Genomic DNA, 278,224 nt, shown 5'->3' with positions numbered 1-278,224 from the left:
TATGTGATAACATGCAAATATCGGATTTGAGGTGGCATAAAATACTTTTGCTCAAGTTTATTTTGAAATCAGCATATATAGCACCTGAAATACATTTCTACTCCATCATTTCGTTCATTGAACTGTTCACTGTTGGAACATGATTTCAGTTTTACTGATTAAGGTTTTTGCTAATAGGGAAACACTGTCTGAATTGTATAAGCCATTGCAAGACTCACTAATTAAACGATGTGTTGAGATCATCGATTTGGACAAAAAACATGATTTTCAAAGCAGTGCAATACTAAAAGCAAAAAGCGTTTGGTCTAAAGTCTTTCCAAAGCCTCAAAGATGTTGGCTGCCAACTGGTTGCTTGGTGAGGAATTGTTTGGTAATTCATTTTATTTATTTTATTTTCTAACAAATTCGAGCAATAATGTTGTCTTTGAACATCCAGAAACTGCTTGAAGTTTTGCATGAGGTGCTACCAAAGATGTCTTTAATCGCTTCAGACTTTAGTTACCTACCTGATGTAAGAATACTTGGTGAAAGAGCTCCATTGGTTTCAACCAAGGTATAAAGACTGAGTATTATCATTATTATTATGTTGTTTGACACTTTCACAGAACATTCTATATTATATGGGTGCATCCAGTTTTCCCTTTGTGATTGGAAATAAATACTTTGAGTATTTATATTTGTGTGCCTCTTTGGTGCAACACTCACCTAATTTTAGGTCCACACTCCCCAGCTCTACAAAGGAACAGGGAAGGTCACTCTTGAAATTCCCTGTCATCCTTAAAACTATCAATTCTACTGTAATTCTTTTAGGCTACAGTAAAACATTCATGATCATTTCAAAATTCCAACTACTGCATTTGTAATGGTATGATTGACACAAAATTCCTAGTAAAAGAAATATAAATAAACAGATCATAATAGGAGCATAAAACACAGCATGTAGTCACCTAGGAACCTGATGAGCTAAATTATCTAGAAAGATGTTAGGATTCATGCAGAGGCCGTTTTCTTTCAATTCCAGGATTGTGTGAAATGCCCACCCACCCACCTGCTTTTCCCAACCCTCCCAAACTGTAGCAGCCCTAGTTTTCATGTTCTCCTCTTTTTTTATTTTTTTTATTTTTTAACTATAATGTTAACCATGTCATTTGAGGAAATTGTAGGAGGATAAACTTGTAATTAGCGCACACACACACACATACGGTGGGAGGGCTTAGTATTTTGGGGGTGGCCATGGCGCTGCTCTGGTTGAAAATTCCTATTTCCGTGTTTCTCTTATTGTATATGCTAGTTTAAATCTGGTAAACGACAGCATTTCAAATGCATTTAGTAACAATTTGGTAATCCTGGTTTGATCCTTTCTATCTGCAGAAAGATGGCAGCAGCTCAGATTATAACAGTTATCTAGATGCAAGGGTACGCTATTGTTTTTATTTCATTTTAATATGTCATGGTTGTGCAAATTTCCATAAATGGCCTCAGATATACTGCTTCTGTTTTGTGCTGATTTTTCTGCAATTAGATACATCACTAGAAGTATGGCAATGTGGCTAGGAATGTTGTATGGATGTATCTAGTAGTAGCACTTGTACAGATATATATATATATATATATATATATATATATATGAATTTTTTGAGGGATCCCAGGGACACCCTTTGGGGTCCCCTATGAATTTTTTTTCAACGATCCAAACCATCTATTTTTCAAGTCTACATTCATAGATCATCCTTGCAAAAAGTTAGACAAATTGGAAACTGTTTCGACATCCAATTGTGTCCTACAAAATCAATGAACACGGTGCTTCAAAAAAGTACTAAAATTTCAATAACTCAATTGAGTGGTCAAATGATATCGGATTCAAGTGATTTTTTGTAGAGACGATCTTTGAATGATTATCTAAAAAATAGACAGTTTGGATTAGTGAAATACAATGCGGAGTGGGCCCTACAAGGATGTCCCTCAAATATTTGAGGGATCCCTCAATGGAAGCTCTATGTATGTATATATATTAAGAATTGAAAGCTTGACTTGCTTTGCTATTAGATCCAAGGCTTGGTTTTTTTGTCCCCTAGTTTGTTTCCCCTTGTTTTTCACAGCACATATGGTTAGAGGTTGGGTCAATGAGTAGTTGAACTTGATTACGTAATTCTCGTTCCATTTTGCTTAAAACCTGTAGACTTAAGGATGTATGACATTTAGTGGTGGACCTTGAAAATCCTCTGATTGTTTAGTATTTTGAAAGTAAGGCTGAATCTTTGTAGTGATATTCCTAATAACCCCCCTGGGCCCTTAATGCTATGACTGCTAGAATCAAAATCCTAAGAGCTTTTTGGTTTCTAAACTTACTTCCTTCACAGAATTAACTTCTCTTTTTTATGTCTGCCATAGCAATTTTTATGGCATTAGGCTGGATCCTGAACAAAAATTGGTCAAGGCATTAGGTCATCATTTCTGTAGCATGTGGTTTGAAGCATTGTGCAATCATTTCTATTGCTACCTGATATCCAGATTGCTCAACCGTGCAAACCTGACAATGTAAACCCTCTTCCTGAGGGGAGAAGAAAGAAACGACAGTTTTGATGGGGGATATTACTGTAGAATGATCATTAGCCTGTGAGAGAGCTTGGGTTTTTTAAAATTCCATTGTTTGTTATAACCACCATCAAGTTGTATTGTAAAAAATTCTGCTGATTGCTATAGTTCTGAATAACCTACTTAAGTGCAATGTTTATGTAGTCACTGCTTAGTGATAAACTCTCTGTATGGTCAACTTTCTTCTGTTTTCAAGGTCACTGTGTACTGTCTTTCAAAGTTATTATTATTATTATTGTTGTTCTTCGTTGTAGTTATAATTATTATTACTATCATTACTACTAGTACTGCTAAGTTTTAAAGGTGAGCAGCCTTTTATGAAACTAAAGTTTATGATTTTGGTTTGTTGTTGTTGTCATAATAGTTATAATTATTATTACTATCATTACTACTAGTACTGCTAAGTTTTGAAGGTGACCAGCTTTTTATGAAACTAAAGTTTATGATTTTGGTTTGTTGTTGTTGTTATAATAGTTATAATCATTACTACTAGTACTGCTAACTTTTAAAGGTGACCAGCTTTTTATGAAACTAAAGTTTATGATTTTGGTTTGTTTTCAGGGGGATGCTGACATATTTTTCCCCACTGAATTTTGGCTTTTGGAACGTATTGACCATTACTGTTCTGGATGGCTGAAACTGCAGAAAGATATGTTGTCCAAGGAAGGGAAGAAGAGGCGAACAATTACAGTGAGTTCAATTCTATTGTCATGTAGCGTTTTTGTTTCTGGAAGCTATAAGATAAATTACAATTCACGCGGACACAAATTCATCTGGTCCTAGGTAGCTTGCTTTAAAAATATATGATTTAGATATCAGGGCAATCAAGTTGCCCTTCACATATCCATGTTCAATGTGGAGAAAGTGCATGTGTTTGCCTAAATCTTGGCAGGGGTTTTAGGTGGATGAGGTGGACAGTGGGTAGACCTTAGGTCCAAACTTCCCTAATCATGTATGAAAAAGAATAAAGATAAAGAGAAAGTACAGGAAAAGGATAACTACTTCTGAGGGATTGTGCTATGAATCCTACTGCTGGATTTATAGTTCCTCTGGGGGCCTTAAAAACTGTTGCCCAGGAGAGCAGTTCTCTGCCCACATAAACCTCAACAATCACACTATTTTTCTTAATCAAATTTATATAATGATGTAGCTTGATACGTCGTCATTCATGGACGAGTTTGGCTTGCCCTCGAAGACAAGAACCAAGGACGGATACAATCCACTTTTGGACGATTTCAAGAATACGAAATTTTATCTAAGTGTTCCAACACATAATACTGTATAGATGGTACTGGCAGCGATTTTATTTCCAAGAAAGCATATGGCTCCGAATATCTGGAGTTGGTATTGTTGTTGAAGTGATTTGTGGGCTTCTGAGCAGTATGGCTAGTGAACCAGCAGTTCCTTTCTTACAAGCATGAACTCAGATTTGATGCTGTATCAGACAATAAAGTTGAATGGCTGTCTGTAATGCTCATAATAGAGATACATATATGTTTGGGAACATTGGGTAAAACGATGATATTGCTAACTCTTGAAGATGGATGAAATGCAACGTGGCTTTGCTATGAATGCTCAAGATCAGAAGAAATTCAAAGATTAGGACCCAGCGAAAAAGAGGTTGCCATGAAAGCTGAACCATTCACTTCCCAGTTTTGTCTTGTTTTTACTTTTCTTTTCCTGTCTATTCATTTTATAAATTGTTTCAGTTCTGAGAGGAAGAGCTCATATGGTTATGTCTCACCATGCATTTGAAGTTTTAAACAGCTTATGAAAAATAACTTGTTAGTAGAATCAATCCAAAATTGTCAGCTTTCAGATTATGAAATAACTTATTACTCCAAAGTTACCACATTTGTTCTATTATTGGTTGACAGACTGCTGTCAAAACATCAGCATTATATGAAGGAAAAGACCAACTATTTATTTACGTTTTTTTTTTTGGTTATATTGGGAGGAAAGAAACCCCTTGGGGTTTCGAACCTGGGTGTCAAGCAGGGGAATGGGGGAGGCCACCACAGTGGTATCTTCTCTCGACTATTTATTTACGTTTTAATTTCGTAATATTGTATGGCTATTATTGCATGAATCCTTCGAGAATTACAGAAATATTTTCTTTTTAACTTTTCTAACGGAATTTTTATTAGTATATAAGACTATTTGTTTTGAAAATATATGAGTGATAGGTTTGGCTTGTAACATGAGCAAGTCATCTTAAATTTCCTTCTTCCTTTTTTTGTTTTGTTTTGAGACGAGATATTGGGGAAATGAGGATTTGAACATAGGACCTCGGGTGCAAGGATAGTTACTCTTAACCACTTAAGCTCTTAAATTTCTAGTTTACAGTATATGTGGCTAGATCCAAATGCGGCAAAGTTACTAAACAGATTGGGTTAGTGTGAAATCACTTGACATGATTAAATGTGTTAAACTACGTGCCAATTTGACGTAAAGATTCCAAATTTATGAATTTACTGACATTAAGAGGTGAAATTGTGTGTTTAGACTATTGCAATAATGTATGCCAAGATTTGAATGAAAATGATATAAAGAAAACAAATGAATTTCACATACATTCAATCTAATGCACTGTGCATTTCACTTGCATCAATGGCTGAGAAATAGACGTGGCACCCATGTTAAGTACTTATCAAACATATTTGTTCAAGTTCAATATGAAAAAGGCGAGTGAAACTTATATTTCCGTAATCATATTAAACAAATCACTTCCAAATTGGGTAAAGTGAAAATTCTTTGGACGTTACAAAATCATGAGTTAATATCTTGCAAAAGTAATGTAATGGGGAAGTGAAAAAGTAATAAAAGATTTGCAGAACAACTGCTTGAAATGAATGGGAAGTTAAATAAAATTAAAAAAATGTTTAGAAAGGCTGGTCATTGAGCCATCCATCAGTATCAATAAAATTCAAGCTAGTCAACTCCCGCACCGTATCAGCATTAAGCTTCTTTTCCCATTCCACACGCTTTAAAGTGTCAGCTCCTGGCCCATAGCAACCATGCTCTGCATACGTTAATTGGTGCCTGCGTTATATCACAACATTTATTTTCATTTAGGGTCCAAATCAAGTGTTACTTATGAATTCCATAAAACGGAAACATAAATGTTATGTCAATTTCTCTCTACAAACTTTGTTAAATGCCATACACGCCCAACAAAGCGTTTGATTTCTTCATTTTTGTACTCACTTTACACCTTATTTATTTCTAAGAAATCGAACACCCATTTAATCTCTGTCACATCATTAACGAACTAAAATTTGAGAAAAAGTTTGGTAACTCTTGAAATGATTGTGAATTAGAAAAGGGAAAGGATTATATTCTTAGTTGTCATAGTATTTGGCGACTAAAAGTTGGAAAAATAGCCAAAATGACAAGGAAAAGGAAATCATTGTGGATATGGGAAATTGGTAACACCTATCACATTATTGACGGACTAAAATTCAAGAAAAAGTTAGGTAACTCTTGAAATGGTGGTCTAGTATTATATTTTAGTTGTCATATTATTTGGTGACTAAAAGTTAGAAAACTAGCCAAAATGAAAAGGAAAACGAAATTGTTGTGGATATGGGAAATTGGTAACACCTAAGGATGGTATTTTTGAAAAGGAAAAAAGGGTTGGTGCACTATTAAGTTTAATTAATATTAGTGTGTTAATTATATTAAGAGTGAGAGATCTTACTCATTGCCTTGGAAATGCCAAGCATCCCAGCCTTGAGGCACAACAATTTTCGAAAAATTAGAGTTGTAGAAAATGACTCTAGAGTAACCTCTCCATGCCCTGCCCAAGTAGGTGGAACCTGTTCCAGACACCTTGCAATCCTTGAACACAAACCCACTTGCTTCATTTGGATTGTCTCTTCCCTGTGCTGTGATGTAACCAGCCGACCCAGGATCCAGAGCTCCCCCAAGAACTTGAATCGAACATTTCTGCAAGTATATATATGGCAAAAAAATTAAAACATCATCATTCCTTCTTATGGTATATATTCGTACCAAATTTGCTTGCATTTTGTTTTGCAAAAACATAATAAGGGTAAAAATGTGTTTGGTACCGGATACCAATTTACAGTACCTAATACTGTGGCCTTGATATTTGTTTGAGAATTTGTAATGTATATCAACAAAATATCAACAATGTAAACTGTATTATAAATTGGTACCCGATAACAACCAATCACTGTCAATATAAATTTTCAAAAGAAGATGCTACACAACCCAATTTCTTTCCACCACTACCAAAAAAAACCTACACTGCTCACGGATCATCTGTCTTTATAGGTGGTTTCCATGGGGTGGTTTCCGTGACCGTGGTCATTGATACTAGTAATTTTCATATTGTTATTTAGATAACTTCAAGTTTTTTAATCAACAAATGTCATTCATAAGATTTGAACTCATGACGAATCCTCTAATAAAATAGAGAGACACAGTGCCGCTAGACCAACTAGTCATGACCTAGAGGTTGATTGATGGATTAAGTAATATGTAAAGAAATTGAAGATGAAATGGAAAAAAGAATGAACCTGAAAAATGGACTGGGCACTGCCGAAGATAAAATCAACGGCACCCTGGATGGTGCAAAGGTGATAGTAGTGCCGTCCTTGACCATCCCACAAAGTGTCTTGCAAACCAAAGAAACCACATCGATAGAATGAAGATTTGTCCCCGTAAATCATTGCCGCCACTGCTGGCACTCTTGGATTTTTGTTATTCACAGGGTTGTTGTATGAATTCTGCATAACATTCATAAATTAAAAGAAGTATACAATATTAATAAATTGAAGAAATTGAAGAGTATTTGAACGAAAAGTTTTTTTCATTTAAACACAAACAATAGTCTAAATTACTCTAATCTACGGAAAGAAGAATTCAAACTTGGGTGGAAGGGGGGTGGCACTGTCCTGATCAACTAGTGTAACACGTATGCTATGTTTGAACCAAAAGTTAATAATGATTATTGCAATTACCACAAAGCTGATGGATTTGACAATGATACTGTCGGCATAAGAGGCAAAAGTAGGGCTTTGTGCAACTGAGTCGTGATCATCCCAAACAATCAGTGTTTTATGCCTATTTTCTCCTTTGAGAATTATGTATGGCTTGTCAACGGGGATGATCACCTTTTCCCTGCAATATTCACACAGAAAAGGGAAAAAAAACACAAAAACAAGTATTAATAATTCATTTTCCCATAAGAAATTAAATAGATTCATGATTTATATAATCACAACACAAAGATTAAGCTTACTTATAGGTGCCTGCCTTGATCTTGATAGAAACCCAGTTCCTGTTGTTTATAGGAACAGCATCAATGGCTGATTGAATGGAGGTGAAATTGCCATGGCCAGATTGATCAACAGTGATGGTGTAATAAGCCAGCTTCTTATTATTGCTATCAACTCTATACATTTGGGCATTGGTTTGCCCTAATAATCCAAGGCCTAGTAAGATTAGAGCTACACATGAATAATAATAATGAGCATCAAGATGAAGAAATGATGACATCTTTGAGCCTAAAGAAAATTATTGCAGAGAGAGAGAGAGAGAGTATGAAGCTTTGCTTTACTACAAGGTATGGGGATTGGAGAAGAAGAGAGGAGGGGAGAAGCACAGAAATAATTTTATTTTTAATTTAATTCATTGCTGTTCTGTGTGTGTGTCTGTGTATGTATTTAAAGCATGCCAATGAGACTCTGGGATTTGGAGGGAAATTGGGAAAGTCAAAGGTCTGCCTAAAAGAATGTCTAGTAATAATAAACTCATTGAATTTTTAGAAAGGGGTATCAATTTTTTATTTTTTGTTGTTTTCTTTATTTGTATTTTTTCAATTTTGAGCTTTGATTTATTTCCTTTCCTATATATTTTTCTTTTCCAACCCTCTAAAAATAATTTAAAAGGAAAAAAAAATGTAGGTGCAGTTGACAAGTTAAGTGTATGGAAGTAGGAACAGCTCTTGTTGCAAAAATGAGAAGATAGAGTAGATCGACAAAAAAAGGAAAAACTGTGAAAACAAATATTACAAAATGTAAAATAATCAGAAAAATCTACAAAATTGAGAAGAAATTGAAAACTAAACTTGGCTATATACAGAAAGACAATTAGAATTTACAGACATTCAGGAGGGAAAAGGAAAATTATTTCATGATTTTCGAGATTCAATTGATTCCAAATATGTTCAGTGTGATCAACCCTCGTCTGAACCTCACCACAAGGTGCTGATTATGGGAAGCTTTTTTGGATTGGGAAAAATAAAATGTATGTCACCAAATTCATATAAAAAATAGTATATATATATATATATATAATTGACACAGATTTTAGTAGCTAGCCTTCTAACCATAGCATATTGTGTTCCCTTAAATTGCTCAACTTGATTTTATTCTCTACCCCTAATTCAAAAAAATCATCGTCAATAACCTTCAAAAATATGTTAAGACCCGTATACATGCGAGAGAAAAAATAATTAATGAAAGACTTAATTGCTTAAAACCTTTAGAAATTAATTATCAAATTAGAGATTGAGTAGGTTTTATTTTATATTTTCTTTGTTCATCCTTTTCTCTTGCACATTCAAAGGCAATTTTTTAGTACTAAAAAAGTCATTGTGGGCATGAAAACTTAGGGTGAAATCAATTTGCCGCTAATTGAGCACAAGACATTTGTTAAGCAAAAACATGTGAAGGAATTTGGCCAGAGTCCAATTTGGGAAAGTTTCTTCCTGAAGCAGTCAAAATAATTAGAGAGGAAGAATGACGAGGAAACCGCACTATCAAAGTTAGGTTCTGAAGAAATTTACAAACAATCACAAACGGGAGAATAATTAAATGCCGCCTTTGTTTGTGGCCATGAAATGAAGGCCAACTTTTGATGACCTTGTAATTATAGAATGTGAACGTTACCTAGTGTTGTTTAAAATACTAGTGTTGTTTAAAATTGAGCACTGCAGTTACTTCCCTATCTAAAATTTGTGTTTGACTTTTTCTAAATCAGATAAAATATTATTGTTTTTGGTAAACCACATTCTGTTATTTATCCACAAAAGATGACTCAAATAATTGTCAACCGTTGCCCTTCACATATTTAGGCCTCCAAACACATGTCCTAAATAGTGTGTCCTTAGGTATTAATAAATCATTTATTTGTGAAGAGACCTTCTCAAAGCTTTAATTCATTAGCACCGCCTGCTCCACTTGGGTGTTGTTATATATTTGTCTAGGAAAACCCAAGAAATCAGATGTGTCCGTACTAATTTTATGCTCTAGTAATTAGGGGTTAAACCAAAGTTTCCCAAACAACCACAACAATGTTTATAGAGAGAGAGATTATTGTCCTGTTAATTGATTTTAAGACTAATCAATCAATTAATCTTTTCGATTTTCCTGAAATATGGTTTGCTTATTATTGGTTTCAGTGGACTTGTGATGACAACCGAATGTCGTTCTCTCTCTCATTACAAGCTTCTGCTTCTAATCTCTTAATTCCTTCAACCTTTGGTGATTTTGGTAGGGCAGAAAGAGACCGTACACATAAACACACTAATATATAAATTAATTACTAACTAACAACCTTTTGTCATCATTAGATGATCTTCTCAACCTTCCTAATGGCTAGATTCCATGTAGAAGAGTGTTTCATATAAGACAAGAGAGTCCTCCATGTTCGATTTATTACAAGGGCCGGAGAGAGAGAGAACCAGTAATGACATGTCTCATACTCACTTCCTTGGTAAGCTTTGATCTAATAAAATTAGTGTTCTTTTATTTTAATCTTTTAACTAAGGGATTTTAGAGAGCCATCAGCTTATTAATTTAGTGGTATTTCTTGTCCATAATATTGGAAGAGGTCTGAAATTTGAATCTCTTTTTCAAAGATCAAGAAACCATTAGCTCTTAATTTAGTATTACTTCTCTTACCAATGTTGGAAGATGTTCTAAATTTAATTTGCTCTCCCCCATCAATCGAAAAGAAAAATCCCTATAGATTATGGATGACTTATTACGAAAGATTGATATTATTAGAACAATCTTATATATGCATCAAATTTTTCATTCATATTTGTAGCTTTTATTCATAAAATTAACCATACATATGCCCACTTGTTCAAGGAGAGTATTACTTTATTTGTCTCTCCTAATTCTCCATTTTTTTGTTCTTGCGGACCAAACATGGGGTTTTATTTTTATTTTTTACATTTGAGGAATGAACTATTGCATTTTAAAGCTATCAACTAATGAGAGTCGGCACAATCAACATAGAACTCATTTGGAGTGGCGCTATTTCTTTTTATTTTCTTTTTCCAAAGTTAGGGGGTACTATGGAGCACACCAAAAGCCTTGGCCAATCTAACTCGGCTTTGGAGTGGCGCTATTGCCACCCTTTCTTTTTTTCTAGCTTTTCACATCTCTTAATCAATTTGCTACGCTTATGGGCAATTTGTTCTTCCTAGAGAACCTCTTGGTATTTTGGTTCTCACCTGATAGGGGTCAGGGGCAAAAATAGAGTAGAATCATTCCTCAAAATGAACTCATCATCTAGAAAAAGCAATCGAACTGAATTGAGAAAACAGTGATTTAGCTAATTCGTAAATACCAAACAGCATACAAGTGTACGACTATCTATCAGAAAGAACTACTGCCAAAATACTTAAAACCATCACAAGGAACAACCAAGTATCTTAATAAACACAAAACAAAATTTAATTCTTAAGTCAATCCTCAACAACATTTTCATCTTAAAAGGCAAATCTCTACTAATCAATATTTAATAGGAGCAATGATCTCTAGCTGAGGACCTAGTTTCTCCTCAGCAACCTTTTCGGCCTTCACCCTCAGCTTGTTCAACTGTTTCTTCCTCTCATATGCAAGCTGGGCCCTCTCCTTCCTCTTGTTCTCAAGCTCCTGCACAGCCACAGATAAATTCATTAGTGACTATTTGTAAGTACATGAATCAATGGCAACAAACTCATTCCAAGAAGAAGCAAATAGAATCCACCTGCCTCAAGCTCAAAACGCACAACAAAATTAAATATAGATGTCGGTAAGCAAAGTTGTAAATTGATTGACACGAGGGCACATATGAATTGCCGTCGATGTAACTCAATGTTAACGAGCCAATGAGTGTAAGTACTTTTAGGTAAAAGTACAAAGCAAACTAATGTGATGATTTTTAAGAACATAACCCTAACCTGGAATGGCGTACTTAGCTGTTAGTCATTTGTGCCAAACTATGAAGAATTCCAGGCATTTACGCACTTACAGGGGATGCACTAATACAAGCTCCAAAAGTTCTAGACACTGACATACAAACGTATACCCAATCTACCGTAAAAGACTAATGTGCTAACATACAGAGTTAGACACCATTTAAAGCCAGGTAGGTACACACAGAAATAAGTCTTGATTAGGAAAGCAAACAAAAGGATCCAACCGGCTTTAGCAAATAAAAATAATCAACTCCACCACTACAACACGCTGGATGAAGCATTGTTCAAAACATGCCATCACAACCACTAAATTCAATATGCATTTAAGTGCGAGAACACCCCTATAAATGTAAACAACCACATTATGGAAACTAAAATCCGATGCAACTTGATCCAATTGAATACAACCATAAAATGAGTGTACTACTCTGAACTAAAAAGAGAAAATAATATGCTTTACTAAAACACAAGGACACAAAAAACTCAGTAAGAGCAAACAAGAAAAGCATGTGATTCTCACCTTGATGGTCTCATAGTGATTCCATCCAACCTCAGATGAAAGCTTGCCCAACAAACAGTACTTGTGTCCTGCTTGAAGCCTCAAGACCCTGATAATCCAAAAACAATAACCTTTCAGTTCACGGAAACAGAACCAAACAAAAATAACAAAACTAGTAAATCAAAATCAACAAGCTAGTGTGAAAAGCTCACTTGAGAGCATCAGGAATGACCATCCTCTTTATCTTATCATAAGGAGGTGGTACACCCTCGTATGCCTTCAAACGGGCAAGTGCGGCGGCACCACGCTTGGTCTTGTGCGGAATCATTCTGCAAAACCAAAGACACAAGTACAAAATTACTGTAAAATAACTTATACAAAGAAATCCCCTATTGAGTGAAATAAAGCAGAAAACGCAACTACCATTCCAACTAAAAACATAGATCACCTATTGAATCAATAAAATAAACATAAAATAACAAAATAGGTCTATAACATATAATGAGTCGGAGATCATTTTCTTCAAAATCAGCAAATTTACCAGAAAAATAAACAAGTCCAAGACTTTTCAACTCCTATTCTATTCCGACAATCAACATATTAGAATAAAAAACACAAATTAATAGAATCAATCTCGTCCAGTTTACAGATTAAACTAAATAATGGGCACCAGGCATTCTGTTCGGTTACTAAGAAAATGAAACAAAATCCAACAGCCCCAGAAAACCCTAGCTCAAACTCAAGAAAACGTACATAAATCTAGAAATCAGCAAACAAAGAGAGTGAGAGAGAAAAAACGACGTACCCACGGATGGTGCGCCAGAGGATCTTAGCTGGGGCACGGAAGTGAATGGGACCATGAGAGGGCTTGGTGTTCATGCGCTTGCGCAAGAACCTCATGTACTTCATCTTCTGCCTGACGAGCCCACCGGAGATGCAGATCTCCTCGCATCGAACCACCACGACCTTCTGCCCATTGAGAAGCTCTTTGGCGAGTATCGACGCCAGGCGACCCAGCATGTGGTGGCGGGCGTCCACAACGACGCGCTTAGCGCAGATTCCTGAGCCAGACACCATTGTTTTCAAGCTCTCTAACCCTAAGCGGCTGTGAAGTGAGAGAAATGGGTGCGTAAGAGTTAGGGTTTTGGAATGCCGTGGTTTATAAAGAAGGCGTATGAGGGTTTGGTTGGCTGCTGGCTGGTGTAGCTTTGTATGTGGTGGGGATTGATGGGTTGTGTGGCATCTGGGCTTAGATGGTAGCCACGTAGCCCACAGGTATGCCAGGTCAAAGGCCCAAACAAAATATATGGGCTGGGAGGGTTAATTTTCTTTCGTGGGTTTAAAGAAAAACAAAACAATTAGCCCATAGGGCCCATTACAAATGTCTCTAAGCCTCGCTCTAAGCCAAGGTCCAAAGTGAGGAGCTAACGTTATTCTTTTAGAAATAGGCCCATACCGAAGGTAGCTAGGATACCACACTTTTTTTTTTATTTTTTATAAACGGAATACTTCTAACATACCCCATGAGAAAAAATGTTACCAGAAGGAGGAAGTGCTCATCGAGACGAAGAAGATGGCGGAGTCGGACCGGCTTTGTCTGAAACCCTAGCCACCAAATGCGTTCGAAGAGAAAGAAAAGATGGAGCCCTGGACTTTTTTTTTTTTTTTTTTAAAAAAAAAAATTATTGTGGAGCATCAAACATTTTACTTGTAATTCTTGGTAATAAACTTTTTTCATATATATACAAATGATATTCTATTTTAATCTAATTTAAATTATGGAGAGGAAGATTCGAACTTGGGTGCAGAGTTAGAAGCACATCCGCTCTAGTCAACTTGGCTAAGCACATGACTGCAAGTTACAAACTTATTTAACAATGGGTGGTAACAAAATTAAATTTAGTAACCCTTCTTCGAAAGTGAGCAATAATAGTGTTATGTGGTGCCAAAATCTTTACCCATTATTTGGACCCAAAAAAATAAAAAATCATATCCATTGACTTTTGATTGGAACTATTATATATACATTATATCTGCACAAGTACAATCGCCTTAGTTAATTGATGAAAAAGGGTCTCCCAATCGTTTTCAGTGATAAGTTTGAAATTTCAAGCTGTAAGATAGTGGAAGGAAGAGAATAAAGCCAATTGAGGCCACATGGGTCAACTCTTTTAAGACAAATGCGACCAAGCAAGCATGATTGAATGATACACACAACAAATATGAGGTGGTGATGGATGAACCTTCACAATTAAATCCAAATGCTTAAGGGACCCTCTGAGAATGGCAACGTCTCAGGGCAGTCGAATAAAACCAAAAAGAGTTATTTCTGGCAAGTCAACGACCCGTTGACCTTCTAACTCATGTATCACCAAAATTATTTTCATTCAATCAAAGTCAACAACATGTATGACAGAAGTTGTCTCCACACTCCCTCTGCTGCCATAACAGATACTATTCTCCTTCCCCACAAGATAGAAACAGAGAGAGAGCATGTGGGGGGTGAGCAGCTTCATCAGTATCTATTTTAAATATACATATGGGGAAAGATATTTGACACTACTATGTAATTATCAATTAATCACATCTTTTGTAGGACGTTACATATATGATGTTAAGATTTCGAAAAGACAGACGAGTGATCCACTATAATACTAACATCAATACTTTCAACAACTTAACCACAAATATCTTAGTAAATATGTAGTTTCATTTGTTAGGTAATGAAACCACACACTTGGATATTTTTTACCTTATTTTCTTGGGTTTCTAATGTGGTATTTTTACAATCTTCAACAATTAATAGCTAAGTTGTTCTACTTCTATAAACTAGACATTCAAACAAGAAACTGAAAAGGCATTCGTATACGAACAACTTTCATCGATTTTGAAGAGAGATGACCACTATATATAAGAATTAATTTGTTCAATGATGAGAATTTGAAGAGATTTCAGAACCACTACATGCCTTTAATAACAATCTGGAAGAAGAAATACATGTAATGTTACTTATTTAGGACAAAGGAATCTAGCTAGTCTTCAAGGATAAATCTGCAGGTTCAACTGCTGTTATACCAGAGACCACACTACTAGCTCATTAATTTCTTTTTCTGTTTTTCATAAACAATAAATATAAATAGATCAGAATCCAAAAGAAAAAGCTGTGGTCATAAGATTCAAGTTCCACCATCATCATCATATGCTGGCGGTGTTTGCATGAATAAAACTGAATATCTGCTGAACTGAGGTTGCTATATCTTCAGCCGTGAACCTCGATTCACTCTCAACCTGCCCATCATTTACATATATATATAACCCAGATTAATTAATTGCATATGCTAAAATGTTTTATAATCTCAACTATATATATACCGTACGTACCTTGACATTAAAGGAATATAGAACAGTTTGTTCGATGGTGGTGATGTTAGTGTGAAGAATGTTAAGCTGCAAATCCTCAAGCGCAGCAATGGCCTTAATGAGCTGCCCTGGTCTCCTTTGAGACAAAATCTTGATCATCGCATCAAACCCTAAAACCTTCACCTCAACATCAGCAAAGCACGACTTGTTCTCAGCCGATTCTTCTCGAAGCCCCGTTTCGAAGTCCACGAACTTGATAGGATCATTTGGATTCACGGGGAGATTAGCAGCCGGAAAGATTAATGGTCCCCCGCTGCCGCCTTGAGCTGCCTGCACTGCAGGCATCACCGCCATAGCCATCGCTCCGGCAGATTCTCCCACCTCATGTCTTGGAGCTTCGCCTAAGAGCCTTCTCCGCTTTTGTGATTCCAAGCACTGAAGCAACTGCTCTAATTCTCTCACAAACTCTATGGCTCCTCCAATGATAGAAGCTTGATCCCCCTGCATACATTCAATTAAAAAATATTTCAGTGGTGAAGGAGGTCGTGAGTTCAAATCTCATGGACGAAAGTTGTTGAATTGAAAGAAAATGGTTAAACAATATATACATACTCGTTGTACATATGAGCCAGGCATGAGAGAACGGAGCACACGAAGATGCTCATTCATTTGCTTCCTGCGGTTTCTTTCCACGGCGATGTGAGTCATCCGCTGGCTTTCAACTTCTTGAGTGGTCTTGGTAGTTCTTGGTCTTTTTCTTTTGTTCTTGGCTGCAGGCTCCGGTTCTACTCCTCCTCTAGGGTTGTTTTCAAGATCTTCTCCAAGAAATTGGAGCTGCTGCACCGAATTACTACCCGAAACCCGACCCTCCTCATCTTGATCTTCTTCCATTGATTTTGTCTTGCCTTCTTCACCCAACCCTGTAAATCTCTCTTCAGCTTGTGGAACCATGACATCATTGTCGAACTTGTCGTTCAACACCGGAAACTTGAGGAAGTAAACAGGGTCAACCCCGGAGGGTTCTTCTTCTGAAATCTTGGTTTGGTTTAAGCCCAACTTGGGTCCAAAATCCGCAAACTGCATCACATCGGCGAAGCTCAGCTTATCAAAAGAAGTACTTGTTGAACCACAAAACCCAGCTGGAGCTAGTTGTGTGCTCATTTGTTGTTGCTGTTGTTGTAGTTGATGGTGATTGTTCATCAAGTAATTGACCATTCCATTGTTGTTCTCACTTGGAGTCTCGTCGACGCGAGACTTCATCATCTGCTGATCTTCATCATGATGATTATCTAGGGTGTAATCTAGGTTGTTAAAGTTACCAGGCGGCATAAAAGCCTGCAATATTTCATAATCAGAGCAAAAGAACAACATGGTGATTGATGACGATATTTGTCAAAAGAAAATAAACAAAAAGTAAAAGGGAAGTGAGATGAGCAGTGTGAGATGGAGAGAAAACTGAATTTTGTACCGAGTAGTTGTTCTCTTCCTTCTCCATACATACAGAATATATAGTATATGATGAAGAGGAGGACGACGAGTACAACTAATGGAAAACCCTAGGCCCGGGGGTGGAGCTAAATTGAGGCAAGGACAAATTACCCTAGTGGAAACTAGGACAGCTTTGGTCCTACACCTGAAACAATGTTAAAATGCATGAAATTACGGACTGTAGATAAATTAATTGCTTGAAGACTGATAAAACAGACAATAGAGACAAGTTAGATAACAATAATCATCAAGGTTAGAAACAGTACAAATTTATCTAAGACAAAGGCCAACAGAAACTGCACCAAACCCCACCCTTTTTTAGAGATTGGAGGAAAGGATCTTGCAATTTTATAAGAGATTTGGCTACGTGGTTCAGTTATGTCTATATATCTGTGATGGGCCAGCCAGAGTTGCCGTGAGAGAGAGAGAGAGGAGCCTGTGGGATTAATTTGGTTGTCACAGTTTCACCTCACTGTCACGGCCTCCTTTAATTTATGTGTGTCACAGGACAAGAGAGCGCCACAAATAGTCTCCCTCATGACCATTATTAAGGCTTAGCCGCTTGTGAACATTTTATAATTTCCACTTTCAACTTTTCAACTTTTCAAAGAGATTACCTACCAACAAGATTCACGACCTTATTCTTCTTTTTCTAACTTTTCTTTTCTTTTTTCTTCTAAAAATTACAAATCAATCGGGAACCTTGATAACTCAACTGCATGTGATTCCTTATTAATTGGTGGCATAGATAAGATCTACCTATCTTGATGAATTTTCAACAATTGACTCAATTTCGTAACATATTCTTTTGTTATTACGTTAATGGAAAGGCAGCCGAGGTGGGTTTTCCAAATCAAACGTTGGCACATAGCCATTGTTGTTGATCATAGCCATTGACCCCAAATAGTTACGGATGGTAATAGCCAGGTTCGGGACTAGTGATCACAATACCATTATTCATGTACTTGATCACTCATGTCTCTATCTTATTCCCTTAAAGGATTTTCGAAAAATCTCTGTAATCAGAAACGGAGCTAGAATTGTAAGTTTATGAGAGAGAAAATATAAAGACCAAGTTATAATTGGATTATTTTTACACAAGTTTAATAAATTTAACTTCCATATACAACTTAGGCCAAAAAAAAAAACACAAACAAACACACATAAATTGAAATCAACTCAATCCAATTTCAAAACTTCATCATCATCTTACGAAGTTCATAATCCTACTCAAATCACCATTAAAAGATAAAAACTTCATCATTCGAGTCTTGCAAAAAATAGAAAGTCCACATCACAAACCAATAATTTAAGTCCAACTACGAAACTAACCACAAACTACAAAGTTCATCAAACAGTACTCAAAATCTTCAACAAAACATCCACAACTGACTTGCTAAACTACACAAGGAAATAAGACAAATGAAATTCCATGCACACTGACGCACACTTGCCAATCTTCACGGCACCAATATTTGAATATAGTTGGCCTTTTCATGATTCCTCGTATGCTTAATTTTATAGTTAGAATTCCATCCCCATTATATACATTTGCTTAAAAAGTCATGTATATGTTGAAAAAGAAAATTGAGTGAATACAAGATTCTATTTTCATTACCCAAAAAGAACGGAGAAAAGGTTAGCAAATTTGAGGGATGAGGACCATGTTTTGTTTCTTGTGACTTCACTTTGTGAGAAGGAATATAATTTGTTACCCAATGTAGCTATCTATAATTCTATGAATATGAAGCATAGAGGTTGCAATAATCCCCTGTTGAAACATTATTTGCTGACGGAGCTCAAATCTAACATCCCAGTATCACCAGAGAAGACAATTGAATTGAAACTCATCAAAAATAAAATTGTATACAAGAAATTGAAATTTAACAATTTCACCGTAAGTAAAACAAGCAAGTCAACAATATCCACAGCATATTCTGCGCGAATTTCTGACTGTCAGAAGAGAACGAAAATGATAACTAAACTGAGAATCACGAAGTGTATTCAAACGCCTGAGGAGGCTGCGGTTCCTCGTCAACTGCCATGGCTGAAGCAGAAGCTGGCTGTCCCGTTGCTGATCCACCAGCAGCTGATGTTGTAGAAGAGGGTGTGTCTGTAAGCGAAAGCACCTCGGGTTCAGTCGGTTTCAGATCTCTCAAGAGAACAAACCCGGATGGTGCTAACTTGATGGGCTCATATCTGCTTCCTTCCAGAAATTTAATGTATTGCTCCTGAGCAGGAACCACCCTAGCTGGGTTGGTCAAAATCTCAAACGAAGGCTCCGGCTCTGATTTCTTCTCGACTGAGCTATCAACCTGCCAAAGAGAAGAAGGGGAGTTGGAACAATTATGATATCATGAACTAAGCATTGCAAAGTAAATAGATCCCATCATATTCTCTCTTCCAATTGTTACTACTAGTTTGGATCATGGCTGTGTATGCAGCTCACGCAATCTTTTAAAAGAAAAATAAAATTTAAACACTAAACTTATATCATTCTCATAAGTTTAAATGCAAAAATGGAATGGAGGAAGAAGAAGAAAAGGTGGGATGGGCCCATTATGCCCATACTGCTCACCTGCATTGAATCCCCATCTTTCTCACTAGATGATTTTCCTTTTCCAGAATGTGGATATGAACTCTCTGCCCCAGATAATTTATCAGCATTTGCCTTTTGATCTGCTTCTTTCTTGGCCCTAGCTTTGGTGGCCTTTGCTGATGTTGAAAGTACAGCAGTGGGGAGTTTTACAGCCGATGTAGTGGTTGGCACAGTGGTCGGTTTAGGATATTCAAACAGCGAAGGTTTTGCATGTGACAGGAACTCAAACTTCGGAACTTTCAGGTCAGAGTTCAGTCCTATCAAAGCGGTTGGTGAGAATGACAAGCTTAGGAAGTATATAAGGGGATACCAGTACCAAAATTGGCTAAAAACGGCAAGGCCAACAACTGCAGTAACTTTATCATGTTTTGTCTTAGAAAGCAGTCTTATCGTCACATTCCTTCCACCAGCATCAATAATTCCAGAGGCCAAGATTGCTCCCATTTTGCTCATGGTGTCCTCATGCTTATCAAGAATTATTTTCTCCAATTGCCGCCTATAAGATTAGTACACAAATTGTTGCAAAATGAGAGAGAGAGAGAGAGAGAGAGAGAGAGAGAGAGAGAGAGAGTTGGATAACTTTGCAATTTTATGATGACAGTACCTGAAAGCTCCAACACGAGAATCACTGGCTTCACTAATCTGGACCATGACCATTGCCATTGCAATGAGGGCCCCTTGGCGCACAAAGTCAACAACATCTGAAGTCAGAGGCTCTAACAAAGATATGGCCTCACTCAAGCCAGTACCAGCACAGGAAATGCCTACGGCAAGAGCAGCACCATATCGAACATGAGGATTGTAAGACTCAGATAGCAGGGAGACAATTCGAGGCGTCTGCAATTTACCAGTGCAATTTTGGAGACATAAGGTATTTATCAGACCAACAGAAAAATAAAAAGGGTATCAAGCAACAAAAAATTGCTTTGGGAAACAACAGAAGATGGACGATCAGAGACAGAAATACACAAATAAGAAAACACCAACCTGCTCTGGCTCGGAGTACAAGACAAAACCAAGTGCTAGAACAGCGGTCCTCCTAACATCATCACTCACATCTGATACAGCAAAATGCAGCAGCTGGCGAATGGCCTTGTTGTTTGCTGTCCCACTGTAGGCCAATGCCAATGCATACATACCACCATAACGTAGAATAGGATCTTGGTCTCTTGTCATCTGCTCAATTAGAGTGTCTGCTTCTTCTTCTCTTCCATATACAGTCAGGGCAATCCCCAATGCTAACCCTCTGTACACAGAATACACAGTTAGCAAAGACCATAGCCAAAATGTGCCATTCCTCCCACAGATCACTTTTCTCAATAAATGAATTTTTTTACCAAAAGAAATCCAAGTACAAACTAGGTCACGCAGCTATCTATACCTGATGATCTTTTCATGTTGTGTCTCATGTGCATAAGCAAGCATCTCACTAGCCTTCTCACTTGCAGTTCCAACCATGAGCAAACCCATACTAATCCCAGCAGCTTCACCAGCAACAGCACTGTCGGTGTAGAGCACACTTTTACAGTCATCGTAGATCTCTTCATCAGCAGTTCCTAAAGCTGACAAGCCAAGACCTAAGCATGCACCATGTTGAATAACCTGCATCAAAGGTCCCATTAGAAAATTTTGGCAATAAACTAATGTGCACAAAAAGACACAATCACTAATATATATATAGTGCACACCTCCACATTAGTACTGCGTAGGCTATCACGAAGGAATTGTTTGATGCCCTCGCCATGGTTGGCATGAATGAGACCCAGAGCATACAGGGCACCACCTTCTGAGTACGGACTTCCACCACCACCTGCCCCACCCTGAGGCAAGTAAGGTGCCATCAGAGATCTTCCCTGCTGCAGGTGGCCTCTGTGAATAACACCTAGCCCTGCTGTGGCACTGAATTTAGCCCAATTTGTGGCTCTACTTAACCAGTCCTGAGAATTTAAAGAACTGAAGTGGTCAGTATTCATATCAAAGAAAATTGATTATAACATTGCAAAAGGTGCAAAAGGTGCAAAAGGAAATAGTAAGATATCTGCTTCACCAGATTCTCCCTCAGAAACGTGTCAACAGTTGTTCCAGCATGCATAATTGCATTAGCATAAATAGTAGCACTGTGGCATACACTATTTCTCATCTCAACAGACTGCTTTATTGTCTTCAGAATAAGAAGATCGGACCTATATGCAATTAACAGAAAACAGTCAAAACACTTCTCAACCAATGATTTCCAAAAGAAACAAACCAATTTATAAGTTAATGAAATAAAAAATACGGGAAGAATTTAGCAGCCCCACTTGTTATGACTGTACAAAAATTGTAAAGTTAACTGTATCGATGTCTCTCCAGACAAAATTCCTTTAATTTTCGTCAGCCTCTCAGAATAGATCACTTCTTTAGGATCTTCATGCGCGGTTGCATTTGAAGTAGAACTTCCATCTGTCATTTGAACATCCTCCGCAGAACTTTCATTTTGAGCAGCATTACTTTCACTTTGAGCAGCATTACTTTCACCTTGAGCAGCATCACTTTGAGCAGCTTCATGAGATTGTGGTTGTGCAGATTCTGGCTGTGCAGATTCTGGCTGAGCAGATTCTGAAGGTTGAATCTTGGGAGGTGAAAGGCGATTTCTAACATTTAAGAGAAAAGCTTGGTGCTCATTCTCTATTAGATCAAAGGCTATTTGAAATGCCAAAAGTGCATCGTCCTTGTTTTCAGAGCGCAGAAGATTTTCCAATATGCTTGCTACACCTTCTGGTTCATCCAAGAACATGAGACACTGGCAAATGCTTAAGTAATCTGGAGATGGCAGCTTTTGATACACTTTGACAAGAAGACGAAGTACCTGTACAAAAACCAAACAAGGACAACTGCTGTCAATCTCCTCAATAAAGAATATTTGCACACAACGCATGACTTGATTCAATCAACCAACATAAACAAAAAGCATTAATAGAACTTGAGAAATAACAAAACATGATGTTTCTGGAAACATGATGCAAGAAAAGGAGACACAAAAGGGACAGCCACAAGGACTACATATAACATTTTCCAATGACATTGTCTGAAAGTTTTTGGTCTTAGTTCCAAACTTATTGTATGCCCTTCTTAGTTTAACATCAAGATTTAGCATATAGAAAGTAACCAGAAAAACATACATAAGAAGAAATAAGGGGAGAGCACCTCTAAAGTTTATAACAGTGTTATCCAATATTAGAGCCAACTTAATCTGTGTAGGCAAAAAATCAGAACATCTTCCTATTAACTCCACAGCCTCTAAAAATTATATGCAATCAAACATTAAATTGCTATGAAAGAGAAACCTAAATTACGTTGTGAAAGTATAAAAACATATTGAAGCTATGTACTGTATTGCACCATCATACTTCTACAGAAGCAACCAACAAAGAAAATGCCTTTATTTATTTCTGTATCACTGCATATTTCTAGCGAGTATGATGGCTACAAACAATGCAAAAACAGAAACATCATATTAACAATAATATGTTGGCAAAAGAAAGAGCACAGTCTTACCTCATGTCTATATTCCCTAAGATTAACAAAGGAATGCGAGACATTAATGCAATATGACAAAGTTCCTTGAACATTATCACTTTTTGTGATTGCCTCCTCAAGTTTATCCAATCTTCGACATTCAATTGCAATCCCCATAGCTTGTTGGTATCTTCCATCCATGATACACCTAAAGATAAAAAATAGTAAGAGAACTAGAGGTACTTATGTACTGCATACAAAAACATTAGAGGCCTGCATACTTATTCAGCATTCTCTCCACAATTGCCTCCAACCTAGGATCCACATTTGCTCCTTCAACATTTGATTCTGCTGCCTTAGACTTAAGACTGGCATATTCATCTATGGCTTTAGCTGAGAAGAGGAGCAAACAACCAGAAATGTCATGTGAGTACAGTCCGGTTAAACCTTCCCAAAGTTTCATATATCTAGTCCACTTCTAACGATATCAAATTAAAAAAATGATGGTATCATTGTTAATAAAACAGAGTTGATTATTAAGTTTGCATATCCCCCTATCATAGTTTCTTCCATTGATGTACATCCCACCTTCTCACAGTCATAGCTATGAGAAGTAAAATTGTAAGCTTTAACGCCTAAGAGTAATTACACTCTATCTTTTGTACAAGTAAAGAAGAACGCAAAAACATTCTTACCAAGAAGAGTATGAACATAATAAGAATCCTCTGACACATCGAATAAGGAACCAGCTCCAAGGGCATAGGAAAGTGAATCATTAAGTTCACCCAAATAATAGAAAACCTGGGGTGAGAAAGAACACAAATCATGTAAAGAAAACGTAGAAGTAGCAAACTCTACATATTCAAAAGAAAAAAAACAGGGAATTTATGGCCACAAATGATGAAGAGAGACAAAGTCTTCAAACCCTACCTGCCAAATTTGCATGAAAGTATTTTGCATTGCTAGTTTACTAATGTTTCTAATTATTTATTTGCAACCAAATTGATATTGATTGATCAAAAAACCACTTTAGATGCAAGTAAATTCAGAGTGTAATAACGAATCTTGTTTGTAACACAATAGTTTGAAACAAAAAGAAAATATAAAAAATAAAAGGCACCAGAGCAGTGATTTTACCTTTGACACAAGCAAAGCGGCCAGTTGCCTTTGATGCTGATCAAACTCTTCATCTTCATATAAACTTTCTCTGAGCAACAAAACAAATTAGAAAAGAAAATTAATAAACACAAAGTTTAAGCTAAAAATATTTTAGTTTCTTCAAAATATATGCAAAATCACATAATTTGAAAGTCAGCATGACTGGTTATAGAAGCACTCTAGCATAACCAACTTATTGACAAGATGCGGAACCTAAAGTTGACAGAGCATAAGCATAGCCCAGGTACTTTGACAGTCAATGTTTGGAAGAAAAAAAACAGCAAAACTTGCATTTCTCCTAAGTTTGTATTATCAGGGTTTACAAATACCAAGACCCCATCAGCATCGTATGTCTCATCTCTACTAATGAAATACAATATTTGCAAACCCTGTAAAAATATATGGAACTCCAATATTTTCTTTCTTATTGTATTATATACTAGCCAAATTCGCCAACACACCAATCACTACAACCTAGACACCAATCACTTCCATCACCGCCCAGAAAACATTCGCAAATCTCCAACAGAATCTCTTCTCAGAAAACCCCCTAATTCTCTTAACTGACCAAAATAATAAACCATCTTTCAATGAGAACAAAGAAACAAGAAGTATGCAAAGTACATAAATTTCAACAACAAAAATGTACAATCTCACACATTTGATAGTTGAATTCTCCAAAATACACAAAAACCTTCTTTAAGAAAACTAGCACAAGCAAGTAGCTTAGTTGGTCTTAAATCTTCCTCAAATTTCGACTTGAGTTTCAAAAATTGTTTCCCGAAGTTTCTCGCCTATCGAAAAGATGAAGAACAACCAAATGCAAACCCTAATCCCAAAAGTGCAACAGAAAATTAAAAAGAAAAAGAAAAAAAACAAAGAGTGAGAGAGAGAAAGTACATGATGGGTACGCTGGTGGAGATCTCGGGCCAAAAGCCGTCAACCAATTTGTTGAGGTTGGATAAAGCGTGGAGCTTGAGCAAAGGATGGGTCTCGTTGAGCATGGCTAATAGCCCACCGGCCGAGCTCACCAAGGTCGCCATAGCTGCACGAACAGGGACCGATTACACGAGCCCTAGGGTTCGAATTGGGTTCAGGAGAATTGGGATTTCGATTTGGGAGAGGTGGATTCGAAACCCTAGAAGCACTACTAGAATAATATTATAATAGTAAAAAAAGACAAGACAGAAAGAGAGTAGTAGCAGTGATGGTAGAATGCGCTACTGTTCTGGTTTTGTGTTCTTTAGAGCATTCTTACCCAACAAGTCAAAAAAAGTTCAAAAATATAAATACAAATTAAAAAGGTGGAGGAGTGGCGTGGACAGTTGTACCAGGAGGATTCCAAACAATTTTCATATTTTATAACTTTTAAAATTAAAAATTAAAAATTTCAATGGGAGGAGGAGGAGGGTGTCAATCCAAACCTATTTTTGAGCATCCTAACCTAATCCAATTCAGGAAAAGTTGGATTTTCCGTATTAGAATTCAACTCAATACAATAGGTATGCAAGTCCAATCCCAATTATAATTAGATTGAATGGGTTGAATTTAACATAAAACATGTATGAAATAAAAATTGTATAAGAAAAGAAAGTAAGCAATAAAATTCATACTTCTTCTTTAAAAGAAATATAAATTCATATTGGACTTGAACTTAAATATATTTCATACAACACTCTTCTTCTATCTTAGAGACACCTTATAGAGTTCCTTACAAATTTTATTTCAATGATATAAAACGTTTATTTTTCAATGCTTCATTCATAGATCTTCTTGAAAAGAATTAGACAAATTTAAAACAAACAATTGTTTGTTTGTTTCCTATAAAATAAATTAATTCATTGTTATGGCTAACTTTTGCAAACGCATGGTCAACCTAAGAGCGGAGCCAACATCTATATTCATTCGAGAGCTTCTACAATGAGGGGCTATGTTGAAGAGTTACAATGAGGGGGTTTAATCCAACAGTCCAATAATAACTCTGCATTGGATTGAATGGCTCTTAAGTGTTGAAACCAATTGTGTCCCACATCGGAGAGAGGGAAGGAGAAAGAGTACTTTAAATAGAATTACCCCACTCCAACTAATACCGAGGCCTTTTGTGATAAAACCTCACACCTGAGGATTGTGCAGGTGGTAAAGTGGGGACAGTATCGGTGTTGTTGGAGTGGGCCCTCGGCCCGTTAACCTGGAAAATTTAACATGGTATCAGAGCCAGGTTGCGGGCCCGTACTTGCCACATGATGGGTGGGTCCCCGTTTGGCCCCGCGCGATGGGTGAGTCCCCATTTGGCTCCACGTAGGCCAAAGGTGCCACGTGATGGGTGGGTCCCCGTTAGGCCCCACGCGATGGGTGAGTCCCTACATGGCTCCACGTGGTTGCCGATGTGTGGATCTCCACGTGTGACCCACAAAATGGGGTCTCACGTGCGGGGGAGTGTTGAAACCAATTGTGTCCCACATCGGAGAGAGGGAAGGAGAAAGAGTACTTTAAATAGAATTACCCCACTCCAACTAATACCGAGGCCTTTTGTGATAAAACCCCACACCTGAGGATTGTGCAGGTGGTAAAGTGGGGACAGTATCGGTGTTGTTGGAGTGGGCCCTCGGCCCGTTAACCTGGAAAATTTGACATTAAGAACCCCCTCATTATATCCCCTCACTGGCCTTGACAACTCAACCAGTCCCATAGTGTTGGAGCGGGATTTCTTTAAAAAAGAAATGCCTCCACATGTTCTTGATTGAAGTCCACACACTTTCTTGATTGAAAAGAACTTCATATCGCTTCTTTGAAAATGAATGGCGCAAAAAAGGGGGAGTACCTTTTAAAGACACTCTGACGCTCAAGTCAGTGCTTATGCAATGAACTCTCAATGCTCAATGGAATTTTTCGTACATTTGGCTAAGGTTATGTTGGGTTTTTATAGTGCTTCAAGCCCTTAGATTTAGCCCTACCTTACTAGCTTCACGCATCCCATCCCCCATTTCGTAAGCGTGGGGAGCCAATGGTTAGGTTATGCCCTTCCTACCTCGCACTTCTCTAGTGGGAACTAACCCACGTCTTCATTTGCTCTTAATTGTGACATGTTTGGCCTTAATATGTGGGTTTTGATTTTTGGTTCCCACACATAGACTTCATTATAACTTATAACTTCCATTAATGAGCATGAGAAGTTGGCCAAAAGAGACACCACATCTAAGAAGGCGCTATTTCAAGTCAATCACTCATCATTATGTATTTGAATTTTCTGACATGGCAATGCAACTATAGTTGAATTTACATGATTTGGGCAATACATACATACTATAAAAACGAAATGGGCTTTATAGTTGGCATGTGTGAAAAGCTGATATTGGGTTGTTGGGAAAAAAAATAAAAGGCTAACATCATTTTACCCCCTCAAGGTTTGGAGTCCTTGAAATGGGCCGCGAGGTTTTTAATTTGTCAATTTATGCCCTAGCGTTTTAAAATTCGACCAATTTACACGTTCTGTCAGTTTGACCATTTAGTCTTCAATTAAGTGATGACATGGCAAACATAGGGTCCACTTTTTATCTTAGGTGTAATTAAATATTAAGAAATAATATTTTCAAATTTATTTTTTTACACACACATATATATATATATATATATATATATATATATATTTTAAACTATAGATCAATTTTCTCTCTCCTGCCTCACTTTATCAGAATCTGGCAATCTCTCCTCCCCCATCAATTCCTCATCCTCCTCCTCCTCCTCCTCATCTCTCTCTCTCTCTCTCTCTCTCTCTCTCTCTCTCTCTCTCTCTCTCGACAGCCTCATCCTCCATATCCACCCTCACACCATCTTGCCCAACACAACACATAAAACCCAACCGCCACACCCCCATTCTCAGCCTTCAAAATCATCCTCGCCATACTCACAATCACCTCATTATCACAGCTTCGTTGTTGGTCGTTGATGTACGACTGGACTCGACTGTGCCAATGTAGAGGAAGCTAGAGGGTGAGATTCTCGAGTCGAGTCATTTGTAAATCTCGGGTCTTCCTTCATTGACGAGTTTCTTAAACTCAAACAAGTGATTGACTCGGTGGCGGTAAAGGAAGAAGGCAATGGTAGAGAGCATGCCAAGAGTGACAATTCCTACAGAAGCTGTGATGCTAGTGGGGTTGGAATAGTGGTGTTTGACAATGGCGGAGGGGATTGAGGCTGATTTGGGGTCGACCCATATGGCAATTCATGTAAGAAAGACTGGTCAGTTGGAAAACTCGAGACTTCTGATGGTGGGGATGGTGGAATCAGTTGCGACTCGGTCTTAATTTCATGGTCAAGAAGAGGGTTAAGTGATGCTGTTGATGATGAAGAGCTCTCAATTTCATGGTCAATTTGAATGCGCGAGTGTTGGTTTTTGCTTTTGTTTTTATTTCCGAAAAGTCCATTCATCATCTTCTTCTTTTTCTTTTGCTGCTGGGTTTTTTGTTGGGTTTGAGAATTTGTTTTTGTGTTGTTTTGGTCGAATTAGAAAGACGAAAATTGGAAGATGAGAGAGGAGAAAAGGGTGGCTGGTCTTGGAGTTAGTGGTGTAGAGAGAGAGAAAGGTGGTTGTGTTGAGAGGTTTTTGGTGGGAGAGGTGGCTAGACAAGATGGTGTGAGGGTGGGTATGGAGGATGGGGCTACCAAGAGAAAGAGAGAAAAAAAAAAAAAAAAAAAAAAAAAGAACTGATGGGGGAGAAGGAAGGGGCTACCAGATTCCAACGAAGTGAAAGAGAAAAAGGAGAAAGAGGACAAATTTTTTTTTTTTAAATTTTGTTTCTGCCAAATTTTTTTAATTTTAAAATATTATTTCTTAATATTTAATTACACCTAAACTAAAAAAATGGACCTTACATTTGCCACATCATCACTTAACAAAAGACGAAACGGTCAAACTGATGGAATGTGTAAATTGGTTGAATTTTAAAATGTTAGGACATAAATAGACAAATTAAAATCTCGTTGTCCATTTCAAGAATGACCCAAGTCTTGAGGGGTTAAAATGATGTTAGCCCAAAAATAAACAAATAATCGGCTTTTGCAAAAAGAAAAACACTTGATATTGGGCTGAAAAACTAATATTGGACTCAAGCCCAAACCAACCAAACTTGCAAAAACAAACCGAATCCAATCAGATCGGCCCAACTTCAGATTTCAGTATCCAATCAAATAAACCCAAGAACCGTTATCTTTTCTGGTTCGGCCTCCGAGTCAGGCAAAAAGTCGACCCGACCCGAACTGTGCCTATGCCTAGGAAATAGACAAAAACGACCAAACCCTTCACCAAAATCACCCGTTTCCTTTCAATACCAACCAAACCAATTCACTCTCAAACCTTGGACAAGTAGCCTACCAAAGAGCCGGCTAGTGCATCCACCTACCAAACTCTATTTCATTCAATAACCTAACCAGTTCCCTTGATACCATCTCCCTCTCTCTCTCTCTCTCTCTCTCTCTCTCTCTCACTATTTACTGTCTGTTTTGCCTCTTGGCCTGGTAGCCCGCATCGTTAACCGATCTGCATTTTCACCCAGTAGTGTCTTTTGCCTAAGTACACAGCGGAGATACCAAGAAAAGCAAATGGGTGTTGATGGAAAGGTCTTCACTTTGGCTCAAGTCTCTGAGCACAACACCCCCAAGGACTGTTGGCTGATCATCAATGGCAAGGTTCTCTCTTTTCCCATTTTTACCATATGATATGAAGCTTTGATTATCTTGCTTCTTGGATTATATTCTGTCTTTATATTTATTGACCCCGGTAATTTTTTTTTTTCTCTGAGGAGTACTGACCCAAGTAAATTGGAAGGCTTTCATTTATAAAGGAAATGAGGATGGGAATTTGAATCCTTTGCATGCGAGTTTAGTCATGCATATGATCAAAATAGATAATTAGTTTCCTTGTGACATTATGGATCTTGTTTTCTTTTGTTTTTTTGCTGCCAAGTTTTTTTGGTTTTCTTTTTAGGGAACCAACCTGGTGATTCTGTTGTTATACATGTTAATGTTTACTCATAATTTGCTGTACAGCAACCTCTCCTGAGACTCACTTCTATTTCAGAAACTACAGAAAATCCCTTATCATAATAAGTTTTAGAGTAGTTGTTAGTACTGGATTTGCTGTTTCTAAGATGGATTTTACTAATTTCTATGTTTAAAGTTTACTTTTCAACATGGTAATTGTATTTAAGAAGAGTGATGTGCATGTATGGTAAATTTTTTGAGCTTTTTTCACTCATTTAAGAGATAATAGGAAGTATGGAAGAATATGAAATGAGATCAAAATCTTTTTTAAAACTTATCAAGAGATAGGAGATTGGTGTAATTCGTGTAGAGAAAAGAAGTTTCCGTTATTCTCGTAATCTCAGGGAGGTTTGTTTATTATACCCTTCTGTTAAGTGCTAACCATATTCATTAGAGGTAACATATTCTAAAATGTTCATGAGGCCTTGAACAATTGTGATAACAGCCTGAAGTATGCTTGATGTGATTTAACGTTGCAATATGTATTGGTTGGATTGAACTTCAAACTTAGCTTCAGTATTCAGAATTTGTGTCTTGGTAGTGTTTAGTTTCTATGGTGTGAATTGCAGATCTTTAGAATACTATTGTGTTCCTCTTATGTCTTTATAGTTTACTCCATTAGTAATATCTATGTCTGTACTGTCAATTTAGTAGTTTATTTGGTAATCTTGTTCTGTCTTCCTAAGCTTTATGATTTGGCTAGAAATGTTGACCCCCATTGAACTATTTAAGTATATGTTTTGAAATGCTTTAATTGGATGTGTTGCACTTTGCCCATGCTAAGAGATTAGATTCTCTTCCACGCTAGGATTACAATGGTGTTTTTACTAATCAGGAATTGGAATTCTCATAAGGAATTGAATTCCACCTATGGAGGATTCTTGTGTTTACTTCACATCAAGGAATTAAAAAGTAAGTGGGGCCCACACAAAATTAGGAATTGAGGAATTCAATTCATGGGTGGGAGGTGGTATTCTAATTCCTGGAGAACTAACCTATTAGGAATTCATCTTTTTTACGCATTATATCCTCACACAATTTTAAAATTCCAAATTTACCATTTACTTTAACCCAACAATAAGGACATTTTAATAATTAGTACCACTCCTACCCCAATTTCACATGGTTTAGTAAACAACTTCAATAGGAGTCCGGAATCTAACTCCCCTCAATCCATATGGTTTAGTAAACAACTTGAATAGGAATTTGGAATTTAATTCTCCTCAATCCAACTCCTCCTTAATTCAATTCCTCCTAATCCAATTATGGATTAGTAAACATGCCATAAATGATAAGATTCCCTGTATTTCCCACCAAAGAGAGTCAAATCAGTAGAGCACTGTGACCTTAGTTTTTTGGACCATCCAATTAGATTAGGTGATGAGATTCACTTCATAGTACTGGACTCACTAAAGAGTTTACCAAATCAATAGAGCACTATGATCATAGCTTTTCAGATCGTCCCATTAAAAAATTATACCAATCTTTTATAAATCTTCTGTTGCTTGATTGAAACGGGAAAAAATATATATATTTCAAGAATTTTATTACCATCCTTCTATTATTTGTGGTCTTGGGTTGCCAGACTCATTAACTTTATAAAATGTAGTCCAGATAGCACTCTAATGTTTTGTGGAATTTTTTATAAAAGAACTTAACAGATGTCTATCTATATTTTAAGGTCATGTTTTGGCACTCCAAAATCACCTTTAAATTACCTAATGCACTCCTCATATGTGAGTGATACAGTGAGGGAGGTGAGTTTTGGAGTGCCAAAATCATCCCCCATATTTGTTGTATAACTAATGTTAATCATCTTCTTTCCAATTATTTGTTGTAGAAGTTACTTTGTTCTGAATGTTATGAAGATTCCTTAGAAATATTTTGCTTCCTGTCATTGACAAAATTATGGTCTCATCAAACTATGTTTAGTATAGAACCGCATTTGTTTCCACATCCAAGACAATATTATTGTATCATATGCTTTTCTGTTTAAAGGTGCATTGCTAGGAACTAGGGGCGTACTTGAATTATTGACAGTTGTTAAACTAGTATCTAGACCGTAAAGTTGTTGGGTATTGTCTTCTTATATCTAGCAAAAAAAACAGTTATCTTGCTTGCTTTTTTCCCCTCAATGATATCATCTATTTATTTATTTTTTATCAGGTTTATGATGTGACCAAGTTTTTGGAGGACCATCCAGGTGGTGATGATGTTTTGTTGTCTGCAACAGGTGTGAAGTTAACTGAAATATCTTTAAGAATCAAGTTTTAAATTTATCATGATTTGGCAAGAAATATACAGTTTCAGTGAACATTTGAGTTACGGATTCATTCATATAATCCTCCCTAATTGAACCTTTAGTAAGCTTATTTAAGGGACACATTTTATGCCCCGCTGTGCTATGTGGTTTAACAATATGAAGCGTCCATCTTTTTAAGTCTATTTTCAATTCCTTGAAGACATTGCCCCAATTAGAACCATTTAGACATCTGATTGCTATCAAATTAGTTTGAACATGGTGTGTGAATTAATGCTGAAGGATGATAATCAAATGATTAAATAGTTTTTTATCTGGTTGTTTTCTTACAAAGAAGATACTTGAATGGAGACTTGAAACAATGGACTGTTTGATTGTCAAACCACTTTGAGGGGTCGAATTCAGTGTGTACGTGTCCCTTAATAAGTTCATTGAGGGATCCCTCAATAGGAGGGCTCTGTACTAGATACCTGATATTTTGCATGTATATAATTTATTCTCTTATAAGGCCCTTAGATGAGGAACTAGTTTTAAATAGTTTGATTAATGTGAATGATTGGAATCCAGTCGTCCATAGTTTATCGAACGGTTGAGAAGCAAATGCCACATGTTATAGATCATGTTGACTTGTCTGTACCAACAACATGATCATTGGCTTGAAGATATGTTGTTAATTGTCTCTTCATAAGTTTCTTTGTGTACAAGACAGAACTTGACGTTGCTATGTACTTTTCCAGGGAAGGATGCAACTGATGATTTTGAGGACGTGGGTCATAGTGATAATGCCAGAGACATGTTGAAGGACCTGTACGTCGGAGACATCGATGCCTCTACTATCCCCAGCAGTACCACATATACTCCTCCGAAGCAGCCTCATTACAATCAGGACAAGACTTCTGAATTTATCGTCAAACTTCTGCAGTTCCTTGTTCCCATTGCAATCTTGGGTTTGGCTTTTGGCATCCGCCTTTACACCAAGTCAACTTAAGTTGTTCTATGTTATGTTATTGTGACATATGATTGCTAGTCGTATAATATTGTGATGAACGATTACTACTCGGTTGGTTTGGAAAATCCAAGACTTCCCTTTCTCGTCTCTCTTTGTTGTCCTTGCATTTGGATGATGTTTACTGATTTTTTGTGCTTGCCCCTTCGTGTCTCGAATTTAAATAACTTAAAAGCCTCAATGCATCATTTTTTAGTTAGAACATATATATTTTCTTCTTTTTAATTTTTAATTTCTAGATTAAATCCGTGCAGTTGGATTTTGTTCCTTCCTTATGAATTTGATTCACCTTTTTATACCTAGTTTTTTTAAAAAAGTTATGCTCTGTTTTGATGGAGGGACATTTAGAAAAGTCAAACAAAGCAGCCCAAAAAATCAGCTGACTTATCAATATTGAAAGTTTTGATACAAACCCAAAAAATGGGCCTAAATTGATCATAGTAAACACATTTTTTTCCTCACGAATGCTTGAAATTTTGGGTTTTACATTACTTTTCTGTTGAAATAACTAGATGTAGTATAATTGAAAGTAAATCTGTGTGTTTTTTCTTCCAATTTTTTTTTTCAAATCTTGGCATACATAAATTGTACTAGTCTAAATAAACAAGTGTACCTTATAATGTCATGTAATAAGTCATAATGTTGAATCCCTCCATCCAAATGAAGCATTATAGCAATATCATGGCGTAGGGTGGGTCAAATTTGTCATTCCGATCTTCACTCCCCTTCTCTAAATGGGGCCCCCATTAGTATGGGCGAGTATTGCTCGAACCCATCCCCACAACTCAACCCAACTTTTATTTTCTGCAAGGCCCTGAAAAATTGTGTCAAAATCAACTGAAAAATTGTGTATCTTTTTGAATTTGAAAAGAATATGCTAAAGTTTATCCCTGGCCTAACTTGATGGCTCATTCCTCTTATTAGATTAATATTGATAGGATAGGATACGCAACATTCTGATTCTGGAAGCATTTGCATTTATTTCTTCACCTTGTTAAACCCTTTGTTCTTTTCTTTGTCCTTCTTCTACTCCTGCGAAGCTGCTTCACTGCACCAACATGGATCCACCTTGTCCTCAAAGAAAATCTTTAAGGTAAATGAAGCTTTGGTAGGTAGAGGTGTGACAACAAACATAATGATAGAATACCAGAGTAATTAACGTGAGTATTGCAGAACAGTCCGAGGTTGACCCTATAGTACATTAATGTTGTCTCAAACTTAATGTTTAAACGACATATATATATATATATATATATATATATATATATATATATATATATGTGTGTGTGTAACTGTATTCACACAACTTTTAGCAAACACAAACATGGTGCTTGAACTTATTAAAGATTAGGCATCATCATGGGGGAGCAATTACCAATTTTTCCACTGAATTTTCTATTTGACTTGGCGTCATATAATAATCAATTCAAACACATTGTTGATTGTAGATCAAAGAATTCTTGCCCTCCTCTAATGTCTAATGGGGCCTATGTTTTTATATCGTTCAAGAGCTAGCTATAATGGATGCCATAATAAATAATCAGTGCAAAGCAAAGGTTGTATTTATTTACTGAATCGGTCATCCAGTTTTTGCAAATGGCAGACACCGCCAAAGCAACCTTGAGATGCTTAAAGGGACCCAAAGACACCACCTGTATTGATGACTGCTTACAGTTCATAGTTATGCACAAATGTCCAAAACCAAACAGTGACTTCTCTGGAGCCAAAACACACAACGTACCAAACAGTCAACCTGTCTCCTCCTGCTTCTTCAAACTTCAAACCGACACCAGGCTCCACCTGCACCTCCACCTCCACCCTCCACCCTCCACCCTCCACCGTCACTACTATAAACATTTAAAATCACCTAGTCTACTCTACTCTACTCTACTACTACTGTAAAAAAAGATAACCTAGTGTCTCACAAGAATATTGGGATTTTGGGTTCAATACTTATGCGCAATTTCAATCTTTTCAATTATTACTCTTATTACATTACTATATACACACGGGCATCTATCGTTATCACGTAGAAATAATGATGAATGACAGAATAATTCAGTTAAAAATGATTGTTCTACCACTATTACTCATCACTATTACTATTACGTGACGAGAAATACGTTTTGGTCGGTTTAATACTTATTCAAACACTTACCAATTAGATTATCATCTATCAACTTTTGGATCAAATTTCAGTTGTCATTGAATAAACCACGACTTTTAACTTTGACAAATAGCATTCCCCTTTATTCTCACAAGCGTGAAATGAATATAGTCATTCAAGTTTTGGATTTTCACAAATGACAGCAAAAGGGCATGGTGGTGCATGTGGGGGACAGTTTCTTTGTTTTGGTCTTGCATTGGCAAGCAAAGCAATGAATGCACACTTGAATACTTGAGTAATAATTAATTGTCCTAAAATATGTGAAAACTAGAAAACCTTCATTGGAAATTGAAGATTCCTCAGCTTCAGCCTTCATCCAATGCCAACCATTGGAAGCATGCAATACCAACTTCCACTATAACCACCATTGCTTCATCCAATGCCTCCTGCTTTATGATGAAATCTCCCAACTCCATGAAAATCATAAAGAAAAAAGTATCAGAATGTGAAAATTCAGTCTGTATCTGGATTTTCCTTTCTTCATTCTGCTGTTTATGCAATTGTTGTTAATGGCTTTTAACTCACTCTGTATCTGAAATTTTAGGGCTGAAAAAGATTAAAGAAACAAGAATTCAAGTTCCCAATTCTTGAGCTAATGAACATTAGGATATTACTATAACCAAATTTCTTTCTTAGGGTTGAAAGTTTTCAAAAAATTTCTCATACAGATTTTCTAGAAATTCATGTTGAGCTTGGAACCTAGGTTCAAACACAACCTCCACATCTGTTCCCAAATTGTTAAATTACATTCTTCTGTCTCTATTTATTATTTATTTTATACACAACTTCACTTTAGTCTTTATATCCAAAATAAATAGGGTGAAATGCCGTATCACGCTAATGGTAGGATAGCTTTCATGCCTTATATTTATATTGGAAGAATATTTTCTTCTCTATTATCATATTTATTTGAATTTTTAGCTGTTTTACCCCTGAAATATGATAATGGAGAAGAAAAGATTCTTCCAATATAAATATAAAGCATGAAAGCTACCCTACCATTACCGTCAAAACCAGCAGTCGTTATCAGTTCACACTATGAGATAAAAAGATAAATAAATAGAAAAATAAAAATAAAATTTGGACAGTGCGGGGTAGCATCATCTAATGTTAGTGAGAGATCATGCATTGTCTCACATGGCAATATAAGGACAAAATTAAATCGGCCAGAACATAGCAGCAGCAGATGGTAGAGGCAAAGCCAAAAACATGAAGAGGGGGAAAAAGGGTCATTTATTCCAAGAGGTTCCTAAAGTTGCATCAGTACAAGTATAGACAAAGAAGGGGAGGAAAATACAGAGTACAAGACAAAAAGAAAATCAATCTAAGTAACTTTCTGTACTTACTTAGACTGACCTAATTCACTGAAACCTAACCCTAACCCTACATCTCGTACCCTCTTTCCCTTCCTCTCTTCTCTTACATGATCTGTTAGACAAAGGACTTTGATTTGTATTTGTTGTGTACTCATAACATCTGTTATGTTACAGACCATTAGTCTACACATCTTTGCCAGTCCCTACTTCTTTACAAGTAAAAGAAGGGTGATGGAAAATAGAAATAACAACCATCACCTCAACTACTAAAAACTAAACCCTGCTAGTTTAAGTTTCCTAAGCCCAAGATCAACCAAGAATGTGCAGGAAAGGAACTCCTGACGCAATGCTAATTATATCTTCTAAGGATCCACTTTCTCCCATTCATAACGTCCCGGGAGCGGTTTATCATTCACAGGGTCAAAGTTGTATCTGCACATAAACCCACAATGGAAATATTACATCAACTTGTGAGGATATAAATGAAGTTTGTATTCAAAATATATGACGAGCAATACAAAGTCTATCCTAAACTTTTAACTAAAGAGTAATGAGTAACATACTTCGCAATGAATTGTCTTTGCTGCTCTCCTTCAGCACCAGCGAAGAACTCATCCATATCATGTGCTGTTGGTATGTGCCTCTGCGATGACCTCTGTATTCTCCGATTTGCTTCAGCTGAATTAGTAGGCTTGGTAGTAGAACCAGGGGTTCTGATGGTGTCTGGATCCCTTATCAAGCTACAAGGTGTTGACTCCCTTGTGGTCCTGCAATAAAGAAAATCAATCCCATTAGATATAACAAGCAGGCACATGTAACCCAAGCTAAACTTAAGACAACACATTAATTTATTGAGGGGAAAAAAAATACAAGCTTTGCATTTCAAATGGTGTTAACTATAGGTATGGTTTACTGCAAATAACACCATTAACAAAAATAACAGACCATGAAGTAACACTGTTATCCGTTCATTTATCTTCTGACTCAATCATGCAGGACTTGACCATGAAGTAACCAAAGTGCAGGATGCATTCTTGGTACTAAATTCAGTGAGAATAATTTTCACTGGGCATGTTTTCTTTTCTTTTGTCGGACTCTGGACATGCCTCAATTGCCAAATTTTTTTAGTGGACTCTAACACTCTGGTTCCCCTCCCTGCCCCCAACCTTCGAATGCTTCACTCACCAATAAATCAATCCTTCCATATCCTCCAACCTTTTTATAGTGTTTCCCTTTGTAAAACAAGTAAACAAACAATAAACTGTATCTGATCCTTGCCTGTTCAACGTACCAAAGACCAGCACACTTACTGGCCAAGAAAAATAATAACACCTCAAAAACGATTGCTATCATATGAAACAAAAAATCATTGGTCTTCTAGATGCAAAGTTGTGGGCATAGATTTGCGGCATTGAGCATATTTATTTTCAATAACGGAGTTGAAAGGATTAAATCCTATGTTCCAAGTACAGAGTCAGAATTATGTCAATTGTCTTAGCCATTAGAACTTTTAACACCCAAAAAACAGATAGATGATACTAGTCAGTTAATTGTTGCAGAAGCATGGGAGAGAATTCATGTTTCCCAAACTCGAAAACTTAAGTTATCAATATATACATGAAAACTTAAGTGTTAGAAAGAAGTAGAAACTCCAAATTGAAGGATAAAACACTCAGTAATCAATCATGTATAAGAATTAAAGGAGAAAGACGTAGCCAAAACTGTGAAATAGGAAAAGAAAGAACTCTGGGTTTGTACATGTCACATATATCTGAAAACAATCCGGCACCATCGTGACAAAAACACTGCTGGAATAAAGGAATCTTGTTTACCCTCACAGGGAAATCAGAAAAAGAAATTCTAGAAATTTTTCCTTACATGTAACTTTCAGTCCCCTTTTGCAGCAGAAATGTTTTACAACCAAAAGATTTCCAGTGGAAAAAGACGGTTTCAAAAAGAAAAACGGAGAGAGAGAGAGAGAAATAAATAAAAAGCTCAGAATTTATTGATAGATTTTCTTCTTCTTTTCTTTCAAGAAAATTTTAGGAAATATAAAAGTTTCAAATATAAATTTTTTTTTCAAAGAAGAAAGGAGAAAAAGAAATTAGTTTTGGTTTCCTGAAAGAGAACAATAACCTGAACCTGGATAAGTAGTTCTATTAAGTCCAGTTTTGTGGAAGTCCTGCTGTACGGTTCCTAATTGGGATAAACACGAACAATAACCAAACAGTGCATGCAAGATAACCCCACAAGAAAACAGAAAATCCCAACTTTTCAAGCGAATTTCATCCAGTATCAAAATGAGAAAAAAACAAAATTTCTCCTAATCTTAATTTTCTTAGAACCCAAACCAAAGTACAGTGATTTAAAGAAGAAAAAAAAAAGGAATTATGTTTAAAAACAATCCCAAAAGGAGCTTTTGAAGGAAAAAGAAAATTCCAGAATCAATGGAAAGCACAGATTTTCTGGCTGTAAGCAAGAAAATAAAACGCAAAATCAAATATAAAAGTTTGATTTTTTATTTGTTTTTTTATATAGTCCGCTTTTCCCAAATTTGAAAAACTAGCAATTAAGACAGTCAATTATCATTTCCCCAACTGAAAAAATTTAAAACCCTAAAAAGTAGTGTTCGAAAAGAAAATAAAGAACAGTAATTCGTTGCAGACATTTTCAATTAAATAAAACTTCTCCAAAACTCAAAATCTCCCTTTCAATTTTCCTTCATTTTATCGGAAACCAAACAGATACCTAAATCTTTTTCTTTTTCCGGAAACACCCCAAGAACCCCCAACGAAGAGGTTGCACACAAAATTAAAATTAAAGAAAACCCAGAAAACCCACCTCTTCTCTCTACCTTCAAGCTCGAGCACATTCTCTCCAAAGGAAGCTTCTTCGACACCCAAATCGCCATTTTCTTTGTTGTTGGTGTTATTGTGCTCATTCTTTTCTTGACCCTCTTCCTCTTTAGGCGCCATTTGGTCAGCCTCCTCAGCCTTCTGGCCCTGAGCCTTGGCCACCGAACCATGGACTCCAAGCCTCGAAGTCGCCCTAGAATTAGAACTAGCCTTGGGTTTCTGCCTCTTGGGCTCGAGCCGTTTGGGCAGGAGAATCGGGGGCTTCTCGAGGCGGCGGCTCCGGAGCTGGAGATAGGAGCCGGAGGTGACAGGTGAAGCCGACGACCTCTGGAGAGCTAGGGTTTTGGCTCGGGTGCAAACTCCGAGAGAGGCTTGTGACTGTGGGTGTGGGTGTGAAACTTCCATGACTGCCATTTCCCCTGCGGACTTGGACTTCCTCATGTACTTACCCATTTCTTGCTCTTCTTTTTTTTTCTTATGTTCTGTGTAATCTCTCTAATCTCTACTAGTTGGTATTTGTCTGTTAAAGCTCTCTCCAGTCTCAACTCATTGAGAGAGAGAGAGAGAGAGAGAATGGAAAATGGGGAAAATGGGGAAAATTGGAAAGGAAGGGAAGAAAGGGAGAGTGGGAGGGTATTTGTAATTTTGTAGTAAGTGGCAGCCTAAGAGCCTGCCTTGGCTAGTCGACTGGAAACAAGAATGAAAGGGAAAGAAATATGGGGGTAGGGTTGGAAAAGACTTGGAGAATTTCATTTTCTCTCTCTCTTTTTCAATTTCATTTTCTCTCCAATCTCTAATGCTACTTCAAAATTCTTTTTTAGGAAAAAAAAAAACCCAAAGGGAAACTATGCATTTTGTTTATAAAAAATAAATGCATTTTGGATAATATCAGTGAGAGATTTTATTTTTATTTTATTTATATGGAATGGGAGAATTATTAGTTATTTGCAAACCAGTTTTTGTTGTCACCCTTAATAATATTTTTTTTATTAAAAAAAAAAAAAAATCTTATATATGTCTCATGGAGTGTGGAATTTATGTAAAATAGGGTGAAAATGGCTTCATTTCAGTATGTAATTTTTTTAGGGGAACTAATTAGTGATTAGAATTTGTCAGTAAGATATTTATTGTTTAGATTAGTTTATTAACTTATTGTTAGTATTTTTGGAAGGTGTTGGTGATTAATTAATGATTGAGCATTAAAATAAGTATGATGGCTTAGATGAACCAAAACCAATGAGGGTAGAGAGAATCGCTCTGAAAACAACAATTAGAAAAAATCTGATTCTGCCCTTGCCCTTGAGCTTTACTTTGATATTCTAACATTGATTCTTCTAAATGCTGAATCCAAGACTTATATACATTAAAAACATCATATACAATTCAAATTAATTTGTAAAAGATAGTAACTATTATTTACTTTTAAACTAGGCTTTTCGTCTCTAATTAAACTACATCTACTTCTGTCCTAATTTTTCTAATTCGAGTGATCCTTATGAGAGATACGTAGTAGCATTTATTCAAGTACTATAACAAGTTGATTTAGAGATTTTTTTGACAGAACCTCGACGGTATGAGGGAAGATTTATTGAATACTAGAAGAAATACCGGGAGTGGGGTGCTAAAATATGAATATGGGTTTGAATATGTTAGGTTCTTCTTTATTCTTCTCCATAAGGAGGTATATATAAGAGTTTACATGAGTGCTTTACAATGAATTAGATCTAGTAAGGAATTAGGAAAATATCTCCTAATTATACAATGATTTGAGAACTATATAAAATAGGAAAGTAAATCCCTTAATTAACCAAGGAAATAAATCTATAAAATAAGAAAGTAAATCCCTTAATTAATCAAGGAAATAAATCTCCTTGATTAACTAGGAGACTCACTTCAACACTCCTTCTCAAGTTGGTGCATATACGTCACAAATGCCCAACTTGATAAGTGAGTCATGAAATTTGTAGCACCCAAGTCGATAATCCATGCGAATTTTTGAGAACATTAATCTTTTTCCAAGGGTTAACTTTAAGTACCTTAAGATTCGATCAACTGCATTCCTATGAGACACACTGTGCACATGTGCCATTCTTCTGGAGAGCTCGCATTTCTTCATTCTTGACTTCTTTCCATTTTTTGGTCTTCTAGTGCTTCAATTACACTATTGGGAACAGGTATGTCGGCTAACTGCTTCACAAAGTGTACTCGTGACTCTGATAATCTGTTGAGGGATACATAATTGTTGATGGGATATTTTCCATTTGCATTAAGATCTTCTTCGTAGTGAACTGGAGGTTTACCACAATTCTTCCTTTTTTTAGAATCTGATATGCAGGCTCTGTGCCTTCTGAATGGTGTGGTACTGGAGCTGAAGAATTCTCCAGAGCAGGCACAAACTTCTCAATTTTCTCCTCCTGAGTGTGATGGTAGGGAGATGACTGAAGCGAAACAAATCTCATAAGACGGTTCAATTTCCTCCTCCTGATTTTGACAGCGTGGAGAGAACTGATCGTTTTCCTCTGGTGTTGCAGTTGGGATTCGGATTCGGATTCAGATTTGGATTTGGATTTGGATTCAAGTTGGAAGGTTGGGATTCAGATTCGGATTCGGATTCGGATTTGGATACGATATCCATGGCAGCGGAAGGATTTAAAAATAAGAAAAAAAGAAGATGTGTTTAGGGTTTCGGGATAAGAGTATATGAGGATGTGGGTATGAAGATCTGAATCTGAATATGAAAATATGAGGAATTTGATACGAGGGATTCGATACGAGGAATTCGATACGAGGGATTCGATACGAGGGATTCGATATGATGGATTCGATACGAGGGATTTGATACGAGGGATTCGATACAAGGAATTCGATTTATGATAAGCGGATATGAGGAATACGATACGATGATACGAGGATTTAGAGAACACAGAAACCCTGTGAACACGGCTAAAGGACACAGAAACCCTGTGAACACGGCTAAGGAACACAGAAACCCTGTGAACACGGCTAAAGGACACAGAAACCCTGTGAACACGGCTTAAGAACATAGAAACTTCTCTTCAATTCTCTTCTCCCCCTGAAGAGAAGGGTATGTCGGAGTCAAGAAAGAGGCAAAATCTCCATGAGAAAGAGAATAGATCCTTTTTCACTTCCCCTCCCCTCCTTGAAGAGGAGGGGAGGGGAGGAGAAATTTTGATATGAGAATTTAGAGACAACCGAGGAACGATTGCTCTGATACCATGGTAAAATATGATATTCGGGTTTTGAATATGTTAGGTTCTTCTTTATTCTTCTCCATAAGGAGGTATATATAAGAGTTTACATGAGTGCTTTACAAGGAATTAGATCTAGTAAGGAATTAGGAAAATATCTCCTAATTATACAATGATTTGAGAACTATATAAAATAGGAAAGTAAATTCCTTAATTAACCAAGGAAATAAATCTATAAAATAAGAAAGTAAATCCCTTAATTAATCAAGGAAATAAATCTCCTTGATTAACTAGGAGACTCACTTCAACATGGGGGAGAGGGGAGACAAATAGCCTAACTCTTACTCATAAAATCAAACAATAGGGCATCATGAAGAAAATTAGGGGCACCTCAAAGTCAAACCACATAAAAGAGTCCTCTTTTCCTAAATCAAATCTAGCTAGTAACTAGCCGATGTCAGTGTGCAACACCATTGGCTTCTCGGGAACAAAAAACCAGGGATTTCTTGCAACAAGCTTTGAACATCATCTATAAGTTGATTGAGAGATATAAGTTCAAAACTTAAGATCTTTAAGGAACTTTGTTCTATTTCCACAAAGATTTAACATGGTATGTAAGAGATAAATATAATAAGAGCTACTATTTATCCACAATCATACATTACATAGTAAGAAGCATAAACAAAATATATATATAAATCACGATTAGAACCACTTTTAACTGATAATCAAATTAAAATTAATCAAAGGATCCGGGCAGTGCATGGCTAATGTATAGGATATAGTTACTACTCTTATCTTGTTATGAATAGAAGAAAACAAACAAATGTTGGCCTTGATCTTCAAGACAAAAGGAGCATTCTCCTTTGTATTTCCTCTTCTGCCATTGATGACTGACGTAGTACTTTTCATGAAGTTTATGTTTCTCTTTAGCTTATATTGTACTACAATTTTCTGCCACATGCATGGTGGTGCAGGACACTAAAAGCCATATATAAATTAGATTAGATAATGAGTTGCATAGAGACAACACGTAGCAAGGCAGGGCTGACAATAAAGGAGCAAAGGATGACAACATTTGTGTTTAGAGAATGTCGTTTTGGCGATATCTCCACCCAATCACAAATGTTTGAAATTCTGCTATAGATATAGATAGTGGCATTCACGATTCATGTAAGTTCTTCTCGTGCTCAAGAGACACAAAACAAAGAGACCGTCATAGTTGCATATTTCCGTTGCATGTAAGTAGTTCTTATTTTTAGAACACGTAAGTTCTTCTCATGTACTTTCACTTCATTTTAATTTCATAGGACCAATGTTGCTGATAAAGAGATCATCAACGAATTAACCTCTCTCTAATTGTTAACAAAACCATCAACATACGATTTACAAAGATACAACCGAATCCGAAAACGAACCCTTCTTTGCTTCCAACATGCACCAAAGTTTTTTTATAATAAAAAACTCCTCCTAGAAGTAGTACTCATCTTTTATTTCATTTCCAGCAACAACAAAAATAATAGTTGAAGAGTTGAAAGAGAGTCTTGTTATATCGCGATAAGAGTTGAAGAGAAGATATTATGAGTTAAGAGCTGAGATGCCCAAGTCATTGGATACCTTCCGTCAGTGGCCAGGTGGAAAGTTCAATTTATGTTTATTTTATTTTAATTTCTACGTTCAAAGTTTTCTCTATTACGATAAGGCTTGGCCTTCCTCACTTCTCTTCACAGGAAACTGTTATTCACGCGCCTGCACACATGCTCTTTGGTTTGGCTTTGCCCGCTGCTTGGAGAGTGCTGTCCACTTACTTTAGGAGAGTGGTTTTGATATCTTTAAGACACTTGCGCTCAGTTTTTCTGAACGACCCTGGTGGCAGTTCATCAATTTGGAAAGTCACTAAAAAAAAATTTGCAGCAACAAACTTAACTGCCTTGCAAGCACAAACCTACCTATAATCATCAAACAACTTCGGCACCGAGTTTTTATTTTGGTGCGATGAGATTAGGCCACTTTTGAGCTTGCATCTACTCTGATTAGAACATAATCATGATTCATTACCCCATGAATACTAGGTTGAGTTCGGGGGTCATCAAATTAGGTAAGGGGTGGTCACTGGGCATGTTCGGGGACACAAGGGTGGGGGCCGGGGGGGGGCACACGCGAGTCTTTGCATCATGTCTGCTTGCTCAAGGTGACAAGTTCTATCTCATAGTGTCAATGTTGACTTACTTCATTTATAATGCAATTTGAAGTAACACCTATTTATGTGAAATTTAGAATGTAATTTTCTTGATGTCAAATTGTGAATTCAAGGCTATAGGCTTATGTTACATGGTGTATGTAAACAATTTTTGGTGAATTTTTTGAAATTAAGAAGGAAAAGGGTATCGGGACTGGGTCCATAGCCGAATATAAGATTCGAAGGTTCCAGTCCAAGTGCGGCAATTCCATATACTATATTTTGAGATTGGAGTGCGATGAATGTGTGGTGATGTAGAAAGAGTGAATGATAAATGAATGCAGAAAAAATAAACGAAAACATTCTATGGTTGTTTTTAAAAGTCACCCTTATTTCGAAAACTATTATTAAAAAAAAAAAAACTTGGTTTCAGTTTTACAAAAAAATATAAAATTGAAAACTAAAAGCTTAAATGGGAAATAGTTATCAAATGGACGTTTAAATGCATGTGTAGGCAACTCTAACCTAGATGTTTTCACTTTTTCCGAAAGTAGAACAGCTAGACCAGTTATACTCTTGTCTTCATGATTACGAGGGAATTTTCACTTCTAGTTCGGATATGATTTTAACCAATTCAACATCTTCATGAATATTTCCTCTTTGCTACTTCTTTCCCAGCCCCCTTTTGTCTTTTCCAATTAACTCATTAATCTTCATTGGACCATAGTAATATTTTGAACTTCTTTTTATTACATTGGAAGAAATTAAACCTATCTAGTCTTAAGCGATTTGTCCACACCCTCCCTCATATGTCTTCAATTTTAAAGTTTTTTGGGTGAAGAATAGGTGTGTACGATGTTATTAGTCCGAACAAACTAGACTGAGCTATAACACCGTTTTAATTAGTTTGAAACAAACTCAAGTTATATGAGATGTTTTATTTTCTTCATAAGATGAAATATTATAAGATTTTAAGGTTATTTTAAATTAGAGGCGTTACATGAGAAACGTATGTTATTATAAGATTTTAAGTCTTGTGCATGCATTCTTCTTCATGTCATCTAATAATAACATACGCCATAGCTAACCTCAAAAGGGATTGCTTTGTGGTTGGCCTGCAATGATGCAGGTCGTCTCGCCCAACACCTCGGCTTTAATGGTATATTTTAGCCCACTTGTATTGTAAACATACAAACTTGTTGGTCTTGGCTCTTGGGAGAGATAACCAACCTTAGTCAACAACTTCCCAACTTGGTTTTAATGGTCACGACCAAATCCAATTTGTTGCATTTAGCTAACTCTCCAAGGAAAGATGGAATTGATTACATAAGAAAAAAAGATTAAAATTTTTAACTACAATTTGGGCACTAATTTCGATGGTGTTTAAGTAATAAATATACTCTTGAATTTAACACCTCGTTTTCACCGATGGGCCGTACAAACCCACACGTGTGGAAATGGAAAAGCAGCCAGTGATGGCGCTTCCCTCCCTTTTCACGCACCCCCTCGCGCCCTGCCTTGTCCCCACCCAACCCACAATTCACGCGCTTTTTACCTTTTTTAATTCCCAAAATATTAACTCACACCGCCACCGTGACTTCATCGGCACTACAAGTCTACAGCCACCTCAGGAGCGTGTATCTCTGCAATTTCAGTAAAATTATCAGAATAATATTTTACTTTTTTTTCTCGTACACTCTACTAAGGTGTAATGGATACTTTATGTCTTACATAAAACATATTACGCGATTCCGTACTCTATTCCAAATTTCGCAAGAAGTCATTACTAAGAGACATCTCAGTATTTAGTCATTTGAAGGTCTCTTTTATTAGTTTTAATATTAGAAAAAAATGTATTCTCTATATATCGTTTATTCCTATGAAATACTAGACGAAATAGAACGATCTTAGAAGGGATATAATGAAATTCTTTGATTTGTTCTTCCCAGAAAAATGCTCCGTTTTAGTTATTTGATCAATAGGGAAAACAAATAATTAATTTTATAATTAATTATAACAAATATAAAGATTCGAACATAAAATTACTAGTCTGTATGTGAAAAAGCTTTTTCACAAATCTAGACTCTATTGATGAAAAAATTTGTCCATTAAGCAATATTTCCGTCCTGAATTTCTTTCTTGGCAGAAAAAAGAAAAATTGCTTTGAAGCATGCGCTAGTTGAATTGAAATCAAAGTATTGGCAGGAAAGAGATCCCAATCTTTTGTTTTGAAAAAAATCGGCGAGAAAAAAGAACGGCGGAATCTCACAGGAGAGCGTTGGGTAAGGCGCTCGCTGTCGCGGGCTTTCAGCGTTTGCAGCTTTTGCTTCTCCTAAAAGCTCATAATGAGTGGCGCCATTAAAAACTCATAATTCATATTTTATTTTTAAATAACAAATCCCAACATTTTGGACCTACTTAAAACTATCATCATGTTATCTCAATCACATCATTGATGACCAAAATTTTTTAAACTTAGAAAGTTTGATAATTATATTATTGTAACATAATTAGTTGATCATTTTTTTTTCTCTTTTATAAAGTTCATTGTCGATTTAGTTTTCACCAAGGTTCTTATCATTGATTTAGTTCTTAGAAGAACCCCGTCATTTCGCATTATGAGCTTTTCAATGAAAACGAGAGATTCAAATTTGAAACATCTTCTAAATTATAAGTTTTTAGTGTCAAATGATGTAATGGCGAGAATAAATAGATTTCATATCAGTCCTTTTCTAAACTTTGCATCATAAAAAGCTGTTTGTAATAATTATGTTACTGATGGTAGCGTACGCCAATGATTCAATTTGATTCTTCTGTTTTTAATATTCCCAATAGCAACTCACACGTGAACAGTCACATGCTCCTTGGAATCTTTCACTGATCCCAAGTCGACTCATATATATAATTTCCTTTCATAAACCTAAATTACAGATTAATTATTTAAAATCTAAAACAAACAAATTAGATGAGACCATTTACATCAGGACATAAAGAGAATCAGTCCAAACCCTAACCATTAAAGCAAAAAAAGAAAAAAAGAAAAATACAGCAAGAGAGATTTTAGAGGGTAATTTTGTAATATCATTTTTAGTAACCTAAATTTTATCCAACAATCACAATTCACAGATAGAGAAGCTTCTAACTTATTAGAGAATTGATAAAACAACATAAACAAACATGTTCAAGCTCTTTCTTGTTATAATAGACAGACACAAATGACTCTCCCAATGTTTATAAAGCCAAAGTACATGTCAACAAGTCAATCATTGAAATTTTGGGAAATTAATGTCAAACAAATCACGATTAAGAAGCCAACCAAAATGAACTGACAAACAACTGTAAACAGAGTCCGTAATTGAAGCCACAACATTCTGATGTGTACAAGTTACAACTTGGTTACATATATATTGGTGCAACGACATGATCAACCGAAAAAATATAATGCAGGGAATTTAATCAAATACAATCAATTGATATGACAAAGTACCTTTGAGATCTACAAAGTTCACCTCTTTATTTTGCAACAAAGGTGAACATGAAAAGAATAATGCAACTGTTCTTGACCCAAAAGAAAAAAAATGCCAAGGTGTTGGCTATTGGTATCTCTAATCTATTTGCTGAATATTGATGGGAGTGAAAAGCCTCATCCTCACAGAAAAAGTAACCTAAATTCTTCATGCATTTCTCATTCAACAAAATCAAACCATAAAAATTTGACACATGATTCGTTGTTTTGGGTAAATGTATCTAACAAGAATTTGAAAATAGTTAGTTTCTAGGCTGGTTGGTACCTTCGCATTCTTGAATCACATCTGGTGAAGCACCGCCATCAGAATCATCATCTGGATCTAAGTTATCAACTGACATTACAAAAGCAGGATAAACATTTTGCACATTGTTAGGGCCATTTTCTGGATCTTGTGGAATGGGAGCGGCAGGGATATTATCTAGGTTGTCCTGAAATTCGGCACCATCTTCATCTGACTCGTAGGCAAGCATTTGCATATGTATTATCGGTGGTGGTACAAGCTCAAGCACGTGCTCTGGTTTATGTTGCTGATTGAATCGTCCAGGGATCTTAAAAGGAGCATTATAGCATGCTCCACATAGGTCAAAACCCATTTTCTCCATGCAGTCTTTACATTTGTACCTCTCCCCAATAATTGGAGACATCTGCAAAGAGCATAGCGGTATACCAGTCACTAATAAAAAATTAACACAAGCAGTTCTTAGCTTACTCTATGATTTGTAGGGCAATTCCTATTATGATTTGCAAGGCGCTTCCATTAGTTTATTATTATATTATTTATGGCGAACACTTTATCAATACAACAGTTGTGTCCACTGGTGTCCTGTGCTCTGATACTCATTTAAATCTTTAAAGAATTTGCCTCCATTTGCTTAGGAAAAGGAGTGCAGATCTAGTAAGTAGAAGTGTGGGATACAGGTGAAATTAGAAGAGTGGATCTAATAAAAGAATGCCAAAAAAAACCACATGGTAGTTTTATTAATTTAATTATCAATAAATTTATTCCAAAATTCTTTATGCAAATTGAGTTAGGTCCATTGTCTTGTTAGAGAAAGCTCATCACCAATTAAGCAACCCCTTGGCCCTTATTCTTAAATGGAAATTTGATAAGTAGACAGGGACAAAGGATATTACCCCACAGCAATCACAACCAATTCCAAAATGAACATGCTGCCCGACCCCAGACCAGCCGGATAAGTAATCATCAGAAAGCGTTGACACTGGCTGGCCAGCACGTTGACGAGCATGCACTGAATGTGAAATCAAGTTAATCTCATATGAGCACCAGAAACAAGACAGCGAAAAACAACTAAAATAAAAAAGGGAGTTTCACTAAAACACCCAAAATAGGGGCTGAAATTATAAAAAAACCCAACACCCAAAACACTTTATAAACACACCCAAAACCCATCATTACACACACTCAAAACCCATTTATAAACACACCCAAAAAATATACAATTGTTGATTTTGGGGTTGATTTTGGGTGTGTTTCTATGTTTAAATAGTGTGTGGGTTTTTTTATAAATACATGTCTAGGATTGGGTTTATTTATAATAATCTAAATAAAAAATGCATAAAAAAAAGTACTGGAAACATCAGTAGTACAAAACCAAAATATCGGCAGTATGACTAATTATGTCTCGCATAACTGAAGTACAACATAAGAAAAGGCAAAGAAGTGGGTTACGACTTCGACACAAACTACAGTGAACAAAGCCTGAAGTAATTAAGGAAACATTAGATCCTAATATTACAATCAAAGATATTCAAAGAGGAAGAACTGGAGAAAAAGGAAAAATGGCACAAACAATAGGGTTTAGTTTTAGAATACAATAGATGGCTGTATAACCAAGAAATTCGAATCTTTGAACTGGTACAACCAGAGGTTTAGTTTTAGGAGAAAATAGTGGACATGAATGATGTTCAATCTGAATTTTGAATCTCAAAGAAGATATTTTACAATTTCTTTTCCAGTTATATAGCTCAGGCAAGGCAAGTTTTGAAGATAAACGATCATTAAAACAATATTAATTTCTGAGGCATAATACATGATCCAATCCTAGATAATGATACGAATATTATAAAAATCTGAAGCAGAATAAAAGCACTAAAATCATAAAAGTTCTTATGACTCTCATACTCACAATCAGCTTGTTTTATTGAAGATGATCGTCTCTGTGCATATATTTCAGGATATTGCTCCTCCAAGAAATGTTCTAAAATTAAGCAAACACTAGGGAATCCATTCGGATGCATGCTTTGACAAATCTGACACCTAGAAACTCCATCAACTGGGATGTTGATACAGGATTTACAATATACTGCACAAAAGAGATTTTGAATTAGTTTATATTGGCATGAGCATTCCTCTGACTTTTATGTTCAACATAACAGTTAAAGTGATGTAGGTTACCATGGCCACAATTGAGAACAACAGGTTGAAAGAGCAGGTTCTTGCATGCAGCACACAGTAGATCAGAAACAGAAACCTTATTGTGAGTTCCATTTTCAGGACCACAATCATGCAAACAGTCTTCTTTGATGGCTGCATTTCCAGTAGCTTCAACATTCTTTAAAGATGTTGTAGGCCTTTTACTATTAGCTTCATCATCTAACGTAGTTTCTGGTGAATTTACAAATGAAGGAGATCCTCCTACCCCAGACGAACAACTTTCAGAGTTCTTTGACTGAACATTGTCCAGAATATTTGACTCCTCAGTAGGATGTGATCCAGATAATGGATTATCAAATTGAGGTGAGAAGTAACCAAATTCCTCTTCTTCTTCTGGAACAGCCAAGGAAGATGAGACAGTGAATTATTTATGAAGGAAACACTATGTCATATGTCATGAGATTGCAACTGCCATACAAGTCACTCACACATGCTTCCGAAAAAAGTGAGAACATTGAGAATGTCGAATTTAATATGACATCAATCAAAACATCAGTGTTTTAAGCGTTACCTCAAAACAAAGGAACCAAATAATACAGAAAAAGGTGAGGCAAAGTAACACTTCAAAATCCACACTCCACCTAGACCTCACATTAGCAAACAAAACCATTCTTTGAGGGTAACCTAACAATCCTTAAACTCTTATTGTGAATTTATTCATAATACTTTCAAATTCGTTATCTAACCATTCTTGCACTCCAACAAAATCTTGAGACATTTTGTCTTACTGGATACAGTCATATCAATTTCCGGAAAAAAGGATTACTTACAAACACATCTATGGCAGTACAGTCTAAAAGGAGCCAAAAGAGGCATACATGCACAATTTTGATTTAAAAAGAAAAAACAAACTGCTTTGCGCTTGCAAAGTATCATATTCCATAAAATCTAGTCAATCTCATGCAATATGGCTTCTACTCTCCAAGGCATAGAAAGAAAAAAAAAAACTGCTTTGCGCTTGCAAAGTATCATATTCCATAAAATCTAGTCAATCTCATGCAATATGGCTTCCACTCTCCAAGGCATAGAGGTAATTCCATTGGTTGGAATCGTGATTTTTTCAGAGCTTTGGTGCAAAACAAATTTATTGCTTTCTTTTTTCTGACCGCATATATTCCCTGTAGGTTCATAGAAAACCATTTAGCTCATAACATCTGACTAAGGAGTCCTATTTTACAAGGTATCACAAGAACTCCTTACAAGTCATTAGCTACACTCTGAAGAACCAACGAAGATGCTAATATAAGAGTACTCATGTAACCACTCATATACATGTGCACCATATGTCTAAGAATCTTGAACTTCATTATTTAATCACATTGTCTTTACATTGGAAAAAGGATGTGTGCACATGGAAACACTAGTTTCTAGGAAGACATAAGTTTTCAAAAGGAGAGTGAGTTTATCGGTGGAAATAACTAAGTTGTAAGCATAGATAACTCATTTAAAGTGGTAAGCAAATCAACCCAATAAATGTTAAAGCAGTTCAGTAAAGCTCACCTCTCACTTGTTTTTCCCGTTGCTTATATGCTTCAGGATACAACTTCTGGAGTAAGAAATGCAGCAACTGACAGATACTAGGAAAATGATTATATGGGCGCCGACAAACTGCACAATAGGACTCACGAACAGCATTCATGGCATTGAAGACACACCAGAAACATGAAATGTGGCCGCAGCCTGCAAACATCATAAAGTCTTCAGAAAGGGGTAACTAGATATTCATTGCTGCTAATTCCAAGTGAGTGAAACATATACTTCAAAATACAACGGCACGATTTATCACCTAATACAACTGGCTTGTAAAGAAGATCCCTGCAAAGTAAAGGAATCGCCTTTAGACATGTAGTTACCAGAAATAAAAGGTAAAAAAAGTTAATTCAACGGAAAAATAAATCAGCAGGTGGAACAATTTAACCTCATTTTATACTAATATGTGTATTGATGCTAGTTTAATATATGCACAACAATAAGAATCATATTGAGTCATGGCTATTAGATGTGAACAATACTCTTTGTTTGATTAGTACACATGCCCTTCTGTTTTGAAATAAATTCTTAGCTTTTTCTTATTATTTAGTTAATTCTGCTAAAGAATTAATACGTACATTGAAATTGCCTATAGTTCTTCTTGAGATTGTAATAAAAGCATGGAGAATTGTTCATAATGTGCTAAACCAAACAACAAAAATTCAATTCTCAGAAAAGAAAGTGAGACAGAGAGAAACAGCAAACCCAAATTTCAAGCTCCAACAATTGTAATCCAAACAGCAAGCAGTGAATTAAATAAACAAATTATGCAACTCGAGAAAAAAAAGAGGGCTAAATGGATTTTGATGTTGCAAAAATTGAAGAAATAGATATATAAAAAGGAAAAAAGAAAAGAAAGAAACCACGGACAGGCAAACACAGCATTTGAACTCTTCTCGGAATTCGTCGGCTTCAAGCTCTGGTTGCGGTTGTTGTTTTATTAGGGTTTTATTGTCTTCCATTTCGAATAAATCTCAGACTGCGGGAGAAGGATGATTCTTTTAACAAAAATTTCAGTGGCGGTTTATGGAGCGCCTCGACCCACAAATAGAAATTATCCATCTAATTATTATTATTTATTATTACTATTATTACTATTCTTATTTTTCAATATTATTATCAGTAAAATAACATTTTGGTCACTATAATTAGGGTCGAAAATAATTTTGATCACCATGATTTCAATTTTCCAAATTTTCAGTTAAGTCCAAATAAATAAATAAAATAAAATGCAAATGATTAAAAAAAATTAAAAAAAATACGAATTTATATCCAACAAAAATTCTTTAAGGCACCAATTATGATGTACAAAATGAAAATATATAATGCATTATGCATAAGAGGTCTCAACTTGGAGATAAAAATTAAGAATTGCAAGCAATTGGACAATTAAGAATAGAAGGGAATAATTTTATGTTCTTGTGGAGTGACAACTCCATTGAAGTTCATGTGGTTGTAGGCCTGTCAAGTGGCCAACTATGGTCCTCAAATTCCATAACATGTGCTAAGGACTGTGCAACCTGCATCACATGGTAAACAAGTTGGTTAAAAAGAAAAATTGAAACTTTTTAAAGACAAATAAAAGTTGGATAGCTCAAATAATCATTCTTCTAGTTTAAAAAGAAATGAAGTAATTCTACCTGTGATGTTGCTGGCATGGGACGATTAAATATGAATGGTAAAAAAAGGATAAAGTGATTATAGATATGAACTCGATGTCAAGTAGTTAAGAGTATTTATATATGCATACGAAGTGTGTTTAATTATCCTTTTCTCGATATGACTTGTACGTGTCAAAGTTGAATTAGCCTGAAAATGTTATTGTCTTGCAATGATTGGTATCTTTATTAAATGATGATGAGTTAATCGTTTGAAATATGTGGTGGCTCAAAGATATATAGTTTTATATTAATGCAAGGAAGAAGTTTTCTTGTGCTGTTGGGTTTTCAAAGTCAAACAGATAATGTTGTTCAGCAAACAAAGAAAACTGTTTAGATTAGACAAGTTTATGAAACCAGACGCTGACAGTTCAATAATTTATTTATAATTTGCAAAAAAATACATTGAAAAACAAGACTGATTCTACTTGAAGAAGAATTGGAAGGTATTTATTTCTTTGTGTTTCTTCTTCGCTTTTCTGTTTTTTACACTTGATTTTGAGTTCACAATGATCAGTGAGTTGAACAAGTCTTATTTAACGGGCAATTAGACTTGCACGCTGCAATACTTGCGCAGGAAAGACATGTGGTTGATTTCTTGCTCTTGTAATGTGTAAAAAGAAACAATGTGTAACCGAGTAAAGTTGTAAATACACTCTTTCTTGATATAGGGTAGGTAAATTTCGTCTAATATATATGCCCAATTATTTACCCCTGTCTGCTAAATTTTTAATTTTTAATTTTTTTGAGAGAACCTCTATGTGCTCAATTAATTACTCCTTAATACATGTTGATGTTTACTCTGCCCCTTATTCAGTATATCGCACGGACCCAAAACCCCGCTGCTAGGGTTTTAGAATGACCAGTAGAACTAGTAATTGATCATCATCAACATCCGTGCAGGGAGGGGACAAACATGGTGGTACCTCTCTACAGCCTCTACATCCTCAGATTGGGTTATTCAATAGTTTCTTGTACATTTGCTTCCACAACTAAAAGATTTCTAGTTGGAGATCTAAAACCCTCTCATATTTCTCTTCAAAATCATTTACTTCACAGACCCATCACCTCAAAAGTCTCAGCAGACCAACACAATTTCACAGTCGCTTACCTCATAAACTCATGTGGGTTGTCCCCAGAACACGCAATTTCATCATCCAAATGGGTAGAGTTGCAATCCTCACAAGGGGCAGACTCTGTTTTGGCCCTTTTGAGCAACCATGGACTCTCTAAAACCCAGATCTCAAAGGTTGTCAGGTCACGCCCTGCTATTCTAGTAGCTGATCCTGAGAAAACCCTTTTGCCCAAGCTTGAGTTTTTCAGCTCTGTTGTAGTTTCAAGGCAAGACCTTGCAAGAATTCTGTGTTTTAATCCCCACCTTTTGTTAAGAAGCTTGGAGAATCAGATTATACCCGCTTATAAATTTCTCAGGAGTCTGATTACCGAGGAAAATGTAGTTGCTGTTTTGAAGCGCAGCTCATGGATTTTCCTGGAAAATCGCAGAAAGAGTGTGCTGCCCAATATTGAGCTTTTGAGAGAATTGGGTATGCCCCAATCATGCATTGCTCTGTTGTTAGCTCACAACACTCAGGTCTTGATGCACAAGCATGAAAATTTTGCTGCAGCTGTGGAAGAGGTTAAAGCAATGGGATTTGATATGAAGAAATCAACTTGTGTGATGGCACTAAAAGCATTGTGTGGGGAGAGCAGTAAGTTCATATGGAATCGAAGTCGCGAAATTTACAGGCTGAGTTGGGGTTGGTCTGATGATGATGTGATCTCTGCTTTCAGGAAGATTCCAGGGTGCATGATTCTGTCTGAGAAGAAAATAATGCAGGTAATGGATTTTTTAGTGAACAAGATGGGATGGCCTTCAAGAGTGATTGCCACATATCCTGTGATTTTGTGTTTCAGTTTGGAGAAGAGAATTATTCCAAGGTGTTCAGTTGTTAAAGTTTTGGTGTTGAAGGGGTTGATAGTTGAAGACTTCAGTTTGGCTTATGTGATTTTGCCTCAAGAGCAGCACTTCTTGGAGAGGTTTGTGACCAGATATATCAACCAATTACCTATGTTGTCGGATGTGTATCATCGAAAATTGGATGTCAAGGATGTGTGATTTTTTGCACTATACTAAAAGTTTTGCAGCTTAATGTTTCATTTACTCGACAAAGATGATCAAAAGAAATCCCATGAACAAAATATCTTTCATCATTCTTGCTTGGCATTTTCATTGGTTCAACATTTTCTTCCATATTGGTTTTCCTACGTAGGGTAAACAAGTTACATTTTCATCCACTAATGTGACAGGAATATAAATTTGACCATATTGAAAACCTCATCAAATTATGAATTGGAATTGTAAGCGATTGATAGAGAAACATGGTCGCGACATTTTTTATTGTAAGCAATTGATACAGAAGAGTAGGATTAGCAACAGGAGATGAAGTTGCAGAGTGAGAATCAGAGGAAGAATCCGCCATTGATGAAAAGACAAGAAAATTAGGAAGAAAAGACTGTTTGGGAGGTGAGAAAATGAGAGAAGGAGAGAAAATCACAGAATCAACCAGTTGTAAGACAATTGGCTCTGATACCATGAAGAACAATGTAAAACTTCTGAATATTGTGAAGAGTCCTTAATTATGCAGTATGAAGGTTGTAGTGTATGCATATGCTGCTATTTCACTGTGTTCCTTGGTGCCATTTGGGTTTTCAGTATAAATTAAAAAATATAAAGATTTTTGTGTCTCACATATTGAAGAGAACTCCCATATTGGTTTGAGGGGAATTTTTATGTAGTGAAGAGAGTTCACCCAGGAAAGAAGATGGAGTGTGTGGGTGAGTGGCCTTTGGTGACAACGATTATGCAGAGTGAAGATAGGAGAGAGACAAAAACTTTTTAAAAGTTTAAAACGTTTTGTTGAAGAGTTTAAAGTCATTAGGAAATTAGCAAGACTTTTGGTGTTAACAATTAGGCTTAAAAGTACATAAAAGTTATTTACTTAACAAACTCTTTAAAAGTTATTAATTTTTTGGATACAACCAAACTTTTAAAGACTTTTTAAAAGTCACAATTGAATACCACTATACTTTGATAAACTCTTTAAAATATCTTAATTGAATACCCTCTAACTTTTTAATTCTCTGAAAGTCCTTAATTTTCTATAAAAGTATTGATTGAATACAACCCTAAAAGTCTTCTTAAGCATATCGCACGCGCGGACCCAAAAGCCCCTTCTGCCTAGGGTTTTAGAATGACCAGTAGAATTAGAAATTGATCGTCATCAGCATCTAAGCAGGGTCAAACATGGTGGTACCTCTCTACATCTTGAACACCCTCAGATTGGGTTATTCAATAGTTTCTTGTACATTTTCTTCCACAACTAAAAGATCTCTTGTTGGAGGCCTAAAACCCTCACACATTTCTCTTCAAAATCATCTACTTCACAGACCCATCACCTCAAAAATCTCAGCAAACCAACACAATTTCACAGTCGCTTACCTCATAAACTCATGTGGGTTGTCCCCAGAAGGCGCCATTTTATCATCCAAATATGTAGAGTTGCAATCCTCACAAGGAGCAGACTCTATTTTGGCCCTTTTGAGCAGCCATGGACTCTCTGAAACCCAGATCTCAAAGCTTGTCAGGTCACGCCCAACTATTCTTGTAGCTGATCCTGAGAAAACCCTTTTGCCCAAGCTTGAGTTTTTCAGCTCTGTTGGAGTTTCAAGGGAAGACCTTGCGAGAATTCTGTGTTTTAATCCCCACCTTTTGTCAAGAAGCTTGGAGAATCAGATTATACCCGCTTATAATTTTCTCAGGAGTCTGATTTCCGAGGAAAATGTAGTTGCTGTTTTGAAGCGCAGTTCATGGATTTTCCTGGAAAATCGAAGAAAGAATGTGGCCCCCAATATTGAGCTTTTGAGGGAATTGGGTATTCCCCAATCATGCATTGCTCTGTTGCTAGCTCACAACACTAAGGTCTTGATACACAAGCATGAAAGGTTTGCTGCAGCTGTGGAAGAGGTTAAGGCAATGGGATTTGATATGAAGAAATCAACTTTTGTGATGGCACTAAGAGCATTGTGTGGAGAGAGCAGTAAGTCCATATGGAATCGAAGCCGTGAAATTTACAAGCGGAGTTGGGGTTGGTCTGATGATGATGTGATCTCTGCTTTCAGGAAGAATCCACAATGCATGATTCTGTCTGAGGAGAAAATAATGCAGGGAATGGATTTTTTGGTGAACAAGATGGGATGGCCTTCAAGAGTGATTGCCACATATCCTGTGATTTTGTGTTTCAGTTTGGAGAAGAGAATTATTCCAAGGTGTTCAGTAGTTAAAGTTTTGGTGTTGAAGGGGTTGATAGTTGAAGACTTCAGTTTGGCTTATGTGATTTTGCCTCAAGAGCAGCACTTCTTGGAGAGGTTTGTGATCAGATATATCAACCGATTACCTCAATTGTGGGATGTGTATCATGGAAAATTGGATGTCAAGGATGTGTGATTTTTTGCTCTGTACTAAAAGTTTTGTGTGCATAATGTTTCATTTACTTGACAAAGATGATCAAAAGAAATCCCATGAACAAAATATCTTTCTTCATTCTTAGCATTTTCAATCGTTCCACATTTTCTTTCATATCGGTTTTCCTATGTAGGGTGAAGAAGTTACATTTTCATCCACTAATGTGACAGGAATATAAATTAGACCATATTGAAACCTCATCAAAATGTGAATTGGAACTGTAAGCGATTGATACAGAACCATGGTCGTGACATTTTTGATAGTAAGTGATTGATACAGAAGTGTAGGATTAACAACAGGAGATGAAGTTGCAGAGTGAGAATCAGAGGAAGAATCCACCATTGATGAGCAAAAGACAAGAAGATTAGGAAGAAAAGACTGTTTGGGAGGTGAGAAAATGAGAGAAAGAGAAAGAAACCCACAGAATAAACCAGTCATAAGACAATTGGCTCTGATACCATGAAGAACAATGGAAAACTTCTGAATATTCTCATTCATTATTGAATAATGATTACAATACACAGATAGCTTAGCTAACCAAGCTGTACAATCTTAACAGATACTCTAACTAAACTTAACCACAACTGGTATTGATTAAACGAACTCTTAACAGAAAAGAGGGAAGCATCTGCTAGCTGTGAGGTGCATGGTAGAATTGTATAGCTGCTGAATCAGTTGCATTTGATGATCTCTCTACATGTTGAACAAGTCTTGGTTAAACCGGCAATTAAATTTTTGTATGAAACTTGAAAGCTGCAATATTTGCGCAGGAAACACATGTGGTTGATCGGTTTGCTCTTGTAATGTGTAAAAATAGTGTAGACAACAATTGTTCAGTTGAAAACATGCCTTGAGTTTGAAGATTTCAACCCTTTTGGCAACGGGAATGGGAGGCATAGAGCCCTTTGGTTTGTTCTGTAAACAATCATAATCTTTAGTTTTTGCATAAAATCTCATTTACGAATATTAGTGTTGAAGAATGTAAAAATAAGTGAGTCTTTCTAACACTAATAACCCAAGCCAGTATTTTTTTTTTCCCGGGAAAAACATAAGCAAGTTATTTTAGCGGTTTATTTGGCACATTAGATGTAAGCTGTAGGTTTTGTTTGGGTTAAATACCTTTTTGGTCACTGAGAAATTATTTTAGCCAAATTGATCACTGTATTTCCCAAAGTTTACCATTTATAGATATTTGGGATTTGTCGGAGTTTTAATATGAAAGCTTCATTCTTTGTCTTATAATTCATATTAAACACCACCTTTTTAACTTTTTTTATGAAAGGACAATAAAGTCCTTGCCCAATTGACAGAAATAAAGGCTTGGACCTGATTTGTTACTGATTACAAATGCAAAATCAGAAAAATTAAAATTACGGTAACCAAAATTGATTACGATCCAAATCGCGACTAAAATTGTAATTAACCCAAAAAATGTAAGTCTTCTTATGCATATGGCACGGACCCAAAACCGCCCTGCTGCCTAGGGTTTTAGAATGACCAGTAGAATTTGAAATTGATCGTCATCAACATCTAAGCAGGGTCAAACATGGTGGTACCTCTCTACAGCTTGAACACCCTCAGATTGGGCTATTCAATAGTTTCTTGTACACTTGCTTCCACAGCTAAAAGATTTCTTGTTGGAGACCTAAAACCCTCACACATTTCTCTTCAAAATCATCTACTTCACAGATCCATCACCTCAAAAATCTCAGCAGACCAACACAATTTCACAGTCGCTTACCTCATAAACAGATGTGGGCTGTCCCCAGAAGGCGCCATTTTATCATCCAAATGGGTAGAGTTGCAATCCTCACAAGGAGCAGACTCTGTTTTGGCCCTTTTGAGCAAACATGGACTCTCTGAAACCCAGATCTCAAAGGTTGTCAGGTCACGCCCTATTATTCTTGTAACTGATCCTGAGAAAATCCTTTCGCCCAAGCTTGAGTTTTTTAGCTCTGTTGTAGCTTCAAGGGAAGACCTTGCAAGCATTCTGTCTTATAATCCCAACCTTTTGTTAAGAAGCTTGGAGAATCAGATTATACCCACTTATAATTTTCTCAGGAGTCTGATTTCCGAGGAAAATGTAGTTTCTGTTTTGAAGCGCAGCTCAAGGCTTTTCCTGGAAAATCGAAGAAAGAATGTGGTCCCCAATATTGAGCATTTGAGAAGATTGGGTATGTCCGAACCATGCATTGCTCTGTTGCTAGCTCACAGCACTCAGGTCTTGATGCACAAGCATGAAAGGTTTGCTGCAGATGTGGAAGAGGTTAAGGCAATGGGATTTCATCTGAAGAAATCGACTTTTGTGACAGCACTAAGAGCATTGTGTGGGGAGAGCAGCAAGTCTATATGGAATCGAAGCCGTGAAATTTACAAGCGGAGTTGGGGTTGGTCTGATAATGATGTGGTCTCTGCATTCAGGAAGAATCCACAGTGCATGACCCTGTCTGAGAAGAAAATAATGGAGGTAATGGATTTTTTGGTGAACAAGATGGGATATCCTTCAGGAGTGATTGCCACATACCCTTTGGTTTTGTGTTTCAGTTTGGAGAAGAGAATTATTCCAAGATGTTCAGTTGTTAAAGTTTTGTTGTTGAAGGGGTTGATAGATGAAGACTTAAGTTTGTCTTCTGTGTTGTTGCCTCCACCGCATCAGTTCTTGGAGAGGTTTGTGACCAGATATATAAACCAATTACCTATTTTGTGGGATGTGTATCATCTAAAATTGGATGTCAAGGATGTGTGATCTTTCTGCACTGTACTAAAAGTTTTGTGTGCTTAAGGTTTCATTTATTTGATAAAGATGAACAAAATATCTTTCATCATTCATGGCATTGGCATTGGTTCCACATTTCTATCATATTGGTTTTTCTGTGTAGGGTATAAATATAAAAGTTACATTTTCATCAACTATTGTGCAGGTTACAGGAATATAAATTAGACCATATTGAAAACCTCATCAAAATGTGAGTTAGAATTGTTGGGACGGGCTTAAACGAAATCTGGTTGAGCCCTTTTTAAAAAAATACCAAATCCAACATGTTATTCATATTTTGCTGGATTAAAGTCATTTGTTTGGTTTTGCGACCCCCAAAAGTCCTTTGTTTGTTTGTTTTTACTCAGAGAAAATCAAATCGAATCAAATCACACATCGTTTGGCAGCTATGCCAAATTGTATGCATGTATATAAATGGTAGTTAGAGCAGTTTTTCTATGACATGGGTAACCGCAAGTGCGTGATAACCACTTTTTGCCTTGCCGATCAACAGGTACTGTACATGCCAATTGATCGACGGTGCAAAAAATGGTTATCCGCAGTTATTGTACCATAGAAAACCTGTGGTATATAGAGCCCTCTTTCTTGGTAAGACTTGGTAAGAAGACAACCTTTTCAATTCAACTAACATTTTAACCGGTTTGCCAATAATTTCCACCTAAAATAGCCTCATAAGTCGTTGCTTCATTAAACCAATCAAACATTTCATATTTGGGATAACGTGTATAAGTTGCTTCTAACTGAGGTAAACTTTAACCATCACCTTATTACATGTAAAGGAAAAAGGAAAAAGAAAGGAGGGTGAATAAACAATAAAAAATATGAAATCAAATTAAATACATGATGATCTTCTGTGTTTAAAATTTATTCAGACTTTCTCTTCAGTTGATGAGATGAAGAGCCAGCAGACTTGAAACTGGGGATTTGAAGCAAAAATCAGCAAACTTTATTTCCAGATTTTAACGGATTTGTCGTGACTGGTAGAGGCGACCATTCCCGTGACTGGTGACTGTGCTAAAGCTGATATTACACCCTCATGAGCCTGAATGGTCATACACTTATTCTCAGCCATGTTCCAAAGCTCCAATGACTGCAAGCAAATTTAAAGGAAAAAGCAGCATTAGCATCCTAGAACATACATCAGAAAAAGAAAACTCAGTCTCAATGGTTTACAGAACGGATGTTCTCTCAAGTTGCATTTGGAAGAGGATAAGAAAGTCCACTCTATTTTACATAGCATTTGGCCAACAGATCACTATGGAATTGTTCTATTTCCATGTGATGTCTTGATGCAATAAATTGTGGCCAAACAACCTACAAGAGTTGATTTTTATTTCTAAGTGGCCACTGACCAGGCAGTTCTGAGAAAATAATATTCTAAATATTTCAAACGTAACAGAATTCGTGTGCAATCCAATTTTTCGTTTCACGTCACCAAAACGAAGCAAAGTTTACCTGGTAGCCTCCAATGACCAAGAGAGTGGAGTAGCTTGGATGGAAAACACAAGTTTGGAACATGTTTCCACTGGGACTGAGTTCATGAATGCACTCTCCAGAGGATAATGACCACACTCTGACAGATTCTTGACTGACAGAAGCCAAATAATCTCCATTTGTATCCCAGCAAAGAGAGTGTACCTCTGTGGAGTGACCCTGAGATTCAAAACATCGTGCTTTCAGATCAGTAATATATCAAAACATAACATACTTTTCAGACTTGATTGATTAATGAAACCTTTAAGTTTCATTGAAATTAACAATTGCCAATCATACCTGCAATGAATGTGTCTGCCTGTCACTCTCAGCATCAAATATAGACACAACATTTCCAGATGCAGCAGCAAGAAACTGTCCAATTCTCGGCTGGAATCTCACCTGTGCTGAGCCTCCCTGGATCATTAAATGACTGATATTTAGAACAGAAAATAAACAAAAATTAATCAAGAACTTCAAACAACTAAAGGAGAGTCCCAATACTAACCTTAGAAACGCGAGTGCAAGAATACTGATTGATATTCCAAAAGCGAATCTCATTGTTAGCATCACAGGAGCAGAAAAGGTCATTCTTCTTAGGATGGAAATCAAGTGACATTACATGCGAGGTATGCCCTGCATATGTCTGTAAAGAATAGTTTGGCTGCAAAAATGAACTCAACCTTTTAGAAACCCAAAATAATAAAACGGGTGGAACGGAATAAACTAAATATAAGTGCCCTTTATAAATGCGGACCAAAATCTTCACTGGTGATAAAGAAAAAGAAAGTCAGGAAATTCTTGATTACACATGTCAAATACAAGCACCTAATGCATACTATGTTCGGATATTCCAGCACATAAAATGGACCTGATGCCATTGATAACATACAAAATATACAGAAGTAGAAGCTATAAAATAATGAAAGCAGAAGTCAAAAGAGAGGTCAAATATCTCTCTCTGAAGGTAGATTATAATGACAATGCTGTAAAATATACAGTATCTTATATACCATATCATGTTTGAAAGTTCAAATAAGTGAAATCCATTCTTAGCATTCATGTTACACTTTAAATAACACCGATCATGCTTAGCTGACTATCCTGGGACATAAAGGGCCAAAACAATATATAAATCTAACAACTTTTAAACCTACGCCTTATCACACCATTACCTAAATTCCGTAGTATATTAAAAAAATCTTGAGTCTCCTCAAATTGAACTTTACAAACTAGCAAGATTGTCAGAATGCATGTCATCAATAAGACTATCCAGTTAGACAACCTCAAACATTATATTGTAACAAAACTATGATTCCTTTGAGAAAGAATAAGCATTCATGAACAAGCATAAAAAATTGAAGAAGTTGCCTTGCCAACTATTTTGAATAATTATTTCAGTCGGGGTCCAGATATTTAATTGAGAATAAATCAAAACCAGAGGAAGGGAAACCAAAAATTGTTTATGGAAAATGCATTTGGCAACATTAAAAATGAAACAGAAATGGAAGCACAGAATTTACTTCAGCAGCATCCCAAAGTCGCACAGTTGTGTCAAATGAAGAAGTTGCCAACTGAGTTGAATTTGGTCTAAATCGAACATCAGTAATTATCAAGGAGTGCTCCTCTGGTGTGCTTTCAGTTTGCAGTGTTTCCATATTCCAGACAACAACCTACTGACATGAAAAAACGAAAGAAAATCATTCACATCATTCCTTTTCTCATTAATATTGAAATTTGGATAACTTAGGATTGTTTGAATCAATTGAAGTCACTAATTTATTGAATTCCAAAGTAAAAGTTTCAGACCATCTCAAAATAGCATCAATCTAAAACCAGTTCTGTTACAATTATCAGATAAGAAGTACCTAAACCCAATTAGTAAATCAATTATGTAGCTTACAACAAGACTTCAACCTGGGCTCTACCCCTTCCCCATCCAACCCCAATGCCACCTGAGTTGGATCATGGGCATTTGATAAATCAACAATTGTTTTGCACCATTTCTTAAACCTTCTGATTATTTGATTGTGGATAAGGCAAAATCAAACAGGGTCAATTTGGGTTTGCGCAACTATAGCACCATGGAAGAATCAGGAACACCACAGATTCTCTACTCATATATATCAGTTCTCCTATGCGGACGTTCGGACGTTATTACTGTGCCGATGCCATTGTAAACAGGGAGAAAAGGAGGGAGGGGTAGTAGAAAATACATGGCATCCATACAGTAATAACTTCCAGACGTCCGCATAGGAGAAAATCTGTATACATATATATATATATATATATATACATGTATATGTGGGTTTTCTTTCCCAAATAATCCTGCCTTGATTGCACAGGTAGTTAAACCCACAATCAAAAGTGTTTTACCATTGATCTGCATTTTCTCCATAAGACATTATCACACACATCTTACTATGTAAAATGAATGCCTTGCCTCCAGTCGGAAATACTATGTGAAACTGGAAAAAGGCCATTCTGGGAGAACTTTATAAAATCGCAATCATACAGAGCCAGTGACAATGCATATACGCCAAAGCCATTTAACCATTTTGGTAAAGAGATCTTCAGGGATACAGCGAATTCTGGGATCGATCTATTTTTTCTTACATGCACCCCACTAATTCAGAGTTAACTTCAAATGTTATCACAAATATGGGGTGTAACAATCAGTAGAGATGCTTTGTTTTAGATAAATAATCAGGATGGCTTTCCCTGGAACTAATTCATAACATATTTCCTGAAGTATCTTCTGGACCAAAATAATACAAGTCAGTAGTAACTAGTAACAGCATCATTCATGTGAAGCATAAATGAATAAACACTTTACAACATTATAATATAGTAATACTAGGCAGACCAAATTTTTGTACCACATTTCAATACGACATAATGTGGCAAGTGATTTGTACAAGCAGCATCCAAAGAGAGAAAATCAATAATTGACATGGCATGTACGCATTATTTGCCACATGATCTGGTATTTCAATATGGTGCAAAAATGTGGTGTCCGTGTCTCTAGCATTATTGTTCACCCAGTATCTTTAGAAATTGTAATTCATTCCCTAGAGGGAATTATACCTTCTTGTCATGCCCAGCACTGGCCAACAGTTTTCCCTCTGAAGAGAAATGACAACAGACAACTTTGCTACTACTTTTACGTATTGAACCAACTTCACTGAAGGAAAAACCTGAGTTAAAGAGAAAAAGTCACTGCTGCAGTCAGTTTGATCAATTAACACTCTACTTAATAGCAGTAATCTTGGCTGCAATGAATTTAGCAAGATTGTCTCTTGGGTTTTGGCATAAAATAGTTTATTAGCAAGAAATATGGCAGCCAGCAATGAATTCAGGTTGACATCACCTGGAATAGACCATGAAGGAAGACTGCCCAGAAAGTACACGTTAGAAGGTCAACGAGGGAAGAAAAAAATCTCTACCACTAAATGGTACAATCTGCCAAGTAACAAAGAGTCTTGCTCTTGCGGTGCAGGATATTGATGCCCTGGAACCAAGAGGAGGTGGATGGTGATAATGCTGGGATAAAAAACACACATGGTCATAGGTTCCTTCTGTAATAAGGTTCCTGGGTTGCATGGACCCAAGTTGCCATGCATGATCCTAGTTTCAAGTTCAAGCTCTATGCTTTGGATGATGAAATGCACCTTGGCAACAAGGTGACGAAGGAGAAGCTGTTAGAGACAATTGACGGGTAGAAGAGCAGTCATGATTGCCATATTTTTAGGCTAATACCATTAGTTGTTTGGATATCATGAATCATGCATCTTTGACTATGCTATCAATGAAAATTTAACAAATTTAGGAAAAAAAACATTTTCAAACATGAAATCATCTATACCCTTTGAAGCTTCTGCAGAATGTGCAGGGTTCCGTTTCAATGTGCCAAAAAGATCCCTTCCATCTCCATCATCATGTGATAAAAAGGATTCCACATTATCTTCTAAGGAGCCAACATCTCCGAATTGTTCAATGTCATCCTGCAATTGAAAAAATGATTCAACAAAGACTTTTTAAATTTAGTGGGGAAAATCTGTCTCGAAACAAGCACAATTTGCTAGAGTGGTCCCATTAGCTAAATCAGGTAGCAGACACAGATTGGAGCCATTAATCTCAAGCACTCCAATTGGACACGATGTTAAAAGTATAGATAGTTATAACTTATAACGTATGCATGGATAATAAAATGGATATGTGGGGAAATGAGAACTTCGGAGATAAAATTTTGCAGTCAAACACAAAGTATAGCATATTTAAAGATATGAGATTCAAAAACCTCAGATGATAAGAAAATAGGTGTCTTGCTAGTAACTTTGTACACACAACACCTTTATCAATTCCACATCCATTGAAACATGGACCCAGCTAATAAACATAATCAAGTAATCAGGAGCATCAAATTTCCCTTTTCCATCCTTCACACATGATTTTAAATCAAGATATTATTGGAAAAGGTATGAAAGTAATTAGTAATTGCTTGTTCCAATTAAATGTCTACGGTGAAGATTATTGCTTTTTTTGATCCAAATTATTTTACTTGCAAGGAATGTCATGTCTTATGGAGTCCTGAGCATTCAGATTAACCCTCCTATCTGTAGATAACGAAGGTTAAATATCTAAATTTTACGTACCAGCTGGTTTGTGGAAGATGCAAGGCCACCAGTTCCATCTGCGCCATACATCATAATACTTTTCGGAACGGTACTGGCATTTGGCAAATTACCAGCCATAGAAACTCCGTCTCCAGGGGTATGGGTGGATGGCGTTGATGGTTGAGAGTTGGGTGAAGGACCAATTGTATTTCCTGTACCAGTACTGTTAGCAGCTCCAGAGGACGAAGGCCCTTTCCTCTTGCGGCTATTCTATTACATGATAAACGGCCATTAGTAATTAATCTAATATATATATGTTTAGTATAGTATCAATTTGGTTCATAGAAAAGCTCAGGCAGAATTAATATTCAAACATGTGTTCTCAATAAAAAATTTAGCTTATAGCAGTGAAGGGGAAATAAAGGACTTGACATCACTGTATCAACAAAAGGAAGCACAACCTGTTGTACTTGCTGAGGCTGCAAAGGATCTTGTTGTTGTTGAGAAGAAGAGTGTTGCAACTGTGACATGTTTATCTGATTGAAACACAGCAAAATTAAGAGAAACGTCATCATTATGTCTGTTTTAAACACACCAAAGGTTCTGGAAAAATCATCACAAAGAGTAGTTACTCTTAACCAACCATATGACTTATAAATCATTAGCCCTAGAGATGTTCTTTTATACACCTATACAAAGAAAACCCAAACCTTATGCAGCAGCAATCCTATATATTCAACATATGAGTGAATAGGATAACCTATAGAAAGATATGGCATTTATAATCAAGAAGAAGGACCAATCTTGGCAAGCTTGTGAATGACATCTTACCTTCGATGAAGTTGACTGCATAGGAGAACCTATAGATCCATTATTTGTGATTGGCTGACCATCTTTGGCATTTAAATTTCCCCTAGGAAATCCCCTCATATCTCCATAGATAGGTGAGCTACCAACATTTCCTTGTGCCTGAACCTGTGCTAAAAGCTGTTGTTGTTGCTGCGAGAGAAGCTGAAATTGAGTTGCACCTTGCAGAAAAGGCTTTTGAACTTGAGCACCTAAACCTGGCCGCATCTGGTCAATTCCCTGTATTGGCACATGCCTCAGTTAAAATCGTCGGACCAGTCATATTTACAACATGAAACCCTAAGACACATGAACTTCAGAATACAACTCACAGTTAAAGGCCAACCCTTCAACGGAAGACCACCAACTCCTGGGCTCAATCCTGTATTCCAAAGAAAGAAAAAATAAAAATAATTCTTTTAACAATAATTAGAAAATTTAATAGGAAATTTTAAAAATATGACTTCTCAGGCATCTCCACAAGCATATTGCATAGTGACCCAGTTTGACACAAACAAAAGAACATTACTGAACTCCTGGGCTCAACACTTACATCACCACACTGTTTCTAGATTGGATGTTTGAGCACCAAGGCATGCCAACTAAGGCGCTAGCCTAATATACAGTGCGATGAGGAACTGTCACCTGGCCCTGTAGGTACATTCATTTAATTTTACACGGAATAGCATTTTAACGTTTTCCTTCTTTGATTTTTTTTTTTTAATTTGGTTGCAGCGGGCATGGTCTATAACTGTAAACTCATTTTGAGCATAACTATATTTTTTTTCATCACAAAGTTTAGCTTTGACATAACAAATATGCAATAGCATAAAAGATAATCACACTTTAAGGTATAGGAGAGACATAAATAGAAAGGTCGTTCTCAAATTACAAGACATTTACCTAATAGAAAGGTCGAAATATTATTTAATCTGAATTATACCTCATAAAATGTAGATTGGTGTTAGGAATGATGTGGAAGGAAACAAAGAAAGTAGGAAAGTGAGCATAAACAAACATAACAAAATCAAGATGCTTTTAATCCTTCTCCTGTCTCGTAGACAACATAAAATTCTATGCCTCTATTTTGATTCTTAAATTCTTTTAAGAACCAGGAAGTCATACCTGCACTCCCCATTCCTGGTTTTGACTGCATCATTCCCTGCCCATAAATTGAAGAATCCATAGGCAAAGATCTCTGAGCAGTGCCCATGTTAACTTCACTCTTTATGTCCTACAGACAAGGAAGAAGCAAAGCTTTACTAAAATTAGAAAGAAGGAAAGGAAGAAAACAGTACAATTAGTGTTGTATAAGTAGTTACTGTGGTCTGTTGACTTCGAGCCTGGATTTGTTGTAATGCCGCATTAACACTGCCGGGGTTTCCTTGAACCATCTGACTGTATTAGCAAATACCAAGAAAAATAAACCACCAAAATAACTAAATATCAGAAAACTGTGAAAATATGATCTTCCAGTTGCTTACCCAGGATGGTTTGTTGATTTCAGAAGGGCCACTCTAGCATCAAGAAGTGGTTGGGATGTCTCTGAGTCAATTGGATTGGGGTGTTTCACACGTTCCTCATACATTTTTGCTGCCAGTGCACTAGCAGTAGATTGCCCGAGCATTCCTTCAGAGCTTATTGAATTTAATGGACCACCAAGAGGAGGATGATTAGGATCCCTTCGTTGCATCTGAGCTTGGCGCATTAGTTGCAACTGCTGCATTTGCAGCTGTTGCTGCTCTTTTGCTTTACTTTGTTGTGCCTGCAAATCAAGAAAATAGGAGTGCATAAAGAGGTCAGTTAAAACATCAGCATAAGTAGCACAATTAACCTAGCGGCCACATTTATAGCATTAAAATTGAAACAGTCACCTCTATATAAGCTGCCGCGGCCTCAGAATGTTTATCATTTGTCCTCGCAATAAAAATGTCCCAAAACACAGACCACCATTCAAAAAGAAACCCCCCGGGAGCATCAATGGCTGCATATTATATGTAATAATTAATTACAGTTAACTTGAAGTGAAGACAGTATTATTAGAGTCCCAATTCAATAAGCATGAAAAATTGCTACTCAAATTGATTGGAAGCGAGCAGCATAAACAATAGGAACATTCGAAACGGATCTAATCTAGCCCAATTCAACAAGTTGAATAGTATTACCAAAGTAACTATAAGCACAAAGAAGAAGCTAATAAATTCTTTGCTATTGTTTAGTGTCCATTACCTACTGGATCCGGTGCAACCTTCCCTTCATTCATGAAAGACTTAGCAGTGGCATGCAATTCTTTCTTCACTAAATAATCATAAATGTACACATCAAGCCTATAGACAAAGAAAATTAACCAAATTTAGCAAAAACCCACTAACAAATACATAATACATAATCAAAGCATGTAACAGTTCACTAATAAATAAATCACAGTATGTACATCTTATCTGCTTCCCAATTACTCTGCGCCATTGTGTGGGTGAAATTATACAAGGCAAACTGCCAAAAACAAAGAAAACCCAATTCAGCTTTGCAATCAAAATCCAAAATTTGCATTACCAAGAACATAATCGCAATTTAAAAAAGAAAAATTAACTTCTGGTTTCAAAAAATAAAAAACAATTGGCGAGATTGTTGAATTGTAACTGCATTGCAGTGACAGGACCAACCTGAGAAGAAGAAATTGTTGGATCAGAGGCTATGAGAGAAGGACGATCGTCGTTGATCAAGCATGCGCTGCTGACTCCACGAGCAAGCACACAATTTTGTAATAGCACACGAAAATTGAGGGAATTTAAAAACTCTTGTGTAATTGGGATTTGAGAATTTAAGCAAGAAGACGTGACACGACGAGTTAGGCTTTGTCAATTGTTTGTGATCACGAAGCACACGGAGTTCCTTCCAACACTTGGAAGTTTTACGCTGTAAATCAGAACAATTTGAACTTTAACCGAAGCTGATGAGCTTCTTTTCTCTCTGTTTTTTTTTTTTGGTTTTTTTGGTGTCAGTGAAGTCAATGAAGCGAGCTTCTTTAGCTTTCTCCAAACCTCAGCCTTGGAGCCCGAACCTGGGCCGCTTTGGTTTTGGGCTCTGTACGGTACAGTCGTGTATAATTCTAGCTTTTATTTTCTCTTGTTTTTATTTTGACGTATCACAAGGTGGTCAGGTAAAGAGTTAGGAAACGAAAGCGACCCAATCAAAGCCGTTTGGGAGCTGGAAATGGCAGTGACACATGTTGGATGGATCGGACATAAACGACTTTTGATTTCTTGTCTGCCTAAAATGCTAGAATATAAATAGGAATTGTACCCCTTTCCCTAATTATTCCGGAATGGAATGACTTCGTATCTCCATCTGGATCAAGGATAAATATCTTTGTCCATGGGCGCTAAGAGAATGGGCCTTTCAGAAGTAAAGAAAGTTTGGGAAAGAATTTTGAGGGATATTTGGGCTCACATGAGTGGCCTACTGCTATTGGAGATGCTCTTATAAAGAAGAAGAATAGGGAGGCGTGGGATGAGAATGATATTTTTTATTAAATTTTGTTGGGATGAAAAGCCTTCGTCAATTAATCGCCCAACTGTATCACAACAAGGCTTGTTACTCTAGTTGTGTGGTGTTGAAATCACAAGTTTGAGGTTAAGAGTTTGAGACTCCCCTTGGCACCAATTTTAGAATATTATGCATTTATGTTGATCGGTTCAATTCAAGTTGGACGGACGTGAATTCACCCATTCTAGAATTTTGAAACTATGAACCAAATTGGACGTCGATTTGCAAGTGAAATTTTAAATAAATAAACCAAACCAAATCAAGCCAATTAGTTTGGTTTGGTTGATTTTGCGATTCAATCGCCTAGTAGAAACATTGGTTGCTTAATATGTGTCAAGGTGCCCCATTTTGCCATGAAAATCCAAAGAGTTGGTGACCAAAAAAAAACATCTATTAACTTTTTAAATGAATTTTCATCTTATTGTTTAAATAGTTTTAATCATCTTTAATATTATGCTTTTTGTTATAGCTGAATTTATATAGATAAAAACATTATATTGGAATAAATAAACAACTAATACTATAAGCACATAAAAAGTACATAAAAACGTAGAAATCGATTTGAGTTTTAATAAGACGTAAGCAAAACATAATATACATCATGCGTAATCCCCCAATATCGCTTGAATGAGGAAAAAAACACATCATGCAGAAGATTGATTACTTGAAGGACAAGGTGCACCCAAACTTTGTGGATAATCATTTCGCAGAATAAGGGAAATTCAAAGAATTTTACAAGGCTGAGCTGTACTGGGATCCCTACGAGAAATGTCTTCACTAGTTTTAGTTCAACGGAAAAGGTCATTCACCTCATCTCGATAGACGTACATGCTTATTCCTTTGTTAATACTAGTTTCTTGATGCGTGTGTGTTAATACTAGTTATTACTAGCCTATGGATGAGTACATGCACATTCTTCTCTAAATGGTTCTCTATATGGATATGAGTACGCACTATTATATTCAAGTTTCAAGCATAAACTAAAATGCAATTTTCTAACAGTTCTACAAGCGTCATCCTTCTCTGTATAAAATTAAGATAAACTGTTAACATGAACATTGAAAGACTACTTCAGTACAGTATTTACAAATAATATTGGACTTAAAAGGTATGTTGTTACGTACCTACCATCAACTTCATATTCTATGTTGCATCTGATCACCAACTCATGAAACATGCAACAAAAAGGTCTCTGTGCACGCATGAAGCATATATCAAAATGACTTCCTACTTTATTCATAAACAAAGAAGAAACTATTGTACTAGTTATATATGTATATATAATTGTTGATATATAAACTCTTCAAACTGATTAGAAATTTACTGAATTATTTGATGCGATCAATTTCATAACTATCACAAATTTGTTTTTAAAAATGATATATGAGAGAGACAGAGGATCAGGTATGAAGATGTATGTTTGTGTCGCGCGCGTGAGAGAGAGAGAGAGAGAGAGAGAGAGAGAGAGAGAGAGAGAGAGAGAGAGAGAGAGAGAGAGTATGAAGGTATAATGATGGCGGGACATTGTTTGGTTGGTCCATTAATGGCACCACAAAACCCCTTTGAATTGAATCACACACTAGACTAGGTGCTACCACCTAAGAAGAAAAGAAATTGAATCTCCCCAGATCCAGATCAAGACCAAGACCACGGCTTTTTCAACTTGTTGGTTTTGGTTAATTTGACTCTCTCATCAATATAATATTATTGTCAGAGCAGAGAAGAAAAACAAAGGCATGAGAGTCAAAACCCTAATAAAATTCAGAGGGAAAGAGAAGAGAGTGGGTTTTCATTTCACGTCTGACTGAGCGTGTTGGAGTTGGACATGGAGGTAGAGGACAGTTGGCCAAATAAATTACTTGCCCAAAGACAGGTGAGCCTCATTACTCCATCCAAGCGTGACAGTTGGGTGACTACATATCGACCGACCTCTCTCTTAGCCTATTAACCTTCACTTCTCTTCTTTCACTATATAACACAACACAGCATGCTTTCGTTTTACTTGTGCACTACGAGTGTAAGAGAGAGCTTCATTTTGATCAAGTAGCTTCATTTTGGGCTAAGCAAATTATCAAATATGAGGGTCATTTTATCAGCTGGTTGTGTTGTGGTTGCTATCTTATGTGTTTTTCTTGTGAGTGGTTTGGTTGTGGCGGATGATGATGCTAAGGTGGTTAAGGATGATAAGCACTTATTTCCACATCCCCACCCACCTCTTTTTAAGGGAGGAGGTCTTGGGCATGGGATTTACAGGAAGGGGTTTAGGCATGGAAGGTTTGGTAGAGGTGGAGTTGGTGGAGGCATTGGCGGTGGGGGTGGTCTTGGTGGAGGCATTGGCGGTGGGGGTGGTCTTGGCGGAGGTGGAGGTCTAGGAGGTGGTGGTGGGCTTGGAGGTGGCGGAGGTGCAGGTGGTGGGTTAGGAGGTGGTGGTGGTCTAGGTGGGGGTGCAGGTGGTGGGTTAGGAGGTGGTGGTGGTCTAGGTGGGGGTGCAGGAGGTGGGTTAGGAGGTGGTGGTGGCCTTGGTGGGGGTGCAGGAGGTGGGTTAGGAGGTGGTGGTGGTCTAGGTGGAGGTGCAGGAGGTGGTGGTGGTGCTGGGGGTGGCTTAGGAGGAGGAGCTGGAGGTGGTTTAGGTGGAGGAGCTGGTGGAGGTTTAGGAGGAGGAGCTGGTGGTGGTGGCGGTTTAGGTGGTGGTGGTGGACTTGGTGGGGGTGGTGGAGCAGGTGGTGGACTTGGTGGCGGTGGTGGAGCAGGTGGTGGGTTTGGTGCTGGCGGTGGAGCCGGTGAAGGTGGTGGTCTTGGTGGAGGTGCTGGAGGAGGTGGCGGTCTTGGTGGTGGAGTGGGTGGTGGTGCAGGTGGAGGCTTTGGTGGAGGTGCAGGTGGTGGTGTTGGTGGGGGCGGAGGTCTTGGAGGAGGTGCTGGCGGTGGAGGTGGGTTTGGGGGTGGTGGTGGGGTAGGCAGTGGCGCTGGAGGAGGCTTTGGAGCTGGTGGAGGTGTTAGCAGTGGATTAGGCGGTGGTGGAGGAGGTGGATTTGGTGGAGGAGGTGGTTTTGGTGCTGGTGGTGGGGCTGGCTTTGGCGGTGGAGCTGGAATCGGGGCTGGCGGTGGCCACTAATTCAAGTGCAATCATGATATGAACATTAGTTTTCCGCTGCAACTTAATTTAGAGAAATGAATTAATTTCTAGCTATATATTATTTGCTTCGTATGTTCCTATCATGAATGTACGTAATGTGTTAATAGGAGGGGTACTATTAATTTGCAGCTTTAGTAATCAGTATTATTCTTTCATCTTATTATAATTAATTTCCTTCAATTTCTTAGTCCCAAAAAGCATAACCATGAAGCTTTTCAATGTGACTATGCTACTGCTTCTTCATGCTTATAAATATAGGATAAGAAATCCATCATTTTAAATTATAATTAAACTTTTGTTTGACTAATCTAAATTAATTTAAGAGTTCCATACTAAAATGTTTTTCTATAATAATTATCCAACACAACGTCGTCTCAATGATAGTGTCAATTGTGATTGTTTTCACATGCATAATTTAGTACTGCACCAGTCTAATACAGAAGAAGCAAAATTACCATTGATTGAAGAAATAAAATATTATGGCCAACCCCAACTCAACCAAGAAGTGTACTAATTAAATGCTTTATATATAAGTAGGATGATGCAGACGAAAAACTTATATTAAACAGAGAGATAGTATTGTTTTGCTATTTTCGGTCAATCACGCTATGTCAAGAGGAAAAATTATCACTTGTAGCATAATGTGATTGGTTGGAATAGCAAAACAATAATATTCTGGCTAATCATGCTATGACAAGTGAAAAAGTTATTATATGTGTCATTGGCCGGGATAGCAAAACAGTGTTATTCTGTTGCTCAAAAGTGTTTCTCGTGGGTCTGGCTGGGTGCATGTGGTGATCAATGTAAAAGGCCCCAGTTGAGAAATGACTACAGAATGCTATAGTTATTATCTACTGTGTGCATCAATGCATGTGGTGATCTATATTAATTTAAAATCATTTTGAACAAGCCCGGCATCTCTTTAACTCTATTTCATTTTCTGAGGTACTTAATGTTCCCAAAGCTTTTCTTTTGCCACCATGAGCTGGTTGAGCTAATTTATTAGCTTCACACAAATCAATAAAATATGCTAGTTGACACTTACTCAAATTCATGTTATCATCTGATCTCTCTAGGCAAGAAAATGAAAGATATGGGAGAGCCTTCTTCAAATAGGATAATATCAATCGATAACTAGATAAACTAGATCAAAGTAATTAGGAAAGTTTTGTGACAAGGAGAGAGCAGGCCCACTCTGTCCTATATGAATTCTCCCATGCATAAGTAATCATTTACTTGGAAGGGCGATTCGAACTCTGTACAAAGGAGTGGGTACACTACCCTGTCATTTTCACAAAGAACATATCTGTGTAGTGGTCATATTTATGTGAGGACTGTGTAAGAACATGATGCCCAATATATAGCTCACCTTCTGAATGAAAATAAGATTAAAGTATCCTAAGTAATTAGTACCGACCCTTAGCATATATTTCATAACCAATTATTTTATCAAAACTGAAAAAAATGCATACATATATAGTCTATAGAACTGACATATTGGGAGAAACTACGAAGTAAAAGAAGCGAGCATATCCCTGGCATCGTGTGGTTAATTAAGATTTAAGTGACTCAGAGTTAGCACTATAAATCATAAACGTTTTCATCGATGAGAGAACTAGAAATCTCTGTTGCATTGTGGCGGATCCAAGATTCTCGGTCCAAGGCCCTTATTCAAGGGGTCACAGTGTAAAAGTGTCGAAATTATTTTTATAGAAAAAATAACACTAAAAAGCATAAAGATAGTGCATTTATTCAATTCTCCAAAAATTAAGATATCAGTACGACACATATACGAAAATTAAAATAATATATTTATAAATTTTTATAAATTATTATTGTACTTAGACTAAAAGGTTAAAAGGGTTTTATTAATAAACATTTGGGCTAGGGCCAAACTTATACATGGCCCATACTTTTTAAAAAAACCTACAACTAGTGAAACGATGAGATTTTACTTAATAACATAAATTAAATTAAAGACGGTTGCCAAAAAACAAAAGTAACAAAATTAATTTTATATTTTTAAAAAGTATAGCCGCGCGGCCATACTATTAGAATATTCTTTTTAATTACAGAAATTAAGAAGTTTAGTCGGCATAGGTATATGCCGGCAAATATATGTCGGATTAGACCTCTCCAAACGAAATTTCATTGGGACAAGTCTAATACAGCAAATTTCACCGGGATAAATATGTGCCGACGAAATTTCGGCTGGAGAGGTGTTTTTGTTTGTTTTAAAATTTTAAAAATATTAAATTAGTTTCTTAATTTATTTTTTTTGGCCAACTTCTTTAATTTATGAGAGCGAAACCTAAATCGTAAAGCACTAGGTCGAGTTACGTGGTTATCCAAGCCTAGTCGAGTCCTAAGTGCCCCACTGTAGTTTTACACTTAGGGTTCGAGGCTTGTGAATGGTTATGGAACAAGTTCAGAAGCTATGGTTTTTGGTTCGACACTTGGATTTAGGGTTTGGAGACTAAAATTCCATTTTTAGAATACTAAAATAATTTTCTAGAATTTTTAAATAATTGAAACTATTTTTAAAATAATTTTAAACTCCACAAAATTATTTAAGATAATTAAATATAATTAAATAGTATTTATTAAGTAATTTTTATGAAATTAACTGGCTATACTCCATAAATATAATATGTAAACGGTATAGTACTCCAAAATAAAATATTTAGAATATTTTATAAGTACAGCCGTGCGGCTATACTCCGAAAATATAATATCTTAACAGTAGAGCCGAACGGCTATACCCCAAAAAAAGAATATTTTAAAGTATAGCCGCCCGGCTATACCCCAAAGTTTTGTTGGCATAGATCAGACATCTCCTGATGAAAGTTACCTCTGCCGACGAAATTTCGTTGGGAGAGGTTTTTTTTTTATTTATAAAAAATTTAAATTTTACAAATATAAAATTAGTTTCTTTACTTTTGTTTTTTGGCCAACTTCTTTAATTTAATATAGGTGATTAAGTAATATCTTAGCCTTTTTAAATCACTTTAATTAGTAATTATGTATTAATTATTATTAAGGAATTTATTAAATCAGTAAAATATTTAAATATTCACTAAAGAAACAATAATTAAAATATAATAACTAATTAAAGTAATTAAAAAAGACTAAGATTTTACTTAATTACATAAATTATATTAAAGAAGGTTGCCATAAAACAAAAGTAAAGAAACTAATTTTATACTTTTGAAGCAAAAATAAAAATATGGATTTATAGTGTCATATTTCCTTAAATATATTCGAATATTTAAACAATATTGCTAAGATATTATGAAATCATTATTAAGTAATTTATGAAATCATTATAATATTTAAATATTAACTAAAAAATAATAATTAAAATATAATTACTAATTAAAGTAATTAAAAAGGGCTAAGATCTTACTTAATTACATATATTAAAATAGTTGGCAAAAAAAGAGAGTAAAGAAACTAATTTTATATTTCAAATAAAATGAAAAATCCTCTCCCGACGAAAGATTTTGTCAGCACAGACCTACGCTAGCAAACATTGGCCAGCATAGGTCTATGATATTACTAATTAAAGTAATTAAAAAAATGCTAAGATATTACTTAATTACATATTATTAAACTAAAGAAGTTGGCAAAAAAAGAGAGTAAAGAAACTAATCCGGCAATATCAACTAAAGAAAGTACTGCCATATATAATTTTGATACAATCACAAAACTAACCAGGCTTTGAATCAAATATTTAGTTATAAACTTATTTGTTATAAACATATAGGGCACAGATTGTTCAGCATAACTATCACATATCCGTCAGTGGGGTATAACTCAGTTGGGTGAGCTTTTTCACCATCTATGTAGGCAGAAGTTCAAAACCCCTAGACACACCCAATAAATATTTTTGTAAACCCCCTCCCCCAATCGCTTGTACTAAAAAAAAAAACTATCACAAATATCCAAAAACAAGTTTGAACTAGAGGCAGTGCACCCCTATGATCATGATTGTCTTTTCACTGATGTGCTTCACGCGAGGATAGCTCAGGGTTGAAAGAAAACTTTCAGCTTAATCATCCCTCATTTAAAGATTTGCTCTCATTATGACATAGCACAGTACGAGGCAATTACTTACATCAATTAAGGACAAATGTGGAATTAATTTACTGAGTAATTAGTGGGATGACAAATTGTTTGGCTACTAGAAACTTTGAAAAGTCTCAAGCGTAAACAAGATAGTTCAAAAATTGTTGTGGTTGACTCGCTATTTGGTTTGAGGTGTTTTATGTGACCTGTAGCAACTTGGTCCAAGTTTTGGAGCACCTAACCGACTAGTTCAGATTTGACGCAGTTTAGCGATTGGTCGTTATAGCTAGCCAACCAGTCAGTTGTTCGGTTTCTTGTTTAATTTTGGATAGTGTTTTACCTATTTCTTTAATGTTTTAGTTTCCTACTTCGGATAGAATAGTAACATAAGTCCTATGTACTATAAATAGGATTTTAGGATGGTTGTGAAAACATAACAATGTACATGTATAGAGAATTTCTATGTTAATTAATGATGTACTTATTGTATGAAGAATGCACGCATCTTTTTTAGGGTTATTCGACAAAGTATTTCAACGATTGGAACCGTCTATGTTTCAAGTCATCCTTTAAGGATTATTCATGTAAAATCATTAGTTGCTTAGTCATCTAAAATGTGCAAAAAAATCCAATTCGTTAGACAAAATTAAAAGGAGGAAAATATGGATGATAAAATGGTTAAACAATTTCAAATTTATCTAATTTTTTACATGGATAATATCTTAAAAGAGAACTTAAAAACTGAAAGGTTATGATCATTAGATTAATTAGAGAGCCCATAAAAAAGATGTCCTTATTTTAATTACAATAAAGAACATTTTTAATGGAGAAAACCTATGTATATTTACATACATGTATATCTGAGCTCAAATTTCTGAGAAAAGAAAGAAGGAGATTAACTGCTTACTGTACAGAGCCAAAGAAAAAAGGACTGAAAGGAAAGGATAATCCATAATACATGTCTGACATATATAAGGGAATAGTGTTGCTGACCAAAAAGATAACATGAGAGGGAATAAATGAGGATGCATAATATATATAATGTATAGATCACCAGCTGCAGGGACCATGGAGGTTGTGATAAGTCTTCATTTTTGTTGTTTTTGGTTTCCTCTTTGTCTGAATTGCTTTCTTACTTGTTCGATTCAGGATTTGGACCACTTGGGACTTCATGTGCAGACGCTTCAAATTGTTGATTATTCTTGACACTCTTCTTAGCCTGTTTTGGATGCAAGTCCATGGAAGATTGGAGGAGCTGTGTAGCTGTTGAAGATGATGAGCCAGCCGCCATGGTTAACGACTTTGAATTATTAAACTCTGACGGTGTAGGACGAGCAAAGTGAGGAACAACAAGCAGCAAGAGAAGCCCAATATGAAATAGCAACAGAGATAATGGTGATCTTGTTAAGATTAAGAGTTGAGGAACTGATTTTCCAGATTTTGCCATAAAATTTGAACCGATACGATAGCAATTAATCCACCCCCCACCAATCAAGAGGAGATCAATATCCATGCATGAACAGCTGCACCACCAGGTATAGGAAGCAAATTAGGGAAGGAAACAGCAGGAAAAAATGGTGACTTTATATAGAAGTGATGAATAGGTCATTTGGGAATGGATAAAGCAAGCAAGCTTTGAATTTAGGGGTCACTTTGTCTACTTGACTTCATGCTATGAATGTATGTATATATACAATGAGGAAATTATATATGCTATATATTTTATGTTCTGAAATACCATTAGTGCCCCTTCTCATTGCAGCAAACTTCAATTAATTAGCGAAAACTCCAGCTCTATCCAATTAAACTTTTTTTTACTGTTGAAGGTCATGATAGTGCAATAATTTCAAAACTTCAACTGCTATTCAATCTAGCTAATCTGGTCGAAAAGGAAAAAAGAATCTGGAAAAGAAAGCAGGCCATAATTGAACAATCAAGGTCATGAGGATGAAAGTGCAACAGAGTCGTGGCTTTTCTTGAATGGCTGCTTGTGCAAGAAATCTCTCTTTATTCATTAAAGAATTTAATTTGGTAATCTGTGAATTGCCTTTTTTTAACTTCTGAAAGAAAAATGAAACAAGACAGAGAAAGCAAAGCAGGACGTCCTCAATCAGTATACTGCTTTTCTGTGCTTGTGAAAAAATCTGTAGGGCTTTGTCTCCATGATCCGATGCGTATAGGTCCCCACTTACCTTTAAACTTTGCTCTAGACTGAAAAGGGGTCATTCTTCGTACGTAAAGTTAACATTTATCTCTCTTTCTTTTTTCCTTCTTTTTCATCACCGCAAGCTTTTTGACTTGTGCATCGCAATTGAAAAGGACCTTACTTTCATTTTCATGCATGCGTGCTAGTAAATGCTTTATATATATTCATTGTCTATATGTGCATGGCCTAATGCCTGTTGGCAGCTTGTTATTCCTTTGAAACTTATAACTATGTTTACGTCTAATTAACACTTTCTTGTTTGTTACTGACCCAACTCACGTCTGCTTTTTTGTTAGTCAAATTAACTATGTATCTTATTGTTGTATCAAAACATGAATATTTTTTTTGCTTTGGGTTAAGCCAAAGTGTGATAATACTAGATATGGCTTCCTTACAATTCTTTGATAATGGCTCCTTTATGGAAGATGATTGCCCAAGAAATGACTTGATTTTCTTTGGTGTTCTTTTTTACTTTTATCGCTTTCTTCTTTTGTCTGCGGGATACAATGGCGTGCCAATGGAGGGGTCTTGTCTGTTTTGAAATATAGAGAAAAGGTTATAAAGGCAATTGAATAATTAAGCGCTAAAGTACATGCATGGCGATGGCGGAGCATTTTTATCTACCTTACTGAAATCGTTTCACACAATGAATGATGCCTTGCTACTACAATACAATCACAAAAATGAAGTCATGAAAATAATATTTTAGTCCACACAAATAATATTTAGTTCCAACTAGTTTGAACCATTAACGTAGATATGCATGGAAAAATGAACTAGCTAGGTATTTATAATATATGCGATTTGTTAAGTCGAGGCATGCCATGTGTTATCATGCTATGCCATGCACTATCATGCTATGTCACGTACAAGAGAGATGTGTGCAAATCTTGCTTAATAGAGGGGCCGACACACACACACACTGTTGAAAAACATAAAAGAAATGCTGGGTAAATTACTCAAATGGTCCCCAAACTTGTACGCGATTTACATTTTGGGGCCTGAATTAAATTTTTCGTTCAAATGGTCCATCAACTCTATATTAATTACTCAAATGGTCCCACCGTCTAATTTTCTGTTAGATTTAACCAAATTTTAGGGTAAATACGACTTTTCATAATTAACAAATAAAATAGGGTTAAAATAAATACAAAATTAGAAAATAATTGAAGAAAAAGAGAAAAAAAATCATGAGACCCAAACCCCCTCCCTTCGATTTCTTCTCCCCCATTCCTCAGACTTCTCCAATTGCTGCGTTTGTAAAAGATGGTTTGTCAATGGACTTCAACCATCCAGCCCAACAATTAATGTCCAAAATAATACTAACAAAGGTCTGAAGGAGGATGGAGAAGGTTGCTGAAGAGACGCAGAGACGCAGAGGAAGAGAAAAGCTCCTGAGGAGGTGAAGGTTGCTGAAGAAATTGCTCGCCTTTTTGGTGAAGTGAGTGGTGGGAGTGTTGGCTTTGGTATTGATGGCATAAATCCCCAAAACTCTCGCAGCAATTTCTGCATCTTGGCCGAAGACCCGGTACTTGTACTTGGAGGGTGAGAAATTGACAGTTACAGTGATTTTGGGAGGTGGGGTTGGCGGGTGATGGGGTGGGGAGGAGGGTGGTGGGTGGTTGTCTCTCAACAACAAAGGGAAATCAAGAGGGAGGGGGAGAGGGTCTGGGTAGTTGTTGAGTTGGGGTTCTGGGTTCGTTGGGAGGGGGTTTGTGGAAGATTTTTTTTCTTTTCTTTTTCTGTAGTTGCTGGCTTGGGTGGAGGGTGGTTGTTGGATGGGTTTGGGTGGAGAGTGGTTATGGGATGGGTTTGGGGGTTGGAGCCTGAGGGTGGTGGCCATGGGGGAAGAGAGAGAGAGAGAGAGAGAGAGAGAGAGTTTTTATTTGATTTTTCAGTATTTATTTATTTTTAACGTACGAAATGACCAATTTGTCCTCATATTTAACAGCAACATTGACAGAATGTAACGGTGGGACCATTTGAGTAATTAATATAGAGTTGATGGACCATTTGAATGAAAAATTTAATTCATGCCCCAAAATGTAAATCGCGTACAAATTTGGGGACCATTTGAGTAATTAACCCAAGAAATGCTACCCTTAGATTTTGCATTTTATGGGAGTAAGGCACTATATATTTAGTGTTACGAATTCTAATAGTTTTTGTTTTCAGGATCAGACTATATGTTTCTTGGAACATAATATTGACTCAACTAATAAACTAGTTGAATTGATTTTAGTTGGTACAATATGTATATAATATATATGTATTTTCTTGAATTAGTTTTTCTTGTTTTTTGTATTGATTAAATTTATTATATACAATCATAAATTAAGGGCTGGAACAGTTTTGAGAAGGAATAATGGAATTTAAAGTTTCGATTGTGTTATCACCTTTATGAGCTAATGCGCATCCATTTCTTCACTTTCATGTCTTTCTTTTTTTATATATAGCTGCGAGGCTATACTCGGGTTTTCATTTATAAAAAATAGTATACCCGCAGGGCTATACTTGTTTTCACACGGGGGCGCCTAGCCGCTAGGTGGGTTTTTTTATTAATAATATAGCCGCAGCGCTATATTCGGGTTTTTTTTGTTTTTTGTTTTTAAAGTATAGCTACGCAGCTATATTACGATTTTTCTCATATACACACGTTGGGCCTTTTTTACTAAATAGTATAGCCGCGCGGCTATACCTGTTTCCACACGCGTGCGTACGGGCTCTAGCGGGTCCTTCTTTTAATTACAAATAGTATAGCCGGGCGGCTATACTCGGGTTATTTTTTCTTTTAAAAATCGTATAGCCGCGCGTTTCCCAGACAAAAATGACTGATATTTAGTAGAGAAAATAAACAAAAATTAATCATGAACTTGAAACAACTAAAGGAGATTACCAATACTAACCTTAGAAACGCGAGTGCAAGAATACCGATTGATATTCCAAAAGCGAATTTCATTGTTAGCATAACAGGAGCAGAAAAGGTCATTCTTCTTAGGATGGAAATCAAGTGACATTACATGCGACGTATGCCCTGCATATGTCTGTAAAGAATAATTTGCCTGCCAAAATGAACTCAAACCCTTTAGAAACCCAAAATAATAAAATGGGTGGACCAAAATCTTCACTGGCGATAAAGAAAAAGAAAGTCAGGAAATTCTTGATTACACATGTCAAATACAAGCACCTAATGCATACTATTTTCGGATATTCCAGCACATAAAATGAACCTGATGCAATTGATAACATACAAAATACACAGAAGTAGAAGCTATAAAATAATCAAAGCAGAAGTCAAAAGAGAGGTCATAATCCTGTTAGACAACCTCAAATAATATTGCAACGAAACTATGATTCCCTTGAGAGAGAATAAGCATTCATGAACAAGCATAAAAAAATGAAGATTTTGCCAACTATTTTGAATAATTATTTCAGTCGGGGTCCAGATATTTAATTGAGAATAAATCAAAACCAGAGGAAGGGAAACCAAAAATTGTTTATGGAAAATGCATTTGGCAACATTAAAAATGAAACAGAAATGGAAGCACAGAATTTACTTGGTGCTTCATTCTGCCCTCTGGTGTGCTCCTCTGGTGTGCTTTCAGTTTGCAGTGTTTCCATTTTCCAGACAACAACCTACTGACATGAAAAAACGAAAGAAAATCATTCACATCATTCCTTTTCTCATTAATATTGAAATTTGGATAGCTTAGGATTATCTAGTTGTTTGAATCAATTGAAGTCACTAATTTATTGAATTCCAAAGTAAAAGTTTCAGACCATCTCAAAATAGCATCAAGAAGTACCTAAACCCAATCAGTAAATCAATTACTTAGCTTACAACAAGACTTGAACCTGGGCTCTACCCCTTCCCCATCCAACCCCAATGCCACCTGAGTTGGATAATGGGCATTTGATAAATCAACAATTGTTTTGCACCATTTCTTAAACCTTATGATTATTTGATTGTGGATAAGGCAAAATCAAACAGGGTCAATTTGAGTTTGCGCAACTATAGCACCATGGAAGAATCAGGAACACCACAGATTCTCTACTCATATATATCAGTTCTCCTATGCGGATGTTCGGACGTTATTACTGTGCCGATGCCATTGTAAACAGGGAGGAAAGGAGGGAGGGGTAGTAGAAAATACATGGCATCCGTACAGTAATAACTTCTGGACTTCCGCATAGGGGAAAATCTGTATACATACGTACATACATATATATATATATATATATATATATATATATATATATATATATATATATATTGGTGTTAGGAATGATGTGGAAGGAAACAAAGAAAGTAGGAAAGTGAGCATAAACCAACAGAACAAAATCAAGATGCTTTTAATCCTTCTCCTGTCTGGTAGACAACATAAAATTCTATGCCTCTATTTTGATTCTTAAATTCTTTTAAGAACCAGGAAGTCACACCTGCATTCCCCATTCCTGGTTTTGACTGCATCATTCCCTGCCCATAAATTGAAGAATCCATAGGCAAAGATCTCTGAGCAGTGCCCATGTTAACTTCACTCTTTATGTCCTACAGACAAGGAAGAACCAAAGCATTACTAAATTTAGAAAGAAGGAAAGGAAGAAAACAGTACAATTGGTGGATTAACACTACCGGGGTTCCCTTGAACCATCTGACTGTATTAGCAAATAACCAAGAAAAATAAACTGCCAAAATAACTAAATATCAGAAAACTGTGAAAATATGATCTTCCAGTTGCTTACCCAGGATGGTTTGTTGATTTCAGAAGGGCCACTCTAGCATCAAGGACTGGTTGGGATGTCTCTGAGTCAATCGGATTGGGGTGTTTCATGCGTTCCTCGTAGTGTAACCGCGGCTATACTCCTTGTTGACACGTTGGTCCCTTTTTTTAAAACTAAATAGTATAGCCGCGCGGCTATACGGGGGTATTTTTTTTACTTTTAAAAAATAGTACCGCCGATCGGCTTTACTGTCGTTTTTTTTTAAAAAAACTGGTATAGCCGCGCGGCTATACGCGACTACTTTTTTTATAAAAAAAGAGTATAGCCGCGCGGCTATAATTGTTTTCACACATGGTGGCTATGGGCTAGGCGGGTTTTTTTGGGGATAAATAGTCGGGTTATTTTTTTAAAAATAGTATAGCCGACCGGCTATACTCAGGTTATTTTTTAAAAAAGATAGTATAGCCGCCCGGCTATACGTGTTTCACACCTGGGCACTTAACCGCTAGGCGGGTATTTTTTTTATTTTTTATTTTTTATTTTAAAAATAGTATAGCTGTACGCTATACGCGAGTTAATTTTTTTTAAAGCTGCGCAGCTATACTATTTTTGACATGTTGGTCCTTTTTTTTCCACTAAATAGTATAGCCGCGCGGCGATACTGGGATACTTTTTTATTTTTTAAAAATAGTATAGCAATGCGGCTTGACTATGGTTATTTTTATAAAAAAATAGTATAGCTGCGTGTTTTCACAATTGGCAGATAATGCATGCCGTAGTGCATGACCATGTTGGTAAACTTAGTGTCACCTTAAAAGAACACACGATTTCACTATAATCATTTTCTCAAGATAATTTTGGCGGCTTTTATTCCTCACACATCAAATAAGAAAACTTGATTTTATGGGATTTTAGTATGAAGTATATATTGACTTAATGAGCCATCATTTTTAGCCTAAATCGTATTTTGCACTAAAGCCGATTTTTCATATTTTGATTTGGTGAGAATTTGATTTTCTAGTATTTTTGTTTGAATCCAAATGGGGGGTACTTCTTTATTTACAATGGAGTAATATAAAAATAAATAAAAGTAAAATGACAAAGACATTTACTTAAATGTTGAAAATGGAAATAAGGTAATTTGTACACTGCCACTGACTGGGCTAATATTGAAAATAAGTTAAATATATAAGTTTTTTTTTTTCCTTAAAAAACCATACTGGGCTACAGTTGTACACTGCCACTGACTGGGCTAATATTGAAAATAAGTTACTGCTCCCAAGTTCTACTTGTGCAAAATAAATCGAATCAAAACTTGAACATGAAAACTAATCAAATAAGTATATACAATATGAACACATACATACCATATCATGTGAAACCAGTCCAATTAGTAGCCTAGTTGAGTCGATGCTTGAATTCCAAGAAACTTCCTTTTGAATCCTAGAACAAAAATTAATAGAGGTTGAAGTTTGAAATTTAAAACTTATTCAAGTAACACTAAATACAGTTTAAGTAATTTACCTTGTTTCAATGCCATACATGGCACAATCAAGAGGTAACATGTCTTCAGTGTTCCTTAGCCAACTTCTTGTTAAGGAACATGAATGACATGCTACCTCTCGATTGTGCATACAGCAGCATGGAGCCGTGCAATGCATAATGGCTCCAATGGTTCCAACGAACATGACATGGAATGGCTCCAATGGTTTCCATACAGACATGCACCCCCTCCAGCCAGTTATTTACTTAAACTCATTCAAGTAAATAACTGAATGAGTTTAAAATGAATAGAGGTTGAAGTTTGAAATTTAAAACTTATTCAAGTAACACTAAATAGAGTTTAAGTAATTTACCTTGCTTCAATGCCATACAGTGCACAATCGAAAGGTAGAATGTCTTTAGTGTTCCTTAGCCAACTTGTTGTTAAGGAACATGAAGGACATGCTACCTCTCGATTGTGCATACAATAGCATGGCATGGAGCCGAGCAATGCATAATGGGTCCAATGGTTCCAACGACGACATATGGCATGGTATGGCTCCAATGGTTTCCATACAGACATGCACCCCTTCCAGTCAATTATTTACTTAAACTCATTCAAGTAAATAACTGAATGAGTTTAAAGTTAATAGAGGTTGAAGTTTGAAATTTAAAACTTATTCAAGTAACACTAAATAGAGTTTAAGTAATTTACCTTGTTTCAATGCCATACAATGCACAATCGACAGATAGCATGTCTTTTGTGTTCCTTAGACAACTTCTTGTTAAGGAACATGAAGGACATGCTACCTCTCTATTGTGCATATAGCAACATGGCATGGAGCCGAGCAATGCGTAATGGATCCATTGGTTCCAATGACAGCATGGCATGGAATGGCTCCAATGGTTTCTATACAGATATGCACCCCCTCCAGCCAATTATTACATATCTCTGTCTTCACCATGCCATGCTTAGCCGTCTCTTTCTTTGTTTCAGGTTCATACTGCATTATATCACCACACCAATTATCAGAAATTGTTGAGTAAGATAGACTCTCTCTCTCTCTCTCTAGTGGCTAGCTGGTCTCTCTTTTGAGATAGAGGACAGGTCCACCTGGCGAATGTTTGTCGGGAAAGAACATAATTCGCCGGGACAGGTCTATCTCGTCGAAAATTAGTTAGGAAAGAACAAGATTCGTTGGGAGGAATGTCCATCTCGGTGAAACTGTTTTTTTTTTCTTTATGTATGCAGATATCTTAGTGCCAATGAGGTATAGCTTAGTGGAAAATGGCCTTGACTTGCAGACCAGAGGTCTCAAATTTGAACCCTTATGACATCTTAGTAGTGTGTGTGTGTGAGAAACCCCTCTCCTGTGTACTAAAAAAGATATCTTCGTCAATTCATATATAATCTTGTTTATTGTTATTTCTCTTTCAATTTGAAAAGGTACATTCAAATCCTCTCACTTTTCTCATATCCATAAAAATTAGATTTTTATTTTAGGCCAAACGACGTCGCTCGCGGCTTCTCTATTGAAAATTTTCAGTTTTTGGGTAAAAATAAAATAATCCAAGGAAATTTCAGTTCGCCCCTCCGTCCTCTTCCCAACTCCAACAGCCACAGATCAGATCCTCTCTCTCTCTGTCCTCCCATGGATTTGCTTGCACGCAGTATCTGCTTCTACCTACTTACCATTTCTTTGTTTCTCTTCTCGCGAGCTAAGGTTTGCTCTCTCTCTCTCTCTCTCTCTCTCTCTCTCTCTCTCTATATATATATATATATTTTTTTTTGTAGCGATGACAAGTCGTCGATCTGATTATTGTGTTGTTCGATTTTGATCCAGGCCGAAGGTACTGCTTCCGTCCTCTTCATCGATAGCTCCACTCATCGATTTCTTCGCAGCCCGTCCTCAAACGATGTCGTCAAGGTAATTCCAGCAATTGCTTCTGCATTTCTGCATCGCAATTACCTATCTCTATTCTTCAATTTAATTCTGCCTATGAAATTCAGTAGAATCGAACTAAAATGGTCAGAAATGTGTCGATCTATTTATGATTTTACGGACTCTTGGGTTCTTCTTTGTACCGAATTTTAAGCATACCCACATGTAGTTTAACAGTATTCTTTTGTACATAAAGGATACTTAGATGTTGTTCGTCATTTGTTTGCTAATATTACATGCTTTTACCTTCGCAGCCTGACTCAATGTTGCTCCCAGAAGTCAGTGCAGCCGTGTCGGTCTTGCTTGGATTTGCACCACCTGCCACGCTCTCAGCTGCTGGTTCAGCTAAGGTGTTTGATAATAAGTGATGTGAAGTTATTTTATCTAGTTACTTCGCATTTCGTTACTCAAATGTCTAATTCATGATATATCCTTATTTCTTTTTGGTAGTTAAATGAGGTTCTCATGCCTAATCCATTCATTAGACCTCGTGCTGTTTTTGTGCTGGAAGTCGGAGGAATTGATGGTATATACACTTGGTTCCAAAATGCAAGCTAACCTGTGAATCTTTTATTTCGTCATTATTGTTTTATGTTGTGCACTGACTATCAACATGAATGTATTGTACACGCAGATCCTAGTCTTGTAGTCAAAGATAACGCCATGTTCAGCAGCGCCTATAGTGCCAAGATTGACTTTGGCTCAAACAAAGCTGACATTGAGCTTCCAGGTATATTACTTTTTCTAAATGTATAAGCGGCTAAACTAGTGCATGAACATTACTATTCATCATCTAGAAATACATGAATTTTATTCATTGTGTGTGTTGTTGCAGATCAAGGTGAAGTCTCTGTGTTTTCTTTGGATGAACAATTGGCAGATTATACTGTCAAAGAGATTGGCGATTTTGTGAGTCAGGCTTCAAGTTATTCTATATCATATTTTGTTTTCCATGTTGTTTATCTATTCCATATTCTTGGTTATTTTCCCTGTATACATGAAAAGGAATTTGAGTTCTCGTTTTAATCTTAATTTGAATTTTTTTTTTTCCTTTAGGCATCTTCGATGGGTGGTTCATATGTTGTTGATACATTGGAACCACTAAATGGAGAGTTGAGCATCCCTTTGGCCAATGGTGACAACTTGAAGCTTCATATGTCAAAGGTTCTCTTAGATTGAGTCTTACATGGTCTTTTGTTTGATTATATATTATGCATATATGTTGTAAATTTGGCCACTTAAATCGCAAGGTTTGCATTGCATATCTTTGCAGGAGGCAGACAGGATATTCACAACTAGCCTTCTGTCTCTCATCCGCAACTTTAGAAGTGCAATGGAGATGCATCAAGATTTGTCTCACAGTATCCACAGCCCAGCTGAGTTATTAACAGGCCGTTTTGATCGAATCAAGGTGTTTTTTCCTTCCTTTTTATTCTTGGTAACTTCAAATTTTAGAATGGATGCTAGAAAATGTTATTGTCGATAGAAATGAAGCTTTATATAATGTATTTTTTAGTTAGTAATGTAACAGTTAAGATAAGGAAGACAGAGGTGTAGGTGTTCTGCATGGATTGTGTCAAAGTAATAACTAACTAGAGTATTCTTTGTGTGTGGATATGTTTATGTGTACGGTGGGAGGGGGAGGAAGAAGATCTAAGTTCTAGGACGCTCCTACCTCTTTATTCCCCCCTCCAGGCCCAGTTCAGGGTGATACTTTCAAATGGATCATAAAAAATAGTAGACTACTTTCAGATATACCCTCTGACAAAGACTCCATGTATTTATCTGATCAGAGAGAAGGCATTCCAGGAAACCACTAAGTTTGGTATGATGACAAGCCACAGTTTCTCAGTTATTAAAAAAAAAAAAGAGAATGTACTCTTACCTGAATAGTCAAAAGAGCAATGTGTATTCTTTTTAATTATTTCGGATGAGGGGGAAGTGGAGGGTAGGTAGGGTGGAGTTCACTTTTGGGCATCGTGCTTTCACATCGTCTGGATTTCAGGATATACTATTATCTCTTATTTTTGTCGATTGGAAGGCTGCATTGTTAAGTTGATTTCAGTTAGCTTAGATGTTTTTGATATAATTTAAGATACTCCGAAACCCAGCCCACATCAAGAGCTGACATGCCCGAGTCGACTCGGCCGACTCTGCCATCGAGTTTTCCTTACTCAGCCTCGCATATTTAATATGTTGTTTGTAGCAGCTTGTTGGTTAGACGTCTTTCCTTTTTTAGTGGACAGCTTGTTTGTTTTGGTTGTATTGAGTATTGATATTTATATCATATTTAATAAAATCCTTTTGTTCCTCCTTAAAAAGAAAAGAGTACATCAAAACCTAATGCGTATGTTGCATATATTCAGTACATATAAACACGCACACCCACACCCACACAGTCAAATAATGTGTTTGCACTTTCTTTTCTGTATGCGTCGTTGTTTATTCTTATTACGCAACTGTATTGAATTCCATAGCTTAATAATATTTGTTTTATAACACTATGACAGGTTTTGCAAGAGCAGTATGGAACTCAAGGTGCTGCTCATGGAGTGGAGATGCTACTCGCTACACTGTCCAAGATATTTGACTCACTCAATGATGCATACAAAGGTGATCTTGGTTTTAACTTTTTGGTAATTATTATCTGATCGCAGGCTGTAGCTTTACAACATTCCTATGCCTAGGGGAAGAAAATACCTGACGTTACATGACAATCTGCACATAGCTAATTCTTGTTCTTTTAAAGCAACTCCTGTTCCTTGAAAGATTGTAGCCAATTTTATGTATATATCTGCCATATCTTTGATATTGTTAAATAATTTTTGTTTTTCGTTTTTTAATAGTTTGGTTGAATAATCACTGTCTTTAAAGTTGACAGTTAATTAATAATTTGGCAGGTCAAATTGTTGGAGCTATCCTTTTCAATGGAGTTGCACCTGTGGAGTCAGGGAAGATGTTGAATGTGATGTTTACTTGTCAGCCATCTCCTCGTCGGTTGGCTGAAAAAGAAGTCCCGAAAGATACAAAGATTGTGCAAGTGCTTTTGGTTAGACGTACACTTGCTTGGATCACTGGAATTATTCTCATCATTTCAACTCTATTGGGGGTAAGATTCACTTGTCATTAAAGACCAAAAGTGAAACATGGAAAGGAGAAGAAAAAAAACCCAGTGGCCATGATCCAAATTTTATATGCTATTTGGACTTTGGTCAAGAAAATTGCAAGTTTAAGGATGAAATAATCAAACTAATTATAGTTGAAACATGCTCTGGCTTGACAGACTAAGGAATTTAAATAAATAAAAAAGGCTTTCTTGAATCATTTTGGTTAGGATGTCCAGTAGGTTATGAATCTCCTGTAGATTTTCAGATACATGTTTTTGAGTGATTGTACAAATGAGGCTATTTTATGTTTTGGCTGTGGAGGTTGTCCTGTGATACAGTTAGACAGTGGTTAAAAAGGATATTTCACATGTTTTGTTGTCCTTGTTTTGATGTAGGTATGCTTCCTTCTGAATATGCCAGTGACCAGGGATACCTTACTGTACTCTAATGTCAAGCTGGACTAAGCATGAACTGGAGGTACGTATTCAATGTTCCGAGTGCCGTGAAGAGGCCCAGGTTGCCACTAAACCTATTATGACGTGTCTTATGTAGATGCCTTGTTGTATGTATCCTCGATTAACATTGTTGTTGGGATACTGTTATCTGATGATACTGAACAGGTTTCTCTAGCTAATCAGATGCTCTCTATCACACTGATGGCATGAGTTGGGAATTGGCTTTAAGGAAACGTTAGTTATTAGACACAAGGGTTATTATTCATTTTTTATTATAAAAAATGTAAATCATGGTTTGGGCATCAGGGGTATGAACGAGAAATTTCTTGTATGTTGAATGAGGTTTATTCTCAGCATTAGGGTGACTTGAGGAGATTCTCTATGATATATGTATTTGGTGTATTTAAATCTAGAGTTTTACATTATATGTATTGTATCTCCTTAGTTTTGAATAAAAAAACCATTCAGTTTTCTTTCATATTCAATTTCTTTTCATGGAGGCATGTGTACGTGCTCTTCCGATTTTTCAAATTTGTAAAATACGGGCTTATTTGGCTTATCAACCTGGAAGCATCATGCTTTGTTCTTCTTTTTCCTTATTTTGTATATTCCACCAAGATGGTTAGATGCCTTGCCCTCAATCTTGGTGAAGCCAGTAGCCCTCCAGTGCATTGGAACTCGCCTCCCAAACATCAGTCCCTCAACCTCTATCTCTCTTGGACTTTCGTTTAGTTTTTAGAAATTTTCATCAGTTATTTAATTACTGGCTATTCAAAGTCTTGTATTTTTTATTACATTTATTACAACAACTGAGATACTGAATCGGTCGACTGAAAAAAGTATATCATTTCGTAATTGTAATATTATTGCGTTCAAAAAAACACCTAGCAATCACGTTCGCGGTAACAATATGATGGCAGGGCAATCACCGATGTCAAGAGTCCATGTTCACTCATGGCCAATAGCAAGAGAAACTTGCTCCTATATTTTTTGGATAGGAAAGAACGGACGTGTTGAGAAATATCCATTTTAACTCAATTTCTTCAGCTCATATCTCATTTATTAATGAGAATTTATCAAAAATAGCCAAAACTTGACCTCTAATTTCAAAATTGTCAGTTTTTGTAAAATATTTCAAATATAGCAAAAAGCTCACCTAAATAGACACAAATGCCCTTAAATTTTATGGCATCACCCTTTGAGAAAAAATTTATTCATTTATCAATAAATAGGATGATATAAATCAAATTCTGTTCTTCTATACAAACGTGGGTTAAAATTATTCCAAAGTTTTATTTAATAAAGTTTCTTTTTAGGTTTATGTGGATTTTAAATTTGAGGGCATTTTTGTCTATTTAGGTGAGTTTTTGGCTATATTTGAAATATTTTACAAAAATTGACATTTTTGAAATTAGGAGTCAAGTTTTGGCTATTTTTATTCTCTTTATTAACATTGTTAATTACTCTAGGGTGTAGAATCACTTAGACATCATGATTCTAGCCTTGGATTGATCAATAGCTTTTATTCTAGATTTGAAGTCTGGTTATTCGAAAATCTATAACACATTGACAGTGTGTGAGAAAATCCCGTCCCCCAACCAATATAATTGTCTAAAAAAATGTTTAAAAAACCTAAAATCGAAACTTAAGGTCATTATATACCAAAAATAATCAACCATGTCAATAAATGAGATCAAAAGTCAAAACTTCAAGAAAGAACAAACGTCATGTGTAGATCCTGGATAAATTATTTTTTTCTTTTACTAATTTATACACGTTAGTTGTTGGAGTAGTATTATAAAAGTGAGCAGTTATAAATAATTTGTGTGTAATTTAAGGCCAAATTTTGACTAGTGGAGATGTTCTCCAAGAGATTGAGAGAGCAGGGGAGGGAAAGTGACCGTTGTAGTGGCGGTTGTGCAAACGGTGACAGTTGAGTGAGGCTTGTATTAACCAAACCCCAAAGCCCAAAAGCCCAAAGCCCAAACCCAAGCGTCTGGTTTCAAAGTAGAAAACTTCACCCTTCATAATTCATATCCACTCAACGCATATCTTCTTCATCTTCTTTCTTTCTTTAATTTCTCTCTTGCAAGTTACAGCTAAGTTTTCTTTTTCTTAGATGTCTTCTTGCTCTCTCACTCTCTTTCTTCACCCTCCTCTTCCTCCTCCTCCTCCTCCTCCTCCTCCTCCTCTTTCACTTCCATTTGCCCCCAAAAAACCCCACCAATGTTACTCTCTCTCTCCACTTTCCCGCACTTTCAAATCCTTCAAATCTCCCCGCATCATCTGCTTCTCTTCAAATTCTTCCTCTTCCCAAAACGACCGCGAGGAGTCCCGCTGGCTCCGCGAAGAGCAGCGATGGCTCCGCGAGGAGCAGCGCTGGCTCCGTGAAGAACAGCGCTGGGCCCGTGACCGCGACTCGCTCCTGCTAGAAATCGCCGAGCTCAAGCTCAAAATTCAGGCCCTAGAGCATCGCCAGGAAGGAGGAGGGGCTTCAGTGTCGGAGTCCGAGACCATCGCCAACATCTCCGGCTTGTTGCAGATTTTGACGGAGAAAAATCAGATAGCTGAGACAGCGTCGAGTTCCAGAGCCATAGAATTGGACCATTTTCAGGAGGAGATTGAGGAGGTGTCTGCCGTTCCGGAAGTGAAGGAGAAGAAGAAGAGCAGAAATGCTTTGAGGAAGGGGTCGGAAGGTGAAGAGGTCCGAGCTATGCAGGTCTGCTTGCTTTTGAAAGGCGAGTTTTGATTTTTCGGAGTCTATCATTCATTTCTTGTGTTTTGTTTATGATTTAGTGTTGTCTTTGAATTATAAAATGTTACTTTTAAATTTGGCAAATTGAAAACTGAGCAGCATACAGTTTATTACAACTTACAAGGGGTATTAACTTTCCTTTTAGTATAGAAAGTTGTTAACTTTTGTTTCTTTTCTTTTTCTGTAACTGGGTTTGTGTGGTTCTTTCCTTCTCTAGTGTTCGCTTCGTTTTTGGATGTAATATTTGTGATTTCGACTTCTTGTAATATAATGTTCCTGTTATTTGACAGGAAGCATTGCAAAAACTAGGATTTTACTCGGGTGAGGAAGACATGGAGTTTTCCAGCTTCTCAAGCGGGACCGAACGTGCTGTCAAGACTTGGCAAGTAAGTTTCAATTATCATTAGATGTTAATATGTATAATGCATGAAGAATAAAATTTCAGAATCATCAAGTTGAACAAAAATTTCACAATGCGAAATATATATATGTTAGTCAACTTGTAATATCTTGTTTGACAGGCCTCCTTAGATGCCCCTCAAGATGGCATAGTGACTGCAGAACTTCTTGAACAATTATATACGGTGGCACAAATTGAGGGTCTGGATAACAGAGGGAGTACTCTGACTGCTACACAAAAGGTATAGCCTTCTGACGACGTACCATTAGCCTTTATTAAGTGGAAGCCGTTGATGTTTTAAGTTTCAGTACCAATATATCATTCCTCACTTGGAACTGAACATAATGGTTTGGTAAGTCATTGCTTGCATTCCTTAAGAGGAGCCAAAAACTCATTTGATGGTTCAATTTGAAGTGAACTAAGCCTTCATTTTCTTCAACCAGATTGTAAAGCAATGTAGCAAACAGCACTAGGTACCAACCAAGAAGCTCTGTTATTGAGAAACGGACCTGAAGCTCCGACTCTATTTTCAGTAACTCAGACATGAGGTTTCTTGGTTCCAGTTCCTGAGACAATCACTTAACATGCAAATAAATACGATATGACAGTGACATAATGTGCTGTGGTAACTTGTAACACACCGTAACTTATTTTGGATACTAATAAATGATGCTGATTATATTGGCAAATTGATTTTCTTCTCCTTGTTGGCCTTGAGCTAGCAACCTGATCATGTTCGTATAAGCTATAGCGAACCACTACATAGGCTGAAACATCGTAATTCTTCTAATGGTTGCATGGGTTCTGTTGTTTAGGAAGATACAAATGGAGCTGCAGTTACTTCTGTAACAGAAATTTCAGAGGTCCAGCAAACATTTGTGAAAGAAGGTGTTACAGAAGTAGAGGTATCTGAGCATCGTGTTTTTCTCCTAGGAGAGAACCGCTGGGAAGATTCTTCTAGACTTAGCAGGAACCGAAAAAAAGGAGGTGAAAGCAAGACAATGAATACCACAACAAGGTGTCTTACTTGTCGAGGGGAGGGTCGCTTATTGTGCACAGGTACCTCCTATCTATCTCCCGTCTTAGTCACTATATTCAAGTTTATAAACCATTGCCTTGCTACGCTAAACTTTTGCGGAAGTACTCTAAATCCACCCATACTATGTATTTGTATATTTATTTTGTTTGATCTGATTTTTAAATATAATGTTGAACACCAATGGCTTTGATGATGATATCCATTAGTTTTATTTTTGCACTTTTGCATATTTTGTTTCAACTATCCTCAGTCCCCTTGGTAGCTTATCTGTATTTCTTTGTTGCAGAATGTGATGGAACAGGCGAGCCAAACATTGAAGAACAGGTTAGAGGTTTCAAACAGAGATATTAATATTCTATTTTCGAGCATTATCCATCCAGGATGAAGTTTTAATTATTTTGTTAAATGACAGCAGTTCTTGGATTGGGTGGAAGAGGGAGCAAAATGTCCATATTGTGAAGGTCATGGGTTTACAATTTGCGACGTATGTGAAGGGGCAACAGTAGCTTAGGTATGAAAATATCTTCCCATAAAGACATGTGCAGTTTTATGCTTTAGTACATGTGTGTGTTTAATGGTAGTTTGCATTTATAAACAAATGCAGAAAATCATATGTATATCTACTGTTTATTATACAAGTCAACGGGGTCTAGCTCAGTGGAAAAGGGCAATGCCTTGCAAACCAGAAGTCTCATGTTCGAACCACGATCTCATAGTTGTGTGTGTATGTGTGTGAGAAATCTCCCTTCCCTTTAGACTATTGCTTGTACTATAAAAAAAAATAATAAAAAAAACAAGTTGACGTTGTACTTTGAAATTAAAGAGAAAAATACAAAGGGAAGTTGCCAATCGGCAAATTTAATACTTGATCAATAATTCAACAGACCAATTGTTATTAATACACACTATCTCCTCGTGTAATGGAAGGCAAAGCAAGGCCAAGGTTTAACAATTTTTGGCATGGAGTTACTGAGCTTTTTTCCCATCTCTCTATGATTGTTTGCTGGGGTAACAATTTTTACCTTAATAAGATGAAAACCAAATCCAGCATGAAGTAAGTTACGTTAACCATTACTCTATAGGACGTGTTAATGCAAATAATAAACCGTGAGATTTAACATTTAACTATATATATATATTCTCATTCTTTTATATGGTATTCTAGGAATTCTTAAAAAATTATATGAAAAAGAAATTAATCTATTCGAGCATTTTGAGCACTAATATCGCTTGTATAAATAAAATAATTGAAGAAATAACTCTAGCCCAGTGGGCTAAAATGGTATTTTAGCCCTAAACCCTAAAACAGTATGACAAAATTGTTTATTTAAAGAGTATAGCCGGGCGGCTATACTCTTCAAATACATTCGCATATTTTAACAGCATAGCGCACGGCTATACGCCCTTTCAAACTATTCGAACACAGATATACTCTTCAAATACATTCGAATATTTTAAACGTATAGCCGCACGGCTATACTCTTTAAATATATTCGTGAGGAATGTGATGCGCGAGTGAAATGAAGGGACAGATAAACGAACATGAAGCTTGCACTCGCAGTCACAGCCATTTCGCTTCTCTATAAGCTCTTCCAAACTTCAAAGACTTGGTCTTGTGCCTCTCTCTCAACTCAAGCTTCAAATTTTTTTTTTTGGGTTTCAGCCGCTGCGTTGATTCCATTGGATTGTGCTTTCTCAATGTCTGCCGAGGCAGTGGCTTCTGTCCTCCGAGTCCTAGCGACCGCCTAGGCCGATTTTTTGAACACTACGATTGACTGAAAGTTTGAAACCCGAAATTGAAAAAATTTAGCTGCAAATTTGAGCTTGAGATTGGGAAGCCGAAGCAGTGAAGCACAAGTCATGTCCATAGAAGAAGAGATCATGAGACTCTTAATTCATCTAATTCCATTCCTCTCCTTGTTTACCACCTTATTCTCTTCTCTCTTGGCTCTCTCCCAAACGACATGTTCACCTCACCACACCAACGACAACGACGACAATTCCTCCCTCTGCAAACTCCGCCTTATTCTCTTCTCTCTTCGCATTGACGACATGGCACAGAAGAAAAAAAATACAAAATTTGCTAACTTGGTGTCAGTATTCAGTGGAAGGAAAATGATGAAGCTATCCTATCATGGAGTTTCTATGGTCTTGCCAATAACAAGGTTCGGTTTTTAGGCCCCAATCTCAAATTCTGACTAATTATTTCTGGTTTGGTTAAGCAATAGATAGATTGGTTTGGTTCTTCTTGTTTGAAGCTTGATAAATCTTTATGCATTCAATATTCATCGAGTGATGGTTCTTCTTGGTTGTACTGCTTTTCATTCTTTGGATATTGCATTTCTGTTATAGATTTTGACAGTTGATCATGGCCTCGTGTTTGCTGAGAGAAATAATAATAATAATAATAATAAGAGTTGTCTCCTCCTCCTCTTGCATAGGAACACAAAACCAACCCACCAAAGAACAAAAAAAAATAAAATAAAAATTTCACAACCTCAAGTGAAAAATCTAATTCATTTAAGCTTTTATATTAGTTCTTTTATTATCAGCACACTTAAAAGACCTATATGATGAAGATAGAGGAGCCCCCGAGCAGTTCCTTTAATAATGTCGAAGCTCTTGGGTCAATCAATCAATCTTCTTAATCAACTGTTCAAACAAACTTTTGAATTAATCATAATTGGTAATTAAAAGGAAATGAAAGTCTTCGTGGGAATGACACTTCACTTATCTCTATATTACTTGTGTGGATTGTGCGCTTGCAATAATTTCACAACAGTTTCTATCCACCATGTAAACATTAAACATCATTATTGTTCTTTTTTTTATCTGCATGTTTCTGAGAAAATGTACTCTCTTAGAAGTTTGGAGAAAAGTCATCAACTCAGTTACCTAGTCTCTATGTGGTGGACTCGTATATATTCTCATTTTGTTGCTCAGTATGTTTCCCCTTTCACTTTATTTTGTATATTACAGGGGAAGGAACTGCGATTGAAGCAACAATATGTCTTTGTCTTGGCGTCCATACAAGACATAATTCAGAGATTTAAAGAGGCTCACAGTAACTTTGATGAATTTCCAGAGAAGGTCTAAGTCTTAATAATACGTGCTTTATCATATGTTGATTTCTAGGGAATAAACCATGTTATTACCTAATCTGGCAACTTGTTTTAGCCACAATGAACTTATATTTATTACTTTCCTCTGATAGTCATTCAGGTTTGCTTTTCTGTTTTTCCTTTTTTCCTCGTCTTAATTAGAGTGCTCTGCAGCTCAGTGATACTCACCCATCTCTAGAAAATAGCTGAGGTCATGAGAGTGCTTGTTGATGAAGAGCATTTGGGTTGGAATAAAGCGTGGGACATTGCTTGTAACTGGCTTGCGAGCATATGCAGCAGATCCTGACCTTCAACAAGAATGGATGATGGTACTCTCTAGGCTTGATATCTGCTTAGGAACCAAAAATATATTAAGATTTTGGCTCTTCTTTTGTATTTTATTATTATTTAAATCTGTTGTATATATGCTCATGTTGTAGGTTAAGAAGGTTAACAAAATGAGGCTCGCTGAGTACATTGAAGCAATGAGTGGTGTGAAGGTTTGGTCACAAGTTCTTAGAACTTCTATCCTGTTCATCTTTTCTCTTTTGTCTTGAATCTGATTTTATATGGTGAAAAACTTTGCATTCCATATTTTTATAACTTATTAACAAAGAACTACCATATACTTTCTAAAGGGAGCTATCACCATCCTCCAACATTGTGCATACCTAGTTCATCTTCTTGTCATGGTAATTTAAGAAGTGGGACAGTAATTTGTAGATTTTTCAATGAGATATGATGTGCAGTTGGAACTTTCTTCTTTTTTGTATTTTATGCCCTAAACCCTAAAATAAAATGACAAAATTGTATATTTAAAGAGTATAGCCGCGCGGCTATACTCTGCAAATGTGTTCGAATATTTTGAACGTATAGCCGGGCGGCTATACTTTCTAAATACATTCAAATATTTTAAAATTATAGCCGAGCGGCTATACGCTTTAAATATATTCGAACGAACAGGAAGCTTGCACTCGCAGAGGACGGAACTTGCACTCGCAGTCACTGCTTCGTCCTCCGGGTTCGGCACCGCAAAAGACCCAACCCGCCTAGCCGCCTAGCTCCCGCCTAGCGACTGCCTAGCCGCCTAGCGCCCGCCTAGAAACCGCCTAGCCGCCTAGCGCCCGCCTAGCGACCGCCTAGCCGATTGACTGGAAAGCCGAAGCAGTGAAGCACAAGTCAGGTCCATAGAAGAAGAGATCATGAGACTCTTAATTCATCTAATTCCATTCCTCCCCCTGTTTCCCGCCTTATTCTCTTCTCTCTTGGCTCTCTCCCAAACGACATGTTCACCTCACCACACCGACGACAACTCCTCCCAGAGTTTGCTTGGTTATTTTCTCATTTCTGTCACAACTGCTCTTGAAAGAGCCACCGAGGAAAAATCCTTACTACTAAATAAGGTAAAATTGGATTCAAACAACATTTCCTGTTGGATCACTTCACAAAAATATTTTAACATTAAATTACTATTACCTTTTTGTATATAATCTGTAGATTCGAGACATAAATGAAGTATCAAGACAGGAGGTGGATGAAATTATCAATATGTTTGCTCGGCAAGTTTGTGTTTCATCATCTGACAATATTCAGAAAAGGTACTCCTTGAGTTGTCTTTTCTTTTTCTTTTTCCTCATTGAAATGTTTAATCATTTCAACAATGTCTGTCAATTTGTTGTGTTAAGTGAGTTTGATAAAACTCCTTTAATTATAAGTTATAACTTAATGAGAAATTGTATATCTGCCCAATGCAAGTTATAGATGTCGCATATCCTTGAGATTGTCAGGCACTAGTGAGCAGAAAATACAGGTTATGTATATTTGAATGTATGTTGAAATATATACTGATGATAGTGATAAGCTATGGGTATCAACGAGTTAGAGTGATGGATTTGTTTTTCAATTTACTTGGAAATAGCGACAGTTTTTAATTAATCGGTTTATCATGTCTGCTATTGTCCTTTGCTCCAAAGAAGCTGCAATTACATATTCCCCATTAAGAAGTAAAATCGTTTTTTTTGTTCAATTGATTTGCCCAAGTAGTTCAACTTCATCAGAATTAGTTTGTTTGATTAACACATATCTTTTTTTCTTTTTCCCTGGGTACATGAAGCGTATAATTTTCTATTGTGATGGTCAAAATGTGCCCAGAGTACTTCTTAAAGATGTCTCCACTGCAATTCAGTTGGGTCTTTCTCACACAGCTATATGACCAATCCACCAAGTCCCAGTCTTGTTGAAAGTTCGGTATAAATCCTTTCAAGCAGCTCATGCTGGGAACTTGTCAATACTACATGCACCATTTGGACCGCATATTCCATATTTGTCACAGATATCAGTCGGTGCTATTAGATAAACAACCCAACCTTGGTTTCCATCACTCCCGATGTAGCTCAGCCCAAATCCATCTTGAGTCAAAGCCAGCCTGAAAAGAGTTGAGCTGTTGAGAAGCTTATAACCATAATATACTTCATCATCATTATCCAACACAAAATCATATGTTGGATTTATATTATGCAACAATATATGTCTTTGTCTCAGAATCCATACAAGACATAATTCGGAGATATAAAGAGGCTCACAGTAACTTTGATGAATTTTCAGAGAAGGTGTAATAATATGTGTTTTATCATATGTTGATTTCTAGGGAATACCCAATCTGGCAGCTTGTTTAGCTACAATGAACTTATATTCATTACTTTCCTCTGATAGTCATTCAGGTTTGCTTTTCTGTTTTTCCTTTTTTCCTCGGCTCATTTTTCCTTGTCTTAATTAGGGTGCTCTTTAGTTCAGTGATACTCACCCATCTCTAAAAAATAGCTGAGGTCATGAGAGTGCTTGTTGATGAAGAGCATTTGGGTTGGAATAAAGTGTGGGACATTGCTTGCAACTGGCTCGCGAGCATATGCAGCAGATCCTGACCTTCAACAAGAATGGATGATGGTACTCTCTAGGCTTGATATCTGCTTAGGAACCAAAAATATATAAGCTTTTGGCTTCTTTTGTATTATTATTATTTAAATCTGTTGTATATATGCTCATGTTGTAGGTAAAGAAGGTTAACAAAATGAGGCTCGCTGAGTGCATTGAAGCAATGAGTGGTGTGAAGGTTTGGTCACAAGTTCTTAGAACTTCTATCCTGTTCATCTTTTCTCTTTTGTCTTGAAGGTATATCAATGGATTACACTAAAATTTATCACTTTCAACTGCAGGTTAGTTTAGATGCAATGTTTGATGTGCAGACAAAGCGAATACACGAGTACAAAAGGCAGCTGCTTAATATACTTGGCATTATCCATCGATATGACTGTATCGAGGTAAATCTGATTTTATATGGTGAAGAACTTTGCATTCCATATTTTTTTAACTTATTAACAAAGAACTACCCTATACCTTCTAAAGGGGGCTATCACCATCCTCCAGCATTGTGCATACCTATTTCATCTTCTTGTCACGGTAATTTAAGAAGTTGTTGGACAGTAATTTGTTGATTTTTCAATGAGATATGATGTGGAGTTGGAGCTTTCTTCTCTTGTTTTTTCTTTTTTGGTAAGAACTTTCTTCCTTTTTGCCGCCACTTATAAGATGAGCACTTTGCTGCAGAACGTGGAGAAAAGTCAATGGCGTAAGGTTGTACCTCATGTCTGCATTATTGGGGGAAAAGCTGCTCCCGGTTATGAGATTGCCAAGAAGATTATCAAACTTTGTCATGCTGTCGCAGAAAAAATAAATAGTGACACTGATGTCGGAGATCTTCTGAAGTTGGTAAGAGAAAGAATTTTGTATCCTTCCATGTGTTCTTCCTATCCGGTTTTGTACAAATATTGAGAGGAGCTAGCATGAGTTAAAATCTCTGGTTTTTCACTCTACATACGGATACAATCATCTTCTATTTGATGTAATTTCTCTGTTATTCCAGGTTTTTATTCCTGATTATAATGTATCTGTTGCTGAATTGGTAATACCTGGGGCTGACCTTTCACAGCATATAAGTAAACTTTGCAGCATCTAAATTTGATGGAACCCCAAAAAACACAATCTTTCAAAATACAAAATCCTGAGCGCTTCAGCTTTTGGGTAACTTTATATCTTGCTTCTTTATCAAACCAGCGTCCTCATGAAACGTTGGATGTCCTACGCTTTCGAGATACAAGAGAGGTATTGCACTTTTCTCCCCTCTTCACATTGGGAATTTCAGGCGCAAGTGGGTATGGTATATGTAAGAATGAGATGCTACTTCTCATCTAACACATGTTGTTTGAAATCTCATTTAGAATAGTTTGTATATCAATGCCATTTGACATCTGATACCTTCAATTTATTTCAAAACAGAGCTTCAAACTTCTCTTTGTTGTTTTGTTAGACTGTTTTGTATCCAATTTCTCATCTGCAGAGAATACAACATGGACTAAGATATCCTAGAGCAGAAGAGCAGGGTTGTCAAGTGCAATGAGAAAAGGGCTGTAATTGGGTTTAGTTCATAATTAGGATGGATACATTTTAGAAAGTAAATTCTTATACAAGCAATTTTCTACTATGAAATTCAACATTCTTTGATCCACAAAATGTTGGCGGATCCCTATTTTTTGTTGTTGTATTTATGGGTTTAACCCGTATTATTTGTTATAAATAAAATTCATCTTTTATTCTTGCCCAATGTGCTAATAGCTGGAAATCATTAGAATGGGAGGTATCGGAAAGAATATAAATTTTCATTCCCCAATATCGCTTGTATAAATAAAATAAGTCTAGCCCAATGAGCTAAAGTGGTATTTTAGCCCTAAACCCTAAAATGACAAAAAATGTATATTTAAAGAGTATAGCCGAACGGCTATACTTTATACGTTCTTAATAGATTTGAATATTTTAAAAGTATAGCCGCGGCTATACTCTTTAAATACATTTGAAAAGAACATGAAGCTTGCACTTGCAGAGGACGGAGCTTGCCTAGGCCGATTTTTCGAACGCTGCGATTGATTGAAAGTCGTCAACAATAGCATGTGGTTAATACACAACATGCAGTACATGCATATGTGGCCATATTTATAGTGTTCGATAATTGGTAATTAAGAGCTTTACATGTGCAAAATCCATGAATAATTGTTAGTTAATCGGGGTTCTAGTTTTTAATGGTTACCTTTTAATCGGGTCTTCAACAAATGAGTTTAATCGGCATATCCTTGATGGGAGGAATAAATTCCCCTCACTAGCATCCGTGCCGTTTTATGCTATCCCCATCATTCAGGACGTCTACTCCTTAACATGTTAAGTATTGCAATAATGCATGATTAGTACTCCAACCTCTCTTTCTCACTCTTCTCGCTCTCTTTCTTCGCTAAAACCGACTTGCAACGAAGCATTTGCTTGGTCATGAATCGACTATCGGTTTCAGTTTGGTAGGCAGTTCCAACCACTCGGTCCGGTTAATCAAATTGTGCTTAGCCCTAATTAGCCTCCGAAACCAATGCACTGCATTGAAATGTGCAAAGTCCTTTTGAATCTACAAAGCATGCACTGCATTGGAATGCGAGAAGTCCTTTTGAACATCCAAAGCATGCACTGCATTGGAATGCGGAAAGTCCTTGTTGAATGAACAATTTTCCAACACTCCATCAATTAATTCTCTTGTTGGTTTTTATTATAAATGATTACCATATGCATTCAGCCTTGCATTCTTCAACTTAAGGTGATTGTTTTCCCAAGTTTCTGTTTATTATTTAGTACTCTTTTTGTCTCAATGCTCGATCTTTTCTTTAATTCCTTGTCATACTCTTGCAGATAGACGACGGAAGATGGCAGGACTTATACAAACACATTGCAAACACATGAACCTAGATATGATTGGCAAGTGGAAAAATTTGGAGGTGTTATCATTAGGTCCATGCTTAAATTTGGCGAAAATACTTGCAATTATACCAACACATTGCAAGAAAGTCTCGTTTCTTTTTCCCTTAGTTTGGAAGAGAGACTCTGACGTTAGTTAGATACTTAACCTTTAGCCCCACAGCTAAAGCAACTTCACTTTGAACATAAGCAGAAAACTTAATTGTATTTTATAAAAAAGGAAGGAAGTAAATTACTCGTGCAATCAATTAAACAGTGTCTAAATTGACAGGTATCTGCACAGTATATAAAGCACGGCACCGTAGAGATCAATATTGTATCTCCATCAATCATTTAGAACTTATACTGCCCTACAAGCTCTTATTGTTACAGAATTCAACCAATTTAAATTTCCCAAAATATATCTATGTTTCCTCCTCTGGTGAATGTGAAACTACTACGTAAGCCTTGGGAGGACAGGACTAACTCCTCCAGACCTTGTATACAAATCTTTTCGTCCTATTGCTTGCATCCTTATAGATTTGTCTTTGGTTTGCTACCTGCAGCAATACGCCTCGTCACCGAACGCATTGTCACAAATTCCTCTGCTGCAGAAGGGTGTATTCCCACCTGCACAAGGAACAAAAAATAACTTTCAGTATAAGTGAAGCCACAAGGTAAAAAAGCATTTAGAAAACAAAACAATTTACAGGGGAATATACTCTCAGAATAAAATCACCATTTACTTTCCCTTCCAACATCCATAACAAAAGTTAAAGGATGGTTACCACCTCTCCCCTTCCCCCCTATTGCACCCAACTCATCCTCTCCCTCCCAACCCATGTTTCTTTCTGTCCTTAAAGAGAAAATGTGTTTATCCTCTGCTTCTGTGCAAGTAGTTAGTGAATAAGCATTCTTTTTGTGCATTAATTCAACAGACTGTTTTCCTTAAGCTAAAAACAAGACATTAAAGTGGCAAGCACTTGAACTACTTAATAGCCATAACGAAAAGTTCAAGAATGATCAATGGTCCTAACAAGCCATAACGAAAAGTCCAAGTATGATCAATGGTCCTAACAAAATACACAAAGTAGGTGATTCGAAAGTAAAACTCAGAAATGAATCTTCGCCCAGCACTAATATCCAACTTACCGTACTGTCAAACTGTGCCTTGGTTGCCCCACACTTCAGTGCAATAGCAATGCCCTGTGTAAGACACCCAAAATAATGTAATTCTCTGAACAACAATAAGATGGTAAAACGAAAAGAAGATGAAGAGTACTATAAACAGCATTTAGAAGCAGTATAAGCTCAAATTACACAAAATCTAATTAACCTTTGTTTATTAGAAAATGATAACTCATGATTCTACAGGCTTCTATGAGCACATTTTCTTTAGCTTCTTCAACCTAATCTGCTCAAAATATCGACAACTAGTGAGAAAGAAAAAGTGACAGCGGGTCACACCTTGACCCAATGCCCTAGAGGCCCTGAACTTCCGCCTAGGCCTTCCATTGATCAGAACTGAAAAATTGGCCGATTTTATGTATCCATTAAGCAACTTCCCCCACCCTGCCCCCAAACCCTCTTTTTCTGTGACATTATCTGAGAAGATCCACTACACATGATATTACACCTTTCAAAATCGATCGTGAACACTCTTCCAAAGTTTCCATAATGTGAGTTATCAATTTAGTTTGTACAACTTTGAATATCCCCTTTATTCAGGTAGTACAATACTTTATCTCCTATCATCAAGCATACATGCCCTCATCTTCTAAACACTTCAAAACCTCAGTAAGAATATTGTTTGGTCCTAAACCCCTTCCTGTGCCTAATACTTTGTCAGATCACAAACTAAAGATGACTATTATCCAAAAGATTTTACTTAAGTATCACACGCAAGATTAAGCTTTCTATTTCTCTTCTTTAATACTCATAATATACCATCACTTAGGTAGTAAAACATAGGATCATGGGCAACAATATTGCAAGGTTCCTCTCAGGAATTACTGAAAAAATAGAGCAAGAAATACTTGATTCTTGAGGGACTCTCAACATGCAGACACTGCAATAACTATACATATCTAGGGATACAGACAAATTAAAACTAGAGAGAAGTCATGTTGTACTTGAGGGCAAATATGTACAGAAAAGAAGGAATTAGTTGACTTCAGTTATGCAAGCGCAGTTTTGTTGAGTCGAAAAGTTCTTTTACGTATCAAATTACAGCAATTGCAAACACAACATAGCATTTGAGATTTACGGAGTTGTACAAATAACAGAACATATACCTGCACAATCTCAGGTGAATCTGGCCCACACATGGATGCCCCAATAACTTTATCTGTCTCAGCATCAACAAGAAGCTTCATAATTGTCTTTTCTTGTCGTCTAGATGAAAAAGATTAAAAAAAACAAATACATTGAAGTCAGTGCTTAAAACACCAAGGGAACGGACTACAAATTTGCTCAAAGAGAATAAATAGAACTTCAAGCTTATAATTGTACGTTCATGATTTTGCTCATAAATTGAAGTCAAAATTTTTGCCTATAGTTCAACTGATAATTGAGCTCTCATGTTGATGACCTTATTTATGGAAAGCATGAAAGAATCCAAATTCAAACTTAATCATGGGGCATCGCAGTCCAAACCAATAAAGGAACAATTGTAATTTTCAGTCAGCGTCTGTATGGACATATGCAGTAATCCAAAGAGTAAGACCTCACAATGCCGTACGTACCCAGATACAGTGTTCTTCATTGGAGTGAAGGTCGATGTGAAAACCAATATATCACCTTTGGCTTGTTCTATTGCCTGTTCTTCACTAAGGCCCACAACAGAAAGAGGTGGAATGCTGCAAACATCAAACAGAAGTTCATTAGGAAAAAAAATTTATCCAAATGCAAGAAATCAGAAATGTTTGAGTATCATAAGATTGCCCTGACACAAATTTAAGTAACCACACAGCTACTAAGAAGCCAAATAAAATGGGTAGACTTAAAATGTCTAACATGACCAAAGGCAAAGGCTACAAACCACTTCTTGATTGTGGTCAACGTGGCAGATTTCAAATAAAAAACCACAGCAAGTGAATGACCCAAGGCCTAATCCAAAAGTGCCAGCTGAAGGTGACTTTTGAATTCCTAGGCCTTGCTTATGTAACATAGATCTTCCCAGCGCATTTTTGATGTGGGATTCGGGGTATCGCAACCTCCCCTACTTTAGGACTTGGCATCCTCGCCAAGACGGGAATCACCTTTATCAAACAGGCAGGCCTTTCGATGTGCAATGCAACCATTTAGCTGCCCACGGATCCACGTTATCCTGTAGCACAAGGGGGTTGGCGCTCTTTCCCTCCTCGGCAGGGAGACGTCGTCATAACAAAGGCCCACAAATCCCACATAGGCAACCAGCCGGGTTGGGGTGTGATACCATTTGTAACAACCCAAGGCCTTGTCCAACAGTGCTAGCTGAAGGTGACTCGGTTTCCTAGGCGCTGTTTATGTGGCAAAGATCTTCCCAGTGCATTCCCGATGTGGGATTCAAGGTATCACACCAAGCACCCAGTCTGGTGTTTGCACTTCTCAAGAAAAATCTCAACACTTAACTAATTCTATAAGTAATAAACCCAACGCTTCAAAAGGACAAAACACTTTTATAAAATCACAAAATAGTAATTCAAAATATAATTCAACTACCATGATGTTCCTATATTTACAAGAAGATTTCCCCTTCTTAAATGAAGTTAATTGGTCCCCAGAAAAACTAATGTTCTTCTTTCCAATCTTTTTCACCTAAAAGATTCTGCAAGGGAGCTCTGAAGTTTAAAGCATTCACATTCAGATCCATAAGTATCTGTAATTAGATTTTCATTTGAGTTGATCATGCCATATTAAAAACAAAATTCAAACCATAATGCATCTTTAAATCCTTCAGGGAAAGAGGGCTTCTTATGTTGATCCACAGGTGGTATTAAATCTTTAAGAAAGAACAAATATCTAACTTAAAATGCCAGTCCTCATACAATCTCTATATGCGGGGGAGTTTTCTGGAAAGAATCACTTATGAGTTAATGTATTCTAGAGATCTCATGAGATCATAAAGTGTATTTATTGTGACCAGCTCGACCGCACAAAAAAGTCACCTTTAAAGGGGGGTAAACATACAAACAACGGAAGGCCCTTTTTTTAAGGGAGAAACTATTACCAAAACACTGCACAGGGTATATCGCGGTGATCCGGTTTGCTAGGTTGGCCACCAAAAACAGTTTTCTGTTGGGAACATAAGATAAATTAATAATAACATCAAATCATCTATTTGTTGATAAAGCTAAGAATCCAGAGAAAAGGAAAATTAAGCAATCAATAAAAAGTTTAAGGAAAAGGTAGAAAGAAAATACATACTGCGAAGCAAGTTCCCTCCATTAAAGCCACAGGAGTAAGGTTTGCTCGGTTTGTAACATCACCGACAGCCCATATGCTAGGTATGTTGGTACGTGAATACTCATCTACCTGAAAGAGAAAAGAGCCAAGACCAATATGGTATAATTGCTTGCCACAGTAAAAATCTCTCTCTCTGGGAATGGCATCACTGATTATCGGATTAGGACAAAGCATCAGACAAAGAAAACAAAAAATAAATTACTAAAGGAAAAGAGAAAAGGAGAAACAAGGGAAGTTGCATTAAGATTATCAACTGTATAACTCTATATTGCTTGAAAAGACGAAACCATAAATCCCACTGGCTCCATCCACTAATTGGAGACCACCCTGAACTGGTCCTAATCCTCACATTACCATTGAACTTTGATTGTCACATTGATTGACAGCAGAACAAAAGAGGAGGTATTAGGGTTTTACAAAAATTAGGGGACCCAAACTGCGTAAGCACGATTATTTGCCTTCTCATACAGAAAAAGGGAAAATTAATTCAAAATAAATATTGAAGACTCAGATTTGCGAATACAGAAAACAAGAGATATACAAGATACTGACACCAGATTAGTGAATCAAGTTTGCAATAACTTCGAATGTCTAGAAAAAACCACTGCAGAACTAATACTAAAATCAAACACATACAAATTCAATTCAAAGTTGAAACACATGACAAAACGTCAAATGAAAATAACAAGATGCAAAAGTCAAAGCTAGTAACCTTCACAGCCCCTGTTTTATCAAGTTCCACGCCTATGGCTTCCAAATTCAACCTCTTTGTATTGGGAGCTCGACCTGTCATTTGTAAATTAGACCGAGGCAATCATTTCCCCATGAGAGACTGAGCTAAACCATAATACAAATATCATTACTAAGTTCACCCCTAGTGCTCTAAGTTACGAAAAACAAACACAAGTTTATACTACTAGTGAACAGCCTATTAAATGTATGAATTACATGAATCCCAAAATGTCTGGATACAAGGATGATTAGAGATGATAATTCCACAAAGTAGGTGCAACTATCGAAACTATTATAATCATTTACTATGCAATATGGTGGAAGCCCATAATGAATCCAAAAACCAGAGACACATTAAGAAGCATGCATAAGATGCAAGAACCAGGATTGACTGCTAAACTTTAAAGGAAAAAGGTAGCGCTATTGCTGTCATGTAGGTTATGAGAACTTTGAAGAAAAGTAGCACATGAACTCAGGTGATGTCTAACAGCTAACATGAAAAGGAAAAGGTTTTCACTATTGTAACACTGGGTGACTTATACAATTATTTAGATAAAAGAAAAAAAAAGCTAAACAGGACAGCTCAATATCAAGCCATGACCAATGACATTGCTTTACCCAGCAAAGGAGGGAACCCTAGATGCTGTTCAAAACATTGGCAACAAGGGAGTCTTATCCAAGGCTTGTAAGATGCAATGTGAATTGCTAAAACCATAGCGGAATATATCCAACCAACAGAAGAGTAAATACATAATTAAAGTGTTCAAATGGGACAGGCTGACCATCACCGAGGGTTTAGCCGAGTGGTGAGGCCTGTGGTTTGCTCCCACGAGGCCTGGAGTTCAGTTCCTAAGGTACCTACCTAGCTATTTGCTACAGTTTCCTGCCTCCCAAGGATTGCAGTGTTCAGCAGAAGGTCCCAGTTCCGATTTCACAATTCAACTATTGAAAAAAACTGAAAGTAATTTCTTTTTGGCCTAGGCGTGGTTTTTAATTAATTTTTTTCTTTACTTAGTTACAATTTGTAACAAGTAGCATTAACTTCCAACCCCATTATCAGAAACACAACTAAATAGGTCTGTAGTTACCAGTGGCAAACAGTACAACATCTGCTATCAGCTCTTCACCATGATCCGTGATAACTTTTATGCCATCCTCTGTTTTTATCAACTGAATTTGCAGGAATAATCATTAGTACTAGGGCAAACAAAGATTAAACAAAAGTCAAAACATATACACTATAAAAGTGAGAGTAGCAACAAAGGTACGTCTACACTTCCTACAAGTCACAATACCTCTGTCAAATTTGTCTGTGGGTGTAGATCAATTCCCCTTCCTTCCAGATTCCGTGCGACCGCTGCCCTCATTTCATCATCAAAACCTCTGTAGTAGGATATGGACAAATCTAAGTGAGTCACAAATGCTACTGTGTCCTTCACAATAATTTGTAACATGGCATCGGAAACACATTTCAATAAAAAAAAGGCCTTATTGGCATGGCGTGTACAGTTTTGAGCATCAATTTTCCTAACTTCTTAGTCATTCCCAATAAAAAAAGGCCTTACTGTGCAATAAATTTTTTTTCCAAAAAGCACAAAAAAGTTAAAATTAAACTCAACTCCCAATAAATACCTTAGTGCCTCAAACTTGCAACAAATATTTCATAATAGACAGACGAAAGCCCACATGGCAGCAACTCCACTATAAACATCAACAAGGCTAACAGTTCAAAAGGGAAAACGCAATAACATCAAAAATAACAACCTCAATGGAAGTTCCTTTCTGAAGAATAGATCCACTGAAACACCCATCCCACGCCATATTGAAGCAAACTCAACAGCAATGTACCTAATAACAAGAGAGGATAATGGGACTAACTTATGAGCATGCAAAGCAGATAAAATCAAACAAACAACATAAACAAAGAGATTAAGACAAACCCTCCGCCAAGCACCACAACACGTTTAGGTAACTCCTCCAAACTCAATGCTTCATCAGATGATATACCCAATTCCTAGAAAAGAAATTAAAATGAATTAGAAAGAAAACAGAATATTTGTAAACAACAATAATAGCACAAATAGAATCATATTTGAATGCGGCGACCATGTTATGTATCAAACTTAGGCAGTAGTTGCAAATGAAGGACAGCTGAATGCTATAAAAATCAGCTCTATTAATCCAACTGGGGTGATAAAGGGCTTCTTTGGCTGTATTTTTAATGACAAGGGACTTCTTTGTTTTAACAGAAAAATCAAGAAGAATTATAACTTTGATGACCAACAAATCTACCTTTTGTCAAATAAAACTGCATAATGTCATAAAGCACACTCAGGCCAAAAATAAAATGTCGATAACACAACCATACAAATTTAAATTCCAATGCAGAATTTTACCTGCCCAGGAATAGTAGGTCGTTGAGCCCGACTGCCAGTTGCAATCAATATGTGCTTGGCTGAATAGCTCAATTTAGTGCCATCTAGCTGTGTCACCTCAACTTCGTTGGGACCAACTATCTTCCCCTCTCCTTCAAACAATTTAACCCCAGCATTCGACAATAAACGCTTGTATATTCCATTTAATCGAATTATTTCCTCCGTCTGTGAAAGAAGACAGGTAAATATCAGTTTTGAGTTATTAAATAATTAATAAGTAATAAAGGCAATTAAAATGAAATGTGGAAAATTTATTTCTGGATTTCAAAACAACAATTCATTATATAAAGAAATCAAACCAATCAAAGATATCTACCTTCCAAATGGAGTTTCATTGTAGTAGTTCTTAAATATAATAGGAAAATAAAACCCCACAATAATATTTTTGGTGGTCTTCTTGTTGTACGTTAGTGAATTTTCTATCAAAAAAATCATCTTTGTTTCTTTAATTGAAAAAATTATAACAAATTCAACCGCAATTGAAATTTTCAAAACCAACAAAGTTATCGAAGGATCTTTTGTGATTTTGATAACAATTAGACGAACCAAGAAGTCCCCAATTGGTAACTTTGTAATAATTTTGCAAGGCAACACACATAATATTAAGGAGAGTGAAATTTAACACTCAAACTCTGCTAACCAACCTTCTTATGCAAAAGTTTCTTCCAGTTGAAATCAACTTTCTCATTCACTTCCCACCCATAATTCTTGGCATCCTGCAATAGCAAAACCAATAAATTCATCAGACCATTTCTTTTAATAAGAGACAAAATACTTTATCAAATATACAATATAAACATCTGTATAAACGTAGTGAACAAGCTATCCACTGGAAATGCATATGAAAAACTTCCACAGTACAGCTGCTAGAAACCTCGCATTGTGCTAGATTATCCAGTAGATCAATTAGTTTGAGTGTCAACTAAATGGTGTGATGACTTCCTTTTTGTTAGTTTTGGCTAATTCACATGAAAATAAGTTTGTGAGCTCCTGCTAGATGCATTAATTGGAGCAAGGGCAAGTACATTCATCAGACCAATTAACATCAACTATAAACAATATATGTCATATTCTCACCTCGATTTCACCACCAAAAGATGCTCCATACACCAAGATCTTTTTGGGAACACAACCACGAATGACACATCTGGAAAACCAAATGTGCAAAACATAAAACCATATAAGCAACATCAATCTTCAGAAGTCCTAATTTGTCACAACAACGTGACAGACCACTAACCACAGCATTGAATTTAAGAGTTTCAATGAACTTACGTTCCACCAACTCCTCCAACTACTTCTGAGCTGATAGGATGAAATGGAAGCTCACATATCCCAACCTATGAAATCAAATGAAATGAACCCATAATATGCTTCTGTCATAAAAGGGAATGGATGAACAAAGTTAATAGAAGTGTTTTCCGGTAATGTATATATTCGTACCTTAGCTCCAAAATTAGCGGAAAATCTGGAGGCACGGACACCACCGCTTCCAGCCCCAATAACGAACAAGTCGAAGTCATAGTGGACCTCTCCTTCATTAGGCTGGCTCACCTCACCATCAATAAGCATCTTCCTCGACATGATTATAGAGTAAATCCAACTGAATCTTCAGAAACCACAATATCATCATCATTAACATCAAGTATCTTTTTGGAAAAGTGCACAAAGCAGAAAGGCTACAATTCTATTTGGCTGCCGACCGAGAAAGTGGGTGAAGCGAAATAAAAAAGCAATATTTTTTTTCTTAATCCGAAAAACTTATTTGATTTTGTTCAAATCAAAACAGACATCAATTACCAATTGAGAGTACTAGAAATTAAAAAGTAAATTAAGAAAATCCCATCAAAGAAGGTGTTAAATGCATGAACTTTTTTTCGTAACCAAAAATGAGAATTTGAAAATTTGAAATACTGTATATAATTTGGTTTGGATTGTATGATTCGTACAAAACCATTAATGTTTTGCAGAAGGAACGATCTTGTGGGTAATTAAATCAAAAGGAAACGTGGATCGTACCTTGAAGTTGAAGATGGCGAAGCGACTGTTGTTGTGGCTTGTAGGGTTTTAGGATATAGAACAAAAACAATGGGAAAATAAAAATGCGAGTGCGTGTAATGTGAAAATAAATGGGAGGTAGCTGCAGAGGCAAAACAGACCGACGTAGAGAGAGTGAGAGAGAGTAGAGAGAGAGGGAAGAGAAATTTGTTATAGGCTGCTGCTGCTTCTTCTTAGCAGAGGTTTCGTCCAGTCAAATGCGTGGGGCATTATTTAGTTGTCGAATTTTGGATCGCGGACTTATTTGTCTGTCTGATTATTACTAATTAATTGTAGTTTGACACGTATCTCTTTTGAGAATATTTTTACTTTTTTTCAAATAAATAAAATTGACAAGGCACATGTGGTGTGGATGGATGTGTCGTGGACCATACACAAAAGAAAGACCAATTGGATTTTGATTTTGCATCTCCTCAAATAAATAAATAAGCTTGGATTTGTATATTTTAATTTCGATGGTTCCATTTTTTGTGTGTAAAATAACTCGATTTACAAAAACACTAGAACTTAGATGAAAAGAGTGTTGTAAAATAGAATGTACAAAACACAGAATCGGTCTACATTCATCACTAATGAAGCAGGACATAGTTGCTTTCTTATACATCATATCCCTAACAAGTTTCATGAATTGCATTTACATGTGTTTTAAGTAAAAACGAAGAGGGGTATTCTCATACCAAATTCTCACCACTTGGAACTTGTACAAGTCTCCCTGGGAGACAAAGACAACCCGCACTACGGTTGTGAACTTTGTGATGTTCATGGACAATTTGCTAAAAGAGGTGAACAATTCAAAAGGAAAAGCAAAATAGGGACCGCCACAAGAGTGACAAGAAGAAGGTTTGCTATTGTTTTCCTTCTTGGAATTAACTCTTTTTGGTATATATAATGGGTGGGGGCAGTGATGAATTGTAACCTTGTCACATTTTAATATCACCCATCCAAATCCTTAATGGGTTGTTATTGTCAAGTTCAATAAAGAGTCAAAGACAGTTATCGTCCAAAGCAAAAGGATAATAAGAGGCTTGCGTACCACTTTCGAGTTACTCAATCAAATGGTGCCTCATGAACATGAAACGATATTGAAAATATAAATTATTTTTTCAAGAAAAGTTGAGCTTCATGATTATGTTTTGCTATCTACCCCCAAAAACAAACCCACATCATATTTCAGCATTGCATTCCAGTTTAGATCTCAGAATTCAGATACCAATACAAGGAAATCACTTGCCGTACTTTTGCTTTTGATTAGTCACAACAAAAAATTTCAATGACAAAAGGAAAACTGATGTACATATCATGTAAATGAAATACAACTCAATCTTTTATTACCTATTTGGCTATTTCGCCAAGGCTTCCCCAAACCTCTCCCAGCATATATTAATTCACAGCGACAGGGTTCGATGAAGCAAAGATTTGCTAGACACTTCTATACAATACAGTCCATGTTACAAGTTACAATCAGCATGCACAGTTGAACACAGAATTCCCAAAGCACTTTGCCTTGGTTGCTATCTTTCTCACACCTGACTCATTTTGAGAGGATCTTGAACTGAAAGATGACAAATGTATTCTATCCATTATATTAATAGTAGGAGCCTCAAGAATTGCCTTGGGCAGATTTAACGCCCATTGCATGGCCCAAATAGAGAGCGGCCTCATATATATTAGAGATCTGAAGTGGCCGTCCATCGTCCATCCCTCGGGAGTCTGGAACCCGTATCTATATGTAGCGGAAGATGAGAGTTATATTTGTCATGCCAAAAGAAATAAGTTTTTTGTGTTCACAATATGATAAAGAATTCAAGATATTTTTCACCGCCACAGAAGTTACATGATGCTAAAATGGTGATCTGGAGAAATGCACAAGTACTGATGTGAGAAACTTAAGACTAGCCAAATATTTTAGACCCTATTGTTAAGGTTTAAAGAGAAGTGAGTGCAGGTCCATACTACTATCCTCATTAAGGGGAAGCAAGTGTAAGCGGGGAAATATAGTGTATATAATAGGAGATAAAACTCTCAACCCTTATATTGATATGGAGAAAAAAGCTCCTTTCCGGAATTATAGAGGTTACAAGAGGTTCTTAAATTTGAGGGTCACATCTTCTGTACACCACAAATACAACAGCAGTTGAACATCAAGGCCTGGCAATTGAATACCATAAACCATACATCTTTATCCAACCTTGCATTTAATTAATGCATAACTTCCTAGAAGTGATTACTGCAAACATCCATAATCTTAATCTGGTATATAATGCTCGAACACATTACCCAGCTTTTAAGTTTAACCACAGAAAACTATCCAGAATGCATTTGAATCAAATTCATAAACAACTTCATTAAAGAACTTCGTGAACTATTGCATTTAACGACAGGCCCTTTCCTAGTATCTTATGCTTTTAGAAGAATTGATATCTGCCTTACTGGACAAATATGTTGACTACAGGGAAATAATCAACTTGAAATAAATAAATAAATACTAGGATTTTTTTTTTTTTTTTTAAAGTCCATCATTTTCACATCTAAAACACAACATGAATAGGTTTTTTTATGATAAAAAATTAAGAGTGATAATACATCAACTATACTGTACTGAAAATAATTGGCGTGTGTGTTGTACTTACCCGTAGCCCTCCTCAGACCAGCCGGCAATAAAAATACCTTCAGCAGTAGTGAATGCCTCTTTCTCCTTTCCAGCCAGGATCATTGTAGCAGCCACTCCATAGGTGACACCGGTCCATATTTCACGCGACTGCATGCAGGACTCATCCACCTTTCCACTGGGATGCATTCCATTTACAGCACCCATCCTGCCTCCTTTAACTTTCATGACATTGAAATCATAGATCTTCTGCAGAGCACTTTGGATTTTAAAATCATCAAAAAGGGAAGGTAAACCTGAGGATGCAGTATACCACTGCCCAGCCAGTTGATCTGCTTGTATAGATTTACTGTTACTACTTGATCCGCTATCATAATTAAAATAAGAGCCATTCCACAATTTTTCCTCAAAAGCTGGTTTTGCCTTTAAATATTTAGTTTTACACCATTCAGCAAAGGCTTTGTCGCCTAGTTGAAAGGCCATCGCAGCTGCAGCTTGAAGTGCAGCAAGCCACAAGCAGCCACAGTAAGCACTAACCCCATGAACTGTCCAAGCATCGTAGGTCTGATCAGGGAAACCATCATTTTCAATGAGACCATCATTGTCCCTGTCAAATTGTTCCATGTACTCCATTGCAGCACGAACAGCAGGCCAGACATCAACTCCAAATGCCATATCCCCTGTTGCAGAAAAGTCTCTATACACCTGAAGTACAAACTTCGGGTTCAAATCCTTCCACTTACTAGTATCATGAATATTGTATGCATTCATTTCGTTCCACGGATCATGTGTTCCCAGATCATGAGGGACAGCTCCTCTAACCTTACGAATTCCCCAATTGCCTTCTGCCAGAAACTTTACTTTTCTTCCATCTTCAGATAAGACAGCTTTTGCAAAGTCCCTTTGAATATTGAGTTCGATTTTGGGAAACAGCTCAAGAAGGGCAAATGAAGCATAGAAGTGCACGTCATATGTGTTCCACATGATATATTCCACTCCTTCCAAATAAAGGAACCTCCCAACATCTTCGTTGTCATTTTGTGGATCCAACTTTACACTCCTATGATGACCAGTTGCAGTATTCTCAACAACTGTGCCTTGTTTATTGTTGGCTTCAGCTTCAGTAACCTTGACGTCTGTATATTCAACATTTGTTAATTGACGTTGATTTTCATTAATGTTTGTTACTGGTAAGGGAGAATCTGCAAGAAAAATCATTAGCTATTATAAGGGAAGGTAATAAGCAATTAAAAGTACATGTTAGGGCCAGTGCTAGTGCCCACACAACATCATTCTTAAAGCTAGGTCAAAATGTGAAATATCAAGAAAATCAGTATAGATGAATACCAATCCAAACTGTTCCTCCGGCCACCAGAAAGTAGAGCTCATTGAACAATGTGAACTTGTACCTGCAAACATTGTACACAGCATTAAGTACATAAACCAGCAACGAGAAATAGCTCGGTTATGTCCTAGATATCTAAAAGTTCCCGTAATCAATCAGTGACAAGTAAGCATTGCAAAGTAACTTAACAAAGTTCACTTGATGATTCCATTGTTGTGGGTCTTTCCATTTGTAATGGACCTGGTTATGGATTTGTGATGCTTTAATCACAACACTTGCAGAGAGTATTTACATGCTTCTGACAGGTTTTCATAAGGGTATCTGACAAGACAATCTCTTAAAAATTAACTGCAGTATAATATAAGGGACCAATCACTGGCATGTTTTTGTGTTTTTTTTTTGTCAAACTTGAGCAAGCTCGAAACAGCTTTCAGTGGAGACCGTTGTGGACTGTTAGTTGGGTGTACACCCAAAACCATAAGAATTTTTTTTATTGTTTGATAGAACATTACGATTTAACTAAGAAAAACAAAAGATAAATACTGCTTGAACTAAGAATTACCATTCTGGTAATTTTTCATCCTTGAGGATAGGGTTTTGCCACTTTTCAATATCTTCTTCCCATCGCTTGTAATCTGTCCAAATTTCAAGACTAATCAGCATCCAAAAACAAAACACCAACTACCCTTGTTAAATTTGAAACAAATGCCAAAAAGTAAAATCTAGGAAACTTCTACAGATTAGTGTCTCGGTTAAATGTTGCTCAAAGAGGTCTCAATTGAAAAACAAAAGATACATACTTGTTAGAGCATGATGCACCAAGTCCTGAGCTGCCCTTTCAGATGTTCCATAGAATTTTGTGTACCTCCTGAAACAAAATTATAAACATGAACAACCAAATAACCAAATTACCATTCTTTTTATTAGCTGTCCAGATTACAACTCTCATTTGCATTCATTTGTAAAACAGTTAGCTCCTCTGGATACTACTAGCTATAGTACAAGTAATGAAACAGAGCATCCCAAAAGTCCCATAATTTTTAAATTACATGCACAAAGGAACAAGGGGAAAAATAATTTTCTAATTACATGCAAAAAGGAACAAGGGGAAAAAGAAGATTTGCAAGAAACTTACCTATGGTACGAGCTTCCTTTCAAAAATTTTACTTTTGGAGATGACCATGATAGACCAAATGCAATAGTGCATTTCCCATGAGGTTCCACCCAAGCAGAAGCTGAAACTGCAGCACAGAGTGTCTCTCCAGGTGATGAAGACATGCATGGCCCAGAATTGAAATTCTCCCGATTAAATTGTCCATCCTTGATAGATAAATGCACAAGTTTTTAAATAAATAACAAAAATTGTCTAGTATGCATAACGAAATCTAAGTAGAAGTAATTGTAAAATTTAAATTTAATCAACAAGATCACCGAATTGACATGTTCAAGTTAGGACAAGCAATTGAATTTCAGTTAAATGCCAGAGCAAGATGAGACACTTAACATAGCATTAGAACACCAAAGCACTGAAAATAATACCTGCACCATTTTATCCCACATTTCTTTAGCGGTAGGGCTACTTCCTTCAGATAACCCAAAACATGGCAAAACGGTCACACTCACGTTTTGAGTTTCGCATGCAGCTACCGCAAAAGTAACAGGAGGATTCCCTTTTGCAGTCCTGCAACATATGCATAGTTCATAGAAACAATTAAAATCTACTGTTAGGGAATAGTGACTGGCAGAAAGAACTCAAGAAGAACTTGCAAGAATCATGCATCGTGATAACTCAAATTGTGTTGGTTGTTCAGGTTACTAAGATTTGAAGGGATAAAATAAAGCAGAATTTTTAAAAATTGCTACATGGAACAAAAACAAGCATAGGCATTGAATAAGGTGCTCACCAGCAGACATTCCACTGTTAACACATGCAGTTGCATGACATGTTTCACCAACAAATAAAGAAGAAAGCGCTTAACATACTATACCATTCAACTAACAAAAAATTTCATAGCAACAAATAATAATGCATGAATAAGATTCCAAAGTATAAATAATTTGGCAATTATTTGTTGAAGTACAATTTCAATTTTTTTCATCATATACAATTTTGTATTAATTTGCCAACACTTTTACAAATGAATGACAATTAAAATAGGAGTAATAATAGAGAAGGAGTGAAATTGAATCTCATTTCAAGTTTGTTTATGGTTCAAACTACATAGAAAATTAACGTATTTGTTTAAGAATCCATCATTAACTTGATACAATAAAACATGACACAAATAGAGATTTTATTATTTATAAGAGGTATTCTTGTACCGTGAATGATTTAACAATATCAGTTATGTAGTAGACTATAGTTCAAATGGTATTCCCAAATTACAGTAGGCTTCCAGTATTACCAAAACAAGAACACAGCTATTTTATGAAATCCTATATATGGAGATACAAGTATGCTTTTTTTAAAATAAAATAAAAAAATTTACCACACCTATGATTAACATATTGGCATATGTAATGAAAACCCAATTCAGATTAAACCAAAATGCTTAATGAAAAGTATATGATTAATCATGCCAGTCAAAATTAAAACCAATCAGCCAATATCGTAAACAATGGTTGAATGTCTAAACGATATTAATATTTAATCTTAAGATTGCAATATATAAGCAACCATATTTTACTTTAGCATCAAACGACGATCAAACCCCCTTTAAGTATTTTTTGCTTGTGTGATTGTGCTGTTCCACCTAATACATCTTAAAGAGGTAGTTTTTCAAATCTTTAAATATTTATGCTTAAATGCTTCTATGATAGCTGTCATACTTTTGTTTTACTCTTTGATTCATTTCGTGATATTTTAAGAATGGATTTTAAGGTGGTAAGTTGATGCAGAAGCATTTTATTTTGCCTCATGGTCCCCACTTTCTTTCACTTTGTTTGGGGGTTTATATGCCTCAACAGACGGGCAGGGAGTTGTCATGGTCTTCACTTTGACCTATTAAAACACTGTATGGGCAGAAAAACCTGCAAACCAACCATCACAAAAGTGTAATAAGGTTTGATGACTTGCTTGTGATGTAGAAGTACACCAGAGACTCCATCTTCGCCTCTATCAAATGAGAGAAGTAAGTCAGAATATATTTGAAATATGTATGGTTCCGTAATAACATACAGCAAACACCAAATTTACTCACATAAATGGTTCATTCACATGATCTCCTGACAAGTGTGAGATTCCTCCAATTGAATTCTACAACAGGAAAAGCAATAGTTACTACATATCCAACAATCTTTGAATCGCTTGGAAACAACTCCAGAAGAAATATAATCTTACCGCCCATGTAAATAGAAGGCTGACTTTTGCTCTTTCTTTTCCACTGTTCACCAACTATATCAGAAACAAGAGTCTTAGAAACAAACGAACTAAAAGAAAATCATATTGAAAATCTTGTGCTAGGATTTCTAGATTTGCAGCTTGTCAAATACATCAAAGAGGTTATGGAACTAAAGATATTTTTCATTCAAATGTGTATGGCATCCGGTTGAATGAGCATACCGTGTAGACAAAAACAGCTGTAGGAAGACTGCTTTCTCTGTAATTATGAGGAATGAATGGTGAAATTTGCCGACAAGAAATTTTCAATTCTGGGTCAGGTTCACCTAAAATAAATATATTTGAAAAAAACATGTGAATTAAAACAGCAGCGCAATGGGGAAGTCATACATGAGCAATAAAAAGGAGGAACGAAGAAAGAATGGTACCATCGTATACGGTCCATGCCCTCGGAAATAAAGCATGGTATGTGGAATGCTGGCCACCCAGGTTCCAGCCCCATGATGATATACCCTGATCACCAACTTTTCTGTAAAAGAAATAAATTAAATTAGGATATTGAATGCACTATTCATCAAAATTCCAGGAAGCCATAAACAAAACTGAAAAGCCAGATGCATTTTATTCCAATAAAAATCAATAACCCTCTGAAAATACAAACCAGCTACTTTAGCATAACATGGATGAAACTGCCAATGGGCTTGAGCTCATGGTAAAGGGTGGGATAATCCAGGTCACATTCGAATCTTGCATTGCATAACAATACAGTTTTATGTTCATTGTTGCTTTAATGAGTTCTTAATTCTCCTTCTTTCCTGTGCTATGTCAAATCAGGATTTTTGTGTCAAATCAGGATTTTTGTGTGAAATCTTAAAGGTTTGCTGGTACATCTTTCCCTATTTCTGTACATAAGTTGCAAATCCTATTTGTGGAGTGGTTATTCCCTCTAAGTTGAAAGTCTGCCAAATGGTTATAAGAGCCAAGTATCTTTTTGATCTCCACATCATGTTAATAGCAAGAGTTGCCAATTTCCTACCTAAGTGTCAAAGCATTCCACCAAATTCCAAAGGGGCCAGGTTAACCAAGGAACATCTGCCAATGTAGCATTCACTTGCCAATTTAGAGAGACCTCTTAGACTTCCTTTTATGCTAAAAAGGAAGACGGAGACTCAATATGACATATGGACCCAAAGCTTGGTCTTGACTTGCAGTCAAAGATTGTAAAGAAGCATGTAGAATTTTATAGGGTATTATCATATGATGGTTTTTCACAAATGGTTTCTAAACATAAAATTATCCTCTTACCCTAACCCTTCATGTTGACCAGGGGCCAAGACTGATGCATAATTTTTATTCCCACCATCCCTAGATATAAAAATCTGCAACATCACAAAATGAATCAAATTGTCAGAGTTAAATCATGATTTGAAGACAATAGGGCAAAACAATTTTCTTCTTCTCTAGAGATAACTAATAAAATATTGATATTCACTTTGCTTATATATTGTACAAAAGCAAACAACATTAACATTTCTGAGCTGAATACAGTGTCAGTAACAGCCTGAGGTACTAAGAGCAGCCAAGCTGGACTGTAAGCATTTAGACAACAATCCCAAGATTCTAAAGTTTTAAGATGCCATCAAGCCCTTATATACATATCCCTTCATAATTTTCAACCCCTCCCTCCCCGGAAAAAAAAAATCATTTTTTAAACTACTAATTTGCTAGGTAAATATTGGGCAATGAATTTCACGACACCATCTCTCACACCTAACCAAGACCACCTTATCAAATATCTGTATGAAACTACATTAAGTAACAACCATCTGCAGATAAACGACCGAAGTAAATAGATTGATTATTTGAAGCTTTGCCACATAAATCCTTGTCCATTGCCTTTTGAACGTATTACAAAGATGTCCTCTTTCTAGCCATATGGTAATATTGCCGTCTTTCTACCATGATTCTACACTACAACGTACAAAGTAAACCACAGGCATAAAACAAAACTCTGATGGTTTGAGTGGCAATACCAACAGCACTGCTGGAGCTGGCAGCAATTGTGATGGTGACATAGACACAATGTCAGTGCACATGTTAAAGGCATTAACAATGGTATGGCAGTGGCAAATCCATATCAATGGCAGAAATGATCATAGTAATGTATATCACTATATGTGACCATTTAGTCGCTAATGAAGGAAACAATGATGATAAAGGATTACATGTTTTCCTATTCAACATTCAGCACAATACAGATTGCATAACATTTTCAGTAATTTTTTCATACTCGGTGCTTAAATTTTTCATCAAACAAACTGAAATCTTTAATGCTATACCATTACCAGATGCATTGAGAAAAAAAATTTAAGAAGTTATCAAACACAATTAATCATCTGTTGAAACTTTCCGTTGTCAGTGTTGAATTGAGTTATCAAAGACACCTGACTTTAGTGTCAATGTAATTAGAAAGCAAAACGGCATATAGAACAAGAACTTTTAAGGAAGATCAACTTTGAACTGCTGTCGAAACAATTCTTGACAGCCTGCTCCAGGCTTATGACATAAGAATAGTAAAAACTATTTGTTACTTATATGGAAGAGTTTCCTAGGACTCTCAGGTTATCCTGATTTGACATCCAAACACAGAAGGTACTTAGCACCTGTTATCGTCTGGGTATTACGGAAGATATAATTAAGAAAAGGAATTAGATAACATTTTCTTGGATGCAAAATTGACATGGTTGTGTACTAATAAAAATACAGTAGGAACACTTAAAAGAAACAGATAATATCAACGCATGAGTAACACGCATTCCAAAGAAGCAAAAGAACAACAACAAACTACAATTAAATAGGATAAAGGGTAGAACTTTACAGAGAATTGATTGGCCATGACCGGAGAACCTTCACATGTACCAGGAATTATTTGCCATTGCCTGAACTCGCCTCTAAAACCTCTAGATATGCTGCCACTTCTGTAATACATTCAGATAAATGTCTGGTATCATATTAACAAAGATAACAGTTCAAAGAGTTGAGTCAACCTATTGATTCATAACATACCCCATCCCTCCAAGTGGAACCCCCTGAGCTGCAGATGGCTTGCAACTTTCTCGTGTAAAAGGATCAATAGGTGCTTTCTGCATGACACAAGAATTTTAACATCCTTTGTAAGGAGGTATCTTCACCCAATTGTTGGACAGGTATAACTCATAGAAATACCAGTTGTAAAGAAGGGCAAAATGGCATATAGGTCTAGAAGGTTGAGAGATTTTACCCTTCCATGAGAAGCCTCTTCCCTGATATATGACCACAAGCGTATACCTAACCTAACCTAGAAATTCAAAATTTTCACACGAGTTAAAAAAAATTTAACCAATGAAGTGGATGCTAGAAAATTGGTAAAAACTGAAAAAGCTCCAAACATCATAATGTACAGGATGAATTTATTAGTCGACAACATTGAAGAAAACAAATCACTGACCATCTTTATCGCTTCCCTGAATGTAACACTAAATTCTCTGAGAAGATTAGCATTGCAGTTTAACTTCCTCCTCCAGGCATGTTCTGGTGGGGCAGCGCTATCAAAATCAAACTATAGAAAAGAATGAAAAGAAAAATTAATCAGATTGAGTACAGCGTAAAGTTAACCTGACAGGCTAACCGCCTATCAAAAAGGCACAAAAAACACAAAATATAATAGCTCAGAATCAGTTTGCTTGCTAATACACACTACACAGTAAGAAATATGCTGAACAAAATTCACAAAGAACAAGAGAATTGTTTTATTTATTTTTTATTAAAAGTTCATTCATTAGATACAATAAATTGACAACTAATAACCCAAAATCTAACAGTGGTAGCAGACACAAATGTTGCATTACGATAGGACTTGAGATTCCAGGCATGATATGTTCCCACATTGTACACAACAACCAAAACAAATGTAAAAAAACTTCAAATTAAGCATGAGAAGTCCTTCAAATGAAGCATGTGTAGAATTAACATTTGATAAATTGCAGAATTTTGAGTTTAAACTTGGCACAGATTTTAATGAGTCAATCATGCAAGACAAGCTATTTGATGAAACTACGTTCAATAAATCAATATTTTAATTGCGATTCTTCTCCACTGGTTCAAGTTAATTGGAACTCCCCTCCACCACTCCAATTAAATTGTTCGAACACCTTAGAGAAGTAAACAAAGTGCATATGAAGACCAGACAATTAAAAGGCACTTCAATTTTATTTGGGCTTCAATAGTGAGAACAAGCGTATAGCTATGCCCTCTGGCTTTGTTGATCAAATTCTAGACTTGATCAGAACTGTAAGTTCTTTACTTTTCCTCCCATCTCTTACATTTTCTCGGCAACCAAACATAGCCCAAACGAATAACACAAATGTTTTGAGAAAGATAGAGAGAGAATGAAGTAGAAGAAGAAGCATACCAACTGCAAAGTGTTTCTGTTGATATACTCCTCAGGCGGCCATGAATTCTTTCTACAATGGAACAAATTCCCACTGACCATGTCGACTAATTCTTAGCTATTCACTAGCCCAACAAACAAAAAAACTATCTGAATTTCCAGTTAAAATATATCTCCAAATTAAGCCGTCCAAATTCGATTACAAGGAAGACCCAGAGACCTTCCTTCCACCTCCAGAAAACGGCAAAGCCCGAATATAAGTGTACACGAAAGGGCAAGCAAGCAAGCAAATAGCTTTGAAGCTTTCTTTGAGCTTTCTTCACAGCCAAGATCTTAAATTTGAATAGGCAGAAGAAGCCGCAGGAGCTGGAGCTCCACCGAATCCAATTACTTTGGGGATTCGAAAAGCAAAGATTTTGAAATTGATATTTGATTTGATTGAATTTGATTGGATTGGATGGATTGGTGGCTTGGTGGGTCTGTTGAGTTGAGAGTCTTTTGTGTGTGTGAGGATGTAAGGCGATTGAGAGTTTGTCGTGGCGAGCAGAGAGTCGGCCGCCTGTGACACAAACAGTCTCCAAATGCCTGCTGCAATCAACTACGTGTCTCAGATCGCCAGGTGGAGCTTCTTTCTGCTCCGCTTTACTCGCTCTCTCTCTCTCCCCCTCTCCCTCTCTCTCCTGCCCTCCTGTTTATGACTTCTGTTTTGGTATTTGGGTTTTTTTATAATTAAAAGATAAAGAAAGGAAGAAGAGCGCGTGGGTGAAAAGTCAGAACCTTCGCTTGCTTTCGTAGCTTCTAATTCTAACCAAAAATGAGAGAAAATCAAAACAATGCAAGAAAAGTGAGAGTGAAAAGAAAGCGAAAGAGGGAAGATGAGGGAAGATGTTGCGCTTGCGTCGTCACTCTCTCTCCTGTTTGCTGTTGCGTCGTCAGGTTTGGGGGGAGGGAGAGGGGGCTCTTCCTGTTTGCTGTTGCGTCGTCACTCGTTGTGCGTACAACTTACAATCTGTGCCATTCCGCTCATTGTCCACCGTTAAATGAGGGAAGATGCCCACTATTAACTATCCCATATATATATATATATGTTATACTAAAGTTTAAAATTCAACAAGTACATTTGAATTTTCTGTTCCCCTAATATCACTTGTATATTTAAAAATAAAAATAAAATCTCTCAATATGTTTCAGCTCATATCGATATATTTCACCTCGTTTAGATTCCCCAATCATATTTTTGTATGAATCTGATACCATTATTTATGCAACAAATTTCGAAAGAACCGTCTACACTTATATTGTAGACTATTGTGTTATTTTTTTGATGTGAGATTATCACCGACAACATTTGTAACTGCTATCCACTATCGAGTCACACAATTCCCAACAAAGTGACAATAGATTATAAAATGTCAACAAAAATAAAAATCTAAGTGAAAACATTTATTTGCTGGGCCTGGAAATTTTGTCAGATATTGCATTTGTACATGAATAATAAAATCTATAGTTTGTTTTGATTAATACTAAAAATTTGCATTTGAAAGCCATCAATACTACAAATTTATATTCTATAATTATGTAAAAGTGAAAATGAAAAAGAAAAACAATAATAAATTTTCTTGACAAGCGGAGTCGTACAAGGTGGACTGTCTCGGTATGTCTTAGCAAAAGCGCACAAAAGAAGGGGAGGGGGGAAGGAAAAAGGGTAGGGAGAAGAGTCATGGAAGGTGTGCCAGTCATCAATGGGCATATCACGTTACATACATATTGGCATTTAAGTCAATGTAGAACCATCCATTCCCCACTGCTTCTAGAGGATGTAACAATCTATTTAAAAATCTAGTGCAACAAAGTCATTACTCATTATACATTTATTGCTTGACATTTCTCATTTATAAACCAAACTTATTAAAAGTATTTTAAAAAATTATTGACAAAAAAGTAAGAATTTCTACACCCAAACAAGTATATTTCATAAATTTCTTAGTGATAATATTTTATAATATTATAATTATATTACACCTAAAACAATAGTAATAGTAGAGATGAGCTTAATTAAGTGGGCTAGAGCGAATATGATGCTACTCTGCATCCAAATTTGAATCCCCTCCTCATAATTTAGATTAGTTTAAAATAGAATATTGCTCGTATAAAAAAAAGCAACAATAGTAAAATTTTATGTGTTTGTTTTCATTAACGGCGTGGGCCTTGGTGTCTACTTGTTCTTATTTGATTTTATTATTATTATTCTGCGCTAGTTACTACACCACAAGGTGATCGCCTGCTTGTGAATCCATTGTCCATTCTTATATGTTTGTTTTTGCCGATCGATCCCTATCATTAATATTGTTGTTGTTTGTAGCCCTAATTTTAACTCATAATTCAAAGATGCTTTTGGGACCGGAGTTTAATGGATAGGAAGGATTTCATTTTATAATTATTAATTAGAGGGGGCCAACGGCATGACGGTACAAGGAAAAATAATAATGGCGGTGGGGCGGTGGGATTATAAATAAATCCAATCCAATAAATAATCAGCTAAACATATGATCGACTGTATTTGATTATTATAATAAATAATTGTCACATGTGTGTTTTGGATTTTGCTTTGCATAATAATCCATTGAATTATTAACCACTCACTTCCACGGCCATCCAAGATGGACCCAACCGACTAAACAAAGTTGCCACCGCGCGCGCTTTGCCCGACCACTAGCCGTTGACTCACTCAACTCTCAACTCTCAACTCAAACTCAAACTCAAAGTAAGGAGCTGTTCAACTCTTGGTTACAAGCCCAAACCCATCATAGGCCCAAGCCTTAACAAAAGGCCTCCCCAAATGTCTTTAGACTTTTAGCTCAGCAAGCAAGCAGGGACCACGTTGAACGAAAAGGACCTTCAGACTTCCATCTCTTCTGCTCAGCCAAGTTCCTCCATTGTTTCACTTTGTTGTTCTGGTTCACTTGTTGTCCAAATTCCAAGAACCATCACCACTCCACCAGGTGCTTTTCTTTTAGTCTGACATTCAATATAGGTTCCGGAGCTTAAATTAGGGTTGGATTGTGATTATTGGGGATTTTGTTGAAATTAGTGCTTTAATGTTTATGATATTTTGCTGAAATTGTGGTTGTGATTGTATGATTTTGGGGATTTCGTTTAATTGAGGGTGCTGTGGTTGTTCTAAGTGTCATATCCTAATTTCTAGGTTGTGATTATTCATTATTGTGAGAATCATATCCTCCTTTATTGCTCAATTTCTCTCATACTATCTCAGTCAAATTAAAGCTCAAATGGGGGATCACAATGCGTTTAAAGATCAGATTTTTAAGAGAAACCAAACAAAATTTACAGAGCCTTTGAATATAAAAACGTTAACCCCAACTTAACTATGCATATGGATAAACAGTTTTGATTTGAGCATTCCATGTATACTTATACTCAAGTTCACTTACAAGTTTTTATGAACTGACTATTTTACCCTTCATTTGTTCTAAATGTTCATTTGAGCTTCCACCTGACACACCTAAAGAATAAACAATAAATGATCGAACTAATACGAAAAGCACTAATGGAAAAACACCATGAAAGATCCAATCAATTCTCGGCAAAACTCACAACTAGTTTGATTATGTTTTTATATTCAAAGGTTCTGATAATAGTATATATGCAGCTGTTTTATCTATGAAATTCAATCGTATTGTCGAGTTTTGTTTAGGATCATTTTATTTAGTTCATTTGTATGATTTTAACAGGATTTGCAGAAATTGGGAAATTCTAAAGAAATAGCGGAAGCTCTGCTAAAGTTTCGATAAATCTTTTTCACTTGGGAAAAAACTTGGTATGTAAGCTGAGCCCAGCCCATTTTCAATCCTGCTTCCAGCAATGTCTATGAAATAGTGGAAAAGATTAAAACAAAAAAGAAAGGCATAGAAAAGAAAAGGACATGGATCCGGAGCAGACCTTCATACGAGTACAAGAGCGGTTCTCGCAGATCCTTACTCCTAAAGTCAGAGCTGCTTTGGAGTACATATACCTCTTCATAGCCATCACGTTGTTCTGTATTCTCGTTGTTATGCATGCCAATTATGTTCAACAGGTTTTTCTTCCACTTTCTTTTCAATTTATGATTTTTTGTGTTTTTTTTATAGCATGTCACAGAGGGACATGAGCGTGGATAAAACTTGTATTTTGTGAATCAATTCCATGTAAACTATCTCCCATCAAACCTATTTTGATGCTTTTACTTGCGGAGGACATATATGCAATTATTGACTATTTATGCTTTCCCCTTTTCTCAGTTATCATAATTTTAAATTGCATGGAAATGCTTAGATAATTGGTTTATTTTGATACTGTTAGATAATTTTTTCAGTGTGCTCCACACACATGCATGCTTTGTATTTTTCGTCGTTGATTTTTTACCTTCCTCGATATCTTGCGATCCCTTGATTAACTTTGATTCCCTTGCACTGGAAGCCTGGCTGTTCAAGTGAGCTTTCTGGGGTTGAAACAACAGAAGCACAAATTATTCAAATTAAGGTATATCATGTCTTCTATTTCTTGAGCTTTTTGATTACTTATTCACTTATTCATTTTTGTATTGTCTCACAAATCTGGTAGAAGATCATCATGATGCTTTTGATTCAAGTTTATAGGTTAATAACAATAAATGGTAAGCTTGCATATTCTTTTAAACATAATAATACTGTTTTTGAATATAGTGCAAACGCTTAACTTATAGTTTCATTGCTGGATTTGTGTTCAAATTTTATAACCAAAGTTGTTTTTTTTTTCTTTCGAAAATTCAGATGTACTTGATTTTTAATTTCTTTTTTTGCTTTAAAAGTCTGTTTTCTTTCCTGGATTTGGGTTGCGCATTACAGGCAACTTGAGTTTGTTTGTTATCTTGGTCTGGTCATGTCTAAAATGCTGACTTTATCCCTTTCACTTAGATAACCAGTGCAGGATTGTGGTCGCAGAATGAGTCAGAGTTCACCAACGCGATAGATGATGTCCCAGACACAAAATTTGTAATGTATAAATTAGAATTTGCTAACATAGATGTAGATGGATTGACATCTTATGCTGCAAAAATTTGGTTGAATTAAATTGGTTCTGGTGCTAGGAGGGGGAAATTGGCATTGAAGTCTGATTCTGAAGTTCTGGATCATCCGGCAGATAGCTCTACCAATAGCCCCAACACTATGCCAACAGTTGATGATGCAGTTAGCAAAAATGAAATCAAGGAGGCCCGTAGTAATTTTCATTTGTCTGTGAAAGAGACAGTTAAAGCAGCACTTATTAACTTTATCAAACTATGGCAAATGCGTCCCCGCCTCTTGTCAGTGTTTCGGAAACATGGAACACATATCATCGGAAATTTGTGGGTGAGCAAATTTCATTGGCATCCTTTAATATTGAAATTACTGCTGACATTGCTCCTGGATATGCAATAAGTTGTGTTTCAAGGTCCATTTACCTGCATTTCATCTGGTCCATTTCGAAAATCATCATTGCTGAAAATGTCATGTGCATGTCTCTTTCTGCCTTGGTTTTACTGCCCCCTAAGGATTTCAAATCAGCCCCTCTCTCTCTCTCTCTCTCTCTCTCTCTCTCTCTCTCAAATGGATTATAAGTACATGCTTGCCATGAACATTCTTTTATTTGCTGATTTTTATTTTTGAATTGCAGAGCATTGCAGGTATACATTTAGATCTTGATATTCCCAAGTGGTTGCGCATACTTCATTTGGACAGGGTTAACTTGTATGCAGGTTGCTGACTATCCTTTTAATTGTTCTTTGCTTATCATCATTTTGGTTTTCAAAGCAACATGTCATTTTTTTAATTACTTTTTTAATCCGGGAAAAAAAAAAGGTAAGATTGTGAAACTGAATTTATTGTTTGGTGATTAAAGGAGCACATAACATTTTTCCACTTTGTTTGTTTTTTCCTCCTTTTATTTGGCCTCTTTGTCAATAGTAAGAAAAAAAAATCTCTTTGCTTTTGTTGGATTGAATTTTAATGACATTTCCTGATATGAAATATTTAATTCTAATGTTTTTTCAATTACTTGTTTGCAAATGCTTAATTTGATACAAAGAAAAGGCAGGAAATAATCATTGATAGCGAGTTCTCTGGATATTATGACCCATGAGCATGTAATTGTTGTACTATATTGAGGATGTCGTTTTTGATATTGAAAGACAAACCTTTGGAGGAGCTTCTAGTTGCCATAGTACCAAATCTTATTATATCTTATAGATGTCATGAAAATTTCTTATGTGCATATTTATGTAAAAGTACAGAGTCCTAAAGCTAAATAGTGAACAACATAATTACCCTTCTCGGGTTGAAAATATAGGTTATGGAAATAAAATTTGAAAAAGGTTTTTAATAAATAAAAAAACTCTTTATGAAATGATCACAATGATACTCATCTCCTGTTGTATTTCTATATGCTTTTCTATGAGCTTATTTTTTTCTATCCCAAAAACAAAGAAAAAGAAACACGGTAGCCGAACAGATGTTTCTATTTATTGTTACTTTATATCCGTTGTAACCAAGTTACTGTAAACATACGTTATCAAAATTCCGCAGTTAAGATTGTACTGGATCTTTTGTTCAGTATAATCAGTTTTTCAACAGCCTTTCTTGAACTTGTGAGAACTGAATGCAACTGTTATTGACAATTTGTTTTGAATGTGTCTCAGTGCAGTGGCTTGAGAACAGAAGCAAAACTTTTGAACCAACTTATTTATACACTATGGAAAAGGTAATTTCTGAACGTGGTACTTCCACTATCTCCTGAGCTTTCTCTGAGTCAGACTGCACAGGTTTTGGCTGCAAAAGCTTGTGATGAATAATAGTGCCATGGTTTTGGAGCTTGTTTTGTATTATTTTGGTAATTTATTTATCAAAATTTTGTTTGCAGGGTTATTTCTTATTACCTGAAAGTGCAAGGGCTCAGCATAATATTCGTGCTGTAAACATTAGCATATCAGCTCGACATTCTTGTTTTGGGAACAGGTACCAATAATATCTCCTGAAAAATTACTAATCTACAGTTAATACTCATGATGCAATTTTTCTTTTCAGTATTTGTTTTTATTATGAAAGGACATTATTTATGCAAGAAATATCATGGCTTATTTGGATTCATAGTTTTGAGTAGTTAAGATGCGTATGGGAGTTGTTGCATACTAGCAGGTGTTCTAATTGTTGTGTATTTACATGAAATTACCAGGTGGCAGCAACTGCTTATTAACAGATTTGTTGGATATGATACTATTTTAATTAATAGTTTATTGAGTTCTCCTGGACAAGGTAAATTACCAGGTTTTTGCCCCTTTATTTTTCCCTATATCTTGTATTCCTAATGTCGCATTAATGAAAAAGGACCCCTGTGCAACAACCAAATGAAATTGACTGTTGCTTAAACCAACTCTCTTAAAACTGTTGGTTTATAATAATAATAATTATTTTTATCATTGAAATAAATAAAATAATTAGTTTTTGGTGATGTTGCTGATTTGATATCGTGTGTTTTGTCTTCATTACTCAATTCTTGAAACAAAACAACCCAATTATTGTTCACCTTAATAGTTAATGTCCAAGTTTGACTAAGCAAAAATAAACAACATGAAAAAAAGTAAAGCCCCCACATGGGCCCATGTCAAATCACGGACACGTGCAATTAAGGCACGATTAAAGACTCATGCTTTGCCAGGGCATGATTGGGCTAATTCCAACACAGTCAATTCTAAACTTACCTGTTTCATTCTAACTTTGATTGTTCAGAATCTGTTATTTTGAGTTTGGTTTAGCTCATGGTTTACTTTCATAGTTTGATTTTTATTAATTATCCTGTTGTGGCTAAGCTTGTTATGCCACCCATTCCAGGTTATCTTTATAATTTTCAGACAAAGGAGTTCTTTAATCTTAGTTATGCACAAGAACCCCCAAAAGGTCCTGCAAGGTTTGGAGGTTTGTTGACTTATGCCTTCGATTTCCATTCTTGTGCTGCCTCTAATGCAATGTGGTTTCAATATCTACTTGTGCAATTTCATTACGCATCTCACTTGTAAACTTGATATTGAGGTAGAAGCATGAGGTCCCCCCCATATTTGTCTACCAACAACTTTAAGATGAAAAGTTGCATGGTTAGAGTATTAAGCAAACAGGCTAATTTCTGGCGTTACTGTTTATTTATTTATTTATCTTTTCCACTGGTTGATGATAATTGATCAACCACTGCTGTGGAAGATAATTGCTTTAAGGTTCTAGCATTCTATCACCTCCCCTCAGCCCTTTCCTCAAAGATTCTAGCGTTGGCTGTGTTAAATCAACTTTTAACTTTTGGCCCAGGCTGTGAATACTTAAGGAGCCATTTGTAAATGAACTTATAAATTAATAATTTTTTTCTTGAGATACTCTACATAAATTTTCATCTTGGACCAATCTTGGGTCAAGTAACGTTGTAGAATTTTGACTTTTTGTTGATAAATTAAATGAAATTGAGAACTTGGTCCCTGGAAATCAAATTGTATTAGTTAAAGAGAGTATGACACCCAAACGTTTAAATGCAGTCAAAATAGAAAAATAGAACATTGTGTGTTAATACCCAAAAAACAACAGTATTACTAACATGCCGTTCACTTTTCACAAACAATCATAAAGTTGCCACATCTTTCCTTCTACATGTCCCTTTTTTGTGAAATTTGTATTTTTGAAAAGCAGTTGGTGAGGTCATTTGTCTATAAAACAAAATACATGATGAATATAAACTTGTGTAAAAAAGTGCATCTGTTCTTTCATAAATAAAAAAAATGCATCTGTTCCACAAATATATAAAGGAAGAATACATAACAAGCAGGTTCCATTAATATACTACACAAGCCTACTTATTTTACTGTTTGCGCCTATGGGAACATTGGAACAATACTTTATTTTATTTTTTATTTTTTATTAATCAGGGACAGGGAATTGAACTTTTTACTTCTTCCAATTTTGGGAAGAAAAGTACCACTAGACCACGAGCTAGTTGGTACAACAGTACTCAATGTGTATATTCATCTATCTGTAACTAAAATGCTTGTAGTTTAATGTACTTGTGAGTCTGACATAGTGGAGAATAAGTCTGTAAATATCTTCTGGAATAATGACTTTGAGATTAATTGGTGCAATGGGGTTAGGTTTGTGAGCCATAGGAGAGTTGCGAAAAGGGTTTGGACTTTGTGGAAAATGGAAATGAGATGGCATAGATTTGCTGTGTGGCGACGGGACTTTGGGTGGTTTGGTTAAGGCAGCTGTATAACAGTCACATTATTTTCTTTTTCATAATTGATTGGGTGGTTGGGTTTTAGGACTTTAGATATTGACTTCTGCTTTCCGAAAAGACAAATTTTGTAAAAGGTGAACATGTGGAATGTGTGTTATGTATTTTAAACTGTGATGCTTTCAGTTTTACAAAAAAATGTTCAATTTGGGTATCTAAAATAATGACATGTGCACCATAAAGAATAAGGATCTTATAACATGTTTTATGGATTAAGACTTATTTTAATTATTTATGAACAAAGGGTCTTAAGACTTATTTCACCCTTGCAATTTATGTGCATTATGCTCAGAAAAATTCTGGTTTCATTTGGTTTCATTTGGTTTCCATGCAGACTACCTCGTGACAAAGTGTGGTGTGCTTATGATGTCACTCTTTGTGTTCTTTACAACCACCATGTCTGTGTCATTCACATTGAGAGAAACACAGACTCGCATGCTGAAGTTCACAGGTTTGTGTTATTTTATTATGTATATTCTGGATAAAGCAGCTCTGTCATGGTACATGCCTCCATTAATGTGTTCTTGAGTCCTTAAGCCAATGAAATGATGTATGTGAACTCTTAACTATTTTTTATTATTTTAACTTGAGAAATAGCATTTATCCTTGTGGAACTATGAAATTTAGAGTTTGGTACCCAAAACATTATCCATTTTGTTTGCCTGGTTTGATGAGTATCATTTGGTATGAATGGAGTGAGGTGGCAGCATATTTGGGTTTCCCCGTTTGTCATGTGTCCTCCTTATCCCCCCTCTATATTTGGGTGCTTACTTTTGTCAAATTATTGCAGTGCAGCTTCAACACCATGCTCGTCATCAGCTTCCGACATTCCAGTTGATTTTTGTGCATGTAATTGAATCACTTGTCTTTGTGCCGGTAAGAACACATCTTTTTGGTTCACCATCAATACAATATACATACTGAATCAAGGATTATTGGAATTTTTAGTTATTTATTGGTACTTCCAATTTTTCATGCCAAAACCCTTTTTGGTTCTGCAGATTATGATCGGTATATTATTTTTTCTGTTTGAGTTTTATGACGATCAGCTATTGGCTTTCATGGTCCTAATACTTGTCTGGTTGAGTGAACTATTTACGCTAATCAGGTTTCTCTCTCTCTCCCACTTTGATTTTAAATATGTGGCAAATGATTGGGTGCCGGTGTACATACTCTTTCATAATGGCTACTTTTCATGTAAAAAGTCATTCACTCTGTTTAGAATCTGGTTTGGGCATAGAGTTTATGTAGCTCCAGGCTTAAAATGGATATAGTTTTGAGGCTGGGTTGGGTACTAATTGACAGTCAGTGGTAAGCTGATATGGAGCTAGTCCAGTGATCTCTGCGGTAGGGTGCCTGGATCACAGGCTTTGATATTTTGAGTTGGCTGATTAATTGGCTTAAGATATGCTCTTAGCAAAGGATTATGGCTCAATTCATAGATTTTGGCACCTGGTATAACAATGAGAGGCAAATTTTCCCTGCATTAGGTGTACCCTATTTTGCCACATTTCTAGTTTGTGTCATGCTCTTTTCATTTGATTGTCTTTCTTGCAGTGTCCGCACACCCATATCGATGAAGTTCTTTCCCCGCTTCTTTTTGCTCTACTTTCTGGTTTTCCACATCTATTTCTTTTCCTATGCTTATGGTATGTCACTACTTCTTACTTTACTGGTATAGGGAAACTTTTTTTGTTTTTGTTTCTGAAAACCTACCTTCAAACCGTTGCAGGTTTTTCTTATTTGGCTCTTTCTACAGCCGCAGCGTTTATGCAGCATCTCATTCTATACTTCTGGAACCGTTTTGAGGTAACCCTGCTGTGTAGTTTTTTCCCTTTTGGGCCTGGTTTATTGTATAGATGATTATATTAGTTTTTAATGGCACCTTTTCTTTTGCAAAGTTTGGTTGCTTATGATAAAACAGTGGTAGTTTCATTTGGCTTTCAATTTCACGCCGGTGGAAGATGTTCAGATTTCATGTTCTTTTCTCTATTGGTTGTTTTAGGCAATAAGTAATTATATCTTGTGAACATGTTTCCCACTATAAGAACATATTGAAACAAATTTATAGAAAGAAAAAAGGGTAAAAAGGTCTAAATAGCTATGTTTACATTCTTGTTATTCATTGATAAAAAAACCACAAGATTTCATTATGTAAAACTAAAATTTGGCAATAAAAGCTTATCTGAAAGCAATGAAAAAAAACGCTGTGGATAGAGAAATTAGTTATTGGAAATAAATTTTTGGAAAGAAAAAGAGGTCCTCCATCTTGAAGCTGGGAGCAACTAAAAAACCCTGTATATTTTATTAGGGGAAGTCATTCACTGCTTGATGTTGTATGCTGTACCGCTGTCATCAAACTTTTACTGTTGAGACTGTTGAAACTACTAGCCTTTTTGTATTTTCCTAGTTTGGTAGGAGACCATAGGAGCTGCTACAGATATAGAATAAGATGATTTATGGCATGTTCGAGTGTCTTTATGTTATTGCAGTGATCTGTAATTACCTTAATGAATCGATGTTTGAACAGTTATGTTCTTGGTACAGGTGCCAACTCTACAAAGGTTTATCCAAAATCGACGATCACAGCTCCAGCAACACCCAGATTTCCACATTACTTCATCAACATTCCTTGCCTCAACTTTACATATTACAAGATTGAACACAAGAAATCCTGGCCTGGTTAATTCTGACTTGGCCTCTGGACCTGGGCTGAGATCTGGACCCAATCCAGCAGTGCCATCAAATGGAGCAGAAGTTCCTGGGCTGCAAGAACAGTCAGGTAATGACAACCCAGACCGGGTGGGAAACCCTCAGGTTCCAGGCCAAGCTGACCTGAGTGAAGCAGAGAATGGTCCTAACCCCGGTGCTATGAATCCATTCAGTTCACTTTTGTTATGGATCTTAGGAGGGGCTTCATCTGAAGGCCTCAACTCTTTTCTTTCTATGTTCAGAGATGTGAGAGACCAAAGACAAGTTTATGCTGAACCCTCTAGGCAAGAAAATCAGGATATACAAAGATAGTACTACCGGAAGGCCGGAGGAGATGTTAGTTTGCCTTCCTTCAGTTGTTCATGTATGTGTAGTATAGAAAGGTTATGCTGGATATACATGTCTGTATAGAAATCATATATGTGGATATATGTTGTCACAAACTTTTAGTTCATCTAAGAAAACGAAAGAAAAGAAATGTTGGGTTCGGAGATATCCAATTTCTCCATGTCAAGATTCTCATTTGCAGGACATGTGTGGGTTGCTTTGGGAATGATGATCACTTCTCTTGCAACTGAACCTCCATCAATTTATTTTCCCGTCTTAATCTTTCCAGGGTCCAGATTCATGTAGCAAGTAATTGCCTAATTTGTGTGGAAGGGGCAAAAGTTAAAAGGTTTCGAATTATATAGATTTTGGATAATGTGAACTTAGCTGTCTTAGCAATGTATTTCATAACTAGAACCTTTCATTAGATCATCCTCGCAAAATTTCAGTCAAATAGAAATGCATCTAGTTATCTACCTTTGATCGAATAACTAGACGTACACACAATATTTTCAGTAAGCAATGAAATGTTAAAAATAATAATTTACAACCAGTGGTTAGTGTCATCTTAAATTACTAAGATACACAATAAAATTCAGAAAGCAATTTACAAGAAACATGGTTCAAAGTTTTAATCCCAGAATATGAAAAACCTATAGATCCATAGAAAGAAATAGATGGAGCGGCAGTCTCTGGAGAGGAAGAGTTTCAGGAGATAGGCAGTAGGGAAAGTAGTCATCAATTAACAGAGACTATTATATCGAAGAAAAGTAAAGACTCCCTTGGTGTACTAACAACATAAAAATGAAGAAAAAGAAACAAAATACAAGACCATATCACCCGATTCTGTAATGGCAAAAAAATGTAATATAGAACTTGATACAAAAACTACCAGAATAAGCTTGAAAAGAAAAGAATATGCTCAAACATATTCAAACGCAAAAAAATAAAAAATAAAATATGAAAATTCAATTTCCTAATCTAATTTATCTCTTCCAGCAACCGTACATGAAGTACAATTACTTTCTTTTCTTCTCTTTTTAACGCCCAATCAAAAGCAGTTCTTAAATTGTTCCCGCTTCTCATAGCTATCAAATATCAGAACTCTCTGTGAACTTGTGATTCCCAATCTCCCAAAAACATCATCAACAATTTCACTGCTCCACCGGTCCAGGTCCACAAATTGTCATTCCTGAGAAGGTTGAACTGATGCTGCCAATTCTTCTAACTGTTTCCTCCCAAGATTGGATATAAGCTCCATGGAGATGAAGTGCTTTGGTAGACTCTCAACCTCTTCCAACTTGAGATCGTATATCGGTTGAAGCTTTTTTGCTTCAGAATCTGCTGCTTCAGCCTCTGCAAGCAGAAGGTTTGCTTCTTCAAGGTCGCCCAACTCCAGAGCAGCTTCTCGTTCTGCTTTAGCAATACCAGATATCAGAAGCAACCTCTCAAACCTAGCCGTTGCTACCTCTTTTTCCTTGGATTGAATATGCCCCTCAGTCTCCTGCAATCTGTTAACAGTCTCTTTTATCTCTTGCTCGAGCTTCTCAAGCTCTAAGATGGCTCTTTCCATGTCAATCTGTATGCCATCCTTTTCAACATTCAGTGACTTGGCCTCGGCAGCTAGCCGTGCAGCTTCCTTAAAGTTTCTTGCAGTGGCTGCGACTTTCTTTTCTGCTTCGAGCTCTGGGACTCTTTTGTCTATGAAAAGAATTTTCTGCTTAGAGGTTGCTATATCTTGCTGAATGCTTGACTTTTTGGAAGACAGTTCCTGTAATGTAGCTCTTGAGGCAGATACATCTTGTTGGAGCGTTTGAACATCCTTGGAAAGATCCTCCTCAGTCTTTGCAAGCCTGACCTTATCTTCCCTGGACTTCAAAATAGAGGACATGAGAGTTTTTCTAAGGGTAGCAACTTGCTGATATGTCTCTGCTTCCTCTGCAGAAGCCCTAGCCAGTTCCCTCAACTTTGCTTCCCTCTCTTGTTCCTGAGTGAGGAAGGCATTGATTTCCGTCTTTTTTGTTGAGAGAGCCTCGCTCTCTGCATGTATCTGAGAAAGGCCTGCTTGCAAGTCGCTAGACTTGGCCTGAATGCTGGATTGCATGTCCTGGAAGTCAGAGAGAGCACGATCAATCCTTTCCTCAACTTGTTTTATGTCATGATCATTTTGTGCAATCTCCTGTTCCTTGCGTTTGACCAAAGCAAGTAGCTTGTCCAGTTCGTCCATGAGAATGTCCTTTTTCTTACAGAGACATTCTTTCTCTAGCTTGTCATCTTCCACTAAAGTGTCAATGGAAGTGTTCAAGGAAAGCCCAGCATCATGGATAATATGGGATTCAATCTCCAATTCCATTTTCTTGGCTTGCAAGGCTTCAGTTGACGAAAGCCATTCGTCGGTTTCTTTTGAAGAGCGTGCTTCTGCTGTTTGCAAGACCAAATCTGCATCATTCGAAGCATCCTGTGATATTGAACCAACCAACAATCATATTACTCATTAAGGATTACTTGCAGCTACTCATGTCATAATTGTCACTCATTCCATTTATCTCCATTTTCAGTACTCTGTCTATAAAGTTATAGTGAATGCTATATATGAAACAATAGTAGTAATTAAAATGTGGAGGTGGGGGTACTCACGGTTGCAAAGCGTTGAAGCAGGGAGGCGCATTCTTCCTCGGCGGCGATCTGGGATTGGAGAAGGTGGTGCATTTTGGAGTCAAGAGCATCGCAATTGGCCTCAGCATCTCTGAGTGCATCAAGGAGAGCCTGTTTCTGGTTTTGAGCAGCAGCAAGGCTGTCACTAAGCCTTTGGGCAGTGTCGAAATCCTCCGCCTCGCAGGCCTCTTCGAGCTGCTTCTCGAGATTGGCGTATTCTAGGGAAGCCAAATTGAGATGATCAGCGGCAGCCCTTCTCCTAGCAATGGCGTCCTTCCTAGAAACAGAGACGGATGCGGCTGATTGGCGAGTACGGTTGAGCTTGTCGGCGATCAGGGCCTTGCTCTGATCCAACCGGAGCTCGGGAGGGGCTTCTACTTGGTCATTTACTACCACTACTTGTTCTTCTACTGATACTGATGGTAGAGTGGTGGGACCCACTGGGGTGCTGCTGATGGAGGTTGTGGTGGGGGGCAAGGGAAGGGAATTGTCATCATCTACATAGACATCATCGACATCATCGTCGACCTTGGAATTGGAATTGGATCGGGCGTATCCGATGCGGAGGCCAGCAGCTCTCTTTTTTCGTCTGGAAGTGGAGTTGTGTCTGGATATTGTTGGTGCTGGTTTTGAGATTGGGATTTGGACAACATCTTCTTCTTGGGTTTGGGTTGGGGTTTGGACTTGGAGTGTGAGGTCGGAGAAGAGGTTTTCGTCGAGGGGCTCAGAGGAGGATGAAGATGGTGGTTGGTGAGATTCAACGGCGGCCGGATCTTGAGCATAATCATGTTGTTGTTGCAGAGGTAGTTGTTGAGGCTGATTATTAACAAGATCATGGCGATTGTGTGTCTCCAAATCCAATTCGGATTTATTGGTACTGTTGTTGGGGGTAAACAATACCATCCCCTCAAACAGCGAATCCATCTCATCTTCCTCCATATCACTTGGATTGGATCACCCTAAACCCAAAACTAAAATCTTCCAAATCCAATAAGGAATTGCTTGCTGCTCTTACCCAAATCCAAAGCTTGCGTTTTCTGTTTAAATTTTTGGTGGGTTTGGCTGGCTGGTTGGTTGGTTGGTTGGTTGGTTTCTACTACTAGTGCGCTGCAGAAGAAGAGATTCTGAAATGGATGATGAGGCAAGGCAGGCAGGCAGGCAGGCACCTTCAACTAACAACAGAATTGCTCGTCAAACTGTGGGGGAGATGGATCATCGATATTGGGATTTTTACCCTTTATTGATTGGGTTGGTTTTTCATCGACCCAATTTTTCGTTGGTTACTTGTGTGACTTTTATTTTAAAACAGTATTTTCTTTTTTCTGTTCTGTGAGAGCAACTGTCTTTTTTTTCTTTTTCTGTTTTTTTTTTGGGGTCTGAACAATTGTCTTTCTTTCTTTTATGAGTTTGCTGCCCCTCGATTGACAGGAATTGCCCACATTTTGTTCCCTTGTTTCTTTTCTTTTCTTTTTTTCTGAAAATGAAACTTCTCTTTTGGCCTCAAAACATTTTTCTTTTAAAATACAAAGAAATTATTGTAGTAAAAACTAAATTGGAAACTCATTACTACCTTAGAGCATCCATAGTGGGGGTGTAAATTCGGGGGTGTAAAGCCACTTTTACATCCCTTTTACACCTCCGGGGGTGTAAATATGTTTTTTGCTCCAATGAGGGGGTGTAAATTCGGGGGTGTAGCCGTGAGTTCCAGCCTTTTATGTTGACTTTTCTTCATTTTTCTTCTCTTTTCTCGGGTGGGTCCCTCCTACAAGGGATGTAAAAATGAATGTAAATACACATTTTATTTTACATCCCCATGATGGTGATATATATTTACATCCATTTACATCTCACCATTGGAGACCATTCTGGTGACTCGGAGTGTATATTTAACATACACCCCCCACTGTGGATGCTCTTACAACTCAATTACACAGTTGCAGCAAATCTTGATGGTAGTGATGCAAATTGCAATGCAACATTATATGACCAAAAAAAAAAAATTGCAATGCAACATTAGTGCTTGGGCCTGGTTTTCGCACAGCCGAGATTAATGACATATTGGGCCAATTCATGACTTGGGCTTTTAACATTGACTAAATATTCTGGCCAATTTATGGTAAATATTCAAGGAATCATTATTATATGATGATTTCCTAGATTTAACGGGTTTTTTATGAGGGTTACTTGGCGTAGAAGACAATCAAGTGATTAGATTGACTTTGATTTGATTTCGCCGTGGTACAGTTGAAAAATGCGAGTCCTTATTTAGTTAGAATTTTGGTTATGTTAGGATTTTGATTACTTACCTTTATTTAGTCATATTGTAATTGAAATTTATTTCCTATTGTAATTTAGATTTATATTCTATGTTATTAGAGTTAACACATCTTTGTATTTCTTTAGATTGCATACATATTTGAAAATTTGCCCCACTTTATTCGACTGTGTTGATATCCTGAACTTAACTGGAATCCTAATCCCACAAGAACACTATAAGAGAATTAAAGGTCACAGGGCAACATTAGCTACAAGATACGCATTTCTGAATTGGATCTGTTCGCTCGAATTACAGTCTTCTGGGACAGTTAAGTTATTTTATTTTTATAACCTTTTTTTCATCTGCAAGTCTGGACATAATTTTATTTGCTACAATTATAATTTCTAGTTTGGATTTGAACCATGAATTATGTAATTTTTAAAATTGATTTTATATATGTGTGTTGTTTCCTGGCTTGAAAATGTTTGGGGTGAGCCTTATGATTAATTCTTGGCATAACTTGTTCTCCTAAATTCTATTAGATATGCTACTTGTATTGATTGGATTATGAAGCCCAAGTTGATTAGGTAGTGTGTGTCTACGGCCAAATTATATGAAGCACTTACTTGGGTAGGAATCAGGTTTCAGAAACTTGTTCCTTGAGTTCAGTAAATACATAATATGTTTAAATAAAGACATCATGAATTTTGGTAATTTGATGATTTTGATTGATTTTTGTTTTAATTCTGGTATAAGCAGAATCCGCAACAGCAGCATCAATAGGAAGAAATGGGTGATACGCAGAAAATTATTAGGAAGAAATGGGTGACACTGACAGACAGCAGCAATAGCAACAGCAACAGCAGCAAACATGAGGTCACTGCTCCTTCATCAGTAAAGTTGTAGCCTCCTCGGTACCAACCACAACATGTCCATCATCTCTTTTTGTGGCTTGCCTTTCCACGAATGTTGAAAGAACGAATCTGTCGGTCTGTAGACCCACTGATAAATCATGGACCCGAATTGATGAGGGCCTCAGCTTTGAAGATATAGAGTTCATCGATGGGAAGCTATATGCTGCAACCAACAACCCGTCGGAGTCTTTAATAGTATTTCAGTTTGACACACATAATCTTGATGATCAGCAGCAGCAAATCCAATACAGGGCTGAAAGGTTGGTTGTGCTTGACGACTCCGGGCCAGATCGTGTGAGGTTCGAGCATATATTTAGGATAAACAAGAGTCGTCTTTTCCTTGCAAAAGATGTCTTTGCATCAACGGAGTTGCTTATGATTACTTTTCCAGACAACTTTCTAGAGGAGAAGCTGTTGCTATGTCCACATGATTATGCTGAAGAATTTCAAGTTTTCAAGCTGGCATTCAATAATAATGCTGCTGCTAATAATGGTCGTCCTCCACCTCCTCCTCGATGGGTAGAGATTGTCGGATTTCGTGATCGGATATTGTTTCTATTCCAGAAATGCATGGAATTCAGTGACACCATCAACGTTGACACTAATGATCTGTTTAATAGGGATCTAATATACAGCATCTATACATGTATAAATTTATTAAGGCAACGAGCCATATGGCTCACCCCAAATCCTTGGTAGCATCCATTACATCCTAATGAAAATGGACTCATATTTAAGCACCGCTTTATCTTCTTCTATTTCAAGGTTTCGCTTGCTTTGTTTTTGTTAACACTAGTATAGCTGCATCGTTGCTCATTGTTCTAAGACACTCTTTTTTTTTTCCTTCAAGTGTCGCAGTCAATTTGTATGGTTAATGGCCTTGGGTGATTTAGCAGATTATGTTTGTTGTCTTTAGCAGTAGTGGATTGGTTAATGGAAATGTTTTTCTTCCTAGGATTTGGTTTCAATTCCTTCAAGTCATGCCTCATGAAGTGTCAAGTTGTGTTTCTAATTTCTTTCTCAATTAACGATAATTTACAGCTACAATAAAATATGATTTGCGAGAAAATCATACATTGTGCATTCCCCCTATAATTTTGGACTCCCCCACTTGCCCTCGATGTCTTCAGCAGGTTGAATCAGCCGAGCACTTGTTGTTCCTATGCCCGTGGACAAATGGCACACTGGTTTGGTGCCCCTTTTTCCTAATAAAGTTTATCCTAAACCAAACTCTAAAACTAAAACTATAATTTCTTTCTCATCTTCCTCCATATCACTTGGCTGACCCTAAACCAAACCTAAAACTAAAACCAAACTCTTCCAAATCCAATACACCAGAAATGATGAATCTATCAAAATCTGGCAAAAGAAAATAAGAAATTGCTTGCTCCTAGTCTTACTCCCAAATTCAAAGCTCGCCTGGTTTGTTACTAGTACTAGTGCGTTGCAGAACAAGAGATTGTGGGATGGATGAGGCAGGAAGGCAGGCAGGCACCTTCAACTAACTTCAAGAATGTATGAACAAGGCTAGGCTTCTCAAGCTGGGTTTCTTGAGATTTGTAAGGTATTGAGAAAAGAGATTCTGAGCATAAAAAAACAAAAAAGCTATCAGAGTAAAAACTAAATTGGAAACTCATTATTATTACCCTACGTCTCAATTACACTACTGTTTTAAAAAAATTTGATGTCTCTGTACGCATTAATGGTGATGCAACATCAGGTTGTCTTGCCATTAAATTCAACAAATTTTGATAACTTAAGATCTAATTTCCTTTATACTAAAAGATTCATTAGTCATATGTCCATATTTAAGGGGATTTTGATGGTCTTGAAGATGTTCAGTCAATAACAACAGCCAGCCAGCTTGCTAAAAAGATATCCTCATGCTAAAAGTTAAAACAATACAATATATAAACCTTAAATTACACAAGACATCACTAAATGGGGCGGGAACTGGGATGGGAAAGAAATGACAAAGTATTATACACAAGTTTTCTATTATCATTAAGATATGATATCTAGAGCCAAATATCAATGCCATTCTATTCCTCCCAATGTGGTACAGCCCACTACTTCCCATACCTCATTAAGGCCTACTTCTTCATTGTCAATGCCTTCCCTGTCGCAGTCCCACCAGCCACACCCATTTGCATCTGCTATCACAAATCAGGAACCAAAATTACTAAACAACAATAACAACCTTACACACCTCAACCTCAAGAGACAAAACATAAAAGGAGAAAAACTGTGCTTCACAGAGAAACATGAAAAGATAACTTCTGATTCAAGATCTAGCATACTAACAGTGATTATAAGCAGGTCCTGCTTTCTCCTTGCTCACAAAACTCTCATTCCTTTTCCTTTTCTGGTAGTCTTGTGGTTTTGGTTTTGGATCACCTCCAAGCACTGTGAAATGTTTTCTTACAGAGTGTTTGCCACCGCCGCCTATTTGAAAGAGAAAGGCGGGTTGGTAGGTCAGATTTAGAAACCAAAGACATAAGTTGGTTGCGTAGGAAAACTAGAAAGTTTTAGCTGGAACATAAAGGTGGCTACACATGATCTTCCTAGACAAACTTTTAACATCTCAAATCTTGCTTCTAAATCAAACAACCAAATTCGATGTATATTCTACATTTGTGGTGTATATGCTAAATAAGTAGAAAGCAACTAGAACATGATATGTATAGTTGTGGTGTATGGCAAATAACAATGAAAACTACACATCTCAAGACATAATACAAAGGAAAAAGAAAACTGTGCTTCACAGAGAAACATGAAATAATAACTGTTAACACCATTTCTGAGTCAAGATATAGCATACTAAAACTGTAGTTATAAACAGGTCCTGGTTTCTCCTTGCTTATAAAACTCTCATTCCTTCTTGTCTGGCTGGGTTCTGAATCACCTCCAAGCATTGTGAAATGCTTTCTTGCAATGCGCTTGTCAACCCCAGCTAATTAAAAAGAGAAGGGCAAGGTGTGGTCGGTTAGAAACCAAGGACATAGGTTGATCGAGTAAGAAAAAAAGTTTTAACTGGAATATAAAGGTGGCTTCAGTTGATTTTACTCAATAAAAAATTTATACCTCGAGTCTTACTGATGGAAAATAAAAAATCAAATGTAATATATTGTGGTGTATATGCTAAAGCATGATGTCTTCAGCCCATTTGTCCATCTTTTATGTTTCTACTTCACTTAAAAACTTTTCTCATTAATCTTGAATCTTCCTAGAAATTTTTGTCACCAATTTATGACAGTCCATTATTTATATATATATATATATATATATATATATATATATATAATTACTGTTAGAGAAAACTCTGCACTGCAATATTTGTTCTTCACAATATCAAAGTTCTAATTTCTGCTGATAATGAGATGATTACAAATATCAAGCACAGACCCAACTCTTCCAGTATCTCCATCCAATTTCTTATAGTTCTTTTAAAGTTACAATTTTTCCTTAAACTATTGATTCACATGTGTAAATGTAGGCAACAAGTTTCAATTAATAGAAAGAAATCGCCCCTTCGGTTTTTTTATTTATTTATACAATTTAACAGACACCATAAAACCCAATATTTGATGGTCTTCTTTTCCCCTCACCATTTTCTCAACAACCAATAAACGTAAGGGTACCTTTACTGCCGTGGGTTTTCCAGAAGTCTGGTGAGGCTTCCGTTCCGAGAGGGGCACATGCGAGCCACCATCTGGATATTCTTCTACAGCCTTGACACTGATTTCACGCGCAAAAAAAAAAAAAAACACGACAGATAGAAGATTTATTACAAAAAATATAATATGGGTTTTTGTTTTTTTTCCGCTTACTACTTTTTTGAGCAAGACGAGAATAATGAAGGAAGTGACCGCTGCCCTACAGCCCTAAACCTTGGCGGAGTTTTCTTTGAGCTCATTTCAATGCTCCAATCTCTGATAAGCAAACTTTCTGTTTTCTGCTGTGTTCGCGCTTTGAAGTTTTGGAAGGTTTTGCCAATGGGGTTTAGCTGCGGTGGTTTGGCAGCATCTTTCCTCCCTCCCCCCAACTGGCACCCGGGTTCGAAACCCCCCTATGTAACCAAAAAGTTTGGGAAGGTTTTAACAAATTAATAAACAAATAAAAACAACCACTTTGAAGTTTTCGCGCCAATGATATGGAAAAACCAAACTTCCTGGTCAGGGCCTTTTGGTCAATGTGCCCCGTCACCTTCCCTTTTCTTCCCTTGAAGTGCTGGCCTCAAATTCTGAAAAAATAGTCAAATTTTGGCCCTTTAAAAAACGTTCAGCTTCTTTTTAAAGCAATTTCAGTTGTGAGGTTCGAGTATTATTTGAGTGGCCTTTGAATCATTATATTTTCAAATTAGAAGAGAAGTATGCCAAATCTTTAATGTGTTAAAAATAGCTTAAATTTTTTATTCTTCTATGTCAACTCTTTTAAAAAGGGTCACATAGCCTAAATCGACTCTAAAATGGGCACTTTGTTAAAGCAATTAGTGACATAGCAAAGTGGATGCCTTGACATGGTAGTTGAGTTAAAGCAACCTCAATGAGTGAGGTATCTTCTTCAATGAATGAGGTGGGAAGTAAGGCAAAATTGCCTTCCCTAGTGATAAGTAAAGAGGAAAATGTGAGGAATTTTGGACTCACTTGAATTTTATATTAGTAAAGGGCCTTTTATTCTTTGTGTCGTATACATATAATTCCTCTAACTATTTGACTCATATATAGGTTATCAAAAGATACATTTTCATCAAACATTTGCCTCATTCTTGGAGCGACAAGCTTTTGATGAGGCAAATATTTGAGGTAAAGTGTCACATAGGTTATCAATAACACACATTTACCTCATACTTTGGTTTGGAGATGCTCCCACATGTACACACATACAAACATCTTCATGTAAAGTTAGGTTTAGTAGAATTGTGTCACATTTTGAGCTATTCTAATTTACAAACAAGGGAATCCGAACTTGGGAATATAAAGGAATATTCTAAATTTTTTAATACATAAATTATTTTGGATGCCCAATAAAATCTTGGTTTATATTGCTTTGATGTAGTTAATTTGGACTTCTATTATGCTTTACGTATGTTTGTGTGTGTGTGTGTGTTTTTTTCACAAGTGAGTGAGATAGGAGTTCTGTAATAAGATAAATGGTAGTGTTATATATAATAAGAAAATTTCGAATCCGTAATACAAACTCAAATAAAAAGTCTAAATAATGCATGTCAGAACATGCAAGAATTCTCACCCATTTTTCAAAGGAAGATTTTATTGCAAAAATGTAAATCATGTTTTTAATCTCATTAACGAGCAAGTGGCCCAACTCCTCATAAGTCAGGGTGACATGGATATGTGTTGTCTTTGGCTTTCACGCATGTTCAAACTAATTTGCAATGGAAGGGATGACCCAACTCCTTATAAACCCTTACAAGATTTCTTAACTTTCAACGAGGGACATTTCTTCACATCCTCACACAATTGCCGCCCTACCCTATTTTTGTTTTTTAGTATACAACAAGAAAAAAGGAAAATATATATATATAAATCCACGATGATAAGAGAAAAAGAAAGAGAGTAAGAAAATCGATCACCCATCTTAATCTCAACTACAGCAAGATTTTATATTTACAAATAAATACATGATAATTATGATCCATGCCCATGTGTGTAACAGTGTAACACGAACCTACAATAATAAGACAAGCAATGAGCCGTTGCTGGTGACGTGGAGCCTTAGCCCTATTAGGCTGCAACGTCACCTGGAATTCAACATACCACGCTCTCAAACTCTAAATTGCAGATAATTCGATTAATTTAGTTAATTATAAACTAATATAGTGCTAATTAAATTAAGTATCTGATAATTTCTTTTTTTTTTTTTTTTGGTCAACTAGTATCTGATAATTTCTAGTTATCAGAATAGCAGTCCTTTTCTAGTTAGCCCCTCTCCACTAATATCATCACTATTGTTTTGATCACTAAATAAGTAAATACCGTCTTGTTTCTTTTTCGGATTTTTGTTTCTACTAATGTGCACTAGATTCTCGAAAGGGGAAATTTTTGTTTTCTAATAAATTATTGTAGGAATTTTGGCAAATCTTGCAAGAATCTGGAAACATGGATTTTTGGGGTCTTTGCTCAAATCATGCACGTATTTTGGCAGTTTTTAGTTTATTTGATTTGATTTCCTCCAAAGCTGCTGCTTGTTACATTAGAGGGGGTACATACTTACTGTTAATAGTTACTACCAGAGGAACAATCAACTTGATGTAGCTTGCAAATTTCCAAACCTTTTGATGATCACCAAAACAAACCCATCAGTTGGATCTTGCAGATTTGAGATAATGATCGAACCATATTACGGCGGTGCAGAAAGGAGATTCAGGTGTCTCCAAAAGCCTCAAAGCCTGGTTGCACTTTTCATTTTCTTTTCGCTAACCCGTTGTGTGAATTCCGAGGCTTCGGAGTCATGTGGAACCACATTACCTGGTGCAAGGTAAACAGCAATTGACCATGGCATAGTTGCAGTTCATGCGTTTGAAATTTGGAAGGTAAACCTTCAAGTTGTCAGCAATTTGCATATTTGAAACTAGATTTGCCTTGAATTATTTTAACCATGAAGAAAATTTTGTCTTCTTTAGGAGTCTTTTGGGTGATAACAATGTAACTGCTCGCTTCAGCTGGGATTATATATTAATGGGATTGTGTGTTTTTCGTGACCTAGTAATTGTAATTCCTTCAAAGAATTTCAAGTGTTTTTGCTCTGTATTTGCAAAAAAGGGTACGTACTTGACAAGGAGAAATAACAATCTGTTATCTAATCCAACAAATGTGTACACCCCAAAGCAAATGATCCCAAATTTTAAATAAGAAAATGCTTATTTTAGAACCGAATGTGGATTGGGAGATAAAGACTGGAGTCCGGGTTTCGAATACCCTTGGCTCCTTGTTTGGCAAGACATATGTAGAGCGACCAAAGTAAAACAATATTGTATATAAATCTTGACGAAAGCCTCGGCCTCTTTCAGATTTTCTTAAGTTTTCGTTTTTCCTGTGGACTTGTTTTGTACTTTTTTTCTCTTCTTAATGAATTCTATTGCAGACATGGACTTAGTTAAGTTGGCTAGAGCTGATGTACTCCCCATTTTGCACCTGAGTTTGAATCACTTTCCCCGTAATTTAAGTTAATTTAAAGTAGAATATCGCTTGTATTAAAAAAAAATTTATATTGTCTATAAAATAATAATAATAAACTGAGAGAGACCAATAATTACTAATCTCTACTTCCTATATGTAGTTTATTATTGTAAGTCATGTTTGGACATTGAATATTAGTTTCCAGACTTTTCAATCAACCTAGATTAGCAGATTTGACCAAAAAAAAACCTAGATTAGCAGATAAGTTAACAGCTTGAAAAACACGTTCCTGCTAGTCCTCTCCTTTGTGCTATTACAAGCTTGAAACTCTAGCTTCCACTGATCCATCTCAAGTCAACATACTCAAAACACACTTATTTTTCAAACATAATATTACATATTAAAATACCCTAATTTAATTTGTGACTTATAGCATAAACAGCATTGGAGAATCGGTTAATTAATAGGCTTGATTTCATTTGAGCAAGCATTTAGCTGGTTACAAATCCCAAAATCATGTTTCTTCCACTCTAAAATTGAAAAAGAAAAATCTTATAATGAGTTAAGTTGAAACAAGCCGCTTCTATCTAGTCACACTTTTTTCATAAAACAAGCCAATCAATTGGGTCACTTGAAAAGTCCAATCCAAACTATTTTATTTCTAAGAGTAAAAATCTTATAAAGACCTCCAAGGAACTCTAGTTTTTCAATAGGATTAATTTCAACTCAAACATGTTTGTAATGCCTTACAAAAACCAACAAAATTCCTATTAATATACCTTTATTTTAAGTCGAACGCAATCCGCAGTTCAAGTTCCTTGCAAATATCAATCAATCGTTCTTCCAATCCAATATAGAAATAGTTCATGTGCAATCACATAAAAGAACCAAACCCACTTAAACTTGCCAGTTCAATTTAAAAAAAAATTATATTATCAAATTCAAAGCAGATGAATTGCACAAAGTAAAGTGTAAACATTGAAATGACCGAGTGTGAGTGAATGAATGCTCTTACAAAAATTGTGTTGTCATGTGCACCAACAATGTGTGTGGAGAAAAGAAAAGTAACTTCAAGGACTTTGAGAGTTTAGCACAAGGAAGGTTGGTTAAAATGACATTGTTTTTTTAACGATGTCAGCGCCTCACGGTCCAATAACATGTCGCCACGTCAATAAATTTCATTTCACCACTAATTTGAGCCCAAAATTTTGTTTTCTTAATGATGGCTTCAATTAAAATTTCAAATATTCCCCGAGACTCACAATTCTTCCAATAACTTATTAAGTGAGACTGAACATGAAAATATTTTAAAGAAGGACCAATATAACCATCAAACTTTAAAACAAATTAATACAATCTTCAATAAATGATATGAGGGGAAATAGAAAAAGACAAAAAAACAAGAATAGACGTTCTCTACCAAAGAAGAAGAAATCCCATGAAAAATAAAAAAGAAAGAAATAACCGGAAATAAAAAGCAAAACTTCCTCAACACACCTTAATAAATAAAAAAAGAGAGTAAAAGACAACCATGCCCTTCTCTCTCTTGCATTCGTAATTGGGAGGGAAACATTTAGTTAGTTCTGTTACAGCTCTCTAGCCAAAAGCAGAGTATTCACTGCCATATTCTTTCACAAGCTCTTATTTGTCTCTGTAATTTCATTTTTCTCTAGCACAATTTCTCTCCATAAGTTCGAACATGGCTTCCAGGGCACAGCAAATTGTCGATGACCTTAATACTACAATCACCAACTTGGTTTTTGAGAGTTTTGATCCACCTGTACTCCTGGCACCCACCACAATACAGATACATTCCTCAAATGTTCTACAAGTTTCTTAGCGTTTCTTTCTTTTTTCTGTAGGATGAGTTCAATCTAGTACTTGTACATCCTCTACTCTGGTTACAAAGGTGAGTTAAAAACTTATGTTTGAATATAAAGATAAATTATTTTCCAGCTTTTGATGAAATAGGTTTCTTTATACTTCAAGTGTACAAAATGAGTTTCTTTATACTTCAGGAAATATATTCAATGCATATACAATGAAACCAAGATTAATATTTTAATTTCTCCCAATATCTCAAATCTATCCGCAGTTGCAGAATTCTTGAAGCATTTGTTTTCTTAAATGCTCAAGTGATGTTACTCAAAGTTTATTCTCATTTCTCATCTTAGAAATGTGCTAATAGTCATCACATTTTTACCTATATATGTTCACCATATACATGTGACAATAACATCATCAAAGAATGTCTCATATAATCCTTGTTTTGATGTTTAATGAATGAACATGATAGATAGCTATTAGAAAAATTGGTTACTAGTAACCAACTCACAATATAAGACATGGATAGTTTCAGTCATTAAATATATTTCAATCAAGTTTAAAGAGTAAATTTAGACAGATTGAATTTTATTTTATTTTATTTACCAATTATATCTTATTTAAACTGGCTGAAACATTCAAAAAAGAAAAAAGAAAAAAGAGTTTATTTAGTTTGATTTTAACAAGTGTTAAGTCACTAAACATTGCATAAATAAAGAAAGTTGTAGAAAATCCAACATGGGCTGAATGGATTGGAAGCATATTAATTTTGTCTAAAGCCCATACAGAGAAGCTCAAAAAGGCACTGAAATACAAGACACGACTCAAGTCAGAAAAAGATTTCTTAAACTTTTGTTTCGTTGGAATGGAAACTTGGTTGTGTTGTGTTTGTTGGTTATTTAATTGGGTTTATGCTGATAAAACTAATAGATCATGGATCATACATTTGTTGGATTAGAGAACAGATTCTTATTTACCTAAACCATCCTCTCTTTGTCAAGTACGTACCCTTGTTTACAAATACAGAGCAAAAACACTTGAAATTCTTTCAGCTTTTGGAAAATTGAACTTCAATTCAAGAAAGAACATACTGCACACCAGACCAATAGAAAAAGAAGAAAAGAAAAATATAGTCCACAGCACTATCACCTTTTTTTGATATAAAAAATCTCTTGAGATGCTACAAGGATAGTTTCAGTCATAGGAAAATAGCAGTGTTATTACCATAGATTGGAATATTTCAGCAATTAATCAACATGACAGTAAACTAACAGTGTTATTACCCTAAACAGTAAAGTTGTGGAACACTACAGTCATTAATTAACATGACACGTTAATTAAGCTATGGTTTTTAAGACTAATGATCTGTTTAATAGGGATCTAATAGGCGGCATCTATACATGTATAAATTTATTAAGGCAACGAGCCATATGGCTCACCCCAAATCCTTGGTATCATCCATTACATCCTAATGAAAATGGACTCATATTTAAGCACCGCTTTATCTTCTTCTATTTCAAGGTTTCGCTTGCATTCGCTTGCTTTGTTTTTGTTAACACTAGTATAGCTGCATCGTTGCTCGTTGTTCTAAGACACTTTTTTTTTTCCTTGTGCATTCCACCTATTACTGTAATAAAAACAAACGATAATTTTGGACTCCCCCACTTGCCCTCGATGTCTTCAGCAGGTTGAATCAGCCGAGCACTTGTTGTTCCTATGCCCGTGGACAATAGCAGACTGGTTTGGTGCCCCTTTTTCCTAATAAAGTTTATCCTAAACCAAACTCTAAAACTAAAACTATAATTTCTTTCTCATCTTCCTCCATATCACTTGGCTGACCCTAAACCAAGCCCAAAACTAAATCCAAACTATTCCAAATCCAATACACCAGAAATTATGAATCTATCAAAATCTGGCAAAAGAAAATAAGAAATTGCTTGCACCTAGTCCTACTCCCAAATTCAAAGCTCGCCTGGTTTGTTACTAGTACTAGTGCGCGTTGCAGAACAAGAAATTCTGAGATGGATGAGGCAGGAAGGCAGGAAGGCAGGCAGGCACCTTCTTCAGCTAACTTCAAGAATGTATGAACAAGGCTAGGCTTCTCAAGCTAGGTTTCTTGAGATTTGTAGGCTATTGAGAAAAGAGATTCTGAGCATAAAAAACAAAAAAGCTATCATAGTAAAAACCAAATTGGAAACTCATTATTATTACCCTACAACTCAATTACACTACTGTTCTAACAAATTTTGATGTCTCTGTATGTACTAACGGTGATGCAACGTCAAGTTTTGTCTTGCCATTAAATTCAACAAATTTTGATAACGTAAGATCTAATTTCCTTTATACTAAAAGATTAATTATTCATATGTCCATCTTTTAGGGGATTGTGATGGCCTTGAAGTTGTTCAGTCAATAAAACCCACAGCCAGCCAGCATGCTAAAAAGATATCTTCATGTTAAAAGTTAGAACAACACAATATATAAACCTTAAATTACACAGGACATCACTAAATGTGGTGGGATCTGGGATGGGAGAGAAATGACAGAGTATTCTACACAAGTTTTCTATTATCATTAAGACATGATATCTATAGCCAAAGATCAATGCCATTCTATTCCTCCCAATGTGGTAGAGCCCACTCCTTCCCATACCTCATTGAGGCCTACTTCTTCATTGTCAATGCCTTCCCTGTCGCAGTCCCACCAGCCACACCCATTTGCATCTGCTACCACAAATCAGGAACCAAAATTACTAAACAACAATAACAACCTTACACACCTCAACCTCAAGAGACAAAACATAAAAGGAGAAAAACTGTGCTTCACAGAGAAACATGAAAAGATAACTTCTGATTCAAGATATAGCATACTAACAGTGATTATAAACAGGTCCTGCTTTCTCCTTGCTTACAAAACTCTCATTCCTTCTCCTTTTCTGGTAGGCTTGTGGTTTTGGTTTTGGATCACCTCCAAGCACTGCGAAATGTTTTCTTATAGTGTGTTTGCCACCGCCGCCTATTTGAAAGAGAAAGGTGGGTTGGTAGGTCAGATTTAGAAACCAAAGACATAAGTTGGTTGAGTAGGAAAACTAGAAAGTTTTAGCTGGAACATAAAGGTGCTACAGATGATTTTCCTAGACAAACTTTTAACATCTCAAATCTTGCTTCTAAATCAAACCACATGCGATGTATATTCTGCTTTTGTGGTGTATGTGCTAAATAAGTAGAAACCAACTAGAACATCATGTGTATAGTTGTGGTGTATGGAAAATAACAATGAAAATGACACACCTCAAGACATAATACAAAGGAAAAAGAAAACTGTGCTTCACAGAGAAACATGAAATAATAACTGTTTACACCATTTCTGAGTCAAGATATAGCATACTAACTGTAGTTATAAACAGGTCCTGGTTTCTCCTTGCTTATAAAACTCTCATTCCTTCTTGTCTGGCTGGGTTCTGAATCACCTCCAAGCATTGTGAAATTCTTTCTTGCAATGTGCTTGTCAACCCCAGCTAATTAAAAAGAGAAGGGCAAGGTGTGGTCGGTTAGAAACCAAGGACATAAGTTGATCGAGTAAGAAAAAAAGTTTTAGCTGGAATATAAAGGTGGCTTCAGTTGATTTTACTCAATAAAAAATTTATACCTCGAGTCTTACTGCTGGAAACTAAAAAATCAAATGTAACATATTGTGGTGTATATGCTAAAGCATGATGTCTTCAGCTCATTTGTCCATCTTTTATGTTTCTACTTCACTTACCAACTTTTCTCATTAATCTTGAATCTTCCCAGAAATTTTTGTCACCAATTTATGACAGTCCATTATATATATATATATATATATATTTACTGGTTGAGAAAACTCTGCACTGCAATATTTGTTCTTCACAATATCAAAGTTCTAATTTCTGCTGATAATGAGATGATCACAAATATTAAGCACAGACCCAACTCATATAAATTTCTAGTTTTAGTTATAGAGATGATAAGAAGTACTATGAATTTCAGAGCCTAGGACCTTTACCACCGAAAGAAAAAACTGGTAGACATGGAAATCCATGAACCATGTTTGGTGTAACACATGTTGGCAGATACATACAAAGATGTCCATCCATGAACCATGTTTGATGTCTACGCATGTTCCTCAGATGTTTCCCAGGGTTTACATTATTACATGCATGTTCATGAACTGACGAAGCATTCACATTGGATGTTCTTTCAGATTGCTACTCAATCTTATACCAACATAGAGAAACTTGAGCATTTCTGCAATTTAATTTTATCCCTGTCTAAAATTCAGGCCTATTAAGGAATCTAGCACCTAGAGTCAGACCTGCATCCAATGGACGTACATCCTGCACCACGTGGGAGGAAAAGTTCAATACATACCTAAAACAACTCAGATATATGCATCCCCTGTTAATACATATAGACAAAGAAGTACTTCACTTAACACCTTGGTGGGACCTCATTTCAATTCTCACACCACATTCCTCCAACCAAAACTCTGTTGCAATCTATTCTATATTTGTACTTATTTTAGAATTAATAAGCGCACGTACATAGCACAACTGTTAATCATATTACTTGAGAGTCAATGCACTATAAGGATTAGCATGTAAGGACATGGAAAACTGATTAACTCTACTCCCTGTTGTGGAGCTCATTGATACTACTGATGAACTGAACAACCAAATTCTTGACAGCACAGGGGCCGTTGAATTATTCAAAGAAAAGAAACTAATCTTAATTTTATAGAGAATAATAATATAAACGAAACAGAATTGTGATCATTGACTTCTATACATATAATATCCAGTAAACAATACCCCAGTCCTGAGCATGCAATATTCTATGGAATTGATTGAGTTGCAACATAAAGAAAATATTCAGTTTTCAATAATATTTTATATTCCTCTAGTTTCCCTGAAGACCAACCAAATACAAATCAGCAAGCAAGAGAAGATTTAGTTTCTTCTAAGAACGTCTTTGCACAAGAGAAATTGAGATAGGAAGGCAAACCTTCAAAAGGGTTCCTCCTTTTTCTTGATTCTTTTACAACATCTCCGTTAGAACTTTCTACTCCACCATCAGTGGATGGACCTAAAGAATGTCCTTTTCCTACATCAGTATGCTTGAATTGTTCAAAAGCCAATAAAGCAGCAACATGATTCTTCTCTGCTTCCCCGCCTTTCTTGGCCTCAATTTGCTCATCATGAACAGTGCACTCACTTAAATCTCTCAGGCCAAAAATTGACGAGAAGGGCCTCAACCTTGCCTGAGAATTTAAACCAATTTCAGTTCAACCCCAACTTTTAAATTAAAGCCCCAAATGCTCCATCCATTTCAAGTTTCAACTTTTAAATCAAAGACCCAAATGCTCCATCCAATTGCAAATTTCAAGCTTAACTTTTAAATCACAGACCCAAATGCTCCATCAATTTGCAAATTTCAAGTTACAACTTCTAAATCAAAGACCCAAATGCTTCTAAAAGGAAAATACAAATTTCAAGTTCCAAAATTTCCATCTTTTTAAATTTCAAGTCCCAAATTTTCCAGTATCTCCATCCAATTTCTTATAGTTCTTTTAAAGTTACAATTTTTCCTTAAACTATTGATTCACATATGTAAAGGTAGGCAACAATAGAGAGGAATCGCCCCTTTGGTTTCCATTTATCAATGAAAATATAAGTAAAATTTAACAGACAACATAAAACCCAATATTTGATAGTCTTTCCTTTCCCCTCACCAATTTCTCAACAGCCAATAAACGTAAGGGTACCTTTACTGTCGTGGGTTTTCCAGCAGTCTGGTGCGGCTTCCGTTCCGAGACCGGCACATGCGAGCCCCCATCGGGATCTTCTTCTACAGCCTTGACACTAATTTCACGCGCAAACATTATATATTGGAACAAAAAAATAATCAATAGAAGATATATTACCAAAAAAAAAAAAAAAAAAAAAAAAAAAAAAAGGGTTTGTGTTTCTTTTCGCTTACGACTTTTTTGAGCAAGACGAGAATAATGAAGGAAGTGAGCGCTGCCCTACAGCCCTAAACCTTGGCGGAGTTTTCTTTGAGCTCATTTCAATGCTCCAATCTCTGATAAGCAAAGTTTCTGTTCTTGCTGCGTTCGCGCTTTGAAGTTTTGGAAGGTTTTATAATATGCTTTAAAAACACCCACTCTGAAGTTTTCGCGCCAATGATTTGAAATTTTTATTATTAAAAAACCAAACTTCCCGGTGAGGGTCTTTTGCTCAATGTGCCCTGTGTGTGTCACCTCCCCTTCTCTTCCCTTCAAGTGTTGGCCTCAAATTCCGAAAAAATAGTCAAATTTGGGCAAATTTAAAAACATTTAGCCTCTGTTTTTTTTACAATGTGTGACATTTTGAGTCATGCTCTAATTTATGAAGAAGGGGATCCGAACTTGGATATAAAGAAATATTCTAAAATCTCTCCCAAAAAAAAAAAAATATATATTCTAAAATAATTTTATGAGACTACAGGAGCATAATTGACCAAATTAAAACTACAGGAGCATAATTATACATATCTCTAATTTATTTTTTATTTGTTGGGTTGATGGGTAGTCAAATTTCAAGCACAATTCAAATAGAAAAAAATTGAATCACAATCTATAACCTATTAAATCATATTCATATTAAAATCTGAATTTTTAATAGGGCTACAATATTTAAAAATAATAATAACTAAACAAGTTGAGGACCTAATTTATTTATATGATAAGGTCTGCAATAAATAGAGATTTATGGTGCAAAACTGGTTTTTTTCTCTCCCAATAACGCAATCAATTGAAATAAATTAAATTTTCTGTTATATTTACATTATTTTTTCTTAGGCTAAAAGTCATTTTTAATTTCTATAGTTGACATCTTTTTCACTTTTCGTCCCTATAGTTTCAATTTGGTCAATTATGCCCTTATAGTTTCATAATTGTAGCAATTCAAGGACAAATTGTGAATTTTATCAAATTCTTTAACGGGATCGGGGAATTTCCACCAACTATTGATTTTGACATTTGGGTTTGTTGATCAATTAATTTAGAGCTAGATTGGGAATGCTTTTATTATTATTTGCTAATTTGGTCACTTTGGAATTTCATTTCAATGACAAATCAATTGCTTGTTTCTTGTTTGTGATTGAAAAAAAATTTTAATTTAAGTTTCTAATTTTTTAAAACTAGAAATGGACGAAAAAACCTTTGACATCATGAAAGAAATTGACAAAATTCGTGACCTACCCTTAAATTGCTACAATTATGAGACTACAGGAGCATAATTGACCAAATTAAAACTATAAAGACGAAAAGTGAAAAAGAGAGAAACTATTAGCCTTTTTCTTAAGAAGAAGAAAAATATTAAACCTTGCATAGGGTAGTTTTGAGTGCAGAGCTCCTCCTTATAGCCTTCCATTTTCGCTCTGGTTCTTAGCTTCCTTGTGGCTCAAGTCTCATAATCCAAACCCATGTTTACATCAGCAAAAATGAACCGTCAATGCCCAACTTGTAGCCGATTCTGCTTTTCTGATTGATTTCTCAGCCAAACCCACATTTGATATGACGATTTTTGAAAACCCAAAAAAGTGAAGAACGATGGACTCCGAATTTTCGGTGCAATTGCAAACACAAGCCTACGGCGTTCTAAGTTCCAAAGATGTGCATCCCATGGAGACCCTCTTCTCTCATCTCTTCAGCCCCCAGGAACCCCAACGATCTCAAGCCTATAGTCTTCTCCATTGTTGCAGAAAGCACTTCCCAGATTTGTTATTCATAAAGCTCTTCTATGTGATCAGGCAAGGCCCTTCTGCTGACATTCGTGCCAGGTCAGCCCTGGTTCTTCGTTTTGTGCTTTGTGACCTTTGGCCTAAGTTGTCTTTGAATGCTCAAATTAACATGAAGAACAACTTTCTTGTTTCTCTTCAAGAAGAGGGTTCATTGCCCACTTTGAGGATACTCTGTGCCATTGCATCTGAAATGGCATCAGAGATTTCTGGGGTTGGCAATGAATGGCCAGAATTCATTGAGTATTTGTTGAAGTCTTTTCAGTCGGATTCTGAAAGGTTTCAACTTCCTGCTTTGTGGGTGCTTGCTTTTCTGCCAAAAGTGTACCGCCCCGTTGCTTGTAAAGCTTTAGCTCCCAGCATTGAACCTATACACTTGGCTTTTTTAAGTGCGTTGAATTCGGAAAATGCTGATATTCAGGTCGCCACATTTAGTGCTGTGGTTAGTTTGATTCATTTGTTTTCGAATTCATCAGGGCGGAATTGGTTTCATGACCTTTTGAGAGGGATGATGGTTGGACTGTTTAATTTGTTAAGTCGCTTGAAAGAAGACTATGCCCGAGGGGCTCTCAAAGAGTTAATAATGTTGGTAATGGAAGAGCCACAACTCTTGAAGCCATACCTTAATGAACTAGTACTTGACATGCTTAAGATAGCAGAGAGTGAACAAGTGACAGAGGGAACCAAAGTGTTTGTTCACAAATTCTTGCTAACCATAGCAGAAGCAAGCGATTTGGCACTTACGATGAGGGGGTTACCGCATCAGACTTTGGTTAGGCTGCTCACAGTCCCAATGAAACTGCTTCTCTGTATAAATGATGACAATGAATGTTACAACAAGGAAAGTGACCAGGGTGCGAATGTCGGGAAGACAGATCTTGGAATTGCATACCTGACAAAAATTTCAACTGCCTTAGGTGAAAAGACAATGACCCCCATTGCTTTTGAGTTGTTCTTGGAGTACATGGATGCTTCCGATTGGAAGAAGCGTCACGCAGGAATTTCTATGCTTGCAGTGATTGCAAAGGAGTGCTCCGGTGAAATGGTAATAGCTTTGTGCCTGGTTTATTGCATGAATTTTGTTTACATACTATTAACTGATATTCGGGAATATTTATATGATACTGAATTGCACCTTCTCTAAGTATAATGATTAAGGAAAATGGTAGTTGGTTTACCAAGTATAACCTGTTTATTTTCGATATGGTTCAATCAATCAATAAATATTTTGTGTAGGTATCAATAAAAAATAAAGGAATGTTGTATACACCACATACATTTTCTGTTTTACTTGTATCTCTTGTATCCTTTTTGCACATCTGGCCTGAGACTCTGGGGTTTAAGGTTTGTTAATGATAAAGCTAGATTACCTCCTGACAGTCTGAACTATTCATAGTGAGCAAATTTGTGTTGACTTAGTATTTAATTAGTATCCAGTACCTATTATTTCATGATTGTATATGATCCTTAAATCTTCAGTGTCTCTCAAACCATTCCTTTACTGCAGGTACTGATGAAAAATTGTTTGGAACAAGTTACGAGCATTATTTTGAAATCATTCCAAGATCCCCATTCTCGAGTTTGTTGTGCAGCTTTTAATTTTATGCAACTGCCTATAACCCTAATAGAGGCAATGCAAATCCTCCATCATTTGAGGATTGTGCCTGCACTAGTTACTGCACTTGACCAACATTCAATTCCAAGAGTAAAGGTCTGGGTTATGAATTTACTATGTGTTATGCTATTTGGTAATTAATTACATTCTCAGTTATTTTTTTTATCAAATATGTTTTCCATACAGTCATCATGATTGTGTAACCTCATTGCCATATCTCTCTAATAATTTTTTATAGGCAAAGTTCCTCTGTGATTTTTTATTTTTTATTTTCTGCTAAGCTCCCATCCTGGTAATTTTTTTTTTCTGAGCTTAAAACCTTTAAAGATGACGGTTTAGAAGTTATGGTGACAGGGGATGGATTAATGATGGTTTCCTTTTTCTTAGATGGCTATATTTTAGGCACTTGGTGATTGATTTTTTCAGGGGTAGACATGCTTTTATGCATCGTTAGGATTGCAGTTTAAGTAGGATTAATTTGTGTTTGAGAAAGGATCCTTTGATCTATATATTCTTTTCCAGTAACACTCCTCTCTCTCTCTCTCTCTCCCTCTCTCTTATTCTTTGCCAGTAACACGCTTCTCTTTTTCATTATTAATTTTGACATGTTATACTTATCTTTATAGTACAGTTATATTAGTCCAAAGTATTTGCAAATATGATACTATATCTTTGCACTTTTGTTCATCATACTAAGCAAAGTATGCATCTTTTCGTTTCTGTCTCAACATTATCCATTCAGAGCAGTGCAGGTTTATTTGTTGTAAGAGATAGTTTAATAGAAAAAAAAATTTTAAAATTGTTGATTCTTTTACTCATATTACTCTATATATTTCTTTCCTTTGCGAATTGCTGCCTAATTTGATCAAGTATTTCTTTTTTAAAATCTTCCTGCAATCTGCCTTTTTTTAACCCTCTGTTACTCATTTGGTTCTTGAACATTGAAATCCATCCACACCTTCTTTCTCCTTTTTATATTTTGAAATGCCCCATTAGTTATTTGCTGGCAGGCAAACAGCTAGAGCTGACTGAATTTAATCCCTTTGTTTGCATTCAGGAACAAGCTGCCTCAGCAATACTACACTTGATAAAGAAACTACCTTCAGATGGCTTAAGAATGCACACAGACTTGGATACTATATTGAGCAAACTGCAGAAAGAACCACAGGTATAATTATATGTATATGTTATTTTCTAAAATTAATCTCATCAACAAGACCACTGTTCAAGTGTGGACTGAAGACATCTGCTCCTGATCCAGTCTGTATATGGTATATACGTGTGTGTGTGTCGGGAGGCATTCGAATGAGAACATAAGTCTTCACCTTAAGTCCTCATTAGATAATGTCCATTACTTTTGTTTAGATGCAAAAAAATCCTCCCCCACACCCCCAAACCAAGAGGAATCACTTTCTACAATTTTAACAACCAGAATTTGGATGGTCAGTTGGAAACTTTTCAGATTCTCTCTTAGTGATATTAAGCATTTGAAAAGAAATCTAAAAAGCCATGCTGACTAAGTATATAGAGTAGACAGATCTAAAGGTTACTCCTTCATGTGAGTGTCACTTGACATGCCATAAAGTTTTGTATTGTCTGCACAAAAGTATACTGAATCTGTTATCTCAATGGAATCTTCGCCAAATGAATTTGTTAGCTAAGACAGTCAGGATGAAGTCAACACATAGTCAGGTTATTGGAGTTCTTTAGGTAGTCACCGTGTACTAGGGTAGGGTTAGGAGACTGAAATAGCATAATTTTCTTAACTTAAAAGGATATTTTGGAGATCAACCATTTTGGGTGGGGTTTCTGAACTTAAGTGAATGAAGATGCCCTTAGGTTGGGTAGGTAGCAAATCATAAAGAAGAAAAAAGAAACAATCAGACCACCCTTCGGTGTGTCTATTTTGAGGTGAGCAACCACACACTATTTGGTTGACTGCGATGTGGCAGCGGTAGACCAAAAATGCCAAAATTTGAATGACTTACGTATAGAGCTCCTATAGAAGGCAATGGATAACAGCATTGAGGTATGCTCAGTTCTCTTCTCTTCTGTTCTTTGTTCTGTTTCGACTGTTTGTGCTTGATTGGACATTAACTACGTAAATGAGACAGTTTGCACACATAATGACTTACTCATATCATATGGCTTATTTTTTAGTTCGGTTTTGGAGAAGTTGTAAATCTTAAAACCATAGCGTGTATTAGAATGAATGACTTGTTAAAAGTGAGATTATAGTAGGCTGGCAATGAAGCCATGAGTAAAACTGGCTGTTGGGGTTGTATTTTAATGGATTTGTTTAGGTCCGTCTGGTCAATGGGTGCGCTTGTGGATGTAGGCAAATAGCTGAACTCATGAAAATCTCAGTGTTGGTATTTGTAAGTGGCTTGAATTGATTGAAAACAAATGTTGTTTGCACATTAAATTTCTGAAAATTTCATTATCCAGTCGAATATCGGTCTTTCAGAAGTAGATTTGATTCACATCTAAATTTTTGCTCATCAACCTAATGTACCTAATTTCTTCTTTCAGAGCTCTCCTGTCTTGCCTTGAGTTAATTTTAAATTTTAAATTTATTTTAAACTTCAAAAACAAAAAAAGAATCACTTATGGCCTCTCTTATCCAATTTACTCTTTCATCCTTTTCACATCAAGGATAAATATTGTAGAAGAGATTACTTGTACACCCTGTGATGTGTGATCTGTTTTTTATTATTTCATCAGTTCTTCGATGTTGTGAGCAAGGTGCAGTATTGAGAGTCACTGAATTGGAAACACATTATTGTATTCTTCTAGTTATTGATAACTGTAATATACTTTAGGATGAAAAGTTTGATAAGAAAACATAACTTCTTATGGTTTTGATTTTTCATTTTTATTTTCTTTTCCATCCTTTTCCAGGGGCACGCAGCGGTAAATACAACGTAGTGTTCATAAGGCTCGAAATCAACACTTTTTTTTCTCTCTGTTCTGAAAGAAGAGGGGGCACTAAGTCATTTTCTTCCATTTCGTTCTAGGAAAATGAGTTTTTTTTTAAGGACACTGAAGAGTATTTTGAAGAGATTCTCTACCGTGGCATGTCCTCTGCAATCTGCATGCTATAAGCTGGGATATTGGCATCTGCAGGACTTTTCCACTTCTTCTGATAGCCCAGATTAAAATGTGCTTATAGCATCCCTAGAGATTTTTTTTATTAAAAAAAAGTGATTAAGTTGTGGACTATATTCTTATTTTCTTCTTTTTCTATTGGTCTCTGATGTGCAGTATGCCAGTATGTTCTTTCTTGAACAGAAGTTCAATTTTCGAAAAGCTCTAGGGTTTGAAAGCTTTTGTAATGGGGTGGCGTCATGAAGCAGGGGATTTATAGTATAGCACAACGCAAAAATTCCTAAACATTATACACTTTTGAATTTTAAATAGTATAGCCTAGGGGTGGAATCGATTCAGTGGGCCAGTACCAATGACCGACCAAGGGTAGTCAGTTTACCCAAAATTGAAACGGCCGCTGACCAATTTGCAGTCAGTTCTCTGACTGTCGGTAATATCGCAAGTAGCGGTCGGGCCGGTTTGGTGGTAGGCCTACCGAAACAAACATATTGGGCTTTTTTGACCAAATTTTTTTAGCCCACTTGACATTTTCTGGGCTACAATTTGAGATTTGAATGCAGTTTTTAAGCCCAGTTTTGCTGGGCAATGTTTTAGGGACTGTTTTTGGACAATTGTACTTGGGCAAACATGATAAAATGAGAAATTAAAGCCTAAAAGCTAAAACTACAATTAAACATGCTCAAAGCAAAAATTGAAGCCTAAAGTTAAACATCCAAATCCAAAGTACGACATAGTTAAACTTAAGTTACAACTCAACAAAAGAAGAAGTTTGAATTAGTTTACAACTCAAAAAAAAAAAATTATAAGTTTGAATTAGTTTACAACCCAAAAAGAAGAAGTTTTAATTAGTTTACAACCCAAACAAAAGCAAGCACTTGACTTGAGCATTATAAATGTGATGGAGTTGGAGGAGGCAAAATGCTTGTTGAAGTAGAAACTTGAGCATTACCACCTTGAGCCTTAGCGGCCACTACATGAAAAAATAATAATTAAGAATATGTACATATTAGTAGAAGCATTAAACCATCAAAGCATCAATAAAATCTAAAGATAAATAATTGAAATACTTACTTGCTTGAATTTCTTCAAGTTCCTTATAAAAAGCAATTTCCTCATCCGCTGGTTCCTTGTATAAGTTAAATTCGTCTGCCCTAAGCCAATCATGAGTACACACTAATGCCTCTACCATTTTTGGAGTCAATGAGCTTATAAAAGGATCCACAATCCTTTTGCCTAGGCTAAAGGCATTCTCACTAGCAACCATAGAGGAAGAGATTGCAAATATGTCCTTGGCAACCTTGGAAAGGATTGGATATCTTGATTAATTCCCTTTTCACCAACCCAAAAGGTTGAAGTTTTTGTTCCTTGGGTTTTCAAATGGATCGGCAAAGTATTTATCAACTTCATGAGAGATCTCCTTTTGTTGTTCCTCTTTTTTGAAGCAAAATCTCCCTCAACATTTGAGAATGAGCATCATCACCATCCAACTCATCTTCCAAACTGTCCTTATCCCCTTCATCTAGTGTTTGTAGGGGACCCAAGCTACCAACCCCTCTATACTCATTATACAAAGTGAGCAAGGCATTTTTGACTTCATCCCCAATAGCTTCAATCTTTAAAGGTTTGGCTCCAAGATTTCGGAAGCTAATCTTGAGCAAGGCGAGCTTCCATCTAAGGTCTAACACATTCCCTATAAACACAAGATTGTTGCCACCCTCAAAGCTACCCTAGTACTTGTCCCACTTGAGCTTCATTGAAGAAGCCACCTTTTGCAAAGTTTCACTCCCCTCATCTTTCATTTTTCTTTCAATCTCAACTTGTAACCCAACCAATCATGATATTGGATGTACAAGTTTTGGTGGCACTAAGCTTTAAGGTGGTTTCATAAAACTTTTTAAGAAAATGCACAAAGGCTTGTGCACTCTCCCAATCTGACCTGGTTGGTGGCCTAACTCTTTTCACAAAGGTTTTTTTTTTTTTTTTCCCATCATTTTCAAGCTCATTAAAGTAAGCAACAAATGGAGCATTCTCGTCCACCATCCTAGTAAACACATTTTTATACTTAAATGCACCATCAAGCATCTTATAAGTGACATTCCACCTTATTGCCACATCCAAAGGAATGTTTGCCATCATATCCATGCTCTCAAAAATGGCAAAATCCCTAAACTTATCCAACCTTGATGGTGAAGAATGTATATACTTCACACAATTTCTAACCCCTTCAATTGAGCTAGAAAGCTCCTTCAATCCACCATTAACAACCAAATTAAAAATGTGACAAGCACACCTCATATGCAAATATTTGCCATCAAGCATAAGAGTATTCAATGACTTAAACCGCTTGGCCATATACTTCACCGCCCCATCATTTGCACTAGCACTATCAACCGTAATGCTAAACACCTTCTTTATTCCCCAACTATTCAAACAAGAATCTAAACACCTCCCAATGTCATCAACCTTGTGACTTGTGATCTTAATGAAATTTATTATCCTCTTGTGTAACTTCCATTCATGATCCATGAAATGGGCAGTGACTACCATGTAGTTGATGTTTTGGATAGAGGTCCAAGTATCGGTTGTGATATTTACTCTTTGATCACTTATCACACTCATAATCTTAGTCTTCTCAACTAAGAACAAATCCCACACTCCCTTAGCAACCTTCTTCCTACTAGGGATCAAGAACCTAGGTTTAAGATCATGGATAAAATCCCTAAACCCCATCCTCTCTACCGCCCTAAAAGGGATCTTATCCTTGATGATGCACTTCACACACTTCATTTCTGATCTTGCTTGATTGAAGGTGTGAGGCACCAAAGCACTACTTATTGCCCCCTTTGTGCTAACATTGATTGGTTTGCATACCTTTTCCATAGATAGGAGATAGCTTGCATCTCCTTTCTAAGTGGGTTTTCAACCCGGTTGTCCTATTTTTCTTGGGATCCGCTGGCATATCCGCTTTGCAATAATTGCAAACCCCAATTATTCTCTCAACCCCTATATCATCATTCTTTCTAATTTTTGTACAGTCATCCCACACCATACTCTATTCGATTTCCTATTCCCTCCCAAATGAGATGACACAACTTCTTCATCTTGGCCTTGTGTTTGGGATTGTGTTTGAGGAGGTTGTGTTTAGGATTGTGTTTAGGGTTGTTTTTAGGGTTCAATCGAAGATGCACTAATTGAGGCATTAAGTGTGTTGATTGGCTAAACTCCATTTTCCTATCATACACAATAAATCAAACAAAATCCTAATTAATCAGCTAGCTATAACATAATTTTAAACATTCCAAACAACTTCAAACAAAGCAAATGCAACTTTAAAACCCTAACCAACAACCAGCTATAATATTTCATATAAAAAAACATACTTAAAACAATCTAAAAACATAGCCAAACATATAAAAACAAATTATAAACAAGTTAAAATAACCTAAAACATATTCTAAACAACTTTAAAAACCTAAAACATAGACAAAAACATCAAAATAGATTTTAAAATACTTAAAACAACCTAAAACAGATTATAAACAAGTTAAAAAACCTAAAACACACCAAAACAAGTTCTAAAACAATTTAACAGATTCAATACGTGCCTCAAAGCACCATTGCAAAGCAACAACACTTTTTTTCCAATGCCTGTCAATCAATGAAAGAAAAATAGTTAGAATCACAATACAAATGCTTAATTTGAAACCCCAATTGCAATTTACAACCCCAAACCCAAAAGCCCCAAACCTAAAAATTAAAACCCTAATTCAAAATTCCTAAACAAAAACTCAAAATCGAACCCAAAATTACCTCTATTGTCTTGTGTTTGTTGTAGGTGGATACAGAGAGAGAGAGAGAGAGAGAGAGAGAGAGAGAGAGAGGGAGGGAGATGGAATGGAGGCGTGAGGTGTTGAATGCAAAAATAAGAAGAAGAGAGAGAAACTAGGGTGAGCTCATTATGATTGAGCGTCCTCTAGTTACAGAGGTGAGTTGAAACCTTATATTCAAATATAAAGATAAATTATTTTTCACATTTTGATGAAATGAGTTTCTTTATAATTCAAGTGTACAAAATGGGTTTGTACAAAATGTCAAAATGGGTTTATGTTCATGTAGAATCATGATGTTGTGGTTGTGGTTGATGTTGTTGTGGTTGTGCCTGATGTTGTGCTTGTGCTTGTTCAACCAACTAGGTCCTCTTTGGTTGTTTATTCTTTTTAGTTCTTAGGCCGATTTTTGGTTTTGTTGTTCCTGTTTTCTTGTGATTTTTGTGTCATGTAGGCATGAGCAGTTGGTTCTATATTCATATAGGTTGTATGCATTGTGGTAACCTTAAAGGTAGACCTCAGATTTAGTATAAAACTTTTGATTATAGGAGAATATTTCGTGAGAAGGGCTCAGTAGGTTCCTGGAATGTCTAATGTATTAAAGCATAATGCTCATAGATAATGTCTTTCACTTATTCAACTTATGGTTCATATGAATAGAGTATTATTCAAGTGTACTGCATGCATGTTTCATACTATTTTTCATTTTTATAAAAGCATTTTATGTCATATTTTAAGGATTGTTGCTTTTGTCTGTTTCATTTATGTTGGGTTTTTTTTTTAAATTTGGTATGTGGGCTAATGAAATTTAAGTTATAAAAAATAGTTATTTAAGAGTTCACAATGTGTTGAATTATGTAGAGTATGCTTTGCTATTACTCAATAACGGATTATCTTATTTTCTTATGTGTGTTTAGGAGCTGGAGGAGAGTGTGATTGTCAACATCTACTATATGACCAGGCTGTGTCGTCAATGGGAAACATCTGATGGTTGCTCTAGTGGATTATAATGCCACTTCGCTCATAAAACTGTCGAGGTGCAGGCCAGTGTGTGAAGATTTGAAGAATCTGAATGGCTGCTTATATGGCAATAGATGCAAATTCTCCATCAGGCTTGACACTTCTATCCACGCTCTTCTGCCATTGGCACTTCTATCCCATACTTCATCTGTTACATTTAGTTAGTTATGTTATAGCTCTCCAGACAAAAGCAGAGTATTCACCAACATAGTCTTTTACAAGCTCTCGTTTGTCTCTATAATTTCACTTTCCTCAAGCACAATTTCTCTTCACAAGTTCGAACATGTCTTCCAGGGCACAGAAAATTGTCGATGACTTTAATATTACAATCGCCAACTTGGGTTTTGAGTGTTTTGATCCACCTGTACTTCTCGCACCCACCACAGTACAGGTACATTCCTCAAATGTTCCCAACAATTCTCTTTTTATCTACAAGTTTCTTAGTGTTTTTTTCTTTTTTCTGTAGGATGAGTTCAATCTAGCACTTGGGCGTCCTCTGGTCACAGAGGTGAGTTGAACACTTCTGTTTGAATATAAAGATCAATTATTTTCCACCTTTTGATGAAATGAGTTTATTTATACTTCAAGTGTACAAAATGGGTTTCTTTATACTTCATGTGTACAAAATGAGTTTCTTTATACTTCAAGTGTACAAAATGGGTTTGTAAAAAATGCCAAAAATGAGTTTATAGAAAAATGGGTTTCTTTATAATTCAAGTATACAAAATGGGTTTGTAAAAAATGCCGAAATGGGTTTGTAGAAAAATGGGTTTATGTTAATGTTGAATCATGTTGTGGCTGTGGTTGATGTTGTGCCTGTGCCTATGCCTGTGGTTGATGTTGTGGCTGTACCTGTTTAACAAGCTATGGTGGTAAGTAGAATATGTCCTCTTTGGTTGTTTATTTTTTTTCAGTTTTTAGGCAGATTTTTAGTTTTGTTGTTTATATTTTGTTGTGGTTTTTGTGTCCTATAAGCATGGGCAGTTGGTTTTATATTCATATAGGTTGTATAACCTTTAAGGTAGCCCTTAGATTTAGTATAGAACTTCTGATTATATGAGAGTGTGTCGTGAGAAGAGATCAGTAGGTTCCTAGAATGTCTAATGTATTTACGCATAATTCTCATAGGTAATGTCTATCGCTTATTCAACTTCTTATGCGTGTTTAGGAGTTGGAGGAGGGTGTGACTGTCAACATCTTCTATAAGACCAGACTGTGCGATGAATGGAAAATATCTGTTGGTTGCTCTCATGGATTAGGGTGCTACTTTGCTCATGGACGTGCCGAGTTGTGGACCAGATTATGCAAAAATTTGAAGAATCTGAATGGCTGTTTATATGGCGATAGATGCAAATTTCAGCATCAGCCTTGACACTTCCATCCACGCTCTTTTGCCATTGACGCTTCCATCCCATACTTCATCTGTTACTGTTAGCCGGGCCCCTATGCACATATACTTCATTCTTCCCATTGACTAATATACTTTATCTGTTAGCCACCCTTTTCGCACATATGTTCAACAGTTTGATGTTGAACAATTTTGTCAACAATATTTTTGGTTTGGTTGGGTTACTGTAATGTGTCTGTATTGTAAATATGTATGTATTGTATTTGGTTTTGTTTTTGTTTCATTATGTTGCATACTAAAGGAAATGAGGTTGAATGCTTGAATTGGTTTGTCTTTAGCATTTTGTATAGGTTGCTATGAGGAAACTTTTGCTTCTATTGAATGCTTGAAGATAATGAGAGAGAGACAGCAGAGTTCAGTTCTATCTAAAAACTTAGCTCAGAGGATTCAACAATTTAGGGCATCGAAATGACACGTTCACTTTTTATTTTAGCCTTTATTTTATTTTGTTTGGTTTATTTATGAGGGCTAGTCGTGGACCAACCTTACCTACCTACCTTTTTGATTGAAGAAAAGATTATCTCTGCAATTTGGGAATTAATATAATGCAGAGCACTTGAAAGATGGTTGAGTTTTCGATGACCGATGTCACGTATTTAGTGGCTATTTAGTTTGGCCGGGTTCTCTCTTTAACTGTGATTTTAAGAAACATGTTTCTGTATTGTTTGCCATTGTTGGTCTGTTTGGCTTTAGTTTCATATTTTTCGGGGCTTTTAGTTCGCTCTGTAACTCTAATGTTGGTTTATTTTTATCCTTTTGTGGATTGCTGTAAAATCTTTCAATGTAAAGAAAATGAGGAAACTTTTGTGATTCTCTTGAATACTTGAATTTTATATGGTGTGGTGGTTATGGAAGCAAATAAATTCGGTACCGATTTCGTATTAGGCGCAACCGATGCAGGGGATGCGTATTAACCAAACATGAGTTCGGATGTGTATTGTCCAATGCCGGTTCGAATGTGCATTAACTCAATACGGGTTCATATATGCATCACCCAACAACATAGGTTCAGATGCACATAACCCAAAAACATAGGTTCATATGTGCACAACCCAACAACATGGATTCAGACGCGCACAACCTAACAACATGGGTTTTGATGTGCACAATACAACAACTTGGGTTTAGATGTGCACAATCTAACAATATAAGTTTCGATGTGCCACGACCCACATGATTAGACGAATATCATTTGACGTGGGATCAACCTAATGTCACTCTGCCGACGGTCCATTCAATTGGTAAGTATGTGAATAAGTATTCGGTTAAACCTGTGAATAAATATTTACGTATATCCCCATACTGACTATGCTTGTGCAACCTGTTCAACCACATATGCATGTGCAACTTGTTCAATCACCTATGTCTGTGCAACCTGTTTAATTGCTTATGCATGTGCAACCTAGTCAATCACCTATGCATGTTCAACCACTTTTGTCTGTGCAACCTGTTCAACTACATCTGTATGTGCAACCTGTTCAACCACATATGCATGTGCAACCTGTTCAATCGCCTATGCATGTTCAACCCTAATGGATGTTCAATCTGTTAGAAATGTGCCCTAAGAGCCAATACATTTGATGTAATCTCCTTAGAATACATTTCGTATATGATATATAAAGGGCAAACTTATTTGTTATCTTTTACATCGTGTAAAGAAACAAATGTCCCGGGTATGCTAAATAAGAGATAAAGTAATCTAAAGAAGATTAGATTCGGGAGACCTTTAATCTCTAACTGTAGCATCCCAAAATGTTCCTAATCATAGGTTATCAAATGGGCATTGATAAACCGTCAAGATTAGCACATATTATGTATGCTCAATTGGGAGGATGGTTAGTCTCAAACCATTTGTGTAGTTGACACTAATACAAGTATGTGGGTGCTCATTAGTGAATGAGTACACTGAACGCGATCAACCGTAGTTCTCATATGGAGTATTTATCTATATGTCAAATGAGAACTCATAGTTGCAATAATGCAAATTAGTCCTTAGACCTGAGGTATCATGGTTGTCCTGTGATGCGTTATTGATCTTTGATAGCTCTTAAAGGCAAGCCGTAAAAGATTTGTCTTAAGTGTTGTTGGGATCTCTTAATTCATCATAGGGGCATGTGAATGTACAATAAGGAATCTCTACTTTCGATAAAGAAGGAGAATGTTTCAAGATGTGATTCAGTAAATCTTTGGCCAAAGTATTTTTGAGCTTGATTTAGAAAGTTGTTCTTAATCATGTTCTTTTGAATCACATGAGGTTATAAATCATATTAGGAGTTTGACATAAACAATCCGTACCCTAATAATATGATTTGAAACATTGTATAAGAGAAGGATCGTATTGCATTGCAATTCCAACTGAATAGGTTCTTCATCTATTCTGGTTAGCTTGGGTAGCCTTGATATATTGCTAGATGTCACTCTTGGCTTGTGGAAGTCCTAGGATTGATTGTGATCGATCCAAATAAAGGAAGAATTAAAAAGGGGTTTTAATTCCAGTTGGTTAGAAAGAGTTCTAATATTTTCCCACTGCCTTGCTAATTAGAACCTAATGGATCGCACACCTTAAATGGTTAACTTTGAGTAATACAAATGAGAATGAGGAAATCAATTTGATTGATTTGATGTGGATGATTTACTACGTGTAAAAACGTATTTGGGCCTCGATAATAGTTAGAGGGAAGCCCAAATGGTTGGGTATCAAGCCCAAGGGCTTAAGACACCTAAATATTATGGTTTAAGTGTCATAAGGCCTAATTTTGGAAGCCCAATGGGATTTGGCCGAAAATGGTTAAGTGAATGTGTATGGGAATTGTTTCCATAAGCTAATTAACACACAAACACAATCCAACATCAACCAAATGGGTTTGGGAGATCAAAGAGAGACAAAAGAGAGTTTTCAAGAGTGAAACACTTTCATCTTTCAAAGTGGTTTAGATTGAAACCAATCTTGTGAATCTTGCACTAGCATCCAAGTATTCTCAAGATACTTATTCTCATCTCAAGGTTCCATTGGTGTGGAGACTTAGAGGCCATATACTTTTGTGGCTCACATGGAGGAGAAAGATTAAGGAGCAAAGATCAAAGAGGAGATCAACAAAGAGGAAATCATCAAGAGAAGACCAAACACAAATTGGTTCATATAATTGCTTCAAGGGTAATTAGATCTTATCCTTTTTCTCTTGAATTTTCATTTATGAAAAACATATCAATGTTCATGGCTTAAGATACTTGGAAGAAGTTTTGTTTTTGAATTTAAACAACCACCATAGACTTCCGCTGCGATTAATTTGATTAAATGCATGTTTAATATTGAAATGAACTTTGGAAAAATGTTTTGAAATTCCTACACAATCACCTATGATAAGTATTTGTTTATGTGTAATACATATGCACTTAGTAAGTATGTGAAAAAAAAATATTTCTATTAATGCAAGATGACCATGTTCTTATGCATATCCCTATGTCACCTATGCTTGTGCAACCTGTTCAACCACTTGTGTATGTTCAACATGTTTAACCACCTATGCATATGTAACATGTTCAACTAGCTATGATGGTAAGTGGATTTGATAATAATAGGCCATATTTGCTGTTGTTCATTCTTGTTAATTGTGTTTTCAATTCTTAGGCGGATGCTTAGTTTTGGTTTTTCTATTTTCTTATTTTTTTGTGTGCATAAGCTAACAACATGGGTTCCGATGTGTACAAGTCAACAACTTGGGTTTCGATGTGCACAATCCTACAACACATGTTGGGATGCATCACAACCCATATGATTGGACGAACATCATTTGATTTGGGATAAACCTAATGCGACTCTGTTGATAGTCCTTTCGATTAAGTATATTTCCATCACTACAAAAAAAAAAATGGTTCATTACCAACCAACTTTTTCCGAGGGCCCTTAAATTCCTTCGGTAAAAGTGTTTTTCCCGAAGAAAAAATGTTGTTCGTAGGAAATATGTCACGGGACTGTAATTTATTTCCGACAAATGAACGGCCCTCGAAAAAAGTCTATATGGTCGTCGAAAATGTAATTTGTTTGGTGGGAAAACTTGGCACCAACTTTATTAATGACAAAAAATATATTTGTCGGAAATAAGATAATTATTTCCGATGGGCTTCACATGCCGTTGTAATTGTTTAACTATTTCTGAGAAGAAGTATGTCCTCTCGGTAATGTTGTTATATTTACATATGTATTTACTTAAATGTTTTATCCATCAAGAAACACTCAAGTAATTATGATTGCATTAGGATATGATGTTTTAATCCGATGCTAGAAGAAACCAAAATCAAAATAATAGAGCAACAACGAGTTTACCAAGTGTACTCTCCCAAATTCACGAGTTTGATACAGTCTATGTCGAAACTAAGGCAAATATGAAAGTAGTGCAAGCACTTATCAATGACAAGCATAACCCGTGGAAGGGCACCCACATTGTGGTAAAGGAAAAACAATATGCCACAATTGCAGCTATTAAACAAATGGCCAAAAAGCTTAAGCTAAAAGTCATTGAAAGTGACAATTAGAAGGAGGCAAAGTAAGTTTTTTTTTTCTCCTGTTTTTGAGTATTTATAATTTTCATATAGCTTAGTTATGAATATTATTATAATTAATTTTATATTTAATATTTATTGAGTAGAACTAATAGTTCTTCGGAATCTGGGGGAGGAGACACTAGTGGGGTGGACTCCGACTCCAACAACGACAATGCCGGAACAAGTCACTAATAATGATTTGTTATGTAGTTTTAAGCCTTCAGACATTATATTATTTGTTTTAGTTTGGTACTTAGTTTTAAGTTCTCGGACATCGGACATTATATTATTTGTTTTAGTTTTGTATGTAATTTTAAGTGTTCGGACATTAGTACTCTTTATTTTATTTCGGTTTGTAATTTTAAGTCTTCGGACACTAATACTCTTTGTTTTATTTCGGTGTGTAATTTTAAATCTTCGGACAACACTCTCTTGTATTGGTTTTTGTTCTTTAGTTCTGTTTTTTCTATATTCTTGTGTTTTTGTGTGCATAAGCTAACAACATAGGTTCTAATGTGTACAAGTCAATAACTTGGGTTTCAATGTGCACAACCCTACAACACATGTTGGTATGCGTCACAACCTACATGATTGGAAGAACATCATTTGTTTTGAGATAAACCTAATGCGACTCTGTCGACGGTCCTTTCGATTAAGCATATTTTCATCACTACAAAAAAAATGGTTCATTATCGATCAACTTTTTCCGAGGGCCCTCAAATTCCTTCGGTAAAAGTGTTTTTTCCGACGAAAAAATGTTGTCCATAGGAAATATGTCACGGGGATGGAATTTATTTTCGACAAAGAAACGGCTCTCGAAAAAAGTCTCTTTGGTCGTCGGAAATGTAATTTATTTGGTGGGAAAACTTAGCACCAACTTTATTAACATCGTAATTGTTTGTCGAAAATAAGATGATTATTTCCGAGGGGTTTCTCATACCATCGTAATTGTTTGACTATTTCCGAGAAGAAGTATGTCCTCTCGGTAATGCTGTTATATTTACGGCCAAACACATCTTGGTCGGTAATAGTTGTGCTTTTATCCGAGGGCATATTCACTTTTGTCAGATATCACAACCTAGTTTCGAAGGCAACATATGGTTGTCAGTAATAATTTTTCTATTTACGAGGGGAATTAGCAGTTGTTAGAAGTGATTATCTTAAAAAATTTATAACAAATTAAATAAAGAAAAAAGAAAAATACACTGAAAAAGGCTATGCTTTCCTTACAACAAATCCGTCGATTTTAAAGTTCTAAAATCATGATTCTACATAATTGAGGGATCAAAGAAGCAAAAGTGTTAGCTTATCAAACATTAACTTGTGTTTGGTGTGTTTACAAACTAATTTAAGTTTTTGTTGTCACTTTGAAATGTTTCAGGTATGTTATTAGACTCTTCATTGTTTTTTTTTTACCTCATAAAGATCAATTTGTGATTATCATGATTAAAATCTTGAGTTTGCATTTGAAATAACATTGAAATAAGAAGCCACTTTCTGTTATGTGTAAAATTTAGTTCAATCACTTGTGTCTTTATTTTAGTTAAGGCATGTATTATTTTTTTGATTCCTCATAATACATTTTTTCATCCAAAAGAATATTTATATGTTTTCAATTTAGGATCATAACTATTTGTATATAGGTGTGCTTGAATCAAGGGATAAGGTTTTGAATTTCAAGGAAGTCGTATTTACATACAAGTCATAGGAAAACTTAAAAGCTACATTCAAACACCTTATTCAGTTTGAAGTGGGCGTCGAGGACTCTTGATATATGATATATCTTAGGATTGTAATGAGTTTTTGGAATTTGTTACATTGGTATTTTACTAATTATAATATATATTATTTTTCGGACAACAATTTCTCATTGGAATTTTTTTAAATATTTCTTTTACAACATATTCGTACATTCTGATAACTCTTTACTCTTGATAATTACTATAAATATAGTCGGAAAAACATTTTTTCGGACACACTTCCATGTTCGAAATGCTCAATTTCGACAAATTATATTTGTCACAAATAGTAATTTAGGATCGGAAATACTATTTTTGATAAATAGCCTTTGGTCGAAAATATATCGTGGCAAAACAAAAGATCTCGATAAAAAAAAACTATTTTTGATAGTTGCATAAGTATTTGTGACCAGAGTTATGGTTGGAAATGAATTCGATAAATAGCCTTTGGTCGAAATGAATTTTCAAAACGACTATACAAATTCATTTCCTATCGAAATTTAAGCAATATTGACGAAACATGGGCATCAGAAATACATTATTTACGACGGAGTGGTCAAAAAAACTATTTGCAACAAGCGTTTTTCCGATGACTTCCAACGGCAATTTGATGTCGAAAAATGGTATTTTCGACGACAAAACGCCTTTTCCAATCATAAATTGCCCTCGCTAAAGGCATTCTTTTTTGTAGTACATAACTGCATGAATTGTGGAACAAGACAAACGTGGTTAAGGGCTGATCCCGCATAACTCTCAGTGACCTGGAAAAGGTCAAGATGCATATAATGTGCAAAATGAAGCTTTCATCCCAAGGTTGTCGCCAGGTATAAAAGTGAGGCTTCACATCTAGATTGAGGTATGCGATTTCAAATTAACTTGTGTACTCAAATACATACAAAAACTGACTTGAGCATTATAATAACCTTTGCAGGTACCCCACATCTCTCTCATTTGATTTCGGAGGAGTGTTGCTTGAAGATTTCATTCAATTATCCGTGTGTGCGAAGTAAAGCCGAGAACTTGTGGAAGATATTATTATTGTAAGAATTTCTGCTGCAACAGTTGTTACCATTTGTGAGAACTCTTACAAAATCAATCAATAGTTGGATCCGCACAAGACGTTCCAAACCGATCTAATCCTCGATATGAAGATGTCATACCAAACTTACAGAAAGGAGATCCTAGTCTCGCATCCATCCAGCTCAAGAAGATACTGAAGAGTTACATGAAACAAAGAAGATGGCGGCTAAAGCTTTGGAGAAATCCAAAGGCAATTATATGTCAAATTCAGAAGGCCCCAAGGGAAGCAAAAGGAAGGAAATGATAGAATTATCCGGAGAAAGTACCATAAGGAGTATCCACTCCATTGATCGCACAACGACCCTGAAGACAACCACGGCCATATGAAGGAACTGAAAAAATTCAAAGACAGTGAGCTGCGAAGACAGATCGAGAAGATTGTCAAGGGATACAAATCGCAAACACATGCCGAGTTGACCGTGGAAGCTGCAAAAGGGATCTGCAAATCACCCTTCACCGATGATATTCTGAAGACTAAGAAGCCCGCGAAGTTTGCACATCCCAAGTTCAAATTCTTCGAAGGCATAACTAATCCCATCGAGCATATTTATCATTTTCAGCAACAGATGGTCCTCAAAAGCGAAGACGAAAGGTTGTTGTGCAAACTATTTCCGTCAAGTTTGTCGAGGTCGACATTGACGTGGTTCAGGCAGTTGAAGCCAAAGTCCACCGGCATCTTTATTGAGCTTTGCAAAGCTTTCAGATCTTAATATGTGTGCAATATCAAAAGAGAAAGAAGGACATTACAACATTGTTCAGCACAACGCAAAAGGCAGGCGAAAGCCTCAAGGATTATTTGAAGCGATTCACAGAGGAAATGTTTACTCTTGAGACGTATGATTCTCACGCTGCTTCATTGGCATTTAATCGATCCAATCAGTGTTTCAATGGATTGAAAGTTTGAGGTATTCATTGTAAATTGATAAACACAAAACAAACAAGGAAAAAAAAATGTCCCCATAGATCTTTACTTAAACATTATTAACTCAAATTTGTGGATCATGAGTTAAACATATTCCAAAGCAGTGAATTATTGAGGTTTGAATAAACTTCCTATACAAGTAACCTCTCATCTGTGGATCAAGAGGTTCCTTTTTAGTCTATGCAATCCTTTTCTTCATGTTGTTCCATCACAATTATTTATCACCCCTCTCATCTGTGGATCAATAGTTGTACAAAAGGCTATGAACTGTGATGCAAATCTTGACCAATTCATCAATTGAAAACTACCTATGTAACAGTTTAAGCTGTTGTGGCTTGCTTAACTTATGCAGTTGTAATTTTCATTCTTTGATCAAAACCCTTTCAAGCATGATCATACCTTATCACATAAGAGATGCAATTGTTTTTTACTACATGCTTCATTACTAATGGTCAAATAAATTTTATGCATATCTTGCAAAATCGAAAAGTTAGATTAAAGAACCTAGTGCTCTGATACCATATGTAAGTCCTATCAAGTCTTTGAACTCTAATACTAACCTTGATCTGACATGATTGAAGGGTGGAAATAAGGATCTTCTTCTCCTATGCAGTCTTTACTCTCTCTCTCTCTCTCTCTCTCTCTCTCTCTCTCTCTCTCTCTCTCTAAATGGGGTGAGATTTCTGTATGAGTGTATCGACTGCTAGGGAAAAGACCTCTATATATATATATATATATATATATATATATATATATATATATATATATATGCATTTACTTAAGTGTTTTATCCATCAAGAAACACTTAAGTAATTATGATTGCATTAAGATATGATGTTTTAATCCGTATAAGACCAAGAATCCTCAAAACATTAGTGTTCTAATTTGTTTGCAATTAGACTAGAGTTGCAGACGTGCTCGACATAAACCAATACAACCTCCTCGACTCCTCATGTTGTTAAAATATCATATCTCATGGATTAAGACAAGATATTTGTCTTACAAGAAATGCCATAAATTCAATGACGCCATCGACGTTGACACTAATGATCTGCATGATATGAATATAAGACATGATATCTATACTGGTATAAATTGTTTAAGGCAAGGAATCATCTAGCTCACCACAAATCCGTTACGTTATAATGAAAATGGACTCATATATAAGCACCGCTTTTTTTTTTTTTCTTTTTCAGTTTCAAGGTTTCGCTTGCTTTGTTTTTGTTAGCACTAGCATAGCTGCATCGTTGCTCATTGTTTTAAGACATCTTTTTTCCTTCAAGTGTTGCAGTCAATTCATATGGTGAATGGCCTTCGATGATTTAGCAGATTATGTTGGTTGTCTTTAGTGGTAGTGGATTGGTTAGTGGAAATGTTTTTCTTCCTAGGATTTGGTTTCAATTATTTAGCATGTGTCTACTCCTCCTTCAAGATATCACATACCTCATTAAATGACAAGTTGTTTTTTTAATTTCTTTCTCAATTAACGATAATTTACAGCTACAATAAAATTTGATTGCGAGAAAATCACAGATTGTGCTCTCTCTATTATGATTGTTCAATAATTCAATGCAATAGTTTAATTTATTGAACTATTTTGATATCTATTGAATTGAACTGCAGTTTTACTTGCAATGGTACAATTCAATAGCTTCAGTTTATTAGCACGTGGATCCCACAGTTAGCCTATTGCAATTCAATAGAGGGTTCATCACACATAGCACCCTCTATTGCAATGAACTAAATCACACCATTACAAGTAATATTTTACTGTTTTAGTTCAAATTCATGCAATAAAATTACATTGATCCTAACCACTGCAAATACTCATACTGTAATAAAAACTGGCTCAACTCTACGTTGCAAAACAGCCACTGTGGTAAGCAAGAAATAGCATATGAAAGATAAGTTTTATTTTAATCATCAAAGTAGAGTTGAGCCAGTTTTTATCTTACATTGATCCTAACCATTGCAAATACTCGTACTATTTTAGTTAATTCATAATATGGTATCTTTTACATATATTTACATGGATGTGGGAATAGGTCAATTTTTCACGAAACTATCACCATGCTTGTCGATAAAATGGAAATTTCGTAACGCCAGTACAAGGTGAAAAAAATCTTTCGCTAAATGCGTGGCTGGAAATAAGTGATTACAAAGTAATCTGGGAAGGACTCTTAGCATGTTAAGATGCCATGCTGGTCATCTAGGCAAAAGGCAGACATGGACAAGTGTACCAGAAAACTAGATCTTTCTGATCAAGCTTACTACATGTAACAAATCCACATATTATGAATCAAGTGCATCAACAATTTTGTCTTTCAGATCAACTTCAAATGAAACTATAAGCAATTCCAGTGCAGCACCAAATTTGTCTTACCAACCACGGCACTCAAAACCAACGCACAGATCACATTCATGTTAAAGCACAGTACCATCCAAATTGACCCATCTGATACAACTCTGTATTCTTTCTAGTAGCTTGCATTGAATCAATTACCTAAGAAAAGTTTATCCAAAGTTCAGCATCTAAACTAACCAGATTCACAATTCAGATACACAATTTATAGATGGAGATACATAAGACCAGAGAACAATACTTGAGGTGTTGAACCCCGCCAAAATTGTCGCAATCTTCGGTACCATGACAGATAGAAGGGAAAATGTTACCACAATGTTGAACATTTCTAGGTGCTCAAAAAGATTGTAAAACAGTAGGTAATTATCAAAATGCAATTGATGTGAACCACCCCTAAATACACTGTTTCAAGGTGCCTATTGTCCATGGTCAAATCAAACTACTCAGTTATGATAAACTTTTTTTAAAGACATAGCTCTTCATTATATTACAGTATATATCTCCAAAGCCTACAACTTGGGGAACCATCTGATAACTAATTGTATATGTAGGTGCATTGCATGTTAGTCACAAAACCTCTAATTGATCGCATCGCAACGACTAATCGCAGTTTTACTTGCTACTATACATGTCGAATAGCTCATCAACTCTAAACTCCAGCTAGAGGCCTTAAGATCAGCAATAATCAGATAGAAGGTGATTCCATCTCTTCAACTTGAATGACTAATCAAATATAAGACACACTATTCATGTGCAAATGTGATCAAGTCACCGCCACATAGCAAATACATGTAACAAAATTTCAAACAGACAAACAAACACAAAGCATTGCATTGGAAACAAAAACCCAGAAACTTGACAGCAACTAATTGATTCACAAACAGAGTCAGTTATAAATTGAAAAATAGTGATTGTTATTGGTTTTATCCAAGTAAAATTATTGTGATCACAGAAATTACAAGTTTTCAAACACTTTTGATTTTCAAGTCTCTGAATTTCCACTAATCATATCCGCAACTAAAATAGTTTCCAAAAATCTCGACGACTGACCATGCTTACCAATTAGGTGTGTGAAAAGGTACAAAATCATATACTTTTTCTTTTCCAGTTGACAGAGACAAATCAACAAGCACCTAACCGGCTATGCATCTTTCTTGCCAATGGAATCCGAATGCTGCTCCGAAGCGGCGGCATTTTGATCCTTAGAACTCTCAGCAGCCTTTTCCTTCTCCAATTCCTTGACAGCCTCTGCCTCAGCGGCCTTCTCAGCCTGCAATATGGGCTGGTAGTAATCGGGATGAGCCTCCATACACTTCTTCAAAGCCGAAGTGACCTCAAAGCATTTCTCAACAATGTCCTCCTTGTTCTTCTCAGACTCTTCAATGCACTGTTCCCAAGCTGTGAAGCTCTCTTTGCAGCCACCGCCTTTCATAAACACGCAGAACCCACATTCACCGGGCTCCTCCTCATCGTCCTCCGCTTCCTCTTCTTCTTTAGACGCGTTCTGTGGATTCCCTTCAGCTTCCTGGGGCTTCTCTTCGTCTACGGGTTTGGAATCTGATTCGGGATTTGAGGCCTGCGTTGGAGCTTGGTGTTCCAGGGTTTTAGAAGTTGAATCGGCCATCAGGTAGGGTTTAGGGTTTGATGCGATATGTTTGGTGGTGGTGAGCCGGGTCGGTGAGAATGGTTGAGTTATGAATTGTTGTTGTGGGTGGCGGTAGAGAACAGAAGAAGGTGTCAGCTGATCAAGGCAAACCCCATGACTGCTCAAAACCTACCAAGATTGGTGGACTGAGAAGCGGAATATTGGCCGGGCCGGCTCAGGCCCAGGGTCATTTCCTTTAGATTTTATTTAAGAGGGCCGGCCTCTCTGCACAACTTCTTTTTCATTAAAAAAATAAAAATAAAAATACCACTTAAATGCGTGTGTGCCAATTTGCTTTTGTTTTTTTCCCTTCTGTTTTATTCTTTTATTTTAAAAATATTGATAAAATTAAGAAAACCCTTTAAAAAAAAACCAAAAGAAAATAAATATTGATGATCTTTAAAATCAAAAGTTTGGGTAACAATTAAAACTCTCATGATAACGTCTTAGTTCAATTAAGACTAAGGGTGAGTACGGTTTGAATTGGATCGGCTTTACTTTAAAATTATAACCAAACAAATTACAATATAACAGTTTAGTTTGGTTCGATTTTAATAAAATTCATGAAAAAACAAACCAAACCAAACCAATTTAAGATGGTTTGGTTCGGCCGGCTTGTGCCTAAACCCAATTTTTTTTCCTTTTGCATTTTTCAATATTGTTAGCCTAATTACAACCAACAAATTCATAACTTGCTCCATAGTTAAATAATTTTCTAGAATACGAAACCATCCTAAAGCTCAACATCCCATAAAACTTCACATTTCAATAATTAATATAGCTCAATTCAAATATCCATTTATAATTATTTGATAGAAAATATGTTGAAGTTTATCTAATGAAGTTTATCTTTGATTAAATAAAATAAAATAAAATCTCTAGTTGGATTGTTTTGCAAAGATAATCTTTGTATAATTATTTGCAGAGCCAATTGCGATTGTAATACATGTGGGTGAAAACTCCTTAATCATAATGGAATGGACAGTTGCCCAAAATTTCCTTCAGAAGTTAAGCCATAATATTTTAGGATCAATGTAAATTGCTCAAAAAGATTAATTTAAATTATTTAAAGCATAAAAAATAAAAAATAAAAAAGATGTATCTTTTATATGGCAATGACTGCGTGGTAATAGTTGGTGTTTCCAGGGGGAAAGAAGATAAAAACAAAAAAAGTGAGTGAGTGGTGGCATTGGCATTTGAGACCCACCGCCAGTGCTATTAGGCCATGTTTAGTTGGCTGGACTAGATCAGATTTCTCCAAACTAAAATATGATGAATATCATTTCTAACTAGAACACATAAGATCTTTTATCACTCTCAAATCTCAACAATGTTGTTGTTATAGCCCCTTGAGATTTTGCTTCATATGTGAACTACATCACAGGTTTTCTCAAGTGGCTGAGCCCAAACGTTCATGGTTTCTTGACATCAAGGCATGCATAGCCACTCAAATTTTGTCCCCAGGAACAACCTACGCAACCTAATAAAATATAATTTATTGTATTTTTCAGATTCCAAATTACCCCTCATTACAATTTACATTTTCTCAATAATTGTGTACATCGGTTCAAAACCAATGTAATTTATTCAGTCAACATTCGATTCAAAATATATTAGATTATGATTTTTTCAATCAAATCCAATCAAATTATAGGTTTAAATCCAAATTTGATCCAATCGAATTGATATTGGATTGGATGATCAGTTTTCATAATTTAAAAAGAGAATAATGAAATATAAAACATTTATCATTATGTTTAATCTAATCAAACATATTAATAGACTTAAATGTAAAATCCAATTCACCAAATCACCAAAATTGATTAAAATTGGATTGGATTGAATTGGATCGATTGGTTTGAGCATATTGGATTGGATCTTGCACACCCCAACCTAATTTAGTGTATGCCCTACTTGCAATTTCATTTCTCTATGTGAAGTAAACACATGAGTAATCTGTCATCATAATTCAACTCCTTATTTTAATTCCGATTACGAATTAGAGAACATGCCATTAAATACACTCATCTTGAAATCTAAAAGGTCTTCTAACATCTCTCTTATGTTTATTCCTTGCAATGCTCAAATCATTAAATGATTCGTCATTGGGGCTAGTTTTCCTAGTTGTCTTCACACTTGGCCCTGCAATGGGGATAATACTATTTTGTTATTTTCGACCATTAATGAGACAAAAAAAAAAATCTATTAATATTATGTCATGTGAAAAGATTATCACATGTGTCATAGCGTTGTTAATCAGGAATATTAAAATAGTGTTATTGCCGTTTCATGTAAGTGAAAGTTGTCTCTCCCAAATTTCTAAACTTGCGGCAAAGAATATTCACTGCACTATGGAGGGACCTACACATCTGAAAGCAACAAATGATCTGAGATATGAAGAGAAGACGAGGAAGAGGGAGGAAAGAGAGACGATCGACATAAGAAAGGAAGGAAGCAGAGGAGAAAAAAATAATATGGATATCATCAGTATGCTGCCTGCAGAGTGTATCTCCCACATCGTTTCCTGCACAACCCCTCAGGACGCGTGCAGATCATCGCTGGTCTCTCATCTCTTTCGAATTGCTGCGGATTCTGATATTGTGTGGGAGAGATTTCTGCCCCAAGGTTATAAGGAAATCATTTCCAGTTCTTTAAATTCCTTGTCCAAGAAGGATCTCTACTTTCATCTTTGCAATCACCCCATCATCATAGGCAATGGTAACATGGTAATTAACTCAAACCCCATTCTTTCATTTTTTTTCTTCTCTAAATTTCTATGATTTATTACCTTTCCTTAAAGAATCAAGAATTCTCTTGGGTCATCATCACCCATTGCCATTGGATTCTTAAGTTTTAATAGGATTTAGATACTGGGAAAGATGTTGGATTTAAGAAAGAAAAAAAAAACTTATTGAATTATTTTGAACTTTTGATTTTTGCAATTATATGTAATAGAAAACTCATTGTTGGAGATGATTTACTAAATTTGCTAATTTATTTACAAAAATAAAAAAGAAATTTGAACATCAACAAGCTTGATTATCTGTCTGTGGGAATTAGTGTCACTGGGTGGCATGAATAGCTAAGTTTGAAAGATGATATCAATGGCTAAATATTAATGATATACTATGACTATGATTGGGAACCACGGATGACAAGCAACCTCCTTCCTATCTTCTTTTCTTTGACACAGAGCATGGCACTAGAAAAGCAGAGTGGCAAAAAATGTTATATGGTAGGGGCAAGAGAGCTTACAGCTATATGGGGAGATACACCCCCATATTGGCAATGGATATCTCTACCAGAGTCTAGGTATTCTATTCTCTCTCACCACCATTATCTTACTATTTATCAATTCAATTATATTTTTGAGTGATGCTAATTCATACCTGAGTTGTAGGATAAGTAATCTTTTATTGGAATTGGATACTTTATGACCAAAAAAGCCCTGCATCAGAAAGATTATGTTATATGTGAATCACATGACAGGTTTTCCCAAGTGGCTGAGCTCAATTATGTATGGTGGCTTGACATCAAGGGATACATAGAGACTAAAAACTTGTCCCCAAGAACAACCTATGCAGCTTATTTTGTCTATCAGCTCTCATCACAAGACAATCCAGGGACTGCAGCAACTCCTGTTACGTTGTGCGTCGCTTATGAACATAGCGCAGTTGCTGTTGAGCATAGTGTGATCCTAGACCCTGTAACTTATGAAGGTACCGCTCCTCCGCATGCTCGATACAGAGGCGATGGATGGATTGAGATTGAGATGGGTGAGTTCATCACTGAAGAAGATAATGCTACTGTGCTGTTTAGTCTAATGGAAATTTGTAGTTTCTGTAAGAGCGGCCTCATTGTGGAAGGCATTGAGCTTAGGCCCAAACAATGAAGGATTGATTCCTTGCACAAGTCACAGGAGGGGAAGAAAGCTTATAAACGAGTGGGAGTAACGTTGCCTTGCCATTTCTCATCCTCTAGTAAGCGTCCGTCTTTTATTGTGCCCTTTGAAATTATAGATTATTATAAATAAACCCAATCCTAGACATGTATTTATAAAAAAACCCACGCACTGTTGATTATGGCTCAACTTGCACCGAAAGAACTTTGTGCTATCATGTGGGAGGATGCTGTCATGTGGGGGCAGCAGCTTTGCAGGTGAATAACAACTTTGCAGCGCCTTTGCAGAGGAATATTTTGCCTTTGGACAGTAGCATATGGGAGACATAATGATAGATAGCATTGATGGCTTACCCTACTTGTTTGGAGGCCTTTGGCCGTGGGTTCCTTGAAGAGCCAACTTCATTGGCTATAAATGGAAGCATGCAGCAGCTGAAGGAGATAGGGGGCGTAGAAGAGCTGCAGAGAGAGAAGTCGGCAGAGAGAAAGAAAAAATAAAGAGTTGATTTTTCCTTTCTCTAAATTTGTACTCAATTTGTGTTCTCCTTATATATTCTTGAGTGTGTGAGCTTGGGTATATTTGGGGCTTGGGTTTCTGAGTGTTAAACACTATTGTATTCTCTCATTTGATTATAGTGGAATACTCCGTCGTCTCCAAACTGGATGTAGGCATTGCCGAACCAGTATAAATCTTGGTGTTCTTGTTGTTGTTTGTGTTCATTTTATCTCCTGCTAGTTGTGTTTATTTTTCACTCGCACTTGATTGACGCTTCCGCACAACAAGTGGTATCAGAGCTCCAGTTTCGACTGGGGAAATTGGCGTGCTACAGTACAGTGTGAACAGTACCAGTTCTACAGTACCGTGAATAGTAGCCGCGCTACAGTGGCCGTGAATAGTGATTACTACAGTAGCCGTGAATAGTGCCGAGTGGATTTGATGGCTGGAGATAAAGACGAATCTGGGAAGGAGAAGGAGAAGGAGTCGGCATCGTCTTCGTCGGCACCTACATCCAATAGACATCCGATCGCTACTACAAGGTTAGAGGTTGATAAATTCAATGGCTCTAATAGTTTTGGTATGTGGCAATGTGAAGTTATGGATGTGTTGTATCAACAAGAATTGGATATAGTTCTGGAGGATAAACCAGAAGATATTGATAACAAGCAGTGGACGCGAATTAATCTTCATGCTTGTGCCACTATTCGATCGTTCCTTGATAAGGAGTTGAAATACCCATATATGAAGGAAACTTCTGCTAAGGAGTTTTGGACGAAATTGGAGGAGAAGTATATGACCAAGAGTGCAGAAAATCGGCTCTTCTTGAAGAAGCGACTCTTCCGATTTCAGTATCGTCCAGGTATTTCTATGCATGAACACCTCAATGATTATAATAAAATACTTGCTGATTTAGCAAACCTTGATGTGAAAATTCCTGACGAGGACAAGGCACTATGTTTGTTAAATTCATTACCTGATGATTATGATCATTTGACAACTACTTTGTTGTATGGAAAATCCGAGGTGAAACTTGAGGAGGTGTCTGCGGCATTGGTGAATCATGAGTGCCGTAAAAGGGATCAGAAGACTCACAATTCACAAACCGAGGCACTTGTTGCAAGGGGTCGAACAGAGGAAAGAAAATCTGGGAAGCGGGGAAAATCTCGTTCCAAGTCGCGAGGGAAGTTTCCTGCTAAAGATGAATGTGCCTTTTGTCGCCAAAAGGGTCATTGGAAGAAAGACTGCCCCAAATTGAAGAACAAAGAGAAGGAGAAAGCGAGTTCTAAAGCAAATGTTGCAAAATCTGGAGATGATGATTTCGAGTTTGCTTTGGCTAGTTCATCTGCTGATGGTCACTCCGAGGAGTGGATTTTGGATTCAGGTTGCACCTATCATATGTGTCCCATTCGGGAATGGTTTTCTAGCTTCGAGGAGCTGGATGGTGGAGTTGTTTTGATGGGCAATAATAATGCCTGCAAAACACAAGGAATAGGAAAAATATGTTTGAAGATGCATGATGGAACAGTCAGAGAATTGAGTGATGTTCGGTATGTACCGGATATGAAGAAGAATCTCATCTCATTGGGCGCTTTGGAATCCAAGGGTCTCAAGATCACCATGGAGGGTGGAGTTCTTAAAGCTGTGTACGGGGCACTGGTGGTGATGAAAGGTACAAGACGAAATAACTTGTATTTCTTGCAGGGGAGTACAGTTATTGGTGGAGCAGCTGTCACCGAAGCTGCTGACGCAGATAGCACAGACACTACGAGGTTATGGCATATGCGTCTTGGGCATGCTGGTGAAAAAGCGTTGCAAGGATTGGTGAAGCAAGGCTTATTGAAAGGTGCAAAGGCATGCAAATTGGAATTCTGTGAACACTGTGTGTTGGGTAAGCAAACTAGAGTAAAATTTGGCACCGCTATTCACAACACTAAAGGCATTCTTGATTATGTTCACACTGATGTTTGGGGACCTTCCAAGAATGCATCTTGGGGAGGTAGCCATTATTTTGTCTCCTTTGTTGATGACTTCTCTAGAAGAATATGGGTGTACACCATGAAGCGTAAAGATGAAGTCTTGAAGATATTCCTGAAGTGGAAAAAGATGATTGAAACGCAAAGCGGTCGAAAGATCAAGACTCTCAGATCAGACAATGGTGGTGAATATAAGTCTGATCCTTTCTTGAAAGTTTGTCAAGATGAGGGTATTGTGAGGCACTTCACGGTTAGGGAGACACCGCAACAGAATGGGGTGGCGGAGCGCATAAACCGTACTTTGCTTGAGAAAGTCCGGTGTATGTTGTCTAATGCTGGTTTAGGCAAGGCGTTTTGGGCTGAGGCGATTACTTATGCAAGCCATCTTATTAATCGGTTGCCGGCTGCTGCGAACGAGGGCAAAACGCCCATGGAGGTATGGTCTGGTAAACCTTGTACTGATTACAAGTTTTTACACATATTTGGTTGTCCTGCTTACTACCATGTCAGGGAAAGCAAGTTGGATCCAAGAGCAAAGAAAGCTCTATTTATGGGCTTTAGCACTGGCGTGAAGGGATACCGACTTTGGTGTCCAGATGAGAAGAAATTTGTTGTAAGCAGAGATGTGACTTTTGATGAGGCTGCTATGGTTAATCAGAACAAGCATGAAGGTGAAACTGAAGCGACCAAGACCATGAGTAGTTCAAAGCAGGTGGAGTTACTAAAGACTCCGGTTGTTCCAGTAAGGTCTGATGTTACAGACACTAGTCCTGCAGTTGATTCTGATGATGAGGACGATGAAGAGGAGGCACCTACCCAAGAGCCTCCACAGCAACAAGATTTTATTGCAATCAGAAGACAGAGAAGGGAAATTCGGAAGCCTGCTCGGTTTACTGATATTGTGGCATATGCACTTCCCGTTATTGAAGATGATATTCCATCCGCCTACAAAGAAGCTGTCAGAAGTTCAGAGAACGTGGAGTGGAAGAAATCTATGGATGAGGAGATGAAATCTCTTCATAAAAATGAGACTTGGAAGCTGGTTCAGTTACCAAAAGGGAAGAAAGCAATTGGTTGTAAATGGGTGTATGCCAAGAAGATGGAATCTTTGGGAAAAGACAATGTAAGATTCAAAGCCAGATTGGTAGCTAAAGGCTACGCTCAGAAGGAAGGCATTGACTACAACGAGGTATTTTCTCCTGTAGTAAAACATTCTTCTATTCGTATTTTGTTGGCTTTGGTTGTGCAGTTTGACCTCGAGTTAGCTCAACTTGATGTCAAGACGGCGTTCTTACACGGTGATTTGGAGGAAGAGATTTATATGTCTCAGCCAGAAGGTTTTAAGGTTGCTGGCAAGGAAAATTGGGTTTGCAAATTGCAAAAATCATTGTATGGCTTGAAGCAGTCTCCAAGACAATGGTACAAGCGATTTGATAGGTTTATGATCGGGCATGAGTACACAAGAAGTCATTATGACCATTGTGTATACTTTCGCAAGCTACAAGATGGATCCTTCATTTATCTGCTTTTATATGTTGATGATATGTTGATAGCATGTAAAAGCAAAGTGGAGATTGAAAGGTTGAAGACTCAACTCAGTAATGAATTTGAGATGAAGGACTTGGGAGAAGCTCGGAAGATACTGGGTATGGAAATTGAAAGAGATAGAACGAAGGGCAAGATTAGTCTGTGTCAGAAGCAGTATTTGAAGAAGGTACTACAACGTTTCGGGATGAATGAAAATTCAAAACCGGTTAGTACACCTCTTGCCCCTCATTTCAAACTTAGTGCTTCTATGTCTCCTAATACTGATGAGGAGAGTCATTACATGGCTCAAATTCCATATGCAAGTGCTGTTGGTAGTTTGATGTATGCTATGGTGTGTACTAGGCCTGATATTTCACAAGCTGTTAGTATTGTCAGTAGATATATGCATAATCCAGGAAAAGGGCATTGGCAAGCTGTGAAATGGATTCTACGATATATTCTGGGTACTGTAGATGTTGGTTTATTATTTCAGCAGGATAAAGTTTCTGGTCAATGTGTTGTTGGATATGTGGATTCTGATTACGCAGGTGATTTGGACAAGCGTAGGTCCACTACAGGTTTTGTATTCACTATTGCTGGAGGTCCAGTGAGTTGGAGGTCGATTCTGCAATCTACTGTTGCTTTGTCGACTACTGAGGCTGAATACATGGCGATAACAGAAGCTATAAAGGAAGCCATCTGGCTTCAAGGGTTGCTTGATGACTTAGGGGTTCAACAGGACCATGTGGATGTGTATTGCGACAGTCAGAGTGCTATTTATTTAGCAAAGAATCAAGTTCATCATGCACGTACGAAACACATTGACGTGAGGTTCCATTTTGTTCGTGAGATTATTGAAGAGGGAGATGTTCTTCTTGAGAAGATTGGAACCACCAACAATCCTGCAGATATGTTGACGAAACCAGTTTCGTTGCTCAAGTTTAAGCATTGCTTAGACTTGATTGGAATTTGTAAAATTTGTTGATTGCCCCGTGGGGGATTGGGAGACGACCATTGGGAGTATTACGAGTTTGGTACAATTTGAGCCAAGGTGGAGATTGTTGATTATGGCTCAACTTGCACAGAAAGAACTTTGTGCTATCATGTGGGAGGATGCTGTCATGTGGGGGCAGCAGCTTTGCAGGTGAATAACAACTTTGCAGCGCCTTTGCAGAGGAATATTTTGCCTTTGGACAGTAGCATATGGGAGACATAATGATAGATAGCATTGATGGCTTACCCTACTTGTTTGGAGGCCTTTGGCCGTGGGTTCCTTGAAGAGCCAACTTCATTGGCTATAAATGGAAGCATGCAGCAGCTGAAGGAGATAGGGGGCGTAGAAGAGCTGCAGAGAGAGAAGTCGGCAGAGAGAAAGAAAAAATAAAGAGTTGATTTTTCCTTTCTCTAAATTTGTACTCAATTTGTGTTCTCCTTATATATTCTTGAGTGTGTGAGCTTGGGTATATTTGGGGCTTGGGTTTCTGAGTGTTAAACACTATTGTATTCTCTCATTTGATTATAGTGGAATACTCCGTCGTCTCCAAACTGGATGTAGGCATTGCCGAACCAGTATAAATCTTGGTGTTCTTGTTGTTGTTGTTTGTGTTCATTTTATCTCCTGCTAGTTATGTTTATTTTTCACTCGCACTTGATTGACGCTTCCGCACAACACGCACTACAGTTCCAAGAGATGAAGTAGTAGTTATGGTTTCTTTTGTATATAAATTTTGTAGGTATAAATATGTATGTAGCATCTATTGTGGGCAGGGCACAAATAAACGTTTACCATTGCATAGATAATATTTGAGAGAAATGCCCGCAAAGGACTTTGAACTAAAATCTAACTATTTATTACCTTAATCGGTTAACAGAGACTCTGAAAAGACTGATGATATGATATCAATGGCTAGGCTTCTTTTCTTTGACACAGAACAGATCATGGCAGTACTAGAAAAGCAAAGTGGCAAAATATGTTATATGGTAGGGGCAAGAGGCTTGCAGTTGTATCTTGACATATGATATACCCACATATTGGAAATGGATATCTCTACCACAATATCCATTATGTATTTTCAGTGATGCTAATTCATACATGAGTTGTAGGTGTAGGATATAAGTAATCTTTTATTGGATACTTATAGTCCTCAGAAGAAGCTAGCATGATTCAAAGATTGAATGCATTGACATTTTGATGTGTATATAACTATATATATATATATATATATATATATATATATATGTGAATGAATCGAATCATAGAACAACCCATATGCAGCTTATTTTGTCTATCAGCTCTCATCAGACTACGATCAAGAAATTGCAACAATTCCTATTACATTTCGTCTTGCTTATGAAGAACATAGCGCAGTTGCGGTTGAGCAGAGTGTGATCTTTTCTTTTCTAACAGAATGAAACATAAATAAAATAAAATAAAATAAAAGAATGAAGTTACTAATGAGATCTTAATCTTTTCTAGTCCAATAAAAAAGGGTATTGATGACTTGCGAGGTCTCAGGTTCAAACCCCCATGGCATCGTGTTTGAGAAACCCCTCTCTCCGCAACTTGGTGTATTGTATTATGACTCACTCTAATGCGGATTGTGGGTGATTGGTTAATGGCTTGTTGCATGTCTACTGTAATAGCAAGGGCGTGAGGATGAGATGACTATTTAGTAAGTTGAGTTTGTATGATGTGTGATATGAAGAGATCACCAGGAAGAGGAAGGGAAGAGACTTGGATCGATCGACGACATAAGAAAAGGAAGGAAGCAGAGATGGATTTCATCAGCACGTTGCCAGCAGAGTGCATCTCCCACATCGTTTCCTGTACAACCCCTCTGGATGCGTGCAGATCATCCCTGGTCTCTTCCCTCTCTCGAATTGCTGCGGATTCTGATATAGATTTCTTCCCCAAGACCAAGATTATAAGGAAATCATTTCCACTTCTTCCAACTCCTTGTCCAAGAAGGATCTCTACTTTCATCTTTGCAAACACCGCATCATCACAGGCAATGGTAACATGGTAATTAACTCAAGCCCCATTCATTCATTTTTCTAAATTTCTTGATGCTCTTGGGTCATCATTTGGTGTTAGATAGTAGCTAGGTTACTGTGTGGCATGAATAGCTAGGTTAATTCATGAAAAGACTGATCCATGATATCAATGGCTACCTATGTTGTGCAAAATATTAACAGTATTACTTACGTTAATTATGAATAATGGACGACAACATCCTAGCTTCTTTTTCTTTGACACAGATCACGGCATTACAAAAGCAGAGAGGGCTGCTGGTTCTCAGCCGAGCAAACTTCGAGAGATCCTTGAGAGTGATCAACCCCCTTGCCTCTTATAGGCCTTTCCCAACCGACTTTGGCAGTGGGCCTTGGCATAATTAGACCCTTGGGCCCGTAATGGTGAGGCCCAGACACAATATCGGCCTTGGTCATAACCGTGCGTCAACAATATGAAGAGAAGATGAGGAAGAGGGAGGAAAGAGAGACGATCGACATAAGAAAGGAAGGAAGCAGAGGAGAAAAAAATAATATGGATATCATCAGTATGCTGCCTGCAGAGTGTATCTCCCACATTGTTTCCTGCACAACCCCTCAGGAAGCGTGCAGATCATCGCTGGTCTCTCATCTCTTTCGAATTGCTGCGGATTCTGATATTGTGTGGGAGAGATTTCTGCCCCAAGGTTATAAGGAAATCATTTCCAGTTCTTTAAACTCCTTGTCCAAGAAGGATCTCTACTTTCATCTTTGCAATCACCCCATCATCATAGGCAATGGTAACATGGTAATTAACTCAGACCCCATTCTTTCTTTCTTTTTTCTTTTTTTTTTCTAAATTTCTATGATTTATTACCTTTTCTTAAAGAATCAAGAATTCTCTTGGGTCATCATCACCCATTGCCATTGGATTTTTTAAGATTTAATAGGTTTTATATACTAGGAAAGATGTTGGATTTAAGAAAGAAAAAAAAAACTTATTGAATTATTTTGAACTTTTGAATTTTGCAATTATATGTAATAGAAAACTCATTGTTGGAGATGCTTTACTAAATTTGCTATTTTATTTACAAAAATAAAAAAGAAGTTTGAACATCAACAAGCTTGATTATCTGTCTATGGGGATTAGTGTTACTGGGTGGCATGAATAGCTAAGTTTGACAGATGATATCAATGGCTAAATATTAATGGTATACTATGACTATGATTGGGAACCATGGATGACAAGCAACATCCTTCCTATCTTCTTTTCTTTGACACAGAGCATGGCACTAGAAAAACAGAGCGGCAAAAAATGTTATATGGTAGGGGCAAGAGAGCTTACAGTTATATGGGGAGATACACCCCCATATTGGCAATGGATATCTCTACCAGAGTCTAGGTATTCTATTCTCTCTCCACCATTATCTTACTATTTATCAAGTCAATTATATTTTTGAGTGATGCTAATTCAAACCCTGCATAAGAAAGAATATGCTTTATGTAGATTGTGACCAAAAAAGACCTGCATCAGAAAGAATACGTAATATCATTGAGATTTTGATCAAGTATGAATGACCTTGCGAATGTGTGATGTTTGTTGCCTTCATAGTGAGTTTGTGGGGTTTGACATTATATATAGTGTCCTCAGAAGAGAAGCACGGTTCAGAGAAAGTAAAGTGGATATGGCTACCTCTAAACCCTGACATGATTACTGTTACTAAGTGGAGTAATAGTCATAGAAGAATGCGTTGCATTTTGATGCATATTTATATGTGAATGAATCGCATCACAGGTTTGCCCAAGTGGCTGAGCTCAATTTTGTATGGTGGCTTGAGATCAAGGGGTGCATAGAGACTAAAAATTTGTCCCCACGAACAGCCTATGCAGCTTATTTTGTCTATCAGCTCTCATCAGAACACAATCCACGGACTGCAACAACTCCTTTTAGGTTCCATGTTGCTTATGAACAAAGCACAGCAGATGAGCGTAGTGTGATCCTCGATCCTATAACTCATGAAGGTATAGCTCCTCCGCAAGCTCGATACAGAGGCGATGGGTGGATTGAGATTGAGATGGGTGAGTTCATCACTGAAGAAGATAATGCTACTGTGCTGTTTAGTCTAATGGAAATTAGTAGTTTCCCTAAGAGAGGCCTCATTGTGGAAGGCATTGAGCTTAGGCCCAAACAATGAAGGATTGATTCATTGTGGAAGGCATTGAGCTTAACTGAGACTCTGCATTTTCATTTAACATTCATTCAAAATAATCTTCGTTGCTCATCCAATTTTATTGTCAAGTGCTTAACTTATGACTACACTATTATTTCGTCAAAATGCAAACGAACATTTGCTGCCAAAGTAATTTGGGGGGACCAAAACATTTATAAAAGCATTGGGTAAATTTTGACTTTTTTTATTATAAAAAACTCAGGCTAGACATCATTGACAAGTTTTTTTATTTTTTATTGTTTATTAAAGACCCCATTGACAAGTTATAAAAAAAGGCATGAATAAAGACCCCATTGACATTGATCAAAGAAAAAAAAACAAGACCCCATTGACAAGTTATAAAAAATAAAAATAAAAAAAATAAAAGGCGTATTCACCCCCAATGTTTGAGTTACATGTGTCGCCACATCCCCAATGCTAGAGAAGATCGTGAATTTCCCTCGGTCCCTTCCCGTTGATTAAAATTAAAATAAATATATAAAAAAAGGTTTTGTCAGTTAAGTGGGTTGACTTGAATTGGAATTGTGCTCAACTCTATGAGCTGATGAGGAAAAAGGGAGGAAAGAGAGGCGATCGACATAAGAAAATGAAGGAAGCAGAAGCAGAGATGAGTATCATCAGCATGTTGCCTGCAGAATGTATCTCCCACATCGTTTCCTGCACAACCCCTCGGGATGCGTGCAGATCGTCGCTGGTCTCTTCCCTCTTTAGAATTGCTGCGGATTCTGATATTGTGTGGGAGAGATTTCTGCCCCAGGATTATAAGGAAATCATTTGCACTTCTTTGAACTCCTTGTCCAAGAAGGATCTCTACTTTCATCTTTGCAATCACCCCATCATCATAGGCAATGGTAACATGGTAATTAACTCAAACCCCATTCATTCATTTTTTCCGAAATTTCTATGATTTATCACTTTTCCTTAAAGAATCAAGAATTCTCTTGGGTCATCATCACCCATTGCGATTGGATTCTAAGATTTCATAGGTTTTAGATACTAGGAGATTTTTGCAATTTATGTATTAGAAATCTCATTCTTCGAAATGCTATTTTATTTATTTAAGAAAAAAGAAATTTTGTTTGCCAATATTAGATAATTCATGAAAAGACTGATGATCCATGATATCAATGGCTATGGCTACCTGACTGTTGTGCAAAATGTTAACAATAATGGATGACAAGATCATCATCCGAGCTTCTTTTTTTCTGACACAGAGCATGGCACTAGAAAAGCAGAGTGGCAAAAAATGTTATATGGTAGGAGCAAGAGGGCTTTCAATTATATGGGGAGATACACCCAGATATTGGCAGTGGATATCTTTACCAGAGTCTAGGTATTCTATTCTTTCTCTCTCTCTCCACCATTATCTTACTAAATATCACTTCAATTATATTTTTGAGTGATGCTAATTCATACCTGAATTGTAGGATAAGTAATCTTTTATTGGAATTGGATACTTTATGACCAAAAAAGCCCCGCATCAGAAAGATTATGTTATATGTCAATCACATGACAGGTTTTCCCAAGTGGCTAAGCTCAAATATGTATGGTGGCTTGACATCCAGGGATACATAGAGACTAAAAAATTGTCCCCAAGAACAACCTATGCAGCTTATTTTGTCTATCAGCTCTCATCACAACACAATCCAGAGACTGCAGCAACTCCTGTTACGTTGCGTGTCGCTTATGAACATAGCGAAGTTGCGGTTGAGCATATTGTGATCCTAGACCCTGTAACTTATGAAGGTACAGCTCCTCCGCATGCTCGATACAGAGGCGATGGGTGGTTTGAGATTGAGATGGGTGAGTTTGTCACCGAAGAAGATAATGCTACTGTAGTGTGTAGTCTAGTGGAAACTAGTGATTACAACTGTAAGAGCGGCCTCATTGTGGAAGGCATTGAGCTTAGGCCCAAAGAGTGAAGGAATTCACAGGAGGTAGTGGGAGTAACATTGCCTTACCGTTTCTCATCCTCTTGTAGGCGCTTCAGTCTTTTCTTTTGGTGTGCCCTATGAAATTATTGTCCAAAACTTGCCTAGTTTTCTAAAATTCCCAGATATAAACTAGTAATGGTTTATTCTAATGTATGTTTTACTAGTTTGTATGTTAAGATTTGTGTTTTTTTATAGGTATAATGTATTGTGGGCACAAATAACCTTTACCATTGCATCAATGATATTAGTGTTTTTTTTGTTTCCAACTATTCGGGGATGTTTTGTGATAAAAACTTGGTTAGTGGACTTGGTAAGAACTGCAGGGAGTCTTTCAAAATTTTAATTTGTGGGATTGTTTCTTTACAGTTTTGACCATATTTATTATTATGTTTTTATACAAGCAATATTGGTGATGGGGAATTCAACTTACGACCTAGAATGCAGAGGTAAATGCTCTTAACTATTTGAGCTACAAATCCCTTATTACCCTTTCTTAATTAATGCAGGAGAAAAAATATTAATTTAAAAAAGAACATTGTTAAAACTTAAACGTGGCACGCGTATTGATAAACTATGAGATTGAGATTGAAACAAGGGAGTGACATCCGGTTCAGGGAAAAACGCTAAAAACAGAAGCAAATTGGGGACCATTCAACTTATCAACCATATTTGGCCTTTCCTTCAACCGGTGATTCAACATATCCAATTCCTTCTCCATACTTTCCACTTCCATTTCATCTTCTCGCCTCCGTCTCACCCACATGGAATTATTCCGTACTTGTTATTTTTACGTGCGCCGCAAGTAATCCGTTAATGTTAAATGTGATCATTTGGGTCTTGTAGCTAAAATACAATCGGAAAAGCATCACAACATCAACAGCACAGATATGGCAACTTCATCAAACTCATCAAAGAAAACAATGTCGTCCTCACCCTCATCTGCAGGCCGTCCACCGCAGGGGGTCAAATTTGCCCGCCGCACGTCCAGTGGGCGTGTGATGAGCTTGTCTCGGGACGACGATTTGGACATGAGCGGGGAATTCTCGGGCGAAAATGACTACATCAATTACACCGTGATGATGCCCCCTACACCAGACAACCAGCCAATGGCGGGGTCATTGGGTGCAGGAACGGCCTCGGATTCAAAAACTGATGGTCCGGGGCCATATGGGCCGTCACGGTTTGGAGCGGAGTCCAGGCGAGGGGGCGACGATGATGGTGGGGGTGATAGTGAAGCTGCAAAGGCGGATAGGAGAATGTCAGTGATGAACTCATCTAATAACAAATCAATACTGTTGAGAAGCCAAACTGGGGACTTTGATCATAATCGTTGGTTGTTTGAGACCAAAGGAACGTATGGCATTGGAAACGCATATTGGTCAGAGAAGCAAGAGAACAAGTATGGACCGGAAGTCGAAATGAACATGCAGGATTTTATTGACAAACCATGGAAGCCACTCACCAGGAAGGTTAAAATCCCCCCTGCTATTCTTAGCCCTTACAGGTACCTACCTGCTTCATCAATAACTAGCTCCTTAACAAACAATTCAATAATTGTGTCCATTAATTAATGCATATAAATACATTTATGTGCATTTGTTCTCTATTAAATCTCACAAAAAGATACAAAGTCAAGGGGATTGAAAATAAGATAAGAAAGTAAAAAAATTGTAGCTCAAGTGGTTAAGAGCATCTCAGGTTTCATTTACTATTCCCTCCCCAAATATGGCTTTGTAATAATTGGGTATACCCAAAAGATCCGAACTATAGAAAGAAACAATAAAATGAGAGACAGAATGCCTTCCCACCAACTAAGAGAAGAAACAATCATTTCCATGAGGAGCCAAGTCATTAGCAAGTCCAGCATATTTAATTGTACATATATGCAGGTTACTGGTGGTCATCCGTTTGATAGTACTGTTCCTCTTCCTACTATGGCGAATCCAGAATCCAAACCCGGATGCAATGTGGCTATGGGGCATGTCCATAGTTTGTGAGATTTGGTTTGCATTCTCATGGCTTTTAGACATTCTTCCCAAGCAGAACCCCATAAATCGTGCCACGGACTTGGCTGCTCTACATGACAAGTTTGAGCAACCTTCTCCCACCAACCCTACTGGGCGCTCTGACCTCCCCGGTGTTGATGTCTTCATCTCCACTGCCGACGCTGAGAAGGAACCACCTCTTGTCACTGCCAATACCATTCTTTCCGTCCTTGCCGCTCAATATCCCGTGGAAAAGCTTTCATGCTACATTTCAGATGATGGTGGTGCCATTCTCACCTTTGAGGCCATGGCCGAGGCTGTTAACTTTGCTGAGGTTGGTTCAATATTGTAATTTCATTAGTGGTGGTAAAAAAATTAAATAATGACATGAAACTTATCATGCAAGTAAATTTCTTATCCAAAAAATAATCATGCTATTCTCACAAGAAGAAAAAAAAACATAAATAAGTAGTCATGCTAATTGAATTAATTTGATTCCTGTCAGTTAATTAGTTCTTGCTATATATTGTCCAAATATACCTACATACATACATATGCACTGCAGGTTTGGGTACCCTTTTGCCGAAAACATGAAATTGAGCCTAGGAATCCAGACAGCTACTTTAGCAGCAAAGTTGACCCCACCAAGAACAAGAAGCGGCCTGATTTTGTCAAGGATCGCCGTTGGATCAAGAGAGAATATGATGAATTTAAAGTTAGGATCAACGGTCTCCCTGATGTTATCCGCAAGCGAAGTGAAATGTATAACTCTAGAGAGGACATGAATGAAAGGAAGCTTTCCAAGGAGAAAAGTATTGGTGGCGGTGGAGATGGAGCGGAGCCAGCGGATGGTGAGGCAAGCAATGTCACTAAGGCAACGTGGATGGCTGACGGGACACATTGGCCAGGAACATGGCTCGAACCTTGCGCCGATCATAAAAAAGGAGACCATGCTGGGATCTTGCAGGTGATGGATAAATAACAATAACTACATATATATATATATATATATATCTCTCTCTCTCTCTCTCTCTCTCTCTCTCTCTAAAACAAGTCCTAAAAGTATGAACCTCAAATATAATCGTGAACATACATGCAGGTAATGAGTAAGGTCCCAGAGATGGAGGCTGTAATGGGTTTTCCTGATGAGAAAAAATTAGACTTCACAGGGGTGGACATTCGAGTCCCAATGTTTGCATATGTTTCGCGAGAGAAGCGACCTGGATATGACCACAACAAGAAGGCAGGAGCCATGAATGCCATGGTCCGAGCATCAGCAATATTGTCTAATGGTCCCTTCATACTTAACTTGGATTGTGACCATTATATCTATAACTCTCTGGCTATAAGGGAAGGAATGTGCTTCATGATGGACCGGGGTGGAGACAGGATTTGCTACATTCAATTCCCTCAGAGATTTGAAGGGATCGATCCATCTGACCGTTATGCAAATCATAACACAGTCTTCTTTGATGGTAATGTTTGATCATGCATGCGTGACTTCGGCTAATTAATTGAATTTGATATATAGCTAAACTGAAACTGACTTCGGATATAATTGTAAAACAACAGGAAATATGAGAGCCCTGGATGGTCTCCAAGGCCCAGTGTATGTGGGAACTGGGTGCATGTTCAGGCGTTTTGCACTGTACGGGTTCCACCCGCCAAGGGCAAATGAGTACCTAGGAATGTTTGGGACGATCAAAGCCCCAGCTCCAAATTACCATGAGATGGAGGCGCAGTTAGAGTCTGATCCAGATCAACCCGACTCAGAAAAACAACCTCTGGCGACTCACCCTGACTTAGGCCTTCCCAAGAAGTTTGGAAATTCACAAATGTTCACTGATTCCATAGGCGTTGCTGAGTATCACGGACGTCCTCTTGCTGATCACGCCTCTGTCAAGAATGGCCGCCCTCCTGGCGCTCTGCTCGAACCACGTCCCCCACTCGATGCCCCGACTGTTGCTGAAGCAGTTGCTGTCATTTCCTGCTGGTAAGTGGTACATAATCTATATATGCATATAAACCAGTTGAAAGAAGCACTTTTCTAGTTCTAGACCAGTTGTGTAGACTCTTCCTTGTTTTGCAAAACACTGTGATCATTTGGGTTAATTAGTTTATGTTTGCACACACAGGTACGAGGACCAGACCGAATGGGGAGACAGGATAGGTTGGATCTATGGATCAGTGACAGAGGATGTGGTGACAGGTTACAGAATGCACAATCGTGGTTGGCGGTCAGTGTATTGCATCACGAAGCGTGATGCATTCCGTGGCACTGCACCTATCAACCTCACAGACAGATTGCACCAGGTGCTCCGATGGGCCACTGGTTCAGTGGAAATTTTCTACTCCAGGAACAATGCATTTCTTGCATGCCGGCGCCTCAAGTTTCTACAGCGTATTGCATACCTCAACGTCGGCATTTATCCCTTCACATCCCTCTTTCTGGTTGTTTACTGTTTCCTCCCTGCACTCTGCCTCTTCACAGGTCAATTCATAGTTGCAGGCCTAAGTATCCCCTTCCTTACCTACCTCCTTATCATCACTATCTGTCTCTGTCTGCTCTCCCTACTTGAAGTGAGATGGTCTGGCATTGGCCTTGAGGAATGGTGGCGTAATGAGCAATTTTGGCTCATTGGTGGAACAAGTGCTCACCTTGTAGCTGTCATCCAGGGTCTCCTCAAAGTTGTAGCCGGTATCGAAATTTCCTTCACCTTAACTACCAAGTCTACAGCTGAAGACGAAGAAGACATTTACGCTGACCTCTACGTTGTCAAATGGACAAGTCTGTTCTTAATGCCTCTGACAATCATAATTATCAATATTATTGCAATGGTCATCGGAATCTCAAGGACCTTATACGAAGTGATACCCCAATGGAATAAGCTACTCGGAGGACTTTTCTTTAGTTTCTGGGTGTTGGCTCACATGTACCCATTTATGAAAGGCTTGATGGGAAGGAGAGGAAGGATACCTACTATTGTATATGTCTGGGCAGGGCTGCTTGCAATCATAATATCTTTGCTTTGGATAGTAATCAATCCTCCAAATGGTGTCAACCTCAACAATCAAGGCATGCAGATATAATGATAACAAAATTAAGGATATACATACTAATGTCAAGAATTTTCAGGTTGAATTCGAAGAAAAAACTTTCGAACTTCAGGTGGCATCCATTGCTTGGTGCCATGACAAATGTACTATAAGTCTATTATAAGTACAGCTACTAGTGTTAGATAATTATTCCTACAAATCTCTGTATAAAAAAAATTCCAAGATTAATATAAGGTACAAATCTCTGATGTTTAGACTTGACAAAATCCTATATTTCCTGACTTAAGTTTCTTTTTCCCTTTTCTTCCCTCTCTACAGGGACAGGGAGTCAAAGATATAATTTGCACATTACTCTTTTCAATCCTTCATTTCTTTACCTGTACTTTCTTAGTGGGTAAAGAACCATTCACGCTTGGTAAAACCATTAATTTAACATCATAAATTCTTTTGAACATTCGAAAAAGGACGTCGTCTCTGTTCCTAGCAACATTTTGGAAAATGATAACTTGTCTACTTCGATTCATTCAGCAGGAAAAGTGTTGGAGTTTTAAGGTCGTATGTGAGTAGAGGTAATCAAGAGAGTGAAAAAAGGAACATAAAATGCAACAAGAGAGTAACTCAACTGCCCTGCCTGCAGTATATAGATGCATGAGCCTAGCTAATAACATGCAACATCTGCATTCAAGTGATGAAGAAATTGGACGCAGTCAAAGAGATGTCATTCAAGAAGAACTCAAGAGAGAAAAGGATGACAAAAATAAAAGAAGAGAAAGGGCACTTGTTGTTCTATCTTCATATGAACTAGAACTAGGTCTCACTTCATCAATATCCAACTTTGGTGATTTCTATAAGAGAAAGACGTAGCAAGTACTAGAACGGTTAGTTTTAGAAGCCAAGTTTGATGAAACACTAGCAAGTATTGGGATTTTACTGCCTCCCATTTGAGACATGTTTTCTGAGTTTCCAATCTTCACGGCGTCGGCATATGCCTCACCCCTCCCTCATCAGCTCTGGCAGATAGCAATCTCCTAATTAATTTCTGGCCCTAAAAACTCTGGTTTCCTTTGTTGCATTGCATCCATCTGTCAAATCAAATGCACACGAACTGACTACAAGTTAAATGTGGGCAAAAATCATTTTTAATTATACACGTAATTATGATAGGGAAAGTAGGGATGGTTACGGTCCGGTTTTATTTGATTTAGGTTAATAAAATCGAATTAATTCATTTAGTGATCGGTTTGGTTCGGTGATTTCTTGTTGTGTATATAACCAAGCAAATATTCTATATTCTCGGTGAAAAAATGGGAACAGGATAGGAAAGGAGAGAGATTAAAAAGGAACAGTAAGAAAAAAGAAGATGGAATGTTTGCTATTTTTACAAATGAGTGAAGGTTGAGACATTTGTTGCGACCGGTACCAGTGAGAAGCGGAGGAGCAGGACAGCCTTATTTGGGGGGCTTCCCGCCTTGGTCTATGCACCCTTCATTTCCGTTCAAACAATATTTTTATTTTCTATTTTTTTTTATAAAGAAACTCATACATTACACACTTTACGTGTAACTGCGAAATTCCCAAGCACAAAATAATACTTCATCACATCTCGTGTTCCATTTCATTCCACGAAATTAAATTCAAAATAAAAATGAGAAAAGAAAAGAAAAAATAAATAAACAAACAAACACACACACACACTTGAAAGAAAAAGAAAAAAGTATATAGCTCTTTCTCCCTGCGTAAATTCAGCATTTTCGTTCTTCCATAACGTCTCTCTCTCTCTCTCTCTGTGCGTAAATTCACATTCCCATTCGGATTAGGGTTAGGGTTTTTTTTTTTATATTGGGATTGAGATGGGGCAACAATCTCTGATCTACAGCTTCGTCGCTCGAGGCAGTGTGATTCTCGCCGAGTACACAGAGTTCACCGGCAATTTCACCTCCATTGCCTCTCAATGCCTCCAGAAGCTTCCTTCCTCCAACAACAAGTTCACCTACAATTGCGATGGCCACACCTTCAATTACCTCGTCGAAAACGGCTTCAGTGAGTCCCCCATGCATTTACATGCCCTTCAAATGTCATTTCTTACCAATGTCTGATTCTTCTCTTAGATTTGTTCATTATTGTTGGCTTTGATCCATGCGTTTTGTAATTTGTTTTTGTTGGAATGAAGATCATATGTATATGTATCTATGATTATGAAAACGCTGATCGCGTTGATTCTTTTTAAAGCAAATATTTTGTAACCATATGGTTGCATGGTATGCATTCAAGATTGGGTGATTAAGATTCAAGAGATGATTGTTGGATTGCGGCTACGTTTTTTTAATTGCAGTATTAGTTTTCTTAGTCAATTTTACACATCAAAAAAAAAAAAAACATTGTGCATTTGATTTGATTGAAGCAATTTCCAACTTTGCAATTTGAGTTGATAATCCTTGTTTGTAAATTGTAAGGATAGGTTTTTAAATTGTCTTTGTTTTCGATTCTGCAGCCTACTGCGTAGTTGCATCTGAATCTGCTGGCAGGCAAATTCCAATTGCCTATCTGGAGAGAATCAAGGACGATTTCAACAAAAGATATGCTGGTGGGAAAGCTGGAACTGCTGTTGCCAATGGACTGAACAGAGAGTTTGGGTATTCATCTTATGATGTCTTTTTCATGGCGATGAATATCGTTCGCCTTTTTGTAAGTTTTCATGAATATGCTTTGCTTAACACTTATATGGATGTTTTAGACCTAAACTGAAGGATCACATGAAGTACTGTGTGGATCATCCTGAAGAGATCAACAAGCTTGCAAAAGTGAAGGCTCAGGTTACTGAGGTCAAGGGTGTTATGATGGACAATATTGAGAAGGTCCGTGTTTTGAATAAGGGTGTGGTTGTGGTTTTGATTCCTGAAAGTTAGTAAACAGTACTAATATAGGAACAACTCAATTCCCATTCTGAATTTCTCATTCCAATTCCTTTTCATTCTGATTCTAAGTAGGTAAATATGTCATCCATTTTTAGTCATGGAAATTCATCTATTCTGCAGGTTCTTGACCGCGGTGAGAAGATTGAGCTGTTGGTGGACAAAACTGATAATCTTCGCTCCCAGGTTAGTCGAAGAAGCATAACTTATGTTTAGTTTATTAGGTTTGGGTGATGGAGAGTGATATGGTTTTTTTTTTAAATAATCTTTTAATTTGCTTTCCTCTTTTGTAATGTTGATATGGCGTTTTTATATGTTGAAAACAATGGTGTGTTTGTGTTGTAGGCCCAAGATTTCAGGACACAGGGAACAAAAATGAAAAGGAAGATGTGGTTTCAGAATATGAAGATAAAATTGATTGTTGTGGGGATCATCGTTCTCATAGGCTTTGTGATATTTTTGTCAATCTGCCATGGTTTTAAGTGTACCTAAGTTTGCATCGGAATATGTCCATGGACGCTTTGGTGCTGTCATGCGGCATTGGTAAATTGCTCTGTCTCTTTGAGTTGCTTACCTTGTTAGGTTATGCCCGTCCTGTTTTGCTAGCCATTTTAGGATGGGGTGGGGGAGGTTTTGTATGTTTTTTTTTCGCACTGGTTGTTGTATAGTTTATACATTTGACCTTGTCTTGTCTAGGGTAGATAAAATCAATCACCATCGTATATGTGCTCCATGTAATGTAATGGATCCTTAATTAGCTTAAGATGTAATGGAGGAATGCTTGGATGATTGTAAATCAGCATGCCCTTTCGGACTGCTATTAAAATATTTTCCCTTATTTGCTTGCTTCTCTCAAATTTGATTACATCATTGGAGAATCTGTTTAAAACTATTGTGGTATTTATAACTGAGAGTTTTAAACTCTGTTTTTTAAGAAAAACAAATCCATAGAAATCACAGGGCTACACAGTTTTAGTGCTGAGAGTGGAGCTAATAAAGTAAAATTTGGATCAACCTACTAAGAAATTATTATAATCCTTCATATTTGAAGGAGCCAATCAATTTCCATATAATTATATATGAGTAAATTATTGAATAGATTAAATGAGTTTACGGATTGCGACTGTTATCATCTTCCGGTTATATATTTTTAGAGTGGTGGGCTTGGCTACCTGCGTGTTTGGATGACTATTTGCAGTGAGCCCCAACTTTATCTTCTTTCTACTGTCTGTTTGTAGAATTTTCCATCAAACAAATCATGATAATGAATTCAATCTTCCATTTCCCCAAGCGGGCACGCTTTTCTATGTCTTTCTTAGCTTTCACATTACACGGCAACACGCACCACGTCCCTCCAAACCGCGTGTTTGCTATTGTTTTTGTTCTTGTAGTTGCTTAATTTCTTTTTCTTCTTCAAATACAAAATAAATCAATTTTTTCTTCGGAAATATTTTTGCTCATCACTTTAATTTTAAATTTATATTTCTAAATGCAAAATGAATTGTGGACATCTCTCTGAATAATTATCTTCTCATTTAAACCTAATAGTTATAAATGACATAAAAATCAGAATTAAATGTTACTCATTCATCCCTTTTTTTAAAATACATTATTAAAAAAAAAACATAGTTATAATTTAAAAGAGTTTGAAAAGGAGAAAACACGCGAGGAAGGCGAGAGTGGAAGAGAAACGCGCGCGTAAAGCCTAGTTGGAAGTTGGATAGGTGACGCCTGAGTCTTGATCATCAAATTGTCATCATCGTGGAGCGAAAAACAAAACTAAAAAAAGATAAAAAGATAAGGTAAAGAAAAACGAAGAAAAATCCATTTCATAATTTTGTAAAATTGAGTCGCCTTTTGTTTGTATTAGCTGAGAGTCTGAGACAGATCTAACCGCCCAGCCCGAGGACCGAGGCGGCCTTACTCTATATATATATATATATATATAAACCCACACGCACTCTTCATTTGCTTGTCTTAGCGTCTAATCCAATTTCCAATTTCTGAGTTTCACACGTACACACCAAAATGGAGAAAGCGTTCAACAGGCAACGAGTTCTGCTCGACCACCTTCGACCTTCTTCCTCTTCTCTTCATGGCACTGACTCTTCTTCTCTCTCCGTAAGCCTCTCTTTCTTCTTCTTACTCATTTGATTGAAATATTTTAAAGATTTGCTTTCAGTCGCTTTGAATAACGAACATCCGATCTCGATTGAACTCGAGCTCAATTCAATCTCTCGAAGGCTGAAAAGCAATTGCTTTCTCTCTTTTTTCGAGTCACTGGTTGTTTCAATTTTGTATATTTGGTCTCAATTCCTCATTTTTAATGAGATTTTTGTATTGGGTGTATTGGGTATATTGGGTATCAGGCATCGGCGTGTGTGGCTGGGGATAGCGCTGCATATGCAAGGACAAATATCTTTGGAGATGATGTGGTCATCGTAGCGTAAGTTGTTTCGTTTTGCAAATGATGCTCCTCAGTTCATTTCAATTTTGTGTATTTACATCAAGCCTTTGATATTTGTAAATTGTGCTTTTTATAGTAAGTTTGAGTTTTAAAATATATATATATATATAATTTTGGTGTCTTGCAGTGCTTATCGGACTCCAATTTGCAAGGCTAAACGTGGGGGCTTCAAAGATACTCATGCTGATGATCTTCTTGCACCTGTTTTGAAGGTTGGTTATACAAGTTTCGTAATTTTCGCTTTGCTTTGGTTCTAGTGAAGTTTGGTGGAAAGAATTCTAAAGCTTTTTTCTTTGTTTGTTTATATTCTATCTCATAAACTATTTATATCTTCAACTGATAAAAATAACTATTCGTTTCTCACTGAAACGATGATTGCCTTGCTATAGGCAGTTATAGAGAAATCCAATCTCAACCCAAGTGAGGTTGGGGATATTGTTGTGGGTACGGTGTTAGCTCCAGGATCTCAAAGAGCTAGTGAATGCAGGATGGCTGCCTTTTATGCTGGCTTCCCTGGTATGTACCCTTTTAGAAAATTTAATGATCCTTGAGAATGTCATGGTTTGTTATTCATCCACATGATGGCTGTAATGTGCAGAAACTGTGCCAATTAGAACTGTGAACAGACAATGTTCATCTGGGCTTCAGGCAGTTGCTGATGTAGCTGCATCTATAAGAGCAGGATTTTATGATATTGGTCAGTGTTTATCGATGGTTTTTTTATAAATTGTCTCAGAACTAGTTCACTTCAGACAAGTATCCTTAGCTTTAATTTCCCTTTTTCTCGGATTATTTCATACAGGAATTGGAGCTGGGTTGGAATCCATGACCGCAAATCCAATGGCATGGGAAGGATCAGTTAATCCTAAAGTATACATTCTTCTTGCACTTGTTTTTCTTTTAGAAACATATTTTCTTGCAGAAATGCTATTTTTGACAGGGTTCTAAGAGTCTACCGAAATTTGCACTGTGGTCAGGTGAAGATCTTTGAGCAGGCCCAGAATTGCCTTCTTCCTATGGGAGTCACCTCAGAAAATGTTGCGCATCGCTTTGGTGTTTCTAGGCAGGAGCAAGATCAAGCTGCTGTAAGTTGGATAAATCTTTCAGTCTGGTATTAAATTGTACTCTGGTTTGTCTATGTTAGTGATTTTGTTAATTATATGTTGTTAGGTCGACTCTCATAGGAAGGCAGCTGCTGCTACTGCCACTGGTAAATTTAAAGATGAAATCATCCCTGTGGCGACCAAGGTAATATAAAATTTGATTGCAGATTTGGCAGATAATGTTTGCATGCACGTGTGCAAGGGCATGCCTGATCTTTTATGTATTACTGATTTCATTGAATTAAAATAGATTGTTGACCCAAAATCTGGTGAGGAGAAACCTGTTACAATCTCTGTTGATGATGGGATTCGGAACACAACATTGGCAGACCTAGCAAAGTTGAAGCCTGTGTTTAAGAAAGATGGGAGCACCACTGCTGGTACGTTTTTACTGATGATGCATCATTTCCTTTTCTAAAATAAAGTATCGCATTATTGAATCCATTTCATTTCATATTTGGTGCACCCGTTTAGGTAACTCTAGTCAAGTTAGTGATGGTGCTGGAGCTGTTCTCTTGATGAAGAGAAGTATTGCTGAGCGAAAAGGATTGCCAATTCTTGGTGTATTCAGGTATGCAACTCCTTGATGTCGTGCATCTATTTGACAGGAGGGAGTTGATTTTGTCATGGGAGGCTACCCTTGGTTTTTCAACATGTATGCTCAGAAACTTGTCCATACCTCTGATGAACACCTTGGGGTTCATTTGTTTATTGCTATCAGCATGCTTTATAAACTTGCTTCCTAATATCTACTCCAAAGCTTTGAACCATGATGTTCAGACGATCAATTTTTCTTTGGTATACTAAATTACTTGGGTCTTTGTACTTGTGTAATAGAATAAGTTTCTTTCACTTTAAGCAAATCAAAAGGATCTATGGACCGAAAAAAGAAAGCCAATGATCAAAAGGATCGTAGCATTTCGGGGTTTCCCTGTTGACATTGGATCTACAATTCCTCTGTACTTACGACCTTGTAGTGTGGTATCATAGTTGGCAAAGAGAATGAAGTTTTCTCAATATTTTCCTCGATGTTATCATCTGTTTAATGTGTTGCCTCCCAGGGTAATCTGAAATATCTGACACAAGTGTTTGAATGTTATAAATATTGCCCTCTTCTTCATTGTGCAGGAGTTTCTCTGCTGTTGGTGTGGATCCAGCCATCATGGGTGTTGGTCCAGCTGTTGCAATTCCAGCTGCAGTCAAGGCTGCTGGTTTAGAGCTTGATGATATTGATCTTTTTGAGATAAATGAGGTATTAAATTGCAGTTAAGTTTCTACATATGATTTTAGGCCCTGTGAATATAAAATGACATAGAAAATGCTCAACTGTGCAGGCTTTTGCATCCCAATATGTATATTGCCGTAACAAGTTGGGACTTGATCCAGAAAAGATCAATGTGAATGGAGGTGCACTTGCCATTGGACATCCACTTGGTGCAACAGGTATTATATTTTCTACTTAGCATTGACTGTACTACTCCGTTTTTTTGGTGTGTATTGAAACCTCATTTGATTGTTGCAGGTGCGCGTGCGGTTGCCACTTTATTGCATGAGATGAAGCGTCGTGGGAAGGACTGCCGCTTTGGAGTGATCTCTATGTGCATAGGTAAACCTTGATTCCCCCCTCTTGTGTGCACACAAACATTGATACTGTCCATTGAAAATGTTGGTAATGGATCTTATATGGAAAATGCAGGCACAGGGATGGGGGCAGCAGCTGTTTTCGAAACGGGGGACAGCACTGACGAGCTCTGCAATGCTCGGAAAGTCGAATCCCTCGATCATTTATCCAAGGATGCTAGGTAGAAGGACTTGCCCATTGCATTCGTATCAATAATGTATGATTGAGAGTCCTGAGACTGAAAATCATAGTGAAGCGATGCGATAAGATTGCTTCATCTCTCTACATTGGGGAGTTGAATCCCCAGATCCTTGTTCATCCTTGAAATTCCTCTCAATAATATTTTGGTTAATCGAAAATCATAGCATGTATTTGGTGATCAGCAGTTTTGATCTCCAATGTTTGTATACCAGAATTATATTATACAATCCATTACACATAAATATTTAGTTGAACAGTACTTTTTTCGTTTGCCTGCACGAGATAACAGACACAAAGCAGTTACTTGTATGTCTTAGTTATCAATTCTGGACCATATTTTCATTTTGATGCCTCCAACACCTCTTCACGTGCTATTGCTAATTTGCTATCTTCGTTCATTCTATTCTAACCATCCATTTACTTTCCCATAGCTCTCCCCTAGAGTATTCTTAAATAAATAAAGAATTTGTTCTCCTCGTCTCTGTCTTTTTATGTTAACGCACTAACACACACTTACTCTAGCGGTATTCTCTTTCCAATATTAAAACAGCAAAAATTCCGAATTCGAGTACACTGCCCGGTTACTAGTAGTAAGTAATGAAAACTATGATGATGGCAACATGAGCATAATTGTCACCTGCCTGGTAATCTGAAATGAATTCTCCTTTCTATACTGCAGCCATGAGTTTTTGAAAGCTGATAATCTAAAATCATTTTCTTGTTTGCGGCTTTCCATAGAAAATTACTTATTAAGGCCTGGCCACTCGCTTATTTGCCTTTGACATGACGTATTAGAGTATGAATGATTTTAAAATGATCCATTAAGGGACCAATCAGATGATTTTAAAGTAATGGTTGTGTGGGATTTCAATCATATCTACAGTCATTCTATATCGATAGAAGCCTCCAATTCATCAAAAATATTCTGCTGAACAAACAAGCATCAATACATGAACAAGTAACTTATTCTCAGCAATTAAACTATTATTCTTTTTTTGTTTTGCCACTTTACTCTAATCTAATTAGTACAAAGTTTAACTTAATATTGATTATAATTTTAGATTATCGGGATCATGAAGAGAGAGAAGAAACCTAGATTTCTTAACGGGAGTAGATTTTCTGACTGATATCCATGAGGTCTAAGTTAATGCATGGAAGGCTTGCACACAAAACTGCTTTAAAGTTAATGCATTTGAGGCAAAACATTGGTTTCCTGCACAAAGACCCCAATTTGGTGGGAGCTGTAAAAGGTGCAGATAAACCCTAGGAATACCACAGATGCAATTGACGATTTCACATGACAAGTTCATGTGTATTTTTAAAAATCCATTCATTGACTGGTAGTAATATGACACTACCCAACCTTCACCTGTGCAGGGCATCCCAAGAACCACAAGTCGAGTGCGTATCTAGCCAGTAATGAAAGCCTGCAGCCTTTATTCTATGCCGAACATGAAACCACAAAAAATTAACTAAACAAGATAGACAGGTAAACTTGAGCTCTCTTATATGAAAATCTAATTATGCACATTGTTTCCACTTCAACAAATTCTTAATTTCTGCTACCACAACTTCAATGAGAAAACCGAAAATTGAATCACGGATTGCCATGATTCCAAAAGGATACTGCTTGCAGTATTAAGACACTCTTTTCAGAAGATGGCCTGGGCAGTGAATCACAGCGCAAACTATGTGATCGAACACTTACAAATTGGGCATGAAGTTCTTCTACCGAGCCATGGATCAATGCACTGAAAATGAAATGGGAGAAAGAGACAGGGAGAGGGAGGGGGAACCAACAAAAACAAAAGAGTAAGACATTTGATGGCTTCATTTGCAAGGAAAAAGCTAACCACACAAGAATGGGAGTCCCTACATCTTTGTGAAATCTGTGCAAGCAAGGAAGATGGCGAACTGTTTCTCCAATTGTGGGAGTTTCAAGACAAATTGCACAGGCTTCTTCTGAGGCATCACTCTGCAAACAAAGCAACCGAAAACAAAATTTTATAGCAGGTAAATAAGCGGATCTGATGGCTGGGTAAATGCCCCACCACAAGAAGCACAAAAGCAAACAGGTTATAGTCTTTATATTTGTTCAACTTCTACTTTACCTACCTGTACTGTAGATTGTGGCAAATTATTAATTTGATGAACTGTTGCACCAGCATGCTGATGATTATTATCATCGAGTGCCAACAACATCTCATAATCATTGCTGCAAGACATGAAGAGGCAAAAGGTAAGATGAATCTGAATTGAGATTTTGCAGTAAAAAAAAAAAAAAGAATAATATGCTTCGAGTGTGCAACCAAACCCACAATATAATTAATCATGCCAGTCGCTCTTAATGAATGTATGAAGCCATTGGATAAATCAAGTATCATTTTTTCCTCTAACAAGATACAGGCCCCAGATGAGAATAAGCAAGGCCATGAACTGATAAATAGACTAAAATCTTACTCATTAAAATCCCTCTGAACTCGAAGCATGCGATTATCCAGTCCCACCTCACCAAGGTCATCAAATGCTGCCTCTATAGCTTCTAATATATTAAGTCTCTGCATCAGAAAGCAGAAATTAGAATTATAACGAAAAAACTAGGGGAAACTTAGTCTTGACTGCAACTTGACAGAGAGGTAATCTTTGATTAAATATTCAACTATATCTGGATGTTAAAGTAGAATTCTAAATTCGCATATTGCCCCCTCTGAACTATGGAATAAGTTCTAATGTCTTTCTTGAACTTTTGATTCTCATTTAGTAAAAAGTATAAGGATGAGATTACACAAATAAATTGAATAATAATCTAATTCATCTTTGGTGTCACAACAATGAATGGACTAGCAATCTTAGACAAGAATTTGGTCCAGGATAAGTGAGGATAATAGGAATACACGCAGGGGCGGCTGATGTAGGACTGAAAAAATTCCTCCCTCTTCCTTTTCATCCCATATGCAATAAAGTTTGTTTCCTTCCAAAAAACATTTGTCAAATAAGTGACTTATACACAGACACCATCCAAGGTTCATGGAATTTTGTACACTTGCAAATAATAGAAATAAAAACAACCAAATGGCTTCCCTCCCTTAATTGTTTATCTCCCTTATCTTTCTTATCTCCCTCTCTCTTTAATTTTTTTATTTAAAAAAACAACCAAAAAACCTTTATCAAACAGGCTCAAAGAAATAAAAGGGCGAGATACCATGTCTAGATCCATGTCCAAAGGAAATCGCATATTTCTTCCTCTAGTTGATACTCTAGGAGACTGGTTGCGAAAGCGAGTCCTTAACTGTGCCATTCTAGACGAGGTAGCAACTCGAGCCTGGGTTCCTCTCCTATTGGAATGGTTTTGAAAAGACTCTGGCCGCGATTGTCTATTCGAATGCAAGATTGTTGAGCCTCTCTACAAAACATAAGAAACAAAATAAGAATACACAATACTGCTAACAAACAACAAAAATCATACTCATTATATAGAGAAACAAGTGTCCATTTGCCAAGAAACAAAATCATTGATTTTGACAAAAATTAATCTAACATCAATAAAGATCATGAGCATCAAAATATACATCTTCCTCGACCATGAGCATCAAAATATACAGCACACAAAATAACAATGCATTTAGTTTTATTTAATCATTGAGATCTCCCTAATATGGCATTCATGACACTTATCATCTTAAACAGACCTTCTAATTCTTCTGCAATATCTACAAAAGTTGGCTTCTGGAACTAATGTCTGAGAAACACACACAAAGATGGGGTTTATACTATGAAAGCTGTTAATAGGAGATGCATGCGTGATTCCAAATTGAAGGTGTCTCAGTGTTGGCATGTCATCTGAAGACTCTTGAGAAACATTACAAAGCATATGTGGAGGGAGACAGATTTTTATTATATACTCGTAAAAGGATCCTAATATATGACAATATTTTGAGCCCAGGGAGAAATATGGTTAATTAATGCGACATGTTTAAAGGTTAGGAAAAATTTGTTGCTCATCTTTGTATCACTGTCTAAAAATACAATTCCTATAATGTAAAAAATCTTAATTGTCCTTTGCACAGGGTTACATGGGTCCCAAATGGGCACTTCATGCACAAATTCATGAACGGTTGAGATTGGTGAGTTTAGTAGGTGATACCAAATTCAACCTGGAATACAATAATGAGATAGCATGGAAAATTTGTGCAAAACTATGATTCACCAGTTTGGAAGATACTCATTTTATGATTTATTCGGTGCTTACGGTTAGAGAGAAATATTAGGCTTTAAAGGAGTAAAAGACACTATAAAGATGGCAACCAGTTTGAATTGACGATTCAACTGTAAAGATGGCTTTTTGAGTAAAATATATGGTCCTAACTGACTTGAACTGACTGGTTTGACAACAAGACTTTCATTCTAGGGCAAAAGCTATTTCCTATTTCTGGATAAAGGCAAGTCACTTAAAAAGCCGAAATCAAGCTACAGCTCATGGTATATAATAGAAACCAATCTCTATAATCATCCATACTTCCCCAGTAAAAAGTCCACAAGCCGAACCAAAAGGAAAAAGAAAATATCATGGAATAGAAAAGATACACCATTTTATTTTTTTCAATTCTAGGAACAGAGGCCTGAGCCTCTGGCACAGCAGGATAATGAGCCATTCATGTCTCTGTGATAGGGTATCTTGTGTTCCATGACCATGTGCATCAAAATATTTAGAAATAATTATGTGAAAGTCACCAAAAGTGCATTTTTAATTTGCAAATCATGTTATCAACAGTTACAGAGAATAAAGAGGCCCACTCACACGATGTGATAAATTGTGACTTCCTCTGGAAGTATTTGAAGCATTCTCCTCCTGCTGCAGTGCCCACGCCAGATGTTCATCAATCTGCTACAATGAGAAACAGATGTAAAACACCCAGTCAAGGAGAAGCATACAAATGTCCACTTGCACACATAAAGATCCTCTTTCTAAAGAGATTCTAATCGGAACTATTATATGTCCAAGGTTCCGGGTACATCCTTAACCCTTCCCCCTCTTATCAATACTACAGAATGTTCTTGTAAACCATGGCCAATACTATATAGAAAAATATGCACACACAAATACAACACGGTTGCCTAAAATGCACTAACCTCGCCACCTCCACTGATAGGCACCTCATGATATAATTGCTCCTGGAGTTCACGAGCCAATATCTCATCTGCTTCTAGTTGTCTTGCCCTAGCATTGGAATCATCATTCACGGAATCAATGCCTTGGTGCACAGAGTGCCCTGCAGCAGGTGATAAGTCATCAACCTCAATAACTCGACTTGACATTCCCTGAAATTGAGGTCTCTGGATCCTAGATGATTTTGAATTTTCAGATGAACCAAGAAAAAGAATATCTGAGTCCCCAGACACCGATGTAGAGCATTCAGCATGATTTCCCAAACTTAATCCCTGTTTCCTCTGCCTTTTAGTAACTGTCTTTGCTGCATGACATGACCCAGGTATCCGGTCCAGCTCAGACACAAGTCCTGAAGCTTTTTGAGTTGCATTCAGTTCTTCTGCCACATCATCTTCAGTCCTTCGATTTCCTCGACTCCTGGTATCTCTCCTCTCTACTCTGTTTTGATGTTGATTGACAAAGTTCCCAACACCATTAGTTCTCCTGGGAAGAGGCTCAGTGGAATCAGGCAAGAAATAATCTATTTGACTTGAACGATTATGTGTACTTCTCCAACCACCTAGTCCTTCAGAGCGTCCAGAAATATTGCTACTGGCATCCCATATTCCATTAGCTTCTTTATTATTATTCACAAGACCGCTGCAAAAAACATACCATGTCATAAGGTCAAGATAATGGTTATTAAAACGGACAATAGACATAAGCTAATCAATAAACACCGTTGGAAACAACAATCAAGCAGAAAAAAAAAAACAAAAAAAAGAAAAAAGAAATTCTTCATGCTGTCAGATGGTGACACATCTTGTTATTTTTGTCAAAGACTTCATCCGGTTTATAAGATGAAAGCCCAAAAATCTTGAAGAGAGAAAAATATCATATCATGCGGTTTGTCACATCAGGAAATTTTAGAAATATAATATATATATATACACACATATATACATTAAAAGCCATGGAGAAGTTATTAAATTTCAAACGTGAGTGCAATTTTTATACAACCAAACCATAACACTCCAGTACCCATTTATCACAACCCTGTGTTACTCGTTTCTCAACCTTATAAGAGAAGGTGGAAATATATTAATTTCAACGTTCCCGAATAGATTGTGAAAAAGTGCTTGCAAGGACACAAACCCCGTAGTTAGGAGAAAAAAACTACAGGACACCATCATTTCAACCGTAACTTCTTCCTCTCAGGCCAGGGGGGAGGGCACTTAGGTGCTCTCACCAATACCAATGAAATAAAAGGCTAAGGTTATGAAGATCTCATAAACAAACCCCTCGTCATATCACTCTTATATAAGTAAACCAAAATGAAACGAAATTTGCAAACCAACAGTCAGCAACCCTCTAAATTCTTCAACCTTCTTGAAACCAGATATTGAAATGTAATTCTAACTTACTCATTAAGAAAAGACATAACTAAAACATATATTTAAGAGCATCTAACCAAGAAAATACCATATTGAACAAATTACCTGCCTGATGTACGAATAATTCTTGCATTATTCGCCTTAGGTGTAGGAGAATGAATTATTACACCTTTCCCTTTCCCTTTCAGTCTTCCACTATTATTGCCTTCAGTAACTATGTCATTTATGTCTATGACATATGGTGAACCATTGGAATCTGCATTCCCTGTGTGACTTTGTTCAATATCCTTGGAACTATTGCTACGCTGTTCAGCTAACTGTTTAGTCCTTGTTGCTATATTATGGGGGGAAATACACCCATTTCGTACCAACCTTTTTTGGCCGCTGACTCTTGGCTGGATAACAGAATGAAGAGGAACGGGCATTTGTTGCCCCATTTTATGTTCAGGATCAATGGACAGACCAACCCCCTTGTCAAGAGCCACAGCTAACCCAAAACCCTTTGTACTATCATCTATTTTTTCTTTCCCCTTGGGAGCATTTCTGGATCTCTCCGCATGACTTGAAATGCAATCTACAGAAGAACTGCCAATTGACGCAACTTGCCCTTTTCTTGTGTCTTCAGCAACATGATCTTCCAATTCAACATGTGGAAAAACCTTTTTCGTTAATTGGGTGTAACCATTGTGTTTGGTTAAATCAAAAAATTTAGTGTTTTCATGGCAAGCAGATGATTTAGAAGGAACTTTGATGGTCATAGCCTTTCCTTCGTCCATATTTTCAATTCCAGTAGAATATTTGGCTTCATGACTGGAGCTTTTGCCCACTGTTGCTCTCCGAAAGATGTGAGCATTATGGGAAGCAGATGAATTATCAACATTTGAGTTGCTGCAACTCTTAATATCGAGATTGCTAAGATTTCTCGGAGGATGTCTAACAATTCTTCTATTATGCCCATTTTCACTGACGAACCTTCCTCTGACCTTCAGTCCATTCACATAGTTTTCATCCACAACATCTGGATTACTCAAGTCACAAGCTAATGGTGAATTACAGACTTTACCAACAGATTCCCTGCCACTAATGTGTCTGGAAGCTAATCTATCAGGCGTGTCAGGTACATCCACTACCTGATCAATGTCCATGTCCTCCATAATCTGCATTAATTTCATAAAAGAGTACAAAACTAAATCATTCAGCACCAGCTACTCACATTTAGTCAATATATAATAAAAAACACCCTCAATAATAAGAAAATTCTAGCTATGACAAAAATTTGTTGCAAAAACGCAAGTTTGTAGCTTATATACATAATAGGAAGTACGCATAAATAAAAATGTTACTAAAAGCAATAGAAAATAAAGGTTTCAGTTGATACCACTTGCTTGCAGATACTCATCTGTGAGCAAAACATGATTTGAGCACCTACTAAAGCATAAGTCAAAAATATCTCTCTCTTTTTCATTTTCTTTTTTATAACTATTACTGAATGGAGAACTGCCATTTTTATGCCAAATTTAGCAACATGGTGTGGACTCTTGTCTCTGTATAAAGTACACTACAAGATCCAGAAGTGAATAATGGACACATTATTGGAGGGAGTTGTTTGAAAGGACTCAGAGAACTGATACCAAAATTGTAAGAGAAGTGACACATGGTATAAAAATACTGAAGAAGGAAATGAAAAGAAGACATCAAGAGGTAATAGACATAGAACAACATGGGCACAGAAGATTGTGTGACAGAATTGACAGGTATCAAAGATGGAAACAGAAACTACATACTCCTGTTAACAGAGGACCATACGAAGTTTGAAAATTGCTCACCTTCCTTTTCCATGCGAATGGAAGGGTCGGTTGTTGAATACAAATTGTCCAACGTGAGGGCACCCCTGTATTGGGGGCAGGCCCCAGTGAACTTTATGGTTCAGATTTAAAAGGCCCCTTCCATTTGGTACTGCAAATGGAGAGGAGCTGAAGATCCATTAAATTCAATATCTTTGTAAAAATTGGGAGAGGGCACTCTGAAGTATGAACTTGAAAATTCAAAGGGGTTCAATCAAAGTTAATTTCTTTTCACAAGGAAATTAAGAATAATTCAGTGACCCAGCTTGAAATATTACATGGTCATCATCAGTCCGACCTTCCCAAGGAATGGGGTTTAATAAATAGGAGAGTTCTACCTCCCAGATCCTACAAGCCCAAATGGTCTGGCGTGAACCCCCAAAAAAGATATTGAATTCCATTAAAGATCTCAAGGAGTGATCAGATACAACATGTATAAGGAATAACTATATTTCTTATCTTGTATTAAATAAAGGATCCAAGAGAAAAAAATCTACTTTCTCCATGGAAATACTTAATTCATGGTAATACCAGTTTCACTGCTGCCCAATTAAAGAAATCATCAAGAGGCAACACTCAAAATTCAACCTTTATGTTAAAGATAAAGTGATGTGCATTCCACCACATATAATTCATTCCTAAATAACAAAATTCAGAACAGATGATAATGAATATCAAAATAACTGGCATATATATATATATATATATATATTTTTCATGACACTAGAAATTACAAATTATAAACAAGTTTGATACATAAACAGAGATTAATGCAGATAAAATAAATAAATTTTATAAAATTAATCTATAAACATTGAACATTCAGAAGTAAAAATTGATATACGCTTCCATTATCGCCAGTCACCCAAAAAAACCAAAAAACAAGGACCTTCGTAGAAAACTTAGAATTAAACAATTACAATAAAACACATAATACCAAATTTAACGACAAGGTTTAAAAATTTTATTGAAAAAAAGTGCAATCAGATGGCAAAGAACCTCGATGGGAATGTATGAGAAAGAAGGAATGAATCAGAAGGAAAGAAACGTAAAATTCTGAATTTCAAAGCAAAACTTAAACCGAAACAATTATAATTTTAAAAAAAATAAATAAAAGAAAATGAAGAAAATAACCTGACGTTATCGTTATCCTTCTAGTTGTGGTGGATTCAAATCTAAAAGAGAAAGCCCCAGAATTTGAAGAGAAGGAAGAGGAAGATGATCTCAGGAACTCGTCTCCAAATCCGTTTCTGTTGAAAGATGAACCCACCACCCATCAACCCCTCTTCCCTCAGTGGCGGAAATGGGTCGGGTCAGTTTTAGGGTTTTCTTTCTCATAATTTGTGGGTCGAGCTGCCGGACCTTTTGAGAAGCTGAGGCCCACTCTAATCAGCCCCCAACGTCCAACCCATGAAAAAAGAAAATTATAAGAAAAGGAAAAGAGAGACTTCAATTTCTTTGGGTCACCAACAGGAGTTGGTCCAAGTGGAAGGGGCTTGGATCCTTTAAACAAGAGGTCCTGGGTTCGATCCCAGGCGCTTGTGAATAGAGCAGACTTTGTTGGGAGAGGTCCCCGCTTTGCGCCCGACAGTACCTCGAGGGTTAGTCCCGCAATCGCGCGGGGATACCTTGGTTTTCAACAAAAAAAAAAAAATTCTTTGGGTCACGTTGTTGGACAACAATTATAATTTCTCAGGTTAATCATTTTATTAGTCCCTTAACTTAGACTCGATTTGCATTTGAGTCTCTCAATTTCCAAAATCGTTCCCGTGATCTTTCAACTTTAGTTTCATTAGGACAAATGGTCCTACCGTCAATTTTGTTAACTTTTCTGTTAAATGCAAAGGCAAAATGGTTTTTTTATATATTAAATTAATTAAAATATGAATAAAAAATTAAAATTAAACTCCCTCTCCCTCCCCCACTCTATCCCGATTTCTACTCCCCCCAAACTTTATTGTTTTTATTTTTTTATTGGTTTTTTATTTAATTTTCTTTTATTGTTATTTTAAAGATATGATTTTTTTAAATTTATTTTTTTGGTTTTAATATAAAAATACCATTTTGCCCCTGCATTTAACAGAAAAAATTAACAAAATTGACGGCAGGACCATTTGTCCTAACGAAAGTGAAGTTAAAGGACCACGAGAACGATTTTGGAAATTAAGGGACTCAAATGCATATCGGGTCTAAGTTCAAGGACTAATAAAACGATTAACCCTAATTTCTCGGATAGTTTCAACTCAACTGTTTCAAGTCCTAGTGTTGTTATAAAAAAATGGTGATGTTAAACGAACTCTAAAATTAACTGAGCACACTCTACTATCAAATTATTTATTGAATTACTAATTTACCCTAATATAAAATGACCAAAAAGAATACATTGAATTGTGAAACAAATGTAATTTTAATAAGTACAACCTACTCACTATATTCAACCAAGCAAAAACCCTACAAAGATAGCAAATTAGCAATAACAATGGATGGTTAGTATAATGCGAAGAGGTGTTGGAGGCATCAAAAGGAAAATATGGTCTAGAATTGATAACTAAGTGTTCGTCAAGTTTTGAATACTGCGATGCCCCTAGCCACTAGCAGGCTATACATTGGCAACTAGCGATTGGTTGTTGGTGAAGGAAGTGAAGTAAGAGATATCTGAGCCCTAAAGTGGGCTCGAAAGCTGCTCTTTGGTGAATTGCGATAAGTGTGCCACTACTAGTGATACTCTTATAGTAGAAAGAGGGGGTGAGGTGAAGAATAAGCTTGTTAAAGTGTTGCGCCCTTATATTCTTATCTTCTAATCAAAGCCATTGTGCTCTAAATAGGGGGATCTTGCTTTAGATAGGTTCTTTTCTATGCCTCAATGAAGAGGACTTCAATATTTCACATATTATGGAATAAAACGCAAGATGGATGATGATTTTTAGACTATCATCAAATAGAAAGTACAACAACGAGCCTTGCAGGAAAGGTATCAAATGGATAGCATAATACCATAAAGTAATTATATACCCAACAAAGACCTAACAATAGATGCAAATAAAAGTAAAGTTGGGTCCAACAAAACTACAAAAGCCTTATCGAACATAAACAAATTCTATCGGACAGAATCGCAATCTACTTGACACAGTGCAGAAGGTATGTCCGATGAGAGTTTCTCATATATATATCTGCAATCAGAACTTGTCCGAACTATAGATAGGAGTTTTGATTTAAATGAGTTGGAAATCGAGACCAACTATCAAATCATACCAAGCTGTGTTGGCAGAGCATATAGATTACAAACAATAGCAATGCAATCCTAATTAGGAGTTGTCAACTAAGAATTGGGCAGAGTATGTGTTTGAGAAAAGAATAGAATTCCAATCAAGAGTTGTCAACTGGAAACTCAAAGAAAAGAAGAGGATTCGATTCAAGACTTGGCTTTGGTCTGTAGTGAGACGCTTTGCAAGAATTTGAGTCTAGGTTTCTTTGAGATTGTCGAGAGTAGGTGTATTTTGAAGGCTGTTCAAAATAGGTTTGATTGATTCGCTATTGGATCCCTGATTCTGAGCTTTATTCCTCCATTTATAGGCTTTAAGGTATTTTCAAAAGAAAAAAAAAAGGCTGCTTCATGGGCGTCTCTGCTTCAAACCACAAAGAAATCACAAGATAATGCACGCATGCCTTTCAAGTTGATATGTGGGGGTGCTTTCCAGTTTCGAACTTTAGGACTACTCTGCAGGAGGTGAGCGCAACTGGTCAGCTCTGGGTTTTTTTTTCCATTCTTTACCTGTTAGGGACTAAATATTCTTTGTCAAAGCAGATTTCTTTATTGTTTTGTTGGGGCAGATCAGTGCGTACTACTTGTACAAGCATAGTGGTTTGAATTGTTTTCAACCTAAAGCTCAAACTGCTATCCAATTAGCTCATACTGATTGTTAAATGAATTGTAATTAAAAACCACTTAGATTGGTTATTAATACACTTGATTGGTTTTTACTATAGCCTCAGACATTTTCTGTTAGCAATGGAATTGCAGCATCGGACATCTTTTATGTTCGAACTGGGACGGTAGCTTCGGACACTTGTCGTTTTCTAATTTCTTTATTTATTTAAAATCTACGAAGTATATATAATGCAACTAAAAGGGTCCCTTTTTCTTAATTTTTTAAAATAGTACAGCCGAGAGGCTACACTCAGGTTTTTTTCCTAATTTTTTAAAAGAAATAGTATAGCCGCTCGGCTATACTCGGTTTTTCTAATTATTTTTTTTTAAAGAAATAGTATAGCCGACCGGCTATACTCGGTTTTTCATAATTTTTTATAAAAGAAATAGTATAGCGAAACGGCTATACTCTATTCTCCCTAATTTTATTTAAACGAAATAGTATAGCCTAACGGCTATACTCTGTTTTTCTTAAATTTTTAAAAGAATCTATACTCGGATTTCCTAATTGTTTAAAAAGAAATAGTTTAGCCGCCCGGCTATACTCGGTTTTCCTTAATTGTTTTTTAAAGAAATAGTATAGGCGCACGGCTATACGCTGTTTTCCCAATGTTTTAAAAAGTAAACATACAATACTCGTATTGAACATGTACGTATGTATTTTTCATATTTAATAAACATATTTGTGACAAAATTTTCAAAAATACACGCAAAATTCACGTATTATACATATATTATTGAATAAAAATAATATATATTAAAATATTATAAAGTGGCCGAACTTTTGAGTTGTAATTTGCTAAAATTTTGCCGAATCCGAATAAAATATGTACATATTTTATTCGTATAACTACGCAACTATGCCAATTTAATATCAATGAAGTATAAATAATGCAATTAGGAGGGTCCTTTTTTCTTAATTTTGTTTTAATTAAATAGTACAACCGGGATGCTATACTCTGGTTTTTTCCTAATTTTTTAAAAGAAATAGTATAGTCGTCCAGCTATAATCGAATTCCCTTTTTTTTTTTTTTTTAAAGAAATAGTATAGCCAGGCAGAGATACCCCATTTTTCTTAATTTTTTTTTAAAAGAAATAGTATAGCCGCACGAAGAAACCCCATTTTCCGTAATTTTGTTTTAAAAATAAATAGTATGGCCGATCGGCTATACTCTGTTTTCCTGAATTTTTTAAAAAGTAAACGTACAATACATGTATGTACATATTTTTCATTGATTAATACACATTTTTGACAAAACTTTAAATAATACACCCAAAATTCACGTGTTATAGATATATTATTGAATACAAATAATATATATTAAAATATTATATTGTGGCCAAACTTTTAAGCTGTAATTTGCAACAATTTTGCTGAATCAAATACGTACATATTTTATTGGTATAGCCGCACAGCTATACCAATTTAAAATATATGAAGTATAAATAATGCAACTAGGAGGGTCCTTGTGTCTTAATTTTTTTAATTAAATAGTATAGCCGCCTGGCGATACTCGGTTTTTCTAATCTTTTTAAAGAAATAGTATAGCCGCTCGGCTATACACGGTTTCCCTTTTTTTTTTAAAAGAAATAGTACAACCGCTCGGCTTCTTAAGTTTTTTTAAAAAGAATAGTATCGCCGCGCAGCTATACTCTGGTTTCCCTAATTTTTTTTAAAGTAAACATAAAATACTCATATTGAACATGTACGTAAGTATTTTTCATATTTTATACATATATTTTTTTTACAGAAGTTTCAATAATACACGCAAAATTCGCGTACTATACATATATTATTGAATACAAATAATATATATTAAAATATTATATAGTTGCCGAACTTTAAAGTTGTAATTTGCTAAAATTTTGCCGAATAAAATACATATATATTTTTTTCGTATAGCCGCACGGCTATACCAATTTAATATCTATGAAGTATAAATAATGCAACTAGGAGGGTCCTTTTTTCTTTCTTGTTTTTTTATTAAATAGTTCAGCCGCGAGGCTATACTCTGGTTTTTTCCTAACTTTTAAAAAGAAATAGTATAGCCGCCCAGATATAATCGGATTTCCTAATTTTCTTTAAAAGAAACAGTGTCTATACTAGGTTTTTCCTAATTTAAAAAAAAAAAAAGAAATAGTATAGCCGTGCAGCCATACTCTGTATTGAACATTTACATAAGTATTTTTCATATTTAGTACACATTTTGGCAAAATTTTCAATAATACACACAAAATTCATATGTTATACATATATTATTGAATACAAATAATATATATTAAAATATTATATAATAACCGAACTTTTAAGTTGTAATTTGCCAAAATTTTACCAAATAAAATACGTAACTATTTTATTCATATAACCGCACGGCTATACCAAATTAATATCTATAAAGTAAATAATGCTTGAAATTAAGGTTAAATTACACGACCATAAGTGTTTGGTGTAACCTCTTGAAAGAGTGCTTGGTCGTTTGTGTGTTTGTGTGTGCCCATGCGAGTCTTCTTTTGGTTGGACGATGAGTGAAGTTTCCAAAGGAGAAATTCCTTTAGAAAAAGGAAAGGGGATAAAAGCAGACTTGGGATTTGACAAGTCACAAACAAACCTAGGAGCAACAAAATTTAAGCATACCAACATACAGCATAAGAAACACGCAGAGCCAAATGGATATTATCCTACAAGAGCCGCAATTAGACCCAACCCAACATCTCCTCATGACAATTTACCAATTTCAGCAATTGCTATCACACTCTATAGTATGCCATCTATGTAATGTCCTCTCCTCACCACCATTACTCATCAGTCACGCAACCCTCTGAAGCCGACTGCACGTTCTTGATGTACTGGAAATAAACAAAAGACGATGTAATTCTCAAAATACAACAATCAATCGTAACGAGGAAAAGATGGTTGCAAATCAAGATTCTCACATACCTTGTACAAAATTCCACGGTTAGCCTTGTATGCAGGTGGAATCCAGTTCTTTCTTCGTTTTTCCATCTCTTGATCTGTTAACTGGACATCTATTCTCTTGTTTTCAACATCAACGTTGATGATGTCCCCATTCTCAACTAATCCAATAGGACCACCTTCCTGAAAATAATTCATACTACATTCCCTGAGCACTCTTTATTACTTTGTTCTTTATTGTAATTTGTATCTAAGATATATAACAATTTTTTTGCATGTTGTAAATAATCCACTGTAACACATTAGCTTTTAAAAGAGTCCATCAATGGTAGGACACACAAATCCATCAAGGTAAAAGCTAAAAATGCAATAACATTAACTAAAAGTTTAAAGCACCTGTGCTTCAGGGCATATGTGGCCAACAACAAATCCATGCGAACCCCCTGAAAACCTACCATCCGTCAATAAAGCAACCTCCTGCAACACCCAAAAACAATATTCATTGAAAAATCCATTAGGACACAATAGCTGCATACCAACCAAAGCCGTGCAAAGCAGCTTGAAGGGACCATGATGGGATTAATTGTTTAAATAAAATAATAATAATTAGCTTGATCTAAAACAAAACCTAATAAAAAGCGTTGAAATAAAATCATTACAGTTGGACCAATCAAGCAACTGCACAGTTCATGTGAATGAAAAGCAAAACATTCTAAGTCAACCTGCAACAAAAACAGACAACCAACAACCACCAAATCATGGATTTTAAATAACTATACCTTCCCTAGTCCTGCACCCATTATTGCACTTGTTGGTGTTAACATTTCAGGCATGCCTGGTCCTCCCTTTGGCCCCTCGCCTCTAATAACAACTACTTTCCCCTGCATGATGACAAATATATACAAGAAATTAGCTATGTAATTTTGACATGTGAGTTTGACAAAAAAAAAAACACCTTACAATTTTAAAGGCCATCGTGCAACAGACATGATGCAGAAAGCAATATGCAAATAACAGAAACAATCTTGCACTAAGATTGTTAAGCTACGTGGTTTTCTAATCATGGTTTTCTAATTTGAAGTTTGTCAAGAATAGACCTTAAAACTCATAGGATTCTCTGAGATAGCAGCAATCATTGACTCCTCTCCTTCAAAGACAAGTGCAGGACCTGGAGTATTTCAAGAATTCGGCAGTTAATGGGCATTTATATTCTATAAAAATTAAAAAAATACAACTTCACTAAACCATTAAACAAATAACATAAAACAGCACCAGAGAAATATAGCCCCTCTTTCCCGGTAATTTTTGCTACAGAACCCTTTGGTGCAAGATTCCCATATAATATCTGAAGGTGGCCTGTTTTCTTGATAGGGTTTTCCAAGGGCCTTATTATATCCTGAATGAATGAGAGGAAAAAGAAAAAGACAAGAAAAAAGAAAGGCATGAGAGAACCATATAAATGTTTGTCTTCAAACACATGGTTTATCAATAGAAACATTTATCATACCTGCCCTTTAGATAAAGGAAGGAAACTTTCAGCATTCTCAGCAAGTGTCCTCCCAGTGACTACAGAATAGATATCCTTATGTTAGTGTTAAAAGTATTACAGCTTAAACTCAGTGTTTCCAAAGACGTAAAAAATCTGAAGATTTATACCAGTCATACAATCCCCATGTAAAAATTGATGCTCCAAAAGGTACCGAATGATTGCTGGTGTTCCTCCAATCTATTAAAATAATCATTACTGACTCATCAAGAAAACAAGTACCAAATGTAGCCCAGAACTGATAGAAAAATGTCATATACACGCAAAATGTGCCACCAATTGTAACATTAAGTGCAAGAAAGGATACCTTGTGTACATCCTCCATGACATACTTGCCACTAGGCTTAAGATCAGCAAGAAATGGAACCTTATCGCTAACCTTCTGAAAATCATCTAGACTTAATTCCAGACCAACAGACCTGCCAAGAATCTTGTCAGTTGATATTTTCATGCAAAACAATCATTAGCATCCTGCGGAAATCTGGTTTCTCACCTCGCAATAGCAATCAAGTGTAAAACAGCATTGGTAGAACCCCCTAGTGCCATGACAATAACCATTGCATTGTGTAGTGACTTTGGAGTAATAATATCTCGAGGTTTCAAATCCATTTTTAGTAATTCCAAGAGATACTTCCCAGCCAATCGGCACTCATCCAACTTCAATGGATCTTCAGCAGGTGTAGACGAGCTTTTAGAGGAAAAAATATATATATAATAAGAAATAAAGAAATGGATTGCTTGCAAAACATAAATTAAATTCTTCTCTGAAGGCATCTCTACCTGTAAGGAAGAGACATTCCCATAGCTTCAATGGCAGAAGCCATAGTATTAGCTGTATACATTCCGCCACATGCCCCAGCCCCAGGACAAGAGTTAAGGAGAACATTCTTTCGCTGCTCATCGCTTATGGACCCACTTACATATTCTCCATAACACTACAACATCAATGGGAAAAAGAAATTACGAAGAATTTTAACTTCACCACATAGTGAACATAACAATTTATGTTCTGAAACAGCTTTTTATCTTAAAATGCAATGACTACTCACATAAGCAATTATCAGACGTAATGAGAAACAATATAGAGGTAATGTAAAACAATATAAATGTGACCCCACAAAAGGCAGAAAATAGCTACTAAAGCAAGACTTAACATCACTAACTACTATTGAAGTTTAGATTGACATTTTTCCATCAAAACTTGGAATCCAAAATCACAACAGAAAGAAAAAGTCCAAAATAGCCAAAGTAAGGCCAAAGAGGTAGAAAGTACATCTTCATTTAAACAGGGTAGCTTTGTACAGTAACAGCATAAAGAAGTTTATTTTACACACAACAACAGCAAGCACTTTCCAGCTCATCATGAACAAAATCTTGTTCTATTTATGGAAGATAAATACATGCTAAATGCCCAGTTTAACAAAAGACTGCCCTGAAAACTCTCCGCAGCCCACCATTTTGGAGAGAAATTGACATATTTGGATAACCAGAAAGCATCCCAGCCTCGCCAACTAGCTAATCAGGCGAGCCCTTCCTCGGGTGGGCTCCTCAACCTACGGGGTAGTAGCAGCCATTTGCAGCCGTTGTTTGTATGGGACTTACATTGTTCCCTCCCAAGGGCAGGTTCTTATGCGTTACTCATCCATCCGCCACTAGAAACACCACTTCTTATCTGACTTGCATGTGTTCAGCATGCAGCCAGCATTCATCCTGAGAGCCCATTATCCATTCTCATTCGATCACAGCAAGGAAGCAAGTAAAACTAGAAAAACCCACATTGGATTTAGGGATAATCAGGCTCGAACCAAAGCATGCTCTACCTTATTTTCTGTGACCTTCCCCTCTCCCATAACCCTTCATTAATCTTAACAAAGATACTAGCAATACTATTCATGAGCAAATTGAAAGATAAGCCATTTGCACAAAGGAAAACAAAAATTAGAATCTAGACATTTGTACTATGTCCTGTCAATTCACTGAACTACTGAATATTGCACTTCCTGGCTGTATCCTTGGAAATTCAGTTGTACTAAACTAAAATGATAAACCCAAATAAATCAACTTCTACATGTCAGATTATTGTGGAAGACACAGACTCAGGCATTCCAAGTATCTATTGAAATAAAAGAGCAACTTCCTTCATCTTATTACTGTAAGTGAAGGCTTCACATAGGAAATAGAAAGAGGGCAAAACACAAAGCATGCATACACCATTTGTTTTGCAAAAGAAACACTAAGAAAAAGAAAATAAAACTACAATTACAAAATACAAAAGCAGTTAACATGATAGATATATTTTTACTCAGAACCAAAAGTAATCAGCTCCAAATATAAGTTCAAACCACAATTTAGAGTGCATACCTGAAATGCAGACACTATATCATAACTATTGCCTTGGAAGTGCCCAGGCTGAAAGAAAAACAAAAAAGAAGATAAATAAAAACAAATAATATATAACTTACAGCAATCATATTTTTCTTTTGAAAAGAATATATATAGCAAGCATTAAGTTAAAATCAACTATGATGAACAATCAGGCGACATTAATCATCACATAATAATGCAGTAAAAGAACTAATAATATATTCCAAGATATTTTAGGTCAGTGTCACTAAGTCCAACAATAAAAAAATCAAATATGACATTCTTTTTCGTAATAACATACGCAAAGTAAAGATCCAGAAGTACCTAGATTCAGAACTTTGATCCAAAACATGAGGTTAATTTATCTACACCTTATGAAATCCAGAAATAAACAAAACCCAAGTGATATGCAAAAAAATCTTTGACTACGGAGGAGAAAACATGCTTAAGTAAATGACATCAGTTTCCCTTCAAAAACCTGTTATCTTATGCAAGATCTCCTAAATAAAGATAAAGGAAAGCATTGAAAAGTTGATCCCTCGTGACATAATACATTGAAAAACATAGATTGGGAGAAATCATAGCAAAATAGTTGAGCAAAAGATAAAAAGCTAACAATACAGAAACGAGATTTAATCCACAACTTGCACTTTCAGTAATCAAATAGAGATATTGAACCTTAATAGTTCCGCCATAAATCATAATACTTGGTCGGTTCAGCCGGCCCATTGCCATAATTGTACCTGGCATCTGCAAGAAGTGCTAGCATAAGACACGGGATATATTTAAAAATTGTGGATGAGAGGAAAAAAAACAATGTTACTAGACTAAGCACATGGATGAAATAAGGGATTTCTATGAAGGCCCTTGCCCTACCAATTTCTTTAGATAGTAAACTTATAGAGAGAGAGAGAGAAAAAAAAAAACATAATTCATAAACAAAAAGATCACTAAGGCAAGCAACCTTGTATATTAAGGGGGGGAAATAGTGGTTAAAAGAGCAGATGTTAGAATGGCTACTTCTATGAGAAAATTTTGAAATTTGTAGGCACTAATTATCATTCAATAAGGACCCGTTTGATAACCATTTCAATTTTAGTTTTCATTTTTTGTGCTAGAATATAGAGGAAAAAGAGGGAGAATGAAAGTGAGAATGAGAGTGGAGATGAGATTGAGAGGGAAGATGAGAGGGGAAGATGGGAATGAGGAGTAACAAAAGTGAAAAAAAAATTTAACAACTGAAATCTATTTCAAATTGTTTTCACTTTCAAGTTTTTGTTTTCAATTTTGTTACTCCTCCCTCCCATCCTCCCCTCTCATCCTCACTTCATTCTCCCTCTCATTTTACTCTATACTCTAGCACAAAAAATGAAAACTAAAAACTAAAATTGAAATGGTTATCAAACGGGCCCTAAGTAAATGAGATTTAATAAACTCACCCAATTTTTCTAGAAAAAATAAAAAACTGAAACCACTTCCAAGAATTATTAGATGTTTATGGGTGTTATTCAAACACCTCAACTTTTAAGATGCCATCATCTCTAGTGCAGAAAAGGACAATCATTACAAAAATCAATTGAAAACATATGCTTTATGAATGCTCTACGACTAATAAGGATGCAATTGAAATCACATGGCTTAGGAAAAGCGCATTATGAGTGACGAGATGTAACACAGTAATAAGTTGAACTCAAAGAATTGCCTCTTAGTAGAAAACACTCTGCTTAATCTACGAACAAATGAACTTTGACCCTACACAGTCATCCAAATATAGCTCCCATACAAACGTTGTCAAATGCTCACATTTTTCTCAACACGCAGAGGTACCCCATTTCAGAAAAGAAGCAGAAACATCAACCAAGAAATCACGTTACACTCAAAAAGTTTTAAATAGCCATCGTAAAAAACTCACTAACAGAGTAACAGAAAAGCCCACATTTTCATCCAAAACCCAGTAACACATTCTAATCACATAAGAGAAAGGAACCCAAAACCCCCATTAATCACTACGGAAACGAAAAAAATAACAAATTTAATTCAACCCAATTGAGAGAAAGAGAGAAACTTTCTCACTCGTCACATAAGACATGGAAACCCATTAACTTCATATATTTTTAAAATACTAATCATAAATTTAGTTTAAACCCATAAAACTTACGCACATTTTTGTCACAACCGGGGATGGAGATATTGCCATCATACCACTGAGCACCCATAACAGTCTCAATGCTATCAGCAATCAAGTCCCTAGATTGCAAGCTGTAGCACATCCCTCTAGTCCCCATAGAGATAGCATCGCTGACCCCAACAGTGTTAAACCTGAAGCCCACCATGCCAGCCTCTCTCACTCCTTCTTTCACAGCCGCTGACAGCCCCAACAAGTGCATATTGCAAGTGTTCCCCTCATACCACACAGAGGAAATGCCGATCTGGGGCTTGCTCAAGTCGTCCTCGGAGAGCCCCACTCCGTGGAGAATGGCCTGGGACCCACCTTGGGACTTGGGCTCCGTGATGCGGGAGCTGAACTTGTTGAGCTTCTGGGTCAGCGGTGGTGAGTCCACGGTTATGGACGGTGGAGATTGGGCAGTCTCGGAAATGGAGGCTCTGATGGAGAAGTGGGGTCTGAGGTGGTGGGGCCCATTAGATGGCGGGAATAGGGGTTTGAAGACGGTGGTGTTCGTGGCGCCTGGAGTTGGAGTGAAGAGGAGAGTGGCTTGCATTATGAGGCGCGAGGGAGAGAGAATGGTGGTGTCGGGTTTAGGAAGAAGGGGAGAGGAGTGGGAGAGTTAACAGGGTTTTAGCGAAGAAGGGGAAAGAGCTCAAATCTAATGCTGTTTCTTCGTGAGTTGCACGTTGGGTCGGGTTGGGTTGGGTTGGGTCGAGTGAGTAGATAGAGTTGATAGATGAGTTTCATTCAGGTTGCGTTTTGTTTCTTTGTTGGGTTGGGTGGGCTAGGGTGACATGTGATTTTTGTTTTTTTATTTTTATTTTTTTTAAGAAAGTGACATGTGAGTTTTCAAACACATTATTTTGTTTCTCTTTCTCTCTTAAAAATGATTTACTTAGGCCATCTTCAATGATTGGGGCTCTAAATATGGTGGATAAAGCTCTATTTAGAGCTTCGATGGAAAATACAAACATATAAAATTATATGCTAAAATGCATTTTTGGTTATTGTATTATGCCTTGATTTTAATTTTGATCACTCTATTTTTCATGCTTTGGTCACTATATTTAGCTCTATTCATTTAAGGAAAATTTTAAGAAAATTCTCTAACTGACTTCAAATCATAACCAAAAACTTGTTTAAATTCATGGATATTACTCAAAATTATAATAGTTTCATCCTTATCTTTCTTTATTACTAGTTTTATTTTCATTCTACCTCTTCAAGGTTAACATAAAATGAAGAAACTATGTATGTAACTCTTGGTGGGAATCCTAAGAACAACCATCTTATGAGATTCAGTTTATAAAAAAAATTGGTTAATTGATGATTTGCCCTCTAAATTTGTACCTAGCTTTCGATTCACCCCTACCCTTTTTTTATATACAAAATTAAGGATATGAACTTCTTCTTTTTCGCCAATTTCCCCCCTACCGTCTAAATCCTCAACATTTCATTCAATTTTCAGTTAAATCATTTTTAAAAAATTATTATTTTGGAAAAATTTGAAGAAAAAGAGTAAACCTAGTGCCAACCCCTCCCTCCCCCCCAACCCGAAGAACCCAATCCTCATTCCCTTTCCATCTCCTCCCATTCCCCCATGACCACCATCCTCCACTCCTAGACCAATCCCCTACCCCACAAACCCTTCCCCCCACCTCCCTCTTCTGTATTTTTCATCCTCCAAACCCAGCCCACCCCCTCTCTTCTCCGGGTTTTTCTTCTCCTCCCATTCCCCCATAACCACCACCCTCCACTCCCAGATCAATCCCCCACCCCACAGACGCTTCCCCTCACCTCCCTCATTTTGTTTTTTACTCTCGAGCCTAGCCTACCCCCTTGGGGTTTCTTTTCCTTTCATTCCTCATGTGACCATCACCCTCCACCCTCAGACCAATCCTCCATCCCCAGATCAATCCCCTACCCCACAGATCCCTTCCTCCTCCTCCCCATTCTTTTTGTTCTCTCTCCCCAGTTGAGACCCATCCCCCAGCTCTTGCTTCCCAAGACCCAGACCCATCATTCCCTTCCTCCCCAACGGCTGCAATAGATCCCTGCTCCCGCCCCCCACCCACAGAACCCAGCCTACACCTGCAAAAGAGAGAGAGAGAGAGAGAGAGAGAGAGAGAGAGAGAGAGAGAGAGAGAGAGAGAGAGAGAGAGTATTATTTGAATTTTCTGGTTTTTATTTTATTTGTTAACATACAAAATGACAATTTTGCCCTCATATTTAACTGCAAATTGGATGAAATGTTGCGGATTTAGACAACATGGGGGAAATTGGTGAAAAAAAAGGTTCATATCCTTAATTTTCTTATTAAAAAAAAAAGATATTGGGTAAATCGAAAGTTAGTTACAAGTTCAGGGGGCAAATCACTAATTTTGAGACATGATTTGAAAAAGGGGATTTGATTTGCATTGTATTCTTATATATGGAGGTCCCTACTCTCACAGCAATACACGTTCTAAAATACCTAGTCCTATTTTTAAGTTAAAGCATTCGGTGTTGAAGAGAGTATAAGCATTCCTTATGTAAGATTCAATTCTTGTACTCTTAGTTGTTATGGTTTAATTAATACAGTGAGTGTAGTTCTTTGCATGAGTGACCATCTTATCAGGGTGGGTTCGAAAACCAACGAAGGAGGAGGTATGTACATAATGCTATGATTACCAAAAAAAATCCTAACGTACTATGGTTAGGTTCGCAAATGCTTTGAAGCCAGAATCCCAGTTCTAAAACCCTAACATGGTAACCTTAGGTCGAGTCCAACCTAGAGTCAAAACCTTTTTGATATTGGATTACTTACAAAGATTTGGTATGTATCAACATTAGACATATACTATGTTTAAATTGAAAAACACTTCTTTTTCTTTATATATTTGGTTGGATGCTCTGAATAATTAATAGAAAGAAACCTAATCATTAAAATATAATAAAGAAATAATTACTTACAAAAATAAAAACATACTAAGGAAACAAAACAAAAAAAATATCAATGACACACACACATGTATACATAAATCAACATGCACTCTGAATTATGAGCACCAACAGTAATAGGCACCGCCCAATAGTCCAATTTAAAATGACATGTATACAAGAAATAAAAACTAGTGATTAGCTAATGGGGTCTAGTCAACTAGAAAAATGCATTGACTTGCAAACTAGTGGTCTCAAGTTTGAATCACTATGGCACCTTGTAGTGTGTGTATATAAACATCCATGACCGGTGGCAGATCCAACTCATGCCCACCCTCAAGTTTTTATTACCCATGTATATACATAGTGGTAAGGCTCACACACACTTATCCATTTATTAAAAAAATAATTAAAAAAGAAATCTAGAAAGCCACTTACGTGAAGGCTGCCTTTCTCTCACTTTCTCTGAATTTTTCCCTTTTCCTGATCCTCAATACTTAAGCCACCAACGCCAAGGAGTGGACACCATCAATTATTCAACGAGAATCCATCATTGTTTATTAATCTTTTGCTTCTTCTAGGTTAGTAATTGATCTTCTCTTCCTTACACTAATATTTTATTAATTTGTATTATGTAGAATTTTTTAAAATTATGTGAACTTGATTTAAAATTACTTCATACATAATATATGTTTATATATTTTTTGTTACATATAGGTTGTAGCATGTATTAGCTATTAACCTGTTAATTAACTCTAAATAGATTAGTTTTGTAACAGTCATGAAAAAGAATTTTAAAAGAAAATCAGTGCTAGAGTCGTAAACTCCTTTAGAGGTTGGTAGTTCAAAACAAAGTGATATGGAAGTCAATGTGGCAGATCTTCCTTTAGATCATGGATTACGAACTCGAATTTTAGATTACAATATATTCGAGATAAAATCCGAAGAGTATATCTACAAAAGGGTCCATGTCAATCTAGAAGTGATATAGGGGAAATTTGGAAATGGTAAACGACAATTCATCTCTTCTTGGTTTGATGATTTTCCTAAATGGTTGGAATATAGTGTAGAACAAAATTATGCATTTTGTTTATGTTGTTATCTGTTTAAATCAAATGGTGGAGAATAAGGAAGTGGTGACGCATTTGTTGGTGAAGGATTTTCAAATTGTAAGGAGAGAAAAATATTTGAAGTTCAGTTCAAGCAACGAAGGAAACTTTCTTGTGCTTTTATAATTCCTTTGTTATCACCATGAACAAGTTAGAGCAGTAACACTGAAATTTTTTCATGACAACCTCAATTTGATATCACCAAAGATTCAAAAATACATTGTTAATGTTGCTGAGTTGAAACAACTGATGTTATTATAAGTGATATGGGTGATTCCTTGTTTTCTATTCTTGTTGATGAATCTCGTGATGTATCAGTAAAGGAGCAAATGGTTGTTATATTGACAAAAAAGGGTATGTGATTGAACGTTTCATTGGTATTGAACATGTGGCTAATACAACATCTCTCGCACTGAAGACATCGATTGATGCATTATTTGCTAGACATCATTTAAGCATATGTCGATTGTATGGTCATGGTTATGATGGAGGAAGTAATGTGAATGGAGACTTCAATGGTTTGAAAACACTTATTATGAAAGAGAGTTCATATGCTTCTTATGTTCACTACTTTGCTCATCAACTTCAATTGGCTCTATGTCTTTGGCAAAAACCCATAGCCAGGTGCTTTCTTCACCTTAGTTTTCAATGTGCTAAATATTGTTGGGGCATCATTAAAATGTTGTGACATTCTTCGAGAAAAACAAGCTCTCAAAGTTACTAAAGCACTTAGCAATGGCGAGCTCTCAAGTGGGCAAGGCTTGAATCAAGAAATTAGAGTTAAAGGTCCATGTGATGAAGCACTTAGCAATGGCAAGCTCTTAAGTGGGCAAGGCTTGAATCAAGAAATTAGAGTTAAAGATCCATGTGATACTTGATTTGACGGGGCTCACACTATGGTACTTCGATTAACTTTGTTTCCATGTTTCCATCTATAATTGATGGATATAGGAAATTTCATATGATAGAGTGGGCACTAATCAGAAACATGAAGCATTTATTATGTTAGGGTTGCTGCAATCATTTGATTTTGTGTTCAGTTTGCATTTGATGATGATTATACTTGGAATTACAAATGAGTTATCACAAGCCTTACAAAGGGATGATCAAGATATTGTGAATGCCATGGATTTAGTTGAAATATGCAAGCGAAACCTACAAAATATGAGAGACAATGGATGGGATTCTTTATTAATTAGAGCAAGTTTCCTTCTTTTTTGTGAAGCAAAATATTGAAGTTCCTAGTATGGATGATATGTTTGTAGCTTGAGAGCGATCACGGCGTAGGGCACAAAAAATTAAAATTTTGCATTACTATCGTGTTGATCTTTTCTATGATGATTGCAACTTCAAGAGCTAAGGAATCGTTTCACAGAGGTTAGCACTAAGTTGCTACTTCGCTTGACATGCTTAAGTCCGAATAATTCATTTTTTGCTTATGCCTTGCTGAATTCTACCCAAGTAATTTTTCTATTGATCAACTCATGGCACTTGAAATTCAGCCTGTGAATTATATTGATGATATGCATTCCAATACCAAGTTTCAAGAATTGAATGGAATTTCTGATCTTGCAAAAAAATTTGTTGAGACAGGACAACATAAAGTATATTCATTAGTGTATTTACTCATAACATTGGCATTGGTACTTGCAATTGCTGCAACTTATGTAGAAAGCGTATTATCTTGTATGAACTTTGTTAAGAAATGATTGCGCAATCGAATGGGAGATCAATGGATGAATGATAGCTTGGTTGTATATCTTGAGAGAGACACATTTTAACGAAATTGATAATGAGCTTAATGTCCAACGTTTTCAAAACATGAAAACTCGTAGGGGACAATTGTAAATGTATTGATTTACCATGTTATCAATTTTTAAAGTCTCTTGAATTTTTGCACTTGTGTCTCGTATTTTAACTTTGTTATGCCCCCACATAGAAAAAATACTGGGTCCACCACTACTCATGACATCTAGACTTTATCACTTGTATTTAAATAAAATAAAATAAAAATTAGCTTAACTCCTTGAAAGTCATTTTTCCTGAACTTTACAACCCATCTCTTTATTTTTGTTTGAATAAAATCCTGTCTTTTCTAAAGTGCAAAATCAAATTTATTGTACTTTTTTTATTCCTAAAATACCCCCAACTAAGCCATTATTACATTTTGTATATTAATGTAGGAACCCATATAGAAACAAATTTTAATTGGATTGTAACTAATGACACACGATGAATTTGGAAGAGTGCTGCTATTTCCACCCACCTGTCCTATTTTCCCACTCACCTTATTTTCTCACCCACCATATAGATTTGAAAAAACACAATCCTATTTTTCCACCCACCATATTTCCTAAAATGTCCTTTAATTATTAATTCAAGCAAAAAAACTTGAAACTTAAAATAAAATAAAAAAACCCAGCACAAACTTCCCTCATCGATGACCCACCTCCCCCATCTCCTCTTGCCACCGACGTGGATCGCTTGTGGGTTTAACAAGAATCAATGAAATACTTTAAGTTCTTCGAGAGAGACAAAAAAAAAAAGCAAAAATCAAGTGATCAAATCAGATTATTAACCCGTAACCCACGCTGGAATATCTGGTTGGGGAGGTTGTCTTTTATAATCAGCTTGACTCTGCTTTACGTTTTGGTGCAGTCTGGCGAGCATATGGTTGCATTGGGCGTCTTCTTCTTTATGCAGGTTTGCTTTTCCATGCACATTCAATTTACTCTTTATCAATTATATGAATTGTATTGTATGTTTCCTCTTTTGTTCAGTGTATATGGTGTGAATTAACATACCCCGATTCATTTACTTCTTTATTCATTTTATTTTGGTGGTGTGTGGGGGTGTTGGCAAATATTTTACTTCTTAGATTGGGTTAGGCAGGCACCTACTGAGTGACAGAAAGATGTTTCAAGCCTTTCTAAGGATCACTGTCACCTGCGCAGTAGGCGTTGGTGTTGTTGCTTTGGGAGTCGGCACTACATTTGGGTATATCCCTCCATGGTATGGAGAAAGTTTATGATGGGTTGAGGTTTTTGTCCTTAGAAGTCATTTTACAAATGGGTAAATTTGTCTTTAAAATTTTGAAAATAAGGTGGGTGGGAAAATAAGACAGGTGGGTGGAAATAGCAGCACTCATTTGGAATGATCTCCAAATGGATGTAGAAATTAATTTGGAAACTTTTTTTAAATTTAACAATAAATTTAGATTTAACATACCTAATTGGTTATTTTTTAAAATTTATTTATAAAGTTTATGTGATTAATTATCTATTGTATTATTGTTTTATAAATATAATAGCATACATACGTTTTTATGTTGAAAAAATAACGCCCCCATTACTTATTTTACAAAAAATAATGTACCTAGTATGAATTTACTTATTATTCAAATAATATACCCAACTTTTATAAACGCATTTTGGATATAATTTATCTAATAATTACTATTATGTAATAATATAACTTGTAATTTACCTATTATGGGTATATTGTAGGTATATTAAAGACAACACATTTATAGGTATATTAAAGACAACCACCTATCAGGCGCAACGAGTGGTCCACGGAGCTGCATCCCTACTCATCTGGTATATGCACATCGCTCTTTTGGGCTTGATCTGGTTTGGATATATTGTAGGTATATTAAAGCCAACAGTGTTATAGGTATATTGTGAAAATAATTTACCTACCCAACTTTTATAAGTACATTGACTATTCTGTACCTTGTATGAATTTATACCCAGCTTTTCACAAAATATTGTGAAAATAACGTACTTAGTATGAATTTACTTATTATTCAAATAATATACCCAACTTTTATAAACACATTTTGGATATAATTTACCTAATAATTGACTATTATGCAATAATATATACTTGTAATTTACCTATTATGGGTTTATTGTAGGTATATTAAAGCAACACATTTTTTTCTATGAGTATTGTATCTATTAGAATATATATATATATATATATATATATTATACATATACATCTATATTATTGGAGGATATTAAGTAATCTTTAAATATAATTGTAGGATATTAGGTATAATAATTTTTTTTCTATTCGAGCTATAGGAGGTTAGGAGGGAAAATTTGAAGTAATTTGATTGTAGCCCATTATTTATGGGGAGTGGAAACATAAAAGTAGAGTGAGGTATTATTCATTTGCCTTAATTAAGTGATTAAAAAACGTTTAGCAACCAAATAAAGATCTAGTGGCATGATTTACATGGACAAAGTTTATAATAATTTAAAATTGAGTTTTATTTAAACATTGTATTATTGGTGGATTATTGTGTAGAGTTTTTAAATTATAAGGGCCTATTTTATTTTAGTATGACCGTAAAAAAATAGTGTTTAAATTTGAACACATTATTTTTGTAATTGGATTGAACTGCCACGTGATCCCAACGAGTTTTTGCAGCGCTAGGTATAAATTCAGAACCAGGGTCACCAACCCTAGCGCCTACCATTCACGGGACACATGCAATGCTTAAAGCGAACGTGATGGAGGAGGCTTATTAATGGCTGGAAAGAGTGTATGTAATTAGGTGGATGGAGATTGGTTTCATTTTCATAGCAGTGCATGTAAAATCAGTGGAACGTGCATATTTTACAGAAAGTACGTTTACAAAAGGGAAAGAAATTAAGTCGGTAGATGATATTAATCTGGCACGTTCTATAGACCTAATTAGTTTGGTTTGATAATATTTAGCGTATAGTCTTAGATTGGCTGCTTCTTTTTATTTAATTTTTCTCTCTAAATTCATCAATCATCTTCATTAATTTTGATTGTTTGTTTGTTTGTTTTTCCAAATTTAGGTTCATTGAACTATTATACTGTGTGCTTGTGTGTTACTCTACCTACCACGGTACCGCCCCAAATTATTGTTATTGTCTTTATCAAAACCAATCCTACCCGTCCGATCAGAAACAAATAAATTCTACTATGACAACGAAAGATATGGTTTGTTTTGTTAGGTAAGACGAGAGAACAAACACATTCCAAATCATGCAGATGTTAGTAGGCGACACACACCACACAGAAATACACGTGCCAGCAAGGCCCTTCTGCCCTTTCCCCTTTGGTGGTTAAGCCTTTCTAACGCAGGAATTGGTCAGGCACGTGATATCTAGCTACCTCTCTTTCACCACCTTATTATATATAAATACAACCGCTTCTCTTAACATTTTCTCAAACTTACTTACCATTACAACTCTAAACACACCACCACAACCACAACCAGCTCCTAGCCTCTTTCACCTTTCTTGACCATCTGAGAAAATGGTGACCGTCGAGGAAGTTCGCAAGGCTCAACGGGCAGAGGGTCCAGCCACGGTCTTGGCCATTGGGACTTCAAATCCTCCCAATTGTGTTGATCAAGCCACATACCCTGACTACTACTTCCGTATCACCAACAGTGAGCACAAAACTGAGCTCAAAGAAAAATTCCAGCGCATGTGTAAGTACCAATATCTTCTCCTTGTTTTTGAATACATGTTCCATATATATATATCTATATACTTTGCTACTCATTATTGCAAGGTGTACGTTTATATATATAGATGGCTTAGCCTTTATGCATGATATAGTTCCATATCTGTGAATATAACAAAATGGGAATTCTGTGACACTAGGATTTGAAATAATACTGATACATAGGAATAGGAATAGGAATAGGAATAGAATAGAATATGGGACACTTTTCATAACTAGTGCTTTTTATGTTGTTTTTCTTGCAGCCCCTAAAATTGCCTAACGCATTTCAGGAGTGGGATATTTTTCATTTTGTTCAGTCATCAAAGTGGCAAACAATCTTTTCTTTTGACTTTTTTATCTGTGTACAAGTAGAGTGAAACATTGAATTACTGTGAAGTAACTTTTCTGTTTATGCTTTTTTCAGGTGACAAATCTATGATCAAGAAGCGTTACATGTACTTGACTGAAGAAATTCTTAAAGAGAACCCAACTATGTGTGAGTACATGGCACCTTCCCTTGATGCCAGACAGGATATGGTGGTGGTTGAAATTCCAAAACTGGGAAAAGAAGCTGCTACCAAGGCCATTAAGGAATGGGGCCAGCCAAAGTCCAAAATTACCCATTTGGTCTTTTGCACCACTAGTGGTGTGGACATGCCCGGGGCCGATTACCAGCTCACCAAGCTCTTGGGCCTCCGCTCATCCGTCAAGCGCCTCATGATGTACCAACAAGGCTGTTTTGCCGGCGGCACAGTGCTCCGGTTGGCCAAGGACTTGGCTGAGAACAACAGGGGTGCTCGTGTTCTTGTTGTGTGCTCGGAGATCACCGCCGTCACCTTCCGTGGGCCCAGTGATACCCACCTTGACAGTTTAGTGGGCCAGGCTTTATTTGGGGATGGTGCAGCAGCTATTATTGTGGGTGCGGACCCAATTCCCGAGATCGAGAAGCCCCTATTTGAAGTGGTCTCAGCAGCCCAAACCATCCTTCCCGACAGTGATGGAGCCATCGACGGACATCTCCGTGAAGTTGGGCTTACATTTCATCTGCTCAAGGATGTTCCCGGGCTTATTTCGAAGAACATCGAGAAGAGTCTGAACGAGGCCTTCCAACCTTTGGGCATCTCGGATTGGAACTCACTATTCTGGATTGCACACCCAGGTGGCCCAGCAATTCTAGACCAAGTAGAGTCCAAATTGGCCCTGAAGCCTGAGAAATTAGAGGCTACAAGACACATACTATCTGAGTACGGAAACATGTCGAGTGCCTGTGTGCTATTTATTTTGGATGAGGTAAGGAAGAGGGCTACCAAGAAAGGACTAAAAACTACAGGAGATGGACTGGATTGGGGTGTGCTGTTTGGGTTTGGACCAGGACTCACTGTTGAGACCGTGGTGCTTCACAGCGTGGGCTTGAATGCTTGAAGCCATCATCAACAACATCAGTGTTGTTGAATTTTATGCATCTGTTTCGTTCGTATATTATGGATTGTTTCTACTTTTCGTGTTAGTTTTTGTGTTTTTGGAATTTTTTTTTTTAAAGTTGGAAACGAGTGTGGGCAATGGGCATCATGGGGTACACTTCATTGCAATGGTTGTGTTTATTTTCATGCTGCTTAACTTACTACATCGGTGAAGACAAAAGGGGACCATGTAACGACTTATATATTGATGAATAATATATATGTTTCAAGCATTTCATGCGATCCTAATGTTTTATATTGTCGCAACTTGAACTTCTTTTGATAAAATATTGTAGCCAGAGGAGAGGCTATAGAAGTTAACATGTTGTCAAAAGTATGGAGATTGGCTTTCTAGCAGTGCATTTGGTGACCAAACAGCTAGCTAGTATGTTTAGCATACGAAATAAATTAACTCCGCGGATGATATTGAATCTGAAGTGCTCTCAAATTCAATGATTTCATATTTAAGTGATTTTTTTGGATATAATCTCTTTATAACTCACTTGATTATCTTTCATGAATAGCATCAATTTTTAAAACATACTCAATATGGAATGGCCTTGATAATTTCATGATACCAAAACCTCCGTACTCCTAATAAACCCAGGCTTGGTCCCTTAACTTTTCAATGTGGAATAAATACTCTCAACACACCCTCACTTGTGGCAAACTTTCAAGCTTAACACATGGACAACATATATTGGGTGACGTGAGAGCATGTGTGGCCGTTGGGCTCAACATGTGAAGCCTTACTCTGATACCATGTTAAATTTCAGAGAGACGGGCTAACGATCCACTATTAGTGGCACTGATATTGTCCCAAACTTAACTACCTACAAAGCTCGGTAAGTGTGGGTTTTTATCACAAAAGGGCTCGGTGATATTAGTAGTGAAATCATTCATTATATGTTGTATTTTATTTATTCAAGTTTCCGATGTGAGACTTTATATTCTTCAACATCACATGTATGTATACAAGTTAACATGTAGTACTCAGAATTATGAATAAGGACAAAAATAGTCACCAATGTCAGAATAGCAATACTAAACAGAGATTTAACAGAGAGAAGCAGAAAATCTTAGAAGAAGAACTGATGTATTTCATTCATTGATTATTCAACACAGTACAGTGATGGTTTTTATACTAGCTTATCAAAGCTTTGTGTACACGTTTCTAACCTTCTAACCTCTCTAACTTCTCGAACAGAATGCTAACTCTTTTGCTAAAACCTGCCTAACAGTCTTAACAACTCTCTTCTTCAATCTTCTGACATGTGGCAGAGTGAGGACCGTTGATATCTTTACATGCCCCCTCAATCTCATGCTTGGAGGAGCCAAGCATGAGATTGGAACAATGATGCTGGAATAAAGGGATAGACAGCCCCTTAGTGAGAATGTCAGCAAATTGTTCCGCGGATGAGACATGTTGCACAAGTAAATCACCTCGAATGACTCGTTCTCTGACAAAATGATAATCAATCTGGAGATGTTTCATTCGGGAATGAAACACCGGGTTGGAAGAGAGAGCAATAGCAGAGATATTATCACAATGAATTAAAGGAGGAACATGTAATGAGACGTGCATATCACAGAACAACTGTCTGATCCATGCAAGTTCAGCAGCAGCAATAGCCAAAGCCCTATATTCTGCCTCAGTGGACGAACGAGAGACAGTATGTTGCTTCTTAGAAGCCCAAGAAATAGGACTAGAGCCTAAGTAAACAATAAATCCCGAAACAGATCTGCGATCATTAGGATCCCCAGCCCAGTCAGCATCACTATAAGCGTGCAGATGAAGAAGACCAGGCTTAAACCAAATGTCAAAATCAAGAGTTCCTTTCAAATACCTTAGGATTCTCTTAACTGCCACAACATGAGATTCCATGGGATTATGCATAAATTGACAAGCTTGATTCACTGAGAAGGCAATATCTGGCCTTGTGAAAGTGAGGTACTGCAGAGCACCAACAATGCTTTGATACTGCTCTGGATGAGCATAAGGTTTGCCATCATCTTTCAACAGTCTGTGATAAGGGAGACAAGGAGTAGGACACGGTTTTGAATCCTGCAAATCAACCCTGTCAAGCAGTTCCTTGATATACTTAGTTTGAGACACAAACAAGCCAGCAGACTGATATGAAATTTGCAGCCCCAGAAAATAAGTCAACTGGCCTAAATCCTTCATATCAAACTCCTGAGTTAAAGCACCAATTACAGATGTAATAAGAGATGAATTACTGCCAGTAAGAATGATATCATCAACATAAAGAAGCAAAACCACAGTACCAAGCGACGAATGTTGAATAAAGAGAGAAGGATCTGCATTTGAAGCTTGAAAACCCAAGCTTGGTAAGAAGCTAGTAAATCTTTCATTCCAGGCACGAGGAGCCTGTTTTAAACCATACAAGGACTTCTTGAGTCTGCAAACAAAGTCAGAAGGATGATGCTTACTCTCAAAGCCTTGAGGTTATGTCATATAAACCTCCTTTTGAAGAACCCCATGCAAGAACGCATTTTTAACATCAAGCTGTCGTAAGGACCACTGAAACTGAGCGGCAAGAGCAAGAACTAATCGAACCGTGGTTGGTTTAACTACCGGACTGAAAGTTTCATAATAATCAATACCCTCCTCTTGACTAAATCCCTTAGCAACCAGGCGAGCCTTATGCCTAGCTATAGAACCATCTGCATTCTTCTTGATCCTATAAACCCATTTACAGCCAACAAGATTCTTATGAGCTGGGAGAGGAACCAAATCCCAAGTACCTTGAGCATGAAGAGCCTCAATTTCCTCCCTCATTGCAGATTGCCATTCTGGTGATTGAGAGGTAGCCTTGAAAGAACTCGGCTCAATTGTAGACAAATCAACAGATGTAGAAGCAGAAAAAGCCTTCCTCTTGGAGATGCCATTCTTAGACCGTGTTGTCATAGGATGCAGATTTACAGGTGGCAGAGGCAAGATAACACGAAGACTTTCAGGCTGAAAATCAGGATCCACAGGGAGAGGAGACTGTGTAGCAGATTGTGGAGCAGAAGGAGAAGCAGTCAAAGATGCAGTGGCTTCAGAGATGGGTGGAGAAGGTGAGGAAATGGAAAGAGAAGGGATAGGTGATAAGACATTATTAGTGAATGAAATAGATGGAGGAGGAGAAGAGGAAGTGAGAGACTGAGATGAAGAAACATTGACTGGATGGGCAGATGTGAATGGAAAAACAGTTTCATCAAATAGAACATGTCGAGTGACAAACAGTCTATTGGTAGTGAGAGAAAAACAAATATAGCCTTTATATTGTCCTGCATAGCCTAGAAAGACACAAGTAGAAGTTTTAGGCTGAAGTTTGTTTGTATTATAAGGCTTGAGCAAAGGAAAGCAAGCACAACCAAATACCCTTAGATGATTAATGGCTGGAGCAGATCCAAACAATAAGAAATAAGGAGATTTGAAATGAAGAGTTTTACATGGCATTCTGTTGATCAAGTAGACTGAAGTAGCACAAGCATGAAACCAGAATTTTGGGGGTAGATGAGCAGTTTGCAATAAAGTGATAGCAGTCTCTAAGATGTGTCTGTGTTTTCTCTCGGCTAAACCATTTTGTTCAGGTGTATAGGGACAAGATTTATGATGAATGATACCTCTAGCAAGAAGATAATGCTGAAATTTATGACTAAGATACTCACCACCTCCGTCACTTTGAAAAACTTTAAGAGAAGCAGAGAACTGAGTGACTAAGTAAGCATGAAAATTAACAAAAATGGAGTAAACTTCAGCTTTATTGAACATTGGAAATATCCAAGTAAATCGAGTACACTCATCTACAAAGCTAACATAATATTTAAACCCCTCAACAGATATTGTTGGAGAAGGACCCCACACATCACTATGAATCACCTCTAAAGGGTTTACAGATTTTGCTGCTGGATAATGAAAAGGAAGTTTAGCTAATTTGCCTTCTAAACAATGATGACAGACAGATTGGACTTTATCTGAAGAAAAAGGAACCTGTGATTGACGTAAAAGAGCAGTAGTAATAATATTGGAGGGATGACCAAATCGCTTGTGCCACAAACTGGTATTTAATGGATGTCCAAGAAAGCAGAAATGTCGTTTGATGAGAGAAGCAGCTGGAGTGGGATGAGGTTGTGAAGGAAAGAAAGGAATAGAATATAGGCCAGCTCTACACAGTCCCTTGAGAAGAACACTCCCCGTGAGTTTGTCCTGAATCCAAAAGCCAAAGGCATCACATATAAATCTGCAGTTATTGTCTTTACATAACCGATGCACTGAAAGCAAATGCTGAGATATCCTTGGCACATGTAAAACTTTCGATAATTGTAAAGAACAATGAGGAGTATTCAAGGAAGAAGAGCCAATACTAGAAATATTCAAACCTGAACCCCCTGCAGTGGTGATTGTCTCATTTCCAGAGAAAGGGGTAGCAAGACTAAGCTGAGACAAATCAGAAGTCATATGGGCCGTTGCTCCAGTATCAGCTACCCAAAATTGCTCAGTTGATGAGGAAGGAGAACAATTGGCATGCATTGCAGTAAGATTGGATGAAGGAGGTTTGCCTTGATAGGAAAAATTGCCCCTGTGGTAACACTGAACAGCAGTGTGGCCATATTTCCAACAAATTTGGCATTGAACAGAGGAATTATGACCTGTGAATTGCTGATGTCGTTGATAACAATCAGCAGCTAGATGACCTTTCTTGTTGCATATTTGACAAATTGGAATATCAGTACCCGAACCAAGGATGCCAGGGCCAGAATTAGGTGGAGCTTGATACGGTCTTGGACCAGATGAAAACTAATGCCGAGGTCTGCCTCTTTCTCTATAGAATGAACCTCTATTAGGGCCAGAGTGAAAACCACCATTATGTGAAAAAGAGCCACCATTAGAGCTAGAGTGGAAACCTCCATTGACACCACTATTGACACCACCATTGTGGCCAGATGAAATAGAAGATGGGACAGATGTGGAAGTGTCAGCAAGAACAAGGGATTTTCCTTTGAATGATTGATTATTCGCCATCATCGCAGAGGCAAAAGGAGTGGCAGAGGTAGTATGCTCAAGAATAGCCTCTTCAGCAAGCAACTGAGATCTAAAATCTTTGAGTGAGAGCACATTTTCCCTACCTCGAACCATACACCGAAACGTATTATATTCTAGGGGAAGACCATTAAGAGCCAAGATCACAATATCATCATCATCAAAGGAAACCCCAGCAGCAGCAAGATGATCTCTGACATCTTTTATCTTTTGCAAGTATTGAGAGACTGGTTCAGCACCCTTCTTGATATTCTGAAGCTCACTTTTCATCTGAAAAATCCTAGCTTTGGTAACAGTAGAGAATCTGTCCTTCAACTGAACCCACATATCATGAGAACTAGTACACCCAATGACATATGAGATTGCAGTAGAAGAAAGGGTTGCAATTAGCAATTGCATCAAGGCACGATCATGCATTTTCCACACTGTATAAGCATCAGTTTCTACACCTTCAACATCAGAATTTTCATCAAAACGAGCAGGACACAGCCGGGAACCATCAACAAACCCCAATAAGCCATGACCTTCAAGAAGAAGCTGCATCTGAAAATTCCGTGTGAGGTAATTTGTATCATCAAGCTTAACTGTCACAGAAGCAGAGACAGTGGGAATTAAGGTAGTAATCGGAGATTGAACAATCTGAAGTTGAGTAGCAGTCACCATGATGAGTATTTAGGGAGATAATATCTTGAGAGGAAAAGAAATGGGCAGTAGAACAAGCAGAAGATTCTGTGAGGCAAAAGAACAAGCAGTTGGTAGGCAGAGCAAAAAACTACGAAAATATTGAGAAAGAAGCCCTGAGAATTGAACAAAGAAGAAGAGGAGACGATATAGACAGAAGAACAGAGATTGCAGGCAAAGAAGAGGAATGCGGAAGCAAAGAAGCACAGGATCGTACTATGGCTCTGATACCATGTCAGAATAGCAATACTAAACAGAGATTTAACAGAGAGAAGCAGAAAATCTTAGAAGAAGAACTGATGTATTTCATTAATTGATTATTCAACACAGTACAGTGATGGTTTTTATACTAGCTTATCAAAGCTTTGTGTACACGTTTCTAACCTTCTAACCTCTCTAACTTCTCGAACAGAATGCTAACTCTTTTGCTAAAACCTGCCTAACAGTCTTAACAACTCTCTTCTTCAATCTTCTGACATGTGGCAGAGTGAGGACCGTTGATATCTTTACAACCAACCAATCGATAATCTACTTTGAAAAGGACAATGCTTGGCTCCTGATATATCAGGAGCCATTCCTCTTCAACAACTAACGTGGCTTCTTTACAAAACAACACTTTTTTTTTTCTTTTTTTTAATTTTATAAATTTTTAACTCAAGTCTTTTTGTTGGTTTTGTTTAACTTGGGTTAGTTTTAAGGAGGAAGAGACGAAGGCAGGGGCGGTGCCTTGGGCTTGGGTAGGCTACTATATGTAATATTATTATAAGAAATAGATATAATATATAGGTTAAAATAGTAAAAATATTAAAACGTTTTTCTTCCTCTCTCTGCCAGTTGGTTATTGATCGGTTCATAATTGTATATCATTTTGTACCCTTCTAGCTTATGATTTGGTTATGTTTTTGAGTTAAACTTGTGCTTTTAATCCTTTTTGTGTTTATCTTTCAGTTCATTGAGCTTTAGGTAATAATGATGGCTTTAGAGAGCATAATTCATGCAATTCAAGCATGTTAAGGCCTAATTTGGATGAATGGATGAAGAGCTTAAAGACAAACTCATTTTGGCTACAGCCCCCTGCCAGTCCAGTTCCGTAGGTCATATTGCAAGCTTTGTTTCAACAACCTACATAGCTCGAATGAGGCCACATTCTTCATGAAAGTTGTTTCAATGGGTGTGTACTATAACATATCCAAAATTCAGCCCCATTGGATAAATATGGAGGCTGTTACCTAGCAAACACAGAACCATGCTCAGGATGGATCTTATCAGCGCGGAAAATGAACTAGCAATTTGTTTTGGCCTTAACTTCCTCCTCCGACCTTGGATTGGCCCAAATGATATATGGCTGGAAAGAAGACATTCTGAACTTCAAGTTTGAGTGCTTAAAGTCTTAATTTGCTTAAGGGAAGCCCAAGTTGTAAGCCCTTGAAGTTGCTGGTCATGCTGACCTCAGCATGTGCTGGTTGGATGCTTGGTCATGGTGAGCTAGGTATGAGCTATCATTTCTGGTTGGAAGCTTGGTCATGGTGAGCTAGGTATGTGAAAACAAAGAACATGAAAGAAGGAAGAAAATAAGAAAGTAACTCAAGCAAATAAGTTCCCAAGTTCAATTTATGGTTTTTGTTCTTATTCATTATGCTTATAAGTTAATATGCTAGTTTGAATGATTGATCACCATTTAGGCTTGCATGTTAGCTATCTTGGTTTGAATTAAGAGTATACACCATGCTTTAATTCGAATTGAACTATGAATAGGAAGAGTATGTATGGACATTCGACAACAGGGATTAGATACATGCTTGGTTGTTTAAAATGTTCTTCTATGCTTAATGGGTTCCTAATGCTTAATTTTAGGTTAGACAACAAATGATCAAATTAGGGAATTAGGAACACAAGGTTATGACCACACACCATGGCTTAATCATACTTTAGCTAGAATCAATCCATTAATCTAAATTGAACTTGGGAACTTATTTGCTTGAGTTACTTTCTTATTTTCTTCCTTCTTTCATGTTCTTTGTTTTTGTTTCTGTTTTGTGTAGGAAAACTGAATTGGATCATTCAATCATCAATCCCTGTGGAATCGACCTCGCACTTACATACGCTAAACTACCAACGGTTCGTGCACTTGCGAGTATCACAAGTTGAGGATGCAGCTGAATCCATTTTGGTGCAGCTGTATCTACGCAACAAGTTTTTGGCGCCGTTGCCGGGGATTGGCAACATAGTTTGGTTCTATTTCTTTTCCCTACTTGTTTTATTTTTATTTTTCATTTTCATGTTTTTCTAGACAGTTTCATGTTTTAAATTTAATGGCGTTAATGGACAAGTTGTGTTTGTAGTCCAACGGACAAGGACAATTGCCTAACAAGCAAGAGAACTGGGTTTAAGTCCCAGCTTACACAACCCATTGGTGTTTGTTACTTTGATGCATGAAATTGGATGTGTGTTGATTTTCCTTCTCATTTTTTTTTCCTCATCCTTTTAATTCTATTTCAAGTTTTCTGTGTTTGTTTTAGCAATTTATTATAGCTCAATAAAAATGGAGAGAGATGGCAACTTCAATCATAAATATAGGAAGTGTGGAGCAGTAGGAGAAGTCGCGACCTCCAAGTGCATCACGCTCGACCTAATCGCTTCAAGGGGGAGCATTTCAATCCTTTCTCTTCTTTGAATTCTGTTTATTTCCGTAGTTGTTTTTGCCTTTTGGTCCCCGCTGAGTTCTTTGTTTTTCTATGCTGAATCCAACCATATAAAGAACGTAAAATGTGGACTTACGGTTGGAAAGTTATAGCCTAAAAACTGAACAGAGGTCGAAGCTGAAAAACATAGAAACGAATCTGTCCAAATGGTGATAAATAGGTGATAGAAAGTGCTGTTTGTTTTTTTTTTCCTTTGGTTTCTTGGTTTGTTTCTTTTAGTACAACAATTTATGTTGTTTGTTTGAATTTGTTTACAGTACTTAGTTCATTTTTGTTTATGGTTTGTTGTTTCATTTTATCTTAATTTGTTTTTATTTCTTATCTTAAAAATTTTAAAATTAAAAAAAAAAAAGATTTTTCATATGAGCCGACTTATGGTAACCCCAGTGAGCACTTCCGTTAATACAGTGTCTAGGAGTTCTTTAGGCGACACCTTCGGTTTCTAAGAAGTTTGGGTTTTAAGCGGGACCATTGTGACCCCTCCAACCTTCCCGGATCCCCTGGCTGTGTTTTCTGAGGCCCTTAACTGGTCATCCGTGAGTTGCTTGTATATTGTGTGTTTTTAAATTAAGTTTTTTTTATTTTCTTTGTTTTCTTTTCTGTTGAGTCTTTGTTTTTGTTTTGTTTCTGTTTTTGTTTTGTTATGTTAGTTTATTTATTTATTTACGTGGTATGGTTAGTTAGTTATTTCTGAGTGTTAAAACATTTTTTTTTATTATTTCAAACATTGCATAAAAACAAAAAAACAAAAAAAAACAAAAAAACAAAAAAAAACAAAAAAAAACAAAAATAAAAACAATAAAAATAAAAAAAACAACATCATCATCATCTTCTTCATCTTCTTCATCTCCATCATCATCATGGCTTGCCTCTATTTTCTCGCACTTGTAGAATCTGCAGCAGCTCCACATGGTCCTCATTTTTTCTCTGCAGTGCTTCCACGTGCTGATTGGCACAGTAGAGCCGCTTCTACAAGTCCGCCACCATAGCCTTCAAGGAAGCTATTTCCTCGCTCATCGCGGCACACTCCCTTGTCCTCGCCAGTAATCGCATGCCCAAATTGGTAGCGGAGACCGCGTGGAGCACAGTTAAATTGTGGGACTCCTCTACCGCTGCCTTATCAGACCTCTGTGCCACATGCAGATGATCTGTCGGAGTGAGCTTGCTGCTAATCATGCCTTCTAGCAGCACTGCTCTGTTCGACAGTGCCTCAGAAAAGTTCGGTATTGCCTCAGCAAAGTTTGAGGCCGTGCCGTAATGATATGAAGAGTTTGGAAAGACAGTGTTTGGAGGAGCCCTTGTCTGGGCATTCGGTGGTGCAAGTGAGAGCTCAAGGTTGAGATCATCAAGGTGAGTGCATGAGGATGCCATTTTTTTTTTTTCTGTTTCTGGATTTTTTGATGTTTTTCCTTGAGTTGCAGGAAGAAATGCTGGGTATCATCCGCTTGCAGAGGTGTGGTTTAAATAGACATATGCTGATGAGAGAGAGCCAACACCATTTCGGATTTCCCGGGCATGCTCGACCTAATCGCTTCAAGGGGGAGCACCTTTACTTTACTTTTCTTTTTTTTCTTTTTTTTCTTCCTCCGTGTTTTCTGGTGTTTAATGTTTTTGCCCGTTACTTTCATTTTCTAGTGCTTTGTGTTTTTGCCTTTCCCTTTCGGCTATCATCTTTGTCTTATTTTAGTTAGGGAAATGTGTTTTCTTTTCCGTTTGTCGTCTTTGTTTTATTTTAGTTGGGAAGTGTGTTTTCTTTTTCTTTTTCTTTTTCTTTCTGCAACCTTACTCTTTTATTTCCGAAACAAAATAAGGAAAATACAAAAACAAAATAAAATAAAAATAAAAACAACAATAATGCAGTAGGAAATCATTTCTTCTTGGTGCTTGGTGTCTCGACCATTGGAGCTTTGAGTTTGGCCCTCTGGCTGTCCTCTTCCGGGGCTTCACGCACAGCTTCTTGGGGCTCATCACTTGAGCTCCCAAAGATCGCAATCTTAGCTTGAGCGTAACTACTCTCGCGATCTGCTTGTTTGCGTTTACCCGGTCGGTCTAGGTCCTCCAGCTGTTTTCGCATGTCGCGAGAGTACAACTCTACCATTTTTGATAGGTTTTTATTCTCGTCCCGCAATACTTCTAGCTGGTGTCGATTCACCTCCACTATCCTTGACCTCTCCCTTTTCAAGCTTTTTATAGCAGTCTGACACTCCTCAACCATACTTCGCTCCGCCGCCAACTGACCTTTCAGCACCTCTACCTCATGGGACTTCGCAAGTAGGCGATGACCCAAACTTGCGACTGTTGCCGTACTCTGCACGCTCAGTGCTAGGGCATCGCTCACGACCCGGTTGTCATCCCTTGTCCCCAGAACACGTATATCTTTAGGAGTCACTAAATTTCTAGCCACTCCAATGGCAACATCGTTGTCCAGGAGTATTGAGTCAGTTACTGTCACAGGCCCCCGTGCGGAAGCAAAGTAGGGCATCCATACTGGTGCCGCTGCTTGGCCTCGTGTCTGAGTCGGTGGAGCTAGGTTGAGATCCAATGAAAATGGGTAGTTAGAGGCCATTTGATTTCTCACTCTCTTTTCTTCTTTCTTTCTTTTCTCTTTTGTGTGTTTCTGAGTTTGCGTTTTTTTTCTTCACCCTTTCTTATAGACTTAGTCTTTGACATACCCTAGCCATTACAGCATCTGAGCATTTTCTGAATCTCCAGCATTCCTTGAGTCCCACAACCTTCTCGCGCCATACCCAACTCATTTATCACGACGTGTCTTTTCTGAACGAACGCGTTCAGTAAAGTCTTCGCGCCTTTCCATGAGCCCGTAATTTTTGCTTGTGGAGTCTGCGGCGCCTCTATGCGTCGACACGTGTCTCGCCCTGTCTGTTGGTCCCTTACACTGAACCGAGACATCATGACCCATGTTAAAATCCCGCTCTTTGTGTTGCTAATCACGGTTCGATAGTTTGTTTTTATAAAACTAAATAATAATAAAAAGCCGAAATTGAAAACAAATTGTGGGTCGGGTTTCACTTTAGTTTGGGTTTCAAAGTGGGTTAAATTCACCGTGGTTTGTGTTTCGAAATTGTGGGCTTTGGGCTTCAAAATTTTTTTGGGTTTCAGAATTGTGTGATTAGGGTTTACTGTTTCATTTGTTTGTTTGTTTGTTTGTTTGTGTTGTAATTTTTATTTTATAATTATTTTGTTTTTGTTTTCTTTTGTGATTTTGTGATTTTTTATTATTTGCTTTAATACCTTTCATTTGTTGTTATGACATTGTTTGTGGCTAATTTTTAAACATTGAGGACAATGCTCATTTCTAGGTTTGGGGGTATTGGAGTTTAGCAAGTAAACTTGGTTTTTCTTAAAATTTAAAAAAAAAAAAAAAAAAAAATTTAAATTTCTTTCTTGTTTTGAATCTTGTTTAGTCACTTTCCGAACACATTTGATGAGATTGTGATAAATGTTGCATGACTTAAATAAAAAATTGAATTTTATTTATTTTTTATTTTTTTTCCTTGTAAATTTTTATTGTAAAAAAAAAATAAATAATTAATTAATTTGGCATCGTTCTAGCATGACATGTTCGAAACCTTCTTTGCACTTGCCATTTGTTTCATAATTTTCCAATTAAAGGATTTGCATGATCTAAAGAATTGTATGAATCATAAATTAGACTTATTTAACCAACTATATAAAGTGAGCTTTTGAGCCTTGTACTTCAATTCATGAGTGTTATATACATACTCTTATTTTCTTGTCATCAAAGTTGTTGTTTGATCTCATTATTCATTGATTTGGTTGAACACTTAAAAGTCATTCATTCTTATGCAATTTGATTTCATGACATTTAAGAAGTGATATTAAGGCCCTCTTTGGATCGTTTGTGCCTTTCAAGCTAACCTTATGCATGCTTAAGCATGATTTTCCATTGTTAACCATTTTGAGCCTACATGTAAACCTTTTCTTTCATTTTACCAATTATATTTCCTCGCCTTAGCCCGAAAAACAAGAATTTACCTTTCTAAGGAACTCATGAGCTCTAATTCGGATGTGTTTTTCATGCTAAGTTTGGGAAGGGATATTACATAAAGAAAAAAAAAATTCACTCAATTGGTGAAAGAAAAGAAAAGAAAAGAGAAAAATTGTGATTAAGTGGTGGTTGAATGAAATTTCATTTTTGGGCCTTCTAAATAAATTGGTGTTTGTTCAATTCAAGGAAAGGAGTATGAATAATTGTAAATGAAGGTATAAGGAGTTTTGATCGTGTAAAAGAAAAAATCTAATCGTGATGATTCGAAGTCTTGTAAACAATTGTTTTATGCTCTTATATTTTGAGTTTCTTGGACTTTGTTTTATCCATACCTTTCATTTCTTACTCACCTTACACCCTTGGCCCCATTACAACCTATGCTTAAGACCTAAATTGATCTTAAATGTCATGTGGTTGAATTGCATTTATTTTTCTACTTTTAAGTGTTTGGCATCCTTCTTGAGATCATATTAATGCAAGTTCTTCATCTTTCTATTGCGAGTTAAGTCCCTTATGGTTTAACTCTAATCTCATGTTTATAACTGAGTGTTGCATTGTAGCCCTCTTCCGAGTGATTCATTTGTGAGAGGACAATTTTGGTGAGATTTGAAGTTGAATTTGTGTTTGGTATGATTTTTGAAATTATGTGAAAACTAAGATTGGGGAATTTGTTGCATTTGGCTATCACACTACCACACTTTGAGCATATTATGTTTTGAACTTTGCCGCTTTGTGAATAATGTCCAAAATTGAGCTTTTATTGTTAAAAACTTTTGAGTCATGTGCATGAGTCATTTCTCTTCAGAAAATGTTCGGAAAGATTGTTTTGAGTTCTTTTTATTTTTTTAATTGTTTTTCTTTTTGTTTTATTTTTTTGTTTTTGTTAATGTATTTATGTTTGTTTTTGTTTTTGGTTTTGCTTAAGGACTAACAAATCTAATAAGTTTTCCAACCATTTTGTTTTGTAGAGTTAGAAAAACGTTTGTGGGTATCGTATCTATTAAACCCTCAGGAGACACAACTCCTCCTACTAGGGATGCCTAGAGGTTTAAAGGCTTGTTGCATACGCTCAATGCAATCGAGTTACCTACGAAAGTGGTCTAGTTAAACTTCTTGTTTTGTTTTTATCTTTGTTTTTCTTGTTGTTTTGCTCGAGGACTAGCAAAATCTAGGTTTGGGGGTATTTGATCGGTTCATAATTGTATATCATTTTGTACCCTTCTAGCTTATGATTTGGTTATGTTTTTGAGTTAAACTTGTGCTTTTAATCCTTTTTGTGTTTATCTTTCAGTTCATTGAGCTTTAGGTAATAATGATGGCTTTAGAGAGCATAATTCATGCAATTCAAGCATGTTAAGGCCTAATTTGGATGAATGGATGAAGAGCTTAAAGACAAACTCATTTTGGCTACAGCCCCCTGCCAGTCCAGTTCCGTAGGTCATATTGCAAGCTTTGTTTCAACAACCTAAATAGCTCAAATGAGGCCACATTCTTCATGAAAGTTGTTTCAATGGGTGTGTACTATAACATATCCAAAATTCAGCCCCATTGGATAAATATGGAGGCTGTTACCTAGCAAACACAGAACCATGCTCAGGATGGATCTTATCAGCGCGGAAAATGAGTTAGCAATTTGTTTTGGCCTTAACTTCCTCCTCCGACCTTGGATTGGCCCAAATGATATATGGCTGGAAAGAAGACATTCTGAACTTCAAGTTTGAGTGCTTAAAGTCTTAATTTGCTTAAGGGAAGCCCAAGTTGTAAGCCCTTGAAGTTGCTGGTCATGCTGACCTCAGCATGTGCTGGTTGGATGCTTGGTCATGGTGAGCTAGGTATGAGCTATCATTTCTGGTTGGAAGCTTGGTCATGGTGACATGAAGATGAGCTAGGGCTGCTGGTGGGATCTATTGGTGAAGTGCATCAACCAATTCAAGATTTTCTAATACAAGTGCATCACCCAATTTAGATTTTCTAATACAAGTGCATCAACCATTTCAGATTTTATAAAACAAGTGTTGTATGCATTAGCCATATTGAATTCAGATTTTCACTTCCCCTAGGCCTATAAATAGGGAGGTTCTCTAAGCTTGTAAACAGACCCCAAGGGGGGGAGCTCTCAAACACTTCTCTAGAGCTCCCTTCCCTTCTCTCCCTCAAATTCTCTTAGTTTGCTTTCTAGTTCTCAATTCTAGCTTTCTTTAATGTTTTCTTAGTTGTAATTTATTTTTCTTGTAATGTAAATTCTTTCTTAAGTATTCAAGTTTAATTAGTTTCCAAGTTTCAATTATGGTTTTTGTTCTTATTCATTATGCTTATAAGTTAATATGCTAGTTTGAATGATTGATCACCATTTAGGCTTGCATGTTAGCTATCTTGGTTTGAATTAAGAGTATACACCATGATTTAATTCGAATTGAACTATGAATAGGAAGAGTATGTATGGACATTCGACAACAGGGACTAGATACATGCTTGGTTGTTTAAAATGTTCTTCTATGCTTAATGGGTTCCTAATGCTTAATTTTAGGTTAGACAACAAATGATCAAATTAGGGAATTAGGAACACAAGGTTATGACCACACACCATGGCTTAATCATACTTTAGCTAGAATCAATCCATTAATCTAAATTGAACTTGGGAACTTATTTGCTTGAGTTACTTTCTTATTTTCTTCCTTCTTTCATGTTCTTTGTTTTTGTTTCTGTTTTGTGTAGGAAAACTGAATTGGATCATTCAATCACCAATCCCTGTGGAATCGACCTCGCACTTACATACGCTAAACTACCAACGGTTCGTGCACTTGCGAGTATCACAAGTTGAGGATGCAGCTGAATCCATTTTGGTGCAGCTGTATCTACGCAACAGTTATCACCCTCTTTCGTTCTTTAGCCATTTCCTTCTTTTCCCCTTCTTCTTTCTTCCTCTCTCTGGTTGTTTTTTCTTTCTTTCTTTTTCATTCTTATAATTTAGGAATTTTGGTGAAAGAAAGACCACCTTTTTTTCCATTTTTTTTCCCCACTCCCCATATCAACTGAAGATAGATCTTCATTTTATTTCCATTTTGGCTGGCTTAGTATGGTGTCTCTGGCCTTTTTTTTTTCTTTCCCATTTTTGCCTGATTTGGTGTGGCTAGAACGGCACCGGCAATTTTTTTTTTATTTCACCTCTATTTAGCATGTAAGCTTGCTACTCTTCAATGCTTAAGACCACAGTTTATGTTATTAAAAAACGAGCAAACAAACAAATACTATTTATTAATCTTCGAATCTGTTTTTTTTTCGTGGTCTAAATCTTCCAGTCTGACGTTCTTTTTAGTTGTGCTGAACTCTCACCTAATTGTAGACAGTTTTGCCCTCAATAAGTGGATGAAATGTTTGGAAATTTTACCGGAAGAGGAGGGAAATTAGCAAAAAAAAAATCATTGAATTTAACATAATGTCGAGCTATATATAGCTAATTTATGTCGCCAAACGAATTTTAGATTAAATTTTAGGAAACATGCATCTTTTTCTTTTCTAAATTCGGGTTCATCTCCAACAAAATAGGTAAACATAGTGGTTCAAGAAATCACTAAAATGACAACCATTAATTGAGTGATCAAATTGATAAGTTATATATATGCAATGTCGACCATAGTAAGATTATGATCATAATCCATCTTTGCAAAAAAAATCATTGAATTTAACATAATGTCGAGCTATATATAGCCAATTTATGTCGCCAAACGAATTTTAGAGTAAATTTTAGGAAACATACATCTTTTTCTTTTCTAAATTCGGGTTCATCTCCGACTAAGCACTTATTGCGCGCGTCACCATATGCCTACCACGGTACCACTACAAATTGTTGTTATTATTTTCCATTTTCAAATTTATATTTATCAAAACCAATATTCCAAACCCGTTGGATAAGGAAAAAACAAGAAAATAATAAAATGTTGAACTATATGATTAAATCCTGCATGCATTCACCGACTTATCAGTACCCTCCGATGGAATTGACAATAATTTGAATTAAAGGTGTTGATGATATTTTCTTCCCCTTTGGGTTGTTAGGTAAAACGTGAGAACAAGCACATTCCAAATCATGCAGATGTCTGTAGGCAACACATACCACACAAAAATGCACGTGCCAGCAAGGCCCTTTTGGCCTTAGGTTGTTGAGCATTTACCTTTCTAACAAAGGAATTGGTCAGGCACGTGATACGTAGCTAGCTACCTCTCTTTCACTTATTATATAAAATACAACCGCTTCTCTTAACATTTTCTCAGACTTACCATTGCAACTGTAAACACACAACCACAACCAGCACCTAGCCTCCTTGATCTTTCTTGACGACCGGAGAAAATGGTGACTGTCGAGGAAGTTCGTAAGGCTCAGCGGGCAGAGGGTCCGGCCACAGTCTTGGCCATTGGGACAGCAACTCCTCCCAATTGTGTTGACCAGGCTACTTACCCTGACTACTACTTTCGTATTACCAACAGTGAGCACAAGGCTGAGCTCAAGGAAAAATTCCAGCGCATGTGTAAGTAGCAATATCTTCTCCTTTTTTTTCTTCTTATTTTTCTTTGAACATGATCCGTAGGCAATTCCTTGTTTAATTCCAGAAAAAAGGATATCATGTATATCAGCAAGGTGTTTGATAATTTTTCATTTTATTTATTTATTTTGGACTGAGATATATATATATATATATATATATATATATATATATATATATATATATATATCTGTGATGTTTGCAGTCTGGCTAGGCCTGGAGTAGTATTTGTTCAGTCTTTTTCGTTCTGATCTTCTTGGCCCCATCTCACCCCAAAAAATAAAAAAATTACAAAATGGGAATTCAGTGAGATAAAAATGTAGTGAAATTCAATAATAGAAAAAACATTTCAAGATATTTTTTTACAAGAATTTGAATACAAACAAAACAAATGTGACAATTATTATTTTCCAGTTAATAGTTGTGATAGTGAGTTGTTTTAATTTCACATCATACTCTGCAGTAGTCATATATACCTTTTTAATGAAATTGAAGTATTTTCTGGCATGATGAACGTATATATATAGTAATTGGAAAAGGACACCACCAATTAAAACTGCCTTTGCAGCAGCACTGGGCCATTTTAAATTAATTATAAATCATAGTCATGCTCAATCCTCAAACACAAGCGTAACTTTTCTGTTTATGCTTTTTTCAGGTGACAAATCTATGATTAAGAAGCGTTACATGTATTTGACCGAAGAAATTCTAAAAGAGAACCCAAGTATGTGTGAGTACATGGCACCTTCCCTTGATGCCAGGCAGGACATGGTGGTCGTTGAAATTCCAAAACTCGGCAAAGAAGCTGCCACCAAGGCCATTAAGGAATGGGGCCAGCCCAAGTCCAAAATTACCCATTTGGTCTTTTGCACCACCAGTGGTGTGGACATGCCTGGAGCCGACTATCAGCTCACTAAGCTCTTGGGCCTCCGCCCCTCCGTCAAGCGCCTCATGATGTACCAGCAAGGGTGTTTCGCCGGCGGCACAGTGCTCCGGTTGGCCAAGGATTTGGCTGAGAACAACAGAGGTGCTCGTGTTCTCGTTGTGTGCTCGGAGATCACCGCCGTCACCTTCCGTGGGCCCAGTGACACTCACCTTGACAGTCTAGTGGGCCAGGCTTTATTTGGTGACGGTGCAGCAGCTATTATTGTGGGTGCAGACCCAATTCCCGAGATCGAGAAGCCCCTATTTGAAGTGGTGTCAGCATCCCAAACCATCCTTCCCGACAGCGATGGAGCCATCGACGGTCATCTCCGTGAAGTTGGGCTTACATTTCATCTGCTCAAGGATGTTCCCGGGCTTATTTCGAAGAACATTGAGAAGAGTCTGAACGAGGCCTTCCAACCTTTGGGCATCTCGGATTGGAACTCCCTATTCTGGATTGCACACCCTGGTGGCCCAGCAATTCTAGACCAAGTGGAGTCCAAATTGGCCCTGAAGCCTGAGAAATTAGAGGCTACAAGACACATACTATCAGAGTACGGAAACATGTCGAGTGCTTGTGTGCTGTTTATTTTGGATGAGGTTAGGAAGAGGGCCGCCGAGAAAGGACTAAAAACCACTGGAGATGGTCTGGATTGGGGTGTGCTATTCGGCTTTGGCCCTGGGCTCACTGTGGAAACCGTCGTGCTTCACAGTGTGGGTTTGAATGCTTGAAGCCTTGAACATCATCACTGTTGATTCATTTCAGATGCTTTCTTTCTTCTAGATGTATTGGTTCTACTTTTTCTTCGGTTTTTTGGACTTATTTTCTTCCAGATGCATCATGGGTAAACTTTGGTGCAATGGCTTTGTTTACTACGTTCATGAATAATTGATATTCCATGATTTTCCCTCGATATATTTTTATAATCTTCGAATGGCTTGCTACTCTTCATGTTGGTTTTGTGATGGAATATGAGGTGCTGGAAATATGAGTTGCTTCAGCAGAGCTCGTTGTATTCTGATTCACTTAACTTGTGTTCTTACAATGATAAGCTCAAAGGCTTTTTTGAAGAGAACAAATTTTCTAGAGAATTCTTCCTAGAGAACCTAAAAGACATTACATAGGAACTCTACCAAATTAATTTAGGACAGCTACAGCTGCTGTAATAAATAGAGATATTCTAGGAAATGAAGGAAGTGCATTAATTCCAACACTCCTCCTTAATGGACTTTCTTCACAACTCCAATGAGCTCTCTTAAATAGCAAAACTTCTCTTTTGGAAGTGCCTTGGTGAGTATGTCTGCCAGCTGCTCCTCTGTCCTGCAGTATTCAAGTGCAACTTCACCTTTCTCAATTGACTCTCGAATGAAATGGTACTTGATGGCAATGTGCTTTGTACGATCATGACTCACTGGATTTTTCCCAATCGCAATGGCTGATTTGTTGTCACAATATAATTTGGTGCCTTCTTCTTGCTTTTCGCCAATGTCTTCAAGTATCCTTTTAAGCCATATAGCTTGTGATGCTGCCTTAGCTGCTGCAATGTACTCTGCTTCAGCAGTAGATTGTGCCACCACATTTTGCTTCTTTGATGCCCATGAACATATGCCGGAACCAAGTGAAAAAACATAGGCTGAAGTGCTCTTCATATCATCAAGACATCCTGCCCAATCACTGTCTGTGTAACCAATAAGCCTTGATTTTTCTACTGCTGTAAACAAAATTCCATAGTCAAGTGTGCCTTGCAAGTATCTCAACACCCTTTTTGCAGCTCCAAAATGAATCTGACTTGGCTCTTGCATATAACGTGAAACTAAACTTGCAGCAAACATAATATCTGGTCTAGTTGCCGTAAGATACAACAAACTACCAACCAAACTTCTGTACTTCTTAGCATCTGCCTTCTTTGCACCATCAAACTTCTTCATTTTCTCATTTGTTAACAAAGGAGTAGCCACTGATTTGCAGCCCAGCCAATTTAACTTCTTGAGAATATTTTCAGCATATTTCTTTTGAGAAATGAAGATCCCATTTTCAGTTTGAGAAACTTCAATTCCCAAAAAATAATGAAGTAATCCCAGATCACTCATCTCATAGGTGCTCATCATATCCTTCTTAAACTGTTGGATCACGTGTTCATCATTGCCCATAAAGATCAAATCATCAACATACAATGAAACAATAAGAATAGAAGCTCCCTTCTTTAGGATGTAAAGTGTGGGCTCACTTTGGCTCGTTTGAAAACCACTATGTGAAAAATACTTATCAATTTCAGCATACCAAGTCCGGGGTGCCTGCTTTAGCCTGTAAAGAGCCTTTTTCAACTTGTAAACTTTGTCTTCTCCCCCTTCAACAAGAAAACCTTGGGGTTGCTCAACATAAACTTCTTCTTCTAGCACTCCATTCAAGAATGCTGACTTCACATCAAGCTGATAAATCAACCAATTCTTTTGGGCAGCGAGAGCTATCAAAGTTCTAATTGTTTCAAGTCTTGCTACAGGAGCAAAAGTTTCAAAAAAATCAATACCTGGCTTTTGAGTAAAACCTCTAGCCACGAGCCTTGCTTTGTGCTTTTGAATGCTTCCATCTTGATTAAACTTTGTCTTGAAAATCCATTTGACTCCAGTCACATCTCTGTCTTTTGGAAGATCCACAAGCTCCCAAGTTTGATTTTTCTCGATCATTCTTATCTCATCCTTCATTGCTTTCACCCATACTTCATGCTTCTGGGCTTCTTCAAAGCTCCCTGGTTCTATACCAGAAAAGTTGCAAGACTCATAAATATCATTCAAGCTTCTGGTTCTTAGTGGAGGACTTTCTGATGAAGAATAATTTGGGGGAACAGTTTCAGCGTTTGAATTGTTTCCGGCAGCTGCTGGTGTTTGAGGAGTGGCTTCTTCTTCTTGATGCTCTCCTGGAATCTCCCTTTGCTCTTGCACTAAAGCATATGGCATTTCCTGCACTTTATTTTCATTCCAATCCCATCTTGCTTTTTCATTAAAAACAACATCTCTGCTCACAATTAACTTCTTAGTTTCAACATTATAAAGTCTATAACCTTTGGTGTTGAAACTGTATCCAACAAAGATGCATTTCTGGCTTTTATCATCAAATTTAGTTCTCTTTTCAGCAGGAATGTGAGCATAACAGATACAACCAAAGATTTTGAGATGTCTTACCGAAGGCTTGAAACCACTCCAAGCTTCAAATGGAGTCTTGTTCTTGACAACTTTAGTTGGACTTCTGTTGAGAATATACACTGCTGTAAGCACAGCTTCTGCCCAAAAACGTTTGGGTAGTCCTTTCTCATTCATCATTGAAGTAGCCATCTCAACAATTGTTTGATTTTTTCTCTCTGCAATCCCATTTTGTTGGGGACTATAGCTTGCTGTCATTTGCTTCCAAATTCCTTCATCTTTGCAATAATCTTCAAATTCTTGAGAGGTATACTCACCTCCTCTGTCACTTCGCATAACTTTAATGGTGCTGCCACTTTGCTTCTCCACTAATGCTTTGAATCTTTTGAACACAACAAAAGTTTCTGATTTTTCCTTCAAAAAATAAACCCAAGTCATCCTCGAAAAGTCGTCAATAAAGGTGAGGAAATACCTGTATTGACTTAAAGATGGAGTTTGCATTTTGCCACAGATATCTGTGTGTATAAGTTCCAGCGGTGCTTTTGCTCGCCATGTGCTTTGTCAAGGAAAAGAATTACGGTGTTGCTTGCCCATAATGCACCCTTCACATACATCAGTTGTTTCTTTAATTTCCGGCAGCCCGTTCACCGTACTATTCTTCTGGAGTAGCTTCAGCCCCTGGAAGTTTAGATGACAAAACCTCTTGTGCCATAACCAAGAGTCCTGCACAACATCAGCTTTCATGGCAGCAACTTCAGCATATTGAAATTCAATGGGGAAATTTCTATTCCTCTCCATTTTCACCTTTGCAATCACCATCTCAGCTGCATTTTTATCATAAATGATGCATGTACCATCTTGAAAAACAAGACGATAGCCATTCTCCACAAGTTGTCCAACACTAAGCAAATTTTGACTTAGTTTTGGAACAAGCAAGACATCATGAATCTGCTTTACTCCCTTCTTAGTTTTGACAACAATTCTTCCTTTTCCTTTTGCCTCCACAATAGCACCATTACCCATTTTGATATTTGGAGTAACAGAAGTATCCACATCAAGAAAAATATTTTCATTTCCTGACATGTGGTTGCTGCATCCACTATCAAGATACCAGATGCTTTCTTTTTCCTCAAGAGCAGATAGACAAGTAGAGAACAAGTTTTCATTTCCATCATCATCATTCTTACTTTCAGAAAAATTTGCTTGGTTTGCTTTCTTGAATCTGCAGTTCTTCTCAACGTGCCCAAATTTGTTGCAATGATGGCACTTTGGCTTTCCACGGTTCCAAAAATTTGACGTGTCATGATTTGTTTTGTTACAAATCCTGCAGGAAGGCTGATTATCATCAGAATTCGTACTTTTCCCATTCTTGGTTTCATCTCTTTTGCTGGATTCTCCTTTCTTCCATCTTCTTTGCTCCCCCGTTCGCTGGTCATCTCTAGAATTGCCTTTCTTGGAGGACTTTTGAGATTTGAAACTTAGTTTTGACTGGAAAGCACTCTCAACAGATTGATCATTTCGTGTCAACCTTCTCTGCTCATGAGACTTTAAAGAACCCATCAATTGTTCAATTGATAAGGTGGTGATGTCCTTGCACTCTTCGATAGCAGCAACAATGGGATCATATTTTTCAGGCAAGCTGATCAATATTTTTTCAACAACTCTCTGGTCAGAGATCTCCTCACCAAATGTTCTCATTTGATTCACAACTTCAGCAAGTCTGGAGGCATAATCTTGGATGCATTCAGATTCTTTCATCTTTATATTATAGAACTCCCTGCGCAAAGTCTGTAGCTTGATTGTTATGGCCTTGCTGTCACCTTGAAACTCCTTTTCTAATGTATCCCAGGCTTCTTTTGCTGTTTTAGCTCTTGTGATTCTTGGAAAAATGTCTGAAGTGACTCCGTTCTGAATTTTGGAGAGAGCCTTGGCATCTTTCATGACTTCTGCTTCAAACTTCTCTATTTCTGCTGCTGGAAGCTGACTTAGATCCTCTGGTTCTTGAAGCCCTCTTTCAACAAAGCTCCAAAGTCCTTCTGACAGTAGTATAGTTCTCATCTTCACCTTCCAGAAATCATAATTTTCACCTCCAAAGATTGGGAGAATAGAGTAGGAAACTGATGGACCTTCTTTGGCTCCTGATGACATCTTCTAGAGTTGATTTCAAGGCCCAGATATGATCGAACGCTGCTCTGATACCAGTTGTTGGTTTTGTGATGGAATATGAGGTGCTGGAAATATGAGTTGCTTCAGCAGAGGTCGTTGTATTCTGATTCACTAACTTGTGTTCTTACAATGATAAGCTCAAAGGCTTTTTTGAAGAGAACAAATTTTCTAGAGAATTCTTCCTAGAGAACCTAAAAGACATTACATAGGAACTCTACCAAATTAATTTAGGACAGCTACAGCTGCTGTAATAAATAGAGATATTCTAGGAAATGAAGGAAGTGCATTAATTCCAACACTTCAATGCTTTTTTTTTTTTTTCAACCATGAATTAGATTCCAAGCCAAAAGGCAATCGCAAGGAAATACATAGAAAGCAGTAATTGAGACAAACTTGATCGGTTCATAATTGTATATCATTTTGTACCCTTCTAGCTTATGATTTGGTTATGTTTTTGAGTTAAACTTGTGCTTTTAATCCTTTTTGTGTTTATCTTTCAGCTTTAGGTAACAATGATGGCTTTGGATAGGAAATGATGTAATCCATGCATGTTAAAGCCTGATTTGGATAAAGGGAAGAAGTGCTTAAAGAGAAACTCATTTTGGCTACAGCCCCCTGCCAGTCCAGTTTCGTAGGTCATATTGCAAGCTTTGTTTCAGCAACCTACACAGCTTGGATGAGGCAGCATTCTTCATGAAAGTTGTTCCAATGGGTGTATACTATAACATATCCAAAATTCAGCCCCATTGGATAAATATGGAGTCTGTTACCTAGCAAACACAGAACCATGCTCAGGATGGATTTTTGTCAGCGAGCAAAACGAGTTAGCAATTTGTTTCGGCCTTAACTTCCTCCTCCGAGCTTGGATTGGGCCAATACTTGTGTGGTTGGATCATACACATTCTGAACTTCACAATGGATATCTTAAAGTCTTCATTTGATTCAGCCTAGCCCAATTTGTAAGCCCTTGAAGTTGCTGGTCATGCTGACCTCAGGATGAGCTATTGTTTCTGGTTGGAAGCTTGGTCATGGTGACATGAAGATGAGCTAGGGCTGCTGGTGGGATTTATTGGTGAAGTGCAGCAACCAATTCTGATTTTCTAATACAAGTGCATAAACCAATTCTGATTTTTTATTACAAGTGCATCAACCAATTCAGATTTTATAACACAAGTGTTGTATGCATTAGTCATATTGAATTCAGATTTTCACTTCCCCTAGGCCTATAAATAGAGAAGTTCTCTAAGCTTGTAATCACACCCCAAGGGGGGGAGCTCTCAAACACTTCTCTAGAGCTCCCTTCCCTTCTCTCCCTCAAATTCTCTTAATTTTGCTTCCTAGTTCTCAATTCTAGCTTTCCTTTTTCTTCTTAGTTGTAATTTATTTTTCTTTGTAATGTAAATTCTTTCCTTAAGTTTTCAAGTTGAATTAGTTTCCAAGTTTCAATTATGGTTTTTGTTCTTATTCATTATGCTTATAAGTTAATATGCTAGTTTGAATGATTGATCACCATTTAGGCTTGCATGTTAGCTATCTTGGTTTGAATTAAGAGTATACACCATGCTTTAATTCGAATTGAACTATGAATAGGAAGAGTATGTATGGACATTCGACAACAGGGATTAGATACATGCTTGTTTGTTTAAATTGTTCTTCTATGCTTAATGGGTTCCTAATGCTTAATTTTAGGTTAGACAACAAATGATCAAATTAGGGAATTAGGAACACAAGGTTATGACCACACACCATGGCTTAACCATACTTTAGCTAGAATCAATCCATTAATCTAATTGAACTTGGGAACTTATTTGCTTGAGTTACTTTCTTATTTTCTTTTTTCCTTCTTTCATGTTCTTTGTTTTTGTTTCTGTTTTGTATAGGGAAAATGAATTGGATCATTCAATCACCAATCCTCGTGGGATCGACCTCGCACTTACATATGCTATACTACCAGACGGCTCGTGCACTTGCGAGTATCACAAGTTGAGGATGCAACTGAATCCATTTTGGTGCAGCTGTATCTACACAACAAAACTACAGAAGCACCTTCATCTGAATCGCTACAATCCAGCAAAATAAGGAAAACTCCTACTCTAAAAACAAAAATTAAGGAGGACCAGGAAGTCCATCAGACACCAAAACATGTATGAGAGACAGCGGTGGTTGAGTAACCCAGCTTTCCAGCTCCACTACTCGGCAACCAATCGTTGCAGCCTCGTGAGCTGCTCGATTTGAACTCCTCTGAACCCAACGCCAAAAAACTCTTCTGAATTGATCAGCTCTGCGCCAGATAACCTCAATAGAAGGCCTGATAGTCCAGGCACAGTTCCTTATATCCCCTTGATCCCGTCCACAAGGGTCTTTGAGTCAGTTTCCATGTAGACATCACTATAGCCAAGATTGGCCGCAAACTCCAGCCCCATGACTGCTGCTTCAGCCTCCACCTCAAGAGCAGAGTGACCCACCCGTGATGCAGCCAAGCCGCCAAGAAACTCCCTAGCTGAATTTCGAACTACCACTCCAACACCAGCTTTTCTACCATTGCTTTGCCAACTCCCATCAATATTTACTTTAACAAAACCCATTGGTGGCGGCACCCACGAGCAGACCGCGCCATTTAATGGGGAATGGCTTGTCGCACTATTTGCATTAACTTGCCACACGTTCTGAAATTCCACCTTTGCCTTACCTGCATTTTCCACCACTTTGCATGGATCAATTCTATAACCTTTCATGATTGCTTTGCATCTGGTCTTCCATGTTTCCCAAATAAAGAAACTCAGCATAGTAAGCAAATCATGCTTTTCCATTTTTGACTCCGTTCTCAAGTCCAGAATATTATTCAACCAAACATCCAGAGTGCTAAAACTTTGAATATCAATTCTTAACGTCATTGGAGATCCAAACCACACAGCTTGAGACCAGGGGCAAAGAAATAGTGCGTGTTCGATGGATTCTTCGTATTGATCACAAAGGCCACACATAGGATAGGCAGTAATTTTCCTCCTGAATAAATTAAGCCGCGTTGGAATAGCGTTGGACATACATCTCCATAAGAACATGCGTATCTTAGGCAAGGTGCGAACACTCTAAACAGCTTTTCATATTCGATTTGAGATGAAATGAGAAGAATGCGAGCTCCCAGATGCTAAGTAACGATAAGCCGACTGCAAACAATGATATCCTGATTTTACTTAATAAAGGCCGTTCGAGGTCCAAGGCCAGACAAGCTTGTCCCGCCGACCTGAAGGACCAATGGGGATGGCAAGAATATGCTTTTGAGTTTCCCAACTTAGATAACTACCCACCCTGTCCAAACTCCAAGTACGATTCTGCATATTGATAATATTTGAAACCATTTGTGGAGCATTAGGAGTGACGTGAGTGATTGGTGTAATAATGCCTATATCAGGAATCCAATTGTCACCCCAAATATTTGTATCTGCACCATTCATGATCTGAACTAGAGGTGGGCTCGGTTTGGTTTGGTTCGGTTTCGAGGCCAAATCGTGCGCCGAACCATGAACTCCGATTTGGAGAAAATTCAAACTGTGCGCTGAACCAATGAGGTGGGAAACCGATCATCTCGGTTAACCGGTTAGTTCGGTTTGGTTTGGTGAAAACCTGCTTGAAAACATGTAGACTCTAAATTCATTCAAACTCAAACATTCATTCACCATTCACATCACAATATATTCAAATTCATTCATTCAATCAATCCTTTCAATTCAAACTAAAACATATGCATCGTTCACCATTCATATCCATCCAAAGTTCCAAAGTAAACCATATGCTGTTAGAAATGTGCCCTAAGAGCCAATACATTTGATGTAATCTCCTTAGAATACATTTCGTATATGATATATAAAGGGCAAACTTATTTGTTATCTTTTACATTGTGTAAAGAAACAAATGTCCCGGGTATGCTAAATAAGAGATAAAGTAATCTAAAGAAGATTAGATTCGGGAGACCTTTAATCTCTAACTGTAGCATCCCAAAATGTTCCTAATCATAGGTTATCAAATGGGCATTGATAAACCGTCAAGATTAGCACATATTATGTATGCTCAATTGGGAGGATGGTTAGTCTCAAACCATTTGTGTAGTTGACACTAATACAAGTATGTGGGTGCTCATTAGTGAATGAGTACACTGAACGCGATCAACCGTAGTTCTCATATGGAGTATTTATCTATATGTCAAATGAGAACTCATAGTTGCAATAATGCAAATTAGTCCTTAGACCTGGGGCATCATGGTTGTCCTGTGATGCGTTATTGATCTTTGATAGCTCTTAAAGGCAAGCCGTAAAAGATTTGTCTTAAGTGTTGTTGGGATCTCTTAATTCATCATAGGGGCATGTGAATGTACAATAAGGAATCTCTACTTTCGATAAAGAAGGAGAATGTTTCAAGATGTGATTCAGTAAATCTTTGGCCAAAGTATTTTGAGCTTGATTTAGAAAGTTGTTCTTAATCATGTTCTTTTGAATCACATGAGGTTATAAATCATATTAGGGGTTTGACATAAACAATCCGTACCCTAATAATATGATTTGAAACATTGTATAAGAGAAGGATCGTATTGCATTGCAATTCCAACTGAATAGGTTCTTCATCTATTCTGGTTAGCTTGGGTAGCCTTGATATATTGCTAGATGTCACTCTTGGCTTGTGGAAGTCCTAGGATTGATTGTGATCGATCCAAATAAAGGAAGAATTAAAAAGGGGTTTTAATTCCAGTTGGTTAGAAAGAGTTCTAATATTTTCCCACTGCCTTGCTAATTAGAACCTAATGGATCGCACACCTTAAATGGTTAACTTTGAGTAATACAAATGAGAATGAGGAAATCAATTTGATTGATTTGATGTGGATGATTTACTACGTGTAAAAACGTATTTGGGCCTCGATAATAGTTAGAGGGAAGTCCAAATGGTTGGGTATCAAGCCCAAGGGCTTAAGACACCTATAAATTATGGTTTAAGTGTCATAAGGCCCAATTTTGGAAGCCCAATGGGATTTGGCCGAAAATGGTTAAGTGAATGTGTATGGGAATTGTTTCCATAAGCTTATTAACACACAAACACAATCCAACATCAATCAAATGGGTTTGGGAGATCAAAGAGAGATAAAAGAGAGTTTTCAAGAGTGAAATACTTTCATCTTTCAAAGTGGTTTAGATTGAAACCAATCTTGAGAATCTTGCACTAGCATCCAAGTATTCTCAAGATACTTCTTCTCATTTCAAGGTTCCATTGGTGTGGAGACTTAGAGGCCATATACTTTTGTGGCTCACATGGAGGAGAAAGATCAAGGAGCAAAGATCAAAGATCAAGGAGGAGATCAACAAAGAGGAAATCATCAAGAGAAGACCAAACACAAATTGGTTCATATAATTGCTTCAAGGGTAATTAGATCTTATCCTTTCTTTTGAATTTTCATTTATGAAAAACATATCAATGTTCATGGCTTAAGATACTTGGAAGAAGTTTTGTTTTTGGATTTAAACAACCACCTTAGACTTCCGCTGCGATTAATTTGATTAAATGCATGTTTAATATTCAAATGAACTTTGGAAAAATGTTTTGAAATTCCTACAATTGGTATCAGAGCCATAGGTCATGAACTTGATATGTTTTTGGGGTTTAGAGATGCATATATGGGTTGTGAATTCATTTAAAAGTATAATAGTTATACTTGATTTATTTTGATATGATTGAATAAAAATCAAATGGAGTGAAAGGGGTTGTTTGGGATTTTGGATTTCCGGATTTGTGTTTTGATGATTGATGCTCTCTTTGTGTTCATATATGTATATGAATATTAGAGCATAGTTGCATTAAAACTCCCATGATTTTAACTTCATGAAATATATGATATTAAGAGCATGAGATGGTTAAAATGGAATATGGATTTTTCCGGAAATAGCATGAACATTCATATAAGTTCATATGCATGTTCTTGGTGTTCTTGATGTTCTTGTTATGGGATCTTTTTGATCCATAAGTTAGGTGGCTAATCTTGATGATTTTGTTTAGTGGAATTTTCCACCAAAATAGGTCAAAAGTTGATGATGGTGTTTTATTATAAAATTAAAAGTTTTTCAAAAATGTTTCCACTCAATAAACATTTACCCACCACACTAAAATTAATAAGATTACTTTGGTGAGTGTGTGGGGCTTTCTAGGTATAAATGTTGGTGATTTGATATAAAATGCAAAAGTTGATCAATTTATTCATATCACTAATTCTTTACCTACCACACTAAAATTAATTTTGATTACTTTGGTGAGTGTGGTTGGCCTACCTAGTCACATTCATGATTATTCACTTAGTTGAAAAAATTATGATCACCACTTTGTATTATACAAATGCATGCTTTAACCCCACACTCTAGTGGATCAACTTTGGATCCATTATTAATTGTTGAATAGTTTTAGACCTAGTTGCAATATATGATAAATGTAACTATGCCTAAAAGGTTTCTACAATTACATTTACTATTGTAGTAAAATGTTTTCACTCCATGGTAAATTTATTTTATTTGAATATGGTTACCACTTGAATTAAACCCATATATATGTATGCAACCCAAGAGCATGTATTTACATTGCTAGTTTAATTGTTTAAAGCGTTTAAATAATTAAAGGATGGTTATGGACTTAGACCAAACAATTGAGCTATGTGATTGGCCGCTTATTGGATATGTATTCGATTTTGATTGGCTATGTAATAATGAAATGGCTTTCATGCCTAATTTATTTGGCTATGTAATAATGAAATGGCTTTCATGCCTAATTTATTTTTATGCGCGCGTAATTAAAATGAATCACCTTCCAAGACCATGATCCAACATGGTGGCTCGTGTTGGATCAACAAGAAAGTCCATAATCATCCTATAAGCCCAATGCAATTGGAATGTTCGGTAATGATGATAATTAATCAATTAGTAGTATCATGTATTCCCACTATCTCAAGCAAATGGTTTCTAAAACATTTAGTGGGAGTATTATGTGCTACTAATATATTGCACTGGGAACCATTTAATGAGATTAGATAGGTAATTTTAACAGGATTAAAATTGGATTAAAATGAGACCAATTTAACTACCCTCAAAGCAATATTAAGTTGATAAGCGAAATGGCACTTCGAATGTTATTTTGTGGCCTTCCACCGTGGTAGTCTCTTATTGGGTGGCACATTTACACCTTGTTGGACCTCAGTGAGGCAACATCCAGTACTTGTAACCATCCAAGGGAAGCCTATTACACATACTTGATGTAGTGCGGATAGATAACGAGTGTGGCCAACAAACTGTTAGGTTGAGGTCATACTTGAAACCCTATACCCACAAGCATGGTGGGAATAACTTAACTAAGACGAACGAAACCAACAAACTGTTAGGTTGAGGTCTAGTTCTCTAGAGGCCATAGTGATGGGTATTCACATTAATGATGTGATTGGATAAGAGTATCCTCTCATTAGTATCATAGCAATCCAACAAACTGTTAGGTTGAGGAAAACTATGTGAAAGTGAGACTCCCATCCCCACTAAGAGTTTCAACGGAAACTCTCGGATTTCAGGAGGGATATGAAATTTGCCAAAAATAGTGGGAGCTACCATCATGACTTAAAGACCCTAAGTCTTTGGTAGAAGATTAATCTAAATTAAAATCTATTTACGTTTTGCAGATTTTTTTAAATTAACCATCACAAACCCAATCTCAAAGATACTTGACTCAAACGTCCAAGATGACATGAACTATCCGGTTTGATTGCACAAACACCAAGTTGTCCTATAATTGGATGAGATTGGTTGTGTATAAGAAAAACCCCACCACATACCCCTCTTGGTCCATATGCCATTGAGGAGGAGACAAAGGCTTATAAGAAGCATGTGTTAGATGACAACCGATGTAAAAGTTACATGTTGGCATCCATAAAAAGGTGAAGCTACTCCTAGCTTACAATACCATATGTGAACTTGCTTTGACAAGAATGGTAAGTGGGTTCCCGGTTAATCAACATGATCTCAATGTAATATCA

At 36.7% G+C, this 278,224-nt stretch overlaps 34 protein-coding genes and 1 pseudogene across 48 annotated transcripts in view; 20 read left to right on the top strand and 15 right to left on the bottom strand.

Annotated features, from left to right (window-relative positions):
* Positions 1-4,400, top strand: part of LOC110749626 (NADH dehydrogenase ubiquinone complex I, assembly factor-like protein (DUF185)) — a 9,772-nt gene extending 5,372 nt beyond the window's left edge. Inside the window, exons 10-14 of the mRNA XM_088247501.1 lie at positions 178-355; positions 437-553; positions 1,372-1,416; positions 3,157-3,285; positions 3,746-4,400. Coding sequence (XP_088103627.1) covers positions 178-355; positions 437-553; positions 1,372-1,416; positions 3,157-3,285; positions 3,746-3,880 — 604 coding nt within the window. The 3' untranslated portion in view covers positions 3,881-4,400. The remainder of the gene's footprint in view (positions 1-177; positions 356-436; positions 554-1,371; positions 1,417-3,156; positions 3,286-3,745) is intronic.
* Positions 4,401-5,281: 881 nt separating this feature from the next.
* LOC110749637 (Pectin lyase-like superfamily protein) lies at positions 5,282-8,121 on the bottom strand. The gene is made up of 5 exons (XM_021949788.2): positions 7,865-8,121; positions 7,584-7,743; positions 7,140-7,349; positions 6,296-6,543; positions 5,282-5,637 (listed from the first exon to the last, which is right to left on the bottom strand). The coding sequence occupies exons 1-5, from the start codon at positions 8,119-8,121 to the stop codon at positions 5,478-5,480; spliced, it is 1,035 nt and encodes a 344-aa protein (XP_021805480.2). The 3' UTR covers positions 5,282-5,477.
* A 3,111-nt stretch (positions 8,122-11,232) lies between these two features.
* On the bottom strand, positions 11,233-13,467 carry LOC110749646 (large ribosomal subunit protein uL13w). The gene is made up of 4 exons (XM_021949799.2): positions 13,123-13,467; positions 12,530-12,646; positions 12,339-12,426; positions 11,233-11,513 (listed from the first exon to the last, which is right to left on the bottom strand). Exons 1-4 carry the CDS (start codon positions 13,392-13,394, stop codon positions 11,370-11,372), a joined length of 621 nt encoding a protein of 206 aa, XP_021805491.1. The 5' UTR covers positions 13,395-13,467; the 3' UTR covers positions 11,233-11,369.
* A 1,797-nt stretch (positions 13,468-15,264) lies between these two features.
* FMA (basic helix-loop-helix (bHLH) DNA-binding superfamily protein) lies at positions 15,265-17,560 on the bottom strand. Of its 3 annotated transcripts, XM_021949848.2 has the most exons (5): positions 17,432-17,536; positions 17,146-17,310; positions 16,290-17,012; positions 15,699-16,178; positions 15,265-15,605 (listed from the first exon to the last, which is right to left on the bottom strand). In XM_021949848.2, the coding sequence occupies exons 2-5, from the start codon at positions 17,170-17,172 to the stop codon at positions 15,513-15,515; spliced, it is 1,323 nt and encodes a 440-aa protein (XP_021805540.1). In that variant the 5' UTR covers positions 17,173-17,310; positions 17,432-17,536; the 3' UTR covers positions 15,265-15,512. The 3 variants fall into 3 exon arrangements, with proteins under 3 accessions (XP_021805540.1, XP_088109883.1, XP_088109880.1); XM_088253757.1 differs by having other exon boundaries at positions 16,290-17,310; positions 17,478-17,560; XM_088253754.1 differs by having other exon boundaries at positions 16,290-17,310.
* Positions 17,561-18,984: 1,424 nt separating this feature from the next.
* LOC110749602 (26S proteasome regulatory complex, non-ATPase subcomplex, Rpn2/Psmd1 subunit) lies at positions 18,985-25,681 on the bottom strand. Its single transcript, XM_021949740.2, has 13 exons — positions 25,321-25,681; positions 24,400-24,469; positions 23,958-24,063; positions 23,544-23,655; positions 23,302-23,470; positions 22,065-22,612; positions 21,812-21,947; positions 21,453-21,701; positions 21,146-21,366; positions 20,752-21,010; positions 20,369-20,601; positions 19,744-20,260; positions 18,985-19,480 (listed from the first exon to the last, which is right to left on the bottom strand). Exons 1-13 carry the CDS (start codon positions 25,461-25,463, stop codon positions 19,157-19,159), a joined length of 3,087 nt encoding a protein of 1,028 aa, XP_021805432.2. The 5' UTR covers positions 25,464-25,681; the 3' UTR covers positions 18,985-19,156.
* Positions 25,682-29,729: 4,048 nt separating this feature from the next.
* On the top strand, positions 29,730-33,815 carry LOC110749719 (cytochrome b5). The gene is made up of 3 exons (XM_021949887.2): positions 29,730-30,105; positions 32,626-32,692; positions 33,457-33,815. Exons 1-3 carry the CDS (start codon positions 30,019-30,021, stop codon positions 33,705-33,707), a joined length of 405 nt encoding a protein of 134 aa, XP_021805579.1. The 5' UTR covers positions 29,730-30,018; the 3' UTR covers positions 33,708-33,815.
* A 3,283-nt stretch (positions 33,816-37,098) lies between these two features.
* On the bottom strand, positions 37,099-40,742 carry LOC110749728 (cyclin-dependent kinase inhibitor 5). 2 transcript variants are annotated; one of them, XM_021949906.2, is made up of 3 exons: positions 40,055-40,742; positions 37,772-37,977; positions 37,099-37,640 (listed from the first exon to the last, which is right to left on the bottom strand). In XM_021949906.2, exons 1-3 carry the CDS (start codon positions 40,514-40,516, stop codon positions 37,571-37,573), a joined length of 738 nt encoding a protein of 245 aa, XP_021805598.1. In that variant the 5' UTR covers positions 40,517-40,742; the 3' UTR covers positions 37,099-37,570. The 2 variants fall into 2 exon arrangements, with proteins under 2 accessions (XP_021805598.1, XP_021805590.1); XM_021949898.2 differs by having other exon boundaries at positions 37,772-37,975; positions 40,050-40,741.
* An 8,160-nt stretch (positions 40,743-48,902) lies between these two features.
* Positions 48,903-54,013, bottom strand: LOC110749743 (E3 ubiquitin-protein ligase PRT1-like). 2 transcript variants are annotated; one of them, XM_021949919.2, is made up of 7 exons: positions 53,836-54,013; positions 53,222-53,250; positions 52,936-53,115; positions 51,397-51,768; positions 51,128-51,304; positions 50,115-50,230; positions 48,903-49,624 (listed from the first exon to the last, which is right to left on the bottom strand). In XM_021949919.2, exons 1-7 carry the CDS (start codon positions 53,925-53,927, stop codon positions 49,220-49,222), a joined length of 1,371 nt encoding a protein of 456 aa, XP_021805611.1. In that variant the 5' UTR covers positions 53,928-54,013; the 3' UTR covers positions 48,903-49,219. The 2 variants fall into 2 exon arrangements, with proteins under 2 accessions (XP_021805611.1, XP_088103673.1); XM_088247547.1 differs by having other exon boundaries at positions 53,194-53,250; positions 53,836-53,900.
* A 1,302-nt stretch (positions 54,014-55,315) lies between these two features.
* LOC110745131 (transcription termination factor MTERF15, mitochondrial-like) lies at positions 55,316-57,139 on the top strand. Its single transcript, XM_021945215.2, has one exon. It carries the CDS (start codon positions 55,540-55,542, stop codon positions 56,737-56,739), a length of 1,200 nt encoding a protein of 399 aa, XP_021800907.2. The 5' UTR covers positions 55,316-55,539; the 3' UTR covers positions 56,740-57,139.
* Positions 57,140-57,809: 670 nt separating this feature from the next.
* Positions 57,810-59,211, top strand: LOC110745130 (transcription termination factor MTERF15, mitochondrial). Its single transcript, XM_021945214.2, has one exon. The coding sequence runs from the start codon at positions 57,928-57,930 to the stop codon at positions 59,125-59,127; it is 1,200 nt and encodes a 399-aa protein (XP_021800906.2). The 5' UTR covers positions 57,810-57,927; the 3' UTR covers positions 59,128-59,211.
* A 1,363-nt stretch (positions 59,212-60,574) lies between these two features.
* On the top strand, positions 60,575-61,979 carry LOC110746623 (uncharacterized). Its single transcript, XM_021946849.2, has one exon. It carries the CDS (start codon positions 60,692-60,694, stop codon positions 61,889-61,891), a length of 1,200 nt encoding a protein of 399 aa, XP_021802541.2. The 5' UTR covers positions 60,575-60,691; the 3' UTR covers positions 61,892-61,979.
* A 606-nt stretch (positions 61,980-62,585) lies between these two features.
* LOC110746624 (transcriptional corepressor LEUNIG_HOMOLOG) lies at positions 62,586-71,853 on the bottom strand. The gene is made up of 18 exons (XM_088246507.1): positions 71,520-71,853; positions 71,291-71,349; positions 71,086-71,183; positions 70,731-70,840; positions 70,341-70,621; positions 70,179-70,254; positions 69,982-70,090; positions 69,189-69,238; positions 68,842-69,096; positions 68,472-68,546; positions 68,050-68,280; positions 67,260-67,398; positions 66,482-66,591; positions 64,918-65,067; positions 63,903-64,058; positions 63,695-63,811; positions 63,377-63,574; positions 62,586-63,011 (listed from the first exon to the last, which is right to left on the bottom strand). The coding sequence occupies exons 2-18, from the start codon at positions 71,320-71,322 to the stop codon at positions 62,868-62,870; spliced, it is 2,331 nt and encodes a 776-aa protein (XP_088102633.1). The 5' UTR covers positions 71,323-71,349; positions 71,520-71,853; the 3' UTR covers positions 62,586-62,867.
* On the top strand, positions 66,677-67,116 carry LOC148297095 (uncharacterized; annotated as a pseudogene).
* Positions 71,854-74,104: 2,251 nt separating the features above from the next.
* LOC110759164 (uncharacterized) lies at positions 74,105-75,715 on the top strand. The gene has a single exon (XM_088254242.1). It carries the CDS (start codon positions 74,480-74,482, stop codon positions 75,512-75,514), a length of 1,035 nt encoding a protein of 344 aa, XP_088110368.1. The 5' UTR covers positions 74,105-74,479; the 3' UTR covers positions 75,515-75,715.
* A 13,850-nt stretch (positions 75,716-89,565) lies between these two features.
* On the top strand, positions 89,566-93,996 carry PMP (putative type 1 membrane protein). Of its 3 annotated transcripts, none has more exons than XM_021960993.2 (12): positions 89,566-89,737; positions 89,858-89,941; positions 90,211-90,306; positions 90,407-90,482; positions 90,591-90,686; positions 90,792-90,865; positions 91,013-91,120; positions 91,230-91,367; positions 92,467-92,569; positions 92,857-93,065; positions 93,459-93,540; positions 93,684-93,996. In XM_021960993.2, the coding sequence occupies exons 1-11, from the start codon at positions 89,666-89,668 to the stop codon at positions 93,525-93,527; spliced, it is 1,125 nt and encodes a 374-aa protein (XP_021816685.2). In that variant the 5' UTR covers positions 89,566-89,665; the 3' UTR covers positions 93,528-93,540; positions 93,684-93,996. The 3 variants fall into 3 exon arrangements, 2 of the variants coding, with proteins under 2 accessions (XP_021816685.2, XP_021816673.2); XR_002527038.2 differs by having other exon boundaries at positions 89,567-89,737; positions 93,459-93,579; XM_021960981.2 differs by having other exon boundaries at positions 89,567-89,737; positions 93,459-93,996.
* Positions 93,997-95,529: 1,533 nt separating this feature from the next.
* Positions 95,530-98,394, top strand: PTAC5 (plastid transcriptionally active 5). 2 transcript variants are annotated; one of them, XM_088250298.1, is made up of 7 exons: positions 95,530-96,237; positions 96,564-96,659; positions 96,795-96,914; positions 97,489-97,732; positions 97,999-98,036; positions 98,125-98,223; positions 98,317-98,394. In XM_088250298.1, exons 1-6 carry the CDS (start codon positions 95,638-95,640, stop codon positions 98,221-98,223), a joined length of 1,197 nt encoding a protein of 398 aa, XP_088106424.1. In that variant the 5' UTR covers positions 95,530-95,637; the 3' UTR covers positions 98,317-98,394. The 2 variants fall into 2 exon arrangements, with proteins under 2 accessions (XP_088106424.1, XP_088106428.1); XM_088250302.1 differs by having other exon boundaries at positions 95,533-96,237; positions 98,128-98,223.
* Positions 98,395-101,775: 3,381 nt separating this feature from the next.
* On the top strand, positions 101,776-105,462 carry LOC110758878 (alpha-glucan phosphorylase 2, cytosolic-like). Of its 3 annotated transcripts, none has more exons than XM_088253104.1 (8): positions 101,776-102,216; positions 102,311-102,411; positions 103,602-103,756; positions 103,863-103,922; positions 104,026-104,130; positions 104,216-104,269; positions 104,417-104,578; positions 104,733-105,462. In XM_088253104.1, exons 3-8 carry the CDS (start codon positions 103,658-103,660, stop codon positions 104,823-104,825), a joined length of 573 nt encoding a protein of 190 aa, XP_088109230.1. In that variant the 5' UTR covers positions 101,776-102,216; positions 102,311-102,411; positions 103,602-103,657; the 3' UTR covers positions 104,826-105,462. The 3 variants fall into 3 exon arrangements, with proteins under 3 accessions (XP_088109230.1, XP_088109225.1, XP_021816533.2); XM_088253099.1 differs by having other exon boundaries at positions 101,777-102,216; positions 103,590-103,756; XM_021960841.2 differs by lacking the exon at positions 104,216-104,269 and having other exon boundaries at positions 101,778-102,216; positions 103,590-103,756.
* Positions 105,463-106,880: 1,418 nt separating this feature from the next.
* On the bottom strand, positions 106,881-116,527 carry LOC110758941 (glutathione-disulfide reductase). 2 transcript variants are annotated; one of them, XM_021960923.2, is made up of 17 exons: positions 116,269-116,527; positions 115,693-115,858; positions 115,525-115,589; positions 115,327-115,396; positions 114,894-114,965; positions 114,211-114,414; positions 113,755-113,828; positions 113,579-113,662; positions 113,110-113,197; positions 112,903-112,984; positions 111,795-111,868; positions 111,044-111,151; positions 110,847-110,911; positions 109,381-109,494; positions 108,931-109,030; positions 107,789-107,842; positions 106,881-107,266 (listed from the first exon to the last, which is right to left on the bottom strand). In XM_021960923.2, the coding sequence occupies exons 2-17, from the start codon at positions 115,831-115,833 to the stop codon at positions 107,171-107,173; spliced, it is 1,491 nt and encodes a 496-aa protein (XP_021816615.1). In that variant the 5' UTR covers positions 115,834-115,858; positions 116,269-116,527; the 3' UTR covers positions 106,881-107,170. The 2 variants fall into 2 exon arrangements, with proteins under 2 accessions (XP_021816615.1, XP_021816621.1); XM_021960929.2 differs by having other exon boundaries at positions 115,693-115,852.
* A 981-nt stretch (positions 116,528-117,508) lies between these two features.
* On the bottom strand, positions 117,509-129,037 carry LOC110758954 (Beta-glucosidase, GBA2 type family protein). Its single transcript, XM_021960939.2, has 18 exons — positions 128,051-129,037; positions 127,088-127,198; positions 126,881-126,937; positions 126,667-126,743; positions 126,479-126,578; positions 124,906-124,979; positions 124,029-124,129; positions 123,823-123,926; positions 123,601-123,654; positions 123,461-123,516; positions 123,337-123,375; positions 121,800-121,941; positions 121,396-121,580; positions 121,061-121,128; positions 120,823-120,895; positions 120,263-120,324; positions 118,938-120,117; positions 117,509-118,030 (listed from the first exon to the last, which is right to left on the bottom strand). Exons 1-18 carry the CDS (start codon positions 128,129-128,131, stop codon positions 117,769-117,771), a joined length of 2,826 nt encoding a protein of 941 aa, XP_021816631.1. The 5' UTR covers positions 128,132-129,037; the 3' UTR covers positions 117,509-117,768.
* Positions 129,038-130,872: 1,835 nt separating this feature from the next.
* On the top strand, positions 130,873-140,591 carry LOC110759020 (S3 self-incompatibility locus-linked pollen protein). The gene is made up of 16 exons (XM_021961024.2): positions 130,873-131,031; positions 131,782-132,125; positions 132,506-132,568; positions 132,982-133,064; positions 133,155-133,416; positions 133,721-133,802; positions 134,742-134,803; positions 134,963-135,057; positions 135,275-135,354; positions 135,931-136,014; positions 137,700-137,816; positions 138,156-138,241; positions 138,367-138,473; positions 138,923-139,014; positions 139,098-139,174; positions 139,913-140,591. The coding sequence occupies exons 2-16, from the start codon at positions 131,973-131,975 to the stop codon at positions 140,387-140,389; spliced, it is 1,920 nt and encodes a 639-aa protein (XP_021816716.1). The 5' UTR covers positions 130,873-131,031; positions 131,782-131,972; the 3' UTR covers positions 140,390-140,591.
* A 536-nt stretch (positions 140,592-141,127) lies between these two features.
* On the bottom strand, positions 141,128-144,375 carry LOC110758973 (neurofilament light protein). The gene is made up of 2 exons (XM_021960958.2): positions 143,042-144,375; positions 141,128-142,862 (listed from the first exon to the last, which is right to left on the bottom strand). The coding sequence occupies exons 1-2, from the start codon at positions 143,996-143,998 to the stop codon at positions 141,591-141,593; spliced, it is 2,229 nt and encodes a 742-aa protein (XP_021816650.1). The 5' UTR covers positions 143,999-144,375; the 3' UTR covers positions 141,128-141,590.
* Positions 144,376-148,094: 3,719 nt separating this feature from the next.
* LOC110759251 (uncharacterized) lies at positions 148,095-149,972 on the bottom strand. Its single transcript, XM_021961303.2, has 4 exons — positions 149,872-149,972; positions 149,052-149,183; positions 148,535-148,675; positions 148,095-148,383 (listed from the first exon to the last, which is right to left on the bottom strand). The coding sequence occupies exons 2-4, from the start codon at positions 149,143-149,145 to the stop codon at positions 148,262-148,264; spliced, it is 357 nt and encodes a 118-aa protein (XP_021816995.1). The 5' UTR covers positions 149,146-149,183; positions 149,872-149,972; the 3' UTR covers positions 148,095-148,261.
* Positions 149,973-157,624: 7,652 nt separating this feature from the next.
* Positions 157,625-161,486, bottom strand: LOC110759155 (uncharacterized). Of its 2 annotated transcripts, XM_021961195.2 has the most exons (6): positions 161,193-161,482; positions 160,978-161,074; positions 160,218-160,473; positions 158,585-158,710; positions 158,068-158,208; positions 157,625-157,916 (listed from the first exon to the last, which is right to left on the bottom strand). In XM_021961195.2, exons 1-6 carry the CDS (start codon positions 161,276-161,278, stop codon positions 157,795-157,797), a joined length of 828 nt encoding a protein of 275 aa, XP_021816887.2. In that variant the 5' UTR covers positions 161,279-161,482; the 3' UTR covers positions 157,625-157,794. The 2 variants fall into 2 exon arrangements, with proteins under 2 accessions (XP_021816887.2, XP_088110833.1); XM_088254707.1 differs by lacking the exon at positions 158,585-158,710 and having other exon boundaries at positions 161,193-161,486.
* Positions 161,487-162,569: 1,083 nt separating this feature from the next.
* LOC110759241 (uncharacterized) lies at positions 162,570-167,950 on the top strand. Its single transcript, XM_021961290.2, has 4 exons — positions 162,570-164,037; positions 164,500-164,703; positions 165,665-165,775; positions 167,509-167,950. The coding sequence occupies exons 1-4, from the start codon at positions 162,805-162,807 to the stop codon at positions 167,533-167,535; spliced, it is 1,575 nt and encodes a 524-aa protein (XP_021816982.2). The 5' UTR covers positions 162,570-162,804; the 3' UTR covers positions 167,536-167,950.
* Positions 167,951-184,363: 16,413 nt separating this feature from the next.
* On the bottom strand, positions 184,364-186,493 carry LOC110758865 (uncharacterized). Of its 2 annotated transcripts, XM_088252626.1 has the most exons (3): positions 185,675-186,493; positions 184,857-184,890; positions 184,364-184,756 (listed from the first exon to the last, which is right to left on the bottom strand). In XM_088252626.1, the coding sequence occupies exon 1, from the start codon at positions 186,237-186,239 to the stop codon at positions 185,757-185,759; it is 483 nt and encodes a 160-aa protein (XP_088108752.1). In that variant the 5' UTR covers positions 186,240-186,493; the 3' UTR covers positions 184,364-184,756; positions 184,857-184,890; positions 185,675-185,756. The 2 variants fall into 2 exon arrangements, with proteins under 2 accessions (XP_088108752.1, XP_021816493.1); XM_021960801.2 differs by lacking the exon at positions 184,857-184,890.
* A 2,091-nt stretch (positions 186,494-188,584) lies between these two features.
* LOC110759074 (putative F-box protein PP2-B12) lies at positions 188,585-190,233 on the top strand. Its single transcript, XM_021961113.2, has 3 exons — positions 188,585-188,986; positions 189,454-189,572; positions 189,750-190,233. The coding sequence occupies exons 1-3, from the start codon at positions 188,612-188,614 to the stop codon at positions 190,150-190,152; spliced, it is 897 nt and encodes a 298-aa protein (XP_021816805.2). The 5' UTR covers positions 188,585-188,611; the 3' UTR covers positions 190,153-190,233.
* Positions 190,234-196,710: 6,477 nt separating this feature from the next.
* Positions 196,711-199,434, top strand: LOC110759099 (putative F-box protein PP2-B12). Its single transcript, XM_088246748.1, has 4 exons — positions 196,711-197,181; positions 197,418-197,955; positions 198,431-198,549; positions 198,943-199,434. The coding sequence occupies exons 2-4, from the start codon at positions 197,635-197,637 to the stop codon at positions 199,340-199,342; spliced, it is 840 nt and encodes a 279-aa protein (XP_088102874.1). The 5' UTR covers positions 196,711-197,181; positions 197,418-197,634; the 3' UTR covers positions 199,343-199,434.
* A 435-nt stretch (positions 199,435-199,869) lies between these two features.
* Positions 199,870-201,578, top strand: LOC110759089 (putative F-box protein PP2-B12). The gene is made up of 3 exons (XM_021961125.2): positions 199,870-200,237; positions 200,593-200,711; positions 200,895-201,578. The coding sequence occupies exons 1-3, from the start codon at positions 199,923-199,925 to the stop codon at positions 201,298-201,300; spliced, it is 840 nt and encodes a 279-aa protein (XP_021816817.2). The 5' UTR covers positions 199,870-199,922; the 3' UTR covers positions 201,301-201,578.
* Positions 201,579-201,891: 313 nt separating this feature from the next.
* On the top strand, positions 201,892-206,626 carry CSLD1 (cellulose synthase-like D1). The gene is made up of 6 exons (XM_021960879.2): positions 201,892-202,816; positions 203,202-203,631; positions 203,863-204,264; positions 204,397-204,772; positions 204,870-205,290; positions 205,433-206,626. The coding sequence occupies exons 1-6, from the start codon at positions 202,200-202,202 to the stop codon at positions 206,385-206,387; spliced, it is 3,201 nt and encodes a 1,066-aa protein (XP_021816571.1). The 5' UTR covers positions 201,892-202,199; the 3' UTR covers positions 206,388-206,626.
* Positions 206,627-207,966: 1,340 nt separating this feature from the next.
* LOC110758872 (putative vesicle-associated membrane protein 726) lies at positions 207,967-210,114 on the top strand. The gene is made up of 5 exons (XM_021960827.2): positions 207,967-208,394; positions 208,846-208,987; positions 209,089-209,209; positions 209,390-209,452; positions 209,612-210,114. Exons 1-5 carry the CDS (start codon positions 208,205-208,207, stop codon positions 209,756-209,758), a joined length of 663 nt encoding a protein of 220 aa, XP_021816519.1. The 5' UTR covers positions 207,967-208,204; the 3' UTR covers positions 209,759-210,114.
* A 1,084-nt stretch (positions 210,115-211,198) lies between these two features.
* On the top strand, positions 211,199-214,917 carry LOC110758980 (3-ketoacyl-CoA thiolase 2, peroxisomal). Its single transcript, XM_021960970.2, has 14 exons — positions 211,199-211,387; positions 211,636-211,712; positions 211,861-211,945; positions 212,123-212,249; positions 212,332-212,430; positions 212,536-212,603; positions 212,711-212,818; positions 212,904-212,981; positions 213,087-213,216; positions 213,311-213,407; positions 213,965-214,088; positions 214,171-214,279; positions 214,359-214,442; positions 214,533-214,917. The coding sequence occupies exons 1-14, from the start codon at positions 211,295-211,297 to the stop codon at positions 214,640-214,642; spliced, it is 1,389 nt and encodes a 462-aa protein (XP_021816662.1). The 5' UTR covers positions 211,199-211,294; the 3' UTR covers positions 214,643-214,917.
* A 1,151-nt stretch (positions 214,918-216,068) lies between these two features.
* Positions 216,069-224,361, bottom strand: LOC110759111 (RING/U-box superfamily protein). 3 transcript variants are annotated; one of them, XM_088247005.1, is made up of 10 exons: positions 224,177-224,361; positions 223,025-223,154; positions 221,304-222,355; positions 219,789-220,464; positions 219,457-219,543; positions 217,861-218,061; positions 217,119-217,216; positions 216,774-216,873; positions 216,535-216,633; positions 216,069-216,409 (listed from the first exon to the last, which is right to left on the bottom strand). In XM_088247005.1, exons 3-10 carry the CDS (start codon positions 222,350-222,352, stop codon positions 216,347-216,349), a joined length of 2,373 nt encoding a protein of 790 aa, XP_088103131.1. In that variant the 5' UTR covers positions 222,353-222,355; positions 223,025-223,154; positions 224,177-224,361; the 3' UTR covers positions 216,069-216,346. The 3 variants fall into 3 exon arrangements, with proteins under 3 accessions (XP_088103131.1, XP_021816836.1, XP_021816846.1); XM_021961144.2 differs by lacking the exon at positions 223,025-223,154 and having other exon boundaries at positions 224,177-224,360; XM_021961154.2 differs by lacking the exon at positions 223,025-223,154 and having other exon boundaries at positions 216,141-216,409; positions 219,457-219,540; positions 224,177-224,358.
* Positions 224,362-229,345: 4,984 nt separating this feature from the next.
* LOC110759009 (dehydratase family) lies at positions 229,346-236,671 on the bottom strand. Its single transcript, XM_021961013.2, has 14 exons — positions 235,957-236,671; positions 234,473-234,544; positions 233,792-233,839; positions 232,211-232,365; positions 231,924-232,118; positions 231,738-231,849; positions 231,541-231,610; positions 231,392-231,450; positions 231,157-231,280; positions 230,982-231,052; positions 230,664-230,765; positions 230,281-230,361; positions 229,909-230,067; positions 229,346-229,817 (listed from the first exon to the last, which is right to left on the bottom strand). The coding sequence occupies exons 1-14, from the start codon at positions 236,512-236,514 to the stop codon at positions 229,767-229,769; spliced, it is 1,857 nt and encodes a 618-aa protein (XP_021816705.1). The 5' UTR covers positions 236,515-236,671; the 3' UTR covers positions 229,346-229,766.
* Positions 236,672-245,194: 8,523 nt separating this feature from the next.
* LOC110758932 (polyketide synthase 5-like) lies at positions 245,195-247,188 on the top strand. The gene is made up of 2 exons (XM_088246995.1): positions 245,195-245,468; positions 245,910-247,188. The coding sequence occupies exons 1-2, from the start codon at positions 245,291-245,293 to the stop codon at positions 246,905-246,907; spliced, it is 1,176 nt and encodes a 391-aa protein (XP_088103121.1). The 5' UTR covers positions 245,195-245,290; the 3' UTR covers positions 246,908-247,188.
* Positions 247,189-263,666: 16,478 nt separating this feature from the next.
* On the top strand, positions 263,667-265,789 carry LOC148297094 (polyketide synthase 5). The gene is made up of 2 exons (XM_088246499.1): positions 263,667-263,934; positions 264,608-265,789. Exons 1-2 carry the CDS (start codon positions 263,757-263,759, stop codon positions 265,603-265,605), a joined length of 1,176 nt encoding a protein of 391 aa, XP_088102625.1. The 5' UTR covers positions 263,667-263,756; the 3' UTR covers positions 265,606-265,789.
* Positions 265,790-278,224: the final 12,435 nt, after the last annotated feature.

Source organism: Prunus avium, chromosome 1 (genome assembly GCF_965620075.1).
Source record: "Prunus avium chromosome 1, drPruAviu1.hap1.1, whole genome shotgun sequence".
Classification (NCBI taxonomy): Eukaryota; Viridiplantae; Streptophyta; class Magnoliopsida; order Rosales; family Rosaceae; genus Prunus; species Prunus avium.
This window is presented reverse-complemented; position numbering and strand designations above follow the sequence as displayed.

What these genes read in the sequence shown, in the direction of transcription:
- LOC110758865 (XM_088252626.1), bottom strand. Translation starts at nt 186,239, where the DNA reads ATGGCCGATTCAACTTCTAAAACCCTGGAACACCAAGCTCCAACGCAG.
- FMA (XM_088253757.1), bottom strand. Translation starts at nt 17,048, where the DNA reads ATGTTGTTCTTTTGCTCTGATTATGAAATATTGCAGGCTTTTATGCCG. An exon ending in CTGGCTCATATGTACAACGA is followed by an intron (nt 16,179 to 16,289) that starts GTATGTATATAT and finishes GAATGTATGCAG; the next exon opens with GGGGATCAAGCTTCTATCAT. An exon ending in TATATTCCTTTAATGTCAAG is followed by an intron (nt 15,606 to 15,698) that starts GTACGTACGGTA and finishes AATGATGGGCAG; the next exon opens with GTTGAGAGTGAATCGAGGTT.
- LOC110745131 (XM_021945215.2), top strand. Translation starts at nt 55,540, where the DNA reads ATGGTGGTACCTCTCTACAGCCTCTACATCCTCAGATTGGGTTATTCA.
- LOC110758941 (XM_021960923.2), bottom strand. Translation starts at nt 115,833, where the DNA reads ATGTCGAGGAAGATGCTTATTGATGGTGAGGTGAGCCAGCCTAATGAA. An exon ending in CCGCTAATTTTGGAGCTAAG is followed by an intron (nt 115,590 to 115,692) that starts GTACGAATATAT and finishes TTGATTTCATAG; the next exon opens with GTTGGGATATGTGAGCTTCC. An exon ending in ATACCCTGTGCAGTGTTTTG is followed by an intron (nt 109,495 to 110,846) that starts GTAATAGTTTCT and finishes TGATGTTTGCAG; the next exon opens with CATTCCACCTCTTTCTGTTG.
- LOC110759009 (XM_021961013.2), bottom strand. Translation starts at nt 236,514, where the DNA reads ATGCAAGCCACTCTCCTCTTCACTCCAACTCCAGGCGCCACGAACACC. An exon ending in TTTATGGCGGAACTATTAAG is followed by an intron (nt 233,840 to 234,472) that starts GTTCAATATCTC and finishes TTTTTCTTTCAG; the next exon opens with CCTGGGCACTTCCAAGGCAA. An exon ending in ACATGGGGATTGTATGACTG is followed by an intron (nt 231,451 to 231,540) that starts GTATAAATCTTC and finishes TCTATTCTGTAG; the next exon opens with TCACTGGGAGGACACTTGCT.
- LOC110758878 (XM_088253104.1), top strand. Translation starts at nt 103,658, where the DNA reads ATGAAGAGCATTTGGGTTGGAATAAAGTGTGGGACATTGCTTGCAACT. An exon ending in TATTTCATCTTCTTGTCACG is followed by an intron (nt 104,270 to 104,416) that starts GTAATTTAAGAA and finishes ACTTTGCTGCAG; the next exon opens with AACGTGGAGAAAAGTCAATG. An exon ending in TCGGAGATCTTCTGAAGTTG is followed by an intron (nt 104,579 to 104,732) that starts GTAAGAGAAAGA and finishes CTGTTATTCCAG; the next exon opens with GTTTTTATTCCTGATTATAA.
- LOC110746624 (XM_088246507.1), bottom strand. Translation starts at nt 71,322, where the DNA reads ATGGCGCAGAGTAATTGGGAAGCAGATAAGAT. An exon ending in AAATCAACAAACCATCCTGG is followed by an intron (nt 70,255 to 70,340) that starts GTAAGCAACTGG and finishes TTGCTAATACAG; the next exon opens with TCAGATGGTTCAAGGAAACC. An exon ending in TGGTCATTGGAGGCTACCAG is followed by an intron (nt 63,012 to 63,376) that starts GTAAACTTTGCT and finishes ATTTGCTTGCAG; the next exon opens with TCATTGGAGCTTTGGAACAT.
- LOC110758932 (XM_088246995.1), top strand. Translation starts at nt 245,291, where the DNA reads ATGGTGACCGTCGAGGAAGTTCGCAAGGCTCAACGGGCAGAGGGTCCA. An exon ending in AGAAAAATTCCAGCGCATGT is followed by an intron (nt 245,469 to 245,909) that starts GTAAGTACCAAT and finishes TGCTTTTTTCAG; the next exon opens with GTGACAAATCTATGATCAAG.
- PMP (XM_021960993.2), top strand. Translation starts at nt 89,666, where the DNA reads ATGGATTTGCTTGCACGCAGTATCTGCTTCTACCTACTTACCATTTCT. An exon ending in TTCTCTTCTCGCGAGCTAAG is followed by an intron (nt 89,738 to 89,857) that starts GTTTGCTCTCTC and finishes ATTTTGATCCAG; the next exon opens with GCCGAAGGTACTGCTTCCGT. An exon ending in GGAAGTCGGAGGAATTGATG is followed by an intron (nt 90,483 to 90,590) that starts GTATATACACTT and finishes TTGTACACGCAG; the next exon opens with ATCCTAGTCTTGTAGTCAAA.
- LOC110759164 (XM_088254242.1), top strand. Translation starts at nt 74,480, where the DNA reads ATGAGGGTCATTTTATCAGCTGGTTGTGTTGTGGTTGCTATCTTATGT.
- LOC110759111 (XM_088247005.1), bottom strand. Translation starts at nt 222,352, where the DNA reads ATGGAGGACATGGACATTGATCAGGTAGTGGATGTACCTGACACGCCT. An exon ending in ATTATTCGTACATCAGGCAG is followed by an intron (nt 220,465 to 221,303) that starts GTAATTTGTTCA and finishes TGTTTTTTGCAG; the next exon opens with CGGTCTTGTGAATAATAATA. An exon ending in TGGACATGGATCTAGACATG is followed by an intron (nt 217,217 to 217,860) that starts GTATCTCGCCCT and finishes TTTCTGATGCAG; the next exon opens with AGACTTAATATATTAGAAGC.
- LOC110749602 (XM_021949740.2), bottom strand. Translation starts at nt 25,463, where the DNA reads ATGGCGACCTTGGTGAGCTCGGCCGGTGGGCTATTAGCCATGCTCAAC. An exon ending in TCCACCAGCGTACCCATCAT is followed by an intron (nt 24,470 to 25,320) that starts GTACTTTCTCTC and finishes TTTGTTGCTCAG; the next exon opens with AGAAAGTTTATATGAAGATG. An exon ending in CGTTTCTGAGGGAGAATCTG is followed by an intron (nt 21,702 to 21,811) that starts GTGAAGCAGATA and finishes TTAAATTCTCAG; the next exon opens with GACTGGTTAAGTAGAGCCAC.
- LOC110759020 (XM_021961024.2), top strand. Translation starts at nt 131,973, where the DNA reads ATGGATCCGGAGCAGACCTTCATACGAGTACAAGAGCGGTTCTCGCAG. An exon ending in ATGCCAATTATGTTCAACAG is followed by an intron (nt 132,126 to 132,505) that starts GTTTTTCTTCCA and finishes TTGCACTGGAAG; the next exon opens with CCTGGCTGTTCAAGTGAGCT. An exon ending in CAGGGTTAACTTGTATGCAG is followed by an intron (nt 133,803 to 134,741) that starts GTTGCTGACTAT and finishes AATGTGTCTCAG; the next exon opens with TGCAGTGGCTTGAGAACAGA.
- LOC110746623 (XM_021946849.2), top strand. Translation starts at nt 60,692, where the DNA reads ATGGTGGTACCTCTCTACAGCTTGAACACCCTCAGATTGGGCTATTCA.
- PTAC5 (XM_088250298.1), top strand. Translation starts at nt 95,638, where the DNA reads ATGTCTTCTTGCTCTCTCACTCTCTTTCTTCACCCTCCTCTTCCTCCT. An exon ending in GTGCTGTCAAGACTTGGCAA is followed by an intron (nt 96,660 to 96,794) that starts GTAAGTTTCAAT and finishes CTTGTTTGACAG; the next exon opens with GCCTCCTTAGATGCCCCTCA. An exon ending in CTCTGACTGCTACACAAAAG is followed by an intron (nt 96,915 to 97,488) that starts GTATAGCCTTCT and finishes TCTGTTGTTTAG; the next exon opens with GAAGATACAAATGGAGCTGC.
- LOC110749743 (XM_021949919.2), bottom strand. Translation starts at nt 53,927, where the DNA reads ATGGAAGACAATAAAACCCTAATAAAACAACAACCGCAACCAGAGCTT. An exon ending in TTCAATAAAACAAGCTGATT is followed by an intron (nt 50,231 to 51,127) that starts GTGAGTATGAGA and finishes TTTCACATTCAG; the next exon opens with TGCATGCTCGTCAACGTGCT. An exon ending in TTGGTTGTGATTGCTGTGGG is followed by an intron (nt 49,625 to 50,114) that starts GTAATATCCTTT and finishes TGCTCTTTGCAG; the next exon opens with ATGTCTCCAATTATTGGGGA.
- LOC110759155 (XM_021961195.2), bottom strand. Translation starts at nt 161,278, where the DNA reads ATGAGCTCAAAGAAAACTCCGCCAAGGTTTAGGGCTGTAGGGCAGCGC. An exon ending in TCGTCTTGCTCAAAAAAGTC is followed by an intron (nt 161,075 to 161,192) that starts GTAAGCGAAAAG and finishes GCGTGAAATTAG; the next exon opens with TGTCAAGGCTGTAGAAGAAG. An exon ending in AGGACCTGTTTATAATCACT is followed by an intron (nt 157,917 to 158,067) that starts GTTAGTATGCTA and finishes TTGTGGTAGCAG; the next exon opens with ATGCAAATGGGTGTGGCTGG.
- LOC110759074 (XM_021961113.2), top strand. Translation starts at nt 188,612, where the DNA reads ATGGAGGGACCTACACATCTGAAAGCAACAAATGATCTGAGATATGAA. An exon ending in TCATAGGCAATGGTAACATG is followed by an intron (nt 188,987 to 189,453) that starts GTAATTAACTCA and finishes TCTTTGACACAG; the next exon opens with AGCATGGCACTAGAAAAGCA. An exon ending in ATATCTCTACCAGAGTCTAG is followed by an intron (nt 189,573 to 189,749) that starts GTATTCTATTCT and finishes ATCACATGACAG; the next exon opens with GTTTTCCCAAGTGGCTGAGC.
- LOC110749646 (XM_021949799.2), bottom strand. Translation starts at nt 13,394, where the DNA reads ATGGTGTCTGGCTCAGGAATCTGCGCTAAGCGCGTCGTTGTGGACGCC. An exon ending in GTCATTCCTGATGCTCTCAA is followed by an intron (nt 12,427 to 12,529) that starts GTGAGCTTTTCA and finishes TTGGATTATCAG; the next exon opens with GGTCTTGAGGCTTCAAGCAG. An exon ending in ATCACTATGAGACCATCAAG is followed by an intron (nt 11,514 to 12,338) that starts GTGAGAATCACA and finishes GTGGCTGTGCAG; the next exon opens with GAGCTTGAGAACAAGAGGAA.
- LOC110749728 (XM_021949898.2), bottom strand. Translation starts at nt 40,516, where the DNA reads ATGGGTAAGTACATGAGGAAGTCCAAGTCCGCAGGGGAAATGGCAGTC. An exon ending in CTTGAAGGTAGAGAGAAGAG is followed by an intron (nt 37,976 to 40,049) that starts GTGGGTTTTCTG and finishes TCTTTATTGCAG; the next exon opens with GACCACAAGGGAGTCAACAC. An exon ending in CAAAGACAATTCATTGCGAA is followed by an intron (nt 37,641 to 37,771) that starts GTATGTTACTCA and finishes GTTTATGTGCAG; the next exon opens with ATACAACTTTGACCCTGTGA.
- LOC110759099 (XM_088246748.1), top strand. Translation starts at nt 197,635, where the DNA reads ATGAGGAAGAGGGAGGAAAGAGAGACGATCGACATAAGAAAGGAAGGA. An exon ending in TCATAGGCAATGGTAACATG is followed by an intron (nt 197,956 to 198,430) that starts GTAATTAACTCA and finishes TCTTTGACACAG; the next exon opens with AGCATGGCACTAGAAAAACA. An exon ending in ATATCTCTACCAGAGTCTAG is followed by an intron (nt 198,550 to 198,942) that starts GTATTCTATTCT and finishes ATCGCATCACAG; the next exon opens with GTTTGCCCAAGTGGCTGAGC.
- LOC110749637 (XM_021949788.2), bottom strand. Translation starts at nt 8,121, where the DNA reads ATGTCATCATTTCTTCATCTTGATGCTCATTATTATTATTCATGTGTA. An exon ending in ATCAAGGCAGGCACCTATAA is followed by an intron (nt 7,744 to 7,864) that starts GTAAGCTTAATC and finishes TGAATATTGCAG; the next exon opens with GGAAAAGGTGATCATCCCCG. An exon ending in GTGCCCAGTCCATTTTTCAG is followed by an intron (nt 6,544 to 7,139) that starts GTTCATTCTTTT and finishes ATATACTTGCAG; the next exon opens with AAATGTTCGATTCAAGTTCT.
- LOC110745130 (XM_021945214.2), top strand. Translation starts at nt 57,928, where the DNA reads ATGGTGGTACCTCTCTACATCTTGAACACCCTCAGATTGGGTTATTCA.
- LOC110749719 (XM_021949887.2), top strand. Translation starts at nt 30,019, where the DNA reads ATGGGTGTTGATGGAAAGGTCTTCACTTTGGCTCAAGTCTCTGAGCAC. An exon ending in GGCTGATCATCAATGGCAAG is followed by an intron (nt 30,106 to 32,625) that starts GTTCTCTCTTTT and finishes ATTTTTTATCAG; the next exon opens with GTTTATGATGTGACCAAGTT. An exon ending in TGTTTTGTTGTCTGCAACAG is followed by an intron (nt 32,693 to 33,456) that starts GTGTGAAGTTAA and finishes GTACTTTTCCAG; the next exon opens with GGAAGGATGCAACTGATGAT.
- LOC110758954 (XM_021960939.2), bottom strand. Translation starts at nt 128,131, where the DNA reads ATGGTCAGTGGGAATTTGTTCCATTGTAGAAAGAATTCATGGCCGCCT. An exon ending in GGTCAACATGAAGGGTTAGG is followed by an intron (nt 124,130 to 124,905) that starts GTAAGAGGATAA and finishes TTTCTTTTACAG; the next exon opens with AAAAGTTGGTGATCAGGGTA. An exon ending in TGTGGGATAAAATGGTGCAG is followed by an intron (nt 121,581 to 121,799) that starts GTATTATTTTCA and finishes TTATCTATCAAG; the next exon opens with GATGGACAATTTAATCGGGA.
- LOC110759089 (XM_021961125.2), top strand. Translation starts at nt 199,923, where the DNA reads ATGAGGAAAAAGGGAGGAAAGAGAGGCGATCGACATAAGAAAATGAAG. An exon ending in TCATAGGCAATGGTAACATG is followed by an intron (nt 200,238 to 200,592) that starts GTAATTAACTCA and finishes TTTCTGACACAG; the next exon opens with AGCATGGCACTAGAAAAGCA. An exon ending in ATATCTTTACCAGAGTCTAG is followed by an intron (nt 200,712 to 200,894) that starts GTATTCTATTCT and finishes ATCACATGACAG; the next exon opens with GTTTTCCCAAGTGGCTAAGC.
- LOC110758973 (XM_021960958.2), bottom strand. Translation starts at nt 143,998, where the DNA reads ATGGAGGAAGATGAGATGGATTCGCTGTTTGAGGGGATGGTATTGTTT. An exon ending in TGCTTCAACGCTTTGCAACC is followed by an intron (nt 142,863 to 143,041) that starts GTGAGTACCCCC and finishes TCAATATCACAG; the next exon opens with GATGCTTCGAATGATGCAGA.
- LOC110758872 (XM_021960827.2), top strand. Translation starts at nt 208,205, where the DNA reads ATGGGGCAACAATCTCTGATCTACAGCTTCGTCGCTCGAGGCAGTGTG. An exon ending in CCTCGTCGAAAACGGCTTCA is followed by an intron (nt 208,395 to 208,845) that starts GTGAGTCCCCCA and finishes TCGATTCTGCAG; the next exon opens with CCTACTGCGTAGTTGCATCT. An exon ending in GGACTGAACAGAGAGTTTGG is followed by an intron (nt 208,988 to 209,088) that starts GTATTCATCTTA and finishes TGGATGTTTTAG; the next exon opens with ACCTAAACTGAAGGATCACA.
- LOC148297094 (XM_088246499.1), top strand. Translation starts at nt 263,757, where the DNA reads ATGGTGACTGTCGAGGAAGTTCGTAAGGCTCAGCGGGCAGAGGGTCCG. An exon ending in GGAAAAATTCCAGCGCATGT is followed by an intron (nt 263,935 to 264,607) that starts GTAAGTAGCAAT and finishes TGCTTTTTTCAG; the next exon opens with GTGACAAATCTATGATTAAG.
- CSLD1 (XM_021960879.2), top strand. Translation starts at nt 202,200, where the DNA reads ATGGCAACTTCATCAAACTCATCAAAGAAAACAATGTCGTCCTCACCC. An exon ending in AGGCTGTTAACTTTGCTGAG is followed by an intron (nt 203,632 to 203,862) that starts GTTGGTTCAATA and finishes TATGCACTGCAG; the next exon opens with GTTTGGGTACCCTTTTGCCG. An exon ending in TAACACAGTCTTCTTTGATG is followed by an intron (nt 204,773 to 204,869) that starts GTAATGTTTGAT and finishes GTAAAACAACAG; the next exon opens with GAAATATGAGAGCCCTGGAT.
- LOC110759241 (XM_021961290.2), top strand. Translation starts at nt 162,805, where the DNA reads ATGGACTCCGAATTTTCGGTGCAATTGCAAACACAAGCCTACGGCGTT. An exon ending in ATTCAATTCCAAGAGTAAAG is followed by an intron (nt 164,704 to 165,664) that starts GTCTGGGTTATG and finishes GTTTGCATTCAG; the next exon opens with GAACAAGCTGCCTCAGCAAT. An exon ending in AACTGCAGAAAGAACCACAG is followed by an intron (nt 165,776 to 167,508) that starts GTATAATTATAT and finishes ATCCTTTTCCAG; the next exon opens with GGGCACGCAGCGGTAAATAC.
- LOC110759251 (XM_021961303.2), bottom strand. Translation starts at nt 149,145, where the DNA reads ATGCTTGGAGGTGATTCAGAACCCAGCCAGACAAGAAGGAATGAGAGT. An exon ending in TGTTTATAACTACAGTTTTA is followed by an intron (nt 148,676 to 149,051) that starts GTATGCTATATC and finishes TCTTTCAAATAG; the next exon opens with GCGGCGGTGGCAAACACTCT. An exon ending in AGGACCTGCTTATAATCACT is followed by an intron (nt 148,384 to 148,534) that starts GTTAGTATGCTA and finishes TTGTGATAGCAG; the next exon opens with ATGCAAATGGGTGTGGCTGG.
- LOC110758980 (XM_021960970.2), top strand. Translation starts at nt 211,295, where the DNA reads ATGGAGAAAGCGTTCAACAGGCAACGAGTTCTGCTCGACCACCTTCGA. An exon ending in GATGATGTGGTCATCGTAGC is followed by an intron (nt 211,713 to 211,860) that starts GTAAGTTGTTTC and finishes GGTGTCTTGCAG; the next exon opens with TGCTTATCGGACTCCAATTT. An exon ending in CCAATTCTTGGTGTATTCAG is followed by an intron (nt 213,408 to 213,964) that starts GTATGCAACTCC and finishes TTCATTGTGCAG; the next exon opens with GAGTTTCTCTGCTGTTGGTG.